Below are 247,953 nucleotides of genomic sequence, written 5' to 3'. Positions count from 1 at the left end.
AAAAAAAATTACTGGATGATCTAGCAATCCTTTTTTAAATTTAATTCTTTTTTAATGTTTATTTTTGAAAGAGAGAGAGAGAGATACAGAGTGTGAGTGGGGGAGGGGCAGAGAGAGAGAGGGAGACACAGAATCCGAAGCAGGCTCCAGGCTCCGAGCTCTGGGCTCTCAGCACAGAGCCCGACACGGGGCTTGAACTCCCAAACCGCGAGATCATGACCCGAGTCGAAGTTGGACACTTAACCGACTGAGCCACCCAGGCGCCCCTGGCAATTCTGCTTCCGGGTATTTATCGAAAGAAAATGAAAACGCTAATTTGAAAAGGTATATGCAGCCTCATGTTCATTGCAGCATTATTTATGATAGCCAAGACGTAGAAACAACCTAAGTGTCCATCAGTGAATGAATGGATAAAGATGTGGTGTGTATGTGTGTGTGTGTGTGTGTATACATATATATGTGTGTATATATATACATATATATGTGTGTATATATATACGTATGTATACACATAAATATATATACATACGTATATACGTGTATACATATAAATAATATTCCATTGCACATACATATACATATATATGTATGTGCAATGGAATATTACATTATTTAATGTTTAAGAAGAATGAAACCCTTCCATTTGTGACGACACGGATGGACCTCGAGGAAATTAATGCTAAGTGAGCTGAGTCAGAGAAAAGCAGATATTGTACGATCTCTCCTACATGTGGAATCCAGAAAAATATACATATACAGTATATAGAAAACTAAGCTCGTAGAGAACAGATTGGTAGTTGCCAGAGGTAGGGGAAGGGGGTTGGGAGAAATGAGTTGAACTGCTTGGTTTTTTTTAGTTAAATTGATACCAAAAAAAAACCCCAAAAAACAAAAAACCATCTAGTTTCATACTTGAGAGCTGCCTCCCCGGGATAGAATATAGAAGGAGTGAACAAAAGAAGGAAGAAGGAGATGTGGTTTCTATTATTTTAATAGATTAGAAAGAACAGAACAGTTGTATTCATTTTTTAGGTAGAAATTTAAGATCTGGAGTGGTGGGATTGTGGGATTTTTTAAATTATTATTATTATTAGTGAGGCATTTTGGAGTCATTAATGCCATACATAGTCTATTGTGGCTTTTTAAAGTGTGTCCCCTCATCAATGCTTATCAGTGCTTATCAATAGAAGTACAGTGTCCAAAGTGGGACAAATGCTGTTTTAGTTCCTGTCCCCGTCAAGCCGTGAGTCTAGTCCTGCCCACCATCCTACAAGAAGAGACTTTGACCAGTGAGGGGGTCCCGGAGGCTAGGACAGTGGGTCCACATAGAAACCAAATGGTAAGAGGGGCGGTTGGGAAAACAGGGCGATTAGCTTGGTTGGTGAAGCACTGACTCAGGAGGGAACGTGACATTTGTCTCTGGACTGCCTAGTCCCCTTCTCCATGTGGTGCACGTCACCAGGCTTCCGCTCAGTGGGGAAAGCAATTTCCAATGCGTACAGCTGCCCAACATTGGGACAGGACACCCCAGAATGCAGGGAACGCTCTGTCAGTTCCCGGATGTCTCCAGCCAGGGGCAGCTCTCAACACAGGAAGGTCCCGGAGGACATCCTGTGGGCAGGAGGTGGCCTTAACTCCGGGCTGTGGGCTGGAGCGGGACACCCCTGCTGGCAGCTGTCATCTTAACTGAGGAGGAGCGGAAAATAGCCATGAATCGAAGCCCTGACTCGTGGGCTCCTGGGGAGAGGTGATTTGGGATGAAGAAGGAACAAAATTACAAAGACGACTGCCTCTCTCCAGAGGATGCCGGCAGCCAGCTCCCAGCCGCTCACCTTCTTCCTCTTCCTCAGGTGGGGGTCCACTGACCCCAAGTTCAAGGGCACCAGCCATCAGCAACAGGGAAATCCCTGCCAAAGAATCTGGGAAGATTGCCGTTTTATTTGAAAATGCCTTTGCACCATTCCATTATTTTGCTTTTCCTTACAGTTTTCAGTTAAGAATCTTTAGGAGGGGGGCGCCTGGGTGGCTCCGTCAGTTAAGCAGCAGACTTCGGCTCAGGTCATAATCTCGCGGTCTGTGGGTTCGAGCCCCGTGTCCTGCTCTTTTGCTAACAGCTCAGAGCCTGGAGCCTGCTTCGGATTCTGGGTCTCCCTCTCTCTCTGCCCTTCCCCCACTCATGCTCCGTCTCTCAAATAATAAACATTAAAGTTTTTAAAAAAGAATCTTTAGGAAGAAATTTGTAATCTCGTGAACTGCACATATGTAGCCCTCAGGGGACGTCACACAACTACGTCCCCATCCCTTTTGTGAAGATAAAGCCTACCCTTTTGTCAAGACTTTGATTTCACCCTAAGACATGCTTGCAATACATTTTTACAAATTTTGTATGCCATGAGCTAATTTCTGAGTTCTAAAATGTGAAGTATGGCATATACATACATACATACGTGTGCATATATATATATATATATATATAGTGTAATTCAGACTTCTCATGTGATTTTTCTTCAGTTTGTCTACAGTCAGCAACTTTGAAATACAATCAAATATATTGCATTTGCGGGGCGCCTGGGTGGCTCAGTGGGTGGAGCGTCCGACTTCCGCTCAGGTCATGATCTCACAGTCCGTAAGTTCGAGCCCCGCGTCGGGCTCTGTGCTGACAGCTCGGAGCCTGGAGCCTGCTTCGGATTCTGCGCCTCCCTCTCCGCCCCTCCCCTGCTCATGCTCTGTCTCTGTCTCGAAAATAAATAAAAACATTCAAAAAAAACCTTTTTAAATACATTGCATTTGCTTCTCTCTGGTGGTTTCTTCTGGGGGAGGGAGGGTATGATGAAGGAAATTCGTGAAAAGCATCATAGGATCTGTTGCCAGACTAGTAGAAGAGGTTGGGCAAAGCCTGGCGAGCCCACCCTAGGGACGCTCCCAAAGGAAAAGAGTGTTGGCAGATAAGGGGGCCCCGGGGGCCGCAGGCATGTCTGGACACAGCCTTCTCAACTCTGCTGCTAATCCTGGGGAAAGTCAGAGGGGTTCCCGTGGGGGCCTCCTCAGGCTGCCCCTCCCATCGTTCATGTTGGGGGTGGGGGGCAAGTGGGAACAAAGGGTCTCTACCCATCAGAGGCCGGATTGTGCAGCCTGCCACTTGTCAGCTGCTGCCATCACCACAGCCTGTCATTCTCCTCCCCCTTTCCAGAAGGTTCTAGAATTGGACGCATGAAACGGGGGTGAAGTTTCTCAGAAGTTAGGTCCTTGTGAACGAGGGAAAATGGGAGGTGGTAGGCGTGGGGGCATCAACAAAACACAGGGACCGTGACTTTGGCTTTGGTGGCGATATCCTACAAGGCCACAAGAGGGGGCTCGTCGGGAACACAGAAAATATTTATGAGGGACGAAATGTCAGATCCCAGTTTCCAGTCTTCTTTTGACACATCACAGAAGAATGGAAAGATTTGGAGAAGCGTGTGCTTGTCAACTTAAAATCCGAATTAAAACATCCTCACCGCACATACTTGGCAACATCTTAATTTTTGAGAGAGAGGGAGAGAGAGAGAGCGGGGGGGCGGGCAGAGAGAAGGGGGGACAGAGGATCTGAAGCAGGTTCGTGCCGACGGCAGAGAGCCCAGTGCGGGGCTCAAACTCAAACCTTGAGATCATGACCTGAGCCAAAGTCAGACGCTTAACTGACTGCCACCCAGGCGCCCTGCTCGCCAAATGTTTTAGTAAGTGATGAATTTGTCTTTATTTCATGATGTCTTGTTGACCCCTGATGTGATTATTTTTTGACCTCCACTATCTTTGTATCCCTCCCTCCATTTTTCCTTTCTACATCTCTCTGCCTCTGACTCCTCTCTCTTCCCCTCTCCATTTTCTCCACCCTCTTCTACTCTCCCCTTCTCCCCTCTCTCTGCCCCTTCCTTCCCTCCTCCCTTTACCTCACATAACTTTGGTGAGCCCTGAAGTCGTTCCCTGATTGTCCTCTCTGAGCACAGGGGACATTGTGGGATATTCCTGCTCTCTCTGGGTTCTTCCTTTCTGTTCTCTCGTATCCTGGTTTTCAAGTCTCACTGCCCCACAAGGACTCTTACCTCCTCTCAAGTAGGGGTGGGGGGCGTGACCCTCTGTACCAAAGACATGAGGGCAAGACACCCCAGAAAGAAGACATCCAACAAGGTGGGGCGCCTGGGTGGCTCAGTAGTTGAGCATCCGACTTCAGCTCAGGTCATGATCTCACGGCTCATGAGTTCGAGCCCCGTGTCGGGATCTGTGCTGACCGCTCAGAGCCTGAAGCCTGCTTCAGATTCTGTGTTTCCCTCCTCTCTTCCCCTCCCCCACTCACACTCTGTCTCTCTCAAGAATAAATAAACATTAAAAAAAAAAAAGACTTCAACAAGGAGACAGAAGACCCTTTATAGCCGGGAATGGATGACAAAATTTATTTTACTGATACTAGGGTCCCAGCCTTCCCTGCTGTCTCTTGGGGCTCATGGGACTACTCAGAAAAGCTAACAGCTGCTTTCTTTTTTTTTTTTTTTTTTTTTTTTTTTTTAATTTTTTTTTTCAACGTTTTTTATTTATTTTTGGGACAGAGAGAGACAGAGCATGAACGGGGGAGGGGCAGAGAGAGAGGGAGACACAGAATCGGAAACAGGCTCCAGGCTCCGAGCCATCAGCCCAGAGCCTGACGCGGGGCTCGAACTCACGGACCGCGAGATCGTGACCTGGCTGAAGTCGGACGCTTAACCGACTGCGCCACCCAGGCGCCCCCAGCTAACAGCTGCTTTCTGGTTTGAGAGAGAGGAAAGCTGAAGGAAAGCGGAATAAAAGCCATTCATTGAAGAAACTTTTATTGAACTCTTCTAATCTACTAGCTACTGGGGGCGAACAAGAATGCTCTCTTCCATCATGGGTTGTCAAACAGTGGGAGACACACACACACACACACACACACAAATACCTCGTGACCAGAATAATAATAGTATGTTAAAAAAATAATCAAAGAATGGGGTACCTGGGTGGTTCAGTTGGTTTAGCATCTGATTGTTTTTTCTTTTTAAGTTTATTCGTTTTGAGAGAGAGAGAGAGAGAGGGAGAGGGAGAGGCAGAGAGAGCGAGAGAGAGAATCCCAAGCAGGCTCCAAGCTGTCAGCACAGAGCCCAAGGCAGGGCTCAGACTCATGAAATGTGAGACCTTTGGCTCATGACCTGAGCCAAAGTCAGACACTTGACCGACTGAGCCACCCAGGCGCCCCAAGCATCTGACTCTTGATTTCAGCTCAGGTCGTGATCTCATGGTTCGTGGGTTCGAGCTCCATATCGGGCTCCATGCTGATAGTGCAGTGCCTGCTTAGAATTCTCTCTCTCTCTCCCTTTGCCCCTCCCCACCCTCAAACTATATTAGCTTTTTTTTTTTTAAATTAAGAAACAATGACTATATTTTCTCACCCACAAATGGGGATACATTGGCTGAACCGTGTTCTGTCACTGGGGTAGCATATTTTTATAGGATTTATTACAGGAGATCTATATGGGCCAGAGAGATGTCAGGTGTGAATATGACTTCACAAAATGAATCGTGCTTGTTTCATGGAGTAAAACTGGGTGACACTGGTTCATCTTGGGCCGAAGGCTCTGGGATTTGCCATGGGGAGAGTCTTGGACTAATAGGTACAAGCCCAACAACTGTGCCCCAGTTTAATCACCCTGGCGCCACAGGGCAAGAGAACGTGAGATCCGTCCATGTTAAAACTTACGCTTAGAGAAGAAATATTCAATCTGGAGGGAGAAACCTGCTCCTGAAGGAGTCAAAGTCGATTGAACACGGATGCTCTGCACCAGGCACACCCTGATTAGGGGACAGTGGCCGACTCACCCTCCCTGTCCCCCTCCCCACCCTCTCCCAAGTCCCAGGAACTAGAAAAACATGGGGTAAGACTTGTCATCAAGACTCCCTCACCCGGTTGCCCCCGCCCTTAGCCACCTGACCTTGGACACCTTGTGGTAGCAGTCACTTTTTGGTCACATTCACCATCCAACAGGGGAAAAAGTCTAGAGACCATGAGTAATAAACCCCCAGTCGACACCCATGACCTGCAAGTATATTCATGGAGATAACGGGATGGAATATTTAAAAATCCAGAAGGATTGTTGCCCACGATTGGAGTTCTGGAAGGATGAAACGGAGGCGGCTTTGTCTGATCTCAACAGTGTTAGCATGAGAAAAAGAGGAATATTTAACAACCTGGTCTGACCTTCATTCAATCACCTTCCAGACCCAATTTTTGGTCTGCCGCCCCTCCCTCGCCCCGCGCTCCCCCCACTGCCCTCCCGAAATTTGTCCTCCTTTGAGATGACGCCTTTCCCATGTCGGTCCAGCAGAGGGCAGCAAAGTACACCTTATGAGCCTCAACGAAGGTGAACCGTACAGAGCCTTCGTTCAACAAGTATGTTCCGAGTTTGGGGTCCAGGGATTATTCTAGGCACTGTGGATACACAATAAATAGGACACACAAAGTCTCCACTGGTCCAGAGAAAGGAGAGAGACAATGCGCAAGTCATCAAGACCATAAACCATGATGCCATGGGGCCAGGAACGGGAAAGTCCTTGCTGCTGAATTCGGCATTCATTCAACCAGCAAATGTGTACTGGGTGCTGATTAGGCACCAGGCACTGGTAGAGACGCCTGACAAATCTCTGCCCTCCTGGGGCTTATGTTCTAGCAGTTGGGAGAGGACACAGGAGCCTTTTTAAAAGATGTCAGGTATGTGGAAGAAGAAGAAATAGGTTTTGCGGGATGCTGGGGTATGAGGCAGAGGGAGGGTCAGGTTAGGTTCAGAGGCTCAGATCAGAGAAAGTTCCAAGGAGGAAGTCAGTCGAGCAGCATCAGGGAGCCACTGCGGCTTATGCTCAGGCTTGCTGTGCTGGGATCATGTGGGGATGCCCGGCCCACCCCAGGCCAAGTCGGGGACCACTGGTCTAGAGCAAGCGGTGCCTGGGGCAGAGCAGGGCTGCAGGGCTGTGCAGGGCTGTCGTGGGGAGAGGAGGGGCTATGGTTAGAGAGGCCCCAAGAGGCCCAGCGGGACAAAGACGGTTGACTCCAGTGCTGCGGGAAAACCAAGAACATGAGCACAGACAAGCAAGGAGCAGTGAGGGGGGAGGAGGGGGGGGTTACCTGGCCTCAGGGATAAGGACAGGAAATGGTTACTAGACTAGGGGAGGGACGGGGAGGAGAGACGCGGAGGGAGAGGAAAGGGTGAAGGGTGGGGTGGGAGCAGCCTAAAGCCCATCATGCAGTGGGGCCAGGGGAATAAGTAGCCCCATATCTTTCTTCCTGCCCCTCAGGTCCTGCCATGCCCCCGGGGGGCCAAATCTGGGCAGAGGACTGAGAGGCTCCCCCAACCAGGGGGAGGGCGGGGAGCGGCTCCGCAGAGGGGTGTGCAGCCCCCGGGACCGCGCCGGGGGTGAGGGTGGGGGGAAGGTGGAAGGAAAGCAGGGCTGCAGTGTGTATGGAGCCCAGCTCTGGAGGGGCTGGGCTTCCAGGGCCTCCCCGGAGTACTGCCCGGAGGAGGCCGAAGGGCCCTGGCTTCTGATGTGAAAATGGGACCCTATCTGCTTCCGTTTGGGGGGCCGTCCCGAACAGCCAAGGGGAACGCAGAGTTGGTGGGTGGGACACGGGGCTCGGACGCGCCCGGAGGTTGCCAGAGGGCCGCACAGGGTTTGCAGCGGGTCCCCTGGAGTCCCTGCTGCTCGGCCGCGCAGTACCTGCGCTTCACGGGAGAGGGCAGCCTGGAACAGCAGGAAGGTCCTCCCGGGCCAGCCAGCCGTGCCCAGAGCCCAGGAGGCCCAGAGTCCAAGTGACCAGAAAGGCGGGGACGACCCTGGTGCAGGGGAGGTGTGCGGGACGGGGCGGTCTCCCTAGGCCCCACTCCTCCCCCCAGAGCAGGGAGCCAGACAGACCCAAGGAATCCCTGCTGGTCCTGTTCCGCCAACATGGCCTTGCCCGCTCCGTGGGGGTCCCAGGTATGTCACACGGTCAGCCTCTCCAGGGACAGGCTCTGCTCTTGTGGCTTCTGGGGTAAGAACACCTGCCTGGCTTCCTTCCCAAGGACCCGGTGATGACACTGGGGATGTGAACATCCGGGCACTGCTGTCCTCATTACCAGCACCACGGGCTCAGCCCGCTGAGTGACAAACCCAGGGCACACGGGAAGTCAGCACTGTCGCAGGCCACCTGCTCTCTGTCACCCAGTTCCTTGTACACAGGTGGGAGGTGGGTGCTGGTCCGAGGACAGTCCTGCAGCCCAGCCAGATGAGTCCTGCTTCTCACCTCACCAGGCCACCCGTGTCCACGGGGGCTCCAGCTCTGTCTGGTGCACCTGTCCCCCCTCTGGCCAAAGAAAGCCTAGCAAATAAGACATTAAATCCCTAATAAACTTGCTATAATTGCACATGCAGATGGATGCCGATAGAGAGATAGATAGAAAGCTGTTTTTGGGGGGCGCCTGGGGGACTCAGTCGGTTAAGCGTCCGACTTCGGCTCCGGTCCTGATCTCGCGATTTGCGTGTTCGGCCCCGCGTCGGGCTCTGTGCTGACAGCTCAGAGCCTGGAGCCGGCTTCGGGTTCTGTGTCACCCTCTCTCTCCGCCCCTCCTCTGCTCGTGATCTCTCAAAAATAAATAAATGTTAAAAAATAAATAAATAAAAAATAAAAAAGCAAGCAAGCCAGCTGTCTTTTTGCTAACATAAACTGTGCCTGAAGCTGGCCTGGGCGTCCCATTCTGGATCTTTTCTATTTCTGAGATCTCATCCTTAGCTTTCGGGGATGTTGTGGATCCAAAGCAACCAGGGTCCGGGCGGGGAGGGTCACCTGCGCAGGGAAGGCCTCCGGCGTCCACATGATGCCCTCTACTCCTGCTGCCTGTTGGCGGTCTTGATGTCCTGGGGATGCCCTGTGATGCCGCGTTGGCCGTAGGTGCCCGGAGGCCCAGCAGCCCTCCCTGCCCCTACAAGGCAGGTGGCCTTGCAGAGAGCTCCCCCTATCTAGATCTGAGGAGGTGGGAGGGGCAAACAGCTCCAAGACCTCCCCCACCTCCTCCTCCCCCTCTCCCTACCCAGCACACCGCTGGAACCCTAAGAGGTCAGCTGCTTCTGAAGTCTGCGTGCTTTAGCAGCCGCCCCTGTTTGTGGAGGGTGTTATCCTCGAGCTTTAGAAGAGGGGCTGCCTCCAGGTCAAAGCAAAACGTGTTCACAGAAGTGAGGATTCCAGCTATGCTGATCCGCAAAAAGTAGAGAGGAGCCTCCAGGCTGTTTCCACGGCAGCTGCGCCATTTTGCATTCTCAAGGAAGGTGCACGGGGCTCCAATTTCTGCACGTCCCCCGCCTCCCTCTCTGTCTTCTTTCTTCGATAACAGCCATCGCAGCAGGTGTGAAAGGGCATCCATCCCATGGTGGTCTCGGGTCGCATTGCCCCGACGGTTAGTGATGCCGGCCTTTGTTTCTCGTACACCTGTCGGTTGCCTGTGCGTCTTCTTTGGAGACCTTAAAAACAGAACGACCACAGGACCCAGCGATCGCTTCTGGGCATTTATTCAAAAGAACCGAATCCGGGCCTTCAAGGATTCGTGCTCACGTGCTCATGGCAGTGTTTTCCACAGCAGCCCAAGAGGTGGGGACAACCCAAATGTCCACCAACAGGCGAAGGAATAAAGAAAGCGGGGAATGTACACACGACGGAATACGATCCAACCTTTAAAATAAGAAAAGTCTGCAATACGTGACAACATGGATGAACCTTGAGGACATTATGCTGAGTGAAATAAGCCAGACGCAGAAAAGGCAAGTAATTCAGGACCCCACTTCTAAAGGCATGCCTCGGAGATATATATGGAGGGGGTCTCTTCCAGGACCACTGCAATCAAGCAAACGTCATAATTGGGTCAAATAAATTTTTTAGTGTCCCGGGGCATACAAAAGTTATGTTTACACTTCACAGGATGTTTACTACAGATTGTGGTCTATTAAATGTGCAATAGGATTATGTCTAAAAAAACTGGGTGGCTCAGTCGGTTAAGTGGCCGGCTTTGCTTCAGATCATGATCTCACGGGTTTGTGAGTTCAAGCCCCGAGTCGGGCTCTGTGCTGACAGCTCAGGGCCTGGAGCCTGGTTTGGATTCTGTGTCTCCCTCTGTCTCTCTCTGCCCCTCCCCGCCACCCCCACCGCTGTCTCCCTCTCCCCACCCCCCTCTCTCTCAAAAATACATAAACATTAAAAAAACAACGTACAGACCTTAATTTAAAAATACTTTATTGCTAAAAGTGCCGTCATCATCTGAGCTTTCCGCGAGTCGTAATCTTTTTTGCGAGGGGAGGGTCCCGCCTCGATGTTGTTGGCTGACTGATCAGGGTGGTGGCTGTTGAAGGCCGGGTGGCTGTGGCCATTTCTTAAGGCAACAACGAAGTTTGTCGCATCGATTGCCTCTTCTGTTCGAGGACGATTCCTCTGTGGCCCGTGATGCTGTTCGATAGCATTTTACCCCCAGTAGAACTTCTTGGAAAATCGGAGTGGATCCTCTCAAAACCTGCCGCTGCCTTCTCAACTAAGCTTATGTGATATTCTAAATCCCTTGTTGTCATTTCAACAGACTTCACAGCATCTTCACCGGGAGTGGACTCCAGCTCCAGAAGCCACTTTTCTCTGCTCGTCCCTAAGAAGCGACGCCTCATCCGTTCAAGTCTGATCATGAGAGGCAGCCCTTCAGTCCCGTCTTCGGGCTCCGCTTCTGAGTCCGGCTCTCTTGCTGTTTCCACATGTGCAGTGACTTCCTCCGCGGAAGTCTTGAACCTTCAGCCCGAAAAAAAAAAAAAACAAACAAACCCAAAAAACAACAACACCCAATATCTGCAAAGCGCAACAAGGCTAGATGTCATAAAACGAGGCATGCCCGTCGAAGGTGCATACGGCGGTCACGTTCACAGAATCAGAGGGGTTGGCGGTCGCCGGGGGCCGGGGGAGCGGAATGGGAAGTTACTAATCAATGAGCATAGAGTCTCCGTTACGCAGAATGAACACGTGCTAGAGATATCCTGTATAACTTGGTGCCTAACGTACTGCATTGACCTTTAAAAACCGGTTCGGGGGGTAGATCTTTTGTTGCGTCCTTACCACAAATAAAATAAAATCGAAAAAAAAAAAAAGAGCCATGAACCACGAGGGGTGTAGCCTGAGCGGCTGGAGGGGACCGTGGCCGGCAGCGAACGCCCCTTCCCGGCCATCAAGCCTGCGGGGGCCCGGCGCAGGCTGGCGGGAGAGATCCTCAAGCGTTTTGAGCGAAACAGATCCTGTCTCCATCGCCCTGAAATGGATCCAGGCTTCTGGGGACCTTCCCAGGGAACCCTACACTGACCCGGAGGGCCGTCCGTTCCGTGGCGACCTGGCGGCCTGCGTGTCATCAGGGCCTGGGGTTGTCGTGGTCTGGGAGCGGCTGGATGCGGTGAAGCCCGAGTGACGCTTGGGGAGACCATCCCTGCGGACTCCAAGCCTGGGGCCGTCCGTGGGGCCTTTTGCATCCAAGGTGTTAGAAGCATCATCCACGGTGGCAATTCCGTGGAGAGTGCGGAGAAGGAGACAGGCTTGTGGTTTCAGGCTGAGAAGCTGGGGGAGGAGGAGAGCCGGATCTCCAAGTGAACTAGATTTCCCGAGTGACAAGAAGCAGACCCCAATGCCTCGCCCACTCTGGATCCTCTTCCTGGCACGGGCAGGGGCCAGGCTGTAGCAAATCCATTCGTTTTTGAGAACTGCCTTAAATTTTTTTGGTTTTTTGTTTTTTTTTTTTTAACATTTAGTGTTGAGAGACAGAGACAGACAGAGCATGAGCAGGGGAGGGGCAGAGAGAGAGAGAGAGGGAGACACAGAATCCGAAGCAGGCTCCAGGCTCCGAGCTGTCGGCGCAGAGCCCGACGCGGGGCTCGAACCCATGAACTGCGAGATCATGACCTGAGCCGAAGTCGGACGCTCCACCGACTGAGCCACCCAGGCGCCCCCTGAGAACTTCCTTATAATCCGGAGGGGGACACGGAGCTCCCTGCACGGTATTATGCGCTACTCTCAGATTCAAATGTTTCGTCCGATAGAAAAGCAAATGAAGGAAAGACAGGAAGGAAAACGGAACCGTGAGCTGGTCCCATGGCGGCTGGACACGAAGCAGGCAGTTCGATTCCGCCCTTCGATGTCTGCCTGGCTTGGTCAATGAATCAGCAAGGTGTCTCATCTGTGCACAGGTCAGGCGCCCGGTGTGGAGCCAAGACATCTGTTTCTGGACATCTTCGGTACGAGGATAAACAAACGGCAATCTTTCCAGAATGGGGGGTAGGTTGGGTAAATCTTTCTGTATAGCTGGTGGATTACTCTTTTTTCTTTAGTATCTATTTTGTTTAAGTGAAATCCGAGTTCACTAACATACAGTACAATAATGACCTCAGGAATGGAATGAAGTGACTCATCACTTAGATAGAACACCCAGCACGCATCCCAACAAGTGCCCTCCGTCACGCCCCTTTGCCCCTTTAGCCCATCCCCACCCCCCACCCGACACCCAGCCAGCAGCCTTCAGTTTGTTTTCTGTATTTAAGAGTCTCTTACGGTTTGTCTCCCTCTCTGGTTTTATATTATGTTTGCTTCCCTTCCCTTATGTTCATCTGTTTTGGCTCTTAAATTCTGCGTGACTGAAATCGTATGGTATTTGTCTTTGCCGGACTTATTTCACTCAGCGTAATACACCCTAGTTCCATCCACACTGTTGCAAATGGCAAGATTTCATTCTCGTTGCTCGCCAAGTCCTACCCCATCGTGTACACGTACACATCTTCTTTATCCGTCCGTCGATGGACATTTGGGCTCTTTCCATACTTTCGCTACTCTCGACAGCGCTGCTATAAACATTGGGGTGCCCGTGCCCCTTGGATAAATACTGGGTAGTGCAATTGCTGGGTCATAGGGTGGTTCTATTTTAATTTTTATCTTTTTAAAAATGTTTATTTTTGAGACAGAGAGAGAGAGAGACAGAGCGCGAGCCGGGGAGGGGCAGAGAGAGAGAGAGAAGGTGACGCAGAATCCGAAGCAGGCTCCAGGCTCCGAGCTGTCGGCACAGAGCCCGACGCGGGGCTCGAACCCACGAACCGTGAGAGCATGACCTGAGCCGAAGTCGGACGTTTAAACGACTGAGCCACCCGGGGGGGCCCCAAACTATTTTTAATTCGTTGACGAACCTGGTCCACGTTAATCTTGCCAAGGACTGGCGGCAGAGATGGAGGGACCCCTCGGGGTCTCTCTCCATGATCTGATGATTGGCACTGAGTGCGTCGGAGTATCCTTTCTCTGCTCCTGCTGGCAGGGACCCCGGGGGTGGGGGCTGCCGGCCCCATGTGATCTGGAAGCCTCGGCAAGTCCTCCTTTCCCACATCACTCACACCTCAGAAAATGCCTGCTTTGGTCTTCTGAGCATCTCCGATGTAAGATACCAAGCCCCCACCACTCCGAGGGTGATAGCTAAACCGTCTTCCATTAATGGTTTAATGTGACTTAGTTAATTGCTATCATTCATTTTAATTCATCTCAGCCGGTCTTTCCAGAAGAATCTTCCATAAATCAAGGAGGCGGGTTTTAACTATTGCCCGGATGCTAGCTTGCAAAGACCAGTGAGACCCAGGTCCCGGCCTTCCCAGCAGTCGAGGGGGGGGCGGGTGCAGACACAGTGAGCCACCGCAGACCCAGGGGACAGTTCCGCACAAAGCGCTGTGGAAACCTGAAAGAACATTCCAGAGAGCTGGAGCAGTTGAAAGCTAGGACTTCGGGGAAGCTGAGCAGAGCCCTGAAAATAGAGCACATTCCAGGGAAGGGCCCAGCAATGAATGGGCCGGAAGTGGTTGGGAAAGGGTCCAGGAGGTTGATTGAGACGTGGTGATGACAAGTCAGGGCAGGAACACGTTTTTCTTTGTTTTGTTTTGTTTGTTTGTTTTGCTACAGGGCAGGCGTCATTGCTCTGTGAACGTATATGCGATTTTTCTTTTTCTGGGAGGAAGGTCCACAGAATTCCTCAGATTTATAAAGCATATATAGAGGCGCCTGGGTGGCTCAGTCCGTTGAGTGTCCGGCTTCAGCTCAGGTCGTGATCTCACGGTTTGTGGGTTTGAGCCCCGCGTCGGGCTCTGTGCTGACCGCTGTTTCAGATTCTGTGCCTCCCTCTCTGTCTCTGCTCCTCCCCCCACTCGCACTCTTTCTCTCTCTCTCAAAACTAAACAAACATTAAAAAAAATTATAAAGCATATATAGTCTGAATAGTTGGGCCCCCTGCCTTCCTCAATGGCAAGACTTGGAGAGCTTTTTAAATTTTATTTCTTTTTAGGGAGAGAGAGAGAGTGTGAGCTGGGGCGGGGGCAGAGAGAGAGACGGAGACACAGAATCGGAAGCGGGCTCCAGGCTCTGAGCTGTCAGCACAGAGCCCGGCGCGGGGCTCGAACTCATGAACTGGGGGATCACGACCTGAGCGGAAGTCGGAGGCTCAACCGACTGAGCCACCCAGGCGCCCCAAGACTTTGAGAGCTTTTAAGCAGGGGTGTCTCTCCACGGGAACGCAGCTGCGCTCTGGCCGTTCCTCCTTCAGCCACGGGGACTACTGGCACATATTTTCTCCACTTGAGAGGAGCCAACATTGAAATGGAGTTTTTATAAAGTTGCTGCCAGCATCTCCATAAAGGGAAACATTCAGCAGAGCGCCTGGCTGGCTCAGTCACTACAGCATGCGACTCTTGATCTCAGGGTTGTGGGTTCAAGCCCCACATTAGGGGTAGAGCTTACTTTAAAAAAAAAAAAGAGAGAGAGAGAGAAACATTCATTCTTCATGGAGTTCCTTACGCCTCTTCGATAGACTTGACACTGTTCTGGGCATCGGAGGTCCCTGTTCTGAAGGATCTCATGTGCCGGGGGAGAGAGACATACAGTGGACATCACACAGAAACAAGAACATTTCAGAAAATGTCATGGAAATGTAAGAGAGGAGGGGCAGGGGCATGAGAGCCATCACAAGAGGCATCTCTGAGGAGGGGACATTTGAGGCTTCTCTGCCAGTGAGGGGGAGGCGGGTCCTTCAGATTGGGGGGCAGAACATTCTAAGCAGTGGAAATGACCAGAGCAGTGGAAGTCAACTTTGTAGCTAAAACGGGCAAAAAAAAAAAAAAAAAAAAAAAAAGATGGGGCTGGAGGGGCCAGAGTGACTGGGGGGAGCTGGCAAGTGGCAGGGCTGAAGGCGGGGGGCACAGGGACAAAGCCCAGACTGAGCAGGCCCCGGGCGGGAGGGACTAACACTAACAGTATTTCGAAGCCTTTGCAGTGTTTTCGTTTTGTTTTTTAAAATGCGAAAGCTGGGGCGCCTCAGGGGTTCAGTCGGTGGAGCGTCTGACTCTTGATTTTGGCTCAGGTCATGATCCCAGAGTCGTAGGATCGAGCCCGGCGTCAGCGAGGAGCCCGCTTAAGATTCTCTTTCTCTCCCTCTGCCCCTCTCCCCCGGCTCATCCTCTCATCTCTCTAAGATAAAAACAATAATAAAAAAAATACAATGTGGAAGTAACCTCATCTGATGTCTTTTTTTATTTTATTTAATTTTTTTTTTAATTAAAAAAAATTTTTTTTAACGTTTATTTATTTTTTTTGAGACAGAGAGAGACAGAGCATGAACAGGGGAGGGTCAGAGAGAGAGGGAGACACAGAATCTGAAACAGGCTCCAGGCTCCGAGCTGTCAGCCCAGAGCCCGACGCGGGGCTCGAACCCACGGACTGCGAGATCGTGACCTGAGCCGAAGTCGGCCGCTTAACCGACTGCGCCACCCAGGCGCCCCTGATGTCTTTTTTTAAAATAATTTTTTATTTTGGGGCGCCTGGGTGGCTCAGTCGGTTGCGCGTCTTACTCCCGATCTCGCGGTTCATGAGTGTGAGCCCCGCGTCGGGATTCTCTTGTCTCCCTCTCTCTGTGGCCCTCCCCTGCTATTTCAAAATCAATCAATCCACTTTACAAAACACTGACATAATTGTTTATTTTGAAGTAGCTCAAGCCTCACAACGAGAAGTGGCAAAAGCAGTCAATTTCCCATGTACCTTTCACAGGGTTTTGGGTGGACAGATATTTCCCTTTGTCTCGGGCAGGTGCCTTGGGGGTGGAATTGTGGGGTCCCGTGGAAACCCCAGGGCCCAGCGTCGAGAAGGTGCCAGGCTGTTTTCCAAGGCAACTGCGCCACGTCGCATTCCCACCAGCCACGCGTGAGCGTCCCGGTTTTTCTACGTCTTTGCTGACGTCTGTCCTTTCCGTTACAGCCGCCCCGGTGGCTGTCACGTGGAGCCTCATCGTGGCTTCACTTTGAACTCCCCGCACGATTACTGAGGTTGAGCGGCGTTTCACGAGTGATCTCTTTTTTGAACGTGGCTTTCGCTCTCGGTGGAGACAGCACTGGGGGAAGGCGATCGTGGACACGAAGAGGCCAGTCTGGGGGGCGGTGGGGGAGGGGGTGCCGCCCGGCACCAGAGGGCAGGAGCGTGTTCTGGAGCAGCTGAGGAAGACAGGAGCAGCCTGTGACCTGGGATACATCTTGGAGGAGACAGTAAGGAGACATGACTCTCAACCACGTGTGGACCACAGGTCAAAAAAACAGAGCCTCTGTTTTCCGGGTTCCGTGAACTTGGCTATGGGGCCCCGAGTACTTCACTTACTTAAATCACTTCTTCTTGCCTCGTAACTTGGAGCGCCACTCTGGGCCCTTGGAAGAGTTCCCAGGTGTCGAATATTTGAGGCGCTGTCGGGACAAACGGATTTATCCGCTACCGCTCAGAATCAGGGCCAGCGCTGGGCTCCATATGAAAGGGCTTCTCCTAACAATTTGAACAACCTGCAGCGGGTTGTGCCGCCCCGGCGGCTGGGAATCCGTTCACTGGACGGCAAGCTGCTGGTGCGTCTTAAATCGGCAGCCCTCGGAGACGGTGCGCCCTTGACGAAGGGCGAGGTCCACTACGACCCCAAGCCCTGGATGCTTTTGGACTCTAATCTCACCACTTGTAGAGTGAGAGTTGAGACCGGGTAATGTGGAAAGGCATGCAGGTGCTTTCACACCGGTGCTCTCTCCGGGTCTAGAGGCATGGGGTGCCCAGGACAGTTCTGGGTGGCATGGGGGGGGGCCGACGCGGGACTCGAACTCATGGCCTGAGCTGAAGTCGGACGGTTACCTGACTGAGCCCACCCAGGCGCCCCTCTATTAGCTCTCTTCGACCCTGACACTAACCTTATGAAGCAGGCACTTTTATTACCACTAATCTACAGCTGAAGAAACGGGAGCACAGAGAGGTTAAGCCACTCGGTCAAACCTCACAGCGCGTGGGTGATAAAGCCAGGGTGTGACTTCCCACAGCCCCGCCCCCCGAAAGCCCAGTCTCTCAGTCATGACATCACATCAGTAAAGTGTGGCTTCCGGGAGACTTTGAGCCAACTGGGGAACATCTGATTTGACCAGGTAAAGCTGTTTCGAAAACACGCAAGGCAGCATTAGAGTTCACGATCGTTGTTACGGCTTCTTCAAGTGGCCGCTGAAGGTGAGAGAAAAGAATGTTCGGAGTACGAACCTCTCTCCTGCCAAGCTGGTTTTCCCTGAGAGGAAGGCTGAGGACGGTGGGGAGGCTGTCCTGGGGGTATCCCATCTGGAAAGCAGTTCCATGAAGGGGGAAAGCTGGGAGAGCCTTGCTGTGGCCTTAAAGCAGCTCACCAGCACTCCAGGGAAGGTTCTGGAAGGAAGTCAACAGATTGTGGACAATGATAGCTCTGGGAGGTGGGTGCTCCATTCACTCATGGACTGGGGACACCCCATTTTTAGCAGAGAACTTGCAGAGAAGGGGTTTAGTGCCTTCCCACCATGCAGAGCTCGCACCCCAACGAGAAGCTTCCGTCCCGATGTCCTGCTGGCCTGACCCTGGCGCACGCTACTCTCAACGGCACGGGAGCTGGCTCACTCTGGGGCATCTGAGGGACACGGCCCCCAGGCAGGCCTGCCTGGGCCGCCCGACAGTATATAAAGCAGCCGGAAGCCCACAGACCCTCAGAGATGCTGAGTCCCTCTGAGGCCGCCACGGGTCCAAGGTCAGGCCAGGAGGTCAACCGCGCTCACCGGAGAATGTGCCACGGGGCTGGTGGATACTGAGAATCCGGTCATAGCCCCGAGGTCACTCTGTGCCGCTGCAGACACGGTATTGATAACAGTCCACTCCAACAGGTGACTCACGCTGAACTGGGCACATTCCTTGGGGGAAGAAGCTTCATGGAGAAAACAACCCCAGCTTTTTTTTTTTTCTTTTCTTTCTTTCTTTCTTTCTTTCTTTTTTTTTTTTTTTGTTTTTCTTTTCTTTTTTCTCTTTTCTCCCTCTCTTTTTTTCTTTTCTTTCTTTCTTCTTTTCTTTTTTCTTTTTTTGTTTTTGTTTTTTTTCTTTTTTCTCTTTTTTCTTCCTTCTCTTTTTTTCTTTTCTTTCCTTTTTTCTCCTCTTTTCTTTTTTCTTTTCTTCCTGTTTTCTTTTTTCTTCCTTTTCTCTTTTCTTTCTTTTCTTTTTTCTCCCTTTTCTTCCTTCTCTTTTTTCTTTTCTTTTTTTTCTTTTGTTTTCTTTTCTCCTTTTTCTTTTCTGTTTTTTTTCTTCCTTTTCTCTTTTCTTTTTTTCCTTTTTTTCTTTTCTCTTTTCTTTTTTCTTCATTTTCTTTTTTTTCCTTTTTTTCTTTTCTTCTTTTTCTCTTTTTTTCTTCCTTTCCTCTTCTTTTCTTTTTGTCAAATTGGGAAAATAAAGCCATCAGCCGCTTGGTGTTCCCTGTGGAAGTTCAGAGCTCAGGGGCAGGGCCCCGCCTCCAGGGAACAGAGGCTGCAGGAATGGGGGGGCACTGAACTTCTGGGGGTTCGGGCCCTGGGGATGGGTGGTCTCCCGGTCTCCGGGGCATGCTGCCTTCACTCCTCCCTGCACGGCCCTGCCAGCCCTGCAGCCTCTCTCAGCAGTCACGGTCACGGTCACGTGTCTACACTTGCAGGGCGGAGGCGGTGTCCCCATGGGAAGGCCGGCACCTTCCAGCCGGAGGGTGAGGAGGCCCGCGGGGCTCCTGACACTGGGGAGCAGCAGTCAGCGCGGTGGGGGCGCAGCTGGCATGGTGACTCCCTCTCTCAGAACAGCTCATTTGCGAACAGCTTCACCTGCTCCTTCTCTGGGGTTTTTCTGGAGCGGGTACCTCCCTCTGCTGCAACATCACCCCCGAGGGACTCCCAACGTTTCAAAGCCCAGAGGCTCTCGGTTTCTCTTTCCTCCAGCTGCATGGACACCACGGAAGCCCCCCTTCCCCCTGCCGGCCTCCTTCCAGGATCCCCATCTCCATAGCTCTCTGGCCAGCAACCCTCTCATGACCAGTGGGCCAAAGGGCACGGGTGGTGAATGTGTCACCCTTCCCTGGGGACACCTTCTCTTTAGTGATGCCCATCAACACACGGTGTCTTGTTTTTTTTGTTTTTTTTTTTCTTAAGTAGGCTTCCACACCCAGTGTGGGGCTTGAACTCACGACCCGGAGATCAAGAGTTGCATGCTCTACCGACTGAGCCATCTAGGCAAGTGTCCCCAAGACACGATGTCTTAACAGAAGGAGCAGTAGAGAGAACAGTGACCCTCAAAGGTGTCTCTCCCTGGAATCTGTGAATATGCCACCTCACGTGGCAAACGGGAACTTAAATGGCACACGGAAGTAAGGTTGCTAGGCAGCTCAGCTGGAGATGGCGAGCTGGATTATTCTGGATTATTCTGGATTATCCCAGTGGGCCGGTGTCATCCCCAGGGTCTTTATAAGTGAGCCCCTTCCCCAAGTGTGTTCACAGGGGAGGAAGAAGGGTAAGAGGTGCGGTGCTGTGGCCGTTGAAGGCAGAAGGGGCTGCACGTCGAGAGGCGTGAACAAGTTCTAGAAGCTGGGGAAGATGTGGCTATGGGATCCTCCCCCAGAGCCTCCAGAAGGGAGCACAGCCCTGCAGACACCTTGGTTTTAGCCCAGCGGACCCCAAGCCAGGCTCGGACCTCCAGACTATAAGACTGAGCCACCGGGTTTGAGGTCACTTGTTTCAGCCCTGGAGAGACCTGAGGGCAGTTGGGACATGGAGGAGTTTCTCAATAAGCACGGCGTGGGCGGCTACCCAGCCTTGCAGAAGCTCCTGGCCTTGCAGGAGAGCAGAGGGAGCCAGTTTTCCTGGAGAGAGTAAGAACCCGGAAAGACAAGAGCATCTGACTTTTGTCCCTTCCGAGCGCACGCGCGGAGGCCAGCCTCGAGACAGACTTCTGTGTTTCTGATCCGTGGGGGCAACGAGCAAAACGAGATTTTAACAGAACTGCCCCAACGGCCAACCCACGTGATCACGGCTGTTATCTCAGGCGGAGCCCCTGCACGGAGCCCGAGTTTATCGCCACCGAAACCAAGGAAGACTGTAACACAGGCAGGTCAGTTGTGATCAGGCCAGGAAGAGGCCTGGCCCTCAAGTGCCACCTGCCGGGACGGGACGGGACGTCACGCCTAGGACGGAGACACAGCAGGCAGCGTGGAAGGACGTAGAAGGCAGGACCCTCCCACCAGGGGAACACCTCCAGCCCTTTTCCTGCCTCTCCCACCCCGTGTGCCTCAGGCTGACCCTGCGTTTAAGGACAGAGGCAGGACCTGGGCCTCACAGTGAGAGGCCACATGCCTACGAGAGGAGGCAGCTCCCATGTGGTGGGAAGTGTGGCAACGGAGCCGGGACTCTCGGACTCTCGACTGCATTTTTTAAAGTTGATTTTTGAGAGAGAGAGAGAGAGAGAGAGAGAGAGTGAGCGGGGGAAGGGCAGAGAGAGGGGGACAGAGGATCCAAAGCTGGATATGTGCTGACAGCAACGAGCCCAACGCGAGGCTCGAACCCATGAACCGTGAGATCGTGACCTGAGCCGAAGTCGGACACTCAACCGGCTGAGCCACCCAGGTGCCCCTTCCTTCCCTCTTCTAACTTCTGGTGGCTGCTGGCATTCCTTGGCTGGTGGCCAGTTTCTGCCTCTGTTTTCTCATTGACTTCCGTTCCGTGTGTATAGCTCCCTCTGTCTCTCTTTCATAAGGACACTGGTGATTCGATCGAGGCTCCACTTGGACAATCCCGGGTCATCCCTCCGCATCAAGATCCTTAGGTTAATCACAACTGCAAAGATGCCTTTTCCTTATTTTTAGGCCCCAGGAATTAGGACGTAATATCTTTGGGCGGCCATTTCTTTTTTCATTTTTTCTTTTTAATGTTTATTTATTCTTGAGAGAGAGACAGACAGAGACAGAGTGTGAGTGGGGAAGGGTCAGAGAGAGAGGGAGACACAGAATCCGAAGCGGGCTCCAGGCTCTGAGCTGTCAGCACAGAGCCCGACGCGGGGCTCGAACTCACAAACCGCGAGGTCATGACCTGAGCCGAAGTCGGACGCTTAACGGACTGAGCCACCCAGGCGCCCCTTGGGGGGCCATTATTGAACCTACCACCATTCCACACTCTGGCGGCCAGATATTCACGTCTCTCCCACGTGCAACGTATATTCACCTCATCCCAACATCCCTGAAAGGCTCAACCCACGACAGCTTCAACTCAAGTTGAAAAAAATCTCATCTTTATCTTATCGAAAGTTCCAAATCACATCATCTAAATGGGGTATCGGTGAGACTCTGGATATGGTACAACCCGGGGAAAATTCCTCTCTCTCTCTCTCTCTCTGGGCCTATGACACTAGGAAATAAGTTAATCTATTCCCCAAACACAAGTGGTGGGCAGCCGGAGAATAACAGTTACAAGATTCTCATTCTAAAAGGGCAACAGTGAAAGGGAAAGGGGGTCACCAGTCCCAAGCAATTGGGAAACCCAGCAGGGCAGATTCCCTTAGGTTTCAGGGTCTGGGATCTCTCTCTCTCTGTCTCTCTCTCTCTCTCAAAAATAAACATTAAAAGAAAAGAACATAATACTTTTGGGGCGCCTGGGTGGCCGTTAAGCGTCCGACTTCGGCTCAGGTCACGATCGCGCGGTTCGTGAGTTTGAGCCCCGCGTTGAACTGGAGCCCGCTTCGGATTCTGGGTCTCCGTCTCTCTCTGCCCCTCCCCCACTTGTGCTCTGTCTCTCTCTACCAAAAAATAAATAAAATGTAAAATAAAATAAAAAGAACATAATACTTTTAAGCACGATTATATCTTAGGTACAGGGCAAGCTTGCCTGATGACCATCACTCAGGGCCCTTACTGAGCTTTCTTTCCAGGCCCTTCTTTCTTCCTGGCCTGGAGGTCTGGCGGATGGCCGGCGTGATCGGGATCATGACGAGGACGGGCAGAGCCCATTCTCTGGGGCAGCTGTGCACAGCTGGTTCCTGCCTCGTTTGCATCCCCTCAAACACGGCCGTCTCGGCCACTATTCAGGCGGTCACGCCGGACGGTGACGAGCAGGACAGGGGATAGAGGGTACCAGCCTTTCCTGAAAATGGGTTTTACTGACTTGCTCACGGCAACACGGGAGGCAAATCGTTTCACGCAAGGTCGGCCGTGCCAGCCGACACGGGCTGCTTCTTCCGTCACCGTGCCCTCCAAAGAGCGGGCTTTCCTCAGGGGACACCACGGATTCCTGCGTGAACAGCATCCCCGCCCGCAGCCTCTCGCTCGGCCTTTCTGCCAAGTCGTCCCACGCATCGCGCCGGGAAAGGCCCAGACGTGTATGCGCTTTGGAGACACCGGCGGGACCGGGAAGAGGCAGGTGGGGACGTGGCCTCTCGGTGCGAAGGTTCCGGGAGCAGCGGGACCTCCTTCGGAACCACAGATCCGTCTCCTTCCCTCACGAGGACCAGGAGGTCCCCAGGCGGAGGAGGATGGGGCCACAGTCTGCGGCCCAGCAGCCTGGGTGCCAGCGTGGCGTTTAGGTCAGCCGGGTGTGCGGCGAGAATCCACCTGTTTTCCCATAATACAAAATGTCTTAAGAAAAAAGGACTTAGGAGCTCACTGGAAGGGGCGGGGGGTGCTGGGGGGCTCTTCGTATCCACAGTGACGGTGGACACAACACAGAGAGCCCTGGGCCAGGCTTGGGGAGCACCGGCATGGTCCCTAGAGACCCCCGCTGCCCCGTCTTTATATGGACGGTGGACCTGGCTTCCTCGCAGGCGTCTGCCCCCTCTGGCTGCCCATGAGGCTACCATCGCTCTTCTGGAAAGCTCTGACATCCATGGGACAAACGATTTTAGTGGTAACACGGCAGGTGGTGTGACAGATTGACAGGTGGCGACCGTTTGGAGAAGGGGGATCTGTTGAACTCTCTCAATCCCATCACCCAGGCAACCTCTCTTCATAATCACTGGCCCTGGACCCCAGGCGCCAGGAGGCAGGCTGTGTCCGTGAACCTTCCCTCCAGCCCTCGCCTCCCCGATGGGGCCCACGGATGTGCCAGAGACCGTCCCTGCTTTAATGGGCTTCTGGACGTGGAGACATCTTCCGCGATTTGGATCTTCTGCCTCTGGGGCTAAAAGGACAGCAGGGCAAGAGAAAGGAGGAAAAGCTGAGCTGTCACCGGCGTGGCTGATGAAATTCGGGTCAGGTATGTGACAGCTGCGGTCCTGAGCAGTTCTTTCCCCAGAAGTGTCATCAGGGAGAGAGACTTTTTTGACAGACAGCAGTGTTTATCACCCTGGCGACTCTGCTCCAGGCCCTGCCTTGGCGGGAGCCACGGGTCCTCTCGGGGACCCCCAGCATTGGGAGGACACTGTGCGTGTCCCCGGGAGGCAGCAGTGTGCTCACTGCACAAAGCGAGGACTCAAGAACCCGCCCCCCACCCTCCACTTCCCCACCTGCTCCTGGCAGCCGAGAGCGCAGGCAGAAAGGCTGGGACTTTGTCGTAATAACAAAGGGACAGCTTGTGGGGGTGGGGGGGTGAGGTACAGGCTGCGAGCCTTGCCTCGGGAGTGAGGTGGAGAGATCTGTCACTCACAGGCTCCTGAACCCAAGGATCCCACACCGAAATCGCGAAGTGAGGATCCTTGATGTGAAATCCTTTCAAGCAGCAGGTGCCCGGGGCGGGGGCGGGGGGGATGGTTTTCTGGCAAAGCAGGTCCAGGTCAAGGCCGAGTTGGAGGACCCCACCATCTTGTCCCGGCAACTCTGTTACTATCATATCCCCATTTTTACCGACGAGGGAACAAGAGTACGGAGAGGTGAGAACACTTGATCCAGAATCCTACAACCTGGGTTGGTGTGGGCATTGCGTTTTGCGTTTTTGCTTTTCAGCTCCCAAAGGAATGGCAAGATGCAGCCAAGGTTTGAGAATTACGGGTGTCAGACTCAGAGCAGGAGGTCTGGGATGTTGGGAAGCTTGTCATCTGCTGTCACCTTTTCACATTCTAACGTACTGGGGGTTAGCACTGCAGCAAATGAATTGCGGGGGAAGGGCGGACTTAAGTCCTTTGGGGCAGGGATAGAACACCCTGCTTCGTGACTCCCCACACGATGTCTTTCTCATACGCAAAACACATTCACCCCGTCCCAACAGCCCCAAAGGTCTGGACCGATCCCAGCATCCACCACAGGTCCAAAATCTCATCCAAACAGCACCCGAATCAGGCGTGGGTGAGACCAGAGGTAAAGGTGTTCTCGACGGTCTCAAACTGGGGTCTCAGAGCAGACAAGTTGAAAGAGGACCTCATCCACCTCCATTCGGACCTCAGTCGGCACTAATTAAATTCGTTTCAGCTTCTGTCTTCACTCAGGCAAAAGACCCCCCACAGGCACAGCATCCCATGATGAAACTACCCCCTGGAGAAGCAGGGCTGCTCCGAGCCGCAAGACCCCGCGTGCTTGACCCCGAGACAGTGGTCCTCCACCTGACCTTCATGCCGGGGCCACTGACCTTTGTCCCACGTTCTCCAAGTGTTTTCAGCACTTTGGAGAGTCTTTGAGCCGCCAGTCGGCTGTCTTTCCGGTGTTGGCCTCACGGAAATAAATTCCTTGTTCTACCACCGCTCGTGTCTCTGCCTTTGGGTTTTGCCAGCGGTGAGAGGCTGAACCTGGTCTGTTTGGGACCCCCCTGCGCCCCGGGTGAAGTTAGTTATCTGCTTCCAAAATAGAACAGTGGATCAGAGGACAGATGTCCCCAAGCCCAAAGGGAGAAACTGGAAAGAAGAAAGGGGTGGTGGTCCCAAGCACGTCTGAAACCTACAGGGCGAGTTCCTCTAGATTTTAAGGCTCAAGAATGACCCTCTGGCTCCAGGCTCTGCCTTCTGGGCCCACCAGGGTGGTGACCCTGACCCTTAGCCCTGACCCCTCTGAAACGGAGGAAGAGTCAGCTCTGTGCCCCTGGGGCTGTGCCCTCGGGCCGGTGTGGCAGTGAGGAACGCCTGTGACCTTCGAACTGTCTTCAGGGTCATCCTTCTCTTGGCCTGAAGGGCGAGGCATGCTCACAGCTGGATGACTGTGCTGTGCTGTCCCGCAGAGTCCCAGAAGTCCGACAGCCTTCCTCCGTTTTGTCCCGTCTCTGGTCCCCTTGGTCTAAGTTGGCATTTCTGCTGGTGTACAATTCTTTCAGCACTTGAGATGGCTCTCAGGAGTCCCAGTCCTCAGACAGGAGGCTCGTCACAGACCTGGATAAGCCTGCTTCTGTTCCCAGCTTCTGCGGAGATGGCTATTGGGATCCTCGGGTGACAGGCCTATCTATATTCTCTTTAGCAAACTTGGCCCTGCCTCCTGTTGAGAGATCTCTCCAGAACACGCTTTCCCACTTTGGGAAGGTGCAGATAGGTGGGGAGTTTTCCAAATCTTCAAGTTCTGATTTCTCTTCCAGTTGGTCTCCTTTCTCTTGCATTTTTACTATAAATAGCAAGAAGAAGCCAGGCTGTGCTTGCAACCATTTGCCTGGAAACCTCCCCAGCTCCGTACCCGGCTTGGTCACGTTCTACTGTCCACAAAACACTGGGACACGTTTCAGCCAAGGTTGCGGCCACTTTTTGACAAGGTCTGCCTTCCTCCAATTTCCAGTCAATGGTGCCTCACGTCCATCTGAGAACTCTTCGGGAGCATTTCATGGTCTTTAACTTTTTTTCTTTTTTAGTTTTATTTATTTTGAGAAAGAGAGAGCGAGAGAGCGAGCATGTGCAGGAGAGGGGCAGAGAGAGAATCCCAAGCAGAATCCGTGCTGTCAGCAAGGAGCCTGACTTGGGGCTCGATCTCACGAACCATGAGATCATGATCTGAGCCGAAATCAAGCATCGGACGCTTAATCGCCTGGGCCACCCAGGTGCCCTGGGAACACCTTTACTGCCCATATTCTAGCAGCATTCTGTGATGATATATGCATCTCCCTAAGGCGATGTAAGCCTTTTCTTTTTTTTCTTTTCTCTTCTCTTCTTTCCTTTTCTCTTTTCTGTTCTCATTGAGCCTTCAAAAGAATTGCTTTCATGCCTGTATTTCTACTGTTTCTTCAAGGCAATCCAGTCTTTGTCTAACATTCTCCTCAAAACTCTTCCAGCTTCTACACACTACCTAGTTCTGAAGCCATTTGCATACTTTTTAGGTATTTATTACCCAGCTCCTGGTCCCAAAATCTGCGTGAGTTTGCGGGGGGGGGGGGGGGGGGGGCGCAAAAAAAGAACCACAGACCGGGTGGCTTAATCAATAGAGATTTATCTGCTCATAATTCTGAAGGCGCCAAGTCAGAGACAAGGTGTTGGCAGGCTTGACTCTTCCAGAGGCCTCTCTCCGTGTGTAGACAGCCATCTCCTCCTTGTGTCTTCATCCGGTCTTCCTCACGTGTGTCTGTGTCCTAATGTCTTCTTCTTTTAAAGACACTAGTCATGGGGCACCCAGGTGGCTCAGTCGGTTAGGCATCTGACTCTTGACTGTGGTTTAGGTCACGATGTCACGGTTCGCGAGTTCAAGCCTCACATCGGGCTCTGCGCTGACAGCGCGGAACCTGCTGGGATCCTCTCTCTCTCTCTCTCTCTCTCTCCCTCTCTCTGCCCCTCCCCTACTCATGCTCGATCACAAAATAAATACGAACTCAAAACAAAATAAATAAAACATTAAAAAATAAGATTACAAAGACACTGGAGCCTACCCCAATAACCCCACTTTAACTTATTCACTCGTTCCAAGACCTTACCTCCAAATATAGTCACATCCTGAGGTGGTGGGGGATAGGATCTCAACGTGAATTTTCTGGAGGTGGAGGAAACATAAATGGAGGCTCCATAATGAGCCTCGGACACTTTTTTTTTTTATTTTTTTTTAAATGTTTATTTATTTTTGAGACAGAGAGAGACAGAGCATGAACGGGGGAGGGTCAGAGAGAGAGGGAGACACAGAATCTGAAACAGGCTCCAGGCTCTGAGCGGTCAGCACAGAGCCCGACGCGGGGCTCGAACTCACGGACCGTGAGATCATGACCTGAGCCGAAGTCGGCCGCTTAACCGACTGAGCCACCCAGGTGCCCCAAGCCTCAAACACTTTATTTTCCACTTCCTAAGACATGACCCACGTGGCTTAGTGATGTCGCTGTGTGGCTGTGCCCTGCCCACCCCCCACTGTTGCCCCCTACTGGAGAGACGCGGGCCATGCTCTCACCGGGTCTTGCTCCTGGCATGTGGCTGGGGGAGGGGAACACATAGGATGGAGAGGTGCTTAGCTGTCCCTCTTCTGAGGCCCCTGGCGCCACTCCCAGGATGTGTAATGTGCATGGAGAACTCAGCGTCTCTAGCGCGGATCGCCTCAGTTCCCTTGTTCAGTCGCCCTTCCCTCTGTGGCCCCCACGTGCCCACAAGCCCGCAGCAGAAACCACGCTGGCTGGTGGCTGGTGGCAGCTGCCGCCCCTGCCGGGGAGGGAGGCGCTCTTCACGACTCCCCTCTTCTTGGCAATCATCCTGCGTGAGCCGACTGTGCCCATTTCACGGCCCGGGTTAAATGACGCGCCTTGGGTGACACAGGTGGTGTGAGGAACCACGCCCGCCCTCTGTCCCCTCAGCCCCCTCCGGCCACCGCCCTATCCCCCCACAGCTCTGCGCTTGGGCTCCACGCTCCCCTTTAACCACCCGCGGCCCCTGTCTCTTCGCTGCTCTTGTGAGCAAACTGGACGAATGGCTTGGCTTATGGGAGCCTCAGTTTCCCCGATGGTGAAACGGGGGTGACAACTGCTTTGTGGGCGGTGAAGGTTAGAGGGGATTCGGAGGGTGGCACATTGGTTCCAGGGCCTGGCAGGTCACAGCCAGGCTTCTTGGGGTCACCCCGTTCCACTTGCCTTTCTCGCTTCCCCTCAAGCCTTACTCTCTATCCTGAAACTCCCGCCTCGCGTGGCACCCGGCAGTGGTGTTCCGTCGCTCGCGCACCTCGCCCGTGTCGAGTGCTGGTGCGGCCCCGGGCGGGCCTGCGGTGAGGAGCTCTGTGGAAGCAGGTGGACCGTCCACGCAAGGCGGGCTTGGGGGTGACGGGCTCCCGGAAGAGGCCGTGCCAGTGGCGGTCGAGAAACCTCTCCATCCCTCTCATCCCGAAGCACTTCTACAACAACCCCATTCCGCTTCCTTGCTCCCTGGACGATCTTCTGCCTCCTGCATTTCCCGTGTGGATCCAAGAGAGTGAGAAGTCAGTCAGAAAACCCCAGGCCCCTTGGCCCACAGGTCATAGGTTCAACCGGCGCTTGGACGTCCTGAGGACGAGGGGGCCTCCCTGCGGCCCTTCCTGGGCTCCCTCCCTCACCCGCCCGAGGCATTTATTACCTATTATTTCTCAACACGAGTGCAAATTCAGTGACCGTGAGTCTCGGGTGCGTGGCTCACACAAGTCTGTCCCCAAGGGGCACCTCTTCTCACTCGGCCTTCAGCATCAGGGCGGGGGCCCAGGTCCAAGGTCAACGTCCGATTCTCCTCTGCTTCGCTCAGCCTCACACACTGTTTCCATGTGATGCTGCAGCAAGGAGACGAACCCCCCGAGGCTCAGAGATCGTCCCAGATCGCAGACGTAAGTCGCGAGTGTCATCTACACTGGGGTTCTTAGAATTCAGGGCATCCGGAAACTTCGGTGGGGCAAAAAATGACATCTTTATTTTCATGAACCTCCAGTTGAATTGGAGAACTCCAACTGAACCGAGAACTTTGTCACCAGTTAAAAAAAGAAGAAGAAGAAGAAGAAGAAGGAGAAGGAGAAGGAGAAGGAGAAGGAGAAGGAGAAGGAGAAGGAGAAGGAGAAGGAGAAGGAGAAGAAGAAGAAGAAGAAGAAGAAGAAGAAGAAGAAGAAGAAGAAGAAGAAGATCACAGGGGCATCTGGCTGGCTCCGTCGGTAGAGCTTGTGAGTCTTGATCTTGGGTGTTGTAAGTTCGAGCCCCGTGTCGGGTGTCGAGATTACTTAAAAAAAATAAAATCTTTAGAAAAAAAGATCACAGGTATTTTCATATTACATTCATTATTGCAGATTTCTGAAAATCGTGCTCATGCCCATCACGACTTTGAAATAACAGTAGCTATGAGATTAGAAGCCTCGTTATTTAATGCGTTAAGAAGCACATATCACAAAACATTGTGATAACTGTGTCTCCGTCTAATTAGTCGTCTCTGTAATCCCAGGCCACGTGTTTTATTCATTTGAAAACCTCAGAAGAAACCCCACGTTGCCGGCAGACATCAGACACCGGGAGACCCAGAAGCCACCGCTCTCGAGGATGTAGGGACGCTGCGACCACATGGCCGTCCAGCTGTCCACAGGCCCCGCCTGTCCAGCTGCTTCCAGGACTCTTGCAGGGATGAGCAGTTCTCCCTTCCTGGTCCTCCTTGGCAGCAGAACCAATTTCCATGACTGAGGACAGTGGCCCTGGGATAGGACCATTGCTGGCTGACTAAGCACCTGAGTGCCTGGTTCTGCAGGGGTGGGGTGGGGTGGGGTGGTCACTGGGAAAGACGTGTCTTCTCCAAGGAGAGAAAGGAAGGGAAAGAGAAGGGAGAAAGGAAGGCAGGCAGGACAAAGAAGAAAGGAGGGAGGAAGGGGGGGTGGGGGAAGAGAGAGAGAGAGAGAGAGAGAGAGAGAGAGAGAGAGAGATAAAGAGAGGGAGAGAAGGAAAGAAGGGGAGAAAGGAGAAAGAGCCTGGGTGGGAGGGGGGAGGCGGGCAGTCAGGCAGAAAGCAGTTCGTTTTGTTCACGACAACGTCAAGCCCCAGGATTGACCTAGAACCCTGTCACCTGTGGATTTCTTGTTATACAAGGTAACAAGTGTCTCTTTTAATCTAACCTGTATGTAACTAGGATTTCTCCCACCCAATCCAAAAAAGTGCTCTAACAGAGAATCTTCTGCAATTCAGCAGCAACACGACAGCTCATTTCTGAAAGTCCTTCGGTGAGCCCGCATCGGCCACTCCACGGTCTCACATCTTGACCCTCACCTGGTGACCCCTCCCCCAGGCAGTTGCTCACACCAGCGGTGAGGCGGCCCGGCCAATAAAGAGAATCAGTCTTTATTCTCATGACTGTGTTCAAGGTCTGGTTCAAAGTCTGACTCCCCAGTGGGTGGAACCCGGGATGAGGACCACGGTGGTCCTTTCTGCAGCCCTGGCCCAGCAGGGCCCGGACCCCCAGGAGCTCAGGCAGGAGCCGACACACCAATCTTTCTCATTACTGCTTTGAGACCCTACGGTTTTTTGGAAATGACGTACGACATTTGCAGGCACACATAATACAGAAAATCAAGCATCTATACACTGTATTATTGGTAAATTAGTTAGGGATATTGGTAAATTGGTTTCGGGAGAGAATTTTCTTTCTTTCAGGTGCGTCCATAGACGGGAGAGAGCATAAAAGCTTTTATTTTGTTGCCTGAATGTTTTTTTTTAAGGTTTACTTATTTTTGAGCGAGCACAAGTGGGGAAGGGGCAGAGAGAGGGGGACAGAGGACCTGAAGTCGGATGCTCAACGGACTGAACCACCCAGGCGCCCCCTGGCTGAATATGTATGTATATTCTTTCAATGTGATTGCTGCAGCATCAAATAGCTGGGCCAAGTTACATACTTGATTATAAAAAGTGTTGCAGATCTGGTCCTCTTGCTCCAGTCCAGAGCTCATAGAGCTCCCCTCCCCCTGGACCAGCCCAAACTCCTTCCAGAACATTCCAGAGGGCACAGCTGGCTGGACTACCCGGTCTCGGTCTCTGCAACGACCCCACTCAGAGGCGACAAAGCGCGCTGTCCTCTTTCCTGGCATTTAATGTTTCCTCCCCCCCTACGTCTTCGGGACTATCAGGACAACATAGTTTCTCAACAAATAACGAATAAGCTCTTCCCTGATGTCAAAGCAAGACCCCCGCCCCCAACCCCACCATTCCTAAAGGACTCTGAGGGATACTGCACAACTACGCTAAGAGCTCTTTTTAAAAGATGGCAGGAGAACCAAGTTTTTGGTTGTCTCGAATAATGGAGAAAGGGGATGCAGAAATGTGGCTTCTGGAACGTTAAAAAGACTCATCTGTCCAGCCTTTTCAGTGACTCCCCACACCCCCAATCGCAATCCAAATTGCTCAACAAAGAATCAGTCATTTCAGTGTTTTCTTGACATGCCGGTGGGGTTTTCCAAAGGTAGGTATTTCATTTTATTAAAAACAATTTTTAATGTTTACTTTTATTATTTATTTTTTTAATTTTTTCATGTTTTAATCTTTATTTTTGAGACCGAGAGAGGGAGAGAGAACGAATGAGCAGGCAAGGGCAGAGAGAGAGGGAGATACAGAATCCGAAGCAGGCTCCAGGCTCTGAGCTGTCAGCACAGAGCCCGACCTGGAGGCTCGAACCCACAAATCGTGAGATCATGACCTGAGCCAAAGTTGAACGCTTAACTGGCTGAGCTCCCTGGGTACCCCAACGGTAGCTATGTTAAAAGACAGAAGGGAAAGGACCTCAGCCAGCCTCAGATGGCATTGAAGAGCCCCAGGAAAATGGTAAGCAGGTATATAGATTTAAAATACTATAGAAGCTGGGGTGCCTGGGTGGCTCAGTTGGTTAAGTGCCAGACTTCGGCTCAGGTCATGATCTCACAGTTCATGGGTTCGAGCCCCGCGTCAGGTTCTGTGCTGACAGTTCAGAGCCTGGAGCCTGCTTTGGATTCTGTGTCTCCCTCTCTCTCCGCCCCTTCTCGGCTTACACTACTCTCTCTCTGTAAAATAAATAAACATTAAAAAAAATTTAAATGCTAAGAAGCTGTGAAAATATTTGCCCCCTGCCCCCACCCCGGTTCGGTTTGGCATGCAGGCTTAATCTAAGTGCCCAGGGCAGACTCCAGGTGAGCACTTAGAAGTGGCATGACCTTGAGCAGGTTATAGCCCTTGACCTCGAGGAGGTTAAGGGCTTCCAGCAGCAGCCTCTCTGACCAGCTATAAGAGGCAGCCCATCACTCTGTCTCACAGGCTACTGTGAGCGACGAGAGTATGTTCCGGGGCACGGCTCAGGGCCTGGCAGGCACATCGGGAACATTCCACAAACAATAACAGTAACAGTAATTATTACAAATAAGAATAAACCCCGCGAGGGCGCAGCAGTAAAAAGTGAATGCGTTTTAGAAGTGTGATAGGAAATGGTCACTGAGCGGGGTCCCCAAAGCAGACAGACCGTCTTCCTGGTCCTCCCACACTAGTCCCCTCCATCCTGTAAAGCCCGGGAATGACGTTAGCCACCAGCACAGAGCGTTATCTATAAAGTATCTTCTCTTTATTTAAGTTAAACAATTTTCGAGGATGGTTTCCATCTATAAAATGGACAAAGTACAAGCTCTGTACAGCAGTTCTTTTTAAAAATCAACTGGAAAAAAAATTACCAAACTATATTTTGAGTTTGCAAAACATACTCACAGATACCATCATTTTAGCGTTTATGAGGACGTAAGAAAAGACCACCACAGAGAAGACGACTCACTTTGCCACGCTTTGCTCAAAGGGCTCTTAGGAAAAGAATCCGTACTTGTAAAAACGGGAGAGGGTGGGATCGTCCCGATGACTAAAAAAATAACGCAACCACAGTAAGTCACTTTGGCACACTGTGTCATGTAAACATAGCTCACCTGTAGACACTGGTTCCCGCCCCGCCTGCGTCCCACAGCCTCGCGCGGGTACCCGACGCTCTCCCCAGGGGCCCACCTGGAGTCAAGACCAGCCTCTGAGGACACAGGTGTGCAGCGTCGAGCCGACTGGGGCCTCCCTGCCCGCTGAAAGCACCTCTGGGTGCTCGGCAGGGGGCCAGAAAGGAAGACACAGGACAGTCACCCGGCCACGCCTCTACGCCTGAGCCCAGCGTCCCAGAGCAAACACGCGCAGGGCTTGTGCAGTGGAGGACAAAAGACCGGGAAGATCCCCTTTCCTAGAGGAACGGGCAGGGAAGAGAGTGGCACTTTGCAGAGCGTCAACCCAGCGGAATCTTCTGGGGACACTTCTCACTCTGTGACTTCCCAGTCTCTGCCCAAAGGGGCCCGAGGAGGTGAATTTCTGATGCGCTCCCCATGATGCCTCAGCTTGTGGGTGGCCGGCCTCTTTGAGACCGGGCCCGGGTGTGGGCAGCAGGCAGGAGAGGGGAGAGGGAGGCAGTGGCCGCGACAACGACCAAGGAGCCACTCTGTCCCTGCGTGCGGGGCCGCCGCAAAGGCAAGGAGGACTCTGCGGGGACATTGCCGGGTGCCTCTTCCTGGTAGTAGCTTTAGTTCTGGTCTTGTGGTTTATACCGACAGCGGCTTCCTAAAGCACAAGCCTCGTGTTCCATGCCCTCCGTGTCAACGGATCAGGCGTCTTTCGGTTTGTAGTTTTCCTAACGGTCGACCCAACGCCCATGACCGACAGCAGTCACCTGGGCCCGGGAGGGACAGTGTGGGCAGGCCAGATTCCAGAGCCCAGGGACCGTGGCCAGCCTGCCAGCTCGTCCAGACTCTCCCGATGAGTCCGGTGCTGGTCTCTGACAGCTTCTTGCCATCACCTACTGAGGGCCGTGGGAAGGGTGTTTTTTTTTTTTTTTTGTCTGTTTTTGTTTTTGTTTTTTGTTTTTCCCTAAGAGAAAAGAAATTGGAATTTAAAAAGACCCAAAGCAACGTCTGCTAAAATAAGTAACCCATCCACGTTTACAGATACCGAGGGCACGAAATGTGGATCCCAACATTTGGCGGTGACTTCCGGGCTGAAGGCAACAGAGGCGCCCTGTGTAGGGCAGCACCCCCCCCCGCCCCCCGCCCAGCGGCCCCCATAGCACCTGCTCACGAGGATGCTCCGGGGGGCAAAGGAGACCACCTCCTCCCTCCGGGAGAGCCCCGTCCCTCTTCCTTCTGGCTGTGAACTGCTCTGTGGAGAATTTACAAGATGAGAACAACCTACAGAAACCATAGGGAACTGACCGTACGTTCGTTCTATATACTTATATTTAGTGTCCCACTGTAGAAAAGTTCATACTCAGATACAGCAAGTACATCATGTGGAAGAGGGGGGGTCTGTGCTGGGAAGACAGCTGGGAATAGAGGAGTGGGGATAGGGGAATACGACGTAAACCTGCAAAGCGACGTGGTTTGCTGCTGTGGAAACCCGACGTGATTTCAATGGGATCAAACATGGAGATTTCAAGAGAGTTCTCCTCGTGGTGACGTAGCAACGACACCCCTTCCACCCTCCCTGCCCCCAACTCGTACGCGTTCGGGCCGCTTCTCCGCCGTCCCTGGGGGGTCGTCCGGGGCTTCCCCGGCCGAAACCGGGGGGTGGGGGGGGCACCGGGGGGGCCGTGGCCTCGGAAAGGGGGCCCGGCTGTCTCCTGTGAGGGGCGGAGAGCCGTTGCTCTCTCCTGGCCTCTTCTGTGTCCGCCCAGGCCCCGCGCCTCGCAGAAGTTCTCCGACTTTCAGACCGTGATGGAATACTGAGGTATATAGTTTCGCGGAAAGTTCAAGAAACATAATCAATAACGTGATCACCAAACTCAGCCCGACGGTTTGGGAGACAGGCCAGCGCGGCCTCCCCGGCTCTCCTACTGCTGCAGGTTGAGCGTGAACTTCCACTGCTGGGACAGGGCCGGGCTGCACACCTCCACGCTCAGGCCCCCGTTCTTGGCCGTGCGGCTGTCCAGGCACAGGTTGCTGCCCACGTGCCGCAGCTTAGAGTTGCCCTCGATCTGTTCCCACTTCTGCAGAAGACAGGAGAATGCCTTACAGTAAGGGCACGAACGGAACGGCACGAAACAGATCCTTTTGGCGGGGTCTTCTGGCTACATTAAAAACCCAAAGAACCAAGTATCTTTTGGGGGGGGGGGTGGTCTCTGATCACGATGGATGGGAGTTACCAACGGGCCCCCCACAAAGCAGCCCCAGGTGCTGCGAAGCGCCCAGGAAAGAAACCTCCGCTCTCCCGCCTCGGTTTGCAACTCAAAGCCTCCTTTTCCAGGCCGCTGGGGACCGCTTCTCCTGTCCTGCCCTCTCCCTCCTGTGGCTGTGCCCTTGTCCAAGCACCAGCGCCCGGGCACCTGCTATCCTCAGTCATTACAAGGACTTGATGTAGGGACTCTGCATTCGTCCCCAAGAAGGCCTCATCTGATGATCCTTCACCTCAAGGAAGGAGCCCCAGGAAGCTGAGCCAGCTCAGAGGGGACCCCAATCGTGCCCCTGGTTACTGGAAGGCAGCCCTGCCCAGAGGGCATGGCCTGGGCACCTCCACACTCTCACGTAGGCCCTCCTGCTCGGCTGAGCCAGAGGAACCGTGTCAGGTGCAGCGAGAGGGAAAGAGATGCTTGAGTGGCCAGAGTATCACGTTGAGGAACCTGTTTCTGGACTGTCCGTTTTCTCTACCAGTCTGTGGGCTCCTTGGGGGCCGTGTGTGTGAGAAACTTGCCTCAGCCACACTAGAGTCTCCCAGCGCTCTGCCTGGCACAACCGAGTTCCAAATGGGGCACTTGGAGAGCACAGGGCAGAACGTCTTCTTACTCAAGAGTGCGCACCCTCCCCCCTACCAAAACTAAACCCAGCAACCAACCCGCCAACCTCAACCCACCAGCTAACCAAACTCAATCAGCCAGTCAATCAACTCACCAATCAATCAACTCATCAACCAACCAACCAACCAACCAACCAACCAACCAACCAAGTCAGGAGACAAAGCCCACAGCCTAAAGGAAAGGGAAGGAAAGGCAGGAAATCTGAGCCCCCCCACCCTGCTATTTACCCCCATGTAGAAATCTCGAATGTTTGTTCTTTAAAAAAAAAAAAAAAAGTATCACACTTTTTTCTCCCCAAAGCTCTCCCTTCATTAACATAGTCTGTGATTCTAATTAATTTTTTACACTGTGTGCGCTAAAGCTCCTTTCCGTAAGTATTTTTGCAAATCCTTTTGACACCGTGGAATTGAATTTTCTTCCTCCTGCCTCCCTTTCCCCTCTGACTCTGCAAATGCACACACAACACGAGCACACAGACGTGCCTGGAAACCAAATGGTCCAACTGGCAGGACGGTGCGGCTTCAAGATAAATTTAGCTGAGAAGCCTCGTCTCAAATGGCACATGAACGAGGTGGGGAAGGAGGCAGAAGAGGCAGAGGGGAGCCCAGCTCCCTGGGAACCGACTTTCTGCACAGGGACCCTGGGATACGCATTCGCACGGCCCGCTAACCTGGAGTTTTTGCCAACAGTGAAATTCAGCGTGATCGGATGAACACGGGGGAGGTCATGGCTACCTGCCTGTCATCTCCTCCTTTCTGGCTCCCTGGCCGTCAGTCATTCCTCACGCAGGTTTCCTCCATTGTCATGGGAAGTGTGTATGCCCTGCCCACATCCCCGTGTCACTCTGAGTGGCCAAGAATCGGGTTTGACAAAGGACGCGGAATGAATGGAATCTGATTTCCTTCTCTGGAGGGGCTCTGCCTGTCATGTGTCAAAACATCAGCTAAATGGAAGGTCTTTAAAAAAAGAACCCAACCCCAGCTGTGTCTCTGGCAGGCAGCGCCCTCCGCCCGGGCTCACGGGTCAGATTTCTGGGGCATCGAGGCTCTCCTGAAACAGCCCCCACATTTCCACGTGCCACGCAGCCCGAAGAGTCTGCAAGAATTTTCCATCTCCTGGTGTGAGCCTCTCGGGGGGTCAGTGACACTTCCTAAGACCTGGGACTACAGCAGGATCACCTGTCAACACCTGAGATAAGACCAGCTCCCGCTAAAGTAGCTCCTCTAGAGGTTACGCATCTGTTTTGTTCTGTTCTTTTAGGAGGTTTGGTGACCAGATAAAATCATCAGTTTGTCCCTTCTTTGTGCCTCCATGGACGCCCCTGCCCCGTGACACTCCACGGTAGCGTGGCTGCAGCCTGGGCGGGGGGCATCATGGAATCCTGGGTGCATCGATGCCCAACCAGCAGGACTGTGGGCGGCCCGGGTCCAGGGGACAGGGGCCTCCCCGTTGGGCGGTCGCGCTCGCGGACCAGGGGTACCGTGCACTCCTGAAACCGTGCCGTCAACACAGATGAACATTTGAGGACGGCAGACTGTGGGCAGACAGCCGTGCGGGGGAGGCACCTGCTGCTAAACCAGGGATTCCGCTGAGTAGAGGATGCGGGGACGCCCAGCGGTCAGGCCAGCGGTGGCCAGAGGCAAGCGTTTCTCCGACAACGGGATCTAATAAGCAAGGGACCAGGTTTTGGCCTCGGTCCTCCCAGGAGGACCCTGGAGAGAAGATGCGGGTCTCAGCCTCCCCTTTTGTGAAGCCGGTGTTGAACTAGAAGCCCACTCAGGCTCCTGGCTCTGTGCCTGTTTCCCTACACCCATCTACCTGCGAAGAAGGGACTGTATGAAGACAAGCCCGCTCCACACGTTGGCATGTTGGAAGGGCCTTTTGCGGCTACGCTTCTATTTCTGACACTAGCCATTACCCCAGTCAAGAAAGGGCATGTCTCCATGTTACCCGCTGGGAGTATGTCAGAGAAAACCAGCTTCAAAGGCAAAAACATTCTAAACTGTTTGGAAAAATACATACGCATATGGTACATACATGTATATATGCGTGTGTATATATATACACACACGTATACACTTGAGAGTGTGTGTATAAGGTTTCATCCACTTGAACTTACGTAGCATTTTTGTAAGTTTAAAAAGCAAAGATATTTAACAAATAAGAACGTAAGTTTTCTTTAAAATATCCAGCGGCATGGAGAGAATGTGCCCCCACGTGCAGGGGGGTCTGATGAGGCGGAAAGTTACGGGGTCACGGTCATCACGTCCAGCACTCAGACCTACGCATCCACGGCCACCACCGTCCGTTATCTCCTTGGTGCTCACCGACGTCACCAGATACTTTCAGGGTGCCCACAAACAAGCAGCTGCTACAGAGAAGCTTCTGGACAAGGGACCACCAGCCCTGCTTCCCTTGCACAGCACGGAGGGGAGGAAATGACCTGCCCCTACCACCATGCCCGGGCTAGAGAAGGCAAGGCGTTCACAGACCTTCGGAGGAGCCGAGCATACAATCACGAAACAGATCAGTCAAGAAGTTACGGGGAGCCATAACCTAGGACGGGGCACTCATGGGAGAGCGGCCCACAGGGGGCAGAGGAGAGAAAGCACGCCATCCAGAGCCGGTGCCCACGCAGACCGAGGAGCCTTCTCAGCACTCGCACCCCGCACCCTGCAGAAACACGACGATCCCACGTTCGCCCAGCACGGGATTCGAGGGCAGCCGGCCACACACCGGGGGCTGCCCAGCAGGGTAGGGGGACGGCGGGCAGATCGCGGGAGCTGGAGTCCGGTAGGGCAGCCGGCACGGCAACAAACACGGCGTACGCGCTGCCGTCGAGGCCACGGAGGAGGCACCGGGAGGCCAGGCCGAGGGGCACGGGCACCCTACCTGTCTGCTGTCGTTTTCCCGGCAGCCCTGCAGCTTTATGACCGAGCCCGGCGTCCGGTCCACCACCGTCAGGCACAAGTCCATGTGTTTCACCGACTTCTCCTTCGTCAGGGCCCATTCCTGGAATGCAAAACTGCAGGTCAGGGGCGGGCCACGCGCGGGCCCGTGAGGGGACGGGGCCCCCAAAGGGAAAGGGTCACGCTGCGGAGCTGGGATGTGGAGCCCCCTGGGCCAACGCAGGGCCAACGCAGGGCCCACACGCGACTTCCCGCCTAAGGGCGGGTCCTCAGCTGGGGGTGTCCGGGGGTGCCTCCCGGCGCAGCACCAAGATTTTTGCAGACCGTCGTGGCAGCAGGGCTCCGAGAACGTCAGGAACCAAGATAAACAGTATTAACTATGTTAGCCCCAGACACAAATCAGAGCAACGCACTCATCTTCTACCCTTAAATGTGAGCTGGAGACACCGTGGCTTGTGCGTGGTTCCCACAAGACGGACGGTGCAGGGCCAACTCTTCCACCCACGTCGTTTTGGGGAAGGCTCTGCGCCCCCTGCAGGTGTGGTCTGGAAACAGCCTTTACGAATGCGGATTATAATAACGTGTGAAAATTTTAAATTACACAGGGCCAATTTAGGCAAAACGTACAGCGTGTAGCCTCACTCCTGGGCGGTGGGTGATTTAATGCTCAGGAAGGTCTGAGATCCCTGCGGCTGGGCCTATGTATTTACACACACACACACACACACACACACACACACACACACACACACACTAGTTATTCTGAGTACTCGATAAGACTGTCTCAAACGGCAGGAAGCCAGAGAATGGGGAAGAAGTGGGAGTGTGGCCACGGGCAGAGGGCTCCCGGCAGGGCAGCGGGTGGGACAGGAGGAAGGTGGCTTCTGACCTCTGCTCTAGGGCGGGACCCTTTCGAAGGGGTAAACACCCAAATGAGCGCTCGGGATCCAGAAGCAGCAAGGCGTCTCCCGACGCAGAATTCTATCAGGACAGACTACCCGCGGCGTCATTTCTGCTGCCACGATACAGCCGTCCTCGCAATGACCCCACCGCGCCCTGCAGCGACCCAGGTGCTCTCTCAGGGCCGGGCCCAGGGCGGTGAACAGACAGGCAGGGCCCCGACCCCGTGGGGCTGGCTCTCCAGCGGGGAACACACATGAATGTACCACGGCCACTTAGGCGTATTAAGTGCTTTGGAGAAATTATTTTCCTTTTCTTCTAAGGGGACAGAGATAAGAGAGGGAATAAATTATCATTTTTTAAAGTGTATTTATCGAGAGAGAGAGAGAATGAGTATCTCAAGCAGGCTCTGTGCAGCCAGTGCAGAGTCCAATGTGCGGCTCAAACTCACGAAGCGTGAGACCATGATACAAGCCAAAGTCAAGAGTCAGACGCTTAACTGATTGAGCCACCCAGGCACCCAGGGAATAAATGACCTTGTAAAGAAGCCTCACTATTCAATACCCAGGTCACCCTGGGACAAATGGTGGGCCCCAGACAGGCAGCCCCTGCAGGGACCGGAAAAGCCGTTAGCCTGTTCTCCGGCTGCCTCGCTCCTAACAGGGAGGCCGATGCGGGCCAGTGCCCTCACTCCCCTCGGCTTCAACGTCCTCACCTTTTAACTAGTGTTTCTCAAAGTGTGCTCCGTGAGGACTTCTATGAAGTTAGTTCCAGGTCAAATACATTTGGGAAACGGTGAGTTTGGGCCATGTTTCCCTCCGCAAATTTGGAAAGAAGTCTCTTAAAGGCTCTGAAAGTCCGAGGATGGAAGAAACTGCCCGGGCTGTTTTCCTTTGCGACTCTCGGGCTCGGGAGCTCGGAGCCCTGTCCCCACCTGTCCCCGCCAGCGGCTCTTGGCAGTGAGCTCTGCAGAGCGCTCTCTGGGAAGGGCCACGTGCCGCCTCTGAGCGGCGACTGCAACCTTCCACGATGCCGTCACTCAACAGTCGGTGCTTCTCAGGTGCCAACAGGTGCTCAACGTCACCGGCACTTGAGGGCGTCACTCACGGCACAAAGGCCCCCGAGAAGGAGGACGTGCATGCAGTCTTTCGTCATGTGTCCAGCGAGGCTTGTGTGAAACAGTGGCACCGAGGCCCCCCCCCCCACTCCTGTCTAAGATTTTACATGGTTCCGGGAAGCAGGTGTCGAAAGCCGCTGGAAGGGCTGCAAACAGATACCCAGTTAAAGCTCACGTCTCGATGTTTCTACGAGCTTCTTGCCACTGTGCGCTTATTTTAAAGCCGACTTTAGGCTGAATTTCAGAAAAACTAATTCAGCTGTGCAAACAACACAGCTAGTTGCCACTTTGTTCTTCTGTGTTGCATTTCAATGATCTGGATTTGTCAAATAAAGTTCATAAATATTTAAGGAACGCTTTTTTGAGCCGCTCCTCTTAAAAAAGCCCGGCCATTAATTTTCCCATTTCCTGTGTGTCTGCTGGGGCTCAGCCAGAAACCACATAACAAACCTTACTCTTCCAGAGCACGGGACCCTATTTTCAGTGAGGGAATGTTATCTACCCTCAGTTTTCACCCATGTGGCACACTCCTCAAGAAAGCATCACTTTGCGTCAGATCAGATGGGGCTCACTCGTGGCGGGTTTAAGAGTCGGGTTCTCTGTGAGCGGCAGGCGTGAGCTCTGCCTTCCAGAACCACACTAGCCAGTACGGTGGGAAAAAGAAATTTTTTTAATCCTTTTTGAGACACACACACACACACACACACACCACAGAGTGAAAGGGTGGGGGGAGGGCAGAGAGAGAGGGAGACACAGAATCCCAAGCAGGCTCCAGGCTGTGGGCTGTCAGCATAGAGCCCAACGCGGGGCTCGAACCCATGAACCAAGAGATCGTGACCTGAGCCGGAGTGGGACGCTTAAGGGACTGAGCCACCCAGGCGCCCTGCCTCAGTTCAGTTAAACAGAGCAAATGCCTCACACCCTCGGTCACGTTAGCTACGTTCTGAGTGCTCTGTAGCTGCAAGGCGTCGGGGAGAACCGCACTGGACGGGGCGGACTAGAACACCGCCCTCACTTTACAAAGCACAGCTGGACGGCGCTGATCTAGAAGGTGGCTCTCTCTGGGCCTCAGGCCGGTCCACGGAGGAAGGTGTTCCCAGGCGTGTGGGTGAAAGTACACCACGTCGTCATACTGCCTCCCGGTCCCTCAGTGATGTGGCCTCTCCCTCGAGGAAACTCTTCACTGTGCAGCTGCTCCTTTAGAATCACCCGCTTCGGGAGCTTTCGAAAGCCCCAGTGCTCTGCGGCCCCAGGCCAAGTGAAATCCCAGGCTTTCTGGGCATGGGACCTGGCGTCGGTATTTCTTAAAAGCTTTCGGGGCTATTCCAGCACAAAACCACAGGAGGAGTGCTCAGAGCGAGTGGAAACCTGCTCCCTGGAGAGGCGGGGCTGTGTCCTCCTGTCTATGACCCCTGAGGGGGCAGCACCTGGCACAGCGGGTCCCCCGCAAATATCTGCTGAAAGGGAGGAAAAGTCACCCTGTGCAAGAACAGCAATGGTCTCACAACAGGAAAGGGGAAAAAAGAGTGGGAACGGGTTGGCTCCGCACAGGCCGTCATGTGTGTTTGTCACGACAGCCCCAGGCACGGCACCGGGCTCTGCTTTGCGCAGGCTCTGGGACAGGCCAAGGTCGGGGCTGGGCCACGGCACAGCACTGTCGCCTGTGTGCACAGCTGGGAGCAGCCGTGTCTGGGGGGCCTCCTCCACTGTCCCCAACCACTTCCTCCCCCGAAGACGGTGCCCTGAGAGCAGCTCGCCACCAGCGAGCTCCGATGCCTAGACATCAGGGGACTATAACCAGGACACCTCGGAGACTGAGAGGGGGTGCAATGAAAAATTTCACGGGGAGAAACAGGTGTAAACTGAGAATGTCCGGGGCAGGCCAGAGGAGTGTTCGTGGGCTGAGATACCCACATGCAGGCGGGATCTGGGGATCTAGAGCCACAGCCACCAGCCGTCACTGGTGGGGGTGATCACATGGGCCACTGAGTGGTCGAGAGCCAAGCACAGAGCCCGGGACAGTAGCTGGTGCCTGAGACACTGAGGGCAGGGTGGGCGGTGATGGGAAATCCTTCACGGCCGGCCGGCACACTTACTTTTAGAATGCCCTACAGAGGGGCACCCGGCTGGCTCAGGAGGCTAGGCCCTCCGACTGGATTTCGGCTCAGGTCGTGATCTCACGGTCCGTGAGTTCGAGACCCGTGTCGGGCTCTGTGCTGATGGTGCGGAGCCTGCTTGGGATTCTCTCTCTTCCCTGATCATGCTCTCTCTCAAAATAAGTAAAGAAATGTTAAAAAAATTACTTTCAGATGCTCTACAGAGTAAGACTTCTCACTGCCCAGGAGAGCTGCTGAAATATAAAGGACTGAGCCCTTTAACTTTCACTGGATCATCAGAACATCGCAAATGTGACAGAGGGGAACCTCAGGAAAGAACTGAGTGAAGCCAAGGCGGAATTATAAAATGTCTAACAACAGGGATGGTAAATAACTCGAAGGCAAACTTTCAGCAGTTTCATCATGGCTTTGGACAGAAGCAGATAAAACCCCCGCCTGTCCCCGTGCTCACACCCCTCCCTCCTCCCACCACAGCCCCGAACCTCTACTGCTCAGCGTAGAGGGAGCCATCCCTGCATGGCCTCCCGCAGTCAGACCTGGGCCGGGACAAGGATGACAGCAACGCCACGTGACCCTGTGTCATCCCCTGTTGTGTGAGGCTGAGTATGTCACAGAGGCCATGCGGTCCCCAGCAAGAGGTGGGATCACACTTAATTTCACTGCCTCGGACTGAAAGGCAGGAACAGTGCCTCCCCGCCCCCCCCGCCCCCCACCTCCTGTCCCCAACCAACAAACTGCCCGACTTGTGTCCTCCCTCCTCCTCTCCTTCCTTCCCTCTTTACTGGTCCTCCTTCCAGCTGACCCCTCACATTTGGGGGGCCTGGGAAAGAGTACAAACGGGGACCCACATATCACAGGCTGAAATACTTGAAATCCGTAAATCCGGCTGCACCCAGAGGCTGGCCGTGCACTCACCCAAAGCTCACGACCTGTCCAGAAGACAGAGGCTCTGGGGACAGAGGGGAGACCCTGGGAGCCCAGGCGGGGGGAGGTGGGGGCGGCACGCAGGTGCTGGGCCGGCCCTGGCTGCCGCCTGAAGCTGGCTCCCCGCCTCTTGTCTGATTTAGGGTGTCCGGACCATTCCAAGCATCTGCTAAGATGCCATCACCAAGTGAAGGGAGCATTTGGGGATCGCAGTCTGCCTAGATACTCCCTGGGGGTGGGGTCTGGAGCCACCAGCTGTACATGGGAGCAGGGGCCCTCTTTTAAAAATAATCTTTTAAAGAAGGTTCTAGGATCAATAAACCTGGATACACCGAGTTAAACTGCCTCCCGACCCCCGCCTCACCCCATTTAAACTGCAGGCTCTCTGAGAGCTTGGCATATTTTCAAAGAGGTAAGAGTACTTAGCATTGCCCAACCTTTTTTTTGCGTACAAAGCCCATGGTTTCCCAAATACCTATTATTATCTCATTACAAAATGGCTTTCTAGACCGTTGTCTTCTGGAACACGTAGGCCACGGTTAGGCCCATCAAGCCTTCTTGGTCTCATTTTCAGTGAGGATAGAAGGTGGTGGGGTTTTACGCTTCCTGGAAAAGTTGTGTGTGTGTGTGTGTGTGTGCCAGACCGAAGCTAGTAATTATTAATTTTTCTATCTAAGCTGTTGCTGTCTAACAGGCAGGGGGACCAGGAATGACTCTGGCGGCTGCCACAGGGACTGTGGTTAAGTACCCATTTAACTGGGGCATAGGCAGGTGTTGACAAGCACATTCGGAGACTGGACACAGATGGGGACACAGAACAGGTGCTCTGGGGATGAGCACACATCACAGGGAGGACGGAGGCAGCAGGAAGACGAGGAAGAGGAGGAGGAGGAGGAGGAGAGGGAGGAGGAGGAGGAGAGGGAGGAGGAGGAGGAGGAGGAGGAGGAGGAGGAGGAGGAGGAGGAGATTAAGACTGGCCCAAGGCTGCTGACAGGCTCCACGCCTCTGATCCGAGACACCCCACCCGATCTGGTGGCCGTCTGCTAGCGGGTGACAGGCAGGAACTAGGTGCTACCTCACGGACAACTGGGGTCACAGGAGAAAGGCAGCAGCTAGGACTTGTAACGTCAGGGCCCCTTTCCCGTTGTCTCCGGGTCTCCGGGAGCTAAAGTCCACCCCACGCACATACCTGGTTCCCCCCTGCATTGTGGCACTCGTAAACTCCGACGACACCATCAGCAAAATGTCCCAAAGTGTCCAGGCAGTTGGTTCCCTGCTGCAAGGCCCCAAAAGCTATATCCTGGTGGTCGGGAACCCTGGAAAGCAACGGGAGAATCGTCTGCTTAATTCCGCAGGAGCCCCCAGCTCCCGCCATCCACTTCCTCGGCTTGGTGACTTTATCTCAGGCAGCAGGAACCACACGAGGAAGGCCTCCACTAGGCCCTGTGCCCCTCCCCCACTGGCGGGCGGTCTCAGCGAGGCAGCGTTTTGCCCACGTCCTGGATTTCTAAGCCTGACTGAAGATCACGTTGGAGGACGAGTCTTTGTATTCCATGTCAGGGAAACGTTTCTGGAAAGGAAAAGCTCCTGTATTCTTCGGTGTTGGTCCGTTGGAAGTTCTTTAGGAAAGCAATGAATGAGGGGCGCCTGGGTGGCTCCGTGGGTTGAGTGTCGGACTTCAGCTCAGCTGACGGTCTCGCAAGTTCGTGAGTTAGAGCCCCACTCTGGGCTCGTTGCTGTGGGCCCAGAGCCTGCTTCGGAGCCTCTGTCCCCCTCTCCCTGCCCCTCCCCCGCCTCGTGCTCTCAAAAACAAACATTAAAAAAAAAAATTAAAAAAAAAAAAAGATACGTATTTAAAAAAAAAAAACAACAGTAAAAGAAAAGCAGTGAGCGTGGTCATGTGCCGCTCGAACTTCCCAGAAAACTTAGGATCTGACCTTCGCCTGGAAGAGGGGAGAACCTGAGTGGCTTTGTCGGGCGGCCTTGCCACAAACAGACCCAGGGCATGGGGGGGGGGGGGGGGGGGGATGACACGCCTTGGGATTTGACCCGCATCTGCACCCAGCCTGGGCCCTGCACCAGCTGCGTCGTCTCTCAGACCTCCCGCTCTCTCCACACCTCACCCCCCTCTTCTGCACGGCACCCGCGGAACAGGCCAGCCTCAAGTTATCATGTAAAAATACTGCCTCGTAAGCCAGGCTCTTGGGAAGCACTCGGTAAGTGGCAGTGATTACAACGGCCACAAACACAAGTACGAAGGTGGTGTCTCCCTTGCCTGGTGCAGGGTGGGGTTGGGGCAGCGGAGTCACCTGCCGGCACGGTGCGCGATGCTTTGGACACGGTCCAGTGTCACCTCGGGGTGAAACATTTGATGTCGCTCTTGCCTGGCATCATTACCCACTAAGACCCAGGCCAGCAAATATGAGGTGGGCGCCAATGGGGGGCTACGATCTGCTGCTGGGAGGCCCTGCGTGAGCTGAGATAGAGAGAGACGACGACCGGGGGGCTCCCGCTGGTGACCGACACCGTTCCCAATCCCCAGCGAAAGCCATCCTTCACAGAGAGGGCCGGAGGGAGGACACCGTCCCGCTGTGCCCGCTCTTCCGGCTGGGGGTGGGCGGGGGGAGGGGGGCAGGACATCGTACGTTGCTTTAAAAGCCGAGGCAACGGTTCCAGGGGGGGATGTGCGCGAGTAGCCGCAATGAGGCCCAGCCGCATCATCTAACCCTCCCACGCGTCTCTGTGACGAGGGCTCTGGAGGAGCCGTTAGTGCAAAAGATCACGGTGGGGGCTGTCGCGTTCCCGGTCCCTGGGCCGGGAGACACGGGACTCGCGGTGAAACGCTCTGGGCATATTCAGAATAAGGGATGTGCCGCATTAAAGCCAAGAGCTGTCTGGCAACCCCTTTACGAAGATGAAGCGGAGATGGATCCCGAAGGCCGGAGGCCCGCGCGCCCGCCGATGAGGGTATCAGTGCTCCCTCGGGACGCGGGGCTCACATTAATTTATAAGGAGACGCCGGGTGTGGACAGAAGGCGCAGAAGAGTGCTTCTGATGAGCTCTCCTGGAGGGAAGCAGGGCGCCGGCGTCATGACTCCCATTTTACGTGGCGTAGAGACCAGCCTGGAGGAGGGAGGCGCCGTGGGCGGGGTCCCGGTCCCCGCGCCCCTGCTGGGTGCCACCATCGGCGGTTGCACAGGAGGGGGCGGTGGTGCCCGGGCAGCAGGGGCCAAATGGCAAGCGGCAGAGCGGAGGTATTCTTGGACCTGCGCCCAGGTCGGTGCTGGGTCTCAGCTCCCGACTCTCGCCAACTGGGGCGAGACACGCGAGGACGGGGAGGCCCGGGGCGCCAGAACCAGGAGGCCGGACGGAGGCAGCCGGGCAGGGTGGGCACAGCGCACACACCTGGGGGCGGGGGCGGGGGGGGGGGGGGGCGGGCGGGCGCTACTCCTCGGGCCGCTTACACGGCCGGTTAGAGCACAGTCCTCGGCCGCTTAGCCCCTGCCCCCCTTGCCAACGGGGAAGGAGTTAGATGAGGGGACACCTGGGACTGTCTCCACCTCTCCAGAGAAGGGCAAGGGAACGCGGCAGGAGGCCACCATTCAGGGAGCACATTCTCAGGGCCGCTTGGCGACAGCTGGGGCGGGGGGGGGAAGGACACACAGCTCTCACTGGGGGGGAGTAGCAGGGGGTCCAGCTCCTGGCCTCCTGTCCGAGGTGCAATCTTCACTTCCTCACCTTCCGAGGCCTCGCCGCCTCTCTGACATTTGTTGCTCCTAAGCTCCGGCGAAGTGAGACCCCCCGCCTTGCAGGTCCCCCCGGGGGGCTTACCTTAATTCTGGGTAGACGTTTTCGAGGTACCATTTGAAAGGCTTGCAGCTAAGCTTCTTCCTAAGCTCCAGTCGGCTCTGAATACTGGAGAAGAGGGAAACAAGATTCCTTTACCAATCTGAAGAACTGACCAGCTCCCTCCATCAAATCTGCTCCTGAGAACGGCACTGAGGCGGCAGTGGACCTTGGACCCCGCACACTCCTGTCCCCACGACCCCGGGCACCTCCCGCACCCAGCCTGCCCTAGTCCCTCACCCAGTCCCGAGCAGAGGCCCCTGCTTCGACCCCCGGGGCGCTTGTTCTCGACTCTGGAGGCGGTGTGGTTCTTGGGGTGCGGGCTGACCACAGGGCTCCCCCCACCCCCAAGGATCCCGAGCAAAGCAGCACGAGAGGGCGCAAGTTACACTTACTTTCCATAAGGGACGTTTCTGGCAGAAGGCACTGCTGCGTAATAGAAGTTTTTGTATTCGTCCATCCAGACCTCTGCTGCCCGGCGGGTGTTACTAAAAACAAAACAAATCTCCTTGAGCTGTGATCTGCTTCCTTTCCATCAGCGTCACGCCATGTGCACTCGTCCGCTCGGAGTGCCACTTAGGAAGGTCCTCCGACGCCGGCCGGCAGCTTGGGCAGCGGCGTAGAGAGCGGGCTGTCCCCGCTCAGCACCCAGGCCCGTGTCTGCGGGTAGCTGGCATTCAGCGGGTGCTTACTGAACAAACAGAGCTCGCTTTCTCGGGTTGCGCGAGAACGGATTGTCAAAGAGCAAAAGTCGGAGTCAGGAATGCAGCACAGGCAGGGACTGGGAAGAAGAGACTGGGGCTGTACCATCGGGAAGGACAAAGTGTCACGGCAACAACCCGTGCAAATGTGTGCGCAGAAGGAAGCACCAGGGAGGACAGCCGAGAACCCCTCGGCCTCCACGGCCCTTCTCATCACGGCTCTCACCCTACCAGACGGCCGAGGGCAAAAGTTAAAAATAGATAAGAATTCCTATTAAAAAAGACTTTTTTTGCCTGCAGACCTGAGCTGACAGAGTGTCCTGTTTGGACAAGGAGTCGTCACGTGAAGGGGACAGCAGCTTTACGCCCCACACGTGGGGCTCTAATTAGCTACCCCGTGCTTTTCTAGAAGGCAGGAAAACCACATGCTTCGGTCTCAAAACCATGATGCATGATCAATAAGGCCGCTGGAACAAGCTACTTTTGCACACACGGCCTGCGTTAAAGGATTCACGCGCACGGACGTCCACATCTGACCCTGCCGGCCTTCTTTGCAAAGCATGTATAGAGCAGCATTCATACAGGGAGCCTCTCTGCTCCCAAGTCCTGGACTCAGTTCCAAAGTAGACTCACCCCTCCTTAAGAATCCATACAGAACACATGACGTTCTTCCACAATAAATTATTAGGGAGGCAGTGTTCACCTTCGAAGGGAATTCCTTTTCTCTACCAAAAAGGTCTCTTTTTAAGTAGGGAGGCTTTCAAACGATGTGAGCTACAATTATGAAGATAATTTCGATGCGGGGCATACATCTTTCACCTAAAGCGATGCAGAGCCCCTCTTTCTCTTCCCGAGATAGAAGATGAACTGTTCCAAATGCCATTTACTAGACAGACAAGACAATACGAAATAACATGGCTGTCCTCTGATCTGGCAAGTTCCCGCTTCGGAAGGGAGGGGGAGGGGAGGGGGCTGGAGAGATGGACCTACCACATTAGAAGACTACCATCTTTGTTAATGAAATTGGCGATATTGTTTATTTTCGCTCTGTAAGAAAGACGTTCAACAACGGGCATTTAAAGATCCGAAGTGCCCGGATGCTGGATCGTTAAGTATTATTTCTCAGAAGAGCCATTAAATATGCTTACTGGGATTCGGAGTCTTACTAAGTGGCCCATGCCTCAACTTAACACCCAGTCAATCTCCAACAGGCTGTGTGACATCAGTCCTCTGGGACCGGGATCGCTCATCAGTTGGATGAAACGGTCAGATTCAAGCATCTCCTAGGTCCCTTTCAGCCCCGAACGCTTCCAAGGTTTTCTGAATTCCAATCACACAGTGGTTTTGAATCACCTAAGTCATTAACCCATTTCCCAATCCCTAAATGCAAAGCAACATCCTTCTGTCTGCTGAATCGAGAAAGATCCATAGGTAAGACTCAACCAATAAGCTTCACGTGCTTACTTCGCCCCAGTTTCCATTCATTCATTCAAATATTTATTCAGTACCTACTATACGCCAGTCTTCTTGGTGCTATGGATACAGCGGCACCCAGAAGGGTCCACTTTGATTTATCCAGGTTTTCCTTGCCTTTGCTTCCTCTCTGCCCACCCCTACGCTCAGCGCAGACAGGGTAGCTCTCTCAGAAAGCAGGCAGCAAAAGAAGGTGTGAGTCACACGGGCCAGTTCTGCTGCACGGTGGGAATAACAGAAAACAGTCCGGTAAGAAAGTAAGTTTACATCGCTGGGTTTCAATCGCATTGGTGAAGTCTCGCCATTAACTCGAAACCTAAAACCCAATACCCCTCTCTAAGGGATGTGCCCCACCGCCAGCCTGCTCTTCTGACTGGGGCCATCTCTGGCCTCCGGGTAGATTCTCATTCACACATGCACTCCGGCACGCACACAACACCCTACAGTCTCTTGAGGGGCCTGTAGGAAGCAAACTGGACATGTCGTGACGTCACCCAACTGGCCCACTCTCAACTGGTCTTGAGGGATGTGGCTGCCACAACCAGAGACGCGAAGCAAGGATTTGCAGGTGGGTCACAGCCTTACCCTTTCTAAAGTGCCAGTGCCCACATGTGCACACGGGAGGGGCAAAACAAGGCAGGATCCCACTGGGGCTACTTGCTCCATTCATTAACTCACTCACTCACTCACTCATTCATTCATTCATTCCTCACTCACTCATTTGCTGACAAACTAACCTACATAGGGGCGCCTGGGTGGCGCAGTCGGTTGGGCGTCCGACTTCAGCCAGGTCACGATCTCGCGGTCCGTGGGTTCGAGCCCCGCGTCGGGCTCTGGGCTGATGGCTCGGAGCCTGGAGCCTGTTTCCGATTCTGTGTCTCCCTCTCTCTCTGCCCCTCCCCCGTTCATGCTCTGTCTCTCTCTGTCCCAAAAATAAATTAAAAAAAAAAAACAACAACAAAAAAACAAAAAAAAAAAAACGTTGAAAAAAAAAAAAACTAACCTACATAAATGAGATCATCCTCTGCGTGTTGTTCTATTGCCTCTTTTAGTATCTAGATAAAAAGATCGGTATGTGGTAATGCCGTGGAGTCCAGAGCCCGGCTCCCCGAGTGGCAACCTGGCTCAAGTGCTTTCCGGTTGTGTGAACTTGGCCGGAGGGATGACGCTTTCGCCGCCTCAGCTTCCCTTATCCCTGAAGCGGGGACCAATCAGAGTACTTTGTTCATAAGGTTTTAGGAGAATGACGTAAGCTAATGTTGGCAAAGTACTGAAAAACAGCCCGACGCACACTAATCGCCACATACGTGTTAGCTCTCGTCGTGAAGTCCCAATTGTTAATGGTGAAATACTTACACACTTAATGCCGCATATTGGAGGAAACCAGAGAGAACGCGGAACTGGAAAGGGACTTCAGAAACCATCTAATTCGGCCCCCTTATCTTTTAGATGAGTCAGCTGAGGCAGAGGGCCGCGGAGATGCGCCGAAGGCCAGCAGATCTCTGGGGGCCTGGGTCAGTCTTTTGTCCGGGCCTCTGGTGCGCAGACTTCTCAGGGGCCATAAATTACGGCGAAGAAGTTTCCCTTCTAAACAGCTTAAAAACGACACTGCATAAAGCAATGTTCTGTGCGTGTGTATGTTAACGGATACCTTGCGCTGGTAGCGACCAAGGGCTTTAATACGTCCACACGAGAGGCTTTTGGGAGGATTCTCATGTTGTCCCCGGGAAAGAACAAACCCCTCACTGTTTATTTTGTGGAGCTCGCTGTAGAAGAAATACTTCCGTTTCTAGTAAAGAGCAGAAATGACGTCAGACGGCATTCGGGAAAGGACGTACTGTTGAAAGAGGGTAATTTGGCCGAAGTTTTATTTGATACTTGGCCTCGCTGAAGGCTCCCAGAACTCAGACCCTCCGTGCTGACATTTTCACTTCTGCTGAAATAATTTTCACTTCCGGGTAATAATAACGTGTGTGGTGTGCAACCTGCACTTGGAATCTAAGCTGTAAAACAGTGGACCAGAGAGAGGCTGTTTGTCCTCCCGGGCTCACTTCTGCTCTCTCTCCAGCTCTCCGGGTTCGGTGGGGGCACCGGGTTGGCAAAGCTGACTGCAGGCCTGGGGCTCGCTCATAATTCCCGGCTGCCGGTCTCCGGCCACAGCCAGGCCACCGTAATCGCTGCCTGTCGGCGCTCCGCTGTCACAGCCACAGCGCCGTCCGCGCCACCTTCTCTCTGCCTGGGCCCCCGCCCCTGCCATCGGTTCCTCCTGATGTCACCTCCTCACCACCCTCTGCCCAGAGGCCATGAACACTTCGCTAAAGCTTAAAACAGAGAAGTCAGATACCTGCTCAAAAGTCAGGTGCCTACGGTAACCCGCCCCCCCCCCCCCCCCCGGCATCCAAACATCATCCCGAGTTTCCCCCCACCTACAGGGTGCTTGGCTGGGGCTGGTCGAGCTCTCCCACCCTGTCTACTGTCCCCTTATTCCCTAGGCTCCGGGCCCACCTGGTGGCAGACACCGATCTCAGCGCCGAGGACCTGCTCGTCCTGCAGGGAGCGCTGTCCCCCAGGAGCCCAAAGCCCCTCCCTCCCACCTCTGGGTCTGAAACGAGGGCGCAGAGGTTCCCTCCGTGTCCAGTCTGCTCCCGCTCAACCACGTGACCACCGGTGATCCTTCTCTGATCCTTCTCGCAGCATTTATCAGTGGCTGCAGTCTTACTTAGCTATTCAGATGTGGGGCTGACCGCTCCCGGCTCCCTGGGGCCAGGCTGGCCACGGGCCTGCGTGCCGTTTTCTCTTTAGCATCTGGAAGAACTCCCCAGAAGACACCCGCAGGCCCACGATGGGTAACTGGCCTGTCTTCTTCAGAAAACTCTCGATTTGGTATCTTCACGTTTGCGAAGATATTTCTGTTATCTACCATAAATCATTTCCACACGCCGCGTCTTTTCGGCGTGAATTTAGTATGGCCTGACTTTCGTGTTGTTCACATACGGTGCCCTGAATGGTAACAGATCAAGTTCCTCTTGTTCACAATAACGTTTTCTCACACATTCTGCCGGCGGGGGGGCGGGAGGGGGGGTGTCCAGTTGTCTGAGCTTTCACACGTGTACAGACTGGTGTCATTACTACCACATCAGGATGCAGGAAGGCACGGTCACCCCGGATACCCCTCAGGCAGCCCCTCTGTACTCACGCCTCCGCCCCACCCCTGTCTGCTCCCTGTCACCGTAGCTGTGTCCTTCTGACACCGTCCTAGAAACGGGATTAAACACCATGCAACTTGTCACTCAGCAGAGTGAGTGGCACCCGTGCTGCTGTGGGCACAGTCGGTCCCCGTCCTTGCTGAGTGGCACCCCAGGGAAGCACACCTGCTTCTATACAGCCCGAGGTTAAGTCCCGTCTGGGTGGTGGTGGCCACCGGTGTTCCTGTCCCCGCTCAGCCCCTCATAGCCACTCACCGGGCGAAGACGGTGCCGCTGCCACCCGGGAAGGTGTAGGGGTGCTGCTTCCGGAACACGTGTCCCACGCGGCTGCAGGGGACGATCTCCAGGCTGCCGCCGCACTGCCACACGCGGAACGAGATCTCTGAGGCGATGAATGAGACAGGGTGACTGACGGAGCCCTGGACTGTTCTGAGCAGCAGCCACCCCAGACAGGGTACACACATCCACCTGCCAGTATCCCATCAAAGGGCTCTCGTGCCCTCGCCTCCTGAAGGAGATGTGAACAGGGAGCCTGCCTCCTTCCAGAACCTGGTCCTGAACATTCTACGGTGGGGACATTGGACACACCCAGTATCTCCTGGCTCCATAGCACAATCAAGAAAGTATGTGCAGGCAGATCAGCCTGACTGTAGCCAATATAAGTTGCGTGCCTTAAATATACACAACATTAAATCGTCAACGGCACCTCAATAAAGTTGAAGAGAAAAAAAAAAGAGACGGAACGAAAGTTCGTACTGCGGTTCACCAAGAGGGTGTCTCCACAGCGGTGTTTTTTTTTTTTTTACAGAAATGGGAAGTGGTGTAGACAAAAAGAAGAATGTCAAACAAACTCCCTACCCTGGGACACTTACTAGCTTAGATGTGAGCACAGATCCAAATCATGGAGTCAGCTAGATCTGTGTTACCAAATCCCATGTTTGCATTCAAGAATTCGGTTCCAAATTAAAACAAAACAAAACAAAACAAAAAAACAACAAAAGAGCATGCAGAAACGTTTTTCAGATTCAGACGAGACACCTGCAGACAAGTGTGATTCTCTGGTCTATTTTGAACATGGAGGGACTCCGGGCACAAGACCTCGCGTATCCGTGCGACATCACAGGTATTCACTGATGAAATGCTTGCCCTGAATTCTTCACCAGCGGGTTCGTGATCAGGGGCTATTACGTTCGCACTTGCTTTGTATCGACACCGTTAGAAAAGGCACCAGGAAGGGGTATAAACATCCATGAATTAAAAAGCACGAAATACCCACAATGGAGCTTCGATGTCAGATATAGCCGGCCACCATATAGGCCAACTTCCTCGACAACTTATTTTCAGGGCACTGACCACGAGTAAGCAGCTGGACTTTCTCTCTTCAGGAGAAAACGACCCTCCCCTTAAATTCCAAAATTTATGCTTATCCAGAACTGTGCATTATTAGCAGGCTGCAAGTCACCTGGAAAGTTCACAGGTGCCTTTGGACTGTGGTAATGACCAAAGATGCCCGAGTAGCACAGAACCCTCAGAGCTGGCCATGGACTTCATTGGTCAGTAACCAATGGTTCACCTGCTTTGACACAGAATCTACCTGCAGGAGTAATGAGATGCTCAGGCCAACTTCAACACACACACTGCCCTGAGCGTCTGTACTGGGGAAGAGCTCGGCGCGTGGCTGGCTTCTGGAACAGCCTGGCACCCTCTGACCAGGCACCTGTCCTCCTCACCAACCATCTCAGTGACCGCAACAGTCTTCATGGTTTGTATAAAAGGGCACTTCCTTGACGTCATTTCACACCCGTAAGAACACGGTGAGGAAGCGAGATAGAATGCACAGTTAGCAGTCACTGCTGGAAGTATAAAAGGGTCAGAAATAAGGTGGGATTAGGGCACACCACAAGCGAGCTGCTGGATAAATCCTCCAGGCAGAGCCCTGTCTGTGGCAGCAGGTGCCCAGACCGCACCGCTGAAGGCACGTAACACCCCCTCGGGCACGACGGGAGTTCCCAGGACTGGATCTAGCAAACTCAAGTAGGAAACCCCTCGTTGGCTAGAGAGGAGCGATCCATGCAGCTGCCGTGGGCCTTTCATAACCAATTCCCTCGCAGCCTTGAAAAATGTAGGGTCATGACCAACCCAAGTCTCTGCCGTGATGGGTTTCTGACTTTCTCCGTGTCCAACAAAGCTTTGAATAAGAAGTTCTCTGCGTTTCAGGAGAATAAAAATTTAAATATACGCTTGCCTAACTGGAACATTCGATCTGGGGGCTAGGAAGGCCCCGTGGCTTCCGTGGAGGGCGTGTGTTAAACCAGGAAGGGATCCATTCAGAGACCTGGCGGGAGATTTGGAAGGCCACACAGAAGTACGATTACGTTCAACTCTGATCGCACTTGAACTTGGGGACGCTACAACTTGGGAACGATTACGCAGGATAACTTGGTGGCTTTTGGATCAGGCCACTTGTTTGCTTCTCGGCTCTGCTAACAACCGGCCGTGAGGTCTCGGGCAGGACCTTGGTCCTTCAAGAAAGCATGAAACGAGACGCTCAGCACTGGCAAAAATCTCTAGGTTGCGCACCCGCAACTAACGAAACCGTGGCGCCGTGCCTAACCACACCTCAACCGAAAAAAAAGAAAGCAAGCACAAAATGAGATGATGCACCGGAAGCAGTCAGCATCTGGCTAATGCTGTGGGGACACGGCACAGAGGACAAATCACGTGTCCAAGGAGCCTAACGCCTACGTCTCACAGGGGCCGGGGACCAGCTTCTCCGTCTTTCTTTTTCATTGCTTACGTTAGACTTACGTTGCCAGCTAGGAAAAGCGGAAGGTGCAGTGGTTTGGGGGGGGGGGGTGCACCTCGAGGTGGGCTTGGGTGTTACCCGGAGCACCCCACCTCTCCCGACACACGTCCACACCCACCGGTGTGCACCCACCCGGCGCTCAGAAAAGAAGAGAGGTCTCAAACGGACTCAGATTGGGGACCACTCTTGCTGAAGCCCTACGCCTGTTCACCCTCCAGAGCCAGTGGGAGACTCCTCGAGAGCGGCTTTACGGAGCCGGGCAAGGGAAGGGACGATGCCAGACAGCACCCACGCAGGGACTGTTCCAGCCCCTTCCTCCCTGTCCGGCCCCACCCCCACCGAGGCCCCTCAAGCCCTTCCGCGGGACCTCACACATGGGACAGCTACATAAATACAAAAACCAAACCAACAAAAACTCCAGGGCATTTAAGAAAACGGCCTCCCCTCCCTCAGGTCTCTGGTGAAATGTCCCCTTTGGTATTTATATCGACACTCTTCGGTGACACAAAGGCTGGCTGCCACATCATCGGCCTAATCCGTGCTTTCAGCTGACAGCACACCTTTTGAAAACCACGGTCACCTAAGTGATGCCCTGTCCTGCTGGGTGGTCCCGGCCGGCGAGATTTGCACGAAGCCATCAGGAGATGCCTGGGGACCGAGGGTGACACAGAAGTCTCTTCAGAAGGTTAATCGTTCTTCTGAAGCCTTTCGTGCTCAAACGACTTTCACACAAGTCCTCCCTACCTGTCACCGTGTCATTAAAAAAACAACCAAAAGGAGTTTGACTCATGGTCCTTTGTCCCAGTGTTGTTACTGAGCCCAAAGAAGCTTTCAACATCAAACCGAGGCAGACAAATCTCCACAGAGGAGACGCCATCACTAACTTTAACATCATAAAGTCAGAGAAATAAAACAGGCGTGGTGAGCTTTTTTTCTTCTAAACAAAAAAAAAACTACCCGTTTCTGTTACGGGTAAAAACTCCTAAAACTGACGGTGGCATCATTTGTCCTCTCCTTTGTCCCCGCCCTGCTTTCTCCCAGGGTTTGCCCACCCAAGGGCGGATGGTACCGAACAGCGTCAAGAGCTGAGGAGAATCAGTTCAGGACCGCCAGCAAAAAACGACAACGACAACGACAAAAAACAAAACCAACCAAGCAAAAATCAAACAAAACAAGAAATCTTTTCATCTCAATGCAATAAGTATGGTGCAGATACTAACCCAGACCAAAGTCTATAAAATTTCATTGTATAGAATTGGGCGCCTGGGTGGCTCAGTCGGTTGGGCGTCCGACTTCGGCTCAGGTCATGATCTCATGGTCCGTGAGTTCGAGCCCCACGTCGGGCTCTGTGCTGATAGCTCGGAGCCTGGAGCCTGTTTCAGATTCTGTGTCTCCCTCTCTCTCTGCCCCTCCCCTGTTCATGCTCTGTCTCTCTCTGTCTCAAAAATAAATAAACGTTAAAAAAAAAAAAAATTAACGCCCAACCCAAGACACCCTGAAGAGAGAAAGGTATGTTATGTTATCGATACTTATTCGGGGACGGACAGGGTCTGATGAACGGTGACTAACATCTTTATAGCTGGTTGCCAACTGGCCGCCTGTATACCACAAGCTCTTGCCTAACAGCCTCTTCCAAGCTTCCGCTTTTCAGTCGGACGCCCTTGCTGGGCGGAAGGCCACGGCTTCACCAGGCTTGGAGAGCCAAGATGCAGGCTCACACGTACCCAGGTTCTCTCCTCCCCACACGTCCATCATCATGTCGTACTTCCCCAGTTCTTCAAAATAGAGCTTGTCCATCACGAACAGCCCTCCAGCAATCATAGGGGTTCTGAAAAGGCAGAGAGGGTGGAAGGGAAGAGAGGGAGAGGTCAAAGGTCAAGGACAGCGCTCCTGCATTCTACTGCCAAGGTCAGGTCTATAAGGTGAGCTTAAAAACGAAGCCACAGCCACCGTTCCCCAGTCGGGGCTCAGGATGCTGTCGCTGTTTTTCTGCTGCTGACTTCAAATGCTTCCCACCTGCCCTGCTCAGACGCTCCCACAGCGCAAGGGGCCGGGCCCGGTCCCCTACGAGAGCGTGACCACTGAAGCCGGGGGCACTCACTGACAGGTGGCCTTTCTGTGCCTCCATTTCCTTAGAAGATTACAGAGAACGATACGTATAAGCTCTCAGGAGATTCTGCAAGCGACCCAATAATATCAGCTGCCCTTATCCTGGAGTTGGTTCCTCACGTTAGATGCGACCCATCACCTCTGTGTCTCCTGGTCAGCCTGAGAGGCAGTTAACTGAGCCCCTACTTCCTTCCCAGTAGATGTCCTGAGAACTCAATGTCAAGTGCCGGCAGGGAGAGGAAGAGCTTAATTAAGTCTCTAGAAAACACGGGGCCTGGGGTCTCACCTGTGAGGGGCACCCCAAAGGATGCCCGGCACTTACTTTATGGGGGCGACCGGGTTCCCCTGGCGGGATCTTCTCTGCTCGGGCGTCATGTAATCCCATTTGAATACCAAGTTCCAGTCAAAACCTGCCGGCCACAGAGAAGACACAAAACACAAGGCGCCGATAAGTACGAACTGTGCTCCTGCACCTCCGTCCCTCACGGCTTAGACGTATTTGTATTTGATGTTTGGACTGGACTCACTGAAACCACACAGAGCAAAAAAAAAAAAAAAAAAAACAAGAAAAAAGCATGACCACGAAAGCCGCAGCAGGAGGGAGAGGGCGCCCGGGGGACCTGGGCAGGAGACCGGCAGGGAAGGCGCATGCTGGAGAGGCTCCCTCTGAACAGAAAACGCGGGTCAGGCTTTCCTAGGATGAAAATGCCTGAGGGTAACAGACCCAGGGAGAGAAGGGGGGTCCGTGTGGAGACACCCTGCACACCCGAGGGCTGTAAGGAGGCGAGAGAAAAAAGAGGGACAAAGTCAAATCTGCCACCGGGCCTCCAACACTGTCCTGGGGCCAAAGAAGAACCCAGGGGAGGGGACAAGATGACAGGGTCCCTGGGCCTGCAACCTGGGATCCTCTCAGCGTCTCCTGGCTGCAACCAAACCATATTGGGGTGGGGGGGGGGTGCAGAGGGACCACTTTTTGACGAAAATGAGCCAAATACTTCCTTTGGCTGCCAGCCCAGCAGGCAGCAAGCTGCAATTTCTGAGAAATACGGCCGCCGTCCCAAGTCACTTCTAGAAGCCACAGGCTGCTTGGGACAGCCGAGCGCAGGCCTGGTACCTGCCCGTGGTTTCTGACGTTTGTATTGCCGTGTCTCGCCCTTACTCAGAAGGCACCCCGCACCGAGCCGTGGGTGCCCACACACCCCACCCGCTGATGCTCCAGAGATGCACGAGAAGACCACTTCTTGGTGACAGGGGGCTCACGATATTGCGTTTCCAAGGGTCTGGCAGCTGAACCTAATTACTCCAGGGCCATCTGTCCTTCAGCTCTGTGCCATGGGGCCTGGGCCAGCAGGGACCGTGCAAGGCCTAGGTTCGGATCTCTCTTCGGGGTGCTCCGAGGTCAAGGTCTGGCTGTCCTGCCAGCCCCCACGTCTGTAGCCTGAACAGGGCAGGGTGGGAGGCATGAGCCAGGGGTCTCCTGGGCCAGCACGGTACGCCAGATGGCCCCTCCAGAGGCATGGGACGACAAAGGCCCCCCCGCCGGTACCGCTGAGTGCCACAGGCTAGCAAAGAAGAGGCGAGTGGCTGGGGGGGCCAGGCGGCAGAGACGGGAGCCCAGGGAGGAAACTGAGACAGGCCCCACACTGGCTTTCCCGAAGAGCCCAGCTCTCCCCGAGGCCTGCCTCAACCAGGGAAACGACAAACATCCTGCCTGTGTGATCAGCGGACAACGCAGAGGCCCCAGCGGGCCAGGTGACGTTAACACTGCCCGCTGCTTGCGAATGTTCATTCTTATTTTATTAATTTGGTCCAAACAAACTATGTTAGGTTTTGAGAACGTGCTAAAAGTGCCGTCCTTGATTTTTTCCCCCTAAAGGGATCTGACAAAATGCTTCTGGAGTAAACCTGGTGCCTCTTCTTCTTCCGACCCCAGCAGGAGGCCTGAGCCCCGCCCCGCAAAGCATCTGGGTCCCTGCACTGGCTCTCACACAGGAAGCTGCTCTGGGAGCAAGAGAGCCCATCAAATCTCCGCTCTTGCAAGTCCTCGGGGACGAAGACGTTCTGAAGACCGACGCTTTCTTGATAACTAAGGATCTGTCCCCTTTAAAGCGGCCAAACCGTCTCACTGTTTGCCGAGAATCGTTTTTGAACTCCGTGTCTCCTGATGCGCGTAGAGCCCTCCCACGGCGACGGCCCCGCTGCCGATGGCTCGGGACGGGGGACCTGCCTGGCCACATCACGGACCTCGTGCCGGCGAGGCTCATCCCTTCGCTGCCCACGACACTAGCACCCCACTTCTCAGACGGGCACACGGAGGAGCAGAGGTCAGCTGGCAGGTGGGGCCAAAAGCCGGAGTCGCCCGGACCGCCCCGGCATTCTGTTTCCTGAGGCCGTGCCCGGTTTGAGAGTTTCACGGTCTTCTTCTCTCCGTGCCAGGCCATCAGTGGCTCCTGTGTCTGTCCGCAACAGTCCGTCCTCCTGGCATCCACTCAAGGTGTTGGAAGATGGGCAAAGCGACCCCTAGGTTCACACAGAGCAACTGGGGTACCGCTGGGCAGGTAGAAAAGACTTCGTGGACTGTAGGTGGGAAGGGTCAAGAGCGAAGACATTACACAGGCAGAAGGCACAGGCTCTGACGTCTCTTTCAGCTGCTTTGAGCGGTCTCAGCTGACCTCCTGGCTCTCAGCCGGGCTCCGAGAGGCGTGACCGCCAACCGGCCGAGGTTCAGAGCACAGAGCGTTTATGACCGGGCGGTGGCAGAGCCCTGTGTCACCAGCCACCCCCTGCCCCACCCCCACCTCACAGTCCCAGGGACAGAAGGACACTAGTAAGAGCCGCGTGTCACATGACCAGTCCCTTCGAGGGGCCAGTGTGATCCCTATGCTGCCATCAGCACCATGGAGCCCTGCATGAGACCGGCGTGTCCCCAGGCAAGGTCCAGGAGCCCACGGGGGTCCACAGACCCTTCTGGGGGTCTGCCACGTCAAAACCGCGTTTATATTTACATGAGACCTTATGTAAGTGCCTCTTTCAGGCTCACTCTTTCAAAAGCCCATGATGGAGCTTTCCAGAAGCTGTAGGACGTACGAGATCAGCACTCTGATGGACAACTGGATGTATATTTGCATCGCCTCGTGTTTTAACAAGTACTCGGCTTGAATTTCTAACCCAGCAAATGCCGATACATGCAGCCAGCACGGTATAGTCGAACAGGGGTTCTCTGGGGCCTGTGATAATTTCTGGGAACGTGAAGAGCACGAGAAAAGTCACCAACGGGGCCCCAGGGGGGCTGGGTGTGACAGAACACATCCGGAGGCTATGAGGATCAACAGGAAGCTGGTGTGGCCACTTACACTTGAGGTGACCCGAAAGTGAAGCAGGATGTGAATGGTCGGCGGGAGGGTGGGGGTGGGGTGGGGTGTAGGGGGGGACCTGCAACCAAGCCACGCGAAGGGGTAAAATCGGCAGGACTTGGTGACGAGCGGGCTTGGGTGGTCAGCGGGAATTGGGGATGACCCAGGTGACCCGGGCGGCAGGGCAGGTGACCTGGATGGCTCTGCCACCAGGGAGAGGCAGGCTGTCGCTGTCAGAGGAGCTGGCGTCACAGGCGAGGCAAAGCCAGGCCCGATGCTGAGCTCTGATGCTCACCGCACACGGCCTGTCAGCTCTGGCGGATCCTCATCCCAGACTCCGACCTGGGAAGGCTTAATCTTCCGATTAAAAATGACACCAGTCGTGTGTACTGAGCCACACGTGTCATAACAGCCACAGAAGGCCAACGAGATAAGAGAAGAACAGGAAACACAGGAAGTCCTCTAAGGGAAATAAGGCTATTTTTCACTCTCTTTAGGAGATCCCACTTGTCGAGCACAGAGACACCCTTTGCTCGCGGCGCGTGCACCGGCAGCGTGAAAGCTGCGGTCACTGTCACTCGAGACGCTGAGAAGGAGCAGCGATCAGACGCCACACAGAGAGCAAGAGTGAGGCGGGGGGGGGGGGGGGGGGGGACCAGGAGCCGTGCTTACCGCCTTTCAGGTCAGCGGATGCCCCCACGTACTGAAAGTTGTCCATATTGATGACGTCGATGATGGGGGACACGACCCGAGTCCTGTCCTGAAACACAAATGAACAAAAGACAGGAGTAGGTATCACACACAAAACAAAGGATCCCACCCCACAAAAGGCAGGCATTTGTGGCAGGCAGTTTCAGTGAAACCCACCGCCTGCCATCGCTAACCACGCTGTGCTCCAGGGGACCTTGGGGCCCCCCATCCAACGCGCGCGCCCTGCCCTCAGCCGTCCCGTGGACGGGCCCTATTCTGTGCCGAGCAAGGTCGAGGGTGAGCGGGCAGAGAGAATCACTCCCTGAGAGGAGGCAGCCGTGGGCACGGGGTGCCTCAGGCGTTTGCTGCCCCGGCTGGAGGAAGGGACCGCACCAGGGTCCCCAGCGCGCTCTTCCGTTTTCCCAGATGTCAAAACGCCGACCACAGGGCTGCTTTCATCCTGACAGAATCTAAGCTCAGCTGCACTGAAACATCAGAACTGTGAGCCGCGGCCTTGGGAGTGGACTCCCGGCTGAGACACCCACACGGCAACGCTAGGGCATGAGCAGAGTTACCGAGTATTATTCCGGCAGAACAGAAGCCAAGTCGGCTAGAGAATTCCAGACTCTACGCAGGTCTTACCTGTGATTTCTATCAAACAAGAACATTTTTTCCCTTAGATGGAGGCATTTCTTTATGCCGCGGTTATTATTCTGGTAAGAGTTTGTGAACATAAGGCCTTTTAACCTTCCTGCCCTCTTTCAAACGAGATGCTTGATGCTGGGGACAGGCACTGCCCCACGCGGCTAGTTAACGGAAGAGGAAGTGCTGTCCTCTAGCCATTTACAGAACCCGTGTTAACCAGGGGAAAGACTTCGAAAAACAAATTGGTAACAGAATCAGCAGAGCTAAGAGCCTAATACATCAGAGGAACACATAAAAGAACAGTATAAAGTTCTGACATCACCCAGGAGCGAGTTTACGGGACACAAGACCCCGTGCGCCGAGAAGGGAGAATCAAGTCTTCCCTTGCCTGGCTCGGTCCGGACCTGGGGATAGGCACCAAATAGCATAATTTGCTCTCCTTCTCAGTCCACTTCTTTTGTTTTGACTTCTTTTTTTTATTTTTTTTTAGTTTATTTTGAGAGAGAGAGAGAGAGAGAGAGAGAGAGAGAGCATGAGCAAGAGAGGGACAGAGCAAGAAGGAGAGAGAGAGAATCCCAAGCAGGCTCCGAACTGTCAGCGCAGAGCTCAGCACGGGGCTCAAACCCACAAACCGTGAGATTGCGGCCGGAGCCGAAATCCAGAGTCAAACGCTCAACTGGTTGAGCCCCCCAGGCGCCCCTTGGCCTCTTCTGATAGGACTGGAATTGGTGAGAGTTGCAATTTTCCACTCCTTCTGTCCTTACTTGAGGAGAGAGTATTTGAAGGAATTCTGACAGTTTGATGGCAGAAGCCTGCGGTCTCCACACACGCTAATATCTTGGCTGTGGCCGTGTCCTCCGCGACCAGGGAGGAGTCTGGTTGTGTGAGAACGGGCCTGGAGAGGACGGGATTCCAGAGGGTTCTTCTCTCGGCTAGGTGAGTGTATAGGTGTAAGAGGGCTCAGTGAGAGGGGATGCAGGAGAAACTGCTTTGCACCCCTGGCTGGGTCTCCTGCATGAATTCTGGATGTGTTATTAAACACGTTAACCCCCAGGTTCCTCGTGGGGCAAATGGGGTCAATACGTAATTTATCTAACACATAGTTAGCGCTCGGTGAACAGTCCCGAATATCGTAGCATCACTGATAACTGGGACACGGAGTCAAGATCATCAATACCGTCATAGCATCATCATCACTGGTAGCTTGTGGTTATTGAGTATTTCATGATTTAGTGCCCCTCAGCTACCCGTGTCACGCATGACTCGTAAAAGGCCTCACTTGTTCGTTTCCGATTTCTCCAGTACTTTCGTTAGGTTTGCTTTATCACCCCAAAGAAACCCTTTCTCAGTATGGAGAAAAGAAAAGTCAGGAAAGCAAGCAAAAGGCAAGCGAAATGACAAAAGGCCGAAGGTAATACCAGTGATGACGTGTCTAGAGACAGAGGTACACAAATTGCGCCCCGGGGCACCCTGACAGCCTCTAACGGTCAACTGTGCGCTCACGGGCACCCCGTTCCGCCACGAGCCGGCAGGCTGGGCTCGTCGGCGAGCAGCATGGCTGGAGGTGGCCAGCCTGCCCTCCCGGCCCTCTGGAGGCAGCGATGGCATCAGCCACTCCGAGTGCACTTGCTGGACGCCGGGCGCTGTCCTCAGCGCTCGGCCCCTCCTGAGCTCAGAGAGAAGGCAGACCCTCCTAAGAGGAAAGGGACCGTGGGAAACTGATCAGGCTCTCGCCAGCCTCCGCCGCTCCTCGCCTCCGACTCATCAAAGTGATTTTCTCTCCAGTGATAAGATTCCTACAGTGAACGGAATACTCTTGGAGCGGTTGTGCCAGAGGCACGCTTCCCCCCCCTCCCCTTTCCAGCACGCGGGAGGAGCCCAGCACGAGCCCCGGGCCTCACCTCAGCCACCCTCTCCAGGAGGGGCTCCAGCCAGTGCTCGTTGCACTCACAGTGGCTGTCCAGGAACGTCAGGACCTTGGCCTGGGCCGCATCGGCCCCCCGGACCCGTGAGCGCATCAGGCCTGCGGAAGTGATTTCAAAAGCGCATCAGAGTATCTGAGAAGAAGGCAACAAGACAGCACATACAGCATTGACATCCCCCCGCCGCCCCCCACGGCTCTGTGGCCCCCTTGCCGGGCACAGTCTAGTACAGAGTTGGGGGGCAGGATCAATCCTGCCCCGTGGTTACCAAGACAGGCTGCTGTCAGGATCTCTGTTCCTAAGTTCATTGGAGGACGAGGAAGGCAACTTTCTTAGAACGACTGCCCTCTGAGTCAGGCCCTTAAGAACCTGAAGTCTCCTTTATCAAGCAACTGAACCGTGGAACTTTTCCGACTACCTTCTTCTGACGCAGCAACAGTTTTCTCCTTAACTGGGGCAAGGGAGGTGTTGTTACCCAGACACCTTCAGGCGCTGGTGGTACCGATTTTAATGGCGATGGCGTAACGCTCAGGGTGCTGCAAATAGCTCTGCCTGTCCAAGACCTACCACAGCCAAAGAACATCGGTGGCAAATCCCGGCTGACCAGGTTTTACAGAAAATTAGTTCCACGACAGGTCAAATTTCCACAGTTTACGTACTGTGGTCTGTTAATAATACAGATTTTTTACTATCACACCAAGTCTTATCACAAGTTGTATCTCTGTCACTGGATGACGCGGCCATAAGTGGCTTTTGCTGCGTATGCCAGGCCTTCCGCAGCGTCCCCTGTCATGATCACCTGTGGTTGTGCATTTCACAATTTCAGGTACCTGTGATCAACGGAGGTCTGGAAGCCAGGGGATCCTCCTTCTGACATATCATCAGAAGGTCAGCAGTAGCCTAACGTTAGGTCACAAGTCTGTGTCATCCCCCTCCCTTCATCTTATCACGGGGGCATTTTATCACCTCACATCATCACAAGAAGGGTGAGGACGGAACGATAAGATATTTTGAGAGAGAGAGACCACATTCGTGTAACTTTTAAACAGTATAGTTATAAATGTTCCATTTTATTATTAGTTATTATGGTTTATCTCTTACTCTGCCTAATTTATAACTTACACCTTGCTGGAGATACGCATGTATAGGGAAAAAGTTTATTCAGGGTCCCTTACTATCCGTGGTTTTAGGCGTCCACTGGGGGGTCTTAGAACGTATTCCTGTGGATAAGGGGGCACAACTGTATATGAAGATGATGTGACTATTCACGACCCGTGAGGACAGTGTTTTCAAGTTCCTTTATACAGAGTAGTCAAAATGGGTTTTCAATGATTCTTCTAGATCTGCATGCTATGGGAGGGGGAAAAAAGATAAAGGCTTCTAGTTCTGGTAATTGCAAAGTCAAGAGTCTTAGCTTGTATTAGACAAGCTCTTGCTCAGAGAAGAGTTATAAACTCTGACCAAAAGAGAAAAAGCAAGAATCGGAAAGGGCCAGACAGCAGTGAGAAGCAGGCAGAAACTGGAGGGGATTCAGTCCCTGAAAGGAGAAAATCACAGGGAGTGAAGCCCAGGGGTGTGTGGTGTTTCTCCCGAGGTTACGCTACGACCCGCTGCGACACAGCCTTTTTGGCTGGAGGTGTCAGAGGACAGAGTTCAGGGTTTCGAGAGGGGCTAGAAACTGAAAGGAGGAGATCCCGGAAAGGAGGTTCGTTCGTCCCAAATCTGGAGATAACCTCCTCAAAAATCCTCGGCTGACTCCTGAACTTCAGGCACAAGGGAGACCCCGCGGAGTCCGTGAAAAGAAATAACCAGAAGGCAGAGAGAACTGAGATTTCAGCCGGTAACCACCACGGGGACTCACAGTTTGGCACAGGGCTCCCACCAAGTTAGAAGGGCTGGGTCATCTTTGAGGCTCCCCAGCCGATTCTAATAAGCAGCCAGATGAAGTCACTGGGACATTAAAACCCCCACTAAACAAACCGAAGGCCGTTCCTTCGCTGCCATACTATTCACGCAACTGATTTTGTCTGACATCTAGTAGCGTTACGAAGCACATGTATAGATGTTCAAGTACATGGGAGACATACATGCACACACGGACACCCAAGCACACACATACATTCCTGTGTGTGCTTTTTCTCACTCAGTACCACCCGCTTCGTTTGCTTACAGGTTTCCTTCCCACACTCTGTCTTCCCACAGCGGCCCCACCCCCTCCCTTTCCAGAACAAAGCATCAACTCATGTTCTTACCCAAGTGAACATCCTAACTTAAAGCACTCAGAGGCACTGATGTCTAAGGTTAAACTCTGACAAGGCCAGCAAGTGATCTGTCAGTTATAAAATGCCACCATGAAAAATAATTTCTTTCTTTTCCTCCTCTTCTTCTTCTTTTTTCTTTCTTTCTTTCTTTTTTTTTTTTTTTTTTCCTCCTTGTGCTAGCAGGCACTTTGGGTTTCAATTCAAAAAGTTATCATGCAGTTTGTTTGGGGGCCCATGTAATGCAAGACTTCGGTTTGACCTCAAGGTTTTGGCTTATTCTAAGCTTGGGAGATAGACGCGAGTCCAGCAAATAGAGCTTCCCAAGGGCAGGGCTGGTGCCACTGTTTATGTATCTTGAACCTGAGGAACGATGATCTTGGTTGGTTAAAACATGGTGCTGATCGCACTGTCCTAATAGGCTCAATCACTTTATCGCTGATGAAATTCCTGCTAAGAAAAGCTGCACGGATTGGCTCTGACCGGGCTGTACGGGAACCAGAAGAAAGAGTATATATGCTGATCAGAGAATACAATCGCCACTCCAGGATCAGCGGAGTCATCCTCAAATAACTAAGATAGCATGTTTTAAAGCTGTGCCGTCTTCCTACACTGAAGGAGTTCTCTGGACCATGGAGGAGCCTAGAATCCAGCCACTAAGCCCTTCAAGCAGCATCGATACACTGGATGTTAATTGCATTGTGGTTTTAGCTTCCTTTCCGGACACTTCAAAGTAATACTTCCCCCCACCCCCCCCTCACCCTTTGGAGTCTCTCTCCTAACTGCCAATAAAGAGGACTCGATAAGCCCAGCTCCGGCAGACAAGACTGACCGCAGGTTTTGCGGCTGGCCTTTGCAAAATCCAATAAGCATGTAATTGCAGCAACATCTCCCTTTTTGGGATGGTTCACCTTCAGCAGGCTGTCAAACTTGAATCCGTTATTTTACCAGATGCCGGGAGCCTGGCGTCACCAAACTTCTCATTGCTAAATCTTTGTTTTCCTTCTAAACTCTGGTACTCCAGGGACTGATAAGACTTCCTGGGTTGTAAAAGGAAGAGAGACGCCAATTTTCTAAATACATAAATAAAAATGTAATTTGAACTCTTGCCCTAGTATACAAACAATTTCAATTAAGCTTTGAATGTCCTCCCTCGGCTTTGCTGAGAGAGGCTCCCAAGAGGCTCCCGTAGAGAGAGAGAGACACACACACACACACACACACACACACACACACGAAGACTAGAAAGTTAATTGTTCTTTTAGCTGAAACATTTCGGGCTCAGGAAAAGTCAGCATTCAACTGTCTTGGTAATTGAATTAAGAAAAAGAGTTTAAAAAAAAAAAAAAGAAAAAGAAAAAGAGTCTTACCTTCTCGCCGATCATTTCTGAGAACCCGCACCTTCTCAATTTTCCCCAAGAGAGCCCCATCCTCAGCTAGGGAAAGAGAGAAGCAGAGAATTTGGAACCTCGTTTGCAAGGGCTCTGTATTCAAGTATTGTGATTCCTAGTCATCCGTGGGCGGATCTCCTGGGGCATCAAAGAGGCACCTCTTCTTTACACGGCCCAGATTTCTGACCTTTTCGGGCACTAAGGAAGGCCGGCGCCCAGGAGAAGGGCCAGGCAAGGGGCAGGAATCCGTCTTGGTACTTACGGTCATTGCTGTAGTCATCCACCAAGATGATCTCTTTTATGAGGTGGGGCGGGCTTTTCTTAAGCACGCTGAGGAAACAGAAAGATAAAGGTTGGGGCGCCTGGGTGGCTCGGTCGGTGCAGCATCTGACATCGGCTCAGGTCATGATCTCACGGTTCGTGAGTTCGAGCCCCGTGTCGGGCTCTGTGCTGGGAGCTCAGAGCCCGGTGCCTGCCTCGGGTTCTGTGTCTCCCTCTCTCTCTGCTCTTCCCCTGCTTGTGCTCTCTCTCTCTCTCAAAAATAAATAAACGTTAAAAAAAAAAAAAAGAAAAAAAATAAAGTTTGGAGGCCTTGTAGGGGTATCACTTGGGGTGGGGGATTCTCATGCGACGGTCCCAATCCTTGGCTGGAGAAGCCATCAATCAGCCACTCCTTGTGCTGCGGTCAGGTGACCCGTCTGAACCCCCAGCAGACAGCTCTGGCCTGGCAGGCCGGGGATGCAAGCCGTGTCCAGCAGCCTTGCCGGGGACCACCGCCCGTATGGTGCAGCAGGTGGGCACTGGGTGGCCTCTCCTGCCCTTACCTGACCACTGTCCTCAGCAAGGCCGACCTGGCTTCGTTGTGGAACGTGATCACCACGCTGGTGGCTGGCAGGTCCACCCGCCACTGCTTCCGCTGACACCTGAGGGAAGAGAGACATCGTCCTCTGAACGCACCTGGACCAGCCTCGGAGAGGCCCTGGAGGGCACGAGCCCGAAGACGCGCCGGGATGGATGTTCTCGGGTGCACCTGCTGTCTGCAGGAGGGACTGGCCTATTCTGAGAGAAAGTGACAACAGGACATAAGGAAGCAGAGAAACACAACCGGAGTTACACGTTAAAAGAGGATTTCGGCGAAAAGTAACATATTGAGAACATCTTTCTAACGCTGAGAGAGGAAAAAAAAAAAAAGCGTGTTTTAAAACAGGGAAGTCCCATTTCTTCCCACATGCAGATACACCTCTAGAGATGTGCTTTTCACAATTCACAGTGGTTATTTCCGAGGGGTGGAACCGACTGCGAGTCGATGTTCTTTTCTCATCTCTCCGGCAAGCACGTGGGGCCTCTTGTGGTTCTCGGCAAAGCTGTATCTGGAACCCGGCTCTGTCCCCCTGACTGCTCGGCCGCCCCCCCCCCCAACCCCCCCCCTCCCCCGCCAAGGGCAGCAGGGACACACGCCTGTCACCCTGCCAGCCTGTGTCCCAACAAGGTAGGCGGGAGTGGTGCAGGCTGGGGCGGGGTGAGGGGCGGGCCCGTGGGAACCTGAGCCCGGCCGCTCTCACAGGCGATGTGAAGGATCCTGAGAGAATCCAGGGACCACGGAGAAGCTCCGGACAGATCGAAATGAGTCACGTCTCGGGTCTGGCCTCCACAGACAAAGACCGCAAGGACACAGGATGGCTGTGTTAAAAAACGGGACCCCGGCAGCTCTAGGTCAAAGATGCTAGAGACAGAAACGACCCATCAAGGTAGAGCCGGCTCAGCACAAGTCGTCTTCAGGGACCCTTCAGGGCAGGCTCCGCGGACTTGGAGAGCACAGAACACGCCAGCATAAAGGTGATGGTTCCAGAGAGAGAGAGCAATACATCTGGGGTGGGCTCACAGCCTGTCAGGACCGCCGGCAACATTCGGGCAGTTACCAAAATGATGGGACCACTGATAACCCGCTTGGAAAAAAAAAGGCTGGGAAGACAGGAAAGCATCTTTGCCCTGAGGGAAACGGAAACAGTTCTCAACATCTTTTTTGTGTGTGGAAGCGTGCAAGTGGGGGAGGCACAGACAGAGGGTGGGGGGGGACAGAGGATCGGAAGCGGGCTCCGTGCTGACAGGTTGACGGCAGTCGACCCGATGTGGGGCTCGAACGCACAAACTGCAAGATCACGACCTGAGCTGCCGTCGGACGCTCAACCGACTGAGCCACCCAGGTGCTCTTTGACCAGCCGTGTTAACACCCCAGGCCCGAAGGGTGAAACGGTTGTGCCATGAGCCTGCAGGAGGGTAGGAACCTGTCAGGTGGCCCCCAACGCGGTCCCTCCACCCCGGCCTCTGCGATAGCTGCACAACCTTCCGTGAGGCCAGTGCATTTGACAAACCCTGTTTTTCCCTGTTAGCTCTTCACGTAGGCTACCACAGCTGTTGAGCGATGGGCTTCCAGAATTAAAGGGGTCTATCTTAAATGGCCAATCAGTGGGAAAGGGAGTCGGGTTAGAAACAAACAAACAAAATCTCTGGTGCCCAGCCATGGCTGAAAGCGTGTAAGCAGTGAAGGACCGAAGCGTTCACACTAAATTTCCATGACTGGGAAAGACGACCTCAGAGAAGCAAATTTGGCAAAGGAGCAGAAAAGCGGTGCAATTAAAAAGCAATGAGGTCCAGAATCGCAAAATGGGCTTCCTTTGTTTATTTTGGTTGATCTGGAGAGCCTGGTTTTAATTACTCACGAGGACGCTGCATAATATACTGGTCATGTGTTTGGAGGCGGGGGGGGGGGGGGGGGGGGGGGGGGGGGGGGGGAGGGACGGGAAATGCATTCTGGAATTAATAGCGGACCTCGTTACGGCTCCCGACAGCTAAGTCCTTAATGACAAGTAGATAGACAGGCTGGTTTTGTTGTTTTTCCTTTTCTTTCCATTTCAAGAATTAGCTAATTGTTGGCCGAAGGAAGGAAGGAAGCCAACTGGTGGATGCCAGGTTCAGCTGTAAACAAATTACCGACGAGTGCTGTTCCCCAGAACTCCATCCGTAATGCTAATGAGCAAGAACTCGCGTTAGGAGGGTAATACCCTCTCCAGTGAGGTCCCACCTAACACAGCGTGAGGTGCTGAGCTAAGCAGGTTGCGCCCTGACTTACCGAGCAGGCGACGCGGCCACGCGAGGATTAAAACTGGGAAGCATTTTTCATGCCCAAATCACAGTCCACTTAACCAATCTGATCACGTCCTATTCTCCCAGTTTGCTGTTCTCCGCGGGAGCCTCATTCTCCGTGAGCGCTGGGAAGTCTCACATGTTTCAGGACCCAAAAGGGCTGCTGCAGGCACATTATTTTATTAAAACTCTTCTACGTGTCCATAAGGCACCACTTATTTTTTGTCCAAGAGGCATCCCGTTATTTTTTTAAAGGTTATTTTACTTATTTATTTTTGAGAGAGAGAGAGAGAGAGAGAGAGAGAGAGAGAGAGAGAGAGAGAGAGAGAGAGAGAATCCCAAGCAGGTTCCACACTGTCAACGCAGAGCCCGGCAATGGGGCTCAAGCTCTCGGACTGTGAGATCAGGACCTGAGTCGAAATCAAGGGTCGGACGCTTAACCGGCTGAGCCACCCAGGCGCCCCCAGGTATCCCATTTTCCAAGGCAGAGGGCTAACAAGCAAAAACGGAGAAATATCTTACCCCCCTCCCCACCATGAGTTCAGAGTGGATGTGTGTATGGATGTGGATGAATTCAGATCCGAACTCCTCGCGCTGAGCCAAGAGAAGTGGAGGCGGGGACGGGTGGCAGGGAGTGAAGAATTTCTTTAAATAGAAACGGAATCAATCTTGCATTTAGAGTCCCATCCTTGCCAAGCAGTCTTCACTACTCCGGAGCCAGCGAAAGGCGGCCCGATTTCGAAGATCACCAGGGGAGCTGGCTGCCGGGGGGCACGTTCATACTTGAGCGTTCTTTGGGAAAGGAATACAAACTGCAGATTACTTCAAGTCAGCGCAGGAAGAGTGTGCGGCCAGTCCTGGCCTCCAGCTGATGCAAGCTGGAAGCGGTGCGAGGCCGAGGACACGACACGGGGCTCTGGGTCAGGCGCCGAGGACTGGAGCTCGCTGGAGTCTCCACGGGTCTGCTACTAAACTGGTCATTCTGGTAACTTCCTGTCTGGTCAAACGGACATGTGAAAAACTGGAGACAGAAGTTGTGTTTTGGTTTTTTTTAAATGCTTAATTTAGTTTCATACTTCTCTGAGACCACATGGCTATCATGATCTGAACTCGTGATTGGCTGGAAATGAGAAAAATGGCCCATCTCAATGACACTGTGTTCCTGAGCCCTTCAGGGGGATGAGGGGATTTGTCTCGGGGACAGACTCGTCTCTGATGCAGGTGTCATATTTGGGGCTGGTCACAAAGTTGCTCAAAGAACCAAATGCGCTGGGACGCTAGGGGCTCTGGGTAATAATGCGGACGAATAATAAGGGATGTTTTCTATGCCGCCCCCAGCACACCCTGCTCACTGTCACCCAGCTGATCTCGTATTTCTGCAAAGGGCCTGCGGTAACCTTGGTCACTGACTGTGTCATCTGTGAAGATGGCCCTCGTAATCTTGCATGGTTGTCGGGAGAACCGAATAAAAACCTATGAAAAAAAAAAAACTCCGAAAAGGGGAAAGGTCACTAATTGTAATGCAGGGTTAATAACAGGTGTTTGGTGGCTGTGTGTCATCGGTGCGGGGAGCTTAGCGTGGAGTTTTCTCTAGTACCTTGGAGTTGAGGCCGACGTGATGGGCATGGGACAGACAAGCACACACGATGGTCTACGGGAGGACAGTGTGGTCACTCGGTGGGAGAAGGGTTCCCAGGTCTCCATGAAAAGCGCAGTGGATAGAATGGTAGGGGGATGGAAAAACAGGCTTCGGTAAGAGAGAGAGTTCTAGAACCTCTACAAGGTGCAGAGCAAGGTCACGCTTATTCTGAGATGGGCATGATGGCCAAAAAGGAGGGTCACGGGAATGAAGACACACTGGGTGAGTAAGTTCCATCTCCCCGAAACGCCTGTTCAACTCAGATTTTGTAAGGAAAATACCGAGCAACTTGATCGATGAGTAGTTAATTTAGCAATTAAAGTAGTAATTAAGCATTATTCGATGTTAGCATAAAGACGGGTGTCTATCATGGAGGAGATGGGATATGTATACCCTTCAAAAGAATAAAGCAAGGTTAAAAGCCACGTCAAGCTCATGAAGGCATCTTCTGGGTGCCCGGCACTCAGAGGCCGCTTGGCCCCTCTGTGAAGCCAGTAGGGCACTTCCAGCCGGTCCCGCAAGGGGGATGTGCAGACCCCAGGACCCTGAGCATTCGACACACAGCCCGTGACCTGATCACAAGTCGGGATTCTGGAGTAGGTGGAAATTTCCCGGCAACGGGAGCCTTGAATGATTAGTTTCTGCAGCCCAGACCTTACTGTGTGGCCCCCCAGCCGCCTTCCAGCCGCGTCTCTGCTTCCCGGGGAGCAGCTCAAGGGGAAAAAAACACCCGGCTGAGGCAAGGCCACGGTCACGTTCGACGTTCTGGTTGCTGTCGTATGCATTTCTCTGTATAAATTGTGAAGCTGGCATCCTGGGTTCCTTCAATCTGTGAGCGCAGTTCGAGTCCGCCTCTGAGAGACAAAGCCGGCTCTGGTTTGCGGACAGTGAAACAAAGCGAAGCGGAAGGGTGGGGGGAGCGAAGCTTCCGTTCCTGGGTTTGCAAAGCCAAGGGTCCAGCCTTGGACCACGATGCACTCGCCGGGGCCTCTTGGGAAGAGGGGCAGATGCCGCCTTTTCCCCAGGCCTCCTCAGCACCAGCACCCGCATCGTGTGTGTGCGGAGAACTTCACACCTACGATCCGGACCGCAACATACAAGCACCCGTGCGCCCCCCGCTCGGCTTTAGTAAATCTTGGTATTTCACGCTCACCGCTCTAAGGCTTTCCACTGCGGGCCAACGCCACGCCTCATCCCTTCCCTGCTGCTGGCTGACTTCTCCCTGTCAGCAATGACACAGTAGTGGATGCGGTCTTCTTATATAAAGCTTCTCGGCCATTAGGTCCCCACAAGTGGCCAGTCACAGATGGATGTCCCTCTTCAACTGAACGTGAGACAGTCAACTGCTCTCTATAATGGCTGTTACCAGTTTCGCTCCTGCTCCCAAGGACCCGAGTTCATGTGGCTCCACGGTCTTCCCGCCCCTTGGTATCGCCAGAGTGTTTTTATTTGGCTAGGCAGGCTGGTACGAAACAGCTGTTCGGGGTTCCAATTTTTATTACCTCATTACTACTTGATGACAGGAATTTAGATCTTCTGGACGTCATCCTTCTGTCGGCCAGATGCACTGTAGAAACCTTTCCCAAGTCTGTGGCAGATCCTTTAATTTTGTTCGCGATGTCTTCTGTCAAACACGTGTCTTAAGTCGGACTTTTCAAACTGTGGCCCTGGGGTAACGTTCTGATGACCTAAGGTCATTAATATATTCTTTGTAGGTTTTCTTTCAGATGTTTTAACTTTTATTCATTTATTTTATTTGAGAGAGAGAGAGAGAAAGAGAGAGAGAGAGAGAGAGAATCCCAAGCAGGCTCTGCACGATCAGCACAGAGCCTAATGCGGGGCTCGAACCCGCGAACCGTGAGATCATGACCTGAGCCAAAACCAACCAGCTGTACGCTCAACCGACTGAGCCGTCCAGGCATCCCTGGATGTTTTAAAACTTTTACAAATACGTTTCACATTTACATTCTCTAATTGCCCGTATATATTTTTATGAATGGTAGGACTAAGTGATCTCATTTTTTCTACACGGATGATTTGTGTCTCAGTACTGCTTAACAGCTCATTACTTCACCCCTGGTTTGGAATGTCACTGCTGTCACATTGCATTTTTTATATGCAGACGTCTACTGCTGGTTCCATTTCTGCTCTGTTCATGTAACCTTGCATTCGCGCCATGCTGCCTTAACTGGAGGTAAGTCTTCGCCTCCGACAAGGCAGGCTGCCTACGATGTGTAGTTCTTCATTCAAGATACTTTATTGGCTATTCGAGGCCATCTGCCTTTCCTTATGAATTTAAAGATCAGTTCTTGAAGTGCCATGAGAGAAAGCACCATAGGACACTGTACTGAATTCACAGATTAATTTGAAGAGAATCAGTATCTTTATAATACTGAGTGGGTTTGGTTTTTTTTTTTTTTTTTTTTGCCCTTCAGTTTTTTTTTTTTTTTTAAGTAATCTCTACGCCCAACTGGGGCTCGAACTCACGACCCCATGATCAAGAGCTGCACACTCCACCAACTAGGCCAGCCAGGCACCCCCCCCTTCAATTGTGTTTTGTACTTTGCTAGTTTTCTCCAGAAAAGTTGTGCACATCTTTTGTTGAATTTATTCCTAGTTACCCCTACATTATGCTCGCTATACACAGTGGGATCTATTTTCCCATCTTCTAACAGGCCAGTGCTGCTGCTCAGTTTTGCACGTGGCCGCAGTACTGAGCAACCTCACTGAACTCCTTAGTTCTTTTGTTTTATAAATATTTTTTTTAGAAGTTTATTTATTTACTTTGAGAGAGAGAGTACACGAGCAGGAGGAGAGGCAATAAACCGTTTACAGGTTCTCTTGGATTTTCCACTAATCAATTCATCCACATTTTGTTTTTTTCTTTCCATTTCTTACAAATCTTACATTTCTTGTCTTAATAAGGCACTGGTTCTATGACCTACAACATAATATGCGATTTAAAAAGGGGGGGGGGCTAGAAAACATCCTTACCTCCATCTCATCTTTAATGTGCTCACAATTAGATTTCTTTCTTTCTTTTTTTTTGAGAGAGAGTGCGAGTAGGGGAGAGGGGCAGAGGGAAGGAGGGATGGAGAGAGGGAGAGGGAGAGGGAGGGAGGGAGAGAGGAAGAGGGAGAGAGAAAGAGAGAGAGAGAGAGAGAGAGAGAGAGAGAGAGGATCCCAAGCAGGTTCCACGCCCAGCACGGAGCCCAACATGGGGCTCGATAAGATCATGACCTGAGCCGAGATCGAGAGTTGGATTCTTAACTGACGGAGACACTCCCACGCCCCCAGAATTTCATCATTAAGCAGAATGCTTCCTGGAGATGTTTTATAGACTACCTTTAATTAGGTTAAGGAAATTCCCTTGTAAGTGTTATATTTTGCTGATTTTTTTTCTCTTCCATCTATTAAAGATGATCATATAGCCTTTCTTCTTTACTGCATTGAGGTGGTAAATTGTATTAATATAGTTTTCTGTTGCTCAATCCTCTTTTCCTAAAATAAACTCTAACTGGCCATGAGTTTTTTTAAATAGAGCTGTGTTACACTTGCTAGTATTTGGTTGAGATCTTTTGAATCAATAACGTAACTGTGACTGGTCTGCAAGTTTCTGTTCTTATACTTTCCTTTTCCAATCTCTAGCAAGATTCTCCTGCCCTCACGAAAGCATGCACGATAGCTTCCCTCTTTTTCTATTCTTTAAACTAGTCTGTGGTGTATGTAAACCCACCTGAGCCGTCAATGTGGGGAAGGCAAACTTTTCATTGCCCAGACGGTCTTTCATGGCTTGTATTTATTCATATTTTTAATTTCTGGAGTGATTCTGGTAATTTCCATGTTCCTAAAAAACCATTCCATGTGAGTCGCATTTATTTCCATAAAAGTGTACTTACAATTTTCTTATGGTCATTACAAGCTCTACTGTGTTAATAATAATGACTGTGCTATTTTCCCCAATACTATTTTATCATGGTTTTTCTTTATTTTGGTTAATCAGTATTCTTGGAGATTTCTATTTTTTGAAGATCAAGTTTTACATGATCCTATTTTTTTGTGTACGTCTTTCTAGTTCATTAAATTTTTCTTTTTCCCAATGGAGTACTACATGGCAATGAGAAAGAACGAAATATGGCCCTTTGTGGCAACGTGGATGGAACTGGAGAGTGTGATGTTAAGTGAAATAAGCCATACAGAGAAAGACGGATACCATATGGTTTCACTCTTATGTGGATCCTGAGAAACTTAACAGAAACCCATGGAGGAGGGGAAGGAAAAAAAAAAAAAAGAGGTTAGAGTGGGAGAGAGCCAAAGCATAAGAGACTCTTAAAAACTGAGAACAAACTGAGGGTTGATGGGGGGGTGGGAGGGAGGGGAGGGTGGGTGATGGGTATTGAGGAGGGCACCTGTTGGCATGAGCACTGGGTGTTGTATGGAAACCATTTTGACAATAAATTTCATATATTGAAAAAAAAATTTTTTTTCTTTTTCCTGCATTATGTCCTTCCTTCCACTGTTGAGGTTTTTTTACCCTGTCTTCTTCCACCTTCCAAGGTCACAGAGTGGGCCGGGGTTAGCCTATGCAACAAACAGGTGGCTTCAAATCCAGTCAAATTCTCTAGACGGAGAGACAAAGGCAGTTCTGTGCTCAGCCAAGAGCAGGGCGGGGTGACGTGGGGAGAGGTGGCCTTAGGTTTCGGAATGACTGGCTGTTTAACTCGGGGAAGGAGCCGCGGGGAACAGGTCTTCATCCTCTGCCAAGGTACACAACGAGGGCCGGGCCCCGGGGGAGACAGGGCCACCCTGGGGACTGCTCTGACCCCAGTCTCTCCAGCAGACCCAGCGTCTGAAAGTGTGCCGGCCCCCTCGCACACCTGTGGGGCCGGGGAGACAAAGCAGGAGAAGCTGTGTGAGGGTCAGGCTCAGACAGCAAAGCCCCGATGTTTCAGAAACCCTGACATAGATGAAAACAGATCCTGTCACTTCCCAGCCCCTTTGCTCTCTGCTTGTGTATGGAGTATGGGGGGGGGGGGGAGGGGGGGGAGGTTAACACAAAGGCCACTGGGAGGAAGGCTGTCAACAGCAGGTGACCCCAAACAGGCCCTGAACACACATTTGTCCCCTTGCTCTCACCCACAGAGACCACACTTCCACGATTTCCATTCCAAAGGGAAAACAGGGTGGGTCTATTTGTCCCCGTGGGAGCCACAGAGCCCAGATGGTTAGTGTCAGACTCTCAGAAGGGACCATTTCTTTTATAAATGTTTATATTCATTTTTGAGACAGACAGAGAGAGAGAGAGAATCCCAAGCGGGCTCTGAGGTGTCATCTCAGAGCCCAATCCGGGGCTCAATCTCAGGAACCATGAGGTCATGACCTGAGCCGAAACCAAGGGTCGGACGCTTAACCGACTGAGCCACCCAGGCGCCCCCCCCCCCCCCCCCACAAGAGCCTATTGAAAAGTAGATGCCTTGGCCCTGCCCACCCGAGTAAGTCTGAGTGATGCCTGAGAATCTGATTTCAGAAACTCCCTCTTCCCCAAGTGATGCCGATGCAGGCTGTTCTCAGGCCTCATTTTAGGAAAGTTTGCAGAAGACTGAGCGACAATGGTCCTCTACTATGGAGCTGTAACTAGACTCATCTGAGGAGCTCTGGAATTATCCATGGAATTCTGATACGGACCACAGGGCACAGAGGCTAAAAAACCACTTCTCTAGAGGACTGTGGTTTCCCATTCCCCCTCCACCTCGACCCGAGTCCCCGTGTCCATCACGTAAGGACCCTGCCTGTGCTGTGTTCCTCACACTCCGGCCAAGGCGAGAAGCCCGACACTTAGAGGGTCAGGTGTGAGGCTTTGGAATAAGGCTCCAACGCATCTGGGCCCTGTGGATCGAGATCCGGCCCACACCTCAGATCTGGACTCACAACAAGAGGTGGGCGGGCCTTGGAACCGATCGTTGTCCCTCTACCTTCAGAGCATGAGGAACATTTACAGGCCAGACTAGGTGGGTGCATCCTTCACCCCCAGGCACTTCCTCTCTGGCCACCCACGGAGATCAGCCTCCCGTGGCCATGTTCACGGTGCGTTTCGCTACGGAGTTCTAGGAAGGTTGGACAGACCATGGGGTAGAATGGGTATTAGAAATGGGACAGAAGAAAAAATTGAAAAGGCAGAAGAAGAAAAAAAAAGAAGCAAGCTAAAGACCTCTCGTATAATGTTCATTTAATTAAAACACACTCTTAGTACTCCTCCAAACAGTGATAACGGCATAATATTCCACCTAATCAACTAATTTCTGGTCAGTCCTAATAGCTAGAGAGCTTAGTCTACAGAGGTCTTTTAAAGCGGAAGAGAACCAAATCCTAAGACATTTGAAAACCTCTACAGAACTCATCTGAAATTAAGCCTCTTAAAAATCTAGTTGGCAGGAGATTTGAATAAGCCCCATTAATCACCATGGGTCTGTCTCGCTTTGAAATTACGAGTCTAAAACAGCCCCCTCGCCTCCCACAGGTTCTCGTATTCCGTACCGCATTGCGAAAGGGAGCATGTTCTAAGACAAAATATTTATCCTCGCTGTGACGCCAGAAGCTCAAGCCGATCTGATCTCCCACACTCCCCGTGGAGTCCTCTAGACGCCCCGGAAAGGCAAGGGTTCCAGAGGTGAGAGCGCACACATGCCCGGGGCGGGCGGAGGCCACGCACGAACACACACTCTTCACGCACCAAACACTCCAGGCTCAGCACCGGCTATAGGAAGGGCCGCCCGGATGCACACGAGTGCTCTCCTCCCGAGCCGGGGGGACCTCAGGGTTCCCCTGGCCGCCTTCAGCAAGCACGCCGTCTGATGGAACCCAACTATTCTTTCATTCAGAGGGCGTCATCTGCCCTTTACTGCCTCCGGTTTTACAGACACTAAATGGTAACTGAACGCTTCTTCAGGAGTCAAGAGCCGTTGCAAGCTGAGAAAATAACAGCCCTGGACGAAGCCATCTGAACTTCATCAAGTGTCCGAGAGCACTCGAGCCATCAACCTCCTGCCCACCGATCGGGCGGAGGCAGCTCAGAGGCAGAAAAGCGCAGGACTTGAAACGATCCTTCTTCCTGATGCCACGGAAGACGCTGTCCTCTCGGGATAGAAGCCCACGCCGCTTACGAGACACTAAGAACCACGTGTTCCATTTCTCGCCCCTGGTCTGTCCCCCCGGGACATGAGGAACCCACTGATCGGCTCAATTCCACCACCTCTGTTCCCAATGGCCGCCACCTTCCTCCCTGATACGTGAACTCCGGTTTCCAAGCTGCCAAGGATTTAGTTTTTATCTTCACTGCTCTGCGAAGAGACATGCTTCTATTTTTATCTGCTCCCCACAGTCTCGAAGCGGCTAATCCTTAGGAGTGCGCCCTCTTAGGGATTCTTCGAGCAGTTGGCTTTCTTTTCGTCCCTGTGTCTTTCTCTTTCAGCCGTCACTGCAACACTCGGGCCAAATAATGGACTGCGGGTGGCCACTGAGCCGCGGTCTGACCTCCGAAACTTGGCAGGAGAAAGCTACGTCCTGTCAAGGGTGCCGTCTGAAGGGACCGCCCTTTTCAAAGATACCGTCAACTGCTCCACGCTGTTGACTGCTGGAACAAAGATCGACTGCTCGGATAACGACGCTAGGAATCAGGCACACGGAAGGAAGGCAAAAATATATCAAGAATAAGCAAAATCAAGATCCATCCTCTCACAAAGCCCAAGGCAGACAGCTCAGTCAGGCCACTGGACAAGCCTAAGAACGTAACCCTGACGTAGCAGGTTCCCGATTCCAACTGCTCCCTTGGTCCTGGCCTATCGGCGTTCCACGTAGAGAACAGAACGGAACACCCAGCGTCTGTCTGTCTCGGCATGGCTTGTTCACATTTTTTCCAACCAACGTCCGGATGATTTGTTTGCTTGTGTCAAACGTTAACAGCAATTTCTGGAATCTTGGGGAAGAAACATCAGCTTCTAGTTGGTGACAGAATGGTCTGCTATGGTGAAGAATGATAAGGTTATGTGACCTATCTGGGCACTGACAGTTACTACGTGGATGCAGAGCCTCAGTCTTGCTGAGGCTACCGATCCGTGGGATGTCTTCTCGGCACACCTGAACGAGGGGGGTACATGCTTCCTGGAAATGCAGAGATCACCCTCTCTTGCTCCTTTTGGACAGATTTTGTTTGGGATGAATTGCCAAGTCCTTGAGGCAAGTCCTGATTGGCCCAAGACAAACTTGTTTTTCCCCGCCTCGGTCATGGTCACAAATAGCCGTGACTTAGTTCTGGCCCATGGACTGTAACAGAAGGTCTGCTGGGCAGACTTCCAGAAAAGTAATAAGCTGCGGAAGGAAAGACCACTTCTGACCCCTTTACTTCCTGCCTTCAAAGTGATCATGATGCATGGAGCTATGGCAGCCTTTTTATAATCAGAAGGCAAAAAGGATGGCGCTGAAAAAATACTGAATACGGTGGTGAGGAAATCAGAAAGTTCTCAGTCTACCCGAAGCCTTAGAGGGTCACCCCCACACTTCTTAAATAATTTAATAAACTGTCTTTTTTGCTTAAAGTACCCCAACTGATATGACACGATACATAACATAAGCAGAAGGGCTTTGGACTTCTTGGTGACAACACTAACAGAAAACAATGAAACAACATACACAGAGTTTCAAAATAAGACGTCCCACTAGAATTCTATGCATTGTGAATTTACCATGCGAATACAAACGGAGTGGAAAGTAATTCTCGGGTGAGCAAGCCCACAAAGCATTTCAGTTATCTGAGCTGCCTGAAAACATATTTGAAGATCTACTTTAAAATAAATAAATAAAAAATAAATACATAAAACCAAGACTCCACTTACGGCCTGATATGGTAGGATGCATGAAAACGACTTCAGCATTAGCGTCTAACAGGCTTATATAAATATGGTTATGCAAATAAAAATTGCTTAAAAGATCGTTATGTAAAATAGAATTTTATTAAGTGATTGTACAAAACCACGTTGACAATAATCTGTGTCAAATTCCAGATAAATCAAGCCAATCAGAAAATGAGTGGGAGAAAGTAAAAGCATATTAGTTCCTGACCTGAAGATACATACGGTTTCATTCTTGGCATAAACCAAAGCTCCTTTAATTTCAGTGGTTTTGTTGAACTTTTTTAAGTAGGCTGCACACCCATCGCAGAGCCTGAACTTCCACCTGAGATCAAGACCTGAGCTGAGATCAAGAGCTGGAGGCTGAACCGATTCAGCCACCCAGGCGCCCCGTTGAACTTTTATAAACACGTAAAGCGGCAACTAGTTGACTCCCATGTAGGAAACAACTTTCCATGTAGGGGGAAAAACAACCGACAAAACAAAAAGACCAGCAAAGTCAAGCATTTTCCACTGAATAGAAGAAAGAAAACGGTGGCAAAAACATGCATAGAAAAAACAACAACAACAACAAAAAACCCAGAATGACATAAAACATCAGAGAACAGATCTACCGTGAAAATGGCAAAGTGTTCTATTAGACCATCAGGTTGGCCTAAAAATAAAAATACAGTGCTAGGGTTGCTTAGAAAAGACCAACCTTAATCAACAGGACACCGACACGGAAGGAAGGCAAAAATATATCAAGAATACGCAAAATCAAGAGATTAACTTTATAAAAAAATAAAACACGTGGCAAAACAGAAAAACATCAGGTGAAACGCCAGAGGGTAATTTTATGTTAATAAAGGTATAATCCATCATGAATATACAATTTCTAGGCTCCGAATCACTGTCTTCAAACGTATCAAGCAAATACTCTTAGAAAAAAGCAAACAAGCAGAAACTCATAGAACCTATCAAGTAGACGATAAAGATCAAGGGATTCTGAATGCAATTAATCCTGTTGGTTGAACACGTACATTTTGAACTTTGAAACAATTAGAGATACGACTGGCCTTAAAAAAAAAAAACAAAAAAAAAAAAACAAAAAAAAAAAACAAACCCACACACAACAACAACAACCCATGAGATATTTATAGAAATGAGAAGTGAAGAACGTAGCCTCCGGAGTCAGGCTGCAGTTGTTTATAGACTCCAGCAACCCTGAGTTATGCAACCTTGTGGATTCTGTTTCTTCACGTATGAAATCACAGGACCCGGAGGAGCACCGACTTCAGAGCCGTTGCAGGAATGACATGAATAAACGCCTAAAAAGTGCTGTCAGGGAACAAAAAACACAACTGCACAGAGTTGCCACTGCTGACACCAATCTCATGCCACAAATAAAGCCCCCCCCCCCCCCCCCCCAGTATCTGCCAAGTCAAATGACCACTACTGGTGATTTCTTCAAAAAGAAAAGAAAAGAAAAAAAAAAAAACCCACATCGATTTCTTACAATTTTGAAACTCTCTCAGAAATACGCGTGGTATTAAAAAAGAAACCAAAAGAATTCCAGAAGAGTGAGAAATAACACTTTGGTCATTTAAAAAGTAGGCGGGGGGGAGGAAAGCAGAGGGAAGAAAATATAAATAGATAATATAAAATACAAATATAAATAGCTATATAAAATATAAATATATAAAATATTATATATACTTAATTCAAATATAAATTTATATAAAAATATAAAATATAAATAGCTAGATAAACAGATATTAGAATTTATATAAAATCCAAGCACTTGGTTCCTAAAGGATGTAAAGGAAGAAAGAGTAAAAGGCAAAGAAGAGGCATAAGGAAAAAAAAAACAACCAAAAAACAAAAAACAACTCCAGAGAGACAAACCCCAGGCATTTCTAAACAAAAAGGAAATTTAAGTGCATATGCACACAACACTATGCCAATAAGTTTGAGAAGTGAAGCTTATGATCTTCTGGGAAGATATAAATTATCAAAATTAATTCAAGTACAACATAGATAAACCTACCATATGTCAACATCCAAGGAAGCATTTTAAAAAGTCATCAAAGGACTACTTTCAATCAAGCAAAAACAGTTCTAGGTTCAGATGACTTTTATAGGTGAATTTCAAGAAACAATTCCTTTGTAAATAAGTTTTTCTTAAGCATCTTTTTAAAAAAGACAGTTGTTCTAAAATTCATTTTACAAAGTTAGCTGAAACACGAAGCCAAAACCAGATGAAGGGAAGGGAGGAAGGGAGAAGGGGAGAGCGAGGGGGAAACCACAGATAATTTCAATTACGGATCTTAATCCAAAACCTAAAATAAAGTAGTAGCCAAACTCAGCAATATATGGGAGACATTCTGCTAGATTCTCAGAACCGAGTAATACACTGACATTTAAGACAGGACTTCCTTTCAAGTGAGGGGGCAAAAAAGGTTGTTCAAATATACGCACCCCCAACACTGCTGGCATTAAAAATGAAAAGAAACAATCCCCACTTCCGTCCCCAGAGAATTAGCCACATAAACATAAAACGGAATACATAAAGCCACGAGAAATGAAAGCTATATTTAATATGTTTCCTATGGATCACTGAGTGAAAAAAAGCAGGATGCCAAACAGCAAATATAGTATCGTATTTTTATATAATTACATGCACCTCGCTATCAGGGGATGTAAGAGACACATGAGGAAGGTCACTTCCAAGAATGCTAATGCTTATTCCAGTCTACTGAGGTTTTTTTGATAAGGTTAATTCCTTTTAACCCTCTGGTGTGATTTCCTTTTTTGGAGGGTGGGCTATACAACAAACAAACACGTATCTGCTTTTTAATAGCTATTAACGAAAGAAAAAGAAAACTGTTTAAGAAACTGGGTGTCTTTTGGGAGGGTCTGATACGAGCTGTCCTACGCAAGGCAGAGCAGATCTTCTGGTGGGGATCGCTGCGGTGTAGACGGCACAGGGACAGACTGCAGAGATTTTGAGCTACTATTTGCTTAAGAGGCAGTTTGCCAACAACAGGAGGGGGCGTCACCACCACCACCACCAGCACCAACATCCGTGTCTGACCCTGGGCTCCTTGGGGCTCGTACTGCTTACACCCCAGACTGGACAGATCCTGGGGTTGTCTTCCCCTCAGAAGGCTGTGACAAAGATGTGTTCCGAGGATGACACCACCGAGCACTGGTGGACACCTCTTTTTTTTTTCTTAAATTTTTAATGTTTATTTTTTGAGAGAGACAGAGACAGAGACAGAGCATGAGCAGGGGAGGGGGAGGGGCAGAGGCAGAGGGAGACACAGAATCCGAAGCAGGCTCCAGGCTCCGAGCCCGATGCGGGGCTTGAACTCACGAGGTGTTCCGAAATCAGGACCTGAGCCCAAGTCAGACTCTTAACCGCCTGAGCCACCCAGGCGAGGTGGACACCTCTTTACAAGTGAGATTCTAGAGCCGACAGTGCCAGCGGAGTTATTTCATAAAAGCAGCCGCCAAGGGAGATCCAGGTGAATATACCAAGAGCTACGTATTAGGTGCTAATCTCCAGGGTCACCTCCAGGTGACTCCAGAAGCCTTCCAGGAGGCCGAGTTGGCTGAAGACGACTCCTGGCATCTCTACTCCCCACTACGGCCTCTCCTATCCCACGGAACATACCAGAGCTCATACATCTGGTAACTTGGGTGGTCTTAATCTCGAGCTGTGGTAACAGAGGATGAGGCTCTGACCCTCCAGGACTAGCTACGCATCATGTGGCAGCAGAATGACATTTACTTTGCCACTCTTCTCTGTCTACCTAGCAGGACCCCATAATCCCTAATTTACAACTCCGAAATTTGGCGCTCTGTACAACAATGACAACAACAACAACAAAAACCCTCCTATCCTATCTGGTGGCAAGACCTGGGCCCACGTGCATTCATTTGGCAGGAAAACCTGACCTGGACTGCTGCCTGTCATCTTTATTCATCTTGCTTCGTGTGAATGTTCATTAAAGTTTTCCTGCAAAAAATACTGGCGCTTAATTGCAAGGTATTGCCCCAGAATTAAGGATCTCATGTAATAAAACCGTGAAATGTATGTACTGCGATATCTGTCCGGAGTGGAAAAAAAAAAAAAAAAAAAAAAAAGAATTCCTCAGGAGTTTAAGTGAGGGACTGGGGACTCGTATAATTACAGACAGTCTGTCCCCGAGAAGCTTCCTAATAAAATACCTGAAGAAAGACTATGGGCAGCTCTGGAACAAGGGAATACTTGCAATAATTCTTCCTTCCTTCCTTCCTTCCTTCCTTCCTTCCTTCCTTCCTTCCTTCCTTCCTTCCTCTTCCTTCCTTCCTTCCTTCCTTCCTTCCTTCCTTCCTTCCTTCCTTCCTCCCTCCCTCCCTTCCTCCCTTCTTCCCTTCCTTCCTTCCTTCCTTTTTCTTCCTTCCTTTTTCTTCCTTCCTTCCTTCCTTCCTTCCTTCCTTCCTTCCTTCCTTCCTCCCTCCCTCCCTCCCTCCCTTCTTCCCTTCCTTCCTTCTTTCCTTCCTTCCTTCCTTCCTTCCTTCCTTCCTTCCTTCCTTCCTTCCTTTAGGGGACAGTGCAAGTGGGAGAGGGACAGAGAGAGAGGGGGACAGAGGATCTGAAGGAGGCTCTGCAGTGACAGGGTGAGAGCAGCGAGCCCGATGTGGGGCCCGAACTCACGAACCGCGAGATCATGACCTGACCCAAAGTTGGACGCTCAACGGACCGAGCCACTCAGGCGCCCCAGCACGTGCAGTAATGCTGAGGGGGAGAAGCCAGGGACTGGACTGAGAGGCAAGGAGAGAAGGAGTTCACTTGGAAGGCATGCCAGGAGAACAGAGAGGCACTCCAAGCCCCGTGGATGGTTCACAGTCCCACGTTCGACAACCAGAATCAGACAGGCTTTCCTCTAGCTCCCGACAACATACGGGGGCCGTTCCAGGTTCCACACACGGTACCTGCACATCAACATCAAGAACAGGCAGCACCTTGGCCTTTGCACTTAGTGTAAGAGAACATAAAAAGGAATTGCCAGCCATAAAAAGGTGTTGGCTGCAAGGGTCACAGCGTGGATACCGGAGGAAATACAACAATCACCATAAAGGGGGAAAACGCCGTGGAGAACAAACCTGCTAACGCGGAAGCCATTGTGGCGATCAGAAATCTCTCCGTGCTTAATGACGCACATTCAGGGATGGATAACGGAATGGTTTTAAAGACCACGTTGAACTGTTTCCAAATCCCAAATGTCTGGCCTCTATGCAGGCTTGTGCCCTGAATTCTAGATTTTCACGTATCTCCACTGCCCACTTGAGCCTTCCACTTGGATGCAAAGTTCCCTCCTGGGCTTTGTAGCAAGGCTGCCCTACCTACGGCTGACGCTCATGCAGCGCCTACTGTGTGCAGGTCACCGTGCTGAGGGGCGTACAAGTGTTAACCCACTCATTCCTCACCGCGGCCCCATGGCATGCCCAACTTATACCTAAGGAAATTGGCGCAGGGGGCTCAGCGCTGTGCCGAAGTCGGGCAGCTCAGAAGGCACACTGGGATTTGAACTTGGGCAGTGGGTAGCAGCACCTGCTAGCCCTCCTGCTCCTCCCCTCGGGAAGGGGTGAGTCCCTTCTTCAGGCTGTTGAGACAAGGTCCTTGGCCTCATCCTTCAGCCCTCCACACCCAGCCATTCAGCATCATCTCGACTCTGCCTTTAAGATGCATCCAGAATCCAACCACTTCTCATCAGCTCTTCTGCTAACCCACGGCTCTGAGCCAACGTCAGCGTCCCTTCCGGGGGTTTCTCTGCTTCTGTTCTCGCATCTCCCACTCACACCCCCAAAACAAGCCTGGTCCTAACACAGCCACCTTGAAAAGACCGACGCTTTGCACACCTAATTCAGACGATGTTCCTCTGCTCTAAAACCTGCAGCGGCTCCCCTCTCTCAGAGGAATACCCAGCGTCCTTACAAGAAGCCTCCCAGGTTCCCAGGGGCCCTGACCCCTCTCACACCTCCTCCTCCCCCTGCTCAGCCACGCCGGCTTCCCTGCCACCCGGATATGCCTGGCACACTCCCTCTTCGGGGACTTTCCCTTGCCATGTCCCCTAAAGGGAATCTTTTCCCTGTGATCCAGATGGCACTCCCTTGTCCCTCCCTCAGATCTTTGCTACATGCCTTCCTGCCAGTGAGAGCCTTCCTTAATGACCTGTTTACTTTCCCCTGGTTTTACTGAGATATAATTGGTATAAAGCACTGAATAAGGTGTGCAGCATAACGATTTAACATATACTGTGAAGTAATTAGCACAGTAAGTTTAGTTCACACCCGTCATCTCATATAGACAGACACAAAGGAACGAAGGGAAGAAAAACTTAGTTTTCCTTGCGATGAGAACTCTTAGGGCCTACTCTCTCAGCAAGTTTCAAACATGCCACACAGCAGTGTTAACGAGAGTCACCATGCTGCATAGGACACTCCCAGTACCTATGGATTATTGCCACTGGACGTTTGTGTCTTTTGATCACCTTTCTTCAGATCTCCCTCCCCCACCCCCACCTCTGGCAATCACAAACCTGATCTCTTTTTCTAGAAGTTTGTTCTTCTTTTTCCTTTTTTTTTTTTTTTTTGGATTCCACATATATGGGAGATCGGAGAGTAATAGTTGCCTTTTTCTGACTTATTTCACTTAGCATAATGCCCTCAAGGTCCATTCATGTTGTCACAAATGACAGATTTCCTACTTTTTTATGGCTAAAGAATATATCAGTGTGTGTGTGTGTGTGTGTGTGTGTGTGCGCGCGCGTGCGTGAGACATTTCTTTATTCATCCACCTATGGACACTTACACTGCTCCATGTGTCGGCTGTTATAAATAGTGCTGCTATAAACATTAAAAATGCTGCTGCTCTCTCTTTGAGACGCTGATGTCATTTCCTTTGGATACATACCCAGGAGCAGAGTTGCTGGACCAAAGAGTAGTGCTATTTTTAATGTTTTGAGGAACCTCCGTGCTGTTTTCCAGAGTGGCCGCACCAGTTGGCATTCTCACCAACAGCGTGGAACGGTTTTCTCTTCTCCACATTCTCACCAACATTTCTTATTTCTTGTTTTGATGACAGGCATGCGAAGAGACGTAGTGGTATCTCCTGGTGGTTTTGATGTGCATTTCCCTGAAGATTAGTAATTCTGAGTAACTTCTCATGTACTTGTTGGCCACTCATATAATTTCTTTGGAAAAAGGTTTATTCAGGTCCTTTGCCCATTTTACATAAAATTACATATATATATGTATTTATAGGTACATTCATATGTACCTATAAATATATATGTATTTAAAATTATATATATTTAAAATTTATATGTATATATAAATATATATACTTAAAAGTATATGTTTTAATTATATTAAATATTAATAAAATAGATAAAAAATACATAAATAAAAATACCCAGAAAGAGCTATTGAGTTGTATGAGCTCCTTCTATGTTTTTTATGTTAATCAGATACACGATTTGTAAATATTTTCTCTCATTCTGTTGGTGCCTTTTCATTTTGTTGACTGTTTCTTTTACTGTGCCTTACCACTTATTTAATATTGGACCTCTGACCTTGACTATCATACTCTCTGACCCCACGCTTAGTTTATTTCTCTCTGTTGCATTTAACATCTTATTGTCATAGAGCTGAATCATTCGTTTTTGCTGTCTTCCACTCCTACCCCCTCAGTCTACGCTCTAGGCGGCAGAGAAATTTTACAATCAGTTTTGTTCATTATTGTTTCCCTAGTGACCAGAAAAACACCTGTCACACAGGAAGCTCTCGAATGCCTGCTAAATGAACGCATGAATGCAAGAGTCAAAAAAAAAAAAAAAAAAAAATATATATATATAAAACTTCAAATCTGAGTGCAATTTTCTTATTGGGGTATTCTTTTAACACATTCAAATTTCCAAAGACGTGGGTTTTCTTCTCCCATCATTGCCTGATAGAAGAAATCACAGTTGATCCAGCGTAGTTGAGTGTTAATTTTAAAAGTCTGTACTTCTATTTTTACAGATTGGGACAGAGATCGGGGTTCTCAAAGATTCGGCCACACCGCTTAGCACTCCAGGGTATGTGGGGACTGGTCAGCTCTACCAGCGAATGGGCAGATGTTCCAAGTGCAAGAACGCAGGTACCATGAGCTGGCAATGACGCTCCTCGCAAGCTCATCAGAGAAGTCACAAGTGATCTCTGAAATCACAGTGTTCCAGAAAAAGTAAAATATACAGCCTAAGGGGCTGAGAGAGTCAAAACGCATTTTACACTGTTTTGACCGTTTCCTAAAATAGACAAAATCCTTCCCATTAAAAAAGAAGAGAAAAAATTTTAACAGTTCCACGGTGGTGGCAAAGCAACGGGTTTAAGACGGTGGCTGAAACAGGATGGTTTGTTCAGACCCAAAGATTCATCGCATTTACCAAGCAACATACAAAGGACCCCTTCTCCTTGCTCTACTTTCCTTTTGAAACAGGTGGAAATCACTATTTCGGTTACTTCCTCAACTGTTTTCGGTCAAAGCCAACAAGCTCCAGGGTTGCGCTGCACGACAAGACCCAGACCTACAAGACCTCAGCACAACAGAGCCGTTCAGACGAAGAAGGCTGAACATCTGCCCTCAATGGCACACACGTATCGAGAGCAAAGCTCTCAAAGCTGATTTCCCATATACACAAGCTGCTCGTCACACACAATAACAATACGATAATATTCCGTGGGGCTGTTTGTAGTTTATGAAGCTCTTCCACACACATCTGAGCCTAATGACTATGTGTAAGATGGATAGGGCATGCACTGTTGTGGTTTCGCAGATAAGAAACTCAGGAGTTTAGAGAGATTGTTCCGACCCTAGTCTGGGAGTTAAGTGACAGAGCCATTAACCACTCAAGTCCACAGCTACTTCCTTTTTTCCTTTTTCTTTTTGTAAGTTTATTTATTTATTTTGAGAAAGACAGGGAGAGTGAGCGTTGGAGGGGCAGAGAAAGATGGGGGGCGGAGAGAGAGAATCCCAAGCAGGCTCTGCACTGTCAGTGAGGAGCCCCTTGTGGGGCTGAAACTCACAAATTGTGAGATCATGACCCGAGCTGAAACCAAGAGTCAGACACTTAATCGACTGGGCCACCCGGGCACCCCCATAGCTATTTCTACTTATTCGGACTGGGGATAGACAGTGCTGCTCAGAGAAAAATTTATGAACTGTCAAGATTCAGACTGAATTTGGATTCTAAACAGAACACTCAGGGTTTTTTTCCCTGCTTTCAGTAATAGCAAAGTTCCTTGGTATAGACCAATCTGCCCACAAGAAGCAACTAGAAATGTTGGATGAAACACACCAAAAAATCTATTTGAAGGCACTGGAGAGTTAACAAGGCAGCTGGGTGTTACAGGGCCGGGTTCCCAGAAAGAAGAGAGGCCCCCAGAGTAAGGCCAACATTCTCTGATCCCTCTTCCCCTCACGCGGCGTGAAGCCGATAGACTGGAGAAGCTAAGCAGAAGTGATGGCTTTGCAGGAGGCAAAGCAAGGTAAGTTTCTGCAGGTGTCACGGAGCTGTGGAGGCCAGAACTGCAGTTCAGGTCTCGCCAAGGAAAAAGGGGCTCTAATAAACATCGCAGACTTCCAGGTGGAATCCCAAAGGGCTCCCTTCCAATAGCAAAAGAGAACTGGGAACTCATCAGTGTTTTACAAAAGACTGAAACCCAGCTGATGCCAGCTCAGTGCCAGCCCTGCCCGAGGCGATCTGCCCTTTTTCGCCTGTCACAGAGCAAAACGAAATCCTCTTTGGAGGATGAAAACATCAAGGAGGCCCTTTAAATATCTCTATTATTTGTTCATACACAACAAAATAAAATAACTAAAATTAAGAATTCAGCAGATGGACTTAAAAGCCAAATAGATATGGGAGCACCTGGGTGGCTCAGTCAGTTAAGTGTCTGACTTCCGCTCAGGCTGTGATCTCACAGTTCATGAGTTCGAGCCCTACATGAGGCTCTGTCAGCCCGGAGCCCACTTCGGATCCTCTGTCCCCTCTCTCTCACTGCACCTACCCACCCCCCACCACTCTCTCTAAAATATGAATAAACATTAAAAAAAAAAAAAAGCAAAATAGAGATAGCAAAGAATCAGTAAACCAGAAGGAAAGCCAATAAAATTATACCTAGGTTAAAGCACAAAGAATAGAAAAGGATAAATAAAATGGAAAAGAGCACAAGAGGGACACAGGACATGCTGAAATCTCTAACAAAGATGTATTTAGGGCCCAGAGGGAGACAGGAGAGAAAATGGGGCAGAAGAGAAGCTTGCCAAAGACAGGAAGCAACAGATTCAGGAAATCTACAAACCCAAACAGGTTTAATACAAAGAAGACACTTAGGCACATTTCAGTGAAATTTCCGAAAACCAAAGACAAAGAGAAGTATCTTTAAGGAAGCCAGAGGAAAAAGTTAAAATGCCTTCAAAAATGCTACAGTAAGATCAACAGTTAATGTTTTACCAGAGACAATGGAAGCCCGAAGACCACAGAATGACTATAGAAAAGTTGCCCAAGCTTTGGTCAACCTGGAATTCTAAATTCAATGAAAATACTTTTCAAAAGTAAAAGTGAAGTAAAGGACAAATTTATTTTGAGACAATAAAGGGAGAGAATTCATTGCCAGAAAACTGGCAATAAGAGAAATACTAATAGTTCTCAGACAGATGAAAAATGGTCCCAGGAGGAAAACTGAAAATTATAAGAAATAAAAAACATAAATACGTGAATAAATCAAAAGGATATTTACTACACAAAACACCAGAAGATGTCCTATGGAGTTTACACATACAGAGAATTAGACCATATGGCAATAAAGAGTGTCAAAGAGGGTAGGAGAGCTAATGGGGTCAAGTGCTATGAGGTCTGTGCATTATTCAGGAAATAATAAAATTATTCATTTATATTAGACTCTCATAAGTAAAGAATGCAACAAGCTAACAAAGAGAGAAATACTTAATCCAAAAGAAGCAGGAAAGAGGAGGAAAAGGAACACAAAACGTGGCATAAATAGAACACTGACAGAGATGCCAGTGTTAAACCCAAATACATCAGAACCTGCACTAAATGTAAATGGAGTAAATATTCTAATTAAAAGACAAGATTGTTGGGGCGCCTGGGTGGATCAGTTGGTTAGGCGTCCGACTTCAACCCAGGTCATGATTTCTCGGTTCGTGGGTTTGAGCCCTGCGTCAGGACTCTGTGCTGACAGCTCAGAGCCTGGAGCCTGCTTGAGATTCTGTGTCTCCCTCTTTCTCTGCCCCTCCCCTGCTTGCACTCTCGCTCTCTAAAAATATGAATAAACACTGAAAAAATTTTTAAAAAGGACAAGATTGCCCTTCCCGGACCACCCAATGGACTGGACTACGCCACTGTCCATTAGCCACCGCCTCTCCCCCTGCACTGCGAGCTCCTCGAGCACCGAGAGGACCTTCGTGCACACCGCTGTATTCCCAAGATGCTGGTGGAAAGGGGACCGAAGAAGAAAGAAACGAAATCACATTACTCATTTAGGACCATCCGTCTCTGCCCAAACTATAAGCCAGAGTCCCAGCCGGGGGAAACTGAGCCACACGTGTGCACAGGCACTCAGGGATTGAGCTTTCAAAACGTTTGCTGCTGATCTTTTTACGAGAAGGCCTCCACCAGGCCCTTCGGAGCTGCTCACACAAGGCACAGACAGCGTCCACTGTCTTCGCCTTATATCGTCTCCCAGTCCGGGGCATTCGTTGTTTTAGACGCAGAGGAGGCCTCAAATGGTCAAAAAGGGGAACGGATAAGGGGAAAAGGAAGAGTAGCCTATTGCCGGAGCTGGTTTTTATAAAAACACTACAAATAAAAGCAAGCAAAACAAACACAGAACACAACAGGCTGGTGAACGGTGGCGAGGCCGTGGCCGGGATTGCGCACGTCAGGCACAGGTCAGGCCGTGGGATGGGGCGGCGGGGGGCCCGTGAGAGCAGAGAGCCTGGAGGCCGGCCGCCTGCGACTGTCCAGGTGGCACGCAGGTCCCTCCCCTGCCCCCCGGGGAACAGAAACGGAGCACGCTCTTCTAGCACGTGACCCGCAGAGAACTGACGCCGGAAAGACAGAAGCAGAAACCTTGCTTCTTCTCAACCTCCCGGGATTCCACCAGCAATGGCAGTGGCCAATCGGGATCGATTGCTTTTTGGGTTCTTTCGGGCCTCGTGCCTGAAGACCAGGAGTGGGAAAAAGCCACCTGCCAAGGGCGAGGGCGAGGGGGCACGCTGTCAGCGACTCTGCTTCCCGTGGGGGCGAGGCTCCTGGGCTCTCTGGAGGCGGGCTCTCCATTCCCCCCGCTTCTGGAGACTGGCGGATGATGTCATCAGGAGAAGGATCTCCCCACCCACCTCACAGGAGTGCCAGCAGATTAAATAAAATCAATGCACATAAAAGGCTGAGTGCAGGTCATGACACTGATAAAACGTCCCAATAAATATTTTGTTGCCGTTACTATGCAACAGAGCTTAAAGCCTCGCTGTTGTGCCGCAGCCAAACCCCCTCTGCCCCACCAGCCACAAATGCCCGCGAGGCCACCTGAAACTCAGAGGGAGCTGGGGGGGCCCCTGCTTAGAGAAGCACTTGTCTCCTGTCCCAGGACCCTGCGGGTGGGACACAGGAAGGTGACTTGGGTCTGCCAAAGCAGGTCTGAGCCCCGCTGAGCTGCCGAGGGAGCAGATCAGCTCTGTCCCAGAGCAGCCGCCACAGAAGAGGGTCAGCTGCTCATGCATGTTTGTAAGATGCCACTTTTATAAGAAAAATGTGAAATGAAAACAAAGCCCCGGGCCCCAAGAGACCCCCACCCCCCAACTCACGAGAAGCCAGACTCCTCCGGAGCCACACTCCTCTCCTCTTGTTTCCCCGGATCTTCTGCTCTCCTAAAAACCAAACTCTGTGTCCCCCTAACGTTAACGGCCCACACCAAAGCCTCACTCCGGGCAGCTGAGTTGACACAGAAACTTCTTCTTGGCTTTCACGGTGTTTACGCTCACTGAGTAACAATGAAAAGTTGGATTGTATCTTTCCCCACAACCTTAATCCCGATTAGCTACTCTTAAAACCACGGACATCAACGCCGACACTCCAGCCAGACTAAACAGCCCAGCCGGTTACTTCAATGCCTGCCCTCGTGTTGAAAGGTTTCTAAAAAATAAAAGCAGGAAAGAAAGAAAAGAATGGCCCCTCAAGAGTCCTCCTCTCTGGGTTTGGGCTGCATTACAGCTAGACGTTTAAGAAACTGGTTCAAAACACAGCCCTTGGGTGATTATCCTGAACGGAACAAAACCAAACCTTACAAGTAACCCCAAATTTACAGACAGAGTAAACACAGTGTTCCCTTGATTTCAAGGCTGCCATTAGGTGTGCACCTTGGACAAACTTCTCTCTTAGAGAAGGATCCTTTGTGGGATGCAGTTGAGATCACCCGTGGTCAGGAGCAGTATTTCAGTTTTAGACGCAAAAATGTTTCAAAACCCTTCATTTTTAATTTAGTGATCAAAAAAAAAGACGGGGGGGGGGGTAGCACAGAGAGCAACTTGCTAGAAATTCAACTTTTGAGACCTGAACAAAATCTGCCCTTTTATCAAGCGGTTCTCGTTTTTAAGGGACTTGGATAAATAAATGGAAAGGAATGGTGTGCAGCTGACAGGGAAAAGAAGAAAACAAGGGAATAAGGCTTTCCCCCCTAAAGGTTTGTTTGATTTTACTTATATACACAATTTTAAAGCAAACCAGCTCCAGCTTTCCCCAGCAGACAGAACGATACTCTATATAAACTCCTTGGGTTGTACCTGATTCCTGTACTTTACTTTCCCGTCAGATGCATTTCTAGGCAAACAAAACAAAATACACACACGTGTGTGCGCACGCACTAATAAAAAACAGCGCAACACTCTTCTGAGTTGGACTCGGGAGGGGCTTTAACATACCCCTCCTCACCCCTACTCTAACAGGGTAACAAGAGTACTCCTCCCCTGGGGCCTCAGCACCCAGAGGACACAGTCAGCGGTCGACCATGTTGGACTGTACTCCAAGTGTTGGCCTTGGCTTTAATCCACAGCTGAATTTCAATGGCGGTCTCTGGGCCTCTCCTCCTTTCTATGTTCGTTGCCCTGGGGGGTGATGTCCATCTCATAGTTTTAAATGCCACCTGTATACTGACCATTCCCAAGTTTACATTCCCACTAAGACCTTTCTGCTGAACACCAGACACATATCCAATCACAGACAATGTACCTTGGACTTAACATGTCCAAACGTTAACTGCTGATGTGTCCCCCGCACCCGCTCCACTCGGCCCCCTCATCTCAGTTAAGGCGACCCATCTCTTCCCTTGTTTTAGCCATACATCCTGGAGCTCTGCTTCACGGCGTATCACACCCCTCATCGGACCCACTGCCACATCCTGTTGGCTCCCCCTTCCATACATATCTATGCCTGTCCAACGCTGTTCTGTATGATCTTTTGCCCGGGCACTAACAACAGCTTCCCAAAGGTGGGAAGGGAAAGACCTAAATAGTCGGAAAAAGCATTTTCAAAATTCCCATTGGTCTTTAATTTGCTTTTAGCCTTGGTAATTTATTTGAGATTTCAAATAAAATTAAATGAAGTTGGGGGGGGGCGCCTGGGTGGCTCAATCAGTTGAGCGTCCGACTTCGGCTCAGGTCATGATCACGCGGTCTGTGAGTTCAAGCCCCGTGTCAGGCTCTGTGCTGACAGCTCGGAGGCCGGAGCCTGCTTCAGATTCTGTGTCTCCCTCTCTCTCTGCCCCTCCCCTGCTCATGCTTTGTCTCTCTCTCTCTGTCTCTCTCAAAAATAAATAGATATTAAAAAAAATTTAAATGAAGTAGGGGAATTTTTTTTTTTTGAGTGGGCAACTGTACTGTTAAGACTAGGATGGGCTCCTATTTTCTAATTTCTAAGGCTTGTTAGAATAAGCCAACATTTCCTGTATGTCAGATCTAGGATTTCACTCCTGACAAGCTTTTCTAGGCTACTTGCTTCTATGTATGTATTTTTTTTTTTTTTGCGGGGGGCGGGGGGGGGGGGGCCCAGTACATTTTATATACTTAAAAAAGGTAAATAAAACATTGCCCAAATATGTGAAGTTTTGTTTTGTTTTGTTTTTGTTTTTGCAAGGCTCTGAACACCTGATGCCTTGTATCTATCCCAAAGGACAAGAAATAAAGGGTGGGATGTAATTGCATTGCTTTTCAGTCCTGGAAGAATGTAAACACGTTATGTTTATTTGGGGTTCATCATGGGGTTCATATGATCTCTACTGCTAAAAATCTCCCTTGTTCTTTTATGACTCTTAGTATCACTGATGACTTAGTAGGCGCTCACCATATGTGCTGAGCAATACATTCACTCAACAAATATTTACTGAATTTCCCGAATGCCGTCAGTCGTCCAGTAACGATCCTGGCGGCAGTATCTCACTATTCTAATGGGTAAAGACGGATGAACATGTAAATAAGTAAAACATATGGTGTGTGGGTGGTGATAAGAATTATGGAGAAAATCAAGGGTGGGGGCCAGGCGGTTGCACTCCTCGGGGAGGTGGTCGAGGTCAAGGGCCGCCTCGCTGCCAAGATCGTGACCAAGATCTATGTGACTCCAAAAACCTTGTTCTTAATGAGCCACGTGCATGGCTTTCGGATTTATCACACATGAAGGCTGAATTCAAACGTTTCCATAATCCTAGACGAAGGGAGAGATGGCGAGACAGAAAAAAAAAAAAAAAAAAACCCAACAAAACAAAACAAAACATTTATGTAGAAGGTCAAAGGCTTTAAAAGTTCTCAATGAGAGGTATGGTGGAGGTCGGGGGAGATTCACAGAGGCAACTTGATCTCCTTAACCTGACATTCAGTATGAGCTTACGCTCCGAGGACAGCACATGGGCTCAGTTTCAGGCATCTGACTGACTTGGGGAGACATTAATTTAGCCAAAGTCAAACCAACACGGAAGGCATCCCAGCTGTTCCTTTAACACATGCAAATGAAAATGCCACTGTCGCTGGCACTAAAATTAAACTCACCTCTAACACATCCCACCATGGGAGGAATAGTCAAACATCTGCTTGGACAAACTCGTATTTCAAAAAACTGGAAAAAAAAAAAAGCTATATACGCACATATATTTAATTTGGGGGACTTTGAAGCCCACACACTGATGAGCCATCACAAAGACACTACTTTCTCTCAGCTCTAAGGAAAAGTCACAGCAGGAAAACCACTCACAACCCAACGGTGCAGTGACACTCACACCGTCTCATGGAGATGTGATTCGAAGCAGTTGATTCAAAGCACCAGGTAAGGTTTCTGAGCCAGATTCTGCTGGAACGTCAACCACGCTCTTGAGTTTAGGCCAAGCCCCTCTTAAAAGCCACAGTGCCCCTTTCCGGCCTTAAGTCCGCTGCTCCTAATCACTGGGCAGGTTTTTAACAAAGGGGGACCCTCCCCTCCCTCTCCGTGCAATGAAGACGACCTTTGTGTCCAGAGTCTGACTCTCAAGGACCGTGTAAGTGCCCCCGAGGAGCGCTTCGCACAGGCGGGTGCAGACAGTCTGGTTAGCCTGGGGATGGAGGGGGGCGGGGGTGGGGACACCGGCACTCGTGACCTCTCCCCCACATGCAGGCATGTGCATACACACAGCTCCAGGACTCGCAGGGTCCCAGGGCCTCCGTGTGGGCTCCCTGGGGTCCGTGGATCCCAGGTCAGCAAACCTTTTTAGATAGGCTGTTCAACAGCTAACCCTGCTGAATTTAATCGGGAGCACAGCCTAAAGACTGAACAAAGCTGCCTATGAAAAAAAAAATTAATGGATTATAGGACACATTAAACAAAGACCATCTCCTGGACTGGATTTAGAAAAACGGTAAGATTCTTAATATTATGTATCACATATAATTATATATCAACCATATGTTTCATATATTAAATCTCTCTCTCTCTCTCTCTCTCTCTCTCTCTCTCTCATGCACACACACACACACACACACACACACTGTGCACTTAACTCCTTGGTCCAAAAGTCCTGTAAATTTACCTGCTTATGAGCTGCTGTGGGAGCACAGAGCTGTCTAGAACACGCACACACAGTAAAACAAACACGCAAAAAGACCGTTAAGCAAAGGGAGTGATAACCTGGCAGCTAAATGGTTAACCGACACGATTAAGTCAAGTTCCCCTGAAAGCAGGAGAGGAAAACACCCTTTCCGTGCATGCTACTAATTTACAAAATCAAGCCAAACTTGAAGAAGTGTTCACGTGAAAGGTAGCTGACTGTCGTCCCTCGCCAGCTTACCCTCCTCTCAGTCCCTGGGACACACACGCAGGGCGATCCGATCGCTGATGGGCTCTCTGGAAGCCCAGCACTGCCTGTCACGGCCTTGCCCCTGTCCTTCTTTCTGGATGCCTCCAGCTCAGGACTCCCCCCTCCTTCAGGCGTCTCCTGACCTTCCCACCTCCTGGGGGCCCTGGCTGCATTGCTTTAGAGCAGACTGTCCAAGCCCTGGGGTACCACCCCCCCTTGCTTCCTGGTGCACCTGTTACCCGCCCCACCCCACCCCCGCCCCATCCCCAGCCAGAACGGGACTGGGGCCAGAGACTCTTCTGTCTGGAATCCCAGGACCCGAACACAGTGTCTGAGTCGCAGTGGATGTGTCATCCGGGACGATGAATGACTCCCTAAGTAACCCGGTGAGCAGGAACGCCTACCAAACAGCCAGGAAACAGCTGTCCTCCAAATACAACTCTTTATTTTTTAACAATCTGCAACAAGCCCAACCCCCGCAATGATCTCCATGTGACCAGCCTCCCAGTCAGAGCTTCTTACCAGCAAGGCTGAGAGGTGTAGCGGCAGTGAGGCCTGACAGTAAGCGGTGACAAACTCACGTTAGAATGCCTGGAGATCGGGGCGCCTGGGTGGCGCAGTCGGTTAAGCGTCCGACTTCGGCCAGGTCACGATCTCACGGTCCGTGAGTTCGAGCCCCGCGTCGGGCTCTGGGCTGACGGCTCAGAGCCTGGAGCCTGTTTCCGATTCTGTGTCTCCCTCTCTCTCTGTCCCTCCCCCGTTCATGCTCTGTCTCTCTCTGTCCCAAAAATAAATAAACGTTGAAAAAAAAAAATTAAAAAAAAAAAAAAAAAAAGAATGCCTGGAGACCTCATCAGCCGAGCCCGATGAACCCTGGAGTGCCCTCTGCCCTCGGGTCCCAGATCCCTGAAAAGTCAAGAGAAGGACGTAGTCCTCCTCTGTCTCTGTGTTTCAGCTCAGTTTCACATCCGCCCTGCCGGGGTTGTTCCTCTCCCCTTTCCAGTCTCTACAACATTTCTGAGTTAAGCTGTCCTAATAGAGCAAGAATTCAGATTTCCTTCCTTCCGATGACGCTACGAACTATGGCAAATTACGCGTGTTTGGGAAGGGGTTTGAGAGATGACATGCCCTTCTCGTGCTGACCCCCCACCCTCTGGCCAGCCACCCACGGCCTCTCGATACTGCCTTGGGGGATCCGAAAGACTAGAATCCCATCCCCAGCGGGCCTGTCTCTTCCAGGGAGTGGAGCCCCAATGCCGTATGCCTTTTCCGAGTTTTACCGCCCCGTAGAGACACGACGCGCGTTCAGTGTCCCAGAGTAAAAGAAAAATGCTGCGTCGTGGTCAAAGCTACTCACCAGGTGTGGGAAAGCAAGCGGAGGCCCCAGGCCGACACACGGCTTAGTACTTACTGGTCATGTCTGGTGTCCGGGATGGCTCTGTCCATCCGCAGCTTATCACTTTCCACTTGGTTGAATTTGTTGCGGGCGTAGGGGTCCTGCCCGGAGCGGACCATTGTCCCTCCGACGTAAGCTTCCTGGTTGAAGTCCCGCCACCGCACTTTTCCTGAGAGAAAGAGCAGACAGAGGGTGTGGGACGAGGGGAAAATGAGAGCAGAGGCCAGCACACGCCACGTGAACGGTGCTACCAGAAGCCCACGGCTTCCTCTGATGGCAGTTTTCGTCCACAAACTAGCTGAAAACAGCCCAAGCGAGCATCGTCATGTGCCCAGATTGGAAAGCCGGATGCTGACAGTTTGCGACGAGACTCGGACCTCCTGTGTTGTCTAGTGAGCGATATTCTGTGCCAGCCAAGGTATCCGTAAGCATGGTTCCACACACACTTGGTAAGAAAGGAGATTACTACCTGCTTGTTGCACCTTTCCAGGGATTACGGTAAGGCCCAGAAGCATCCCAGATACGGTGAAAAAGATAATGTCCAAATTACACGCAAGGTTATCCTGTCGAGTCACATCGGGTGACACGAAAGTAAGTGTTTAAACGTGAAATGACAAAGAACAGGCGATCCCCACATCCCTCGGTGAGACGCTTCTCAGGGCTTCTTCTCGAAGCTGCTGCCACGTCTGACCCCACGAGGAGGTGAGAGGAACCAATCCTAGCACGGACACTTTCTAGCACACGTTTCAAGAGGGAATGGGGCCAAGGTGACCTGTCCATGCGTGGGTCAGCCCTGACTCGTGATCAGATTAGCTGCTGCCACTCTAGAAGGCCAAGCATGAGGTTCTCCAAGAACGCGACAGCGGAGTGGGGAGTTTGTACTGGGACCTGGGGTAGGGGCAGTACTGGCTGTAGCTGGATCTAGGAAAGGGCACTGCAGGCTGGGGTGAGGCTGGGCAGGCCTGGGCATCATGAACGCAGACCCAGAGACACAGCAAAGGCATCAGTGCTCAGAGGGAAAGACAGAAGGAAAGACCGACTCAAGGCAGAGAGAATATTCAGGACTTGAAGTTCGCCCTGGCTTTTAGACCCCTACCGCTTCCTACCTTTATGATCTTGGGCAGGTTTTTTTTTTAATTATATTCTTTGAAATAAGAGTTTCCTAAAGATCAATGAACTTAAAACAATGAAAAAAGGTTTTTCGTGAGGACTGAACGGCCTACTATGTGCCAGTTTGGTAGGTGTAGCAAACTTGAACCAAACTCAAAAAAAAAAAAAAAAAAAAAAAGAAAAAAGAAGAAGATTAACAAACCTGTCCCCAGGAAGCTTATGAAATTCCCAATGGTCACAGTGCTCTGAAGAAAAGGCATTAAGGGGCAAATAGTTCTGGGGTTGTTTTCTGTGGGGTGTCTGATAGGGGCTCTAATGTCTGAGTAGACACCCAGACAAAGGGAGGGAGTGGGCCACGGAGCCCTCTGGGAACAGTATAGGAAAATGCTCAGGGAACTGCGGTGCAAAGGCCCTGGGGTGGCAGTGAACTACCTCACCCCATTCAGGACCAGCCAGGAAGCCAGTTTAACAAAGAGTGAGGTGCTGGCCAGAGACGTGAGAGCAGGCCTGTTGACAGCTACCCACAACAGGCACATGTGTGGAGGCCACAGGTCTTCTGCTTCCTGTCAAACGCTGGGCTGTTCAGTTAAGCTCAACAATACCTACATGCGTGCTTTTCCAACATGGATCTCTCCGCGTCCAATCAAAGGCACGTCCCGTTTCTTTCTCTGGTTCAGAGATGAGGAAACTGAGATTCGGTTACATGAGATCTGTTCAAGGCCATAGAGTAAATTTTCTATCTACAAGCTCATCTGTTTCTTGCTGCGATTGTCCCGCGAGGTCAGAACCCCCATCTCATCACAGCTGGTTGCCGTGGAAATGATGCTTGGGGTCACAGAGGTCCAGTCTCTCAAATGGAAAAGCAGTTTCAAAACTCACGAGCTCCCTGGCTATGACGACGCTGTGCCCCCGAAAAATGTCTGGTTAGGTTACGGGAGCTGGCCACAGTGTCAGCATTTTCTCCCGCCTAAAATAAAACGTTTCCAAAACACCTTTTTGGAAACATGTCTTTCATGCTAGGGCAACCCTGGAAATACTTCTGGATCCTCCTCTCTCCCCACCTTTCTGCCTTCACCCTCACAGACTCTTGAGGATAGGGAAGAAAAAAACCACCCATCTGTGCTTGGACTAACACAAATCAGAGCCTCAGCTAAGATCTATGTCTGCAGCACTTACTACGGAATCCAAATGAGCCGGTTCCAACGAATGTGTAAAGGCCTGAATATTCGTTACTACCACGAGGCACCAGGAACCGTGGAGCCCCAGCCACAACCAGAGAAGGGACCGTCACCCAAGAGAAGTTCTGTCTGTCACTCTGCTTATGCTCTCCGTGACGCTCACCTGGAGCGCTGGGGACAGTAAGAAGGGAGTCAGCTTACTCCCGGCCTGTGTGGGGCAAGGCTTCTGCTGAGTTCCTGGGGCTTCAATTCCACCTATAGATCTCCTTATCCTAGAAAACCTTCCCCCCCCCTTCTAGAAGAGACATGAATACAGCAGAGGGTTTTATGGGGTTCCTGATGTCGGGTGACTGTGGGGACTTGGCCCCAAGCCATTGGTGTATACGAAGTGTGGACTATATGCTAGGCATTGTGTTGGCTCCTGCAGATACAGTGAGCAAAAACAGACCTGATGCCTGCCCAGTAGAGGTCATGTTCTAGGAGATGGAGGGAGACAGATAATAATAAAATGACTATACCGATCACTGTCTCATTAACAACCGAGCTAGGTGTTCTGATACTAAGAAATGTAGTTCTACGGAGGCACCTAACAGAGGAAACTGATGTAGACAGGGGGAGTAGGGAAGGCTTCCCCCGGGGAAGGAATATTTGAACTGAGAATTGAAGAATGAGTAGGAGTAATGTAGGAGAAGCCATCCTCCAAAGACTGCAGGAACCCCCTCTGAAGCAGCCCACAGTGACTCCTTCCGACTTGGGAACATCTTCCACAGGACCCCTGTGGACTCTGCCTTGCCTTGGGACACTTTTCCCAAGGCGTGCGACCATTTTACTGGAGACAGGTTATAACCGGTTTTTCTGTCACGGAAGTTCAGCAATATGTCAGAATACGGCAGGGACTCTCAAACACGTTTGACTATGACACACATTTTATATCACGTCCCCGACACGTGAACACACATACGTGTAGGCACACAATTGACATGAAGGTTTCAGCCTTCCTCTGTGTGAACAGATGGATCCATTTGACCTGTTTTTCTTACGTGGGTGCGGCACCACAAAAGTGGCTTCATGCTCGAATGATGGGTCACACCCCATAATCTGAAAACCACCGGGCTAAAGAACCGTTATAGAAATCAGTTCTGTATTATATAGAATTCCTAGGGCTGGAGCCACCCAGAGAGCAGAGGCAGGAAAGAGAGAGCATGGCTCTCAGAGGGCATGCGTGCCCCATCCCCACCCGGGCATTAGGGGAAGCAGCCGGATGCAGAGACAACGGAACACGCTGGGCCTAAGTTACAGGTTGGAGAGAAACAGTCAAAACAACACGTACAAAGTCTGAAGAGCCTGACTTTTAAAAAATGCCATCCATAAATCATCGTGTACTTCTTTCACGTTAAAATTTTTAGAAAGTGCATCGGAAATTAAGAGCTTTAGAAAACGAACAAACAAAAAATACACGAACACCTACAGACAGTGCACTTGGCTAGCTAGGCAGAAGCAGAGGCCATGAAATACCCCAAAGATATAAAACTGTACAAGAAAAGGGGGTGCCTGGGTGGCCCTGTCAGTTGAGCGTCTGACTCTTGATTTCAGCTCAGGTCATGATCCCAAAGTCGTGGGATCGAGCCCCGCATCGGGCTCTGTGATGAGTGTGGAGCCTGCTTAAGATCTCCCTCTCTCTCTCTCTCTCTCTCTCTCCCGCTCCACCCCCTCCCCTGCTAGTGCTTTCTTGCTCTCTCTCTAAAATTAAAAAAAAAATTTTTTTAATTAAAAAAAAAAAACAAACAAAAATCTTTGCAGGAGAAGCCAGAAAGCAGCTCCATCACCAAAGACCATAGAAAACCACCTGCGATTAAAGAACACAAGAGGAGAAAGTGGGCATTATCCTAAGAACGCCTGGGAAAATTGTTTGCTTACTAAATGAGTTACGAGAGTATTTAAGAAGAAATCGATTTCTGGACGACAGACAGATTCTCTGAGAAGGAGGAGCCGGGCGGCCCCATGAGTGTGGAAACCTAGGCTTCTGTCAAACAGACTCTTCCCAAAGATTCCTGCGCGGGCAGGGCAAGCCACCTGTCTGCGACCTCGCGCTGACTTATGGGGCTGGGTGAGGATCCCCACCCAATTCCAGATTCCAGTCCTCTGGCAGCCTCCCTGGGTCCCCCGTTCCCCTCTGTGAACAGCACAGCCGGCTCAAGCCTTCCCTGTCCTTCAAGGTCAAGCTCCTCTGAGAAGTAGGATCTTTGGATCTGCCCCACCCCCAATGCCTGCCACAGGCTCACCCCCTCCCCTCCCCTCCCTTCCCCTCCCCTCCCCTCCCCTCCCCTCCCCTCCCCTCCCCTCCCCTCCCAGCTGGACTGGGAAAGAGTTCCTCACCCGAGGGCCAAACCTCCTGTTTTTTTTTCCAACGTTTTTTATTTATTTATTTTTGGGACAGAGAGAGACAGAGCATGAACGGGGGAGGGGCAGAGAGAGAGGGAGACACAGAATCGGAAACAGGCTCCAGGCTCCGAGCCATCAGCCCAGAGCCTGACGCGGGGCTCGAACTCACGGACCGCGAGATCGTGACCTGGCTGAAGTCGGACGCTTAACCGACTGCGCCACCCAGGCGCCCCCCAAACCTCCTGTTTTGTTGCTAGTTCTTACCCACAGACGCCAGCACGGGACGCACACCGCATGCACGAAGACTGGCCAACCCTACAGGTGGTCTCCACCTGGGTCCAAGGCACCCGAGACTGATCCTAAAAAAGCACCCCAAATCCTGCACGCTGCTCGGAGGAACCCAGCCTCATACCGGCTCTCAGGGGTGGCATCGCGGTGCGGACACCCGCATCTGAGAAGCGCTCTCCGCCTGTGCTGGACAGCGGCTTTTCTGTTCGTCTGGCTGACGGCGCTGCCCTCTGGAGCCTGCCGGTCAGATCACGGGTCCCAGTGCAGAGAAGCTGAGGATGCGGGGTTAACAGCGGTCCCATGCCAACCCCCGGGACGGATGGGGCTTGGAGGCCCACAGCCAGCGTTCACGGAACACAGGCTGAGGAGCAGGGGCCCAGGGGTGAGTTCAGCTCACCCACCCTTCCTGAGCCTCTGGTCTGTATGCAATCAGAACATTCTGCCTCTGAAGTTGTTACGAAAAATGATAGTGATGACAGCGATAATAATTCCTAAGCCACTGACGACCGTCCAAAATGAACTGGCTTAGTAGGAGGAACGGCTAAACACAAACACAATTACCTCCACTTTGCGGGTGTGGCCGCCTCACTTGGGAGGGTTGCCGGAGCTGCTGAGCCCGTCCAGCCCCTCCAGGGGGGTGTCCCACCTCTGCAGCTGACCCTGAGAAATGAGTGGGAAGCACTGCAGGGGATCCTCGTCTGCCAAGGTTCCTGTGGGCACCTGCCCAGGTGAGCACAGGCCGGAACATGCAGGCCAACAGAGTCCACACCTCCCTGCTGCCCACGAGCACCTTCTGCCTCTGATCTTAGGGAGAAGGGGGCCCGTGGCCAAGTTCATCTAAGTCTGTGCCTCTGTCCTTCCATCCCCATCTGCTGTGCCCAGGAAACACGTGGCGAAAATAATAAACACAATGTCGTTCTCCGCTTGCTTCAGGCAGGGGAACCATGTCGATACCATCACATTTCAAAGGTGGGGCGGTGGAGAGGGGAGAGAAGCATGGCTGTTAGTGACAGGAAGAAGAGTCAGGAACACGGAAGTTCTGGCGGCCTATTCTCAGATCATACTTGTTTTACTGTCGGTCACGTCGTGATCGGCGAGGCCCCTCAGTGTCTCACTTGAGTGGCTTCGGAATTTCTTAGGGGGGATATCCCAGGGGCGTAGGCAGGAAGTACAGTGCTGAGCAGCCTATCTTCCATTCCTCGGGGTGCCCCCCCTGTCCTGCCCCCTCCCCACCCTGAGGCCAGCTGCACACGGAGATGCCACCCTTCTGCCCAGAAGGGGAAGGGGAGGGAGGGAGAGGGTCTCCCTGTGAAGGCCATGTGTGCGTGGGACAGGGTGGGGTGGGTTTCCCGTGGAGCCCCAGAACCCATGGTGTCACATCTTATGGCTGGAAGATTCTATTTTTTTTCTTGAGAGAGAGAGAGAGAGAGAGAGTAAGAGAGAAAGAGAGAGAGAGAGAGAGAGAGAGAGAGAGAGAGAACACTCGAGTGGGAGAGATGGGCAGAGAGATAGAGAGAATCCCAAGGAGATTCCACACTAAGTGTGGAGCCTGATGTGGGGCTCGGTCTCATGACCCTGGGAATCATGACCTGAGCAGAAATCAAGAGCCAGAGGCTTAACCAAGCGAGCCACCCATGGGCCCCACGAAAACTCCCTTTTAAGGGGCATCTCAGCCTTTTGTTCCTGCTAACATTTGCAGTCCTGGGGAACTACTCAGTTCGTAAGACAGCCATTCTATTTTGGGCAAACTCACTGTAAGGAAGTTCTTAATTCTGGAGAAAACATTCACTGCCTTCTGTTTTCCCCAAGCTGGGTGAAACGGGCCAGTACGGAGAAGATGCCAACCCTAAGCGAGTGAGCACACATAAAGGAATGTAGCCTCTGTCCTCGAGCTGTATATGTCATTAGCGGGAAAGGGATGCCAACAAGTGGTGCGGACAAGGAGTCTATAATCCAGGGACAGGGACTCAGAAAAGTCCCCAGAGAAGGGGCATTTGGGCTGGGTCTTGAGGCACGAGCAGAAGCCTGACGCACAGAAGGGCTGTGTGGGAAGACGCAACAGGATGGAGGGAAGGATGTGTGAAGACAGGGGTGACAGGAGAGGAGAAGGCCAGTCGGTGCCCAGCCCCGAGGCTCGCCCCTGGCTCAACTGCTCAAACTATAGTCCACGTTCTGGGGAGCACAGAAGTTTCGAGCGGGTGAGGGCCGATCAAATTTGCACTCCAGGAATACGATTCTGGCCGCAGGAACAAGGACGGACGCTCAGAGGGGGAACCTCCAAGGTAAAGACGTAGATGATCCCCCCAAATCACCTGCCCCCTCAGCTCCCTGCTCAGGAAGACCCTGCCTGCACCCGAGGATGAGTCCCGGGTCCCCACAAGCACATCTTTTCTCCTCGAAGCCCAGCCCTCGTGGACCCTGAACCTGTGAGGGACTCGGCTCACCCAGTGCAAGGTAGGGCTGCTTCTCAACATGGCCACCACCTCCCAGAGGCCCTCCCGTGTGTCCGCAGCTCTGGCCTCATCCTAGGCCATGCCTCTTCCCTCTTCCTCACACATGACTCCATTCCAGCCACAGCTTTTCCACAGACCTGCTCACAGAGGGCCCTGAAAGTGCTCCCTAACCCTCTAATAATTTAACTCCGAATTCTGCCGAGGACGGGGCCCAAGTCCACCCCTGAAAACAGAGATGACCGCATATGCCCCGTCCTCCCCCAGGAATTGCAGACAGCAGTGGGTCCTCGCACACCTCTTCACCCAGCTGAGCCCACAATATCCTACTAAGGCATCCGTGCCCTTTTCCGAGTGAATATCAGTGTCTATGGAAAGGCGATGGAAACTGAATGGAAACTGACGAGCTCTGCACTCTCTCCTTGATGCCCTGGCTCTGAGCACAGAGGGTGGGTGGAGTGGGGGCTGGCCCTACTCTCCCGCCCATCCCCCAGCCCCGGTGCACCTTGCACCCGCTCTCTTCACTGCCTGGTTTTTTTGCTCTTTTTCCTCTCCGCTTCTAGGCAGGGGCCTCAAATCTGCCACACGGGGCATGTTGAATAGCGCCAAGCAGTATCCCGCAAATCCCTTCTACGGCCTGGCCACCCCCCGAAGCCTCGGCTTGTCCTGTCGCCCCTCTCACGGATCCGCGGTGGAGCCGGAAACCTGGCCCTCCTCTGCTGCCCACCCGCCTGCCAGATCCGGTCTCTGCTGGGAGCAGAGGCCAGTCCAGGGAAGGGCCGGCTACTTCCCACCGCCCCCCACTCCCCGCACCCTCGGGTTGACCTCCGAGGCCTGCCAGTGTGGGCTAGCTGAAGGGCACGGTCCCCTTCTTGCCTTCTAGCACAAGAAACAGTGTCTGGAGACGGGGGAGAGTGAGGCCCGGGGCAACCGCCTGCTGGGACAAGAGCCCGGGCCTGAAGGGAAAGATCAGACCCTCATGAGTCTCGGCTTGAGGGCCCCATGGGGAAGGGGTCCCTAGGGTTGGCAGTGAGAAGACACTTCCAGCCACCTGTATGTGCTGGTCCATGCCTCAGACACGTACGTGCCCGCTCTGTGCCAGCCGTTACCACAGCGCTCCCCTGGCCACACACACCTCAGCCCCAACGATTTCTTTCGTTTTCTGTTCCCGTCCTTTTTTTTTAATTTTTAAAAATGTTTATTAATTTTTGAGAGGCAGAGAGAGGCAGAGCGTGACCAGCGGAGCGGCAGAGAGAGAGGGAGACACAGAATCCGAAGCAGGCACCAGGCTCCGAGCTGTCAGCACAGAGCCCGACGCGGGGCTCGAACTCACAGAGGGTGAGATCATGACCTGAGCCAAAGTCGGACGCTCAACTGACTGAGCCACCCAGGCGCCCCTGTTCCCATCTTTGACTTACAGAGTCAAAGTGTTACACCTGCCCACTGACATTCTTCTGTTACACCTGCCTCCTTCACAGGACAAGCTTTGCAGCCTGAAGTTTCTTGAATCCAGTTTCTTCTCTCCCTCCTAATCCCCCCAAGCAGCCTCCTGAGCTACTTCTAGAAGCTTTTCCCAATCTTTTTCTTCCTAGTTGAGAATTAGCAGTCCACCCGCCACACACACATGCCCCAATCCAATCCACACGGGAGGACAGCAGGGCACCCCGCGGGCAGAGAGACCAGCTGGTCCTCATAACCATGCATGGTCCATGGGGCCCAGACGGAGGCTGCAGGCGGGACAGGTGCTGAGGTCCATAGGGGGGAGCCCCCTGCTCTGTGGCCTGAGGTCGGGGCCCGTTCCAGCTGGTGCGGGGGTCCTAAGTGCCACCCAGGACAGCATTTCCACGGGAAAGCTCATTCTCGTCTCCTAAATAACCAACCCTACAACTGATCTTTTGGAAAAGACACTTTTAGAGCCAGGGAATTGCTCGCATTTGGAGGACTCGTTCAGTTCATTCAGTTCGTTTCAGTTTAAAAGAATACATTTCCAAACCCTGCCATTTCTTTCTTAAAAGTTTTTCCCCTAGGCCTCATCTTTAAGGAAACAATGACCTCGATCTATGCAAATGAACTTCCAAAGGGTTAACTTCACAAAACGTGTGAAAGCCCAACTGCTGACATGTGCCCCCAGGCACCGGCCTGTTGTCCACACTCACAGGCCTACGAGGGGAAGGAAAATGACGTGGCTGGTGCGGGTCCCACCGGGCCAGCGGATTCGGGTGGCTGGAGACTTCTGGATGCTGCGGTATCATGGCCGTTCCGCAGTGCCTCACTCAAATCCTCCCTGGGAAGGACGGCTTAAACAAACTGAACGCTAGTCTGTATAAAACAGAGCCGCTTCCTCCCGGAAAGCAGCCAAGAAGGGAAACAGAATGTATTTTACATCAAAGGACAAAGCTCTCAGATTTATTTTGACCTCCTGGTTGATCTCAAACGGAATGTAGTTTTACTATGCTTCAAAGAAAACAAAAATTCTTCCTATTTTTCCTCTAGAAGGTCATCATGCTACCAGATGAAGGAAGAGAATGGGTCAGGGCTAGGATCACAGACAAATGTGTCCATTTAAATGACAACGACACGTAAATGACACTTTATTCTCATTTGTCATTGGGTAGCTGGTATGACAGGACATGGTGCTCACTCATGAGAAACGGTCTCCTGGAATAAGAAATCCTACACAACGCATTTTTAAGGATGAAGAAATAGGAAATGCAAAGGTTACAAGCACTTTAATCACTTAAAGAAGACATCAGAAGAAAAAAATCAGAATCGCTACAGGGTCAATGTTCTTAATTTATTTAAAATAGTGGTGCCCTCAAAATAACTAAAAAACCACCCGGGGACACAGTTCTGCTTTGCATTACGAGGTCTACACCTGGTTTGGAATCCAGGTATCTTCGTGGATTCCTTTTCCAAACTTGAAATAGGAGCTCTTCATTCTCCCTCTATGTGACAGTGTCTAATTATGAATAATTTGGTTTGATGTCCATGGTCTCTCCTGATCATCTCTTCCATCCCGAATATTAGTACAAGTATCAGAGTGAACAGAACCGAAGCTGACACACGGGTGGGAAAGTCTCTTCACCAAGACCCCTGTCCTCTAAGGGGCGCCCAGGCAGCTCAGTCAGTTAAGTGTCTGGCTCTTGATTTCGGCTCAGGTGATGATCTATCTCGTGGTTTGCGAGCTCGAGCCCCTCGCGGTATGCGGACAGGGCAGAGCCTGCTTGGGATTCTCTCTCTCCCTCCCTCTCTCTCTGCCCCTCCCCTGCTCATCTCTCTCTCTCTCTCTCTCTCTCTCTCTCTCTCTCAATATAAATAAACACTTAAAAATAATAATAAAAGAGGCACCTGGGTGGCGTTAGTCAGTGAAGTGTCTGATTGGGCTCAGGTCATGATCTCATGGCTTGTGGGTGCGAGCCCCACATCGGGCTCTGTGCTGACAGCTCGGAGCCTGGAGCCTGCTGGGGATTCTCGGTCTCCCTCTCTCTCTGCCCCTCCCCCGCTCACGCTCGGTCTCTTTCAAAAATAAACATTAAAAAAATGTTTTTCAATACTAAAAACAAACAAACAAACAAACAAACAAACAAAAAAAACCCTAGCATCTAGCCACCGCTTATAAGTTTCCAATGACGGGGAAATCATTGCTTCAAAGGCAGCCCGTTTCATCAGACAGCTGGGATTGTTGACATCGGCTTCCTTATACCGTAACAAAAATTGCTTGCCTGTAACTTTCACTCTCTGGAGTCTCAAAAAAAAAAAAAAAAAATTAGTCTTCAGCCTCTTTTGTATGGCTGCCTTCCAAATATTTGGACATCACGATTCCATTTTCCCCTCCTAGGCCCTTCCGTAGAAACATCCAGTTAATTGAAGTGCTCCTCATCAGATGCTGTTTCCGGCCCCCTCACCGTCTGAGTCATCATCATCATCTGGACCTGCTCTAACTTATGAGCGACTCGGAAAACCCTGTGCCCGGAAGGGAACGGGATACTTCAGGGGTGGCCTGTCAGCACACACAGCACTAGATGCCATCCGGATTGTTCTGGATGCCGTACTTCTACCTAGTCAAGCTTAAGCTCATTCTACTTTATTTAAAAAAAAAAAAAAAAAATTTTTTTTTAACGTTTATTTATTTTTGAGACAGAGAGAGACAGAGCATGAACAGGGGAGGAGCAGAGAGAGAGGGAGACACGGAATCCGAAACAGGCTCCAGGCTCTGAGCCGTCAGCACAGAGCCCGACGCGGGGCTCGAACTCACGGACCGCGAGATCATGACCTGAGCCGAAGCCGGCCGCTTAACTGACTGAGCCACCCAGGCGCCCCCAACTCATTCTACTTTAATAGCTCTATCACACTTCTGGCTGCTGACCTGATCTGTGGCCTCGCTTTTGCTTTGCTACTTGTTGGAAGGTGGGGGGAAAGGACGTTAGAAGGTTTGTTTTCCGATGGCAGCTGACATGCAAGGAAACGGGTCCCCCTGGAAGACCATTTGGCGATTAAGATGAAAAAAATCCTTAAATACACGCACTGCCATTGACCCTGCGGTTTCAGTTTTAGGAATTTATTTCAAGGAAGTAATTAAGGGCATCCCAAGAGTCACCTCAGAAGATGTTCGCTGGAAACCCTCTCTGTGTCCTACAACACAGGACAAGTTCAAGGAGCTTATGCCAATGGATACACTGCGGTCATTGAAAATGCTGTCGAGGGGGTACTGACGGACACGAAAAGGTGTTTGTGATGGAAAACGCCAGGAAGAAACGGGTGGAAGTACAGTGCGGTGCCACATGTGTAAAAATCTTGACATAACCAGCTGGTACGGGCGGTCTGTGGCCTGTCCTGAGCCGAACCAGGAGGAAGAGGGAGGAGGAGGGAGGGGGGAGGGAGAGGGGGGGAGGGGGGAGGGAGGTGGCCTCCAGGACAGACGCAGGGAGAACCCTGAGGTGCTACCGCTGGGAGAGAGGGGCATGTGTGGGGACACTTCTCAGGTACTCCTCCAAATCCTCAGCAATGTTACTCACCTCGCAGACTTGCCTATTTTTTTCCTAAGAACTCACAGAAACGCTGAGAGGCCCAGGAACTGACTCCGAAATTGTGTCTAGGGCTCCAGGCCTCCTGTCCCTGGGCTCGGCACAGCAGAGGGGAGGCAGACACCGGCTCACCTCAGTCAGGTGGGACACATGCCCAGAACGAGTCCAGAGGAACACTCGGTGGGAGAGTAACAGTGGTTAGTGTGGGGTGGTAGAATTATGTGTGAACGATTGTCTTATTTCTGCTTATCTGAATTAAATGTTCCACATAAGTATATTACACTTATTATGTGTATTATATGTGTATAATATTACACTTATTATTATGTGCTTATTTTAACATTTATTTATTTATTTGGAGAGAGAAAGACAGAGAGGGAGAGAGAGAGCATGGGGAAGGGGCAGAGAGAAGGGCGGGGGGGAGAGAATCCCACACTGTCAGTGTGGAGTCTGATGTGGGGCTCGATCTTGTGACCGCAAGATCACCACCTGAACTGACGGCAAGAGTTGGACGCTCAGCTAACTGAGCCACCCAGGCGCCCCATGTTGCTTGCTTTTAGGGTATCCTTCAAGGATACTCAGCCACTTACTTTCCTAACAATGACCCTGTGCAGACCTCTGGCTCGGGCCCGGGTCACAGCGAGCCACACAGAGTTAGCCGTCCCACGGCTGTCCCACCGTGCTACCCAGGCAATGCGGCTCACCGGGCGCACGGCGCACAGAGGTACAGGGGAAGTGGGTTCAGTCGTAAGAAGCGAGGAAACTCTAACACGTGCTACAACATGGATGAGCCTGGGGGACACTGCACGGAGCGAAACATGCCAGTCACCAAAGGACAACCTTCCCTGGGGTGTCTGGGGGAGTTGAGTTCAAGGAGACACATAGGAGAGCGGTGGCTACCAGGGGCGAGGGGGGGTGCGGTGGTGGGGAGAACGGGGGTTAGTGTTTCACGGGGACAGAGTTTCAGCTTGGAAAGGGAGAAAGTTCTGGAGACGGATGGGGGTGACGGCCGCACAACGGTGTGAATGTACGTGATGCCACTCAGCTGTGCACTTAAAGACGGCGGCCACGGCAAACGTTCCGTTGTGTGTATCTCACCACGATTTGTTTAAAGAACGCACGACGCCGGAGCCCCGTAAATCCCTCGAAAGGAGAAAAGGTTCAGGAGAGCACTTCTCCCGACTCTGTAGCAATGCAGCCTAAACACACAAGTGGCTCAGCTCCTCTTTCTTCTGGCAGGTGGGAAGTAGAAACGCTAAAACGTTTCTATTAGCATCAGCGGCAACTTGCACCGGGACTTGGGTTCCATTACGCATGTCGCCATTCCCGTGTCATTCGTCTCTGCGTAAATGCAAGCAATTTCTGTTTTGAGAAGTCAACTGTCTCGGGTAATGAGGCAGCGGCGGGCAGGGGAGGGGCGGGAGGAGACACCCCGAAGGATGGGGGTCCTCCCAGACGACGCACACCGTAATCAGGACTCTCCTCTCCCTACCCGTGTCTCTCCGAGGCCTCGCCCCCTTCCACGAGGTTGTAACGAACACAAGAACGACACCAAGGTTTCGGAAAGGCAAAAACAGAATCTACTCTCCAAGGACACGTCCCCATCTGAAGGACGAGAGCCCTTCAGATGGCCCCTGTTCCTCGCTGTCCTGGATCATCGGCCATCCTGCCCACTGGTCTCATCAGTCAGACGGAGAGAGGCGGAGGGCACAAGAGGAGAGGACACAGGAGGGCATTTACTGGGAGAGACTCATTTTTCAAACCAGAGAGCTTTTTCTGTACCCAGGGGCGGGGAAGGGGGGGAAGATAAAATTCGTCTCCATCAGATAAATTTTCAAAAAAACACAAAACCTGACTAACACTCTATTTGCCAGAACACTTTGAAAATCAGCACTGAAGGGTGCCCGGGGGGCTCAGCTGGTTAAGTGTCCCACTTCGGCTCAGGTCATGATCTTGAGGTTTTAGAGTTTTAGCCCCGAGTCCGGCTCTGTGCTGACAGCTCAGAGCCTGGAGCCTGCTTCGGACTCTGTGTCTCCCTCTCTCTCTGCCCCTCCCCTGCTCGCACTCTGTCTCTCTCTCTCTCAAAAATAAACAGACATTAAAGAAAAAAAGGAAAAAAAAAACGAAAGAAAGAAAGAAAGAAAGAAAGAAAGAAAGAAAGAAAAGAAAAGAAAAGAAAAGACAGTCAGCACTGAAAAGCAACTTCAGTGACCAAAAGGGGCCCAGAACCTAAGGACCAGAGGCCTTCTGCTCCAGACCTGAAATCTACAAGGAGGGCAATGGGACAAGAAGACATATCCTCACCCCGTCTCCAAGACAGTACGATTGGTGCTCTTAATCTGGGGACAGAGACTGGAAGGCAACAGAAAGGTATAGTTTAAACAACAGAGTCGGGGCACCGGGGTGGCTCAGTCAGTTAAGCGTCTGACTTCGGCTCAGGTCATGATCTCGTGGTTTGTGAGTTCGAGCCCCGCGTCGGGCTCTGTGCTGACAGCTCAGAGCTGGGAGCCTGCTTCAGATTCTGTGTCTCTCCATCTCTCAGCCCCTCCCTTGCTCATGCTCTGTGTCTCTCTGTCTCTCAGTGATAAATAAACGTTAAAAAAAAATTCTTTTTTAAAACATAAACAACAGAATCAAGGGATCTCACAGAAGAAAGTGTGGCCATGAAATAAGGAAAATGAAGCTGTAAAATAGTCACTATCCATCTAAGGTCAACTACCTGGTGGCAGCGCTGAGCGCCGCGCCCCAGTGCCTAGCTCAGTGGACAAGTGTCCTTGTCCTCGAGCCCCGTGCTTCTCGTGGACAGCTCTCACATTCCAGTTCCTATGAGGCCACTATTTCAGAAATGGCCAGAAAAACTGGAAAGTGGACATGGGCTGGGCTATCCCAGTGCATTCGGGACATCAAGAATCTCACAGTTCCTCCTCAACTTCTAGAAAGCAGTCGTCGTAGAAGGACACGTCCACGTGAGCATGCTGTGCTACCTCCGTGAAGCCAGCGGCCTCCCAGGAGGCAGGACTCTCCCCATGAGCATGACCACAGCCTTCTCTCCAAGGCTCCAGGAAACCGGCCCAGGGAGCAAAGAAAACAAACGACTCCTTCCTTCTTCTTATTTTTTTTTTTTTTTTTTTTTTTTGAGACAGAGAGAGACAGCATGAATGGGGGAGGGTCAGAGGGAGACACAGAATCCGAAGCAGACTCCAGGTTCCGAGCTGTCAGCACAGAGCCCGACGCGGGGCTCGAACTCATGGACTGTGAGATCATGACCTCAGCCGAAGTCGGACGCTTAACCGACTGAGCCACCCAGGCGCGCCACGACTCGTTCCTTCTTTAGCCGATTTGCAGGCATCTATCTGACTTCAGGTGCCTGTGACCCAGACCAGGTGCAGTTCTACCAAGGGAAACGCAGGATTCATTGAGTCACCCTTGACCTTCGGGAGCTTTGACAGAAGGACTCCTGGCCAGCGTGACCTGAGTGAGATGGGAAGCAAACTGCTTCATAACTGCCCCCCACCCCCAGCCCCTGGTCTCTCCCGATGACAGTGGGATCCAAATAAACAGAACTGGAAGATGATGCCGACCAGAGCTCTCACTCCAATTTTCAGATCTCCTTCACGGACCGGGTTGCGACTCAAGAACTTGGTGAGGAAATCCTAGGTCTCTAACAGGCAAACGCTAGATTTGGGCTGTTCATAAATCCAGCTGCTGGTGCTCACGTTTGCGGTTCTGTTCCTGCACCCTGGTCACAAAGCCCTTCTAGGCTGCGCTCTGGCTCAGCGTACAGGCTTCTCTGTGCTCCTCAAGCCCCATGAATCGACTGCTGAGCGTGGACGACTAAGCTTCCACCAGAAAATGAAGGCCAGGACCCCAGCCTCCGGGCCTCCCCTCTGCCACAGCCACTTTGCTGGTTGGCTTTATTAAAAAATCCCAGAGTCTACCGAAAAGCAGCGCGGGCTGGGACGGGAAATCGAGTTGGGAACAATAATCTGGGCTTTTGGAAGCCATGGCGGACCCAAGAGCGGGATCCCCAGAGTGGGGCCACGCAAGGCAATCTTTAGGGGTAAAGCCACAGTGGGTCTTTCCGAATCCTTCATAATATTTTATTTAAAATGTGCTTTGGAACGTATCACTAGATTAGCGTGATGATATGTGTTTAATCTGTAAGCGTTTTAATATAGACGGAGGAAGGAGAGCTATCCTCAAAATATTTTTGCTAATAGGGCGTTTGGTCAAAAAAGTGGGAGCCGTCGCGGGGGGCATCACTGCTATCTTGAATCTGGTTCCTACATCTGTCAGTGGGTTTTGTGGCCATGCTGAAAGGCACCAGGCTCCTATATTTGGCTTCGTGCTGCCTCCTCCCACCCATCTGTCTACAACTGCTAGATATCCAACACCTAGAACACAGGAAGCTGGGTTTCTGAACAACCCACTTTACCCAGAGGAAAGAGCTGTGCACAGTGGTTCCTTGCCGACCACAAAATACTGGCAGTGTCCATCATTCTTGCGGAAAATGTGTTTCGCAGCCAGAGCAAAATAACTTCTTTTTTTTTTTTTTTTAATTTTTTTTTAAGTTTATTCGGTTTTTGAGAGAGACAGAGCGCAAGCGGGGGAGGGGCAAAGAGAGAGGGAGACACAGAATCCCAAGCAGGCTCCAGGCTCTGAGCTGACCGCACAGAGCCCGACGCGGGGCTCGAACCCACGCACCGCGAGATCGTGACCCGAACCAAAGTCGGATCCTTAACCGACTGAGCCACCCAGGCGCCCCAGAGCAAAATAACTTCTAAAGAAAAAACTCACGTGCACGTGGATTTAGCGAGGAAAAAGGTTACAACTCAAAAGGTCGAAGTCCTTCGGCAAAATAAAAGGACACGGTGCCTTTAGCAAGTTATCGGTAATAACTCAAAAAAAAGGGACTGTCAACATATTCCTGTCCTATCTCTGAAGAAAATCAACTGTGTAACAGCTACAAACATGACAGCCAGGGTCAATACCACACTGAATTGATTTTTAACTAGAGTATGACTCTTTTTTTTTTTTTAATTTTTTTCTTTTTAATGTTTGTTTATTTTTGAGACAGAGAGAGACAGAGCATGAGCAGGGGAGGGGCAGAGAGAGAGAGGGAGACACAGAATCCAAAGGAGGCGCCAGGCTCGGAGCTGTCAGCACAGAGCCCGACGTGGGGCTCGAACTCACAGACTGTGAGATCATGACCTGAGCCGAAGTCGGCCGCTTAAAAGACTGAGCCACCCAGGCGCCCCTGACTCTTAATAGTAGCAGCTGGTATACACCCTGAAGATGGCCTCCCCCTCCCACTCCATATAGGACTTAAAATCCACTAGAACACTTGGTTTTAACGGAAGACAACCCACAGGAAGTCTCTCATTAATCCACACCGTAGAAGCGTATCCTATTATTATAATAAAGAAATCCTTATTAGCGAAGTATTCCATTCAGATGCTCCCCACTGCGTGGGAAATGCCTATTTTACATAGGAAGGAACCTTGGCTCAGAGCTGCATGACTCATCCAGGAGTTGGGGAAGAAGAGAGGGGGCCGGCCTAATAGATACATCTAATGTGCTCACACACGCGTGCTCCTGTCTAGCGCAATTGGGACAATGGAAGGGTATAGACAAAGGGTATAGACCTGCGCTCCCTGGGGTGATACTTATCCAACCTTGGTTAGAAGCATGAATGTGCAAACTCCCCGTCACCACGAAGTAAAAATTTCGTGAGCCAACTTCTGGTTTTCCGGGCCAGCGTGTGAAGAGTTGGGAAGCTATCACTCCATCCTAAGCTATCGACAACTCTTCTGAGTTCCCTGAGAGAAGTGAGATCATAGAGCAAACCGCTACTCCAAAAACTGGAGACACCCAAAGGTGAGTACAGAGAATCACAACTTACTGGAGGACCCATCTGTGCAGGAACCTTGTCCGGGTAACGAAATCAGAACGGTGACAGATGAACTGCTGGAGGGAGGTCGCTGTGGACAAGCCTGAGAGCTAAAAACTCCAGGGGCCTCAGTCATAGGTGGCCCCCATACCTCTGTGAGTTTTTACCTCCAGGAGCTTAACTAGGTTTCTGGACGACAGACCCCTTCCTTCATGCTTCCAGCAGGAGAGGAAAAAGGATCATTTGGAAATATGCCAGAGCATTCTGTTCTTGACAAGGCCTGCCCTCAACAGAAACTATTTTACCACAGCCTAACCCCATGGAAGTTTATCAGAGCCTAACCAACCTGGAGAAAGGAAAATGCTGGACCCCAGCCTGCCCCTAGCCTTCTGCGTGGAAGAAGGGAAATACTCCTTTCTAATCAACTTTAGCTGCCCTGTCCCACCCATGTGGGAGAGAAACTGGGAAGCAATTGTGAAGTTCACAGCCCAGGGGCACAGGCTCACTAAAAGATGAAACCTAGCAAATGACTACAGAAGGCTTCCCCTGCCCCCACATCTACCTTATCACTACAGGCCTATCTACTTGAGTTCCTTCTACCCAGCACATCATACTCGGCTTTTAAGAAGAACTTACAAGGCATACTAAAAGGCAAAAAACAAAGTTTGAAGAGACAAAGCAAGCATCAAAACGGGCTTAGATATGGCAGGGACGTAGGAATTACCATACCAGGAATTTAAAACAACTACGATTCGTATGTTAAAAGGTCTAATGGAAAAAGTAGACAACATGGAAGGACAAATGAAGAACAGAGAAACAGAAATGAAAATTCTAGTCAAGAATCATACAGAATTACTAGAGATCAAAACACTGTAACAGAAATGAAGAGTGGCTTTGATGGACTCATCACTAAACCGGGCACAGCTGACAGAAGACTCTCTGAGCTTGAGGATATGACAGTAGAAACTTCCGAACTGGAAAGCAGAGATTTAAAAAACAAAGAACAAAAGAACACTGAAAGGAATGAGAATGGAGTTATCCAAGAAATGCTGGATAACTACATGGATAATGGGACTACCAGAACGACAAGGAAGAGAGGCAGGAATAAAAGATTTATTTGAAGTGGTAATGACTGAGAATTTCCTCACGTTAATGTTCAGATACTGAATCACAGCTGCAGGAAGATCAGAAAATACCAAGTGGGATAAATAACAAAAAGACGGAAAACATAAAAGACCAAAAACTACACCTAGACATAGCATATTCAAACAGCAAAAGTCAAAATTTTATTTTTATTTACTTGTATTTATTTATTTTTTTAGGATTTTATTTTTAAGTCATCTCTGCACCCAACATGAGGCTTGAACTCACAACCCCGAGATCAAGAGTTGCATGTCCTACCACGTGAGCCAGCCAGGTGCCCCTTTAAAAAAATCTTGAAGGAAGATGGGGAGGAAGGAAACAGAGAAACAAAGATAAGAATTCTATCCAGCTTCTCATAAACCGTGCAAGCAAGAAGAGAATGGAATGAAATATCTATAGTTTTGAGAGAAAAAAATTGCCAACCTAGAATTCTATACTCTGTGAAAATAATCTTCCAAAGTGAAGGAGAAATAAAGACTTTCTCAGATAACAGAAATTGAGGCAATCTGTGGCCAGTAGACCTGCCTTGCAAGAAATATTAAAAGGAGCTCTTCAGAGAGAAGGAAAATGATACAGGGCAGAAACTCAAATCTCCATAAAAAAGTAAGAACACCAGAGAAGGAGTAAGTGATGGTAAAATTACAACTTTAATTTTTTTTAAGTTTATTATTTTTGAGAGAGAGAGAGAGAGCAAGCACACAGGGGAGGAGCAGAGAGAGAGGGAAAGGGAGGGAGGGAGAAAGGATCCCAAGCAGGTTCCGCGTTGTCAGCACAGAGCCCAATTCAGGACTCAAACCAACAAACTAAGATCATGACCTGAGCTGAAACCAAGAGTCAGACGCTTAACTGATGAAGCCAGCCAGGCGCCCCCAACTTTAATTTTTCTTATCCTCAATTGATATAACAGGTAAAGATTTGTTCAAAATAATAATAGCAACAATTTTGCATGCTTATCTATAGTATATATATTTAGGTGCACACTATACATATGAAATGAATGACAGTGATGATTCAAGGAACAGGAGGGAAGAATTCTTAATATGTTGTTATAAGATACTTACACTAACTGTGAAGCAGTCTAGTGTTATTTGAAATTAGACTTGGATTAGTTGTAAATGCATATTGCAAACACTAGGCCAACCACTAAAACAATGGGAAAAAATAGGAGAGAAAAACGGAATTCTGTAAAATGCTCAATGAAAGCTACAAAAGGCAGAAACAGTGTAGAAGACAAAAATAACCGAACAAGGCAAGGAATAGAAAAGGCTAACAAATATGGTAGATATCAATGCAACTATAGTAATAACCACCTTAAATAGCAAGGGTCTAATACAATTTGGTAATTGGTAATTGAAAGACAGAGTCAGAGAAGATCAGTAAACAAGACCCAACTAGCTGTATATTGTCCTCAAGAAATCTACTTCCAAGACAGAAAGCACTGAGCCTACACGGGTTTACTGATGAGGTCTACCAAACACTTAAGGAAGGAATCATTGCTAATTCTCTACAATCTCCTTCAAAAGACAGAAGCAAAGTTAATACTTCCTAACTCATTCTATGGAGGCAACATTACCCTAATAACAAAACCAAAGACATCACAAGAAAATGGCAAACCACTATCTCTTATGAATATAGATGCAAAAATCTTCAACAAAATATTAGCAAATTGAATCCAAAACCACGACAAAGTAGGATTGATCTTAGGTATGCAAGACTGGTTCAACATGTGAAAGCCGATTAATGTAATCCATTTGACAAAATCCATTTTTTGGATTCTAGGAATCCATTCCTATTCTAGGTATAAAGGGGAAACTTCTTCAGCTTGATAAAGAACATCTACAAAAAACTTAGAGCTAACTTCATACTTAGTGGTAGGAAACTAGAAGCTTTCCTGCTAAGATCAGAAATGTGGCAAGGAAGGACACCTGGGTGGCTTGGTTGGTTAAGTATCCACTCTTGATTTCGGCCCAGGTCACAATCCAAGGGTTGTGGGATCGAGCCCTTTGTGGGGCTCTGTGCTGAGTGTGGCGTCGGCTTGCAACTCTCCCTCTCTCTACCCGCCCCACCCCCTGCCACCCCTCTCCCCTGCTCATGCTTGCTTTCCAAGATAAGAAATAATACGGCAAGGATGTTTACCACTTTTCAACATCATACTAGAAGTCCTAGCTAATGCTAGGAAAGCAAAAGTATGCTATAGATTAAGAAGGAAGATGTTTGCAAATGATATGACTGTCTATGTAGAAAATCTGAAAGCACTGAAACCTCCTGGAACTAATAAGTAATTACTGCAAGGCTGCAGGATACACGGTTAGTATACAAAAACCAACTGCTTTCTTATATACGAACAATGAACAAGTGGAATTTGAAATTAAAAACACAATACCATTTACATTAGCACCCCCAAATGTAAATACTTTGATAGAAATTTAACAAGATAGGCATAAAATTTGTACGAGTAAAACTCTAACACTGACAGTGAAAATAAAGACAGAACTAAATAAATGGAGACAGTCCACGTTCATGAGTAATAAGACTCAATACTGTCAAGATGTCAATTCTTACAGCTTGATCTATAAATTCAACACAAACAAATGAACATCCCAGCAAACTATTTTCTGAGCATCAACCGATTCTCAAGTTTATACAAAAGGCAAAAAAAAAAAAAACACAAAAAACCCAAAAAACAGAATAGCCAACACAATATTGAAGATGAAGCACGAAGTTGGAGGACTGACATCACCCAAATTCAAGAACTACTATAAAGTTAAAGTAATCAAGACAATGTGGTATTTGACAAAGGAGCAAAGGCAATACAATGGGGCAAAGGTAGCTTTCTAACAAACGGGGCTGGGACATCAGGACATCCACATGCAACCCATCAATCAGCCCATCTAGACACAGATCTTCCACTCTTCTCAATAGTTAACTCAAAATGGATCAGAGACCTGATTATGACGCCAAACTATAAAACTCCTGAAACAAAATGTAGGAAAAAAATCTAGGTGATTTTGGCAATGACTTTTCAGATATAACGTCAAAGGCATGATCCATGAAAGGATTGATAAAGCTCAATCTCATTGAAATTAAAATATCTGCTTTGGGAAAGACATTGTCCAAAGAACAAGAAGACGAGCCAAAGCCTGAGAGAAAGAATTTACAAACGACATATCTGATGGGGGATGGTTATCCAAAATATGGAAAGAACGTTTAAAATTCGGTAAATGGGCAACCCGCTTTAAAAAAAAAAAAAAACAAAAAACAAAAAACGGATGAAAGACCTGAGCAGGTACTTCCCCAAAGAAGACAAATGGAGGGTACATAAATTTATCAAAAGAAAGTCAGCATCATATATCGTTAGGGAAATGCAGATTTAAATAACGAGATTCCACTTCCAACCTATTAAAACAGCCCAAATCAAAAACACTGGCCGTACCAGACGCTGCTGAGGAAGCGGGGCAAAAGGAACTCTCATTCGTTGCTGGTGGGAATGCAAAACGGTACAGCCACTTCGGAAGACAGCTTGGTAGTTTCTCGCAAAACCACACGTACTCTTACAACGTGATCCAGCCGTCTTATTCCGTGGTCCGCACCCAAATGAACGGAAAACTTACACGTACACACAAACCCGCCCAGAGATGTTTACGGCAGCTTTAGTCACAGCTGCCAAAGCTCAGAAGCAACCCAGATGTCCTTCAGGAGGTGGATGGGTAAACTGGGGTCCACTCAGACAACACAGTCGTATTCAGTGGTGAGAACAAATACACCGTCAAGCCACGAGAAAGCACGGAGGAAGCGTCGATGCACGTTACTAAGTGAAAGAAGCCAATCTGAAAGGCAACGGGCTGTATGATTCTAACTAGATGACGTTCCGGAAAAGGCCCAACTATGGAGACAGAAAAAGGATCGGTGGTTGTCAGGGACTGGGGCGGTGGAGGGATGAATAACTGGAACACCGAGGACGTTTAGGGCAGTGAAACTATTCTGTAGGATAAAGCAGGGGTGGGTTCACGTCACCGTACATTTGTTCGGACCCACAGAACGTACGGCACTAAGAGTGGACCGTAACGTACACTAGGGACTTTGGGGGATTACGACGTGCCGGCGTTGGTTCCCTGAACGTAGCAATGGACCACTCTGCAGGGACATGCTGACAGCGGGGGAGGCGCGCATGTGTAGGGGCAGGAGGCACGTATGGGAATCTCCGCACTCTGTGCACAATTTTGCCGTCAAGCCTAAAACTGCTCTGAAAAATAAAGTCTTTTTAAAAAAAAAAAAAAAGTCTGTGAACCGATATATACCATCCTGTATTTTCTATTTTATTCCTTTTTTTTTTTTTTCCCCAACGAATTTTGGTCACCTCCTAAGTACACTTATTTCACCACCCGCTAAGGAGCTTGAAGGAAGTCAGCCAAACACGACCAGAGGGCAGTGTCTCCAGCAGCCCTCTGCAATCCATGCTGTCTACTCCGCGGGCTCCACAGGCGACAGAGGGCCACGCGCGACTCATTCGTGGTTTCTGAGCAAGAGGATTTCCCAGCCCCCAGCCCCCAGCTCCCAGCCCGAGGCTAGATGGGTCCCCCAGGGGCTGCTGCAGTTACCTGGAGGGAGGGTCTCCACGCTTTGTGCTTTCTCATCCCCGTTGCTGTGATGTAGGTCTTTCTTTTTAATTGGGTCAATTTCATTCCAGTCCTCCTAAGGGGAACAAAGACACGAAATGGGTTGATCAGTTCCTCAAGTACACCTTCACTCACCAGTTCAATAAACACTTGAAGTCTTGGGACGCCAGAGAGCCCTGGGGACGTAACAAGGAGGGAGAGAGAATTCCCATCCCAGAACTTCTCGGAGGGTGGAGGTGTGAGGGGAGCAAAGCGTGGGAATGACCTTTTCCAAGGAAGGATTTGCAACTTCTCTCTTCATTTTATATTTACACTGCATATCTAGGGGAAGGCAATACTCCGGAAAACCCAGGGCTTTGTGGATTTGTGAAGGTAGGGGAAGGGAGGTAGGGAAAGTAGATTAAATAAGATAATTCAGTAGTGGTTAAATTAAAGCCATTAAAATGATGGTAGCTCTCCAGACATCTTAGATGGTTAAGGACACCTTAGGACCAGATTTCTCCCTCTTGGGTCCCTTTGAGCCCTCCTCTGACGTTGCTAAATGATTTAATTCTGCTGAGTAACAGTGGAGGGAGGAGGAAGGACCAGCCCAGCTTTTCCTCGGGCTTCACTCTAATAGGACTGCCAATGGAACAGAGCTGTAAATTAAGGGTTTAATGTGAAACCAGAATAAGATATAAGCTCTGGCAGAACTTATTCAGCTCATCTGCACAAACAATTTACTCTAATCCATCAACATTAAATCAAACCAAAAAACATCTCCATGACCACAGAGCTAAATATATCTTTCAACCACTTGGAATCCGATTTCTCTGAATCAAGTAAGAAAGATTTCTGTATAAGAACCCAGATCAGAAATGTCCTATGGCTAGTCACTTTCCTACACAGATTTCTGTGAGCCAGGCCGTGTCGACTGGCCATTCTCTGGAGCAGATGTTGTCGGGATGAGCCCTCCCTGGGGAGAGACCAGACCAGTTCTGCACAGGTTTGTCCGCTAGCACTCCTCCAGACCAGCGTGGGCTGCGTGTTGTGCAAAAGGGGGCCACTGGAGACATTCTGGCTCTTTCAAACGTAAAGTGAGATCTGCAAGGAGGGTAATTCTCAGGTGCTGGGCCAAATCAGGCATTTTTCCCAAATGCGGCTTGCTTTGCCAGTAACCTCCATTTTTACTCAAACGGTACAGTAACGAAAGAGAAACCATGCCTAAGCTTCCCCCCACCTCTTGAGGCCAGCTTTTTCTTCAGCTGCTTCTTCAGTGCTATAGCTGGGTTTATCCCACCAGGGCCACCGCGGGAATGATGGGTTGGGGGCACCCGGGAGGTGCAGAACAATGGGCTGGAGACGAACGCTCCTGTGCCTTGGTGGTCCTGCCCCTCCCCACACCTGTCACAAGACCTCTGCCCTTCAAATGCCCCAAGTCCTGTGACTTCTGAAGAGTTTATCCTGCATTTTAACAAAAGTATTAAAATGCACCAGTATCCCAATTTATTTTTTGCGGCAAGCAGTTTTTCAAAGGTATATTCATAATTTGGCTTTTGAGACCATTTGGTTTTTAAAAATAAACTTTCAATTTACTATCAGTGATGATTTCGCGGCAAGCTTGGCAAAGGCGTGGGAGAAAGAGAATCTAACCTGCTGCCTTTACAATATACGGAAATGTATGAATACTAAATCCAGCGAGTAACGAAGTTACCAGAGTCATGCTGTGCGTACTTTTAATTAAGCATTATTAATTTTTATTTTGTAGCTCGCTTGTAGCCTTTTGTGGCTAATAACTCTCTCCCCCCTGCAGGCATTACAGTGGCGAAATGGATCAAACCATTTAACCTTGTACTTGAATAAAATCAAAAGTGAAGGGTGCTGCTGGGGCCAGTGCCCCAGAACCAAGGCATTGTCTGTACTGTTGACAAAATCAACATTGAGGCAGGTCAACCATCAGTGCTCTCTCAGAAAATAAATGCTTCCTTCTTCCCGCAGGCAAGACGGACTGGGTCCAGAGGCAACATTCCTTAGCCTCCCTTCCCCCTCCCAAATCCACCATGCCCACCATAAAACCAAAGCTGGGGATGAGAACATGTTGAACGGCAAAGTCCCAAGCAGGTGAAATAACGCTAAGGGCCAATTATGAATGCCTGTGACACGGATGCTTCACAGAGAATTCCTAGTTCACAACGGGACGTGGAACTACCTGGGTCACATAGTGGGTAAGAAGCTAAAGTTGGCCTTTGATGAATCAGGCCTCAGTTTAAATTTTTTTTTTTTTTTCAACGTTTTTTATTTATTTTTGGGACAGAGAGAGACAGAGCATGAACGGGGGAGGGGCAGAGAGAGAGGGAGACACAGAATCGGAAACAGGCTCCAGGCTCCGAGCCGTCGGCCCAGAGCCCGACGCGGGGCTCGAACTCACGGACCGCGAGATCGTGACCTGGCTGAAGTCGGACGCTTCACCGACTGCGCCACCCAGGCGCCCCTAGGCCTCAGTTTAAACCAAGTTAGAAGAACCCGATTCTCACAATATCATAAAAGTCCAAGGATACGGGGCGCCTGGGTGGCTCAGTCGGTTAAGCGTCCGACTTCGGCTCAGGTCATGATCTCGCGGTCCGTGAGTTCGAGCCCCGCGTCGTGCTCTGTGCTAACAGCTCAGAGCCTGGAGCCTGCTTCGGATTCTGTGTCTCCCTCTCCCTCTGACCCTCCCCCGTTCATGCTCTCTCTCTGTCTCAAAAATAAATAAACATTAAAAAAATTAAAAAAAAAAAAAAGCCCAAGGATACGGTTCCAGGAGGTCGTTCGCAAAGGACTCGTTCGTTCTGGACTCCCAAGTTAAAAATTGCAAATTACCACGTAAACTACCTGCTCCCAGAGTAACATGAGGAGGAGGAGGAAGAAAAGGGGGAACTGCCTAGGCCACTCAAGCCCCATTCTAGCCACGGCGCGCACACTGAACTTCCTTCCAGTGCTATTACTAACCCCATTTTACAGATGAGAAAGCCGGGCACTGGAAGCTTAAGCACATAATGAGGTTAGATTCAAACCCCAGGGGATGGATGGACGGATTGATTGATTCTAAAATTTTTAATGTTTATTTATTTTTGAGAGAGAGAGAGAGAGAGAGAGAGACAGAGAGAGAGAGAGAGAGAGAGAGAGAGAGAGAGAAACAGAGCATGAGCAAGGCGGGGGGGCGGGGAGCAGAGAGAGAGAGGGAGACACAGAATCCAAAGCAGACTCCAGGCTCTGAGCTGTCAGCACAGAGCCCGACGCGGGGCTCGAACTCACAAACTGTGTGATCATGACCTGGGCCAAAGTCGGACACTTAACCGACTGAGCCACCCAGGTGCCCAACCCCAGGGGATTCAGTACCGGAGTCCATGGTCTCAATCATTCTACTGTACTGCCTTTAGGTAAAATAACTTCCCCCACTACCAGCTAGATAGACACGAGTAAAGCAAAACAATGTATTAGCCATTCATTCATCTCAGGATATGTCTGATCACTGTAAATTCCTAATTGTTCAGGATGATTGATCGGATTCACTGGCTGAGACAGCCGGTGCCCATGTACAACGCACCCCCTGTCAACAGCTCACCCTTCCAGATGCTTGTCATGTTCCACTCTCCTCCTGTAACCCTGACCCATGGCCTTTGCTAGATGGAAGAACGTCCCCAGGGATACAGTGAGGAGTGGGCAGGTTCACCTTGGCTGAGCGTGCCCACTCGGGCGCAAACAAGCATCCCACCTGATGGCACAGTGCCACAGACCCTGCAGAGTGTGGGGAAGGCTCCGAGAAGCCTGTGGCCAAGAAGTGACACCTTAGCAGAGATCTGAGGGGTCAAGAATGGACCTGGCAAGGAGAAATGATGGGGCTCTGGGGGAGATGAGGATTCTGGTGGAGGGGAGAAAATGAAAGGTAGAAAATGGGAAGGCATGGAAGTGGTGAGATACTGAGACTTGAGACTTCCGTTCCAGAAACATCGCGTTGGCTGTAGTGTAGGGAGCAGACGGAGGGGACAGAAGAGAGGCCAGGGGGCCACGAGGGCAATGCAGCAAGGGACGGCAGGGAGCCGGCTCAAGCCTGGGTCCTGGAGATGCAGAGAGGAGACCGGCGCAACCACAGGGCGAGGATTGGAAGAGGAAAGCAGGAAGTAAGGAAGGAATCCGAGATGGAGAGTTCTGACCTGGGCGTTTCAGACAGGAGGGGCATTTCACCGCTAAGGAACACGAGAAAGTTGTCTGGGTGGGGCAAGGAGGGGAGCTGGGAGATGCAGACGAGCCTGTTCAGGAAATGTGAAGGTTCCCGCAAGATACGGAGAGGAGGTACCTGGCAGACACAGGAGACACACGGCTGGAGTTCTGGAAAGGCAGGAGGCCATCGAAGCTGCTGGCGGGCATGTGAGACCATCGGGTGGGGGTGGGGGGTATGAGCCAAGTGAGAACGGGTCCCAGGGCAGAGGGAGATGCAGGACACATGACAAATTGGGAAGAGCCCTGGCCCACAAGCTGGAGCCTCGAGGTCTCGCCACAGGGATCTGAGGAAGTCACCAGCCTCCCTCCCTCCACTGGGGCACCGGGCTGAAGGTCTCATGGTCCCTGCCTGCCCTTGGCGTTCCTGGGTACCGGGTATCCTCAGCACTTTTTTATACTTTCCACCCATTTCACATGGTTGGTATGCAAAAGCTCTTCAGGTCCTTGGAGGGCAGGAGGGCTCTGTCACATTTCTGGTGTATCCCATGGCACCAAGTGTGGCACTGGTCTCAGGTTGGTCACATGATAATAAACGGAGTTGGGACCAAACACCCTCACGCTACTTACTCAGATTGATCTGACTGGCTTCCGCCCACTTTGCAGTGGAAGCTTTTCATGACAACGCCCCCCCCCCCAATACATCTACATACATGATGAAACGTATTTACACCAGCGGGGGGGTGGGGAGGGGGTGTGGAGGCTCGTTTCAAAGGGGAAATGTGTGAAATGCAACAGTGTGGAGAAGGCTCCAGTGCCCAGGACCCGCTGACAGGCGGGACGTGTTACCAACTGATCTGTTTGTTTCCTCCCATTTAAGAGAAAATGATGCGGTGACAGGCAGGTCCTCTTTCTAGTGACAAGTAGAAACGGCTAAGATTAGAGGAGTAATGATGTGGTTTGATGCTGGGTCAGAAGTTGCAGAGCATTCAAGGCCTGGGATCCGGTCAGCCTGCTGTTATTCCCCGGGGGGCGGCAGCCTCCTCTCTGCTTTGTGTCTCTGGCTTGCAGAGGAGGGATACTGACATGGAACTGACATTCGGAATGACTAATGCTGGCTGAACCAGGGACTGCCGCTGAATGCGGACTAGGGCGGGCTCAGCGGGTCTGGCTGCAAAGTGGGTTCCGTCAGGGAGGTTTCTTTAGCCAGATGTCTGCCACCCGTATCAATGATCATGGAGCAGGGAGGATGCTGCTACCCCCCACCCCACACCCCCCACTCGTCTTCACTGTTTGGACCACAGTGTGGGAAAGACCCGGAGAGAGCCTCACCTCTGGCACTGAGACTGTCTCTCCCTTGGGAAAGGGCATATGTGCCCAGATAATGCAAAATGCAATCTCCTGTCCTCCCACTTACTCACGTACCTGGGCTCATAGCTATTATTAAGTGTATTTGAATTGGGTGAGTTTTCACAGAGTCTTTAGAAGTTCTAGATACACACTGTGCCCACGCTGTTCTTACGAATGGGTAACAGAAGCAGTCTGTTACCTGAAGCACAAATGGTGATCAAGTCAGGCTGGGACTGAGATCAGATGGAAATAAATGACGGAGTGATGTCTGTTTATCTAGCATAATTAGAGAGAGCAGCAGCCAAAATTCATCTCGTTTCTAAGAAGACAAAAGAGCAATAGGTTTTAATGAAATGACACGTTTTTCAGAAATAGTAAATCCAATAGGTTGGTTTATGGCATAGTTACGAAAATTAATTCAGTGTAAATATAGCTTTATTTAAGGAATATTCCCCATCGTATTCCCTGTATGATCTGTCTTTGTTTCAAAATAAGAAGAAATAAAAAAATAAATTAAAAAAATTAGAAGCGGGGGCCTAGGTGGCTCAGTCGGTTACATGTCCGACTTCGGCTCAAGACCTGATCTCAGTTTGTGAGTTCAAGCCTCGGGCCTTCTGCTGTCAGCACAGAGCCTGCTTTGGATCCTCTGTCCCCACCTCTCTCTGCCCCTCCCCCCCCACTCGTGCGTGCACTCTCTCTCTCTCTCACAAAATAAGCATTTAAAAAAAAAAAAAAAGTAAGAAGAAATAAATAAAAATTGGGCTTGGCTTTTGCCACAGAGGTGTCAGTGGCTGCGGAGGGAAGGGCTGTGAAAGCTGCTTCCGGGTCACGGGTGTGGAGGCAGAAAGGCCTCTGTGGTGGTGTTGGGGCGGGGACAGCGAGGGTCAGCGGGCTGTGCAAGCAGCCTTTTTCCATACTAACAGATCACCATCAACTTGTTAAGGGCACCGATGGGTCCAACCCTTCTTGTCCCACATGGGAAAAGCGATCTACTGACTTATCAGGTTATCAATCAACGCAAACGTTTATTATCTCACCCAGCTTCTCAGAGTCAGGAATCTGGGTGGTTCCGGCTCACGGTCTCTCAAGAGGCCGCAGTGAAGACGGCGGCCAGGGCTGCCAACCATCTGAGGGTCTGACCGCGCTGAGGGGCCGCTCCCAAGGGTGTTCACTCACACGGCCGCTGGGGGAGGCCGCAGTGCCTTACCACGGACTCCTGCCCAGGGCTGCGCGAGTGCCCTCACAGCGCGGCAGCTGGCCTCCCCCACGGCGAGAGATCTGATGGGAGGGGAAGGTGGGGGGGAGACAGACAGAGGGAGGGAGGCAGACGCCAGGACTCCCTTCACCACTTAGTCTTGGAAACCACACACGGTCACACCGGCCACATTCTGGTGGCGGGGAGCACATCCCTACGTCCAGCCCACGTTCAAGGGGAGGGGAATCAGAGCCCACGTTCTGGCAGAAGAAGACTGCCAAAGAACTGGTGAACGTGTTCTGAAACCACTACGTTCGTTCCATGCCCAAGACCTGAAGGGTGGCGGAGGGGAGGACAGAATACGGCTACAGCCCAGTCAGTTACCCACACATGGGGGCCACGAGGCGATGAGAGCCCGAGAGCAGAGTCACAAAAGGGTCAAGCCTGCGCAGTAGAACAACGTTGCCTTATCTCACGTGGACCTCTTGTCCACAGGCCAACATAAAGACTAATGCCACTTAGAGTAACGTGTTTGGATCCCGAATCACCCCGGAAGCAAACATACCTCCACGCGTAAAACCAAGACGAGAAAGGTGGATGCACATTGTGGGCGCATCAAAGGCTGCCTTTGTAAATGTTAAGTGGCTAACACTTGTATTTGGTAACAGAGATAAAAATATCACCGTGGGGGGGGGGGGGGAGAAAATAAATAGGTTGTTTTTAATCTCCCGTTACTGAAATATAGTTTCTCACTGTTAAATTTTTTCAGCTGACTAGACCATATGCTCGGAGGCAGATTAAGTAACCAAAAATACCTTCTGAATGACTACTTGGCTTTTTTTCTCAATTGTCTACTTTCCACTGTTACTTAATGACTGTTCAGTAGCACCTCGACCACAACCAATCCGTACAAAAACATTCAAGTTCTGGGGGCGGGGGTGGGGGGAAAGGCCAGGTTGCCAGATTTGTTGAAAAGATGTGATCATTTATATTTCCACAGCCCAGTGACACTGAAAACTAACTGAATTGTTTACCTGGGGGGCAAATTTAAAAAAAAATTGTTTTTTAAATATTTTGGAGAGAGAGAGAGAGAGAGAGAGTCAGAGCGTGAGTGGGGGAGGGGCAGAGAGAGAGGGAGACACAGAATCTGAAGCAGGCTCCAGGCTCTGAGCTGTCAGCACAGAGCCCAATGTGGGGCTCAAACGCAAGAACCATGAGATCATGACCTGAGCCGAAGCTGGATTCTTAACTGAGTCACCGAGGCACCCTGCAAATTTAAAAAAAAAAATTTTTTTTTAACGTTTATTTATTTCTGAGAGAGACACAGCATGAGCAGGGGAGGGGCAGAGAGAGGGAGACACAGAATCTGAAGCCGGATCCAGGCTCTGAGCTGTCAGTGCAGAGCCCGACGTGGGTCTCGAACCCACAAACCGTGAGATCATGACCTGAGTCGAAGTCGGATGCTTAACCGACTGAGCCACCCAGGGGCCCCCACCTGGAAGCAAATTTTTAAGAGTCGACTTAGTTCCCTGCTAAAGACCAAGAACTCCCACACCCCAGCATTCTCACTATAAAGTGATCTACAGAGGAACCAGAAGGACTATTTATTGTTTCTAATGTTTCCGGGTGAGTATCCCCCCCGCCAGAATAGTGCCGGGAAATAATTCCTAGGTCTTCTTATGAGAGGATGAAAAAAACCTGCTGATGTGAGGTATCACTATTGAAATTCTTCTTTCCAAATAGGGTGTGTGACCTGTTAATAAATTGGTGAATGGAATTTTAACTCACTGGGAAACAGTCTAAAAATGTTAGAATACCCAAGGAAAGCCCCTTTAGTTAGGCTAGTAGTCAGATCACTTTGAACCCTGACCAAACATCTGTTAAAACCAGAAGCCTGTACCCTACAAACACTATGCATTTATAAAAGAGAGAGCTTCTATAACATCATACGGCAACTACACTTAAATAACATTTTTTTAAATCAAAGCAATGAGACATGAAAGTAATTGGAGGAAAAAAAAAAAAAGATTTCCACTTCTAAGTAAGTTCCCACTGAAAGCAATAACTTGACTTAAGAGGAAAAGGATTCCCCTACCTCCCAATCAGAATAGAAAGGGCGCATAACATACTGTAGGGACCAGAACTATGCTGGCTCAGTCGCTCAACCATTTCTGAGTATTCTCCAAGGGCACCAGTGAGAACTCCCCCACCCCAGGTTTCATTGCTGGGGGAGAGCTGGTCACACAAGCTGGAGGAGTAGAAAAAGCTCAGGGTGAGCTTCCAACAGCAACCTCCAGACAGTTTCCAAAACCTTTATTCAGGTTAGTGTCAAAACACAGGAAGGGCTGAAGAATCGGGACCTGTGTAGCACAGCGGGGAAGGAAACAAGACAGAAAGCCCAAGTCTCCCGGCTTTCTCCAAGGCCTGGTCCTGCCCCAGCCAACTGAATCACAACCTCTGGGGATGGGATCCAGCTGGACTGTTTTCCAGACGCTCCCCAGGCAGCACTCACGCACAGTCAGGGTTAAGAGCCACCAGTCTCGCTGATGCACTTACGGTTTTTCCCATTCATGACTCCAACTGAGCTCATGAAACCCAACGCTGCTAAAATGGAAGGGCCAAGTGTCTACGGTGGGTTCAAGTCACAGGCTGCTTCGTCCATGATCGCTTGCTCACAAATGAAAAACACACTATGATAAAGGTCACGGCTTTGTTTGGTTCACAGCGTCGTCTCAGAGAAATGCAGGCTGCCGAGCAGTACCGTGGGGGCTGCTGGTTATTTGGAAGCTGTAACGATCCCGTGGACCAAAGTCGTGAGTCAGAATAGCCCTGCTATTTCTCCCGTTATTTAACTTTTCTAACATGCAGAGAGGGCCAGGGGCATCACCCTGCCCACTCTCTCTGTACACGGCCAATTGCCTTAATTTAGTCATCATCTTTCTGTTTAGATCGCCGTGGCCACGTACAGATGCAAGGTCCATCGGTGCCCCAGCCCGCTCAATCCAGAAACTCCAGAACCTGAGATGCACCGAGGAAAGGTTGTGGGGTGTGTCGTGGGCATGGCAAATTGATCCGTCCTAGCCCATGAAATGTTGCCAGGGCTCCGCTAGACTGTAAGGCACCAAACAAGTTAGACATGAAGTCTCATCGTTGAGAACATCAAACTTGCCTTCCTCCGATTTGAGGGACCTGCCTTCCCTCATTAGCTCATTCACTGATTGGTTAACAGGTATACGTCTGTTACTTCTGTGGTCTTCCTCCCCAAAACCCTTAACCCCAGCCTCATCAGGAGAAAAACATTAGACAAACCTCAAACACGGGGTAGTTTTTTTTTTTTTTTTTTTTTTTTTTTTTTACCAAATCCTTGACCAGGACTCCCCAAAACCATCCAGGTCACCAAAGGCAAGAAAGGCGGAGGACCGTCATAGCCCAGAGGAGCCTAAGATGATCACTCAAAGAAAAACTCAAGAAATCTGACTAAAGTAGGGATTCCAGTTCATAACAACATATCAGTATTGGTTCTTTAACTATAACACATGTATCACACTCATTTTTTTAGTGTTTATTTTGAGAGAAAGAGAGAGAGAGCATGTGCACGAGGGAGGGAGGGAGGGAGGGAGAGAGAGAGAGAGAGAGAGAGAGAGAGAGAGAGAGAGAGAGAGGGAGAATCCTAAACAGGCTCTGAGCTGTCAGTGCAGAACCCAACGTGGGGCTTGATCCTATGACCTGTGAGGTCATGAGCCTAAATCAAGAGTTGGGACGCTTAAGCGACTGAGCCACCCAGGTGCCCCTGTAGGATACCAATTTCAGATGGTCGTAATAGGGAAAACTGGGTGCAGGGTCTATGAGACTCTCTGTACTAAGTTCCCATTTTTTTTTTCTGCAAATCTAAAGCTATTCTAAAAAATAGTTTAAAAAATTTTTAAATTAAATGTGTGCAGAGATCTTATTTACATAAAAGGAAAATAATTACATTAAACACTCCTGGTTCAACGTCTGTCAACTACGTACTTCTAGGGTGTCTTGTCACTTTCTAATAGCAATTTCAATCCCACTCCCTCTCCCGGCAGGGAGCTGAGGTGTGAATCTCTTGATAAATGCTGATTTTAAAGCCAATTTTTGCAATGAGACACAGAGCCCAGGAGCAATCTATTTCACACCACCATTTTCTCTTTTCAAGAGCAATCAATCCATCCTAAACGCCCATGTTCACAGTAGATGACCAAAGCACTAGGTGGCCCAGGGCAGGGGGGGCACGAGGCAGGCTATTAACATGCAGCTTTTCTGCATCCCTGCTCCTAAATAAGATTTTATGAAGCAAGATGGCTCTGGGGCCAAGTCATAAACATTCCCAAAGGCAAGAGCAGCAGTTTTTTAATCCAGAGCCCCCAAGTTAGCTGAGCACCTGCTATTTTAAGGAGTAGTTTACAGCCTCATTTTTTTAATCGCGTGATCGGATTCCACCTCTTTCTTCCTAGAATCAGAGAAATAGCGTCTCCGATTTCGGGGAGGGAGGTCTGCGACAAAGCCGCTTTCTAACTGCTGCTTCTTGTTCTGGAATTTTCAACGTTAGCTGAAGCAGGTTCTCTTACTTTAGAGAAATGATGAATTTCCACAAACTTGACAAGAAAATGGCTTTTTAAGAAATGTTTATTTTGGAGAGAGGGAGCGTGTGCACAGGCATGAGCAGGGGAGGGGCAGAGAGAGGGGGTAAGGGAGAGAATTCCAAGCAGGTTCTGCACTGTCAGCGCAGCAGCCCGACTCGCGGCCCGATGTCACAAACCGTGAGATCATGACCTGAGCTGAAATCGAGAGTTGGACACTTAACCAACTGAGCCACCCAGGCGCCCCAAGAAAATGTCTTTTTAGAAAAAAAAATGGGTGTTTTAGAAATATCATTTCTCCTGTGACGTGTGCAAAAATCAACTGCATATTAAAGTGTTAATAAATGATTAATTCCCAACAGAGGAGAAAAAAGGGGTGAGAGAGAGGTTAAGCAGGCAGTCAGCACGGCAAGGTGTCAAGCAGCCAGCAGGGACAGACAGGTGGCATCCTCACCAGCCTTTTACCACCAAGATGTACCCCCCCAACCGCTGCCCTCTACCCACGCTGCCCCACCTTCTCCCTCACCCCGATCACCACCAGGATTCCCCTATGCCTGGCAGCAGCCGGACCTCTCTGTCAATACCTTGGCAAAGCTGCGTCCCCGCTTTGCTTCAGCTCAGAGGTGTATGGGGTCTCACAGAACTAACCGCGCTGCAATGCTTGCTACCCTGTCAAAAGCAGGTGCCACTAACTCGTACATTTACTCATGAAATCCCTCCCCTGGACACCTAAGGTCCATACAGTTGGTTCCTTCCTTGCTCGGTTCTGTAACCACTGGCGTCAAGAACCGTCTAAGAGAAAGAGCCTCCCTGGGCATCAGATCTGTTTTCAAGAGCATCTCCGGGAGAAAAGGGAGTTCTAGAATGACACGCCTTAAAGCGCTCCAAGGGGCCCCGGGTTGGGAACTAAATGGAACATTTTCAATTAAGTTTTTGTCCCTCCCTTACGTAATCCCAGAGCGTGAGGGTCAGAAGTTCCTGGTAGCACAGCCCAGGTACGGCTGACCAGGTGCGAGTGGGAGGGAGGATCTCTTACCAAACCCTCGCCCCATACCCAGCACTGGGCCGGAACTGGTGTTTTCTCGCTTGCTCCTCTGCCCACCAAGGCGGATACGGCAATTCTTCCCCACCCTGAGGCTCCCCTCACAGCACCTTACCCGTGCCCCTCAAAGGGGAGACGCTCAGTTCAAGTACAGCTCGGATTTCAATTCCTTTTCCTTTGGGGACAATTAAATTCAGGGACACCTGGGCGTTGGAAAAAGGAAAGAAACAGAGAAGTGAAGGGGAGAGGAAGTGGCTTCCCCAAAGCTGCCCTGGGATAGAAGGGGAGGGTAGCAGGAGCCCAGCACACCTCCACGGCCAAGGCCAAGGCCGTGCAACCTGAAGGCTGAGGAGGGAGGTGTTGGGAAAATATATGATAATTTGTGGCAAGGTGAGTAGGTAGGACGATGGTGACCCACGTGGGTCTTTTCAGAAAACCAATGAATGTGGCCGGAGGACTGGAAAATTCCACGTGTGAGGCACGCAAAGCAAGGAAAACACACTCAGGAGCATCTCTGTGAGGCGGTGGGGAGAAACCATCTCAAGTTTCTAACAAATGAGCAGCAGCACACGGGAACTATACAGCATTCACCTTGATTAGTTTAAAATTTACATGTTCTCATGAGCATTCTCTTCATTCAGGGTGCGATGGCTCCCTGCCCGCCGTAGGAACGAGACCCCCCCCCCCCCCCCGCCTCCCAGCCCTAGGATGGCTGGCCCAAATCCGTTTTTTCTCACCGGGACTTCCTTTTATTAGTTGCAAATTCTTCTTTCACAAAGGATTTGCGCAAACAGAACACGGTCATACATCGTTAGCCCACTTTACGGATAAGTAAACAGGCGGGGAGAGTAGGTTGCCGTAGTACAGCCTGAGCCCGGGTTCCACGCCAGCCTGTCCCAAAACACTGTTTTCTTCCACTGCTCCATGCTCTTTTCTTAGGAGGTTATTTAGATCAGATCAGAGGGGGCCAAGTGGGGCGTTTGCATCCAGCCCCTAGTTTGTGTGGCACGTAGTGGAGCCCTGCACCCCAGAACAGGGAAAGCCCCAGCCCAGCCGGCAATGTCTGGTCCAGGGATGCTGGTTGCCCCGGGAACCTCCCTCCCTCTTGTGTTCTGCCAGGGGACAGGACGGACGGTGCCGGTCGGGGGCAAGCTGTTTGATCCCTCAACCCCCGGCAGGTTTATTTACACGTCCATTCTCTGCCTGCAACAGCTGGGACATTTTCCACACTATTCCAGCATGCGGGATTACAACATGAGTTGCAAACATCCCGCTATCTTATTAAAAAGCAAAAGGAGACAGTGTAATTAGCTCAACCTGACCGGAACTCAACTGGGCACCACGTATCAAGAGCTGGAAAGACACTTACAACCTTTAAGCTGAGAAATCTCATTTCTGTGAGTTTATCCTAATGAACTAACCCGAGATCAGGAGCAAGTGTTCTGCATGAATGTTGTAGCATTGTTTCTGAGAAAAAAAAAAAAAGAAAGAGAAAACTTAAAACAGTCCCCAGTAAGAAGGCTGGTTAAATTGTGTTATAGCCCCTCAAAAGAGTATTATGCAACCATTAAAAATTATAATTATAGGGATCACACAGCCATATGCAAATGCTTATAATGTGTTAAAGGGAAAAGCAGGAAACAAAATTTTATGTACACAATGAAACAACTATATAAAAATACGTAGCCATATGGATTAGCTTGGAATGAAATGCACTAAAATAAAAAAGGGTTGTGTTAGCGTGAAGAATAATTAGTTTTTGTCTCCACTTCTCAAACTTTGTCATGTTTTTAAATTACCTTCATGAATAATAAATTTAAACACAGACATGTTTAGGTTGGAACTTCAAACCTATGCACTATTTCATATCATTAAGGCATTATGGCAGTTGGCTCGTATCTGGCGGCAGGCTGGGAAGACCGCCCAAAGCAGCTGGAGGACCCCGGGGCGGCACAGGAGCTGTTTCTAGAAAGAGGTTGTGAGCCTGGTCTCTGCTCTCAAGGCGTTAGGTGAAGACGCTATTCTAGAACCCAGGGAGGTCTCCATCTTCCCTCAGGAATTGGGAAGGTCCCTGCTGTCCCGGACAGGGTTTGGCTCTTCCAGGCCTGCCGAGGGGCCCTTCTTCTCTGTGTCCATCTCCTTCCCTACCGAGCATTCCCTCCAAGAAACTGGTCAACAAAAGACGAAACTGATCTTGTGTGCTTACGGCCACTGCTGGCACTGACCTTTGGAACTAAGAGGTACACTGGACACGAGCCTTGAGTTCGCAGGAACCTACGTGCTCAACTGCCCCTGTCCCTCCAATGCAGAACATGGACGGGATGAAGCTAACAATAGCAGCGACGCCACCTCCACAGAACTGACATACAGAGAAGTGGGGCCGCTCTGTGCCATGAGTGGTAGGGTAGCTGTGGGATGCTGCTTCTCTCATTCTTCACTGAGATGCAGTATTAACGCCCCCATTCAAAGACAAGAAAACGGAGAACCAAAAAGAGATCAAAGGCACGCAGCCACGTCCAGCGTCACACCCCGATCTTAGTGGTCCAGGGTCCGTGCTCTATCCACAACACCCAGCCAGTTCAAGGATGGACTGGCTGACCCAGTGCCTGCTCGGATGGTTAGAATAGCTAAATCCGGCTCATCTAAGTGAAGTGTCTGGCTCACAGTTTGTTAGACAGTAAGTGGGGACCGCCCATCCTTCCTCTTACCGTCTCTGATTCCACTTCAGAAAAATTGTAAGTTACGCTAATGTTGCGTTTCAAACGTTGTTCTCCTTACTCACACACTTTATCTCGTTTAATCATAATGGGAAAGATGGGGAGAAGGTGATTTGCTGCAAAGAGCTCAGGCCTTGCAGGCAGCTTCAGATTTCCTGAGCCGGAGCTCACGGCAACAGGAATCACGTCTTCCATCCACGGTGAGGTTGCAAGAATTAAATGAGGTAACATGCATCATGATGATGCTGGCAAGGACCGACAGTAGGTTCTCAATGAAAAGTGAGCCCCTGTCCCACACAATCACCTTATAAGTCATACGGCACTCCATTTTGTAGCAGAGAAAACTAAGGCACAAGAAATCACCTGAGTTACCCAAGACCCCATAGTTACTGATAACCAGTCACAAGCCTTCGTTCCACTGCAGACCCACAGAGTCTATGGAATTCAGGAATCACCACCAAGAAGTGCGGACTCCACAGAATCTGTCCAAGTGGTGCTTGTATCTCATCGCTGCACTGAGGTCTGAGAAATTAACACTCTCTTTCAACGTAGGGTTTTGTTTTTTTAATGCTGCATTCCAAAGGGCCTATTTACATGCTAATTTACTCTCTACAGGCCAAAGATTGATGTGTCCATTGGCTTTGAAACAAGAAAGAACTAGATGCGAATCCAGGTTCCAGAACTTTATAAATGATCCACCTAATACTTTTTTTTTAATGGTTCTTGTTTGTTTGTTTTTGAGAAAGAGTGAATATGTATGAGCAGGGGAGTGGCACAGAGAGAGGAAGAGAGAATCCCAACCGGGCTTCATGCTATACGCTTGGAGCCCGACACGGGGCTTGAACCCACAAACCGTGAGATTAGGACGTAAGCTGAAACCGGCAGTCAGACGCCCAACCAAGAGTGAGCCACCCGATCACCCCACAGTCTCTCTAATTCTTGGCAGCATTATCCAGAAGGGTAGACTCTGAGAGGATTAGAGTAGGTGTATGGGAACACCGCATATGCTCCGATATCCAAGCCGCATCGTAACAACCTTGACGATGTGTCCGACCAGATATAGTAAGTGCTGGGAGGAACGCTCTAGAAAGCTGGCTGGCTTACATGGTTGCGACAAACGGCAAAGTTCATCTGAGTCCAATCAAGCAGGACATGCAAACTCACTTTCATTCCTGTGTACACGGGCTTATGCAATAGCACTATAACCCTGAATCTTCCCAGCACACCGTCCCAATGAACTAGGAGTGCCGGGAATTTTTTAGTTTTTAGGAAATTTTGCTAGTGGGTCTTACCCAAGGTTTATACCCGATCTGCTTCCAAAAGGGATTGGGTAGCTTAAAACAAAAGACCTAAATAGCAATGTAAAAGAGATGAGACACTGAGACTGAGGAAATGAGGAAGCAAAATGCTGTGGTCGCCTTGAATTTTAATTCTGAGCTTCCCAGGGACAGAAGTAAAAACAGAGTAAAGGGAACGAGAACTAGGATATAATGAGACTCCGTCATAAGCCAGAATATATGGATGCAAGTAACCCGCCAAAGACAAAATGGTACGTGATCAAGTCGGAATCTCAATTCAGACCAGACTCCGAAGGCTATGTATGCTGCAACTAACTGCGTTTTCAGCTCCCAGGTGAAGTCATAAGTACCTTAAGAGAGGCTGAATTTCTGGTGGAAAATCCGCAATTTGTCCTGAAAGTAACGGATTGATTGCAGTGGATTAAACAGGGTCGCGTTTCTCGGCTCCTCCTCCCACCGGCGCTGGAGTAAAAGGGCCCTCCCCTCGCGGACGCTAGGCTTGGCCATGTGACCTCCTCTGGCCAATCGGAAGCCTGGGACCACCAGGCAAGGCGGGGCTTGTAACCGGACTGGCCCTCTGGGAACACAGCCCCGGGGACCAGGCCACCACGTTCAGGGTGACTTGCCAGGCAGCACCAGATGACGACAAGGATGGGGAATGAAATAATACAGGAAATCCTCAAGAGCAGCTAACACAACACAGGAAGCGATCCTCCACGGCCGTCGCCCATAAAAACCCTGGGAGCGCGAGGTGAAAGGCCAGTCAGTCAACGGATTCTGCATGAAGCAAAACCAGTACCGTCCACAGTCGGAGCCAACAGCCCCCATTTTAGATATTATACCTCCCCCTGAGTAAATAGAAAAAAGGATCCAGGAGAGCCTGTGTATCAGCTGGGCTGAGTTTCTGCGCTTCAGAAGCCATCTCTGATATAGTTATGCATTTAACAAGTTTTGGGTTTTTTTCTTACTTAATGCTTACTCTACGCCAGGTCCTTTGCTAGCTAGCTGGCAGAGAGGCAGAGATAACTGTGCATGGTCAGGCCCTGTCGCCGAGAATATCACAGGTGTAGTGAGCATAAGGTGTGTGCTGTGCTCTTGGGCACGACCTAAGGCTCAGCTCTCGTCCGTAGAGTGGGGACAGCGGTCGCTGGTCACCGCACAGGATTTCCTGCTATAGTGCCTGACGGATACTGTATATTCAGTAACATCGGTACTGCTATTAAAACTACAGCCTTGAAACTCGTGAAGTATCCCTTCCCTATGATACGGACGATGGGCTGGAGAAGTCATCGGTGGGAGGAAGTGAGGAGGGGCTTTGAGACGACAGTGGTCATCCTGCAGAAACGAGAGGAAGGTCTGACCAGTGAGCAGAGACTTACGACACTGGCCCAGAAGCCAGGGAGGAAGCACCCGGGTGGGTGGCTCCTGGAGAACACACCCCACGAGGTTATGACTTCAGCCTCCTTGCCCTACCCTCCAACACTCTCGGGAGTCATTCTGGGTCAAAAGGCAGGAACGGAAGGCCTGTGGGCTAACTCCTCCAGAGCTAGAAACAAACTGGCAAACAGGGCTTGGCCAAAGGCTTGAGAAAGCTGGCACTCCCCCAGGATTCCGGCTCCCGAGAGGCATCTTGGTCTACCAGGAGCCAGGAGAAAAGGGACGAAGGGAAGAGGGGGAGCACTGTGGCCAGAGCCAGCCTGCCTACAGGTGGTGGGGAAACTCCATTTCCCTCTCGGAGCCGACCAATTTTCACCTGGCCCGGCCCCACTTGAGACATCCAATTCGGTCTCCACTGCGTTTAGTGGTACAGCCACCCAGTCGGAACCAAGATGGCCCTGGGTCATCTGGCACCCCGAGGCCACCGCGCACCCCACGGTTGCACCCCGAGGCCACCGCACACGCCACGGTTCCCTGTGGACTCGGTGTGTGGTCCTCCGGCTGGCCATGGCAGCGTCCAACCCTGGGGCCGAGCACAGAGCAAAGTGACCACCCTTTTCCCACTGAGAAAAGTCTGGCTCGTGTGGTCCCAAACGAGGCTTCAGTTTTACAAGTTTTGCTCAGCCCCGGCTAACACGCTGAGCGGGGATCCATGTAAAGAAACAAAATAATTAGGTGAACGTCTCTCGTTGACCCCAGTCTCACACGAGTATCTCCTTTCTTGAGACCCTTCTAATAAACTCCAGGGATTACTAAACACGGGAGAGAAAGCAGCAGGACAACTTGGCTTCAAGGGCAAATACAAGTCACGCGCATATAACATTTTCTGTGGAGGCAGGAGCAACCAGGAGGAGAAGGGAAGACAGCTCCCTGGGTAAATAAAATAATCACATCGATTGCAGCCCAGAGTGCAGGGCAGCTGGTGTTCTCCCCGGGGCTGGGCAAGCTCGCGTGTTTACAGACTACGGGTGAGACAGCACGCTTGTGATATGGCTCTATTTCAACCCCGGATTTTTGTCTCATCAAAAGACAGTGTCGGCGTCCTCAGCAGACACGTGGGGTCTGCCCCTTCACCCACTTCAGGCACGTGATGCAAGAATCAACAGACTGCTGCCCAGGCGCCGGCCAAGCCAGCGGCAGGGGCCGGGGCGCCGCGTGGAAACACTGCCTCGGAGGCCGGTGGTCCACAGCTCTGCGGATACGGGGGCAAAGCCATCAGACAGCATTCATCCAACCGACTGTCGGTGCACAATTTTTAGCCGTGCTAGGATGGCAAAAGGCACGAGCTCCCGAGGGAGAGTGAACCTGACTTGATTGGCCTCCAGGGAGAAATGGTAGGGACTCTCACCATAGGCCAGGCCGGCTGTCTCATGGGAATGTCTCAAGAACTGCCCGCCTACTGGCCGATCCTGCTCTCATGGGAAGAGGGGGCCCTCTGGCTAAAAACGTTCTGCAGACCAGCCACCGGTCCAGTATGCAAAGTCTGGCAGTGTCACAGGAGGCCTGAGCTTTCGCTCCAATATCGGGCATTTTTCCAAAGCAAAAGCCTAGGGACTTTGCATCTTAGTGTCCCCATCTCCAGAAAGGGGAGCATATGTTAGCGATGGCCTCAACCTCCCCCCCCCCCCCCCCCACAATCCCTCAACAGATCCGCTGTGTGCAGGCTTGACCCACAAGCTGGAGAAACGCACTGGCCCCTGGCTGGGCCCTTATCTGTCCCCTGTGCGACACAAAATGCCACCATCACCCTGCCACCCACTGGCTGGGTGGTCCTGAGGGCTCACTGTTTTATGTTCCCTCAGGTACAGACACTTCCAATCCCCCTGCAACCAGGCTCCACCCGACCCACCCGGGATCATTTCTTTCTTTAAAAAAAAAATTTTTTTTAATGTTTATTTACTTTGAGAGAGACAGAATGTGAGCAGGGGAGGGGACAGAGAGAGAGAGAGAGAGCGGGAGACACAGAATCCAAAGCAGGTTTCCAGGCTCTGAGCTGTCAGCACAGAGCCCAACATGGGGCTTGAACCCACGAGCCGGGAGATCATGACCTGAGCTGAAGTCGGACCTTCAACCGACTGAGCCACCTGGGCACCCCATTTTTTTTAATATTTGTTTTTGAGAGAGAGAGAGAGAGAGAGAGAGAGAGAGAATGAGCATGAGGGGGGAGGGGCAGAGAGAGAGGGAAACACAGAATCCGAAGCAGGCTCCAGGCTCTGAGTTGTCAGCACAGAGCCCGACCTGGGGCGGAAACCCACCAACTGTGAGACTGTGACCTGAGCCGAAGTCGGACGTTTAACCAACTGAGCCACCCAGGCGGCACACCACCTGAGCTGATTTCTTACTGACCCTCCCAACTGCCCACTCCCGGGCCTGTTCCGGCAGGTTCCCCACATACGATGCGCTCCTTCTCGGTTCCTTCACTTGGCTCATGATCTGTTTTCAATTAAGGTATGCTTTACATGCGGTGAAATCCACTCTCGTGTGCGGCTCTGTGAGTTTTGACAACTGTGCACATTCATGAAACCACCTCCACAAGCAAGACGTAGAGCAGTTCCCCCACTCAAAAAATTCTCCCGCATACCTTAACTCGGCCTCTGGCATCCCCTGAGCAGCCTTCTGTCTCTATAGCTTCACCTTTTCTAGAACGTCACGTGAGTGAAATAATACGGTAAGTGACCTTTTGATGTCAGCTTATTCCCCGCACCTTGCGGATGGAGATCCGTCCATCAGCACTTGCTTTCCTTCCGCCGCGCGGTGGTAACCCACCGTGTACTGCCACGCTTCTCGTGGGGGTACCACAGCTCGTGCGTCCGATCTCCAGCTGGGGACAGCCAAGGGACTTCCAGTTTGGGGCAAATGTGAATGAGGTCGTCATGAATTCCGTGAGCACACGCACTGCCACTGCTCTTGGAGAAACGTCTAAGCCGGACTCCTGGGTGGTACGGGAGCGTATGTTTCGCTTGATAAGCCGCCCAACTCTTTTCTAAGCCAGCCACGCCATTTTGCCTTCCCACCAGTAACATGAGAGTTCCAGACACCCTGTATCCTTGCCAGTACTTGGTATTATCATTTGGGTTTTTTTTTTTGGTTTTTTTTTTTTTTATTTATTAGGTCATTCTGCATAGGTATATAGTGACACAGGGCAACTTTCTTATTTGCTGGAATTATGCTTACGACATGCTGGGCGCTGTGCTCAGTGGCTCATTCCCTTTCAATTAATGCCCATTCCAAATCTCCACAGTGAGTTCCGGTATTTTCTCTGCTTTTAAATGAGGAAACGGAGGTGGCGTTCGATCCGAGGTCAAACGACCGCAACGTTCGCGGCCTTAAGTAAGATCTCTCCGAGGATGGGCTTCCTTACACCTTCACGGATTCTCTGTAGTCTTTTGAGCTCTTGCTCAAATTTCACCTCCTGTGTGACGGTTTCTCCAAATCGTAGCGTAATACAGCCTGGTCTGACCTTGCCTTTTAGGGCCCTTGATCAATTCCCTAATTATTTCCTTTCTCTCCAATTAGAGAACCAAAGCATTCTTCAAGTAACGCACGTGTCTGGTCTCCCCAACACTGCTTTTCATCTTCTCCATTTTAGGCACTGACTGAAACGAATCAGAACACGTAGCAAGTGTCTGGAAATTGAGGGAGGAGGCGTGCTATAAAAAACAGAGGCTACAACTTGCGTGTCAGGGCCCAGAGTTCCACAGTGCTTTATGCAGCCACAACCTGCGGGTCGTATTCTGCCCCACCAGGGGGATCAGAAAGTTCAGCCAGTTATTTAGAGAAACTGTGGCAGGTTATGGGTCACTGTAAAGCACCCCCGTCCCCAGTTGCCACAAGCTGCTCCATGACCAATGATAATAAAATAGCCGGTGTCTGGAAAACAGGGTGAAAACAGCTGGTGACATCACGAAGGACGAACCAGTTTTAGGAAACAACCTTAAAAGCAAAAGAGGCACAAGACGGACTACCGGGGACAAGGGAGACTTCTTAGGACGACAGTGCAAACCAGTGCTAAAGCCAGACCACATCCCAAAACAACACAGCAGACCTCAGCCATGGAACCGGAAGCTGCTGGAAGGCAGTCACACCTGGAGGCCAATTAGCACACGCAACCAATTCGTCATGTGCTTGACCCCACCATGTTCCTTTCCCTACAGGATTCAGAAGCCAGGACTTTGCTACAAATCTCCGTACTCTGCTCCCTCCTCTTCCCCAACCTCAGCCCCACACCATCGAACCAGCTAGGCCTACGTGCTGTCCTGTCCGGTGAGCGTTTCAGATCAATGACCCCACATCCTAGAGAACGAAAGCCTTTCCCTCTATTTCTATCCATCGCCCACAGAAAGCTCCCGGTCACCTTCACCTCCTCCCTCCCCTCACCCCATCTTGTGTGTTCCAAGGGTCCTACCAAAGTGTCTCTCTCACCGTGCCGGCCATCCACAGGGCCAGCACGCCCAAGTCCGTGGCACAGACTCCACGGTGTCTCCTGACCGGACGCAACGCCTCCCTCTTCTGTCCACGTGGAAGCCATCGAGGAATCTGCCCTTTTAAATTTTTCTTACATTTGCTGATTTTTGAGAGACAGAGAGAGACGGAGCACAAGCGGGGGAGGGGCAGAGAGAGAAGGAGACACCGAATCCGAAGCAGGCTCCAGGCTCCGAGCTGTCGACACAGAGCCTGGCGCGAGGCTCGAACTCAGGAACCGCGAGGATCGTGACCTGAGCCACAGTCAGGACGCTTAACCGACTGAGCCGCCCAGGTGGGGTATCTGCCCTTTTAAAGCAACACTTCCATCCCCTGTTCAGAGCCCTGGAGCAAACCGTGTGGGCCTCGATGTTTCATTTCTTAGAACTCGCGGGGCCTTCTCTTGACCTGGCCCCTTATCTCGGCTCTCTTGGTCAGCACTCCCTCCTCCTGTCAGCCTGGGTGATTCCTCACCTTCTGTGACTTCCTCCCTCTGCACTCCTCACTTGGAAACCCCGTTTGGGGTTTATAATCACTCTTCCTCTTGGGAATGGTCTTCAGATTATAAAAGCTTTAGACCCACAAAGCCTGGATCTGCCCGTGGGGCTGTGCCCGGAGGGTCTCGAGCCGTTGCTACCGGCTCTCCCAGGGACCAGACGCCATTTGGCCACACACACCCGACGCTTTACCCCCCTCGTGGCACTTGGGGTGGAGGGAACTTAATGACCTATGCCCAAACACTTCGATTTCTGATCTGTTTTTGAAGTTTCTGGAAGAAGCCAGAAGTTCTTTATCGTAAGCATCTGAAGTAAAGGCCGTCCTGAAAGAGCTCCCGGTTGAGTTGTGTGCCGCTTCTCGGTTCACAGACAGCCCAGCTGAAGCACCGAGTGGGAGAGAGAGGTGGGCTGTGATGGGTCAGAGGCAGTGGGCCCATCTTCGGGAGCAGACAGAGATTCTAGACAGAGAACCAGAGGCAGGCAGGGCAAAGAGAGCCAGAGCTCAGCACGCATGGCTTCGACAACCCTCGGGCAGAGCACAGTGGGTGAATGCCCTCTGATTTCTGCTGTACAGATGTGGGGGAACGTGACGCCCTCTGACAGGCTGGAACCCACAAATCCGGGAAACTGCTTGGAGGCCAGACACAGGCCCCGCACCTAAACTCAAGTGCTTTCTCTTTTCTTCCTCCAAATTTGTTAGTGAACATATAGTGTAATATTGGCTTCGGGAGCAGAATTTAGTGATTCGTCACTTCCATACAACGCCCAGTGCTCGTATGTTCATCCGTTTTGTTTCCTAAATTCCACGTGTAAACTTTAGTACTTAAAACCGAGCGGAGGGCCGCCCTACCTGGGAGTGCTCTGAGTTCTGGAAAACAAAGTCCCAAACCTAGACCCTCCCACCCCCCCGCCCCCCCCCAGCAAAGTCTCAGTCCAAATTTCCCCATATTCTAAGGACACCAGCCATGTTGGAATAGGACCCACCGTAATATAATAACCTTAGCTTCATTTGACAACCTCTGTAAAGACCTTGCCTCAAAATGAGGTCACATTCTGAGGCCACGGGGGTTAGGTTTCATCAGATCTTTTTTGAGGGGACACCTATAAATAGCACCTCTCTCCCCGAGATTTCGCAGTGGGGGACAGAGTATACAGATAGAAGGGCCCAGACACTTCTCACTCAGTGGCTGGTTTTCACACTGACCTGTGCCTATTCGTTGGCATTCCGTCCGGCTCAAGGCTGTTTCTTAAAGAGGCAGAAGGCACAGCTCTGGCCCAGCGGGGGAAAGCGGGCACAGAGGTCAGTGAGCTAATGGCCTGTGGCCCTTCTCTATTAAGCATCTGCCCCACGTGGAGAAAAGCTCATCCATCGTGGGACGAAGGGCACACATCTTGATTCCAAGCACAGGGTGTTAGGGCAGCTTGATTTCTGACAGGACTGAACAGTGCACTATTCAAAACGTACAATATATACATTCCCCTTGCACAATGGGGAAAAGTTCTTGGCATAACAGCTCAACAGACACTCTGATTATGCAAGCTCTTTTCAAAAAGCGTCGGGCCTCCAAGAAGCTAATCTGACAGAGACTTATTGTTCTCTCCAAATAATGGGTGAAAAAAGACACCATTTCTGAGTCTTTAGAAGACAGACACCCAGGCAGACAGGCCCACACAATCAATCTGTGCAGAAGTTGGTAAGAGGCCGGGGCACCAGTTGCTTTTAGGAACGTATCAATTCCACCAGACTCCAGGGAAGGAAAGAGAGTGAATGTTGAGGGCCACTGGCTGGAGGCCCCCAGGCCCCACGGCCTCCTGCGGGCTGCGGGCGAGCCAGGAGGGCCAGAGACCAGAACAATGGCTGCAATCCATTTCGCAGGAGTGGGGAGCAGGGCCACGGCCAGACGGGCTGAGCTCACCGTGTCTGACAAAAGGAACTTTTCACAACCGAGACCTTTGGGTTGGAATTATGAAAAGAGGGCAGGGGTGGGGGTGGGGGGTCGGGAGGGCACTTTGGGAGACGGGTGACTGGTGAGTTGAGAAGGCGTCCTCAGACAAAACTGGACGTTCTCTACGACTTATTTTTCAAGAGGACTGGGGTAAATTAACACCAAGGTCACTGTAATGCTTGTTTCAACGCATTACCGGTATGTTTTCTGTTTTTCTAATATACTCGAATGTGCTTATTGTGAAAGAAAGAAAGAAAGGAAGAAAGAAAGAAAGAAAGAAAGAAAGAAAGAAAGAAAGAAAGAAAGAAAAAGAGAAAGAGAAAAAGAAAAGAAAAAAGAAAAGAAAAGAAAAGAAAAGAAAGAAAAGAAAAGGAAAAAAGATTTTTAAAATGTTAACTAAGGCTGAGCCCTCATAAATTGCTCTTTAGGGTGTCTGTCGAATCTGACCATAGAAATACTCTCATATGTAAGAAAAAACTGAACTGACGATCAGTGTGTGTCTGCTGCATCCCAGGCATGGCACCAAGCAGATTTGTTTTCATTATCTCTTTTCGTTTTCTCTCCTTTAAATGTACTTAGAAGGGCTGAATGCATTTTAGTCACGTCACCAGGTATTAAGTTTTACTCACAGTGGTGGACAGGAAAACCCAAAGCTCAGGGAGACGCGAATGATTTTCTGTCCCGAACCAGAGCCAGGCACAAGGCAATAAAACAGGTGACAGGGTAAGAAGGCAAAGCCTGAGAATGTGAACGAGGGTGGGCCAATCACTATCCGGGCAGGTGCACCCGGGAGCCGGGGACGGGGATGGGGCCGGGGTGGGAAATGAAGGGAGATATGGGGAACGGCCATGGAGGAAGATGGACCCTTCCTCATGACAAGTGATGTGAAGGAACCATCTGAAGGGCGGACCAAGGCTGCACATGACGATGACGGTCATCTTGTCACACACACAACATAAAATACACGTCCTTTTTTTTGGTAATTTTATTTATTTGAGATAGAGACAGAGACAGAGACAGAGACAGAGAGAGAGAGCACACTAGCAGGGGAGGGACAGAGAGAGGGAGAGAATCGCAAGCAGGCTCTGCACTGCAGAGCCCAGTGAACCGTGAGATCATGACCTGAGCAGGAACCAAGGGCACTTAAGCGAGTGAGCCACCCAGGTGCCCCAAGTATGTGTTCTAAACCAGATGAGCTACTTATTCTGCTCCCCAGTCTCTCCCTTTATTCCTCTCCTGGCCATGCACTAGCCCAGCAGCTTTCAAATTTTTTTGACAAAACCCACAGTAAGAAATAAATTCAATGTAGAGACCCAGTACTCAATTCATATATCAGTATATATGCTATATATATATATATATATATATATATATAGCACATATACCTGTGCACATATGCACACACGTCCCTATATATGTGACAAGCCTTATAAAATATACCTCTTTTTACCATGTGTGATGTGCCCCAATATCTTCTACTTAATTTTTCTTTTAAATACGGATGCCATCCCTCCTAAATGAGTTTCACGACCTACTTTGCGGGTTGTGACTTAAAATCTGAAAAACCTTGCTCTAGCCTTTGGAAGAGTCACGGTCAAGGTTCCAGACTGGTATCAGGAACACTTACAGGCCACGGGTTCGAGCCTGAGTCAAAGAAGTAAAAGGGAGCCCGACACCCGGACCCGGACCCTCCGAGGGCCTTCCTTTTGTTCACCCGTAGCTGAGGACCCAGATGAACACCAGGGGCTGTGCTGTCCTTCCTCACACCTGTGTGGCAGGGGCCTGGCCCAGGAGGGAAGGTGCCCCAGGGGAAGGCAATCCTGAGATCGGAGAACTGGAAATTCTCCTCCTGGGGCCATGCTGGGGAGGAAGGGCAGTCAGGGTCTCAGTGCCCTACTAAGGAAACATGGGCCATGCACTACCTCCTTAGCTGCCTGGAGGCACGCAGAGGGACAAGCCCACCTTTGTCCTACCCTTGTCTGGATCTAACCGTGCCGTGCTGTGTCTGAATGGGAACGGTCAAATCAAGAGATCCAAGCAGGAGGCTCCACCGGAACCCGTCTTCAAGGCTCTTCCCTCCCAGAGGATGCAGGGACTCGAGGCACAAGGAGGGAGAAGGCGACCACAGGGACCATCAAGTCACTATGCTGACGAAGCTACAAAATCTGATCCAGGAGGCCACACAAAACCTGAATGTACTTCCCCAACAGGAAGAATGTCATGTTCCAGGAAGGAAACAACTCAGGTAGTGGAATTTAAACAGAAAAGAGCAGGGGCGCCTGGGTGGCTCAGTCAGTTAAGCGTCCGACTTCGGTTCAGGTCATGGTCTCGCAGTCCGTGAGTTCGAGCCCCGCGTCGGGCTCTGTGCTGACAGCTCGGAGTCCGGGGCCTGCTTCGGATTCTGTATCTCCTTCTTTCTCTGCCCCTTCCCCACTTGTGCGTGCTCTCGCTCTGTCTCTCCCTCCCTCTCTCAAAAATAAATAATGTAAAAAAAAAAAAATCTCTTTAAAGAGAAAAGCACTGAGTCAAGTCACACAAAAGCACGAAATACACCTGCACCCCCGTCCTAAGAGTTGCATACAGTGGCCCTAACTGGGGGTTATGGGAGTTGCTTTGAGACTACAGGAACAGACTCCTCAGGGAAGGAAAGGCAAAGGCGAGCTCCTCTGTGCTCAGAAGACGGCAGGCTTCCATCCGGGAAACTCATCAGAGACGAGCAACGGAGCAGCCCCCATTCAGAGGGCTGACTCCACTCCCTGGATGGGAAGGCGGCAGTTTCTGTGCCTCCTGCCATCTTGCAGGGGTGAGGGGAGGGCCGGGTGGTCCAGCACAGCCTCTACCGGAAGAACAGACACCGCGGAAAACTTTACAGAGGTGCCCTGGACAGGATTTACCAGCAGCGCTTTAAGTTTCAAAACAAGACCAAAAAAAGAAGAAAAACAAAACCAAGCAACCCAGAAGAACCCTGAAACCGCTGCACGGGGAGGAAAGACGTCTCTAGAAGAAAGGTTTATGCGACAGAAGAGAGGAGACGTTCCTTTCAGAATACAAGCAGACACGCAACCCCTCCCCCCCCCACCAACTCCCAACTCCAACTCCAACGGAGACATTCACTTCTCAGGGCGGGCGGGGCGGGGGGGGGGGGGGAGCTACTGACTAAAACAAAAGCAGAAGAAAAGAGGAAGCTCGAGGTAGCTGTTTTAGCGTAGCTTCCTAAAGTAGCTTTCAGAAAGAGGTTCAAAAGTTTGTTTGTTTTTTTTTTTTCACAAAAAGGATTTTTGTCCATTTTATCCAAACAGAAGTCTCTGGGAGCGGGTATGCCACCTCGGGAGACGTATGAAATCCTGTCTTTTATTTCAAGCCTGTCAACTGTCTTCTGGGTGCTCTATCTCTGGCGTCCTTTGGCGGAAAAAAGGAGCGAGTCCCCCGCGCAGAGAGAGAGGAGCACAGGGAGGCAGGCAGCTGCCCAGACACCAAATCACCTGACGGCTCCCTGAGTGAAGCCCGGGGGTGGACGGCAACCTAGCAGGTGTCGGGCGGCCCAGTGGCTCCCCAAGCCCGTGCAGCCATCCCCACCCTGGAGGCTGTCACACTGGGGGGCTGTCACTCTGAATTGCAGCGTAACTAGGGAAGGGACATGAAGGGTCCGTAAGGATTAAATCAGAGCGGGAGGCCCGCAGGGGCACCCCGACATGTGCTCTGATGCCCCCCAGGGAAGCCCTGCCGAACTCGTTCGATGGCCTGCCCAGCCCCCCGGAGATGAGAGCCCGGAAGCAGTGTCTCGGGTCATGCCACGCCCTTCTAAGAGCGAAGGGAACTTGGCTGCAAGTTTTCCGCTCTGGACACAGAACCGTTCGATCGATCTGTCTGTTCGTATTCACACGGCTGAGATGCGAAACAACAAAACCAAAACGGAGCCCGCCGCCCACCTCGTTAAGCCGGTCTAGGCGCCACCTCCCCCCCCGGGCCCCCCCCCCCGGGGCCCCCCCCCCCCCCGCCCCGGAGAGGGACGACACCTCGAGCAGGTGGAGCTTTCAAATCCCCTAAGTGCAAGGATCCCCACACTTGTGTTGTACTCCCGTGTGCCAAAGGAGTCCTGCGTGTCCCTGTCACGACCGTGGCCTGTCCCGGAGTCACTGCAGAGGAGAAGGGAGGCATTCAGCTCTGGAACCTCCCTCCCCGCAACACCAGACCCGAGAGCCACCACAATCACAGAGCGCCCCAACCACTAACGCTGCACACACGCTGTGGGCCCCAGAAGCCTGCAATTAGGCAGCAACCACGGCCGATGCTCCTAAACCCTAAGTGGCCCTGCACTGCCTCCCTGCCGGGAGACACGAGATCTGGGCCACAAGACAACCTCAGGAGCTGGAAAACGGCGGCAGCAGCTGTTGCAACCAGACGACCAAGAATCCGACGAGGAAAACCCTTGAGGAGGCTGCACGCCCCGGAAGTGACTTCGAGGGAGCGAGACATCTAGCCATCTCTGCAGCAGGGCGGGGCGGGGGGGCGCAAGGGGCTTCTCCAGTCTGGCAGGTCCTAAGGAACACCTGACTCACAGGTTGAGAACAGGGTTCGCTGTCACAGAGACTGTACTGAAGTGTTCCAGAAGGCCCCTGGGTGGGTATCACGTTTCCCGTTTGCAGTCTGGGAGAAAAGTAGTTCGTTGCCGTGTGCTCGCCCTGAGTGAGCACTGGGTTGCTACAGGGCTCTCTTGGGCGATCTGGCTGTCCTGGGGGACAGCCCTCATCTGTGGGCCACTGCCTCTGTCAGCTGGGTGAGCACCTCGGTCTTTTTTTTTAATTTTTTTTTTTTTAACATTTATTTATTTTTGAGACAGAGAGAGACACAGCATGAACGGGGCAGGGGCAGAGAGAGAGGGAGACACAGAATCGGAAGCAGGCTCCAGGCTCTGAGCCATCAGCCCAGAGCCCAACGCAGGGCTCGGACTCACGGACCGCGAGATCGTGACCTGAGCTGAAGTCGGACGCTTAACCGACTGAGCCACCCAAGCGCCCCAGCGCCTCGGTCTTTTAAAACTCAGAGCCTAAACACAGGGGAGGGGGAGGGGGAGGGGCAGCCTGTGTCCCCTGGGCTGGGCACCGGCACGGGCATGCCGAAGGCTAGCACCTGCACTCGTTACCGACGACAATGGTCTTGAGGGCCGGCAAGCGTAAGAGTTTCAGAAGTAAGCTGGATGGCGCACGGGGTGGTGTTTGCCACGAAGATCCGGGACAAGTGCCTTCATCTGAGTCCTTTGATCTAGGGCCTCCAGTGAACAAACATCCTTCGGGATACTGCTCAGCCAGAGGTCCCAGGCTGCAAACCACGACACCTTCCAGGTGACACTGACAGAGAAGCTTCCCATGCAAAGGAGAGGATGGCAGGGGCAGGGTCACCCCCCCGCCCCCGACACCAACCGCGGGAGGAGGCAGCCTCTATCAACAGTGACCCCAGACCCTTAGCCCCGGCCGGGCAGCCTGGTGAGGTCATCAGCCAGCAAATGCTCCTAAATGGAGACAGGATCCGCTGAAAGCGCCCTGGCCTGAGATCCCACAAGAGGGGAGGGAGGGAGGGAGGGACGAGGGACCACAGGGTCAGGAAAGGGGAACCAGCCCCGGATGTGTCCGCTGCTTCTCTCCCAGGGGAGAGGCGCTCGCCCACCCGACTCCGCAGTAGTCCCAGTCAGAGCCTGACCAGCTCTCCAGCACTTTCTGTCAGGACAGGCAGAGGGAACCCCGGGCAACACCACACCTTCGCCAGGAAGGAGGCTGTCGTCTGTGACAAGTTTTCAACCATAATGAATGTTTTTCACGAAATGAAAATCACTACAACTCGCGATCAGTGGAAACCAGGCAGTGACAGAGGAAAAGGCTTGTGGGGCGCGTTTCCTTTTCTTTATCCTTTGTATGGGTCAGGGGGCAACAGGCTGAAAGGAATACAAAAGCAATTTCTCCCAACCAAGGATCGTGTCAAATCACAGAACGGCATGGGACTGTCCTCGTGGGCCATCTCCCTGGACTCAGTGATGCCACCCCCCTCCCCCAATTCTCCAGACTCAGCCTCCATTTCTCCAACTCCACCCCTCCTTCCCGATCCCCTCAGAGAGACCCTCCTCATGGCCCACGTGCCTCGAGTCTGGCTTCTCGCTCCTCCCACACATGCTGCCAGGGGAACATCCCATGCACTTGCAGGGCCCTACGCGACTCTCACCTTCTGCCTTCTCACAGGTGCATTTCCAAGCACCCCCCACCCCACCCCACCCCACCCCGCCCCAAGCATCCGAGGCAACAGGAGCCACGCCAACTCCCTGACATGCCCTCACACTTCTCAGACAAGACCCCCTGCCCCACCCCAGCACGGACCACACCTCCGGCTCAGTCCCGATCACGCTGCACCGAAATCAAATGATTTGTTCGGGGTGCCTTTCCTTCCCCTAAAGACATCAGCCCCCTGACCGCAGGGTGGGCTCCCCGCTCTGACAGCCAGCGTGTGGTGCCCGCGCAGTGACAGGCGGCCCGGCAGTAAGGGCATTCCTGAGTGCTTCCCCAGCAAGCTTCCCAGGGCCGCACCTGCCTCCCCCCAGCCTGGCAGGGAAGGGAGAGACACAATGGCCCGCACGCAACACTCAAACAGAAAAGGAAGAATATCCTTCTCGGAATGAGGACAGATTCCGAAATGTGATTGAATCATTAACAAAAAAACGCTGGAGGCGGAGGGGTGGTCGAGCTCTCGGCCCGGGGGGCTGGGGACGGGACTCGGGACCCTCCAGCCCTGCTCCTCCAGGGCCCCGTAACCAGTCACATGAAAAGGGACGGGCAAGAATAACCGGTCGGCCTTTATCCGCTTCTCGTGTCCGACTCCAAAGGAACAGAAGTCCGACGGCTGTCTTTTTAATTCCCGGCTCAGGAGGAACGAGGAAAAAGTGCTTATTTTTAGCCGAGCCGAAAAAACGTAAGCGTCCACAGATCAATAAGGAGCCAAGGCGAAGAGAGAAATCTCACAAGAGATCAGAACTGCCAAGAGAAGCCCCCTCCCCGGGCAGCACAGGAGACGTGTGCAGGGACCGCCTGAAGCAGCCTGGACAAGGCGGGGACCGTCCTCTCTCTTCTCTGGATAATTAATCTCAGGATGATGAAAGCGCCTGCCACAAGCTTCTCGAAAACACACACGCTTCCCAGAGGAGCTGGGCAAGTGGGTAAGGAAACGAGCGGTGTGAACTCCCGTTTTCTCCGTAATTAAGTTGTTTACAGAGACCTCGTTTCACATGCGATCTTTCCCAGTCCAGACAGAACCACTGCCACCAAGAGGACAGCCGGTTCTCAGCGGGGTGTCCGAGCTGGGCCTGGAGACACCACTCAGCTTCCTCCTGTGCCCGCTGCTCGGAGGCGGGACCCAACACCCACACGGCCAAGCACACCAAGGGGGGTGGCTTTCAACACCAGCTATGAAGCGGAATTTTTATTTTTTTTAATGTTTACGTATTCATTTTTGAGGGAGAGAGAGAGAGAGAGCGAGCCCAGGAGGGGCAGAGAGAGAGGGAGAAGGAGGATCCCGAGCAGGCTAAGAGCCAGATGTGGGGCTCGAACTCACGAACCGTGAGATCGTGCCCTGAGCCGGAGCCACAAGCTCAACCCACTGAGCCACCCAGGTGCCCCCCGGAATTTTTTAACACGGAGATGCCTAAGCCCCGGCTTCAGCAACTGAATAGCGGCGTCCAAGCATCCCCAGGTGATCTGGCGGGCTGAGAGCCACTGACTCGGCTGCATTGCCTCACCCACCCACAAAGTGTTTCAAAAACAAAATACAAAGGGAACTGGAGACTGGCTTCAAATACTAGACACACAGGGGGCCAGTGGTTTCCACGACAAACCACCTTTCGCGGCCGAGGCCTGACCCAGAGGCTCCCAAGCCTTGGGTGCCCAGGGCAGGGACTTAAAATGTGGATTTTACCCTCAGGGATTTGGATTCAGAGGGTCTGGACTGAAATCGGCCTGCTCTCAAGCAACACAGGGGCACCCTGGGCAACGGCGGTCTGAGGAGAGTCTTGGTAGGAAGGTGGAAGAAGGGGGATAATGAGTGAGAAAGTCCGCAAGCCTCATAGCAGAGCACATACCCTGGCCCGGGAGGGGCCGCCGGGGAGCTGCTGGGGCGCTCGGCCTCTGCTCCCCCCGCTTCTGCAGGTTATCAAGCAGGGAGGGTCCGACTTCTCTCAGAGAACTTTCCCGAAGGCCTGAGGAGAGATCCCTGAGGGTCGCCAGAGGCAAACTGCGTGGCCACCCTCCCTGCGATGTTTGGCAGCCATGATTTCAGAAATGCTCGCCATAACCTCTACGCCCATCAGCCACCATCTCTCGGGGGTTCTGGCACTTCCCGAAGGCAGCTCCTCCCCAGTCTTCCAGTCTCTTCCTGCCCTTGTGAGAATACAGACACAGGCCAGCGAGGCTTCCTTTGAAGTAGGCATCGCAGGCAGAAAAACAATGCCTGGGATTTGCTTGAAACTACAGTGGGGGGTGGGGGTGGGGGAGCACAAATAGGAAAAGACAAACCAAGCACAGCAAAATCCCCATGACTACTGACGGGGTGGTTGGCACACAGGAGTTCACTGCTTCCACTCCTGCGGGTTTTGCAAAATTAAAAAAAAAAAAAAAAACTGTTGAGAAAAATTACTAAAAGCCTATATATTTATTACAATCAATAATCGTAATTCTAGTGGCAAGGAAGGGAGGCCACATGGAAGCCACTAGATCTGTGGTCTTTTGGATATAGACAAGTGACCCCAATCGCCCTGACCTGGAGCTACTGCCACCCCCGCCCCCCGTAATCATTCACACTCCTTTGCTTTCACTCCCCAAAGCACCCTGGACCCTAAATTGCACAGTCCCTCTAGACACAGGGAACAATGAGCCTGTAATAACAGGGTTGGCTCTTTGAAACGCGGCCCCAAAGCAGCAGAGTAACATTTACTCCCCTGACCTGCTCTACATCATGATCTAGGTCAAAATACTGACCCAGATCTGCTTTCACACACCTCCTCGCTATAGACACCAGGCTGTAAAGCGTTCACGACTGGGTGATGCTTTTGGAAGCTGAGTGTATTTCAGCAGACTTCAGATGCATGGTTGTGTTCGAAAGGGTGCTATTTTAAAACTGATTAAGATTCAAAGGTTAGCAATTAAAGCCATTAAAAACAAAACTCCTGGTATCTGACAAATGCCCAAATGACAGGAGGAACATCATCTGGGAGAAGCAAAACGAGCTATTTAACGCCGAACGCGGTGACAGTCAAATGCTGCCCGAAAGAAACGTCAACAAACAGCTGTTACAGCTGGAAAGCCTGGCCGTCTTATGAATGTCACCCACTTGGTGTCACAGATAAAGACAGGCCCAACCCCCTCTGAATTATCAGAGCAGCAACAGAGGCCTGGGAAAACCAGGGGCTTCTATAAGGGCGTGGGACTGACATTTTCCCAGGCGAAAAACAATATGCTGCATAAAGCCAAGAAAAAAAAAAAAAGTGTTCAGGGGCAGTCGGATGATCCCTTTCTCCTTGGTCCCTTCTGCATCTGTCACGTCTCTTTACAGAGCAACAGCGGCATTCACGGAAAAGGCAGCTGGTCTCCGAGGTGGGTTCCTCCCGGAATGTCAGGGTCACCTGCAGGGTGGGAGCCGGCACAGTGTGCTAACGTGCCCACCTGCGCACACCCACACTGCTGCCCCTCCCGTTTCCCCAAATGATCCAGTTTCTGGGTTTCATTCCTGCGGCTGCTGCAAGCAGTGGACAGATGGACAGAGTGCCCCGTTCATCTCTTGCCAGAAAACAACTACTCACGCCACAGAGCCAGTCAGATGGTGTCTTCCCTGGGGTGCTCAGATGTGGACACCGAGAGCCAGAGAGTAGGGACCCTGTCCAGGTCGTGATGCCCACTGGTGACCGGGCAGAGAGTGCCCCAGGGCTAGAGTCCACTGCTAGAAAGGACTCCTGGGTCCTGCCTCTGGGGTCAGGCTCCAGGAACCCCAGAAGCCAAGCCGATCAAGGACCATTCCCTCTGCCAGCTGCTCACCCAAAGTCAGCCCTCCAGCCCACTCCTCAAAGACCCGCTGGGCCCAGGGGCTGACCTGCTTACACACTGGGGGGCAATCAGTGGTAGCCACTGCGAGGACCCGGTGCGGGGGGGGGGGGGGGGGGAGACTCCCCACCTTTTCCTGGTATGGATACAGGCCAATCCCCGCTTTGGGTTTAAAATGAACATTAGAATAATAGAAGTGAGTATTCAGGGGAAAGAAAGAAACAAACAAACAAACAAAAACCCATGAAAACCAGCCTACCCAGGCACCCGGGTAAGGCAGGGGGCTGAGAAGTACCCAGAGAGCATTTAGCAAATAAACAATGTATTTTATTAAGGAACTGAACTGAACAGGCAATGCCCAGTTTATAAAAGACTCACCAGCAGCCTGGCCTGTCTTCACACTGCATCTCTACCTCGTCTTCCCCACCCTCCCCTGTCCCTGCAGGGGGGTGGGTGGAGGTTCTTGATCCTGAAACGGCCCAGCCCTTTGGACTGACACAAACACCAAGTGCGATGATTTTTCAAGTTCCAAATAATCAACTCACAGAAAACTAAAAAAACAATTGTTTTAACGTTTATTTATTTTTGAGAGACAGAGCGACAGAGCATGAGGGGGAGAGGGGTGGAGAGAGAGCGAGACACAGAATTCAGAGCGGGCTCCAGGCCCTGAGCTGTCAGCGCAGAGCCCGACGCGGGGCTTGAACTCACGAACTGTGAGGTCATGACCTGGGCCCCAGTTGGACGCTTAACCGGCTGGGCCACCCAGGCGCCCCCCTAAAAATGTTTTATAGTCCCTCTGAAATCACTTGCCAAAAACCAGGAGGCAGCCCGTGAAGACGCCAGGAAATAGAAGAAAGAGAAGACTTTTCCCATCCCCCATCCTGACGTGGCCCCATGGTGACTCCGGTGCCGCCCCTGACCTTCAGCAGGTGGCCCTGAGGAAGGGCGTGTGTGGCTGTAGTCAGGGTCTCGCCTCAGCTCCCCTAGCCACAAACTTACACTTGGCACGAATCGCTCAGCCAGGCTTGCGGAGAATTTCCTAGGCTCTGTGTTCTTTACACGCGTCACCTCCTCTAACTCTCTTAGCAGCCCGAGGTCAAGAAGCCAAGTAAGCCCATCCGAAAACACATTAACTACATAAAAACAGAAAACAACCAGTGCTGGCCAGGATGCGGAGAAATCAGAACCCTTGTGCGCTATTGGTGGGAAGGCCAAACGGCGCAGCCACTGGGGAAAACCGTATGGAGGTTCCTCATAAAATTAGGTGAAAGTGGAATTACCCTAGGACCCAGCAATCCCACTTCTGAGCACAGACCCAAAGCAACGGAAAGCAGCAACTTGAACAGACACACGCAGACCCGTGGTCATGGCAGCTTCTTCGCAAGAGCCGAATGGTGGAAGCAACGCCGAGCGTCCATCTGCAGGTGAACGGATAAACCCATCCTGATACGTACGTACGATGAAATACTACTCAGCCTTAAAAGGGAGACCGATTCTGGCCCAGGCCACACTGCAGAAGAACCCTCGGGACATTACGCACGTGACACAGGCCAGTCATAAAAGGGCGAATACTGCGTGACTCCACTCGTATGAGGTACCCAACAGCAGTCAAATTCACAGAGACAGGAAGTGGCCTGATGGGGGCCGGGCGCTGGGGGAGGCGGAGGGGGGAATGAACGGGGAGTCAGTGTTGAATGGGTTCAGAATCGTGGTTGGGGGAAGGTGAAAACGTTCTGGAGGTGGACGGTGGCGAGGGATGCATGACAGCGTGAATGTTCTTAATGCCACTCAACTGCACACTTAAAAAATGGTTACGTGGAAATTTTTATGTTATACATATTTTACTACAATTAAAAAAAAAAAAATTCTTTTTTTAAGCCAAGTAAGGAGCACAGCCAGCGTCTGAGGCCGGCGTCTGGACTCGGAGCCTGTGGCTATCTTAAATGATGGGTAAGGCTCCTTCTTTCAGTGGTAATATTAAGACTCACTCTTGCGGCCCCTGGGTGGCTCAGTCGGTGAAGCGGCCGACTTCGGCTCAGGTCATGATCTCACGGTCCGTGAGTTCGAGCCCCGCGTCGGGCTCTGTGCTGACAGCTCAGAGCCTGGAGCCTGTTTCAGATTCTGTGTCTCCCTCTCTCTGACCCTCCCCCGTTTGTGCTCTGTCTCTGTCTCAAAAATAAATAAACGTTAAAAAAAAAAAAAAAAAGACTCACTCTTGAAAATAGGGTGAACATTTCTGAAATAGATCAGCTCCCACCGCTCTCCCGTAGGGTGACCGAATTCATATGTGGAAAAAAAAAATGTCATCTGTTTTCATGTTTTTAAGAATCTTTATCACTGGCTATACATTCTTATTCAGTTTGCGGGTTATTCCCGAAACACACACCTTTGTAAGGAATGCTGATGTTTTCCCACGAAGGCACAAAACCAGAGAAATAAGGATACAGCTCTTCCCAAACCACAAAGGATCCGGGAAAGCAGAAGTCTTGTTTGTAATTCCCTTTAACACCATTGTTCGGTAATCAGAGAGGAGAACCTCCGCATAAATTTAAATACTGTGTAAATGGGTTGTATAAAGGCACACGCTATGGGCATCACCTTATTTTGCGTTATGCTAAACGATTCAGACAATTCATTTACCAGGGAGATACACACAAGCCTCTCCCTGAGGAAAAAGGGAAGGGGGGGCTGGGGAGGAGGGTTTGTAAACAAGATGATATCTAAACACTGACACAGACAGAATCAGGCGTAGGAGGGGAAAGGATGAAACTGTAATACATTTGCAAAAAAGCCTCCCGCGGTGGAAGTTAGCCACTCTAGGAAAAGCAGACACAGACGGATGCACCTGTCATCAGAAGAACACACAGGGAGAAGAAAAAGCACTCGGGCTTCCACACTGAAACCATGACTCTTCCGATCTACCAGTCAGACCTTGGTGTGCCGAAACTTTCTAAATATAAAATATGTCCACGCTTAAATTTCACCTAATTTCCTCCTGCAAATATAAAATTTCCTAAGTTCTCCTCTCAATTTCCGAAATTTCCTCATTTAAACATATAAACTCAGAGAAGGGGAGTCTGTTTTAGAAAGCAAGGAAAGAGAAGCGTAGGGATGTGGTGATTGCCAGTGGTCGATGGTCAACAGTGGCTAGAAAAAGCCAGAAGCTTCTACTGGTCTCAGAAGACTGTAACTCCCTGAAGGCGCTCTCCGCCTCGGTCCCCAGCAGGTGCCTGGTCATCAATGGGTGAAGCAGGAGGGCGGGGCCACAACCAGAGAGCTGCAGACAATGACCCACGAGGTCACTTTTTTTCTATCAAGCGGTGCTGGGACAAAACCCAAGGAGAAAAAGGTAAAAGGGATGGGTGAGAGAGATCAGGATGAGGCACAGCTCCCTGTAAAAGAAATCACAACTTAAAAGCTAGGGAATAACCACAACATCGAAAGGCTTGGAAGGAAAGCTTTTTCTCCAACATCAAGTCAATCGAAATCCAAGAAGGGTGCGTTCCAATGTTCATTAATGAAGGAAAATAAAAGCGACGCCACATACAATGGCAATCCTGCATCACATCCTACTTTACCTCTATTCTCCCTTCTTTTCAGTGTGTCTAGTTAACTCGAGCTGGGCACATCCAGAGAGCCCAGCAGACCCCATGGGGGTGGCAGGCGAGGGAGTCTGTAGCAGCGGGCCCCCACCCCGGAGCCAGGAGAATTCAAATGACGGCAAGACCCTTCTGCAAAGAAGCCAGTGATTCACATCCACTCCTCAGCCTTGGAAGAGAAAGAAAGAGATGCTCCCCTCACGGCTAGGACAGCCTCGGGCCGGCGGCCCAGCTGAAGGTCACCAGCAAGCGGCCTTTCGGGTGGCGGCAGGTGAGGAGGCGCAAGGCCCAGCCTCCGCGCCTGATCACGCGCACTGCTGGGCGACAGCGCTGAGCACAGTATGAGTCAGAAATGGACTTGGCTCCCGGCGACATCCTCCTGCTGCGTCTGCCGCGCAGCACAGGCCCAGCCTACACTCCGTTCCACGATGGGGCCCACGTGACTCCTCTCCACAAAGCACCTGTGCCTCCTGGCACCCATTCATGCTGGAGTTAGTGATACCATCTGGCTCCACCCAGTCAACCCTGGAGAAGCCCCCTTGCTCCCCTCAGGAACCGGGTATTAAAGGGAAGCTCCTGGTGGGGAAGGATCCGCCTTTGTCTCAACAAAATGGTCTCTCAGCGGGGGCGCCCGGGAGGCTCAGTCAGGTAAGCGTCGGACTCTTGATTCAGGCTCAGGTCTCGATCTCACGGTCTGTGAGTTCGAGCCCCACGTCGGGCTCTGCACTGACAGTGCAGAGCTTGCTTGGGATTCTCTCTCTTGCCCTCTCTCTCTGTTCCTCCCCTACTTGTGCTCTCTCGAAATAAATCAAGAAGCTTAAAAAATAAATCAATAAACTTTAAAAAAAAAAAAAAGGGTCTCTTAATGTAGGGACAACCCACTGACCACTGGAAGCTGCTGGCTGTCATCCCCAGGCCCCCGTCTATCTGACTCACTTCCCCCGTGCACGAAGCCTGATGATAAAGGAAGCCAGGTCAAGAGCTGGGCTAGGCTGTGGGAAAAGCAAGACGATCTCAGTTCTCAGGTCGAGGATGTTCTTGCTGAATGACCTCGGACTAGATAAATGACATTTTACTTTCCTGGAAAATGGCATTACCAGAATCTCCTCCCTCTTGCCCCTCTCCAAGTCCTGTAAGGCTACAGACAAGCAGTGGTTGGAAGCGTCTAATAATAGCATCAAAGCAGAACACTGCCTCCAGGATTTCTCAAGTTACCCTGTCACGCCCGGTGCTCCAGAAGCAAAGCCCTAGACATTGGCGATCTGAAGAAAACACCTTCCTCTTTAGGGCTGAATCTACTGTGACAGGGAAGGTTGTGGGTCTGGGTCAGCAGGAGGTCAGGAGGCCGCTCTGTGCTAGAAATCACATCCGGAAGAGAACACGAGACAGGCCTTACAGACTTCACTGTATTTGGAAATGCGAGGCTAAATGTGAAAAGTACAGTTCACCGACTTGGGCCACAGGGTAGGGACCTTAACTCTCTCTCAGGAGCTCTGTGCCGGGGTCATCTGTAGACAGCTGGCAGCCAGACCCAGCGGCTCGAGGGGACGCTGGACAGAGAGACGAGAAGGAACGTGGTGTCGATGGAGTGTCTACGATGCGCCCAAGAAACGCCGCCAGGGCTTTGCACACATCAGCTCATTTCACTCTCTTGACAAGGCTCCGGGAAACATCCTTTTCACCCTTATTTGTTAGAAGAAAAAAACCGAGGACTGAAAAGATGGCACGGGTCGCAGACCCCTCAGATGATAAACGGCAGAGACAGAGTTCAAATTCAAAGCCAGACCGCAGAGGGTCCTCCCCGCCCCCCGCCCCCCCAATCTCTGCAAGGGGACAGGAGGAAGGGCCGACTTCCCCCTACAAGGCAGAGGCTGGCGGCTTCTGTGGCTTAACGCCGGACAATTCAAAGAAAGACCGGAGGAAGACACCTGGGCCGAACTCAGAGTTTCAAGGTCAGCACGGTGGAAATTCGGAGACACCCGGGCCGAACTCAGAGTTCGGAATTCGGAGACTAGCGTCTTCTCCGAGAAAAGCATCACAACGTGACGTTCCAAAGAGGAAACACAAGCCTCAGGAATCAGCGCGAGAGGAAAATTCTGTATTGGAGGAAAAAATGTGGGTGTCTCCGTGACTGCCTTCCTCTGCGGCCCTTACAGGTGCACCCAAAATCCACGCTGGCGCCTCAGGCTTGCATTTCCAACTCTCCCCCCTCAGCAGAGTCAGGCCCACACATCGAATGTCACCTGCTCAAAGATGCACGGTCTTTCCCATCGCGACGTCTCTGAAATGGAGAGGCGCCCTAAAACCGATGGCGGAACACGCTGGTCACAGCTTTCTTTTCTCTTAGGGGTAACGAAATAAATGATGGCGCCTCTTACAATCCGTAGCGCCTAAGGGTGAATTTTTGTTTTGTTTCATTTCGTTTTTCTAAGATTGAGTTTAACGTTAGAACGCTCTGAAGTTCTGTAACATTTCACCGTTTAACATTTAGATGATTCAAAACACTCTAAAGTGTCTCGTTGGAGCTTCGCAAGAGGTAGTAAGCCAGATAGGTTTTTTTTTTTAATTCCCATTCTTCTTTACTTAAATAAAAATGGAGAAACCGAGGCACACCGCTCGGTGATTTGCTCAAGCAAGTGGCAATACCAAGCCTGGGCTTGAATCTTCCTCAAGCTGGGCCCGCGGGGAGGAGCCTGGAAGTCAAGTGCAGAGGACAAAGGTCAGGATGCCCTGACGCCCTGTGAACTCACTGTGTTCTTCCCCAGCCCCGCCATACCTCTCCCTCCGGTAGCGAGAAGGGTGAAGATTCCAACCAAGAAAGGTCCCTTGAGCGGATGTCGGGGGAAGAGCTTTATCAATACAGATCATCACTGGCGTCAAAAGAGGCTGAGCCAAGGCAGCTAGTCCTCCCCACCCATCCTGGGACTCCTTCCACCTGGCCCCAACCCAGAAGGAGGGCAGGACAAAAGAGGGACACTTAGAAGCTGCTCCCCTGGAAACGAAGAAATAGTAACTGGCTGTGAAGCCTGTACCACTGGTTAGCTTCCTGCAGGGGAGGGGGAAATCAACTCACTTTCACTTCTCAAAAATACTCAAAAAGGGGCGCCTGGGTGGCGCAGTCGGTTAAGCGTCCGACTTCAGCCAGGTCACGATCTCGCGGTCCGTGAGTTTGAGCCCCACGTCAGGCTCTGGGCTGATGGCTCTGGGCTGATGGCTCGGAGCCTGGAGCCTGTTTTCCCGATTCTGTGTCTCCTTCTCTCACTGCCCCTCCCCCGTTCATGCTCTGTCTCTCTCTGTCCCAAAAATAAAAATAAAAAACGTTGAAAAAAAAAAAAAAATTAAAAAAAAAAAAAAATACTCAAAAAAAGGGGCACTGGGGTGGCTCAGAGGGTTAAGCATCTGACTCTTGATCTCGGCTCAAGTCTTGATCTCAGGGTTGTGAGTTCAAGCCCCTCATTGGGCTCCGGGCTGGGCACGAAGCCTACTTAGAAAAAATAAGTATAGGGGCACCTGGGTGGCTCAGCTGGTTAAGCCTCCAACTTGATTTCAGCTCAGGTCGTGATCTCACGGTTCATGAGTTTGAGCCCCGCATCGGGCTCTGCGCTGACAGTGCAAAGCCTGCTTGAGATTCTTTCTCCGCCCCTCCCCTCCTCACGCACATTCTCTTTCTCTCTCTCGAAAATAAGCAAACATGTAAAAATAAATAAGTAAATACATACATACATACTTGGGGCACGTGGGTGGCTCAGCTGGCTGAGCATCTGACTTCAGCTCGGGTCATGAGCTCATGGTTCCTGAGTTCGAGCCCCACGTCGGGCTCTCTGCTGTCGGTGCAGAGGCCACCTCAGATCCTCTGTCCCCCTCTCTCTTTGCCCTTCCCCTGCCCATGCTCTCATGCTCTCAAAAATAAATGAATAAAATTTAAAAAATAAAAAAAAAATTAAATACCAAATAAATTCAGATAAAGAGTTAAACACAGAAATCAAGCCAACACGCCAAACCAGAGTAATATGTAAGTAAATATTTATTTGAGTTCTAGATGAGAAGGGCATTTCTGAGGTTTAAATCGATGGAAGGAACCATGGAGGAAAAGACTGGGAATCTGCACATAGCAATGTCTCCCTGTTTAAAAAAGAAAAGAAAAAAGGGGAAAATACTACCCCTAGAAATAGACAAAGGGATGTAATCTGTAACCTCTATTACAAGGCGCATACAAAGTGATGGGGAAAAAAACGGGCTACAGAATCAGTTAATACACGCGGGAAGCTGTTGAATTCAATAGAATTAAAGTATTGAAAATGGCCATGTCTATCTCCCCTAGGCTACGAACAAAGACTCTATTTGCAAACGTTAACATTTCCACTGGCAAAGGTATAAAAGAGGCTTCTGGTCCAAGTATAGACTGGTTCGACCTTTCTGGAAAGGAGCGGACAACATCTATCAAAAGCCTTAGAAAGGTTCGAAAGTCTCTGACCCTGTAATTCCACTCCCAGGAATTTATTTGAAGGAAATGGTGAAAAATGCAGCCAAGGTTTGTGTAAAAATGTGTTTGTTGTTAAGTTAAATGACCAGCAGGGAATTAGCCAGGTAGACATATCCATGCAATCTTAATAAAAAAAAAAAACTTGTCAGATCATGTAAAAACACTTACGAGGTAGGGTTAAAATTTTCAAGTGAGGGGGAGAAAAAAAAAGGGAATAGGTTATTATTACCTCTAGTATATTAAGAAAAAAGAAAAGCAAGCTTAGAGGGAACCATGGCCATGGTGCTTATACCGATGGATGATGTATTACTCCTTTCCGCTTCCCATGGTCTTCTGGAGTTTTATCATTAACGTGTGGCCATTCTATAATGGGGGAGGGGGTGTAAGCACCCTCTCACCCCACGCTCAAGAAACACAACTCCAGAGCAAAGGGAGGCTGGCACAACAGGTGCTAGAATATTTCTAGAGGTATTCAGAAAGAAGAGAAACCTCTAAAACGGCAGGCCTTTATTCTGCAACAAAATGCTCAAAGTGTGGTTTTTTTCTTTAACATTTATTTATTATTGAGAGACAGAGAGACACAGAGCCTGAGCAGGGGAGAGGTAGAGAGTGGGGGAGACACAGAATCCGAAGCAGGCTCCAGGCTCTGAGCTGTCAGCACAGAGCCCGATGCGGGGCTCAGATTCACAAACTGTGAGATCATGACCTGAGCCGAAGTCGGTTGCTTAACCGACTGAGCCACCCAGGCGCCCCTCAAAGCGTGTTTTTAATCACCCGTTTAATTCTTTCAACCACTGGCTTGTACAGGATTCAGGAAACATACGAAAATTGCCCATTTTCATTGGAACGCTGCCGTCCCATACTTCTTTTTTTCCCACGTCAGCTCCAAGACAGTTTGCAGGTCACCGTGGCTCACTGTGGTGGTCCCTTCCTTAAGCCTCCTAATTTCATATTTACCAGCGAGACCCAGCCCTGAGACAAAACCAGAGGAGGGGGCCGGGCAAGCTGACAGACAGCTCTGCTGCCTGTCCCACGGACCCCCTGGGGGGGTCAGGCAGAAGGGGCCCAGGACCCAGAGGTCCCACGGGCTTTCCGGGCAATCCATGTAAACCAGGTACCCACGCCACAGGCCCAGCCAGATGGCCACCAAACCCCTCCTAGGAAAGGAGTCGAGGATGTTCTTTCCCCAGAAATCTGGTGAGCTGGTGGGTTCCTGGGTCAGAGGTCCTGACGTCCCCATCTCTGTCATACAAACCGGCTCAGAAGACGGTTACCCCAGGGACCCCACACCTGGACCAGCCAAGTCCCTGCGTTCCTAGATCTCTGGGGCTCACCCTCTATGTTTCCACTCCCATGAGAAACAGAAAACAGAAAGCAGTCGGGTGTGGAGGGAGCGTGGGGCTGCCCCCCCCCCCCCGCTGCCTCGGCCGCGATCCACCCAGAGCTCATCCTCCCCCCCACCCCGAGGTCCACCCATCCCCCCAGCCGCCATCCTGACCCAGTTTGCTGCTTTGCTGGTGGCCCACAAACTCATTAAAGCGATTTAGCCATCATCAGCCAAGCATGACTCTGAACACACGGAGCTGTCTCAGAGACTATCAAACCTGTCTAAGTGGAAATTCCAGACACTCTGCGGGGCACAGCAGGCAGGGGCTCCCTGCTTGGGCAAGGAGACAGGGTCGGCGGAGGCCCCAGCGGGCTCCAGATACAGCGTGGCTGGTGCCGGCTGGCTCCCCCCTGAGCCCCAAACTACCTCTATGTGCAACCGGTGTTCCTTTAGGCAACCCAGCCAACAGCGGGGGTAAACACAGGGCTCCTACCCCTCCCAGCTGGGCTCCCAGCACAGTGGAGCCTCTGCGTCAGTTAGCGAGAGCGCGCACAGCAGCATCTAGAAAGGAGCATTTAATGAGTGCTTTCCAACTGCCAGACCCCGTGTTAAGTGCTTTTCCAAAGCCACTTAATTTACCTAACAAGGAAAGCAATAGTGGCCTCTACTCCGCGCTGACAGTAACTACAACGGACGGGGAGATCACACACAAAGGGAACACCGCTCTGGTTGAAGGAACTTCTCAAAATCCTAACATGTGAAGGATCCGGAGAGGATTCTTGCACTTGCGGGTGGTAAGAGAAGGTGGTAGGAGAGTCGTTTTCAAATATTTGGGAGGTTTTCAGGTGCAAGACGTGGGAGGGCCAGGAAGTTCCAAATTGGTGGATGTCAACTAACCGGAAGTTTCAGAGGCACAGAGGACTTCAGGGGCTGTCTACCCGACCCCCGCACTTCACCAATCAGGAAAATGAGGTGGCCCAGACCTTTCTGCATGGCTCAGACAACATCCTGAGGCTGCTGGGCTGCCTGCTCAGAGTGTTCCAGCAGGAAGGTGGTGCCCGTCCTCAGGGATGCTGCAGAGGAAGCATCTGGACCAGACCAACTGTGGTCCCTTTCAGTTCTAAGACTCTGACGCCAAGTGAATTGCAGGACGCAGGCACCTTTTCAGGACCAGGGCGCGTGGCCACTCCTGAAGGACACTCGGGTATCCTGTCTGTCCTGTCTCCTCTCAAAAGGTTCAGATTTGTGGATTTTCTCCCCAAATAGCACACGGGCTATAGGATAGGAAAGACAGAAGTATTAAGAAATAGCAAAATTCACAGCCTATCTGCAGTCAGAATTTGGCTTTAAATCCTGGCAACATGATCTATTTTGAGCATGAGACAAGTTTGCTAATTCCTAATGAGCCAGATTAGAAACAGACTACAAACGAACAGCACACTCATCACAAAAGTATGAGAGTACCCAAAATACACCGCATTACTTATGCACCGCTAACAGCGGCATGTGGCCACCGAGCAAAAACAGTGTCACAGTGCTGCAGGAAGAAAGGGCTTGCGGAAGTATGACAGATCATCCAGAAAATCCTCTCTGCCGATTCTTAAGTATCCAGAACACGCCAGGCTGAGCTGCCCCGAAGGATGCTGAGGCGCAGGAAGTCCCGGATGGGGCAAGCACAAGGTGCTCTGGGACAGAGTTTAGGGGCACGGACCCAGATTTGGAAAGATGGAGGTTCAAGAAGGCTCTTCTCGGCTGGGCCCTTCACAGAAGGGGGCTCTGGCACAGGCGAGGGGGAATTTCAGGAGAACAGGGGTCTGGGACGCAGAAGGGGCTGGGAGATGCTTCCCTGTCCCAAACTCAGGTCCTCTGACCGTTCAGGCAAGGACACATCCAGAAAAGAGAAAGGTCTCACGTGGATGCCCCAAAGTCCCTTCTCTAAGATAGTTCCTGCTTTTCTCTGTCCCCTCCCCACCCGAGAAGCGGTGAGTCTATGGAGACAAACCTGGAAACCAGTGGTTCCAACCGCACTACAAGAACCAACTGAGGATCTTTATTGAATAAATGGGAACCACGGATGCCTGGGCTCCACGCCTTCCGACTGACGGGCACTCTGGGGGACAGGCGGGGCTCCACCAACTCCCAGGGACTGAGGAGCCCAGAGCCAGTCAGCCTGTGGCACCACAGCACCTGCATGACCCTGTCGATGCCAGGACAGCGAAAGGTTCTGCAGACCCCGCTTTTCTCTATGACCCCACGGATGCAATTCTCAAGCGCACCTGCATTTAGAACTAGCTGCATATGGTGAGTGGGGTGTGAGAGAGCAGCTATAACAGGAGGCCTGTTGGAAGGCAGGACAGATGGCCTCACGTGGGCTGGGAGGGCGCGAAGTCACAGCCGAGCCGCACAGTGGCCTCTCGGGGGCCCAAATGCCGCCCCCCCCGCCCGCCCCCACAGGCACTAGAAAGGACCCAGAGACCATTCCTGCGACCATCAGGCCTGCAGTGAGAAACTCCAGAGAAGAAAAATGACATCTGAGGCAAACGGCCCAGCTCTATTTGTTCCGGCACCCCACAAAGGCCACGGGGTTAATGAGTCCTCAGCGAGCACAGAGGGCCGCAGTCGCCCGCATTCAGGGCAGGACCACGAGGACACTCTGTCTTCGCCTGCAAAGACGCTCTATATTACACACCCTGGAAGCAACACTCTGGCAACAAGGAGTGAGTTATAGCACAACTAATTCACACCTGGAAAGAGTTCACGCAGCCAGCGGTATGCACGGGGTGGCAGACAAACAGCACTGATGAATGGAGAGCGTGGGCACGTCGCTGGGGACAATTAAGGCACACAGCAAGGTGCGTCGATGCATTCGGTTCTTTCCAAAAGCGGCTTCTTGCGAATTTTAAAGCAAACGATTAAGACAGTTCTCCAAAGCAGGTGAATACGGAAAGCCACCGAAATGAGCAAGGCGGGGGGGGGGGGGGGGTGCCACCAACGCCAGGCTTGAGGAGGGGTCTCTGACCCCGTCCCTCTTTCCAAACGAAACACCGCATGGCACCCAATGGGGGTGGGGGGGAGCGTTTGCTTTATGGATCTTTCTCAGGCTCTGGCGCTCTGCAAAATATTACCATCCATCCCGTTAACCGACCACTGGGAATATAAAACCCCCAGACTGAGCAGTTAGGTTGGAAGTTTACAACCTCGCGGCTTAGGTCTAGAAACCGAAGTCAGCCACGTCAATCCTCCCCGCTCACTCCCAGCCCCGAGGGGGAGAGCCGTCAAGCGGTGCCACATGTCATCACCCCCGGGGCGCCCTGGCTGGCCTCAGCAAAGCAGACGGCCTCTGCCCCCCTCTGCCCCGCGGCCCCCCCCCCCAACCCCACAAGCCGATGGCCTGAGGCCCTCGTACAACTCAAGAGACGGGCCTTTTTGGGGCCTGGCCCAGAGCGTGGCCATTGACGGGTCCCCTGCGTTCCGGCTCTTTGGCCTAGTGGTGCTGGCATTTTTCTACTCGCCTTGGGGTGGGGTGGGGTTTGGTGGCGGAGGGGCCTTCTCAAAGCATCCGCATGCATGAGGCCTCAGCCGCGGGCCCCTATAAACTAAGGTGAAGAGTCACGTGGTCCCGGGGTTGGCAGGCTCCTTCCTCATCCCATTCACGCCCATTTCCTCACAGCACCCCAGGAGCCCTTGAAGCCCACCCTGACCTCCCCCTCTGGACTATACACCTCATCAGGCACCTCTCTGCCTGCCCTACAAGATCTGGCCCTGTCGGTGCCCCCACTCCAGGCTTTGGACTATCCCCGCACACACCCCTCCAGGCACCCCGCTCGACTTAGTTTCCCATCTCGGGGTCTCTGCTTGGGCCGTCCTGTGCACACCCACTCTCGTCTGTGTAACTTGCCTCAGGCTTTAGGTACGGCTCAGGGGTCCCCTGCTCCAAAAGGCCTTCCAGCGTCCTCCCTCCCCATCAGTCCATTAAGGGTCCTTCCTCTTTCCCCTTGACCCCCCAGCCTTCCCACACCGCAGGGCCGTTATCCATGTACACGTGGCCTCCACCTACACCCCGTCCTACCCCTCTCTGGCGTATCTGGCCAGTGAAAACACAGACTTGATGGAAGGAAGGACAGACAGGAGGGGGAAATAAGAACTCTGCCGAAAATCCGTTTTAGAGGGATTGGCATACCTGCTCCAGTTCTGAAGAAATGATGATATAAAGCATGACGAGAGGTTTAAAAACAGCTTAACTTTTCACTTAAACGGAAGACTGGAATATCACTGGAAGAGCTCTCAGGATCTGGCCATCTGACACAGAGTTGCCTCGTTACCCTTCACACCCCAGTATACCTTGCTCGTTGCCTGGAGGCAGCTACTGGCCTGCTCAGAAGGCCCAGCTCTGCAGTTTACCCAAATCCAGGACCCCTGAGAAGATAGTCCCACGATCCCGCCACCCAACTTTGGTTTTGTTTTTTTTTTTTTTAATGTTACTGACCTTTCCATGGGTGCGATACCGCACAAAATTTAAGGCACAATCTTGGCTGAAAGGCTCACAGTCCAAACACACAAAGTAAACCTTTCATCTCACATTATTCAATCTGCCTTTAATTTAAGCCGCGTGATGCTATCAAACTCCAGCCCGGCCTGGCGTGACATCCTCAGGGAGGGGCGCCCAGCAAATTGCAGAATCTGGAGAACACAGAGACCTCTTACCAGCTGCCCTTTCTTTCTTTCTCCACGGCCCCCCACTACCCTGTACAACTTCCTTCGCCCCATCTCGGTTAGTTTGCTTTGGGGAAGCTGACGCTACGTTGGAGCTGGGTGACGGGTTACCGCATCTCTGTTTACAAATGCTCTAATCTGGTCCTGACTTCAAACTCTGGCAGTCTCCTTTGGAAGTCTACTGACTTCAAACATTTTTCCGCCAACAAGGCATAAGCAGGCTTGGGAAAGAATTCACATGTAACAAGAGTAAAGAATAACAGCTTGGTGGGGATCAGCGTACACAACACGTCAAGTCTTTTCAACCTCATCAACAAATAAAGCAGCTCTGAAGGTAGGGCTGTGGTCTGTTTGGGAGAGGAGGCCCGTGAAAACAGACGGGGGTGCAAATGAATGCTGTGATCTTTCAGTATTCGTACGATCGATTAGAGCACAGCAACCTACATTTAATAACCACACAGTTGGGTTCTCAGAGGGAAAGACCACGGTCCCGAATGGACCCTAACCTGTCACGGGGGGAAATGGGTGGGGCTGTCGGAGGAGGTCCTGCCCACCCTGAACACCCTCATTTGGGTTGCTGAGTTCACGGGAAGGACTCAGCCCAAAAATCAGTAGGAGGTTCCAAGATCCCGTCCATGCTTTCTCCAAGGACCTGAAGAAATTCTGTGTATTCTGGAACACAGGGCAAGCACCTTCCAGTCCCTCTAAGGGGAACTGGCACCTGCTTCCTTGAAGCACCAGGAGCCCTGCGATTACTCCCAGTATGTGACACTCACAGCTACTTCCCAACAGTACAACCAGAGGGACGTCTCATGCCATCGGCAGATCTGGGGAGAACTTCTAATTATATTTTCTTTGCTTTTTAATAAACGTAAACATTCCACTGGTGACAAGACGACACGGTAGCTTGGCCCAAGCCCAGTATGACCACAGCTTGGGTCAGGAGGGCTCTTCTCGTGGAGGGACAGCTCTCTCCGTGATGCTTACCAACAAACCAACACACCGAATTCTCAAGACCAAGTGCGTTCCCCTCTCCTAGTCCCCGCGCCTGCATCAACATTAAAGAGAAAAATATGATAAAAATTTACTGCGCGAAAGTACCTACCAAAACTTGTACTTAATTTAAGTCCATCTAACTCTATGCTGGATATTTCTGACATCATGCAGATCTGAGAACACCTGTGTTTCTTTTTAAATCGGAGCTAGACGTGTGAATTGTTTACGTCCCACCGGAAGTCCAAAGGGCAGGGACAAAATCTTTAGCTCATTTACATGTCACTGTGGGCATGCTTTAATTACATGGTGAGAGCTGTACTTTGGGGCCTACAAAGTTCACCACCAAACAGAATGACTAAGAAAGTATTTTTATGGCATGCTCACACTTTCAGAGTGCTTGCACAGTGTGGGTTTGTGGTTTGGTTTCTAGATCACATCTGCTCAGTGTGCAAGTCATTTTCAAAGCTGCAGATGCTAAGAAACAAACAAACGAGGGTTACGATCACGGGGCTAGAGTAGACAAAAGAAGGTCATTAAAATATTCTGTTTCCCGAGGCGCCTGGGTGGCTCAGTCAGTTAGGGGTCGGACTCTTGATTTCAGCTCAGGTCATGATCTCACGGTTCGTGGGTTCAAGCCCAGCGTCAGGCTCTGCATTGACAGTGTGGAGCCTGCTTGGGATTCTCTCTCTCTGCCCCTGCCCTGCTCGCTCTCTCTCTGTGTCTCAAAATAAATATTTCTTTAAAAAACCATTCTGTTTCCCACAGTACAGAAGGGCTTAAACACACCTGCTGCCTTATAAATACACACACACACACACACATTTCCCCTTTTCACGTTAGCAGAGAGCTAGGAAGCAAAAAAAAAAAGCCTCTAAGAAATGACATAAAGGTCTGTCACAATAGGGGCTTAGGCAGGACAGTCTCAAATGGGTACAAAACTGAAAAGAGGTAAGGGGGCCCGCTCCCAGAAGCCTAAAACACCTAAGAGTCTAAACTTAACCTTGGAGGCAACACCAATACGGGCGTCACTGGGTACAGAGGGGCTGTTTTCAGATCCTGGAACTCACACAGTGGGACTATAGGCCACCCTTCAAAACAGTCCCCTTGGCAGGACTGGCTTCCCCCAGAGCCAACGGCATACTTTTCATCCTTTAAGGCACACCTGATTTTTGGAAACAGCTAATAATCACTCAGAGCCGAGAGTAAAATAAATAGGGCAAACGATCACGTTCAGTAATTTCATTCTTGCTCAGAAACTCACAGTGTGTCCCAAAGAGCAAGTGCGATTTTCTCATGCAAGCCCGTGAACTAGGTGTTGGTGGCAATGCCAGAAGCAGAGCTCCACCGATGCTCTGAACAATGACAGTGTCGGGAAAGTGAGTGGGTAGCCCCTTCCCGAAAAAACATCTTTGAAGATGGCCCCTCCTCTGAATGCACACATGCTGATGAGTCTATGACATCCAGTCTCGTGATTTTACAGCCATCCCTTGAAACAGCAATTCGACACGTTCCCCAATTCAACGTAACCCCAAATAAGTTATGCTTAACGAGGGGACACTGGGCGCTTCAACAGCTAATCAAGAAAATCATGAACCACAACCCTGCAGAGACATTAGCACCCCCGTAGGTATGTGCCAAAGCCCAGAAGCGTGTACATGCATTACACATGTGCGCACACACATACACACACACACACACACACACACACACACACACACACCCCACAGGCTGACAGCGCATCCCCAAATCATCTTTAGTGGGTTTATCATAAATACAGATAATAAATTCAGTGTTAATAATAGCTGAGACCTTTAGGATCCTCTGGAAGAAGACACACACTCATCCCCCTCCATTGACTGATCGACTGTGGTTTTCTGCAAGAAAACAATGCATTAAAAAGATACAACTAAGAAACAAGATCAAGCGCCAGCACACACGCTAACACGGGACTTCCCCAGGACACCTGCTTCCCAATATTATGACTTGATAAAGTGTGGGTTTCACTGAGAGATCAGGTTGGGGGAGAGGTAGGATCAGTGTGCAGTCACTGATTTGGGGGCCTCGAGGCTTGGGACTCCCAGTTTGTAAACCCGGATCTAACGGAGAACAATTTTTTTTTTTTTTTAAGGCAGAGGTACGCCGCTTTTCTTTTCCCGCCAACTATGAATGAGTCGGTCTATCAACCTCTAGTTAAACAAATACACCTGCAGGAAGTGACAACAGCCAACCGACACTTGTGGGGCAAAGGCTCATGAGGACAGTGGCCCTCTGCCAAGCCCTGGCAACTGGGCTGTTTACAAGAGGCAGTGCTGCCCAGGGGTTCAGGGCGAACGTTAGGATCAGAGAGACCCGGGCTCAAATTCTAAGTCTCCCCGCTGCCCTTCTAGCCATGTGACCCAGAGCCAAGCTGCTATCCTCCCAATGTCCCCTTTACAGGAACTACATGAAATGCATTCCGTGATAGCGTGGGTCTGCCCAGGGCCACCGGGAGGACTGGATCTGTACGTTAAGTGCCTGGTGCAGTGACTGGGAAAACATCCAGCTGTTGTTCCTTATGGTGAGGTCACCAAGCCTCCTCCAGTGTAACTTTCCTCCACAGGGGACACGCACACAGCAGTAGTGGGTTCTAAAGGCGACACCGTCCATCTTCAACAGGATCAGGGTGAAGGGCACCTGAGTGGCTCGGTCGATTAAGTGTCCGACTTCAGCTTGGGTCGTGATCTCACAGATCGTGAGTTCGAGCCCCAAGCTGGGCTTTCTGCTGCCGGCACGCAGCCTGCTTTGGATCCTCTCTCCCCCCCTCTCTCTCTGCCCCTCCCCTGCTTGGTCGGTCAGACTCCCTCCCTCCCTCCCTCTCTCTCTCTCTCTCTCTCTCAAAAATAAAACTAAAAGAGGATCAGACTGAGACAGGGCACTTGCCCAGAACCAAAACGGATACAAGTGCTCTCCTGCCTGGCAAAGCGCATCCTTGCCCAAACCTGGAGTATGCAGAAACGGTGCTGGAGCTCTCCCCGCTAACCACGTAGCCCATCAGAAAAACGGATGAACAAAAGGAAGGAGAGATCCAGGGAGCTGAAACAGGGACTGAGGCAGAAGCAGAGAACACAAGAGAGAGGGAAACAAGGAACGGAGGAGGTGAGGACAGGGAAGCAGAACGGAGTTGCCTGTTCCTGCGCTGACACCCGGCTGGTGCTTCTTCCGGGGTTGGGAGCTGTTCTCCAAGAGTGGTTCAGGGACTCCTCACGTCCTCACGGGCCTCGGCCGGCCCACGGCAGGCATGCGGAGGGCTGCCTCTCCAGCAGAAAAGAGGGAAGAGCGGGAAGCAGACATCCAGATCCGGAAGCGGATCCAGACCCGGGTGGCGTCAGGGGAGGTGGCTGCAGCCCACCTGGACACGGGCTCGAGCTCACTCACTGCTCTAAGGTCACGGCCCCACGGGGAGCACCAGAGAAGGGCTGTGGTGCTGGCACGACACAGCACCATGGAGAAGCACCTGGTGTAAACCCACCCCAGGCAATGCTTTCAATAAACCTGGAGAGAGATGGGGCAGGGGAGGCAGGGGGGAGTCCAAACAAAGTTAACCAATTTCTAGCCTGGTGTCCACATCAAAGTTTGCTTACGAGCCATTCCGCCTATCAAAGAGTTAAGGAAGCCACTGGAAGTTTTCTCTTAAACAAGCGGTGGTAGGTGTGCCAGCACGACCCAGCCTGAGGCTCCGCCGTGTCTGGGCACGTCTGATGACCGGGGGCCATGGGCACCGGAGAGAAAATCTACTGGAAGGTATGTGTATAAGAGAGAAACTCTCCCTCCCAGGCAGCCTGCAGAAGACGAGAACAGTGACTCCTGCGGAGGGAAGGGCAGAAAAGGAGCTGAAGGAGCATTTCAACATCCAGCCTTGAGCCCCCGGGGTCTAGACGGTGGCGTTCCGCTGGCACAGCGACACTGGAAGAGGAGAGGCGTGTGGGTTCCATTTAAACATAGAACACAGTGTTCTGCAAAGACTCCAGGGACACAGTGATAGGGCTGGGCACGGGGGGGGGGGGGGGGGGGGGGGGGTTTGCAGCTGGGCAGCCCCAAGAGACGCACCCTTGGCAGGGACCTCGTTGTTCTCGGGAACAGTCCTGGCCAGGGCCGATTGGGGCGTAGGCAACATCCACAGGGCGGACCAAGACGTACAACGTCAAAAGGCTCTTCCTGAGCAGCACGCCCTGGACCGCTTAGAGCCAAATGGATGGGCTCTGGCAGGAGACGGGGGTTACTCCTACTATATAATAACCTCCTCCTAATCCCGGCTGGGAGTGGGGACCCGGAGAAACTCAGGTGTAGCCTTTAGAAACCTCTTGCAAACCTGATGAAAGATTGAGGCAGCAGGTGTTTGCATTCAGCCGTCCTATGTGGTAAGACGCACGCTGGGGGCAAAGCATCCAGAGACGGCTGAGCCAGATACCGGCCCTGGGACACTTACAGCCTCGGTCACAGAGGGGATGGCGGGGATAACAGATCATTGCAACCCGCGGTGGCTACACCTGCAGAAGGATCCGCCAGGTATCGAGAGAGTGTAGGGGAGGAGCATGAGAAGCCGGCTGCCCCAGGGCCCGGACAGCAGCGGTAAACATCACCTTCTGATAAAAGGAGCCAAGGCTCCCTGGGAAAATGGCGGATTCCGGGTCGGGGGTGAGAAATGCACAACGTGACCCCAGCAATCTTTTCATGCCAGGTAGCAAGACAGTGATCAAAGGTGACCAGGAGCCACCTAGAGAAGGGCTCAGTGACCGAGGCTGCGATAACTGGAACATCAAAAGGAATAAAAACTGTAATAAACTGAAACAGCTATTTGAATTTTTTTTTAGGTTTTTTTTTTTGAGAGAGAGCATGAGCAGGGGAGGGGCAGAGGTGGGGGGAGAGGGGGGGAGAGAGAGAGAGAGAGAGAGAGAGAGAGAGAGAGAATCACAAGCAGGCTCCACACTGTCAGCCCAGAGCCTGATGTTGGACTTGAACTCACGAACTGTGAGATCATGGCCTGGGCCGAAGTTGGATGCTTAACTGACTGTGCTCTCCGTGGCGAGATCCCGGTCACGTCTTGCAGGGTCAGGGCCACAGGTTGGCACAGTGTGGCCACAACGATGGCAGGAGCAGAGGATCCGAGGTAAGGAGGAGCCACGTAAGAAGCAAGCTCCCCACCGGTCTGCTATGGTCCAAACGTTTGTGTCGCCCCAAGTTCACGTTTAAACACCAACACCCAATATGGTGGCGTCAGGAGGCGGGGCCTCAGGGGAGTGGTTAGGTCACGAGGGTGGAGCCCTCCTGCCTGGGAGCAGTGCCCTCACAGAAGAGACCTCCCTTCCCCAGGTCCCCTCCACCAGGTGAGGACACAGCGAGAAAGCGATCTGAGAGACGGCTCTCGCCAGGGCCCGACCGTGCGGGCACCTGACGTCAGCCTTCCAGCCTCCAGGACTGCGAGAAGCGAATGCCTGCTGTTGCCCCGCTGTGTGGTGTCGTGTGGCTGAGACACACACAGTCCGTGCGGGCGCGACGGAGAAAAGCCGAGACTGGAGCCAGCGGGGGGAAGCTCGCTCACGCACAGCCCTTCCCCCACCCCGCCGCCAAACGGAGACTCTGATGGGGAGCCTGGCCACGCTTGTGGCTCAAATCCTACAGGTCACGCCGATGACCCAGCAGACGGTGGCGCCGAAGGGGACCAAAATGGAGGGGGGACCACCCCCAAAGGCAGGCCAACGGTCCCGGTCACTACGCGTGACCGACCGCCCTCGCCGATGTTCAGGCCCGCACAAAGGAAGTGGTGACGTGACACGTGACCGGCCCCGCCTGTCATTACTGATGCCGCACCACGTGTGTACCGTGACCAGGAGACCAAGCCAACGTTCCAGACTGGATGAAAAGGTGAGCTGGGGACACATTCCCTGGGGCCCGGTGCCGCTTCCATCCCAGAGAGCCAGCTCACTGGGTCACATCAGGACGCACCAGGTCAGCGGGACACTGACCCACGATCGGCCCAACCCTATTTCCGACGTTCGGGTCACCGCAGGGCCTGCTTGAGGCCAATCACCCTCCTCCTGCTGAGGAATCCCTCCCACCTCACTACCACCTAAAAATGACTCTTTCCAAGATAAAGAGGTAATCAGAGGGAAAATGTCAACATATTAACCTCAAACCTCACCCCGCATTTCACTGAGAAACAGTCACGTGGGCGGATCCCTCCGCGAGTCAGTCTGAAGCGACCAAGTGACGGCAGAGAAAGGGCAGGAGAGAGGACTAGAAACGAGGCATGAAATCATCAGGAAGCTAAACTGAAAACCTGATATTCTGTGGCCAGAAAGGAATCCTGGCGGCCCAGCTCTCAAAACCTGGGATCGCTGGGCACACGGTGAAGCGAGTGGGAGGCTCCCACTCCAACTGGAGCCGGCTCCGAACCTGAACGGAATATACGTCAAAACTGGCTTCCCTCAGGATGCCAATCTGCCACCCAAGGCTTGTAACACGACGACTCTCGCTCTGTCACACGGAGCGCCGCACAGAGACGAAGTCCTCCTTCCGCGGCCTCACCCTGTACGTCAGAGACACGGCACAGGCTGGCACGTGCCGCGAAGAAAGGAACCGGTGACTTGCCCTCAGTCGCGGCGACGGGTCAGGGCAGCACCGGAAAGACAACGCCCCCCTCCCCATCTCCCAAATCGGCGCCCCGTCTGCAGGCCCAGGAGCACCCCTGACCCCCCTCCCTTAAAGGCACCTTCACAGGGAACACGGCCTTTTGTCTCACCGGGTACCGACAAGCTCACGTCACTCCCTGGGCTCCGAAGGCCACGAGGGGAGAATCTGAACCCCCCACGTGCTGGCCACGGTGGCGAAGTCCCGATGGGCACCACCAGCCATGACACACTCAGAGCTGCTAACTAACCCCCCCTTGGCCATGGTCCGTGCCATCCACTCCCCCGCATGCGGTACGGGATGCCGCACCGTGATTTCGTTGCGAGGTTTTCAACTCTTGCCCAAGACCGTCGGGGGCCGTTCCGCGCAGGGAACGGCTTGCCCTCGAGGGAAGGTCACACCTCCTGGTCCTCACATAGCTGCCCCGGTCCCTTCCCCGGACAACTGCTTGGAAACAGGCCCCTGCTGAGAGCGGCCGAGCCCTGTGGCTCCACGTACAGACCGGACACAAACGCCAGGCCGACTGCGCTGTAAAGGAAGGAGAGGAAAAGAGCAAGGAACTTGGCGTGAGGAAGACTAGGGAGGCCAAGAGGAGAATGGGGCTCACCCTCTCTCCGGGGCCCCTGCCTCTCCAAGCTGGACAGACGCGGCCCGGAGCCAAGCGTCTCATCGGAGTGGATGCTCTCGGCCCTGGGGTGCTCCCCCTCCGCCAGATGCCGTGCTCCGTGCGCGGTGACCCCACAGGCCGCTTTCTGAAGAAGAGATGCCAAGTGCTGCCCAGACAAGCACCGCCCGGTCCTTCCGTCCAGCTGCCACCCAGGCAGCGCCTCATCAGCAGGCCCCACGGCACTGGAAGAGAGCCCCACAAACGTGTGCGTGGAAGGGCAGGCACGGGGGTACCGAGGCCACCCTTCGGTCTCCCCAGAGCCCCTCGCCCCCTCCCACAGCTATCGGGGAGGCCTCGGTGGCAGGACAGGATGCGGTCACGCTGGACTTCTTGTGAGCGCACGAAGACACCGGGCCGTAGCGGGAGAGACGCCTGCTCGGGGTCTGCTTCTGTCCTGCCTGACAGCCCCAAGCAGACAGCAGCCAGACCGGGGCCTCAGGGCGCTCCCCGCCTGGGCAGGCCCACGGGGGACGAGTCGCTGGGCAAGAACCCAAACCCGACAGCCCTGCTCCCGCGCGCCTCGCCCTCCCCCCCTCTTCTCCGGTCACCACCCCCACCCCACAGACAGGAGGAATGGCTCGTGCTGAGACCCCCGGGAGAGGATGTGACAGACAGTGCAGTCCCTGGGCCTGTGCTGCCACCCTCTCCCCTCCTCTCCACCTGCCTGTCGGTGCAGGCCAGGGAACGTCTCTGACAGACCTGGAAGCAAAATGCTTTCAGAGCCTTCGGGCTCCCAGGCGCCAAGGGCAACCTACGTGCCTCGGACACACGCTTGAAATGCAGGCACTCGGAGCATCTTCAGAGGGAGCACCTCCTTTCTTTGAGAAGTGTCCCGGCCCGTGCACCGGCACCATGACGACCCCCCCACCCCCACCCCGCCACTGCCGGAGGCACCAGGATCGGGCATCCGTGCTAAGCCAAGCCAATCAGTTCCTCCAAGGAGGTGCTGGCTTACACTCCACGCTGGGAGGCCGAATCCAGGATGAACAGGTGGAGGATTCCCAAGCCGGCAACAAGCCCTCTGCAGAGAGGAGAGCACAGTGACCCAGCGTGGCTGCTGCGGTCTGGGCCGTGACCCAGTCCGTGCCCTGGGCTGCTTCACCGTCCCGCTTCACCCCTGGCCTTCTGAAGCCAGGCAGCCTTCCTACGCTCAGTGATATGAGATACCCCCACATCCCTGTAAGAAATTCCCTTCTCCGCGTAAGATAGCCCTCAGCAGGCTGCTCTTACTTATAACCAAGAGGATCGTTTAAAACGGGATACATTAGGGGCGCCTGGGTGGCTCAGTCGGTTAAGCGTCCGACTTCAGCTCAGGTCGCGATCTCGCGGTCCGAGAGTTCGAGCCCTACGTCGGGCTCTGGGCTGATGGCTCAGAGCCTGAAGCCTGCTTCCGATTCTGCGTCTCCCTCTCTCTCTGCCCCTCCCCCATTCATGCTCTGTCTCTGTCTCAAAAATAAATAAACGTTAAAAAAAAAAAATTTTTAAATAAATAAAACGGGATACATTAAAAATCAAAGAACAACAAATACAGGCAGCTGGCATGTGAATCCGGCGGCCCTTCCCAGGTAACGCAGGAAAAGAACAAGAAGCATTTTGCACCCAAATTTCAGGTCCTGAGCTCCAGACTCTGCGTTCAGGGTACTTTTCTCTTTCCGCGGGAAGACCATCTTCCATTTCAATCCTGCATAAATTTCCACAGGGAAACAGTTTTCATTTTAAGAAGCTTTGGTTCCAGGCAACCCGACAGTTAATTTAATGCAACAAGCTAATCACGACGAGAGGCGGAACAGCAAACGTATTTCCATTCAAGGGCTGGCTCTGGGGTTTACGGGGAAAATCAGAAGCCAAAAGTTTTAAGCAATCCCTGACGATCTCAGCTGGCTAGAGGAAGCCGACCTGGGTCCCTGGGGGCAGGGCTTTCCACAGGACGGTGTCTTGGGCAGCCCAAGAGCACCATCGGTCAGAACTGAGTGGGGGGAGATTCCCCGTGGAACGAACACACACACACACACACACACACACACACACGCACATACATATTCTCAAAATGCCTTCAACTCTTCCATTATCCGCTTCTTCCTGGTAGCCACGTTTCTTGTATTCGAAAGCCCTGTAGTCTGCGCCCATGACCTGCCCAAAGAAAACTATATACCGTGGCCTCTTCCGCTTCTCCACGAAGGCCAGGCTCATGTCCAAACCCCTCTGAACTCATACTCAGTGCATCTGTATTCCTGGTCTCACTTAAACCGGAAAAGTCCCTAGAAAAATATGTTGGAGACAGAAACAAAACAAAAACAGAAAAGCCCAAGTGGGGGGTGGGGGGGGGGGACCCTCAGGGCTCAGGCAGAGAGGTCTAGAAACCAAATAAAGGACAACAGCAACGTGTGCAGTTTCTTGCGTTACGACTACGTCCAACACCCTGTTACACTCACTCATCCGGTCCTCACACGAGCCCTTGGTTACCCCCACTGCGTAAGAGGAGAAACTGAGGCCAGGTAACAGGGCGGGGGACAGACCCCAGTGAGCCATCCTGGGGTCACTCCGTGTCCTGCCCCAGGACGCCCTGTTCCCTGGAGTTCATGGCAACCCAGTGACTCAGACAAGAACAGCCCAGAATATTCTCTGCTCCATCCTCAGAACATGCACGGAGATCCTTTCCTTCCCCCTAAAATGTCCCTACCACACAGGAACACCGCAAAGGAGAGGTGAAGGAGGCAGTCACAGAGCTTAAAAACCACCAGAGCATTTAAACAACGAGCTACAGGCCAGACAGACAACCAGAGGGGCCACTCGGTTTGGAAGCCATCCAGGAACCCACAGGTCAGGGTTCACTGGCAGCACTCACCAGCTGCTCGGCGCTGGCATTCTGGGCAGGAGAGCCGCCCCCGGCCAGGGGGGGACCATCGCCCCCCAGTGCCTGCCAGAGGGCAAGGGGGCAGGCGAAGGGGGCGCAGGCCTCCCAGGCGGTGCTCCGCCGCGGACCCTGCTGCAGAAACAGAAACAGACCTGGGACGATCGGTAACCCACGTCCAAAACGAGGTAGGGGTCAGCACGCTTATGACACGGAGTCATTCGGCCTTCTGACTTGGGGGCTCACCGCCTGGCTCGCCTGAAGGCTCCTCCCTACGTGCGCCCGCATCCCACCACCCTGCGTCCCACGGCTGACCCTGTGCCCCGAGGCCTCCTGCCCCAAGAAGCGCCCTCAACCAGCCAGCCCCGGCCAGCCCACCTCTGCGCTCCCAAACCTGCGCTTCTCCTGCTCCCGTCCCAACACCGCACAGCCTCTGAGGCCCTTCCTCCTGCAAGCGCTGTTCCTCCCCGCTGGTCTCCACCGCACTGGCCCCTGCGAACCGCACGCACGGCTCACGCTTCGCCAGGAGGCTTCCTTGCTCGCTCCTGTCTCTTGTGATTACATGGGGGAAATGGCCCACGGTGTGAAATCGTAGCCACCAGGGCCACCCCGGCTTTGGGAGCCAAGTGGCAGTGTCGACGTGTGGCCTCCACCACACCCTGAAGACAACGTCCTTCTCTTTTGTTTCGAGTGTCCTCCCGGGACACTGGGCAGAATAGCCGAGAGGCTCGGAGGGAGCTTTGCACACCGCCTCAGGGCGCTCTCTTCCCAGCTCTCCAAGCCAACTCCCCGTCTTAAAAGTCTGGACCTCGCTGTTTGTCGTGTTCCCGCCTCCACCCACCACCTCTTGCCACACCTGCTGGGGGGCACCCACAAGCCTCCCACCATGGTTGTGGGTCACTTTTCCGCAGACCCCTACTTCAGAACCATGAAGCGCTAAGATTCGCTGGCATGTTCTGCCAGCTGAAAGATACTTGCTGAGCAGATGCCCTGTGCTGGGCGTGGGGGGCTGAGTGGGAGACGGGGAAGGTCATCTGGGGAAGAAAGAGGTCTTCTCACAGTAGCAAGAGCCCTCCTGCCTCTCCCTGGGTGCTCTGTGGTGTAGGAGTCTGGGGGTCTGGAGGCCCTGGGTTGGGGGAGGCAGGGGGCACCAAGAAAAACAGTAACATTCACTGTGCCTGGTCAAGACCAGCACTGAGCCTTTGCATGCACCATCCAAGGTGGATGTTTCTATTTTCCTCCCTTCCTAAACAAGGAAACCGAGCAAAGCAGGTCAGACTCCCAAGTCCACTTGCAGGCCAGACGCCTGCCCCCCTCACCTCCCCTCCCCGGAAGAAGGCTACGGGCTAGGCAGGACCAAGCCAGCCCCCAACCGCAAGAAGGTGGTCAGATCTAGTCACACTAGTTACCTAGCAATCTAGCTGCATCAAAATACCCAGATGGGCCCCAGCTGGGCGGCATGAGCTTGAAGCAAGAGGTGTGGGCTCCCGCCTGGGCAAGAGAATTCAAGGGGAGCTCTCCCGTCGCCCACCCCGGCCAGTGTGAAGGCAGCAGTGACAGAGGGGGCCCCAAGGGGGTGTGAACCTGGAAGGACCGTGTGGGGCTTCCTGCCCCCACCGCCCATGCCCACTTGGCAGATGCCCCTCCACACGCTCAGATCCTGGCCTTAAAAATTCCCAGGGTGGAAATAAACAGGTAACCAATTCTGTCAAGGAGAAAGGAACCAAGTGTCCTCAGAGATACAGGAAAAGGCTCTGGTAGTAGCAAAGGGGCGATTTATTCTAGGACGATGGTTCTTAACCTTGGCTGCTGATGTCCATCCCCCTGCCCCAGCAGACTGCGAGCCTGAACGAGGGCTGAGCTGGCACCAGGCCTTCCGTAGAAGCTGCCTCTGGGTTACGCGTAGCCTGGGTCACTCCTTGCTCCCTGTAGGTGAGTATGGTCTTGGCATACGTTATGCTTCTCTTGCATTCCACAGAGCCTAGGACAGTCTCTGAATAAACACCGGTTGGTTTCTTATGAATCCTGATGAATGATCTGCCAGTCAAAAGCACATCTCTAGGGGAGCCTGGGTGGCTCAGTCGGCTGAGCGCCCAACTTCGGCTCGGGTCATGATCTCACGGTCCGTGAGTTTGAGCCCCGCGTCAGGCTCTGTGCTGACAGCTCAGAGCCTGGAGCCTGCTTCGGATTCTGTGTCTCCCTCTCTCTCTGTCCCTCCCCCCTCATGCTCTGTGTCTCTCTCTCTGTCAAAAATAAATAAACATTAAAAAAAAAAAGCACATCTCTAAAAGAAAAGAGCTATCTTTTAATAAGCAGGGTCCATTTGGGGCATCTGGGTGGCTCAGTCGGTTAAGGATCTGACTCTTGATTTCGGCTCAGGTCATGGTCTCACGGTTTGTGAGATCGAGCCCCAAGTCAGGCTCCTTGCGCTGATATGTATGGAACCTGCTTGGGAATTCTCTCTTCCTCTCTCTCTGACTGACCCTCCCCCGCTCATGGGCGTACACACACACACACACACACACACACACACACGTTCTCTCTCAAAATAAATAAAGAAACTAAAAAATAAAATAAAAAATAAGAAGGGTCCACTTATCAGTTTAGTGTTAACACTCTGGTATCTAACCTGAGCAGTTTTCACCTGAGTCATTTCACCACTGTCTCTAAATGTCAGTAGGTCTAAATTTTATAGATGCTGGAATTTCACAATGTTGCAGCCAGAGTCGTGACCTAAATGGTAATCAAGCCACAAGGCGTACATGGGAGCCAGTCAGGCCGGGCCAGAGGATCCAGGTGCAACCCCTGATGGTTCCAGACATAGATACGTGTCGCAGAGAGGCTGACCGTGCAACCCCATGCACGCGGCAGGGGCACTGGCCCTCCTCCCGCTGACCACTGATGGGTCCCCTGCTGCAACCCACAGGGAGCCTGTGTGGCCCCAAGCCCGCTGCTGTAGCGGACCGCCCACCTGCTCCTCCCACACTGTGCCTGCAGCAGGAACACCTGGGTGTGCTCCCTAAGCATCTGGCCCCAAATCACCCCTCTGAGAAAGCCTCCCTCTGCAACCAGATCCCGTTTACAGGACTGCTGCGGCCACTTCTCTCGGGGAGACACGGATCTCAGGGCAGTGCTTTTCAACTGCCAGGGGAGGCCGGCAGTGGCGTGTGAAGTCAGTTCAGTGGGTTGAACAATTCCATGTGGCTCAGAGTGAGAGCTCCGGGTGGCAGTGAGCTTGTCTTCTGCTGTGCTTCCCCCAAGCCCGCATCCTGTGCAATGCAAGCCAGTGAGCCCGATGAATGAGCCTGTCCAGACCGCAGCCATACTCAGCAACACCCTTCGCAGCACTCGACGCTTTACACAGAGAACATCCACCTGTCCGCACCTGCGCGAAGAACGGGGGCCCACGACCTGCCCGAGGCCACAGAGCCGGCAGGGCAGCCGAGTCCAGGAATCCGGGCTCACAACACAGCTCGTCCCAAGAGGCCACCTCACCCTCGACCACCACAGCTCCCCTGGGGGACTGCTCAGGCTCTGCTTCTCTCCGCCCTGATCTTTGACTCTGCTTTCCAACACCTCAAGTCTAACGAACATCTTCTGGGAAGACTTTTTGCCTCAATTATTCATATAAACCAAACCACCTTCCAAAATTCCTGCTCTGGCAGCAAATGGAAACCCTATTTGGAAGTTTAAAGACCTCTGTGATTCTCTTTAATCAACAGCTTAAGATACACACACGCGTGCTCGCACGCATCGCACACACACGCGTGCTTGCACCCATGTGCGCACACACACACACACACAACCTGTGAGAAGGAACTACAATCCCTCTTTTCCTGACTATAGTCGCCTCTCAGTCTGTGCAGGTAGCTGACCGCCCCCCCCCCCCCCCCCCCCCCCGCAGAGGAAGCAACCACCTGCATTTATCAGCCACTGTCTGTGCCACTGCCACCCCTTATCTCCACCCCTGCCAGTCTTCTCACCACGACAGTTAGGTCTCTATACTCCCAGAGCACCCGTTCTGCTGACAGGGTGCAACCTGCTGAAGAGAATGCCCGAGGAGCCCAGGCTTCCTGGCACTGAGGTCTAGTTTCCAGAAGCAGCTCCTTCTTGTGCAGGCCTGAGCACTGCGTTCGGGGCTCAGCCCACATGGATCCACGGGGTGACCCCCGCGCATCGCTGCCACGTGCCCACCAGCAAGCCTCACAGATGCTGGGCCTCCGTTTTATCGCTGAAATTAGCGGGAGAATAATATTGCCTTTTCCGCGGTGCCGTTATAAGGATCAGATGAGACGGGGCACGTGACCAGGATGAACGCATGCATTGCATCCACACGGGAACACTTGTGCAAGTGAAAGGGAGTGTGTTAATCGCCACGCCGGGGCAGCAGAGCATCCTGGGACGGCCCAGGACACTGGCACGCGGCCAACCTACTGACTTAGCGAGAGGGACTGTTTAAATGAGGGCTGATGAGGAGGATCACCGATGCCTGGCTTACAGAAAGTGTCCGATCCTTGTTCATTACTGTTACGTCATCCGATACCCCTCTCGAGCCCCAAAGCCCACGATGTAAAATTCTCAAGAACAGGCATTAAACACAAAAGGCCAGCACTGAGGCCACAACCTCCGTGGCCGGGTCCCCGGACAGTGGGCCAATCACCGCTGGCTTCTGCAACTGCAGGGACACGGAGGCTCGGGCGTCCAGGGACCCGCCCCAGGGCCACAAGGACGCACCAGGTCCCCGAAGCAGGCACTGGGCCATTATCTCCACCCACGGCCATTCCTCGCGCTGAAACCTTTGGGTGATGGAACACCCTCCCCCCCAGGCCTGGCCAAGTTCACAGAGAGGAGTAAACTTGCTGCCCAGAGATACGCGGCTCATCCACGCGGAGAACGCAGAACACTGCTATCACTCAAAGTCCAGGAAACGGGGGAGATGGTGCCTGGCAATTCTCCAGTGCGGAGCCCTGAGCAAAAAAAGCTTGCATACCCGAGTTCGTGGAGTCTCCAAGTGGTTAATGGATAACTCTTGCACAAGACTGGCTTCTAAGAAGTCAGGCTGGAAGACCGGACGAAAGGAATCAACCGTCTCTACTGCGTTCACCCGAACCGCTATCGGGAAACGAAAAGGGCCGCCAACGAAGGTGACCGGGAAAGGCTGGAAGGACACGGTGCGTGCTGACACCGGCTACTGGGTTCGGTGGCAGAGCTACATCCGCCACTTAACTAGGGGTCCACCTCGTTGTCCAGTCACTCCTGGGGCGGGGGGGGGGGGGGGGGGGGCGGGGAGCAGCGCCCGGCATGTAAAATGGGCATCATCATCCTCACGAGCCAGTAGGACATCGATCCCAAAGCAGAGTAAAACACAGGTACCAGTCTCCCGTAAAGCCACAGTGTGATGACGGACACCGAAGCCCTCACGGTCGTATGCCGCCGTTTACACAGCTTAGGCGCTTCGCCTGCATGGACCACCAGGAGTTACGTAGGAGGCGGGTCAGAAAGAACATGCTCCCACAGGAGCTTAAGCGAAAGCAACACGGGGGTCACTGAATCGAGACACCATCAACTGTGGGGCACACCATTACTTTTCCATACCACTTAGGAGGAAAAATTGTATCAATTAAACCATGAAACACTGTCCATCGTGAGCATCCTGGTCTCAGAGATGTTAAAACACGGCGGGGGGGGGGGGGGGGGATGTGCATTTTAGAATTAATGAGACACAGTGTGACGAGGACCCCAGGGTGGCCTCGAACCCAAGGTCTAGTCCTCACTGGACAAGGTTCGAGGCCAGTTTGAGCCCACTAAGCAGTGGGTGTCCGGTGGAGAATGCAAGTTAATCACCCCTGGGAGCTCGCATGCATTCCAGACTCCCGGCGCCTCCTGCAGCGTCTGACTCAGTGGATCTGGAATGGGGCCTGGGGATCCTTTTCTCAAAGCTCCTCGGATGATGTGTCATACAGGCCCTGGAAGGGTTCCTGCCGCCCTCCAGCTGGCCCTCGCCAGCCGCCCCACTGCCATGCCCTGGGCTGAGAAAGTGAAGAGATGTTCCCGTGCCTAGGGCGCCCTGTGCCAGCCAGGGAAAAAGCCCGGCTAAACGAACAGAACAGGATCTGCTCGCACAGCGGGCCCCCTCCCTCCCCCTTCCGCTCTAACCTCTGGCATCGGGACGCATCTTCCGCGAGGGACGAGCCAGACCGAAGGTGTGGGTCTGTATCTGCAGTGCCATTCTGTGGCCCTCCCACACTCCCATTTCTGTTGCGTTTCTCATGCACGCTTTCTCCCGACTCTGATTCATTTTCTGACTATGCAGTTGCAAACCTCCATTTAGAACAGGGGGGGAACTGAAGGCGTCCTGTGTGGCATTTCCCTAAGTCAGCTGTGACTCAGCCTGGCAAAGCCCCAAGTGCCTTTACAGAGGCTTCCTTCTGCCCCTTTATTAGCTCAGCGAGCAGCCAGGACTGGTAATAACAGGCCAATCACTGCTCAGGGGCGCATTTGCCGCCCCCCCCCCCCCCCGGGACCCGGGGAGAGAGCAGGAATGCGGGGCCCCTTCCTCCCAGCTCTGCAAACTTCATTTACATTTTGAAGCGTCAGGGGACATGGGTATAGCACTCCAGGATTCCTGAAGCCTATTAAGAAAGGAGAGCCAAAGTGGGTGGCGAGGGCACGAAGCAGCTCCAGCCACCTGTTCCCGCCTCCCACCCCTACTCGGCACACATTTTTTTATGACTCAAGGTATCCAACGAGGCAGGGGTTTCAAAGCTTCCCATGTCTGATGCTAGAGCAGCAGGGGGTTGAGAACCCGGATCATCAAGCTACAAGGACAGCTACAGCCCTCTGACGGCCACCAGCTGGTTCTGACAACCCAATGTACCATGGGAGGCGAGGGATTCCCTGGCCGGCCATGCCTCCCAATTCCCCACAAGACAGGATTTCAGGTTTTTTTTAAGAGAGCGGTTCCATTAACGAAGCTTTGGGGAAGGAGCCAGGGTGACGCTGGGTGAGAGGGCCCCTGTGCCAAACGGAGGCCAAGCCCATCTGCCCTGCCTCCCGGAGCACCTCCCGGCTGCCCCAGGGCCACCGGCTGCAAGGGGTCTAGCTTCCCCATCCCACATCGCGGGGGAACGAGAGAAGCCAAGGGTCCTGGGGTCAGAGGGAAATGCAGCTCTGTACCGAACAGGAACGCAGGGCGGGCCCCGCGTGGGGAGCACACAGTGAGCACGGATCAAGTCGACTCGTTCATTAAACCCAACGCCTGGCTCTTTGGGGCAAGCGCTGGCACCCTGAGTAAGGAATCGTGCTGGAGAAGCGCGGCGTCACTCCGGGAGACGCTGGCCAGAAATCAGCGCGAGGGCAGGTAGGAGCGACTCTCGCGGAGGAAATGACCAGGGAAGGAAAGGAATAAATAACGAGCCATTACCTAATAAGGGGTTTGTCTACACCAGCGAACTTGTTCCAGAACCGAGGCCAAAATCAGGGTTAACTACCACAGTGCCTACATGATCATTACGCGTTTGGGGGTTTTGGTGTTTTATTTTGTTTTCTTTGTTTTTTTTTTTCTTTCTTTCTTTTTTTTTTTTTTTTGTTTTTGTTTTTAAGCCACCTACTCTTCTCCTAGGAGCCACAGAGAAAATCCTGCAAGAATCTCTTTCCTGGAAGCAGACACGGCCTTGAGACCCCCAGTGATATAGACGGCCCCTGCAGTCCACCCACCTCTGCCCCAAACCCCACAGGAGGGAAGCCCACTTGTATTTCTTCTCAGCCCAGCGGCGGAAGACGGAGGCCTGCTCGTGGCTGTCGACGGTCGTCCAGGGGAAAGGCGGCGGCTGCCGGAGAGCATCTCCGGGCTCAGCCCAATTCTCACTCCACAGAAAGTGATCACCTTCGCACAAGGGCTGCACAGTCACTCATATCCACGGCCAAGAACAAGACAAACCAAGGTGAAGGGAGTAAAAGCCCCATTAGGTCCCACGATGTGCAAAGGGAGATTCCACCACTGTTATCAACATCCATTAAGGGGATCTGGGACTCCTTGAAATCTAAGGAATGATTACTAAAACATGAAGGACCACAACCCTCTGCCTCTGTAAATAGCTCTTTCTAGCAACTGTTTTTCTGGACAGCCTCGCCCAGGAGGAAGCAGAGGCTGTTGACAGTTTCTCTAAAAACGGACTTGACTTGTGCCCCTTGCGGCCGAGTGCTGTGTCCCAGGCACCGCCTCAGGGAGACCTAGGTCCCAGCCTCAGCGTGACCTGCGGAAAGCAAAGTGTCACTACTGATCCCACGGAGGGAGGCCTCAAATACTAGCCCTCCCCATGCCACTTCTGAGTAGTCCCCACCCTCCTCCTGGGCCCCCCCTCTCACCCCTGCCCCCCTAAGTCCCTTGGCGTTTGCACCGTCACGGCTGCTGCGATGTCAACCAAGCCTCTCTCTGCCACCTCCCCAACGAATCTGCGTTTCCCTCCGCGCCCACGACAACAGCTGGCAGTGACTCAGTTTACTCTTTGAAAAAGAAGAGCCACACGCCGCCCGAGCCCTCGCGCCAAGCGCCTGTCAGTCCGACCAAGAAGCCCGCGCAGCCTTGTGTCAGATCGGCGAGGAATTTCCACCTCGCTCTTCCAAGATTCCGAACTGGGTCCAAACGTTCCCCCACAAAACCGCATCGGTCCCAAGCTCTTCCGGAAAATAACCTGGGAGTTCCCAAACCGGAATGCGCCCACTCGGGCTTATACTTTCAGAGAGGCACTGCTTCACTCTCTGAGACCAAAGTCACGGATTTATCTTGAAGCTGGAGTTACCGTCTCCAGCAGGAGCTCCCCTGAGCATGCCCCACCCCTGTGTTTAGAGCACGAAACCCGCGCTGCCAGCCAGGGGCTCCCGGCTGCCCGGCGTGCCCAGCCGCAGTCGCTCTAGGGAAAGTAAATGGGCACATCTGCCCTCAAGGGGCTTCGCCGGGTCTCCCCTTTCCTGACATTAAAACAGAGTCAGGCTTGTTTTCCAGGCAGGAAAAATGCTTCCTCTAAAAGAGGAGGAAAAGTTTTAGAACTTAGTAGCACCTAAAATTCGCTCCCCTCCCCGATAGGCAATCTGTCTTTGCACTTGAACGCAATGCGGACGGCTCACCAAGAAGGGCAAACAGCACAGTAAGAGCGTTCGGGAACCGAAGACAAGAGAGGCTAATTTTGGAGGCAGCAATCCACTCTCCAACCACTTCCGGTGCTCCCGTCTGGCAAAGGGAGGAACAGGTGAACCGTCCCCCAAATCTCCCCTATGAACCTCTCCCTACGCATCAACCCTTTACCCCAGGCCAACCAGCCCCCAAGTGCCAGGAGAAAAGTCCACATCATATAGCTTCTTGAGGGAAGAGAGGGAGCTTCTCAGGAAGAACACACACAAAAAAAGCGGGAACGATAATCCATCACAGATTCACAGAACCCAGAGTTTGACTTGAGACTTGTGCTCTCCCTCCATCACCCTTACGTTGTTTATTAAACATTTACTCCTGTTTATTAAGCAAGTACTCCAGAGTTTGGCTGACCAGGACCTGAAAACCTATGAAAACACCCTCAGGATTGTGTCAAGAATCTTTTAAGTCATCTGAAAAGCACCCGTTTTATCTGTCTTGACAAACTGGGGACATACTCTGCAGGCTTAAGAATTTCAGCTCAACACACACACGCTGGCACCTGACAGATTCAACGGCAGGCAGACGTGTCTGGGAAAATGGGTGCGCGAGGGACCAGACCCAGGGAGCACCTGATAGGGGCTGACCACAAGGGCCAAAGGGTCACAGCCGCTCAGAGAAGGAAAGGCTGGTGGACGTGATGGTGCAACATTTATTGCGAAAGTCAGAATTACAGTGAGGCGCCCTTGGCGTTCAGCACGTTCAGGAAGTGTCGGGGGAAATACACACACACACATACAGCTGACCCTTGAACCACACAACGGTTAAGGGCACCAACCCCCTACAGAGTCGAAAATCGGAGTCTAACTTCAGACTCCCCCCAGATTTAACTATTAATAGCCTACTGGTGATTGGAAGCCTCACAGAGAACGTAAACAGTTGATGAACACGTCTTGTCTACGGTTTAGGTATCACGTGCTGTATTCTTTTTTTTTAATTTTTTTTAAATGTTTTTATTTTTGAGACAGAGAGAGACAGATCATGAGCAGGGGAGGGGCAGAGAGAGAGAGGGACACACAGAATCTGAAGGAGGCTCCAGGCTCCGAGCTGTCGGCACAGAGCCTGACGCGGGGCTTGAACTCACGGAGTGTGAGATCATGACCTGAGCTGAAGTCGGACGCTTAAACCGGCCGAGCCACCAAGGCGCCCTTCACGTGCTGTATCCTTACAATAAAGTAAGTTAAAGAAAGTGTTAAGAGAATCAGAAGGAAGAGAAAATACATTTACATACTGCACTGTATTTATCGGGAAAGATCTGTGTTATCAGTGGACGTGAACAATTCAAACCTGTGTTGTTGAAGGGTCAACGGTACATACACATGGAATGTGTGTGTATGTGTGTGTGTGTGTGTGTGTGTGCATAGTTCCCCACACTTCCTAAACACTTGGGGTGTGTGTGTATACATTATGCATGCATATATGTATATTCCCCCACTTCCTAAATGCATGTACATATATACGTAGGAGTATGTGTGTATGCAGACTTACACGTACACGAACACACACACACACACACACACAGATTCTGGAGTGAGGCAGCCTTGCATGTTAATTACACCTGTCGAACTGAAGAGCACTGTGACTTTGGGGAAGTTATTCAGCTCCCTGTGCCCATCCATTTGTGGAAGCAGGTCAGTGATACCCACACCTCACAGGATTTGCGATGACAGAAACCCTGGACGCCCCCCTGTGCACGGCAGCAGGTGCACAGCAGGTGCAGAACCAAGGAAGTTTCTCCAATGTCCTTTGCAGCCATTTGAGGAATATGAGCTACCCCTTAGAATTTGGAAAACTGAGGCACGGAGTGATGGGGCAAGTTGCCTAGAATTGTAGCAAATGAAAACCGCTTCCCGGGGCGCCTGGGTGGCTCAGCCGGTTAAGCGCCGACTTCGGCCCAGGTCATGATCTCACGGGTTCGTGAGTTTGAGCCCCACATCTGGGCTCTGTGCTGACAGCTCAGAGCCTGGAGCCTGCTTCGGATTCTGGGTCACCCTCTCTCTCTGCCCCTCCCCTATGCGCTCTCTCTCTCAAAAATAAACATTAAAAAAAAATTTTTTTTTTAATTACTTCCAGAACTTGACCTTTCATTTTGTAATCACTGATTTAGCAAACAGTATGTTGAACTCCTACTCTTCACCACAGACTGCATGAGAAACTGGGAGAAACCATGGGCCATGCCCTCCGGACACCTAGGTCCTAGAGGACAGGAAAGAAATACTATTACCTAAACATCCACAGGGTCTGGGACACCAGGCCATGGAGAAAGCAGTTCCTTAGGGTCGGACATCTCCTAACCCTGGAATAGAAAGAAGCTGAGAGGGGCGCCTGGGTGGCTCAGTCGGTTGAGCGTTCGACTCCGGCTCCGGTCACGATCCCGCAGTTTGTGAGTTCGAGCCCCACGTCAGGCTCTGTGCTGGCAGCTTGGAGCCTGGAGCCTCTGTCTGGATCCTGGATCCTGTGTCTCCCTCTCTCTTTGCCCCTCCCCTGCTCACACTCTGTTTCTCTCTGTCTCTCAAAAATAAATAAACATTTAAAAAAAGAAAAAGAAAGAAAGAAGCTGAGAATGACAGCAGCAACCGGCCCCTGGCAGGCACCTGGCCCAAAGGAAGGACGATGGAGCCCTCTTGCCTGGGTTTGCAAAGCCATCTGCAGAGCCAGATGGAGGGAGACTCCAGGAACTCCTGGCTGGCAGCCTCACAACATGGGGGAAGAAGAAGTGTCCTTCTAGGAACGAAGGCCAAAATGCCATTAAGCTATCCACAGTGAACCCTCCGAGGGCAGGGGCAGTTGCCAAGAAACAGGCAGGGCCCGTGGCCATGGCAGTATAACATATGGTACCCCCAAACCGGGTTTCCCTGCTGGCATCTTCAGGGCGTCCCAGCTTGGGACATGTGAAGAGCTCTATCAAGGGGAGAGACGTCTTCCTGGTGAGAGCTACCGAGCTGCACGGACTTGCTGCAGAGTCACGAAACATACTGATGGATTAGCGCTTTCGAGAAACTTGCAACAAAGAATGTGTCTTAACTCCGTTTGTTGTCCTAGACCCCCAAGACATATGACGTGACACGGCCCTGCCCCGCACCCCCCGTCTGGGGCTTGGAGAACTCCAGCATCGCTGTGGTAGGACAACGGGATAGCCTTTGTACACGACTGGGGATTAGCAAAAGGGGCAAAATGGTGCCAGTAAAGAAAACAAACCTGGGCCAGGGGACACGAAGACTGCTCTCGGTCCACAAGCAGGCCCAGAGCACAACGTGGCGGGCGGCTTGTGCTTTGCAGAAACGTCAACATCAAAGATGCTCAGGAGGATACGGGAGGATAAGGAAGGCCAGCTCTTCCGAGAAAGCAAGTGAAAGTCTACAGTGAGATGGCGACGCTCAACATGAAAACTCAAGGAATGACGGATGCGTGACACCGTATCAGTTAGACTTTCTAGCCAATCTCCCAGACTCACCGAGGAGTGAATTCCCCCAAGCCTCATGCCACATCTCGGGCAGTCCATGGCATGCAGTCAATAAATAAATATATCCTAGAAAGGGATACAGCAAATCCACAAGACGTCTGGGTGGCGGCCTCAATGCCTATCAACCCGGATTAATTTTTGTGGCCCTGGGAGAGTCTTTCCGGCTAGGGCCAGCCCCCAGAGATCCCAGCAGCCTCCAGGAGCCTGCAACCCTCACAATGGCTCAAATATGGCATGTTGTGGGAACTTCTCACTTCGGGTCAGGCTGGGTTACCACCAGGGTCAGGTGGTCCAACCCGGCTAATCACTGGGAGGAAGGACAACCGAGGCATAAGGTAGACACCCAAGTTTGGAGAGGGACGGGGTTAGCCCAGTCCCCTAACACTCCTACCCTGAGCTGGGCTGTCGAGGTGTGTGGTGAGCGGAAGCCAAGTGGCCGAGGACAGGACGTGGCCCATGTCCCTTCTCAGAGCTGCTCCCCTCCCCCACGTCGTGAGGGGCCCTCCTGACTGGGAACCTATTCTTCAGAGGATGCCAGGCCCAATACTCCCAGCAGGACACTGGTATGCTATGGGGGTCTGGTACCTCCTGCCACATTAACTCTGGAGAAAACACACAGTATTTAGATATGCCTTCGAACCTCATCATCCCACAAGTAACCCCTTATAGTTCAACTCTCTGCTGAAAAGTGTAAAGGGCTGGAAGTTTCTAGAAAAATGCAATTATAAATGGCCACTTACCCAGAATGCAAACAAGGAAATTCAGAATTTATTGTGGTGTTGACTACTAACATTTATATACTCTTTTAAACAAGGGATACTCCTAGATATTAACTCATATTTTTTTATCTCTGAAACCAAAGTAGAATTTGCAGCGTTACTGATTTTATAAAGCCCGACCTAAAGACTCAGATGCAAGCGTTGCCGTAAGCTGCCCATCAGGTAAGTGCCATACATGTTACCATAATTCTCTACTAGTTAAAGACATTTCAAAGTTCCACAATGCCAAAAATAGATGATTAGTTCATTTTTAAGCTTAAAAATGTAAGGAACATTATTTACAACAGCCAAAAGGTAAAAGCCACCCAAGCGTCCACTGACAGATGAACCGAAAACGTGGTCTATATCCACGCGACGGAGTATTATTCAGCCTTACAACGGAAGGGAACTCTGACCCCCACTACGATGTGTGTGGACCTCGAAGACACTAAGCTAAGTGAAACACATCAATGGCAAAAGGACAAACACTACACAATCCCACTCATACGGGGTTCCTAGAGGAGTCAAACTCATAAAGACACAAAGCAGAAAGGTGGTGGCCGGGGGCTGGTAAGGGGGTGGGAGACTGGGAGTTAGTGTTTCATGGGGACAGTTTCACTTTTACAAGACGAAAGAGTTCTGGAGGCCGATGGTGGTAAGGGATGCATGACAACGTGAGTGTACTTAGTGCCACTGAAATGTACACTTAGAAACGGTGGGAGAGGAAATACACTTGGTTTGCCAAAGAATGGTAATCTCAACAGGATAAAAATTGTATCTCCCAAACGAAGTACCTGGTGTCTTAACAATCTGGGTGAAGCGTTCGTTAAATTCGGAGTCTGGCGGGGAAAGCTCCTGAGGTCCCCTGTGATCCCGGGTCTGAGCTGTGCAATCTCAGACATGCCCTTTCTCTCACTCTCCATTCCCTCCTCCCAGACGTGGGTTTGGACAGTAACTCAGTATGATCCTGATGTTCTCCGAACAAATTTAATAGGAGGAGGGAATCATTCTGTTTGCTTCTAAACAAACCATTCAGACAGAAATGAAGGAATTACTCATTCTGCAGAATCTTTTTACCATCTGTTGCTGAAGGGAAGTCTTCACTGAATGGGAGCCTGAGCTGGAGGACCTCAGAGTGAATTAAACCCAAGGAGGAAACGTGCCTTCCAGGTTTCGGGTCCCGCTGATTCTATGCTTATACAGAATTCAGGCCAAATGGGTTTTCCCCTCGAGAAGAAATAAATGAAAGGACTACTCTTAAGGAGATTCGACCTGGACAGCAGTTCCCAACCTGGTACCCCTGCCCCCACCCCCACCCTGGGGCCGCTAAGGATTACAAGGAAGAGGCTGGAAAACGGAATTAATTATGGATCAAGAAAGACTTTTTTGCTTAATGGATTAAAAAAAAAAATCTCTTAAATAAGACGAGGGTCAAACGCAGAAACATTTAAGAGGTCCTGGAAAGGAGGACGGAGGGCAGGAAGGCTGAAGAGGGGCCCTCAGGACATCCTTTGGCCCCCTCAGTGATAAGCAGCCAGCATTTTCTCCTCATCACCCTGCCTCTCCTGATTCCCTTCGACAAGACATGCATATTAACAACTATCACATTTGAATCGCTTAAGCAAATGACTAAGCTGCATTGATAAGGAATCCTTTAGTCATAATTATCACAGATAAGTACATATTTAATATGCTCGGTTTCAGTAATTAAAATCCGAGGGGAAAATCTTCTATCGTGGCTCAAGCTGCACTGGCAGGTTCTAGAATGAGAAGAGCCACAAACTGGAGCTGGCCTGGCTCAGCGAGAAAAATCGTGACGGCAAATATGGAGCTCGCGGCTCCCCGCTCCCCAGCCTGGGGTGGCTCCGATTACCTTCCCGCACAAAAAGTCCCCCTCAAGTGCAGTGGCTCAGACGACGACGACTGATGGCATCTCGGGGCGTTCTGGGTCACCTGGGCAGCTCTCATAGCCCACCGGCGTCACCGGGGTGAGGCCACAGGTACCTGGCTTAAGGGGTGGGTGGCCTCTCTCACCTGAGGCCTAGGCCCGGGGTTCTCCTGCATGCGGCCTCCCCCCCCACCCCCAGAGTCTCCTGTCCTCCTGACAGCTCCCCAGGGCCTCCTGCATACCTAACACAGGTTAGCTTCCACATCTGAATCCGTTTCATCTATGTGGGGAGATCGCCAGCCCCCTGCAGACCTGTGGGGACGATTCACAATCACCTAACGGTGACTGGTTAGTCCCCACCCGCCTGGCTCTTTATCTCCTTTTCCTAAACTGTTTGGCTCTCTTTCTCGTTTGGTAGTTTTTAGGTCCACTACACATATGCCTTTTAACATCAGATGTTTTGGGAAAGTGTATTTGAGTCAAAAGTAACACTGTTATTACCCGCCCCCCCCCCCCCCATCTACTAAGTGATGGAACTAAGGCTCCATAACAGGTGGCGCAAATCACCCGAGTTTACATGGCCGATAAACGGTAGAGGGTGGGTTCAAACCCATTTATCAAGACTGCCTTCTTGGCACCCCCTTTGTGCTGCCTCTCAGGAGTGAAAGGATACACAGGATGAGGGGTGTGGCCAGTGGCGCACCCCTCCTGCCCGCCCCCCGCAGGTCTCACCCTGGACTGGGTCAGAGCTATAGGAGACGGGGCTCTCTCAGAGAATGCCTTTACCCAGCAACGAACTCCGGGCCCTTGTTTCAGCTTTAGGTGTTGGCCTAAACAAACGGCTCCATGTGAATCCCTGCATTTGGTTTCTGATATCCTTTTCCCCAACCGACACTATTCATTAGGATGTTCAGTGACCTTTCAAGTCCAGCAGATCAGCAGGTTCTTACGAAGTGTAAAGGCTATGAACATGTTGGTCGCTCACAAGGAAGGGCTTCGTTCTATTAGAAAATGAGGACTATATAACCCAGCACGCTTCCTCTGGCTACCGAGATACAACTCTGTGTTCCACTGAAGGAGCTTCCCTCGGTTCAGTGTCAGGAGATGTGCTAAAAAAAAAAGTGCATGGGACTGCTCTCTTAATGGGGATCATAATGCCTGCCAGGTAGGATTCTGTTGGGGGTTAAACCCAACACAGATGGGCAACATCTAACCAGAATCTGGCCCAACCGAGATGCTCGATGTTCATTCCCCTATTCTCCGCACTCTTCTATTTTCTTCCCCCTTCTTCTCCTCACCCTATGCCACCACCTCCCCACCCCTGCAAATTATCTGGCCGATTTTTAAACTGTCGTTTTGATGAGTCTGTGTTTACACATAACATATACGCTTTTTCTTCTGAGCTGCCTCAAATCTTTTTACAAGTGCGTACAGCTTAAATACACAACAGCCATCATCTAGAAGTTGAAGGAAATTTCAGGGTTGTTGCATAAGGGACGTGGAATTTGGAGATAAGGTTGGAAAATGTCACCCTCCGAAAATAAAGCCAAAAAGAACCAAGAGAATGAATGGCATTAGCCATCTGGGGCCATCTTTCCAGGAAACAGCTCAGTCGAGCTGATGATTTAGAAGTGTAGTTGATGAGAAGCGAGTATGTCTCCAATCTCACAGAGGAATCAAAAACAAAATCTCATCAGGATAACTTGAGCACAAAATCTGAGGAACGTAACATAAACTGTAATCTAATTAAGTACAATATGTCTCAGGAAATGATTCTGCCGGCTGAATACTGAATACTGAAGAATGCTGAAAACAAAGTCAGATTTATCAGCCAGGATCCAACTGGAAGTCAGGCACCACACAAGCTTCTGGTTCGGAGGGGCTTTAATATAAATCGTTAACTAGGTGTGAAGTTGTTAACTAGGTAACTGAGAGGAAGAAAATCCTATGGTATCAGGGAGGCAGCAACCACAGCAGCAGCCGCTGCCCCTAGGATCGAGGGAACAAAGGCCAGAAGCGGCAAGGGCTGAACCTTACACACTCAGGGAAGGGGCCCTGGCACCCAGACTGCTGAGGAGGGGGCGCGAAGGCGGGTGGGGACCGTGATGGTGGTTTCTCCGGCACTGGGAAAACCAGACGCAGCTGGTGCAGGTGAGGGGGACAAGCGTCCCTGAAGGCCGCTCGTGGGAAGAGGCAGCCGAGGGGAAGGACCAAGTCCCCCGACTGCCCCTCCCCCAACTCCCCCGGGGCCTCCAGGGGAGCCGCTGGCAGAGCAGAAATGGGCTGATGGGCAGAGTCCTAGCTCAGGCATCACAGAGCAGAGTCCAGAAGGATTTGGGGCTGAGATAATAATAGTTTAATAAATTGCACATTGGGTTTTTGTGAAAAATGAGTCTCCACTACTACCCTAGGGAGACAGTATTGATTCTATACACAGAAATATCCCCAGAATGGTGAAGTCCAATTCATCAGGCTTCACAGGCGGAGGGAAATACGCCTACAGAAAACATAGCTGCTCACCCAGCTCTGTTGTGGCTTCTTGAGTACATGAGCCCCCTGGAGCCTGCTCCCAAAGGCATGGTTCTCGTCATGAATGAATGAACTGCCATTCTTATTTACCAACACTTTACAACTCTGGTTCATGGAAACCCCAATCTTTGATAACTTCCTAGATGAGGTAATAAAATTGAGTTTCCAAACCTGTGAGATCCTGGGCCCGTGGCAATTCACTCTCTCAAAGCTCTGTCTGAAACAGCTTAGTGGCTGCTCTGATGTGACCACATGTGACTGACGTGTATTTGACCACATGTGACTGACGTGTATTTGACCACATGTGATTGACCACATGTGATGCACGTGCTGGATAATTCATCAGGTGTTCTGAAGAAAGTGATCATGGAAGTTTCAACTGTTTCTACAAATGTATTACACACACATACACACACACACACACAAACTGTGCAGAATAAAGAAAAGAGACGCAAAACTTCAACCTCCCCATGAATAAACCTACTCATGGCATTCATACATTCTCACCAGTTTATCCTCCAATAGAGAATCAGCCCAAGTCCGTGGACTTCCGAAACCTCAGAAGCATAGGACCTCCAGCCCTTTCCTCCCCACTGTATTTCACAACGTACATAAGGCGATCCATCCTAAGAGTTGACAAAGGACAGATACGCTACTGGAGGGTCTCCTACCTTCAATTCAAATGGGCAAGGGCAAGGCCGTGGAGGGGAAGCAGCCAGGCTGCTGGGCAGAGCTCTTAGAACCACCAGTCAATTCCAGGAGAGACAGCTTTGTTTATTTCCACCCAGAAGATAGTGGCTCACAGGCAGTCTGACGACAAATGTCATGAAAAAGTTCCCAACACTCCCAATCAGATGGTACATGATCCAGAATAGACTGTCTGGAATTATTTTTTTCTGGAGATTTAGAACCACACGGTCACTGGTATTCAAAAGTATGGGGTCAAACCTCCATCCTCAAAAGACCAACAAAGCCCCCCCAGATTTAAAAAATACAGAGAAATAAAATCCATGGACTGCTCAACTCCTGAATACCCTACTCCCTATATTCATCCAGTCCAGAGCCTATAAGAAAAGTCGTATTTTCTTTAAGCTCTAAACTGTCATTTTGGTATCTTTTGATTATTATTTTTATTGCAGACAGCAAGATGCTTAGAGATTCCAGAATAACTCCCATGACTAAGAGCCTCATTCACGAATCCAATGGGCAATCCATTATACACTCATCCATATTCAACTCTGAATATAAAAGCAAGCACCCAAAGAGAAGACCCAACTCAAACCCAAAGCCCACAAAACTGACCAAACATACGTGCAGGGACCCCATGATGTTCAGCAGTTACAGCCAAAAGATGGAAACTCTCAATAACGCCCCCCCCCCGGACCAATTGTTTCCAAATCTGACTTCATGAGAATCGCGTGTGGGGAGCTTTTTCTAAAACGTGCCTCGGCCTAACGGCCCAACATTCCAATTTAATTGGGCTGGGGTAGGTTCTAGGTACCTGTACTTTTAAATCTCCCCAGGTGTTTCTACTGTGCGGTCAGACTGAGGAACACTGGACTACAGCGAGGGGGATGGGCAGGGATGAAAGGTGCAAACTGCAAGGAAAACCAATTTAGACACGGGGAAGAATCAAGTGGGGAGAAGTGGGAAGATGATAGCACACAGAGTCTGAGGCTACTGCAGTCCTTGACGTTTCATTTCAACGCAGCAATCGAGTGCAAACAATGGGCAATTCCTTCAGTCTGTGTATATTGCATTTGTGAAATTCACTAATAAGCACTGGTCATCAGATGCGGCAGCTCATAAAATATGGAAACTACGCACATCCTACAGGCCACGTCCCCTTCTGTCCGGGGACAGTGTGCACAGACTGTCAAGGAGCTGTGCCAGATGCGAGCTTGGTGCCCGCCCCACGAAAGAAGGGTGCAGGAGCCCTCCGGACCAGGATCTTCATTCCCACCTCCGTAGACACCTTCCCTGGTGAAATTTCTCCCTGTGGTGGAAGAAAAGCATGCTGACGGGGCGCCTGGGTGGCGCAGTCGGTTAAGCGTCCGACTTCAGCCAGGTCACGATCTCGCGGTCCGTGAGTTCGAGCCCCGCGTCAGGCTCTGGGCTGATGGCTCGGAGCCTGGAGCCTGTTTCCGATTCTGTGTCTCCCTCTCTCTCTGCCCCTCCCCCGTTCAGCTCTGTCTCTCTCTGTCCCAAAAATAAAAATAAAAACGTTGAAAAAAAAAAAAAAAAAGAAAAGCATGCTGACCTCCACGAAGTAACTTCACAATTCTGCTGAAATGACATATGTACCTTTTTAGCCAGGAAGACGCAAAGGTGTGGGAGCACATGCCTCTATGTGCGTGTACATCCACGTGCACAAGTACATGTGTCAGTAGCTGCAGACAGGGACTTTCCAGCTGAGTTAAGTACCACACACACACACACACACACACACACACACACACACTATACTGAGCACTTTCTACCTACATGCTCGGCACAGGGTTGTACTAAGTGCTTGACAGACGACATCTCATTCCATCCTCATAACAAAGGAGGCTCTGTTATTTCCATCTTACAGGGGAGGTGACAGACTTAGAAAGGGGAGACTGGACCCAGGCAATGCCTCCAGAGCTCAAAGCCGCTCAAGCCACCTCTCCACCCACACTCCCAGGGTTCTCCAAAAGCACCAGGAGCGCGGCAAACATACAGCTGGGGAGAAGGTGCTATGCCCTAAACACAGTCTATCAATAGTAGGTCATTAACTGCGTCAAGAGATCCAACCCAGGAGATTCAGCCTGCAACTGAATCCTCACTCTGCAAAAGGGAGATCCTGTGTTGGAGGTGAAACCGAAGAGGAGGAACAAGGAGCGAAAAGGCAGATCAATGCCCTTGGCACACAAAGGACTCATTTTACAGCTGTTTTCCTCCCCAGCCAACAACAGAGGCAGAAAGCTCCAACCTCCAGAGGGGGAGGTAGTCAGGCTGCAGATTTTCCCTCCAGGCCTGCCGCTTCCCCTGTTCTCCCTTCTCCCTTGACTTACACGTTCTTCCAGCCACGTGCACCCCATTTACCCACCAGGAGGTTCTCTGCTAGTTGTCGAAGGCTGAACTAACCACTTCTCAGCGCAGGGCAGAGCAATGTGCTGTTATCACTAATCGTCACCATCCGCTCTAAATTCTTGCTCAAGGGACTCCAGACGCCATCCCCCCAGGGTCTCATTATTCTGTACCTCCAAACTCTCCAAAAGAAGGGAGGACAGAATTTTCTCGGCTCCTACGGATGCCAAGTCCTGGAATCAAATCCTATTGCTGGGTCTCTGCATTCCACGACGGCGGACAGAACGCTCCCCTGTTGCTCTGCACATGTCCTGTGGCACCTGCGTCCCAACCTGGACTCGGCGAGTTGGCTACGAACACTTCACGGGTTGCTGGAGGCATTCCAACATGCGCTACCGCTCCCTTGGCGAGCAGTGTCAAATTACTTCAGGGGGGCGCTGACCAAAGTGTGAACAGACCGCACGCCCACCCAGTGGCTCTCCAGAAGGACTGCCTGGAGGTGCCCCCACATTTCACAACATAAATCCGCCTCCGTCCCATCTAATGCCCTAAACCTCCCATCCTCTACATCAGAGGTCAGTGGTGTGTCAAAACTTCTTACCCAAGTGGCCACTGAAGGCACAGAGCTTTAAAATAACCAATCACAGGCAGCTCCAAAAGCTCAGGAACGTAACGTGCAAGAGAACGTCAGATGCCTAATCCGGAGCCCAGCAGTGTGTCTAGACAGCCAGGCAGCCTAGACACCACTTTAACCTAGGTGCCTGCCTAAAGATTACCATCTAAATGCACAGCAGTCTTACGATGATGGATTGGTGGAAGGGGAGTTCATAATGAAAAACTCTTCGCTAAATACAGCTGGAAGGAACGAAGACGGTTTAAAAACAACTGATAATTCTATCGCTCAGTATGTCTCTCTCTTCTGCCTCAGCATCCTGCATGGTCTCCCTGCACTCCTCGGGAGAGGCGAAGCGGCACCCCGCTGATTAAGGCGCGATGATTTAACAGCATACATACAAATACAGCTGGGGCCCGTTGGGCCGCAAGAGCAATGCAGCATTTCTGGAGGAAAGAAATGCTCAGGGATGCACTGCGCTCGGGGGAAAGCCAGACTTGCACCCAGAAACGATAACGGCTCCCTACCTTGACCGCTTCTGCCAGACCACAGCTGTTACAGACCGGAGACAGTGCAAAAAGGGGCAAATGGCTTGAAACTCAACTAGGGCACGCCGCAGGGGGGAAAAGCTCAGAGGAGAGTGGAGGCAGAGGCCAGGATGTGTTCGAATAGTATGACGTGGTTCACCAAGCAGCAGACCCTCCACTGAGTCTGGGCTCACAGCCATTCTCACCACGGTGGCTCCCACCAGTCTGAATTGCATCTCACTGCCCAATGTTTACAGAGCACCAGCAGTGTGTGGGGTGCTGAGCTACCCTGGGGGAACCCAATGACACACACGAATAAATTCCTAAATGCTTACTGACCCGGTGCCTCCTTTGCCCACCGTGCTTCTATTCGCAAGCCTTTTGCTTTTCGTTGCCCAAGCACACCAAATCCAGTCTGGCCTCAGGACCTTTGCACATGATCCTCTCCATGACCGGATGGTCTTCCACCACGTCTTCGTGGCTGGATCCTTCCAGTCATCAGATCCTCCCCAAATGTCCCCTCCTCGGTCCTTTCTGCTGATTATCTGAGCCCCCTTGGAGCTCCATGTGGGGCTATCCAGTACCGGTCTGGTGGGCCTTCAACCTGCAGCCCTCCCAGAATGCAGATTCCCAGATCCTTGGTGGCTTCGTTCCCCAAGGTCTGACACACCACGGCTGCTAATGCAGTTCTACAGGAGGGAGAAAGGCAGGAAGGGGAGGAGCGAAGCACACCCCAGGCCTCAAGATACTCACAGGCTAGTGGGATGCAGGCCATTAGAACTTACACCACACTGCTCAGCGGTGCAAGAGCATCAAGGCTGGCACGCGGCGGGGGACCCAGGGATGACGGAAGGCCGCGTCCTACTATCAGGATCCGGAGACGCACCCCTCCTCCCCCAAGGGCACGCAGCCCAGTGTCTGCGGCTGGCGGGGAAGGGCTTGGGCCAATCCACAGCTCCGGGTCCTCTCCTCCTTTGTCCCTCTGCTCGCACACAGATCAGAGGACGGGACAGAGCGGTAGGGCCCCCTCCCCGGGGAAGGCGCTAAGAGACACCCACGGGGATCTTCAACGCTTCACACACACCCAGGTATGGTTGATCCCAATCATTCCAGAGACGCCGAGCACAAACATACTGCCCCCATCGTTACCACGCAGGAGAAACTAAATGCTGAACATTGTCCGTCTCTTGAACTCTCTGGGCACCACTCCACAGTCCCGACAGCCTTTTTAAAGGAAAGGGCAACGCCTTAAAACAGGGCTTCTCTATCTTGATACGTTTCTTCGTGCCGCCAAGTACTGGAGGGCTGCCGACAACCTTTAAAGGTCATCTCTTAGCCCGGCTCCCCCCACCCCACACCCCACCCCCCCCTTGCCTAATTAACACTTAAATGTGTATGTTCTGTGCGGACGGCTTCCTGACCAGCACGCCAGGCAAAGGCCAGATCGCTAGGCCTTGTCCGCTACTTCTCTGTGTGCAGACCTCCCAGGCCAGAATTGTTCTTCTCACGGCGCGACATTCCCTTCCTGGAGCAAATAAATAGCCCAGACACAGGAGGGAAGGCTCCCAAGCCAGACTCTCCCCCAGCTCTGACGGGGGAGGGATGAACAGAGCTCGCCACAGGGGGCGAGGGAGCACGGTGGATCTCCAAGGAGCACACTGGATCTCCTAGGGTGGGCCAGCTCCTGAGGCCTTGGGAGGAGGTGACCAGCCTACACGTCTGGGGGCCGGGAAGGCAGGGCGTGAAGCTAGACAGCCACGCAACTGCCGTCGCATCAGCTCGCTCCCCCGGGCCATTAATCCAGTAGGTCTGCTTTGTTCTGGTGCCTCTGGGGACCACATTGCACTCTGACCAACTACAGCATCTTCAAAACGTAACCCAAACGTGACACTGCTGGCCTCGCTCGGTGCCACAGCTTCCCCTTAAAAACAGGGACCTCCCCAGGGCCATGCGATTCCATGTGGCCCAAGAAAGGGAGACAGACCGCAAAGGAAGCGGGCTGCACCTGATTTCGTCCCTGGTCCAACGACTCACACCACGACGTCACCATCAGCTAGGGTCTCTTCCTCCGAGCAAGCCCCCTTGTCCATCAGAGAAGCCTGGAGTCAGCCCCAGAAGCATCTGCGGGAAAGGAGAGTGAGCACGCACAAAAGGCAGGGCGCTGGCTAACCCGTGTCAGTACGGCCGCCATCATCTCGTGAATCTCCAGCCACCCCCAGTTTACAGATGAGGAAATGGAGGCCAGTAAGGGTGACGGCAACACCTGAACCCAGGCTCTTCGAGTGGGCACAACCGAACATCCGGGTTTTTGCATGGAGTGTTCTTCTCGACATCATCGCACGGTTTATCTGTTAATCTGCAATCCAGTTGTACGTTGTCTTCATTAGAGGCATCAGAGAAACCACACGAACACCCTGCTAATTGACAGAACTAGTCCTCAGCCCTCACTGGGGGGGCTCTGTCGCGTTGCCACAGATTATTAATTTGTCTCCCGCTTGTCACTCACCTACAGTTTCAAAAGCAAGCCAGAAACTGTACTGATGAAACCAAAAGAACGTTTCCTAATTAAAACCTTGTGGAAAAGTTTCCAAATAACACACCGCATTCAGATAATAACAGCTCAAGATATTGAAAAAGCCAATTGCCTATTAGAGTTAAAAAAATTAATTACACAGTCACAGAGTTAAAAACCACATCCTGGGGTAGTTTCAAAGACGAGAGCTTACGGGGTAAAACCGGGAAATGAGCTCCCGGGAACCTCATGCTGGAGGAGAGGGCTCCGGCCTGAGCTTCCTGCCTCCGGTCTGACAGATCCCCCCCCCCCCCGCCCCGCCCCCATCGACTCAGCGCTCACACTGGGGCCCCTGCCCAGCTCACCCTGCCCAGGTCACCCACCACCTCTGGGGCTCGGCTTCCTCACTGAAGAAGGAGCAAAGGCTGCAGGAATCCGTTGTGTCCTTACCCTCCTTCTAAAATGAAGGTCCCAGGCAAGCTCCACGGAGGTGCAGGTACTTCCCGGGAGGGCAGGCTCGTCTGCTTAAACACGGCAGAGGGCGGCTGGCTCCAGTGAGCACAGGAGCCCTGGGCTCGTGAACACCTGCCACAGAGGGCAGCCCCACCCGGCTCGGGGCACCAGCACCTGTCACTCTAACATGAGAGTTTTCCGTCGGCACCAGCAGGTGTCAGAGGCACTCGCTACAGAAGTACCAGGCCCCATTCCGCCTCATTCTTCACTGAACCACCCGAGGAGACCCATAAATGAGGAAACTGAGGAACAGAGGAGTTAAGGGACTCGCCTGGGTTTACACAGCCACCTGGAGAAGCCAGGCTCACGGCTCCCGTGTATGCATCCCCTCAGCCCCGTGCCCCCAGGGCCAGCTGTGCCATCCGGAGCACCCCTACCCAATCGCCCTGGGCTCTGCAAGGTGGTTTCCAAATGCCCCAAGGTGGATTTACCGAGTTGCCCTGGCAACCCCCTGAGACCCGGGCTCCCCACTGGACACCGGCTCTTAGGCGGCCACTGGCCAGAAGTCACGCCGCATCGCGCACGGAGCCCGGGTCATCGAGGACTCCGCTCTGCGGGCAGCTCAGACCCTGAACACACACCGGCCCTCCACAGGCCCCTCTTTCCCTCTGCTGAAACCCACATAAAACCTCAAAGTACTGAGGAGAGCTTTGCTTTCAGAGACCGATGGTGCAGGTGGTAAGGACACCAGCACTTTGCGATGCTTGCGTGAAGCACCAGGCGGATTAGATCATCAGACGCCCCACCTGCCTCTGTGAACCCGTCGGCGAGACCCGGCGGACCACAGCGAGGCTCCTTCTGTGATGCCCACCCTCAGGCCGGAGCTCAGACCACCTAAGAACCCAGAACACACCCCCTCCCAGCTCACTGCTAGCTCACCCACATCCGCAGCACGCAGTGATAAAGGTCACGGAGACGATCGCCAGCCCCAGCAATCAGCACCTTCCAGGTCTGAAGCTGCAGGCCTGCATTAACGAGACAGAAACCTGCCGTTTGGCACGGCACACTCTTGAGTCAGGGACGGCAGCTCTAAGATCAGGACGGCCACAGTTGACTCTCTCCAAAGCCGTATTTTAAGTAGGTGGGGAGCCATTACAATTCTAGCCCCAACACTGCCACTGCGTGACCTGTGGGGCAAGTTCATAACCTTGGGGCCCGCTGGAAACTGCACGCATGAGTGCAGGAGGAAAACCAGTTCCTGACATTCTTCCGGGCATGCAGAAACGAAAGATAAATGAGCAATGCCTCCAAAGTGCTTCGGGCAGCTCGGTGACAAGGCTGACATAAATTGGAAGTACCAGGAATTATACCTTACAGAAAACACGCGTTATGAGGAGCGTCTGGCCGGCTCAGCGGGAAGAGCATTTGACTCGTGATCTCGGGGTCGTGAGTTCAAGTCCCACGTTGGATGTAGGGATTACGTAAATAAAACTTACAAAGAAACACATGCATTATCATACGTTTGTCACAAATGTCTCATTCACAAATCCAATGTAAAATATGAGGTGTTACCAACGATATCCTGCTGGGGAAGAAAGGAATAATATATATTTATTAAGGGTCTCCCACCCTGGCTTCCCAAATCATCCATGGCTCCTAATGGATTGTTTATGACAGCAAGCAGACCGCCCAGGATGAGTGGAAAAGCTGGCAGGACTAAACATACACGTTTTCTGCCCACTCGCACCTGTCAAATGAGAAGGATACAGTCAATGTAACACAACATTCAAGTCAAACTCAGGTAGGTGACAGGGTCTGGGCCATGGAAGAGGCTGGTTAGGTGTAAGCGATCTCACAGAACACCTTAAACTAACAAACACTCTCCCACCAAAACATTCACCAAGGTTAGTAATTTCCTAAGAGTTTACACAGATAATTCTTATAGAAGAAATGGTACCAAATGTAAGAATATTTTCCTGGTGATACAGGTGACAGTTCAAGATCTTAGGCAACCTCCGAAGCATCCTTTGAAAAGAATCACCACTGGGGGCGCCTGGGTGGCTCAGTCGGTTAAGCGGCCGACTTCGGCTCAGGTCATGATCTCGCGGTCCGTGAGTTCGAGCCCCGCGTCGGGCTCTGTGCTGACAGCTCAGAGCCTGGAGCCTGTTTCAGATTCTGTGTCTCCCTTTCTCTGACCCTCCCCCATTCATGCTCTGTCTCAAAAATAAATAAATGTTAAAAAAAAAATTTAATCACCACTGGGTATTCCTAAATTACTGAAGACACACAAGGCTGATGTATGTCTTTACAAACGGTGATGCTGATTTATGAGAAATATATATTCGCTCTTCATCCACAGGTCCTGGCTCACTACTCCCCAAACCCTTGAATTGCCTGTTGTCCTCAGTTCCTGAACACCCTTTAGAGCCATAAAGGTGAAATGGGTGTCTCATGAATCTTAACAAGCCCCCTTTCACAACTGGGTTTATGTTAATGAGGTGACTTTGGAGAAGCTCTCAAGATGGGGGCTGGTTGCCAGGGGACCCAACCCTGTGATCAGAGGGCTGGAACTTTCAGTCCCACCTCCCCAATTTCTTTGGGGGGGGGGGGGGTGGAGAGCAAAACATGGAATCGATCACCCATGGCCAATGATTTGGTCAGTTATGCCTATGTAATAAAACCTCCACAAAAACCCAAAAGGAGGGGGTTCGGAGAGCTTCTAGGAGAACCAGAACGCTTCTGTGTGCCACCACACCAGGCCTCAAACTCCATGAGGACAGAAGCTTCTTTGTTTGGGGCTTTGCCCTATGTATTTCTTAATCTGGCTATTCATTCATATCCTTTGATATCCTTTGTAATAAATCAGTAATCTAGTCAGTAAACAGGTTCCCTGAGTTTTTGAGCCGTTCTAGCAAACTAACTTTTTACCCAAGAAAAGGGCCTTGGGAACCTCTAATTTTTAGCCAGCCCGTCAGAAGCACAGGGAACTGTCTGGGCTCGTGATTGGCCGCAGAAGTGGAGGACGATCTTGTAGGACTGAGCCCTTAACCCGTGGAAGCAGGCACGGTCTCCAGGCAGACACTGTTAGAATTGGATTGAACTCGTAAGGCGCTCAGCTGGTGTAGAAGCATTGTTTGCTAGAAACCTCCCTACAACAGACATGTTGGAAACTGGGACCAGAAACCTTTCAGTGACTCTATCCCTAAGCCTTCAAGTTGCTTTTTGAAAAATTTTGGTTTTCAGGGGCGCCTGGGTGGCTCAATCAGAAGCATCCGACTCTTGATTGTGGCCCAGGTCATGATTTGCATCCACAAATACTCTAGTTTGTACCTACAAAAGATAAGGATTTTCAAAAAACAATCCCAAGACCATTACTGCCACTAAGAAAATTAACGATGATGCTTAACATTTCAACTGCTATTCAATCCCTCTTCAACTCTTTCTTTCTTTCTTTCTTTCTTTCTTTCTTTCTTTCTTTCTTTCTTTCTTTCTTTCTTTCTTTCTTTCTTTCTTTTTCTCAGGTCTTTCTCTAGTTGGCTTGTTCAGTGATTCTGAGCTCCATGAAGGAAGACAGAGTGCCTTGCTCACCCCTGCAGATCCCAGCATTCAGCAGGGTTAACTTGTAGATAGAAAACGCTCCAAAGTGTTTCGGAAAGGGTTCATGCTCATCACTGCTCACCTCTCAAAAATAAAAGCCAAGAAGTACTTCTGCTTCCATGGATCCTGGGGATGGGGAGTGAACAGATACAGATGTACACGTTCCAATGGGGGCTACCAGTTCCCTTTATCAAGCACAGAAGGCGCGGAGCTGAGTTCTCATAAAGGGGAGTAATCACACACGTGAGAAAAAGAAGACCGTAACTCATCAATTCTAAGATGCACTATTTTTCACAGCTTAACATGAAATTGGGACGCATCCCACAATGAATGAGCCTGATGACGCTGCGGGCCAGGAAAAGGGCCACAATGCACCTGTCATCACAGCACCTGCTCAAACATACAACACACCAGTGGCAAAGTCCACATGATGCACGTCAAGTGGCCTGGAAGAAAACCCCAGAAACAACAGTAAAGCACTCGTAATCCTTAGAAACCAAACCAAGTAGGATAGAAATGAATGGGGAATTGGGGAATTAGGGAAAATTCCCAAATGAGTTAAAATCTGGCTAACTCTACATAACTGCCATGCTATGTTAAGAGCCCAGAACCAAGAGCTTTTAGAGCTTTCATTGATTTTTTTTTTTTTTTTTTAATGCTGCATCACCAAAGGTCTTGGCAGTGCAGATGACTTTGAGGAAAACAGACACAAATATCTCGGAGTCAAAAAGTAGACACTGAGAAAGTTTTAGGAACACCTTACCCAATATATTTCATGTGTATTTTCCTTTTTATCTATGCACAAGCGTGATGTATGGAAAAATCAATGTCTAATTAAGTCCAAAAGAGCTCTTTAAATAAGTAGAAAATAAAAACGTTAACTGATAAAGAAAGCATTGTGTCACAGTTCAATGAACAGTGGCTTTTTTTTTTCTTGCCCAGTGCTACATAAAATAATGGTTTTATGGATAATGGCATCTTAGACTTGATAAAAAGAGGTATATTCCAGATGAAGGGGAAAATCAGTGATTATCAAAAGTGAGCAGTGCCTGGGTGGCTCAGTCAGTTGGTTGAGCGTCCGACTTCAGCTTAGGGTCATGATCTCATGGTTCGCGGGTTCGAGCCCCGCATCGGGCTCACTGGTGTCAGCACGTGGCCCGCCCCCCTCTCTCCCTGCCCCTCCCCCTCGTGCTCTCTCTCTCTCTCTCAAAAATAACAAATAAGCATTAAAAAGAAGTGAGCAGCAAGAAAAACAAGTGGGTGGGTTCTCAGCACAAGGGAACAGGGAAGGGCCAGAAGGGGGCACGGGGCGGTGAAAAGAGGGTAAGCCTTGTGAAGGTTACAGAGCAAAAGCTCAAAATCTAGGTCGAGGGAAGAGCCCTTGAGGCAGGAAGCGCCAAGACAATGAGCGTTGAAGGCATCCCACGCAGGGCCAGCCAGCTCATCATCCAGGACAGGCCCGTGCATCCCCCACCCCACCCCCCCCACGCAAGAGTCACCGCCTGATAACACGGTACCTAGTTTATGGGCATCTCCCAAATGCAGACCTCTAATTTACATCAGCTCCTCCAGCTGTCCCTGTGATTCAGCTGAGACAGGCAGACCCTGCCACTCACGTGTGTCTGCCTTCTAGAGCAGCACCCTTCCACGAAGAAGGCCCCCGGGGCAGAGCTAAAGAAACCTCCACAACTGCTCCAAAGTCTGAAGGTCTTTAAAAGGACCTTTCATTTGCCGCCACGCAAATGCTCCAGTTGTCTTTTCCGGAAACACGCCGGGGGCGCTGCGCAGAACCCCGACACGTATCTAATGACTCCTCGTAAGTGCCCACAGTTTCCCTGAAAAGCAGCTGGGTAATCCCACATGAGAACCAGGAGGATGTGCAATTTCCCACCGTTCCCCTCCCTACCACGGCTGTGGGCAGTGAAGTCACATGTCCATTTTATTTTCCACAAATACTATAGACCACGGAGCCTCAGTGTGACCCACTTTGCCAAGAACCACCTCTCCAAAGCCCGGGTGCCAGGCCAGCTTCTGCCCTCTGGTTTCCTACAGACTGGTTTTCCTGCAGGAATCAACAACCCCCATCACCCAGAGCAGCTCACAGAGATGACGTCACGGTGGGAATCCCGTGCCGCAGCAGGTGCACAGGGACCCGCGAGGATTCCTCATTAAATGAGAATACGCCTGAAAAGCGCTCCGCCAACGTGCAATGTCATTTAACAGTGTACTCAACAATGGACCATGGACGCCGACCGGGTCCAACTTAGCATTTCGCACAGATCGGCTCAGAAATCAAGCAACGGGATCGTTCCACAAGCACGTTCTACCGAGTCGATGCACGTATTAACCTCCAGGTGCCTAGAGCGGTCTCAAGCCCGAAGCGGGAGACGGGGGCGCGGGAGTATGCACACCGTGGTCACTACGGTGGGTACGCGCATCACCCGAGACAGCCCCGCGACAAGAAGACCCAACATTTCCACGTCACAGAGGAAATTCCACCAGTGACAGACCAAAGGCGACAACCTTCGGGAAAGAAAACTAGCTCTCTTGTTTAGCAAAAGCAAGTGAGAAGACAGACCACCAGAGGACAGGACACAGCTGGAACCAGGGGCAGCGTGCGAAGCCAAGGGAGCCACAAAGATTCACCTGCTTCCGCAGTCTGGGCTCAAACCTGCTCAAACCTCACTTCCCCGTTGAGCCTAAGGGACCACCGAGGCACCACAACAACCCCCACCCAGCTCCTAATCCCCTGATGCTGCTTTTTTCTCCCTTGGCACTTAGCACCTTTCTCCACCCAACACCATTTACTAACCTCTCCTGTTTCTGTCTGGCTCCCCCCACCCCCAGAATGAAAGTTCCATGAGAACGGGGATTCTGTTACATTCACCACCGTATTCCCAAGTACCCAAACAGTGCCTGTCACGTAGTAGGTGCTGACGAAATACTCACTGAAAGAAGGAATGGAAGGGAGTAGAACCTGTTTTCATTTCTGCTCCTGCGGGAAGGGCAGCTGACGACTATGGTCTTCAGGACCGGCTGATGACCGACGGATGAGAACACATAAAATGTAATCACATAGCGCAAAAAGGTGAAAATGAAGAAAAGAGCCAAACGGACCTGATACCACCATCGAAGCATTATGTGTGTGCTCCAAAATGCCTTCCGGGAATGTTCTGACAGGGCGCAGCAGGGCGAGGGCGCTGCCACAAGGCACGGAAGGGGCACGGACAGACCAGGTACCAAGAGGGAGCCACATCCCACACCGCGGGCAGGCAGAAACCCTCCAGGCCTCGAGCTGTAGGCAAACCCCACCGCCTCCGGAGGCCCGGGGATTCCTCCCATCAGACAACGCTGGGTCGGCCATCCGCCAGCTCTGCAACGTTGGGCAAGTTACTCACCCTCTCTGTGCTTCAGTCTTCATCAGAAAAATGAGAGGAATAAAAGGGCTGCTATGAGGAGTCACTGAGTCGACATCGATAAAGCACCAGCCCTGGGCCTGGCACACAGCGGGTGTGCACCCAGGGGTCCACCCTGACCGCACAAAGAGGTCATCCTGTTCGGCAGGGATCTAACCATAAAGGTCGCACGGGAAAAAAAAAAAAATCAAAGTTCACACAGACACTGCAGCGGTCCTTAATCAGGGGCGATCCTGTCCCCCAGGCGGTACCTGGCAGGGCCCGAAGACATTGCTGGTTGTCACACACGAGGCGGAGGCCAGGGAAGCCACTAAACGTCCGACAACGCACAGGGCAGCCCCACACAACAAAGATGAACTGGCTCCAAATGTCCGCCCGGCCAAGACTAAGCAACTTCTGATCCGGAGTGACCGCTGCCCCAAGGGGACCGTTGACCCTGACAATACACGTGTCCTGATGTGGGCTCTGGAAATACAGTAACCCTGTCCCGGCCACACTGACCATACCTCCTCCCAGAGTCACCGGGCAGGAAAGTGCCCACCCTGGCAGGACCGGGCAGCCCGCACTCAGGGCCTGAGGGACTCGGGGGAGGGCAGAGGCAGGTGGCACGTCCCCAGGCGGCCACCCCTGAGCCGCTCGCTGCTTCCCGACAGCCAGCTCCCGTAAGGCGTGGCACCCAGGGCCCGTAATCCCCAAAGCCCAGGAAAGCTGCTTCCATGTAAGCCCAGGAGTGAACAGCCCTGTGTGGGGCCTTTTTGGCTTTTCCAAATCCAGCCTTCTGGATGAATCACTGCCTTCTCCATTCCAACACGCGAAGAAACCCAACCCGTATAAGATGACACGTTCCCCGGGCCCATTATACTGGACATGACAGAATGCAGAAATACCGAGGCAGAGTGAGGGCAGGGGACCGATGGGGAGGAGGAGGGGCTCCAGCAGGGAAGGACTGGTTAGCTCGAGTCCGGTTTTTCATCTAGAAACGGGCACATGGTCAAAAAGGAGAAAGGCAGGGGAGGCTCTCCTGACCGGACAGGTAAACCAGACGGGCATTCACCTGGCATTGATCCTGAAGGTCAGGCACATGGCCAAAGGCTAGAGAAGCCCCACACCGGCTAAGAGACAGGGTCAAGTTCCACTCTGAGGACCTGAGTGTCCACCGGAGTGCTCCCTCCAACCCATTCGATCTAATTCTCAAAGGAGGAGAGGCCCTCGCCAGGCCCAGCCTCTCCTGAAACCCCACTCAGGAGGGTTTGCTTGTGGAAGAACCAGAAGTCCTCCTGAAAACGCTTCACCAACAAGGCAGTCTGGAGGCAAGGATCTGAGACAGGAGGAGTGAACACGGATCCCCAGCAGCAACAGAGAATCAAACACTCCCGCCTCAAGGGGAAAGGTGACCTTTCGGGTCAGGGGGGTGACACCAGGCCAACACTTCCTTGGCTCTGAGTGGCACACCGACGGGGGTGGCACCCCACATGTGTAAGTCCCACAGCGACGTGGACACAGAAGCGGGGTCCAAAAGGCCCCTGCAGTGGCAGGTTTTCAGTTCTCTGGTTGCTGAACATGGAGAAGGGATCCCAAGGGAGGACCAGGGCGGCCAGCGTCTCGGGGGCATTCGGGGTCTTGAGGGTGGCATTTATTTCACAAGCAGAACAAAGCATCCCCCTATTTTAATCTGTGTGGCATCACTGTGCAGGTGCATTTCCACTTGGACATCCACCCAGCTCGTGCATCGCAGCATTGCCCAGGCAAACCTTCCAGAACAGGATTCACAAGGAGCACAGCGGAAGAACTAAAACAGGGGAGCGGATCTGGCCAGGTTTGGCAATTTTGTCATCCCAAGAATTCGGCTGGGCCAGCTAGGAGACTTCATAGGTTTGGTCTGGTTTCGTTATTTCCCCAGGAATACCCTACCTCCTTCCCCGGGATCTCAGCCAGCATCTCAAAGTCAGCTCCTGCCTTTGCCTGTGTCTCTGCCCCAGGCAGCCTCACCGGCACCACCCCCCCCCTCCCTCTTCCCCCTTCTCCTCCCCTTCCTCCTCCCCCCTCCTCCTCCCCCCTCCTCCTTCCACTAAGCCAACTGTCTCTGGATTTGCTAGAAGGTAGGCAGCACAGCATTGCCTGCTTTGAAGTCGACCTCTTCCCAAACGTGACTTCCAGCTCCGGCAGAAACAAGATACTATGTGTCCACATAGCTACCTACACGAGTATAAATATATAAATATCCCTGGCCAGTCATTTCCCCGACCACCTCTCCATTTACCTCTCCCCCGGTTCCAAACAGGAAACCCACCATTCACCAGGAGGTGGGGTAGAGGGATTTACGGAGGGCCTGAAGCCCACGCCCAGCCTTTACCAGCCAGGTCTCCCCACCCCTACCTCGAGGTCTGACAGCGTGAGCCAGCCGACCCCTGGGGACAGCAGCTTCTTGCTGGTTTCTGCTAGAGGGTTAAGGGAAGCGCCCGTTACTTCTGCACAACTTATCAGCCACAACCTGCTTCCCTCATGTTCGAGCACCCAGAGCCAGCCACGACATAGCTCCGGAACAGGGACCCTGGACTTGCCTTGGAGAAAAGTTGGTATCACGGTGCCATGTGTCGGATTCTCTGGCTATAGCCTTCTCCCCCCACCACTGCCCTGCCTACCCTCGGCTTCACACTCCCATCTCAAACAGAATTTCCTTCGACTCTACCCTGCTCATAGGGGTGGCTAGGTGTCTTCTGGGTACCCTCCTTGGCCTCCACCCACAGACAGGCTCACAGACCCCCATCGTAACACATGGCAGCCTCACGTTCAACCTCACACCACTCACACTGGAGGAAATACCAGCCATCTCCCCTCCTGCCGGGGGATGCAAGGCCGAGGAGGGCCGCCCGGATCCCAGGTGGGGACCCCCGCTCTGACACCACAGCTGGGCACGAGACAGCTGGCGCATCCTGACCCTTTCCCAAGAAGGCGGTCCTTAATGTCACTCTTTGATACAAGCCCAAATGAACCAAACCAATCAATCTTGGAGGAACGGGTGAAGGATGAAAGCACAAAACAAAAGCATCAATGGTTTTCCAGAGGACAAGAAGACATTTGAGATTCCTGGTTCACTGTATTTTCAAGGAGTCATTTGGGGGCGCCTGGGTGGCTCAGTTGGTTAAGCGGCCGACTTCGGCTCAGGTCATGATCTCGCGGTCCGTGAGTTCGAGCCCCGCGTCGGGCTCCGTGCTGACCGCTCAGAGCCTGGAGCCTGTTTCAGATTCTGTGTCTCCCTCTCTCTGACCCTCCCCCGTTCATGCTCTGTCTCTCTCTCAAAAATAAATAAACGTTAAAAAAAAAAAAGATTTTTTTTTCAAGGAGTCATTTGGGGTTTTTACTTCTTTATTCCCCCTACCGCCCCAAAACCATTCATCCGGTGTCTATTCTTTCTCAACACCTTACTAATGGCATCTAGCGCTCTGCAACGAGGTGAAAATGGTTATCCCCGCTGTAAAGATGAGAAACGGAGGGTCGGAGAGGTTCAGTTAAATTAGTAGAGGTCACTAAGCAGAAGCGGGTAGAGAGCTAGGGTCGCTCAGTGCCAATAAATGGACTCATTGCCATGCCTCTTCTTGTGAACGTCCACTACCCAGCTCAAAACGCATTACTGTCTCCCTGTGATCAACCAAATTAAGAACCAGCCAGTCAGCCTGGCACACGAGGCCCTCTAGAGCCTAGTCCCAAAGTCCAGTTTCACACCTTACTGTTGCCTGCCCTACGACATGTACCACACTCCCCCACCACTCCCCCCATCCCCCACATGCCTCCTACAGGACCACTCCCGAAGCCCCTCAAGGAAGGGTGGTGGAAAGCGAACAGGCTGCCCGGGCCCCGGGTCCGTCTTCAGCTAACACCTTCCCTTCCCTCCCGAGGACGTGAGCAGTGCAGACCAGGGGTCTCAGGTTGACGCACTTTTTTTTTTTTTTAATGTTTATTCATTTTTGAGAGACAGAGTATGAGCAGGGGAGGGGCAGAGAAAGGGGGAGACACAGAATCCGAAGCAGGCTCCAGGCTCTGAGTCGTCAGCACAGAGCCCGACGCGGGGCTCGAACTCGCAAACCGAAAGATCACGACCGGAGCCGAAGTCGGACGCTTAACCTACTGAGCTCCCCAGGTGCCCCTCGGGTTGACACAGCCGTCAACTTTACATCCCGGGAAATCCTTCCCTTTCTGTCCTCCACCGCCACCCTTAACCCTTAGGCAAGTGCGCTTCAACAGATATCCCTTCTTCTCTCCTTACAGCCTCACCCACGGCCAACCTGCCAAGGCCTGGGGGAGACTTAACGTGATTAAAATTGTAAAGCATTTAAGATGCTCAAAGGAGAGACATCCTTGAAGTGCAAATTATTAATTCAGGGGGACAGAGCCAACTAAGGGAGGGGTGATCTACATAAATGTAAAGGAAATACTTTCAAACAATATTACATGTAAACCGATTGACCTCACACCTGACGCCTCAGCACTGAGTCCCGAACGGTGTGGCAATGCCCACGATGCTTCTGAGCACCTGCTCCTCCCGTTCGCCTTATTAGATCTGCAATCCGGGGTGCGGCGGCTTTCTGGGTTTTGCCAAATGGGAGAGTAACGGTCCTGGGATGAGTTATTTAACAGGCAGGGCACACAGTGACAAGCCCGGGCGGGGGTGCTGAAGCAGCAGAAATACCAGGCAGGCTCCCATCAGACAATCCCCCGAAGTCTAATACTGAAGCCTGGTACCCCGTGAAAAACATCAGGGCCGAGAGACACAGGCTAAGCATTGACTTGCATACTATGAAGCAGGAGAAGAAACATTAATTCCACTTGCACCTAAAACACTATAGCTAGTATTTAAATTCTGCCTTTCGTCCCACATTATCTTTTTTATGTCCATACTTTACAAGCTAAAAAAAAAAAAACTACATATTTCCTTTTATCATAAGGATGAACTAAATCTGAAGAGAGGCTTTTTAGTCTTTAAATCCCTGGAAACAGTTCAGGAGGAAGGAAGAGTACACAGTTTTATACTCTAGATTAGGAAATTCAAGACGGCGGGGTTTTCTATTCAGGTCCTCCAGAATGGTCTCAGGGCTTCGACTTTCATACCAGGGTCCACAACACTAAGTTAATGAGTCTTTTACTGCGATTTCAAAAGCTATTGCATTTACACACCTCTTCCTCAACTGACAAATCACTAAACCATTCTAAGGGCCGGGATTAAATTTTATGGTTCGTTGACAGAAAGAATAGAATCCCAAATCACCAATCCATGTATAATTGTTCATTTCCCACACATTTTTTCTTACCTGATCTCTTATCTCCCACTAGGTCACAAAGAGTTCTTAGATTTTTTTTTTGTTTTAATTAAGGATACCACTTCAGAGGCCAACACAGGAGACCCCCTCAAAACCCTGCAGCTGAAGCCCACAGGGGAGAAGTCAGCTTCTCTGGATGCTAAGGCCACACCGTTGCTGTTTCTAATCACACGTTTCTCATGAAAGCGGCAAACCAAGGAAAAGAGCTCTACCAGTGTGGCTTATTTGTTTGTTTTTCTTTTGCATGAAAGGCAGAAGGCTCTGCCAGGTCCCACCAGCACACCAAGCGATGCAGCCCTGCCAAGGCCCGGTTTACTGCACAGCAAAAGTTTTGAAAATAATTCCAGGTTAACGCGAGCACAGTTTTCAAAGGGCCACACTGCTCCTGCTGCTCGCCCGCCGGGCTCTTTACCATCCAAGAACAAACAAAAGCCTTCAGGTACATATACAGCACTTCCCTGCATTACAAAAAGAACGGGGCTAAGGGCACACTGTTAGCTCAGAACTCAGCTAGGCCATTTCAGCACACGGAACGACTTCATTTCTGCTCCCTCCAGACAAAGCAACTCCACACGATTCCCCAAGATTAAAACAAGATACCTATCTCTATCTAATACCTTCAGGTGAGAATGAATGAATGAGTTGAAACAAACAAACAAACGAGGGAAACCTCTGAAGCAGCCAAACCCCATCACGGACTTTACAGGTCTGACTGTATGGCTAAAAAAAGTCCGTTCATAGACACTCGGTCCCGTTTGGCTTGTTCCAGAATACCATTCCCTGCTTCCTGCCCAACCAGCGGTCCACCTCCATGAACTCAGAATTTCCTGGGTTTGCGGTGACACCAAACATCACAGCGATGAGGGTTCCAGGACTGTGGAAAAGATAACGCTGCTTTCAAAGCCTATTAGCCACCGAACACCACAAGCCAGCCGGCAGCAGGTCCACGGCCAAAGCCCTCCTCTCCCAGCACGGCCGCAGGACCGCACCGTCGGGGCTCCCCCGGCCGCTCGATTTCCTCCCGGATACGCCCGGCTGTCCAGACTGGCTTACACGGTCCCCACGGCCTAACCGCCGGACCCTTGGGAGCCTGCTCAGAGCGCCCACAGAAAAGGGACCATCCCCGCGTAACGGCGAGCGGGGCTGGGGAAGACAAGCGCAGGCGGCCACGTCCGGGCCGCGCCGGGGCCGAGAGGGGAAGGTCGGGGGAGGGTGGGGGCGGAGATGTCCGTGGCCGGCCTCACTCGGGGCGCAGAGGCGCGCTGGCCCTCCGCTGACAACCGCCCAGGGAGTCTCTTTTAACCGGCACGGGGCCGGCTGCGCCCCCCCGCCCCCAGAGGTAAATGGCAGAGAAAGGGGCAGAGACCCCCGACATGCACCCCCCCCCAACACTCCCCGCCGCGGGGTGACAAGGGGGAAACGGGTGAGGATTTGCAGCGGCTCGTATCAAACGCAAGGGAAGAAACTTGGACTCCTCTCTCCCGTACATGACACTTTGGAAAGGCAGCCGCCTCTCCCTCCTCTCCTCCCCACCCCCTTTTGTGTGTCCCACACCCCCACCGCTTAAACTTCCCACCGCAGGGGATGGGGCTCCCGGCGGCCGGACAGGACTCAACTTCAATTACGTGTGGCAGACGGAGGGGGCCGGGCGGAGGGGCGGGGGGGTGGGGGGGCGACGAGAAAGGCGTCCGGGGCCCCCAGTCCTGCGGGGCCGCGCCGGGTCGCCCTCGCCCGAGTCGGACCAGCGCAGAGGGGCTGGGTGCGCCCCCTGCCCTGGGGACTCGGCCGGGAGGCCCGCGGCGGGGAGCGGGGACCCGAGAGGAGATCGGGACGGAGGAGAGCGGGAAGGGAGGGAGCCCCCCTCGTTGCCCCGCGGCCACGTCCGAACAGGGGGGTCCGCGGCCGGGCGGGGGGCGCGTCGGCGCGGGAGGGGCCGGCGGGGGAAGGGGAGTCGGGGGCTTGGGTGGGGGGGGGGGGAGCCGGGCCCGGGCAGGGCGCCCCACTCACCTTCCTGCCGGCGCCGCCGCCCGCGCCCGCGGCCAGCGCGGAGCCGCCCCCCGAGTACATGTAGTAGGCGATGCCCAGCACCCACAGGAAGGCGAAGCAGAGCAGCATCCGCGAGCGCCGCCGCATTCTCCCCTCTCGGCCGCCGGCCGCGGCCGCCGCTGCTAGCGAGTGCTGCCTGGGGCCGGCGCGGGCGGGGAGCGGGCCGGGGGAGGAGCGGAGGAAGGGGAAGGGCGCGGCGGCGGCTCCTCCTCCGGCGCGGGCTGCTGCTCGGCGGCGGCGAAGGCGGCGCGCGCTCGGCGCCCGAGCTCCGCCCCGGGCCGGGAGCGCGGCGCGGCGCCCGAGCAGGAAGCGGCGGCCTCGGAGGCGGCGAGCGGGTCAGGGAGCAAAGGGCGACCAATCGGCGGCGGCTGCGGGGGCCGGGGCGCGGGCCGGAGGAGGGGATTACCGCGTCTCCATGGCTGCAGCACGCGGGGCTCCGCCGGGAGGGCCTCCGCGGGGCCGGCCTCGGCGCCGCCCCCGCTCGGGCCGCCGCCCCGCCTCCTCTGCGTCCTCCCCGCCGCTGCCCTCTCCGCCCCCCCGTGAGTGACAGGTGGCTGCCCGGGACCGGGCGGAGCGCGCGCACACGTGCGCACACACGCGTGCACACGCCCCGGGGACGCCGTCGGTCACGGCTGCCTGGCGCCGCCCCGCCGAGGCTGTCATCTCCTCGGTCCTGGGTCTTTGGGACCGCCTCAGACCCTTAACGGGCTCGCTCTTACCACTGGCCGGCCCACCTGAGTTTTTTTGCTGCAAACCCGCCTCCTGGCCCCGACTTAGCTGCTGCTCGCTGCAGTTTTCTTACTAATTTTACAGCAAAACATCCCCGATCCCCAGGTGTCAATTTTATGTATCCATTTAGTCAGAGGTGGGCGGGTGGGGGGGGGGGGGGAAGGAAGGGTCTAGCGGTCGAATGAGAGAGGTCAAGGGAACATTTTTCCGAGGGTGCACAGCACTTGAATAACAGGATTATTTTGTTTTATATTGTTTTTAATAACCATGAAAGAGGAAGAACGGAAGCAATATATATTTTTTAAATCTTTTCCTTTCCGTTTGCTGCTTTCTTAAAAGAAGAAAGGAGAGTTACGACATAAGCATCTTAGGAAAACACTTCTGTCTTGTGACAGAATCGCTGTCACCTTGAGGATGCCCTTGCAACATGCGAACTTTCCCGTGCTCCTAGGAAAGAAAGAAATGTTACTTGGCACTCGATACTTCAAAAGTGATATCGGGGGCTTCCGGGTCTGGAGGATAATGGCAACTGCCTGAGTCTGAATCCCTACTCACATCTTCAGCAAATACAAACACAAACAAACAAGCCTTCAGCGCGACTAGGCGAGGGAATGCCGTGATCTGAACTTCTAATTGCTTCTTAAGTAGAAGAAAGAAAAGACATCAAATTCCGGCACAGCTCCCTCCACTGTTGCCAAGGACTTAAGTGAAGTCCAGGCTTAAATCCTCTACAAAGAGAAAGTCCAACACCAAGCACTAAAAACTGAACACAGGTCGGGTACTTAACAGGGAAGAGGCTTGAAAGAGAATGGGACAGGAGGTGGCCGCCTTGAAGAAGCCTTGCTTCTGGGAAAAGTCAAATAAATAAAGAAAGGGTAATGCCCTTTGGAGGCCTGGCAGTAAAGGGAAAGAAGGAAGTAAAAAGGGCAAATTAAAGACCCTGCGGAAATAAAAGACAGCCAGGCCCTCCCCCGCCACTGTTATCTATTAAAAACTGCACTTCACTGTACAGATAGAAGAGAACATTCCTGAACTAGGAACCCTGTGTCAAAATTCCTAGTAACAGAATAACATCAAATCGACTGCATACCCAGCCACCTCAAAAAGACAGCAAAACATTATTTGCATTTCCTATGATGAAAAAATGAATCCTAACGTTTTCAGCTGATGAAAATACACACACACACACACACACACACGAAACCATGAAGCAGGAGAAATTGTAACACCACACATCAAACTACCAAATTGAGCAAAGTATCGTGTATTTGGACACACGTGTGTGCACATATGCCTACATATCTACAACTACAATCCGAAATTCGAAAACTAAGAACAGACTAGACAAAAATGAGGAAGAAACGCAGCAAAAGTTGACCAAATGCAGGAAAGAAATTGAAAATAAGACAAAACTGTCCAAGAAACAAAGAAAAATTACAAAATGTCCGAGGGAGAATGTAGTCAAATAAAAATATGTAAAAGGACCCTGAGGAATGGCAAGAAAATAATCAAGAAGTTGAAAATGAGATAAAGAAGTAAAAAGTGTTCAAAGATAAGTGGTTGAAATGAAAGACAGTAAAGAAGAACCAAAATACATATAACCGGAGCCCTCAAAGTAGAAACGCAGTGAAACTGAGTGAATATTAAAACTGTAATCCCAGATGTCATGTTCAACATGATAACTCTATTATGAAAGATACATGGTAACATGTATGATATATTTGAAGGTTATTAAGAGAGTAGGTCCTAAGAGTTCTCATTACAAGGAAAAAACATTTGTTGTCTTTTTTGTATCCATATCTCATTTGGATACATATGACGGATATTAACTAAGCTTTAAAGTGGTAATCATTTCACAGTATATGTTAGTCAAATCATTATGCTGCGCCATTGATACAGTGCTTATGCAGTATGCCAGTTATAAAATTAAAAATGGGGGAAAGCTATAATCCCAGGAAAGAATTCGGAAATAAAAGAAAATTTGAATTACATATCAAAAGTCACTTCCGTGTACCTTGGAAAACTGTTCTGGAATAATCAGTTCCAAACGTATCTTAGTCAAATGATTAGATTTTAAAGGCAACAAGATCAAATTACTCGTAGAGTAATACAACGCAAGGCAACAGGGAAGCAGCATTTACAAGAAACTCAACGCAAGGAAATACCAGCCAAGGACTTTTGTGTCCAGCTCCAGACAGACAGATCGGAACTGGGTGCAAAATATCAGAGACCGTTATATGCCTTTCCTGGAGAATGAGCTTCCCCCAACCAAGAGAAAACTGAGGAAACAGCAAAATGACTGACGGAGAGCATTTATATATTTAATTGAGAATAGTATGTACATGTTATACTTTCTGATTAAGTAAGACGGGTGCCACTAAAGCAACTGAAGGAGAAGGGGGAGAGAAAAGGGAAAACAGAATCCTATCGTTGTCTATTAAATAGGTAATAGATAAAAGTCACATAATGATAGTCACATAATGATCTCATCTATGTGAGACCACATCAAATGGATAGATAGACCAGATGTCAAAAGGTTCAGAAACAGGGATGCCTGCGTCGTGAGTTCAAGCCCCGCATCCGGGCTCTCTGCTATTGGCTTGGAGGCTGCTTTGTATCCTCTGTCCTCCTCTCTCTGCCCCTCCTCTGCTTATTCACTCTCTCTCAAAATAAATAAATAAACTTAAAAAATGATTAAGAAACAAAGGAAGGAACTAAAGGTGATATAAAAATGTAAAACATAAAGAGAAAGCAAAATGCAAATATCCCCAAATATTGGAAACCCTATTCTAAAATCCTAAGGGAAAAAAATTTTAGAACAGCAAAGAACAGGGGTGCCTGGGTGGTTCAGTCGGTTGAGCATCCGACTTCAGCTCAGGTCCTGATCTCACAGTTTGTGGGTTTGAGACCCGTGTCAGGCTCTGTGCTGACAGCTCAGAGCCTGGAGACTGCCTCGGATTCTGTCTCCCTCTCTCTCTGCCCCTCCACCACTTGTGTTCTCTCTCTCTCTCTCTCTATCAAAAATAAATAAAAATTAAAAAAAAAAGCAAAGAATACATACTAGATATTGGGGGGGGCACAGTAAGTATGGCATAATACATGTAGTAATTATAAAAGAAAATAAAATGACAGAGTTGAGACTAAACCATATCACTATATCATTTACAAATGGGCTTAATTTGCCTGTGAAAAGATTTTCAAATTTGTTCATAAAAGAAAACCCAAATCTACAAAAAGCAGGAGCTGTGATCCTAATATCAAAGTAGAACAGACCAAAGGAGACCAAATGAAACAAAGAAGGACACTTTATAGCCCAAACTTCAAGTCCCAATGAAGGTGTATCAACTACCTATCAGTTAGGATGTACAGTTATTGATCAGAGAAGTAAAACCATTATTAAGGCTATAGAGTAAGGGACCTATGATAGGGTTTAAACTTTGTACAATGTTGAGGGCAGAAAAGAAGTCAGTGGAAGTCTGTTTCCAGTGTGTGTGGTAACAGGTCTAAAATCACTATAACGCGCACACGTGGCATTCAAAAAAACAAAAACAAGAACAGAAACAAAGCTAGATGTGGCGGTCTGGAGTCACTGAAGTCACCGAATCTTGAGCATGTGGGGTCAAGGAAATAAACAAGTCACATAAACACAAACACTGTATGATTCCGCTGACATGAGGTACCCAGAGTAGTAAAAATTCATAAGTACACGGTTTCGGTTGGGGAAGATGAAAAAATCCTGGAGGTGGATGGGGGTGATGCGTAGCACGGCAGTGTGAATGTCCTTCGTGACACTCAACTGCACACTTGAAAACGGTTCAAGTGGGAAATTTCACGTTATGTGTAGTTTCCCTCAATTAAGAAAATGAAGTGGCAAATGGTTTCGCACACATCGTAGATGTGGGGATAAAGGGGTAAGATCCAGCTTATAAAGAACTTAAATATGGGGATGGGCCAAGCACATAGTAAGACAATGCGTGGTAAAGATCTTAAGGGTCTGTAAACGTATGAAAAAATATGTTAAATTTCACTCATAATAGAGTTGCAAATTAAAACTACAGAGAAACTATGAAACCAGCTCCCCCACCCCCTGCCCCGAGACATTGGCAAAAATTCAAAAGCTTGAGAAAACGGACCATAAGAAAGACTAAGGAAGGCTTCTGAGAACAGATATGGATACATTATATTTAATAATGTATTATAGGGGCCCCTGGGTGGCTCAGTTGGTTAAGCGTCTGACTCTTGGTTTTGGCTCAGGTCATGATCTCACGGTTTGTGAGTTTGAGCCCCTCATCAGGCTCTGCGTTGACAGTGCAGACCCTGCTTGGAAATCTCTCTCTCTCCCTCTCTCTCTTCCCCTTCCCTACTCTCTTTCTCTCTCTCAAAATAATAAACTTTGAAAAGTAATATCTTACATATTATATTTAATAATATATCCATATCCATTTCCAGAAGTCTTCCATAATATGTCCATATCTGTTCACAGAAGCCTTCCTTCTTCTTGTTATTATTAAATTAAAGGGTATTTTTTTTTGTTTTTTTACAAATTGTACACATTTAAAAAAAATTTTTTTTAATGTTTTTATTCATTTTTGAGACAGAGAGAGACAGAGCATGAATGGGGGAGGGTCAGAGAGAGGGAGACACAGAATCTGAAACAGGCTTCGGGCTCTGAGCTGTCAGCACAGGGGCCCGATGCGGGGCTCGAACTCACGGACCGCGAGATCGTGACCTGAGCCGAAGTCGGCGCTCAACCGACTGAGCCACCCAGGCGCCCCTAATTGTACACATTTTTTAATGAGTATCTGCTTATTTTGCCAACACACACACACATACTCACGCGCATACAATAATGATATACCAGAAAACAATGAAATTAGTCACCTATAAAGGGCGAGAGGATAAGGTAGAGGGGATAAAAGGAGTTACAGTTCCCTCAGTATACCTTTTTCCTAGCTTTGACTTTTGGAAACATGTTCAAATAAAATCAACAAAGACGGCAGGAGGCGGGAACCTAAAAATGGAATCCAAAGAGAAAGACCTGAACCTAACTATGTTACAAATGAATTACATACCTATACTGCAAGGAGGTAAAAGAACGAATATGCATACCTTTTAAACAAAGTACTTGGGCTATATAACCTCAGCCTAGAGAATGAAAGAACTTCAAACAATTTTTGAACTCTCCTTTATGGTTTTTTTTTTCCATAGTGTTATGATGTGGCAATTAAGCTGTTTTATGCATATTGTGTGATTGAGCATAAAAGAAAATGTATTGCTTGGAGAGCTAGGGTTTTCACTGTGGAAGAAGGGAGATATGAGATGGAATGATGTATAATGAAAGACAAGGAAAGGGTGAGGAAGGCAAGGAAGATTCCTGTAGAGTAAACCTGGAATTAGAATGAACAGTATGAACTGTAAATATATACACATATATATACGTACACACATATACATATACCTATATGTACATATTTCCTGGATCTGTCCACTGAAAAGATCCCAGAGCAATGATACCTCAGTAGCAATGAGCACATCTTGCAACCAGATCTTGGTTTCTAACACCATTCTCCATCGTAAGTTTTCCTTGGAGAGATGACTGATCGAACGACTAGAGCCTAGAAGGTACTAGATGAGCCTAGAAGATCTTGTTGTAATGAAAAGTAAGAAATAGTGGTGGAGGAATGTTAGAACATCACAGGTGCCAGCTGGAAGGGTCCCCACTGGCTAAATCTAGCCAGTGTATATGTATCAAAATAAATATTAAATAAAATAGTAATCTATGAGTACATGCTGATAATAGATAACCAAATGAAGGAAATCGTTTCCATAGCATGCCAACTGATAAATGTGAAGGAAAGGGTGAAATTGAGGAATCACCATCTTGCGACCATCACAGTAAAGATTGGTTGGTGAAGACCCGTCAATGGACACTAAAATGTGTGTGTTGGGAGGGGGGGGGCGCATGGGAAAGGGGAGTTTGATGAGAAGGAGGATATTCACAATGACTTCAAATTATCTTTCAACAGAGTACTTATTCATCGCAGAGGGAACTTAGTAACTGTATAGTGGGAAAATTGGACAACACCTTGGCCAGGTGATCCAAATTAACATCACTCATGAGGGTCGGATAGATACCCTGTGTCTGCAAATACCCCAAGAAGGACACATCACTGTTTGGGTATTCTGGCCAAGAATTCCTCACTTGAATCTAATCGTGAATCAATATCAGAAAGAAAAAAAACCACCAACCCGAGGAACATTCTGTAAAATAACTGGCTTGTCTTCTGCAGAAATGTCACTGTCATGAAAGACAAGGAAAGGGTGAAGATCTGTTCCAGATTAGCGGACCTAAAGAGACATGCTAACTAAATGCAATACGCGATCCTGTGTGAGGGACCAAAGAAGCCTGTGGAGGACATGAATGGGACAATTAACAAAATTGGACTGCGGACTACAGAGTAGGAAACGGTAGATAGCATTACGTACCCTAGCACGCCTTAGCCTATTGTTCGGCGTTGTACTTCCTGACGTTGATAACCGCGTTCTGGTTACCCAGGAGATTCTTGTTCTCAGGAAATGTGAACTGAAGGATCCAAAGTTAAAGGGGCAAGACATACACGAGTTACTCCCAAAATTTCTGAAGAAATAGACAGAGAATAATGAAACATATGGCCAAGATACTAGAAAGTGGTGAGTCTGGGTAAAGTACGTGTGGGAATTCTCTTTGCAACTTTTCTGGAAGGGCGATATTATTTGATATCGATATTGGTTTCTTTATATTTTAAAATTTTTTTAATGTTTATTTTTGAAAGAGAGAGACAGACAGAGCGTGAACGGGGAAGGGGCAGAGAGAGAGGGAGACGGGATCCGAAGCAGGCTCCAGGCTCTGAGCTGTCAGCACAGAGCCTGCTGCGGGGCTCGAACCCGCCAACCGCGAGATCAAGATCATGCCCTGAGCCGAAGTCAGTCGCTTAACTGAGCCACCCAGGCATCCCTCAAAAGAGCCACTCGTAGGGACAGAAGCTCCCAACTCCCATACCCCGTGGATACGTGTGGTGGCCACCTGCCACAGGCTTCCCAGAAATGTCCTGACTTGCATCGTGACTGAGAAATAAGAATTCATCAATGTGATTTAAGTTAAGGAATCCAGTTGCCCTAAAAATATAAACATTAATGATGTGCTTACTGTATGCCAGGCATTGTTCCAACACCGCTGGAAACGTCCCCAGCAACCTGCACGCAGCCTCCTGGGCTCGTGGACACGGAGCCCCTCAGCCGGCGTTAGGGGAACGTCAAGCCGTTAAGGATGGTGAACTTTGGTGCTCACGCGCCTGGTTCTCGCTTTTCATCTCCTGGATCATTCTGCCTGGGGCCTCACCCCAGCCTCTCAGTCCAGAAGTGTGGAGAGGAGCTCCAGATAAGAGCCAGAATGGCGGCCCCGTAGTCCGTCAATCCCCATAGCTCTTGTCCCCCCCTCCCCACTCCCCGAAATGCTTGGGTCATAGACCACATGGGCCTGGAGGAAAGAAGGGCATCACCACAACAGCCCTAAAAAGGAATTCTGGTTGATGGCTTCGAAGTGGCCGGCCCCCCCCCAGCCCCTCCAAGTCCTCTGCAGTAATTCACATTCTCTCCAGGCAGTGTCATGTTGCCGGATGAAAGGCCTGGGCTGCCTGTGCGCTTGAGAGCTGGCCCAGGAAGTAGGGGTCCAGTGTCGGGACCCCTGAAGGACGCTTGGCACCTTGCCCCGGCCGCATTCCACAGAGATGATGGAGAATTGGTTCCTTTAGTTTTTGCACGCTCTTGTATGGTAGCCCTTCTCTCCCTGGGCCCTGGACGTGAAGGAGAAGAAAGAGCGGAAGCTTCCCCGACCTTAGATGCTCCTCCCCTTCCTCCCCTGCAGCCTGGGGAAGAGCTTCTAACCAGGGGGCCCCTCCGTTCATCGGGTGAATGAACTCCCGGTGCACCTGCCCCCACAGTCCCCCAGAGAGATCTGGGATCCCAGGTGAATAGATCTCCAACTCAACTAGACTCTTGCTCCATATTTCGTGTTCCCCCACACACCATCCCATCGAGTGCCTCACGAGGTACGTATTACTCTGCTCATCTAGGAGGCCCGGAGAATTCGGGTAAGCTCTCCCAAACCCTTCGCGCAGCTAGAGGACAGCAGCACCAAGGGCAGAGCCTGGTCACCTCACTCGAAACCCGCAGCCTCCTCCCCCACCCCCTGGCCGCGCCAGCTGCAGAGTCCCAAGACTGGCTCCGGAACGCGTGGATGTTCCGAGGAAGTCTCTGGCTTATTTATAGTTTATACTCCACTCACTTCCAAAGATAATTGGAACCATCTTACGAAGCCCACAAACACACATACATAAGATGTTCAGAGAAGTGTTGTGTAGGCAGACCATGTAATGGGGGATTTTCCATTCCCCCCCTTCCCCCTGCCAGATTTCTAATCCTGGAGAGCTTTGTAAAAATATAATTTCCTGAGATTCCCATCCCAGACCTACTGAATCACAATTGCCAAGAAAGGAGCTGACTTGTAGATACTGTTTTCATTCCACAATACAAGGAGATACAGGAGACTAGGGACAGATTTAAGAGAGAGAGAGAGAGAGAGATCATACATTGTATAGCTGCATGGACTGAGAAACTCTTATGGGCCCAGGGCAGCTCCCCATGTCCCAAAACAACACTTCCCCTGCGCCTGCTTAAGGGTGGACGTGGTCTATTCCGGAAACAACCCATCTTTGGGGCCCAAACAACCTTTCATCACCCAAGGGCCAGAGAACACAACGACGTCCTGTGAACCACAGGTCTTTACCACACCTGCAAAACCCTGAATCTACAAGGAACAAAGCCTAGAATTCGGTTTGGGAAAGCACAATCGTTAGGTGGTCCAAAAGCAAACATCTCCGACTCGAGAATAAACGAAACGATACTAGACTCTAGTTTGAAGTGATCATTAATTGTTTAGCTGTGAGAATGCTGTTGTGGCTGTAGAGAAAATGTTCGCATTCTTGGGAGGTACAGGCTGAAGTATTTGGAAGGTGGAGTGTCATGACGTCTGCAACATCAAATGACCGTGCGACCAAGTTTTTATATTTATCCAGGGTTATAAAAATATAAGCCTGGATAGATCTATGGTATATAGAGAGAAAGAGAGAGAGACAAAGCAAAGGTGGAGAAGAGTTCATTGTTGAATCCAAGTGGAGAGCATTAGTGGAACTACTGTTCTATTCTTTCAGCTTTGTCTATATTTCCAATTTTTCAAGATGAAAAATTGGGAGAAAAAGAAAGAATAGAGAACAAATGAGGGGAATCTGGTGAATAATTACAGTGAAAAGAACCACAATTTTTCCTGAAAAAATAAACAAAAACACAGACATTGTAGCCAGACGGAAACATCCGGCATGCTTGGCTGGCTGTCGGTCGATCAATTATTCAACAGGTGTTTATTACAGGCCTGTGCTGGGTCTAGAACTTCTCTAAACAGTAAAAAGGAAACAAAATTGTACACTATGGAGTTCCCGTCCCCAAGGCCCTGATGATTAAATTCTGTTTCATGAAACTTTTTTGCTCCGGATCTAACTCCTTGGGAGAGTCTAAAATGGCACCTAAGCTATACCTCTGTAGGCAAAGACTTTTCAGTCCCAGGAAGACTGTCTTTGTCAGAAATTTAACCAGGAAGAGAAATAATACAGGACGTGCCAGGATGTCAGAAAGGAGAGGTTATGCTAAGAAAATTCCTGAATTCCCCCCAAAGGGCCAGATGTTCTGGAAACGTGACATGCTGTGTCTGGAAGGCCTAGGAGGGAGGTGAGAGCAGAGCTGGGTCAACAGCAAGGGTGAACGGAAGCAAGGTCTGACCTCCGCCAGGATGAGGGATGCGGGGAGCCCTGGAGACAAGAGAGCTCAAGAGTGAGGCCTAAAGAGCCTGTAGACATGATCAAGACAGTTCCTGAGAGAGGGACACAGCCAAATCCCATCCTCCTCCAGGGACCAGCAAGGAGCAGGAAAGGCGGGGGGGTGAGGAAGTCTCTGGGAATCACGTCACCCCGGGGCCGGTCAGGCCAGCTGTCAGGCCAGGGATCAGGTTAACAAGCCTAGTGGTAATTTCAGGGGGTATTTTTGCTTACCAGGGCGTAGAAGAACATTTCTCCCCATGTAGATAATTGATCATTCCCGAACATTTCGTGGAATAATCGGGGATAAAGGGTTCAGAGTATCAACTCCTACAGAGATCACAGTCACCCGTTCTGCAAAGACGTTTTTGAGTATGTGCTTTGTGGCCAGGCTCTGCTCTAGATGACTGGAGCACACTGATGGAGAGAAAAGTCTCTGCCTTCAGAAAAACCTCATAGCATCTAGGGTAACATGCACAATAATTCACGGGTGAACAAGTAGGACAGTGTCCCCGACCCATCTACTCTAGACCGGGCTGTGGGAGCAGGGACCTGGGGGATACGTCCTCAAGAGTAGCCTGGGGGGCCTAAAGATGGTGGTGAAGAGACGCCAGGCTCGGGGACAAATCTTCTAGGCTGCTGTCACCCCCCGCGGTGACGGGCCTGTTGACTTCAGCATCCGCGGAGACAGACAGAAATTGCGTTGAAGTATTTCTGACACGCAGCTGTAAGCAGGCGGCTCTGCTTAGAATGATTTATGAAGATGCTTTGTGGGTTTTTTTTGCACATAGTTGACTTTGAGTAAATGAGCCTTGTTCCTGAGGAATTTCTAATCAAGGTATCGCTGTATAAAACAGCCTTTGCCCTCAAGGAACTTATGGCCTTGCTTGAAAGACGGAGCACACACCCGTGGAGTAGACAGGAAGGCAGTAAATAAAGCGACACAGGGCCTGGTACGGACAATTAAGGGGGCAGTGGAAAAGTTAAAATGCAATATACATGATAGAGAGCAAGCCAGGTTGCTTTCGGAGTCTCTTTGGAATTTCCGAGTGAAAAAAGGTTTAATGTGCTTAATCTCCTGCTGTATTGATCGGGCTCTAAATCAGAGGCTGCCCTGGATGGCGGCTAGGAGAAGTCAGAGAAGGGACAGCCGCGTCAGGGTGACCGCGACATCAAATTTGACCCAACAGGCCGTGGGGGAGCGAGATAGACCACAGGTAGCGTTTTACAAAAGATGGAATAATGGGTCATTCCAGGACGCCCTGGGATGGTCGGCTGCCCCGAGGGGGTAGGAATGTTGAAGAGGGGAAGGAGGCCCGGGGTGAGAGAGGCCTCCAAAGCCTCAGAGTTCAGGAAATAGGAGGACATAAGGGAGGGTTCTATTTCTTCCTTCAACAGAAACCTGTTAGGCTGGGGGTCCTGGCTGGCTCAGCCAGGTAAGCGTCCGACTCTTGGTTTCAGCTCCGGTCATGATCTCACAGTTCATGGGTTCAAGCCCCGCGTCGGGCTCCACGCTGACAATGCGGAGCCTGCTTGGGATTTTCTCTCTCTCTCTCTCTCTCTCTCTCTCTCTTTCTCTCTCTCTGTCTCTCCCTCTCTGCCGCTGGCATGCACGTGCTCTCGTTCTCTCTCAAAATAAATAAACTTAAGAAAAAAAAGCCCATTAGGCACATGCTCGGTGCAGGCACTGTTCCAGCAACTTGGGTTACGCCAGGGACAAACATACTTAGGTTCCTTCTGGAGTTTCTAGTCTAACAGAGCGATGAGACAAGGGAGGGGAGGGGTTGGCCCCAAGCGTTGTGTATAATCAGGAAGTAAACAGCATGCCGGGAGCTAGAAGGTGCACTGGACAGGGGACCAGCAGAACCAGGGAGGGGTGGGCCATGTGCGTGCGTGGTCAGGCAGGCCCCGTGGAACAGGTGAGATCCAAGCCTGGGTGGGGGGAGGGGGTGTATGTGTGAGAAAACTAGCCAAGCAGGTACCTAGGAGAAGGGCCTCCCCAAGCAGGAGCCAGAGTGGCCAGTGCAAAGGCCCTGGGGCGGAAGCTTGTCTGGCGTGTGAGATGAACCTAGGGAGGCCAGTGTTGCTGGAGCAAAATGACGGTGAGGGAAAAGAGGTCAGAGATGGGCCAAAGGCGCAGTTGAGAATGTAGGCTCCTGTGGGCTACCCTAAGGACTTTGGCTTCTATTCTGAGCGAAGCAAAAAGCCTCCAGGGGTGGGGCTTGGGGCAGCAGAGTGACCCGGTGTGGCAATGACTGCTGGGTTGAGATTTGATTGGAGGAGGCGGGGACGGAAGCAGGAAGATCCTTCCGGAAGGGACCCAGACGGGATGCTAGCTCAGACCAAGGTGGGAACAGTGGAGGAAGTGCTCTAGGGGGGCGGCCTCTGGATGTTTTGAAGGTAGAGCCCACAAGATTTCCTGCGAGGAAGGAGGTGGGACACGGGAGGGAAGGAGCAGCTAAGGTTGATCCCGAGGATTTGGCCCTGAGACCCTGCCAGTCGGGAGCTGCCTCAGCTGAGAAGGGAAGGGGGCAGGCAGGGCTGGCTCTTGAGGGCTGGTCAGCAGTTCACGGTGGGATGTGTGGAGTCTGAGACGTGTCCGAGAGTCCCCAGTGAGCAAGTCAAGAGACCGTTGGATGCACACGACTGGAGCGGGGAAGAGAGACCTCTGAGGGTCTGGCTGTAGAGGGGGCATAGAAGGCAAGAGATGGCAGAAAACACCATGAGGCAGGCCAAGGACTGAGCTCTCTCTAACATTACTTGAAAGTTAAATACGGCAGGGGCGCCCGGGTGGCTCTGTTGGCTAAGCATCCGACTCTAAATTTCAGCTCAGGTCGGGGTCATGGGATTGAGGCCCCATGTTAGGCTTTATGCTCAGCATTTTCTCTCTCTCTCTCTCTCTCTCTCTCTCTGCCTCTCCCCTGCTTATGCACGCACGCTCAAAATCAATAAGTAAACGTTTTTTGGAAAAAGTTAAATACAGTCAAATCCACTGTAAGCCTGGGATGCAAATGAAGAAAATGGAGGAGGGGCGTTGGAGGGAGAGAATTGAACGGACGCCGACGTTTGGCTGCAAACAGGAACAAAGCAATGGGGCGGTCGGTGAGACGGGGATCCAAAACCGAGCATTGCATTTAATGACGGGGAGTCTGTGAACCAGATTGAACAGTGAGATGACTTCGAGTCTGAGGAGATGGCAGGCCATCTGGTGCAAATGCCAGTCACTGTCAGCAGTGTGACGGCCCCCTGAGAATGGCCATCGTACGGGCGGGGCCACCGGTGCCCTACTCAGCTGGGTCTTAGCCTTGCTCAACTGTGGATCCCAACAGTTGAAGTCGGAAATAGACGAGACTGCTTAACTCCTTCTCTACCTAAACCCATGGTGCTTATTTCTTATCGTACTTACTTGAGGCATCGATGAAGGTGTTTTGCGATGACCGGAACATCCCAACCTCTGGAGCAAAAGAGCCTGGATGGCAACAGACTGCCTGGAAGACCACCCCGCCCCCCCCAAACATCTCCTTCCCTGCTCGTCATCGTGGGCTGAACACGTGATCTCTGCCTGCTCTCTCGCACATACCCCCTGAACCTCTCCCATAAAACTCTGGTGTTTTATGAGGTCAGTTAAGGCTTGAGCCGACTACTTCCCCGGGCTGGTGGCCCCGAAATGAATTTCCCCCTTTCTCTCATCCAAACCCTTGTGTTATTGCCTTCTCTTGCGACAAGTTTATCCGAGTTTGTTCTGTAACAGGGTTGGCGAACCCAGCCGGGAGCTACCCTTCTGATTTGTCCAGCTCCTTGGGGTCCCCGGGATGGAGCAGTTGGCCCGAGCAGTTCCCTGGGGCTCCCCATTCATTTCCTCAGTTAGCCGCCATGACGGATTGGTCTCTGACATGAGGGAGGGGGCAGAAGGGAGTTAAAAATGGAGAGAAAGTGGAAGGGACCCCCCTCTGTGTGGCCTGTGGAAGGAAGGAAAGGGGTGACACGGGGCCGGGGGAGCCTCAGCAAGAGACATCAGCCTTGTGTGTCGAAGGACAGGGACGGACTCCTTGGAAGGGTAGAGACTGGCCTCGTGAGGAATGGTGAGAGCGGGCCCCAGACAAGGGGAATGGAGATCTACAGTGATCAGTCTGCTGGGGCCGCCATGACAAACTATCACAGAGTCAGGCCTTCAACAAGTCATTCAACAACAGCTCTGGAGGCTGGAAGTCCGAGGTCAAGGTGTCGGCAGCCCTGGCTCCTCCTGAGGCCTCTCTCCTTGGCTTGTCGATGGCCGTCCTCTCTCTGTGTATTCACATGGTCATCCCAGGGGGTGTCTGTGCCCCAAAGGCCTCTTATAAAGACACCAGTCAGATTGGATTAGGGCCCACCCTAACGACCTCATTTTACCCTCCTTAAAAGCCCCGTCTCCAAACAGTCACACTCTGAAGAACTGGGAATTAAGACTTCAGCATAAGAGTTTGGGGGGTGGCACAATTCAGCCCATAACACATAGAGATTAGATGAGGACCACATTTCCTCCCGAGATGGCAAAGCCCGTGTCAGAATAAAACGGCGGTGGAGCGAGGGGCGGATGCCGTCAGCGAAATCTCCCCACCAAATTAAAAGTGAGGTCAAGAGCAGCCACGGTTAGGGGTCCAATAAACAGAATTCTCTCCGCTTAAGTAGAAAACGGGGGGGGGGGGGGCAGGAAATGTGGCCGGGCTCCAGAGGAACTGATTCTCGGAACTGAGAATCCCACGAACCGGCTTCTCTGCCCCTTCACGTAACCCCCAGTCCTGCTCACGTCTTCGTTCTTCTCTCTCAAGCATCTGTTTTCTTTCTTTCTTTCTTTCTTTCTTTCTTTCTTTCTTTCTTTCTTTCTTTCTTTCTTTCTTTCTTTCTCACTTATTTTAGAGAGAACATGCAGGGGAGAGGGACAGGAGGAGAAAGAGAGAGAGAGAGAGAAAATCCCAAGCAGCTGCCACACCGAGTGCAGAGCCTGACACGAGGCTCGATCTCACGACCCTGAGCTCATGACCTGAGCCAACATCAAGAGCTGGAAGCTCAACCAACTGAGCCACCCGGGCGCCCCTCAAGCACCTGCTTTCTGCACTTCAGGGCTGACGAGACCAGGCGTGGCCCTCCTCCGCCTGGCCTCACGTGACTTCCCAGCCCTCCCACCTGCAGATTGTAGGGATGCTCTCTGAGGCTCAACTCTGAGGAACTGAAGATTTGGCTGGTTTGAGTAACATGCATCCCCCTCTCCGCGTGGGGGAGGCACCACAGAAAACAAACCCAAGCGAGGGTCCGTTGTAGGCTGCTGGTGGAGAGGGCACGGGCAGGTGAATTCAGGCGTCTCCTAGGGCAGGGAAGGAGTGGGGCGGGTGGGGTGGAATGAATCCGAGCCGGGGGCTTGCAGAAAGCCAGAGGAGCCTGTGTACAGATCAGAGGAGAGCAAGGAAAGCCAAGACGGGGTCTGAATGGCTATGGGAGGGTGAGAATCAGGAACACGCGAGAAAGAAAGTGAAATTTCCCCAGAGGAGGACAATTTAGGCTAGGTAATGCTTTGTCAAGTGTGATTGCGTATAATGAGGCAGAACACTAGAGAAATGAGTGAGGCCTCAGACACTTTGCAGGGGCTGCAACAAATATCTTGGTGTCGTTCCTTTCACGGGCTTAAAATACAGGCAACTTAATTTTTTTCTGGATGGAATGAAGGGGGTGGGGGGGGGGGCGGGGCAATGCCGCGGAGAACGGGTTTATCAAGTACTTCAGCCCCAGGGCAGAAACCCATCCACTCTAGAATGAAATGAATCTGCCTGAACCCCCAACAGGGGCTTCGCCTCGGGCGTGGCTACAGCGCAATCCGGCTGGCTGGCTGGCTGGCTGCCTGGACCGGCTGGGGACTTGTCATGTCACGTGTATTTCAGCAGCAACCGTCGGTGACGTTGACCAGAACTCCACGCGCCGAATGCTACGGTGCAGGTTTATAGAAACGATTAGTTGAAACCACGTCTCCCACGCCCTCATTTGCCCATTCAGCACTTTGCAGAGATGTATAGTCCAGGGTCTCCTGGGCTTTACTGCTTTGTAGTCTGGACCTGGGGGCCGGGGTCAAAATGCCACATTCGCAGAAAGGTAGCGCAGCTCTCTGTCCCCAAGGGTTCACACACTAAACCCATTTTGTTTTTCATTCAACGAGTAAAATACATTCTGTTACTCCTCCTTCTATGTATTCAGCTCTGGTTCTCTTCCTTTGTCCCCCGCGCCCCAAGGGAGAATGTGCCAGATCCGCAATCCTACGCGGAGGGCCCGGGACGTATGGCCCCGCACCCGTGTGGATAACACTAGGGCACGGTCTCCCAGGTCAGCACAAGGGGTCTCACACCGAAGCTGCTACAAGCCTCCCGGATCCGGCCGGAATCTCTGGTTGCCGGTCCCGTGAGAAGTGGTGAATGACGTTGTTCGCGGACCCGGAAAGTCTGGCGATGCTTTACTGGATGCCTGTCTAGCATGGCACCTCAAAATCCTTTAAACGTCCTCCCTGAAGTTTGATTGCCGGCCGCGTTGTGACTGCCGCTTTCTCGATGCGGAGCCTCAGCCCCCCTCAGCTGCCAGGGGACCTGAGTTCCACCCACCAGTGGTGTTCTCCTGGAGCCTCGATTGGGAAGTAGGGTGACCAGCCATCCTGGTTTTTGGCCTGGCACTGAGGACACGTGACACCGTCGATGCTAAAATTGGCCGAGGCCCCGGGCACACCCCGCCAAGTTGGTCACCCCATCTGAGGCCACCTACGTGTGGGAACAGGCGGGGCTGGGGCATCCCATTTGTTGGCCTGGGGCACAGGGTGATGGCAGTAGAAGCTTCCTCTCATGTGGGTTCTGTTTGCGTGCGTGTGCGTGTGTGTGTGTGCGTGCGTGTGTGTGCACGCGCGAGTCTATAAGCCGCCTAGAGCCTATGTGCAGCCATGCTCTGGGCTTCCGAATGTTCTCTGTGGTATCACTTGCCCCGAGCTAGCTAGAGGGAGCTCGGTGGCTGACAAGACCGTGGCTTCTGGTTTAGTTCATCCGAGACTCAATGGCATCAGAGACCATCACCGTGTCTCCGCTCAGTTGTCCAGCTCAGGTGGCTCCCCTTGTGACTGTAGGATGGCCGTTGCATGCAACACGAGCTGTGGGTTTTCCTCATTGGTATCTACTGGGCGAGAGAGTGTGTTTCTACCCCAGGATCCCGAGCAAGACTCTAGAAGTTCACCCTGCTTGGACGGATTCGGGCCATAGCCCCTCCTCCCCCCCAAACATTGACTCCATGAATGGAAGGTGCCAATGGGCTTTAGGTGAGTTAACTGTTTCCCAAAGGACATGGACTGTGCTGGCACGGAGGAGATAACCAGAATTAAAATCAGCTTTCTGTGAGGAAGCGGAAGGGTGGGCGGAAGTGGGGACCGGGGAGGCAACGAGGGTCATCACATATGGCTCTTGCCCCTGCGGCCTATGAGAACTGGAGGTTCGGCTCAAATGTGACCTCGTGCATGAAGCCTTCCGCAGACCCGACATGCAGGGACTCCCTCTCCCCTGGGCTCTGATTCTCTGCTTATTGGGTACGGCACGCTCACGTATATCGGACGTTCGTATCCGCAGGTGATGATTCTTGTACCTGTTCATCTCCCCGCGTGCCCTGCAAGCTGAAAAGAGGCCAGGGCTCCTCCGTGGCTTCTCCCAGCAGTCCACGCTTGCACGCTGCCTCGCGCCCAACGGCAGAGAGCGAAGGAATGAACGAGTGAATGAATGAAGAGCCCCCTCAAAGTCCTGGACTTGTGCCGTGCGAAGTCTCTGCTCAGAGAGAGAAGTTGCGCCATGAAACCAGGAACAGCTCAACTTTGTATTGACTTATGCATCTGTTAGTTGCACGGCGCGGGGACTCAGGCCTCCGCTGTCTCCAAATACCCTTTGTCTCATTGCTACGGCTTCGTTGATCGATCATCTTGGAACATCTGCCTCCCGGGAGGTCTAGGCCCTTCCCTGCTCGTGCAAGACTGAGTGAAGTGGGTGAGAGAGTGGTCAAGAGCTGGCTTTGATGTGGAAAGGGGCTCTCCAGTCGGATCAACAAAGCAAGCGGTTTGAAGTCAAGGTGAGGGCTCATTATCGCCAAGCCTCCCCGTCACTTTCCCTCCTCGGTGGGGTAGGTATGAGAGCGGAGAAGACAACTTCTTTTTTTTTTTTTAAGACACCTCTAATCAAAGAGAGCTCAGTAGAAGGGCTGAAAGAGAAAAACCTGTCATTTTTAAATGAGCAGACCAGTTGTTTCAAAGGAAATTATTAGCATATTTCCAGAACAGCATTGTTAAAGCGGGCTGGAGAATGCAAAGGCAGGAAAATCAAATGCCGGATGTTAAGCGGAGATCAATCAGGTCTCAGTACTGAAGGGGCTGGATTCAGAGACCTCATCAGCCAGCGTTTTCCGTAATTATTTCTTAGTTTCACATGCAGCTAACGTGACTGCAGAGGGGGCCTAGGCCTTTCCTCCTCACCTGAGGAGAGCCCACAGTCCCTCTTGAAAATCCCAGAGGAAGCAACCGCGGGAAACGGGAAAGACAAAAATCCACACACCCACTTCCCCCAAGACTGTTCTGGGCAGCACTTGTGTCATGAGATGCTCTATAATCATCTAAGGTTGGGAAATGCTCCTTACTCTGAATCCCCTCCAGGTATACTACAGACGTCAGTATAGTAAAAGCCCTGAGAAGTCCTGCAGACAAAGGAAATCCGTTTCACTGCCGCTAATCCCGGACTTCTCCAGACGATTTTTTTTTCCTTCACTCATAATATGCCTGCGGAACTAGAGTTTCAATTTGAGAAATAGTGCCTTGGCCCGTTTTCAGGCCACATTTTGGCCAGCAGCTTCAGACCCTTCTCCTAGCAAAACTTTCTCAGAGAACCACTTTCCAGTTTGAAGTTGGACTTTCGTGTGTTAATGCTACTCATGCTCTAGGAGCAGCAGAGGATCCCAAACACTGAGGTCGGGAGAACGCCCAGACCCCACCTGCAATGAAGTCCTTGCTAAGAAGATCCTGGCCAGGCGACGGGGGTCAGGAGCAAGTCTGGTAGCAACCAGGTGTGGGGTCCAAACAAAACCCCAGATTACGAGCTTAGAGTTTGAGTGGCATGGCCCAGGCTCTACTGGAAAGGAGCAGGAACATGCAGGGATAGAAGGCCTGGCTGGTCCTGTAGATTAGACAGCCTTTGGTGGGGTGGGTGGGAAGCCATAGCCGTGTTCCCACAAGGGGCTCCAGGAACTCAGATCACCTTAAACAACCTGCATAGCAGACATTAGCCCTAGATTCCATATGCCCCAATAGACAGGTAGTTTCTCCTAATACATTCCTTGTCTTGAACTTCATGGATTCAGGGGTTAGCAGTATGGAACAAATAGCCAGCCGGTAGAACTGGGGCCAACCCAGAGGGACAACTGTCCTGACTAATAAAAATCAGCAACTTGAGAGGCCAGGACCCAGCCTGGCGGGCAAAGCCATTATTAATTGCTAATGCCATGAGAGAAGTTGGGAAACCAAGGCGGGAAGATCGAGGGTACCATGCCAGCTGTGTGCAGTTGTGTGGGTCGCACACTGTACCAGGGGGACTAGTGAAGGAGATGGGCAGGGGCTGAAATCTAGCCTACATCCACCTGCCAAGCTAGGAGCCCTCGTAGGAGACTATGTGTACTTCTGCAAAGGAGTATCTTTGACTCATTCGTGCAAAAGCGGAGAGCTACACTGTAGGCAAATCCGAAATCTAAAGGCGGCAGGGATTGCCAGGCAAACAAGGCAGAGAGACAGGGCTTCACCTGTGGTCCGTCCAGGGGAAGCCAACCGTCTTGTTCAGACAGAGCCTCTTTGAAAGCCCCGAGTGCCCACCCCGTGGTGCCCTTTCATAAGAGCTAAAGGCGTGCTTCTGACCTCAGCGTCTGACCACGTATGAACTCTGCTCTATTTTTAATAGAGTGACAAGAGCCAGGGATTTCAGGAAGGCTTTACGGGCAGGCCTAGGTATGGGGCTGGAAATGTAGCACTAATGGAACGTAAGCTCTGGGGTGTCAGTCTTTGCTTGGGCTTCCGGTGGCTGAGGGAGCCTCTGGCAGTGACGTTCAATAAGGGTCGACATAGACGAACCTTGGGTGGTGATCAGTGGTCTCGTGGCCAAGGGTTTTAGATGGGGTTTACTCCTGCCATTCAAGTTACTTTTCTTTTCGTTCGCCACCATTACGAACGTACGGGTCCCCTAATCTGGTCACCCATGCTTTTTTTTCTCCCCCTCATTCGAGCCTGCTTTACCCTCCTTGCCTCCGGCAGTTATTCTTTAATTTTTTTAAATTTGTTTAATATTTGTTTATGAGAGCCAGAGAGCATGCGTGGGGGAGGGGCAGAACGAGGGAGACCCCAGGATCCGAAGCCGAGGCTCCAGGCTCCGAGCTGTCAGCACAGAACCCGGGGTGGGGCTCTGGCTCACGAGCCACAGGATCGTGACCCAAGCTGAAGTCCGATGCTTCGCCAACTGGGCCACCCAGACGCCGCTACCATTCTTTAAATCTTTCCATTTTCTTTTTTTTTTTGTTGTTTTTAACGTTTATTTATTTTTGAGACAGAGAGAGACAGAGCATGAACGGGGGAGGGTCAGAGAGAGAGGAAGACACAGAATCTGAAACAGGCTCCAGGCTCTGAGCTGTCAGCACAGAGCCCGACGCAGGGCTCGAACTCACGGACCGCGAGATCGTGACCTGAGCCGAAGTCAGACGCCCAACCGACTGAGCCACCTAGGCGCCCCAAATCTTTCCATTTTCTAAGTCTGAAGCCATCTTTACTGGATTGCTGTGTTTCCCACATTTCAGAGAAAATAAATGTCCCCAGAAATAAGCTCCTTGAAACTTTCTACCCAGTCTTGCTGTGACATTGTGATATAATTAGAAACACATGGGTTTTTTAAAAATGTTTATTTTATAGAGAGAGAGAGAGAGAGGGAGTTCACGCATGAGTGAGGAAGTGGCAGAGAAAGAGGGAAAGAGAGAATCCCAAGCAGGCTTCTCGCTGCCAGCACAGAGCCCAGCGCGGGGCTCAGTCTCACGACCGCGAGATCATGATCTGAGCTGAAATCAAAAGTCAGACCCTCAACTGACTGAGCCACCCAGGTGGCCCTAGAAATACGTATTTTGTCTGTGGTTCCTGGCCAGAGCCCCTAAAACCATTGTAATTTCCTAAGTGATAAGAGTAATGGGGGGGCGCCTGGGTGGCTCAGTCGGCTGAGCGACCGACTTGAGCTCAGGTCGCGATCATAATTAAAAAAAAAAGTAATAGGGACATATTTCCATGATTATATTTGGGTTTTTTTTTAATGTTTATTTATTTTTGAGAGAGAGAGAGAGAGCTGGAGAAGGGTAGACAGAGAGGGAGAGAGAGCATCCCAAGCAGGCTCCGCACTGTCAGCACAGAGCCCAGTGTGGGGCTCGATCTCACGAATCGTAAAATCATGACCTGAGCCGAAATCAAGAGTTGGATGCTTAACTGACTGAGCCACCCAGGTGCCCTGATAATATTTGGTTTTTGTCCAAGTTCAAGAGTGGGGTGAGAAAGGCGGAAGGAGTATCTTCTGTTGTTCTTGACAAATCCCATCGTCCACAAGAGTTTATGTTAATGAAGTGGATTTCTGAAAGCTTCGAAGGATGGGAGACCGTTTTCCAGGGCAGCCAGGCTTATGACTAGAGGGTTGGAAGTTTCAGCCCCACTCCCTACCTCCATGGAAGAGAGGGAGGCGGGAGGGAGAGTTAATCATTAACAGCCAGTGAGTTAATCAATCGTTTCATGTAATGAAACCTCCCTAAACATTTAACCCAAGGGGATCAGAGAGCTGCCAGGTTCATGACCACATTGAGGTGTTAGGAGGGCGGTGCTGATGGAGACGGTGTGGAAGCTCTGAGCACCCCCACTCCCAGACCTTGCCCTATGGCTCTTCCTGAGTTGTGTCTTCCACAGTATATGAAATATAAGTAAGCGTTTCTCTGAGTTCTGTGAGCCATTCTAGCAAGTTATTAAACACAAGGAGGGAGCTGTGGGGACCGTGATTTACAGGCGATCAGTCAGAAGTAGAGATCACAGCCTGGGACCTGAGGTTAGTGTCTAACGGAGGGGACAACCTTGTGGGACTGAGCCCTTAACCTGTGGGGTCTGTGCTGACTCTAGGTAGTTATTGTAAGAATTGTCTCATGTGGGAACAAAACCACCACGCATTTGGTATCAGAGATACTGTGAGAGTAGAGAAAAACAGTTGTTTTGTCTTTTAATTGCAAACTTGACTTCTAATGGTGTTTATCCTTTGCTCATTTTCTCTTGTGTGCAGGAGGTGATATCTTTTCCAGCCCAAAGAAAAAGATTCCCCTGATTCTGTCTAAGCGTTCAGTTACTGTTTCCCCCGCTGTCTCCCCACCTCACCGCAAAACTTAGAAGAATATCATAGAAATCTGCTTTTCCCATGATCGAGGACAGGAACTGAATGTTCCTCCCTACCTTAAACGAAGTGTCATAGAAAGTTGGAAAGAATTATAACAAGCAATTCTTCAGACACAGGCAGTACATGACTGAATTGCTGACAGAAGGGAAATAAACATGGTTAAGTCCTACAAGTGACCCGGCTTAGTGTCTGGAGAGACTTTCCTGGCTGTATTGTAGGGATGGGGTTCCCAAACAGTCTGATGATCACACTGAGTTGAAAAGAAAGAAATTTGAATTATGGGGCAAGGTGGTTAGAATTCACAAGACGTAACACGGTGGGCGGGGGGAGGGGGAAGATCTTCACAGAGAACGAGGTCTGGGTATCTGTAGAGGTAACCAATCAAGTCTCTAGGTACCTACTGATATGCCCAGGTGGGAAAGGACATTTCTTGAATCT

The 247,953-nt window shown here is 51.5% G+C and overlaps 1 protein-coding gene and 1 pseudogene across 3 annotated transcripts; one reads left to right on the top strand and one right to left on the bottom strand.

Moving 5' to 3' along the window:
• Window positions 1-7,983: 7,983 nt before the first annotated feature.
• Window positions 7,984-11,677, top strand: LOC131493656 (nucleoside diphosphate kinase A-like; annotated as a pseudogene).
• Window positions 11,678-32,754: 21,077 nt separating this feature from the next.
• GALNT2 (polypeptide N-acetylgalactosaminyltransferase 2) lies at window positions 32,755-224,666 on the bottom strand. 3 transcript variants are annotated; one of them, XM_058696103.1, is made up of 16 exons: window positions 224,364-224,666; window positions 124,932-125,025; window positions 100,884-101,037; window positions 69,208-69,306; window positions 68,646-68,713; window positions 68,363-68,428; window positions 64,714-64,835; window positions 62,150-62,237; window positions 58,447-58,534; window positions 57,740-57,843; window positions 53,465-53,591; window positions 48,225-48,317; window positions 47,815-47,898; window positions 45,173-45,299; window positions 38,909-39,028; window positions 32,755-35,212 (listed from the first exon to the last, which is right to left on the bottom strand). In XM_058696103.1, the coding sequence occupies exons 1-16, from the start codon at window positions 224,487-224,489 to the stop codon at window positions 35,057-35,059; spliced, it is 1,716 nt and encodes a 571-aa protein (XP_058552086.1). In that variant the 5' UTR covers window positions 224,490-224,666; the 3' UTR covers window positions 32,755-35,056. The 3 variants fall into 3 exon arrangements, with proteins under 3 accessions (XP_058552086.1, XP_058552087.1, XP_058552084.1); XM_058696104.1 differs by lacking the exon at window positions 224,364-224,666 and adding an exon at window positions 134,227-134,253; XM_058696101.1 differs by lacking the exon at window positions 224,364-224,666 and adding an exon at window positions 125,834-126,019.
• Between the last annotated feature and the right edge of the window lie 23,287 nt (window positions 224,667-247,953).

The sequence above is a fragment of the Neofelis nebulosa genome, chromosome 13 (genome assembly GCF_028018385.1).
Source record: "Neofelis nebulosa isolate mNeoNeb1 chromosome 13, mNeoNeb1.pri, whole genome shotgun sequence".
NCBI classification, from domain to species: Eukaryota; Metazoa; Chordata; class Mammalia; order Carnivora; family Felidae; genus Neofelis; species Neofelis nebulosa.
This window is presented reverse-complemented; position numbering and strand designations above follow the sequence as displayed.

Excerpts from the sequence above, each read along its gene's own strand:
- GALNT2 (XM_058696101.1), bottom strand. The coding sequence starts at position 126,004 with ATGTCTCCAGTGGCCCCCTTTTGCACAACACGCAGCCCACGCTGGTCT. Across the intron at positions 68,429-68,645 it reads GGATGACTACAGCAATGACC|CTGAGGATGGGGCTCTCTTG; the intron begins GTAAGTACCAAG and ends CTCTTTCCCTAG. Across the intron at positions 53,592-57,739 it reads GTGGGGAGGAGAGAACCTGG|AGATCTCGTTCCGCGTGTGG; the intron begins GTACGTGTGAGC and ends TCATCGCCTCAG.